Consider the following 288,358-nt stretch of genomic DNA (forward strand, 5'->3'; position numbering starts at 1 on the left):
TTTCCAGTTGGCCTACTGGCCCCATTAACAAACCTTCCCCAATCTTTGCCTCAATGCCTTCCCCTCAAAATCCTCACTCAATTCACCCCTCAGAGAAAGCACAAATTAATAGGTAATCTTGGCAACATTTTCTGATAGTCAACACACTTAAACTCTATGGGTCTGAGCCTGGGTCAGCTGACCTGGGCTCTAAGGCTCAGTGCCGAGGGCCTTTTATCGCAGTGGAGACATACCCTGTGAGAATAGGAGGGGTGAATTCCAGAGCGCAAGGTCCTATACTGAGACTGCCGTGCGTGAGAGTAACTCCTCTCCTGTTTAACTCTGGAAGTTGTAAGCTCCAGCACCTCAGATGCTCTCAACCACCTTGTATATAATTAAGGCAGTGCCAGTTCCCAAGACATGCAAGAGACTAACTACTTAAGTACTTTACATACATGAAAACGTGCATTTAAAAATGAAATGGAGGCCAATGTAGTCTTCAGCAAAGTGTAATGTGCTTCCTGTGAGAAGCCCTGCAGAGCATGTCGGCAGTTGTGTTCCATCATAGCTGAAGTTTTGAAGTGGCCTTCTCCTATAGCTCAAAGAGAAAGCAATGCAGTAATCCAGTCTGTAGGTGACAAATGCATGGAGAACTGGGGTGAGATTCTCCTCCTGAAAGAAAGGATGCAACCTCTTAGCTAAGCAGAGATGACCAAGTGCTCTTGGACACTTCTGAGTTTGAGCAACTAGGAGCAGCCAAGAATTCAATTGGCCCTAAAATTGCAAACCTAAGTGACAAAAGGCAGACAAAACTCCCTTTATCAGGATCGTGTATTACCTGCACCATTTCCACCAAGTGTTTCTGTTAGCCTATCTGCATTATTTATCTTTCCCTGACAGTAACTCATTCTGCCAGCTCTCATTAAAATCCCATTTTGGCTAAACTCTGAGAGCCTCTGAACTGCAAAATTCCAGTTTGATGACATGGGGACATCACACATGGGGATAAGAGCATCATCTGCTTACTGAAAACACTACAAACCATATCACCTCTGTGTCCTCAAGCAGCTTCTCATACAGGTGAGCAAGATGAGCAGTAGATAACAATAGTATTGAGAGGTGTGAACCGTCCCATTACTCAGAGAGAGTGGTTAACGCAGAGGACCAGTGATGATAAATGTCGACATTTTAAATGATTTCATTCTTCATGAAAGCAGGTAAAAAAGCAGATCTGCACAATCTACTGTGAGTGATGGATCAGTTTGGTGCCACAAGTAGTTGGCATTTGGGAGAATGCCACCACTTTCCCCCTCTTCCTGATCAAGAAGGAGCCCAGGTCAAGGAAATCTGGCAGAATGGAGCCCAGAGAGCATACATGATCATATTTTGAATATTTACACAAACTGCTATGAGGAGCACCTCATTTGGCAACTAATGTGACCTGAGTTTATTTTGTAGGAGGCGCTTGGAAGATTCTTGTTTCAAATTCACCCTGTGTTAGAATGAAAAGAAAGGTGTAAAATATACAAAGGCTCATTTAAAGTTTAGGTTTTGTTTCTCTGTTTAGAAGTTTGCACAATTTAAGCCTTATTGTAAGAGTTTTAGCACAATATGAACTGAGCAAGGAATGTTCAGCACTCACTCAAAATTACTGAGTCCTTTTGTCTCCATGCAGAATATACAAAGAATCTAGGGCTTGAGGTTAAGAAGATCTGCAGGATCCAAATGGTGGAATATGCTAGACACAGAAAAGGAATGTAAAGGTTGCTGAGGAAGCTCTTAGAAGTTGGTAATTGGAACCATCTGTGCCATGGGCTGAATTGGCATTTAGGAATCATCCACTGAATGTCCTGGCCATACTCCCTACCCTCTGGCCACATCACTTACACCAGTAGCAGAGACAGAGAGGTGGCATCGCTCCTACACTGAAGCAATCTTCCTATGGCCAGTTCAACTGGCTTTACAAGCAGGATCCCCAGGGATGGCACACCCAAGGATTTTGTTCTTAATTGTTAAGAGGTGCAGCCTACACTGGCCACAGGTTCCAACCTGTGACGTGATACTTCATCTTGATCCAAGCAATCTCTGCCAGAGTCAAAATGGAGGCATTAGACCCATCGTTCCTGTTACAGATAAGAGCAGCGAGGAGATATATTCTAAAACTCTATGGGCACTATTGTGAATACTCCTATGCCCCTTCCAGATGATTTCTTTAAATACATCTGCTGTTTTATTTGGATTTTAAAAATATTTAATTAAAAGGTGGTTCAATAATAAACATTTTTTTACTGTAGTATGCACAATGTAATATCAGACATTTGTAGAAATGAGTTTCCACAGAAAAGCAGACTATTATTATTATATTCAGAAGGTAGGTGTGCCTGGCTTGACTTTCTAAAATAGCAAGTGACTAACCTTTTCCAGTAGCATAGTTCTTGTAACCTTTCAGTTAGTTTTTTTAAGAGCTGCATGCTCTGAATGGATCTTTTCCAGCTACTACTGTATGACTGATTGTGCTGTTGCTTTCAATTTGAGTAATGCTCAAAGTCTTAAATGTAATCCGACATTTACAGACTATTGCCAAGATATCCAGAACATGGAGGTCTGGCAACTAAGTTCTTGTTGCACTGCAAGGATGATCAAAATGAAAAATGGCTATACAAAATATTCACAATAAAATATGAAACCATACCTATCTAACTAAATGGTTCAGAAGAAAAGCAAAGAAGGGGACATCATTTGAAGTCTTAATTGTATATATTCTTCACAATAAACACTGCTTGCTGTGGAGAGCCATTCCAAAAGGACAAGGCCAGCTCCTCAGTTGGTGTAAAAAATGGAGTTATGCCATTATATACTAAATGTGGATCTGGGCCCCATGTACAGTGTGGAAATACTCTGAATCTAGAATACAAAGAAAATATTCTACCCAGTGTAAACACTAAAGGTGGATTGTAATGACAAACTGTGAAGCTATCATTCGCTCAGTCTTAAAGTGAGGAATAATGGAAGTTATTCATTCTTCATTTTATTTACTAATATCAACATAACAACGGCCATATTGGGTCAGACCAAAGGCCCATCTAGCCCAGTATTCGGTCTTCCAACAGTAGCCAATGCCAGGTGCCCCAGAGGGAATCAGGTAATCATCAAGTGATCCATCCACTGTCGCCCATTCCGAGCTTCTGGCAAACAGAGGCTAGGGACACCATCACTGCCCATCCTGGCATTGATGGACCTATCCTCCATGAATTTATCTAGTTTTTTTTTTTTAACCCTGTTATAGTCTTGGCCTTCACAACATCCTCTGGCAAAGAGTTCCACCGGTTGACTGTGTGTTGTGTGAAGAAATATTTCCTTTTGTTTGTTTTAAAGCTGCTTCTTATTAATTTCATTTGGTGACCCCTAGTTCTTGTGTTATGAGAAGGAGTAAATAGCATTTCCTTATTTACTTTCTCTACACCAGTCATTATTTTATAGACCTCAATCATACCTCCCCTCCCCTTAGTCATCTCTTTTCCAAGCTGAGAAGCCGTCCCATACCCCTAATAATTTTTGTTTCACTTTTCTGAACCCTTTCCAATTTCAATATATCTTTTTTGAGGTGGGGTGACCACATCTGCACGCAGTATTCAAGGTGTGGGCGTACCATGGATTTACATACAGGCAATAAGATATTTTCTGTCTTATTATCTATCCCTTTCTTAATGATTCCCAACATTCTGTTCGCTTTTTTGACTGTTGCTGCACATTGAGTGGATGTTTTCAGAGAACTATCCACAATGACTCCAAGATATCTTTCTTGAGTGGTAACAGCTAATTTAGACCCCATCATTTTATATGTATAATTTGGATTATGTTTTCCAATGTGCATTACTTTGCATTTATCAACAATGAATTTCATCTGCCATTTTTTTGCCCAGTCACACAGTTTTGAGAGATCCTTTTGTAGCTCTTTGCAGTCTGCCTGGCCTTAACTATCTTGAGTAGTTCTGTATCATCTGCAAATTTTGCCACCTCACTATTTATCCTTTTTTTCCAGATCATCTATGAACATGTTGAATAGGACTGATCCCAGTACAGATTCCTGGGGGACACCGCTATTTACCTCTCTTCATTCTGAAAACTGACCATTTATACATATCTTTTAACCAGTTACCAATCCATGAGAGGACCTTCCCTCTTATCCCATGACAACTTACTTTGCTTAAGAACTTTTGGTGAGGGACCTTGTCAAAGGCTTTCTGAAAATCTAAGTACACTATATTCACTGGATCTCCCTTGTTCACATGCTTGTTGGCCCCCTCAAAGAATTCTAGTAGATTGGTGAGGCATGATTTCCCTTCACAAAAAACATATTGACTCTTCCCCAACATATTATGTTCATCTATATGTCTGACAATATTGTTCTTTACTATAGTTTCAACCAGTTTACTCAGTACTGAAGTCAGGCTTACCGGCCTGTAATTGCTGGGATCACCTCTGGAGTGGTTATGTGATAATAGCAAAATTGTATGATAGTTAAACAAACTCTAATATAGTAGTAAGACGTAGACTGGGATTTCTCATATGATGATGAAAAAGAATTTCTGGATCACAATCTTCCCCCAGTTCTAGACTTAATTTTCATGTTTGGCCACAAAGCCATCAAAAAATTTGGCACAGTTAACAATCTCCACTCAAGAGAATCTCAGGACAGAAACAACAGAGGTGCTGTAGGGCAGAATTCAGGTGTATTAACAGAACTGTGTGGATTTGTCCCTCATTTTCATGATTGCTAAAATTCATAAATAAATAAAAAAAATTAAAACAGAGTATTTTAAAATATTTAAACCATTTAGAAAGAAGATCTTGGTCACTACAAATGCAAATACAGACTACAGTGTAAATCTGAATTGCCATGCTAGGCCAAGCTTATTTTATTACATACATTCTGCATTCTAAGTACTAATAAGTTCATAATGTAAACATTAAGCATACAGAGTTAAAATTCAAGGCCACAATATTTTTGATTGTCCCTTTTTTGTGTCTTTGGTTGGCCGAGATCAACTCGTAGTGTATAAATGCATAAGTTATATAATTATTATATAAAAAGGAAAAAAATAACATTGACTTGTATACTTCATTCTGACAAACGCACAGCGTTCGCGACTCGAAAAAGAAAAACTGGCGCCCGCCTCACAAAAATACTTACATGATATCTGATTTTGGCAGTTGGGGGCTGTCTCTTACCTTAAACCAGTAGAAAACAAACTCCCTTAATAATGAGGAGGTCCTAAATGTTACTTTTAAATATCAGACAATTCCAGTTTTACATTTTTTAAAGAGATGCATATTCTGATTTCTGAATTCTACTGCTTTTCCCTTTCTCCACTTAAAAAAAAAAATCAAGTCTATTCCTTCTATAATACTGGGAATGGTATAATACTGATCAAAATATTTCTCAAATCCAAACAAGTAATTCTTTATAGTCCCAACACTACCAAGTTTTCAGTCTCTTCAGTATCTACTGGTAAAGAAGTTTCTTTTCTCCCATTCTCATCTTCGTCCTCCTCTTCCTCCTTTCTACTTCCTGTATCAGATGTAGGCCCTTGATGTACAATCATACTCTTGCCTTCCAGCACATTCTCAATTCCAATGTTTGGCTCAGGGTTCCTGTAGTATTGTCAAGGAATCTTAAAGCTTGGGTTGTCTTCACAGTTTGAAATAGCTGATACCTTTACAATGAATGGAATGCCTTTTGAGTTTAACCCAAAACAATGCTGTTGTATTCGAAATCAGCTTCCACACTCAACCAGTCTTTTTGATATGTTTTCATTTTTTTAAATACAGGTGGGTTTTTTTGGTTTGGGATTATTTGTTTTTTGTTTTTTTGTTTTTTGTTTTTAATGAATTAATATACTGTATGTTAGGTCACTATAGAATGATCCTTATATTGCTGTAGTATAGTCCCAGTTTGCATTAGCAAGATATCAAACTTTACACAGAAGCTTATCAACTTTTTAAGACCACTTTCTTTTGTAGGTTGTCCTTATCATTTCATGCTTTTACCTACAACTGTCTTTTGTTGTTTGGTCCACAGATTCGATGCCCATATACATTACATTTTAGCATCTTTATACTTCTTGAATACTTTCCCTACTACAAAGAGTCTTTTTGACATTTTCCCACAAGTCAAACTTTTTCATGTCTCTTTAGGCATTTTTAATTCATGTTCTCCAATATAGTTCATCATAATTAATTGGGTACTATATTCCATGGAGAAGTGTCTCTTATTTTTTTCCTACTTAGTAGTAGGTGCCAAGGTGAGAAGGCATATGGGTGGCTGGAAGCCTAGTATTAGGGTAGATACTTCCAGTTGGTGAATTCCAGTATGTAGTAGGGGCAGCAAAAAAGCTGGAGGAAGTTACAGGTAAAGCAGGAGGATGGGGAGCTACAAAGTTCATCTTCTGAGGGTGTGCATGGTAGGGGCTCATGTAGGGTAGGTCTGTTGGATACTTATACATGGATGACTCTGGAGGATGAGGCTGGAGGGCCTGAGCTATTCCATGGAAGTCAAACTTGTAGGCATAACGCTTACCATGGACTTTAGTCATAATATTTTTGTCATAGTAGTAACGGAGTGCACGACTGAGTTTGTCATAGTTCATGTTGGGTTTGCTTTTCCTTTCTCCCCAGCGCCGGGCTACTTCATCAGGGTCAGTCATCTTGAACTCTCCATTGGTGCCCTCCCAGGTAATGCAATTGGAATTGGAGCTATCAGACAGGAGTTCCAGCAGAAACTGCCACAGTTGTATCTGTCCACTCCCTGTGGTTGGGGGGAAAAAAGTGAAGAACCAATGACTAATAACATTAGAACATCAACACTTCCCGACTTTCACATATGAAATCCAAGTGCATTTTCACCGCAGATCCCTAATTAGGAAATGTTGCAACTTCTGCTCCTGTCTCCCAGTCTAACTAGTGTCTCTCTCGCTCTCAAAAAAATAAAAATTAAAAAAAAATCTGCACAGCAGGGGCCATAATTTAAAGTATTGTTTTCCCTATTTTGACAGGCAAGATGCCATTATGTGCATATTTAATAATTATCTCATGTCATTTACTTTGGAAAATTGATGGTGAAATAATACAACACAGATATAGGAAACTAATCTCTAAAGTTCAGGACAAATAGCTTTCACTTGCATAATAATTTTCTTGTTCGCACAGTATCATTTTGCAACTAAATTTTCTCCATTATGGAATAAACCTACACAAAATGGAGAAGTTTAAAGAAAGCTGGATCTTTTCCAAACCATATCACCCATTTCCAATAGTTAGGGAAATGTAGAATGGAAACTCATTAGATTGCTGTTGCATTGCATCTGACTGCATTGCACAGCATTTGAGAAAACAATTAAAAGGTCTATAAAGTGAGTTCTTGTAATTGTTCTCTGTCAAACAGGAGTGAAAACGACTGCTGAAGTTACGATTCCAAACACTGGTATTTCTCCCTTCTTTGGAAATTAAATCTTAAAGCGAAAGAAGTCGTGTTGTTTTTGACAACTTTGCAGTAGGTCTCTACACAACATTATACAAATAAAATACGAACCTTTTAAACAGTTGGCAGTAGTATTAGATAGGTCCTGCCACCAATATTCATGTAAAAAAGTAGTATTTTATGACAAGGCAGCGCTGATACTCTGTAACAGATTTCAATGCTCTGTATATTGCAGTCGCAATGTCAGCAGAATTTGCCAAACAGATTTTCGGTGCTAACTTCTAAGTACTCTATATCTCTGCCCAAAAATTACATTTTTTTAAAAAAGCAGATATGTGGGGCTAATAAATGAGCATTTTTTAAGAAAGTTTATAAGGGTGGACTATCATATCAATCTAAAGTCACATCTGAAATATATTAGCAGTTTATACTTCAGTGCAACTGAAACTTTTATTCTTTTAAATGATATTTATGCAAACTGTACTTAATGAATTTCTTCTGTTCCATTAACATGATTAAATAAACAAACAAACAAAAGAATCCATGGTATGAGCAAAGCACGCACTTTTAATGCATGAAATATAACTAGAGGATTAGAGTTTGAAAATCAATAAACAGTCCAGCACTGGACAAAACACAAATTTCTGAATAAACAATCCAACATATGTTTTAATATAAACACTTGCCTTCCAAATGTAATATATAATCATATGAAAATAAATGGTTTCTGTCAATTTCCTTTTAATGAGAGAGTAATTTCACCATTTTATAAATACACAAAACTTGTTAAAGTGCAGGAATAATAGTTTATAGAAATTCCATACCCGTGGCTCTCCTCAAATGTTAACATGTATCTCTATCCAGGGCATATCACATTAGCTGTTTTCACAATGCCATAGGCACAAGGCTAGCAAAAAGCCAGTTGATGCTATATATGCTACGCTGGGATTTGCAAAGGAGTTTAAGGGAGTTCGATGCCCAACTTCCAATGAATTGTAATGGGATTTAGACACCTAACTCCCTTAGCCCTCTTGAAAACAGCGGTAATTCTCATTTGGTTTTTTATGGAATACAAAAATCTTTATCTTAAAATGCAATCTAAACTATAACTTTGTTTGATGTAACTATACCATACAGCTAAATGTAAGGGAAAAAGAACCTTTAGTGTTGAAATACTCCTAACCTAACCAGGTCACAACAATATCATCAAAAGAATCATCACGATGATTCAATCATTCTTATAGAAAGAAATCTTATTAACAATAGGAAAAGGGAGTAGAGAGAAAGGAGCATTTTACCATTTGGCTGCTAAAGAAGGGGTAACAGTATTTGGCATATGCATTGCTAATTTATCTCAGTTATATTGTTGTAAAACCAGACTGACTACAGTGGAGTCAGATTAACAATTAAATCAGTCTGGTCCATAGTATATCAATAACAGTTTACCAGGAAGCTCCCTCACCTTCTCCCCCGCCCCCGCCCTTGCCTTTTAACATTATAGGCCATAGTTCAGATTGTGTTCAATAAGACAGTCCTGGATGGAATGCCATATTTAAACAAAATCATCTGATTTTTCTTGGAACTATAGCCTGCTTTTTTCAAGTGGGAGAATGTCTTTGAGACTTCTAACCCAGTTGTTTCTTTGCAGAAGGGATTCTGCTTTCCCATTTGCTCCCATTTACTGCTTGTCAGTTCATAAAGTTATTTGTTTAAAAGTCTCTTGTATTTGTCTAGTCTAGTACGTGGCATCATTTCTGCAAATAATAAAATCAATGTCAAAAAGAAATGCTCACTTAGTGGTTTTACTTGTGATATGAACCACTCAAAACCAATATTTTTGTAGCTGAGGACATCCTGGGCCAGATACTCAGTGAGGGTAAACTGGATGTTAAGTTTCACCAGCTGAGGATCTGGTCCCACGTATAGAACATACGAATAAAATGAACTGCCATTATTTAATATTTTGGATAGCATTTTTAATGGATTAAATATATTTCTAATAATAAAAAACACAGTTTGACTATGTGGACAGGGTCTAGGTCACTGGAGAAATCTGTCATGTTAGACACTGGCCAAATATTCACTGCTCTCTCCCTTCCTCTCTAATCTAATAATGGGACTAATTTTACCTGCCTTGTTCTCTTTGGATGAAATTCAACCCTGTGTAATGGGCCACTGCAAGTCCAATGCATTGCTTAAATCCCACTTAAACCCTCAAAATAAGGCTTAAGTACTGCATATGCCTTGCACTGACCCTCTGAATCAGTAAGACTATTCATATGATTACCAATCTTGCAATCCACTAGGTGCCATAAGCATCCACTGATTAATTCCTATTGATTTCAATGGGAGCTGAGAATGCTCACTGCATTGCTGAACCTTGCCTTCAATCTGTAACAGGTGATAGAGATAAAATGTAAAATTTGAAGAAAAATCATCCCTCAGACAGCAAAATGCCTTCTCACCTGGATTTGCAAGACGGCTGCTGGTTGGTCCAAGAATCTGATATGGATCTAAAAAAATATGGACAAAAGAAACAAATTAAAAGGTTGTAATTACATAAAATCATTTTTGAAATTCCGGTGTTATTACAAAAGAGGCAAAAAAACCCTACTTCAGAGTCTTTTTAACAAGTTGCAATATTCTGCATTTGTTTGCCAACAAAAGGACTATTAAAAACAAAGTGAAATTATCACCCAGTTGTTTTAAAATGATAATTGATTTACTTAAGAACATTATTTTCTTGTGTTCTGAGTTCATTTTAATTAAAAGTGTTTTTAGAATAAGTTCTAAATGGCAAAACAAAGGACCAGATTTTCAAAACATGGCTGGAATTGTGTGCACGCAAATATGCATATACACCTCTTTGCACATCTAACTGTCACGGATACATACACAAATGCTCAGTCCACCCTAAGGATCTGCAAACTGTGTGGTATCACAGGAGATCTCCCTGCCCAGGTCTAGTGGTTAAAGTACATTGAAAAAGGAAGGCACCAGCCAAGGAGAAAGAAGAGCTGTTGAGGGAGTGCAGTTTATCCAAAGCAAGGAGAGGAGGGTGAGTGCCCTTCTAGATTTAGCAGAAAAGGAGGAGTTGCCCCTTCCCATCCTTCCTTGCTTTAAATCAGTGATACTCAGACTGAGGTTTGTGAGCCACAAATGGCTCTTTAATGTGTCTCCTGCATAGGGTGACCAGATAGCAACTGTGAAAAATTGGGACGGGGGTAGCAGTTAATAGGCACCTATATAAGAAAAAGTCCCAAAAAACAGGACTGTTCCTTTAAAAATGGGACATCTGGTCACCCTACTCCTGCATCTCTCTGCAGCACATGATATTAAAACAACGTGTTATTTAATCATTAACCAATCTAAGTTATTAACCAATCAGGATGCTTTTACTATGTTATTAGCCAATTGTAGTTCATAAGATAATAATACTTGGTCAGTCATTTTGCTGTGAGAATAATATATGTGATGCTGTCTAGCAGTTGCCAGCTCAAATCAGAGCTATAGGCCAATTCACTTTTGTGTGAATCTCAATGAAACGTTATGTGGGCTAGTAGGCATAGGCCAATTCACTTGTTAGACTAGAACAAAGGGGGTTGTTATCATTTACATTTACATAGCATATGCCCTGGTAATTATATTTGCTTTGCATTAATGAAAACTAGTGAAATGCTAAGGTTATTGCCTTCGCTTATCTATAACCAGTTCTTGGCTATTACATTACATATATCTTATGTATACCCTATAATTAGATAACCTTAGATTTAAGTGCGTGTTAATGTTAAAATGTTTGGTGTGAACTTCAGGAAAACTAATGAAAGAACGTTATTTGCTGTTGCTCCTCAAAGAAACATTGCATATGTTAATGAAGGACTTAATGGCTGTGAATGAAGAAGCTTGTTCACTTCAAAGCCAGGGCCATTAAGTAACAATGGGAATTCACAGACTGTCTGCATTATTTATTCTTTCTCTAAGGAAGGACTCACATGGGTGAAGACACCTGTCAGATTGTCTTCTGGGTGAAGGATCTATGGCCTTCGCTACACTGGCGCTGTACAGCGCTGCAACTTGCTGCACTCAGGGGTGTGAAAAAACACACCCCCGAGCGCAGCGAGTGCAGCGCTTTAAAGCGCCAGTGTAATCAATGCCTGCAGCGCTGCACGCTATTCCCCTCGGAGAGGTGGAGTACACACAGCGCTGGGAGAGCTCTCGCAGCGCTGGCGGCGCGACTACACTTGTGCTTCATAGCGCTGCCGCGGCAGCGCTAGGAAGTCCCGAGTTTAGCCAAGGCCTATAGCAGGGGTTCTCAAACTGGAGGTTGGGACCCCTGAGGGGATCGCAAGGTGATTACATGGGGGGTCGTGAGCTCTCAGCCTCCACCCCAAGCCCCGCTTTGCCGCCAGCATTTATAGTGGTGTTAAATATATAAAAATGCTTTTAATTTTAAGGGACTGTCACACTCAGAGGCTTGTTATGTGAAAGGAGTCACTAGTACAAAAGTTTGAGAACCACTGATCTATAAATACTGGTTTAAGGGAATGATCCTGCATCTCTGAACTATTTTGGATTCTAACAGGGTGGAATACTGAACAAGTGGACAGAGATGCCGGAATTACACTGGGCAACCCTAAGGAACTTTTGGAAATCTAGCAAATTACTACAACTCTCTTAACATTTTGGACTTGCAAGCTTTGACTCACTGGTTAATGAATGTTATCTGCTTTAACCTCTCAATTACTCTCATTTCTTTTCTTAACTAATAAACCTTTAGTTGGTTTACAAGAGAAATTGGCTTCAGCATTGTCTTTGGTGAGATCCAGACTACCAATTTGACTTGGGGTAAATGACTGGTCCTTTGGGGTAGGAAGTAACCTAATGTGATGTGTATTTGGCATACTGACCAATATCATAAAGTCTAGTTTGTCTGGATGGCAAAATGCACTGGAGAGCCTAAGGGAACTGTTTGTGACTCCATGGTAAGACTAATATAGTAATACAGGAATGCACATTTGTTACTGTCTTAGTGAAATCTATTATAGAACATACCACCAGTTTGGGGTGTCTGCCCTGTTTTCTGACAGTCTAACTTAAGATTGACACACTCAGTTCTGAGCCACATCAGACAGCGTGTCAATAGTTTAAACCTGCAAATGACCCATGTCCCACACTACATATAACAAAGTGACAGATCCTGCCCTAATGGGCTGTGGCCTCTATTTCTGTGTAACCTAGTTTGTTTCACATCATTTGTTTTTGTGCACTATTTTTGCATAAGCAAATAGCAGAATTTACGAATGCAAAGCAAAACCTTTAATGAACAAAAATAGCATCCATTAAGTGCTTTGCAAGTGCATAGCTGAATGCATGCAATGGAGGTTGGGTTGAATCGTCTATGAAAATTAGATCCATCAAGGAATATGCTATATAAGACCCATGCTTGGGATTTTCAAAGAAGCCAAAGGGAGTTAGGCACCCAGCTCCCATAGCATTTCAATGGTTCTTGCACAGAATTCCTTTAGGCTCCTTTGAAAACCCCGTTCAAATCAAGAAACAAACGGAAAAGGGATTCTGTTCCACAAATACCAAAGCCAAAACTAGAGGGCAGTAGAAGAGCTTCAAGTCCTTCTCAGGGCCCTAAGTTCTCTGGCCACTTGACAGCTGCTCTCAGGTGGCTGCCAGTTTTACAGCCAAGAGGATACTCAGGTTGCGTTCTTTATAAATGTAAAATACTAATCATAGTGCGCACACAGCAACTAAATGTTCTCAAAAAGTTTACATAAATTAGCAATACAGTAACTCCTCAATTAACATCCGCCCGCTTAACGTTGTTTCAAAGTTACTTTGTTGCTCAGTTAGGGAACATGCGCGTTTAAAGTTATGCAATGCTCCCTTAAAACGTCGTTTGGCTGCCTGCTCTATTCACTGCTTGTACGATTTTGTGAAAGAGCAGCAACTTTACAAGGGAGCATTGCACAAGTTCCTCTTTTCCGCCTCCTCCCCACCCTCCCAGTGCTTCCCAGGTGCTTAGGACTTTCTTGGAGGGAGGGGGAAGAGCGGGGAAGCGCCGCGGTCTTCACTCTTCTCCCTCCCTCCAAGAAAGTCCTAAGTGTGAAGCTCTGGGAGGGAGGGAGAGGAGCGGGGAAATGCTGCGTCTTCCTCACTTTCTGGGAGGGAGGGGGAGGAGTGGAGACACGGTGCTTCCCCGCTCCTCCCCCTCCCTCCCAGAAAGTCCTAAGTGCAAAGCACTGGGAGAGTGGGGAAGGAGTGGGGAAGGGCTGCGTCTCCACTCCTCCCCCTGCCTCCCAGAAAGTCCTAAGCACCGCCAAACAGCTGGTGGGTGGGGGGAGGAGTGGGGATGCAGTGTGCTCCGGAGAGGAGGTGGAGTGGGGGTGGGAAGAGGTGGGCCTGGAGCATCCCCCGGCAAAGTTGGCGCCTATTCTTCTCCGGGGAAACTGCCTCTGCTGCTGTGAAGGTGCTTCCTTCCTAGAGTCCTTGCCTGCAGCGGGCTGTATCTGTGTGGGGTAAACCAGGAGCACTTCCCAACCACAGTACAGTACAGTACAGTACTGTACAGTATATAATGGCTTTTGACTGCCCCCCAAAAATTTCCTTGGAACCTAACCCCCCGCATTTACATTAAATCTTATGGGAAAATTGGATTTGTTTAACATCATTTCACTCAAAGTTGCATTTTTCAGGAACATAACAACAACGTTAAGTGAGGAGTTACTGTATATTTCTTGAAAGCCTTTGGAGGCCCGATTATATTAAACTAAGAAATGCTATTTTGACAAACAGCAATAATAATACTTCTCAAACCACATACATATAAACAATTCAAGCTAATGGAATGCAGTCATGCACATATTCTTATTTAGCTATAACAAAATCCAGAATAATGAAAAGTGCATTTAAAAAACACAGAATCGGTGTCTATCTGAATCCAGATTATGCTGCAGGTGTACTTCATCTCCCATTTCTATAATTTTGCCATTAGTAAAAGCCATTACTGACTCAGAATTTTTGATGTACTTTCTCATTCAAGGGACAATAACGTAATACTATGGGTTTCTGTCCCATACAATGAACTAATTGCTTTACAGCCACAAAACTCATTCACCTTTCAAGATTACTTGAACATAATCTGATAAAACTGATACTTTCTCCTGATAGTGAAAATCCTTCCAGCTTTCAGCCCTGTATTTCAGGAATCCAGGATTTCAAACTCTAGTAGGATTGTGTGAAGAATTCCAGTTTTATCTATATTTCTCCTAGATACTGAAATCTTCACTTCTGTACATTTTTCTGATGCTAATACTCCAGCCAGTCATTATGAACAGAATCCTTTGAAATCCTTAGATTCCACATTTTTGTACTTGAACTGAATATGCGTGCTTTGCTTAATAGTTCAATGATCCCCTTGAAGGCAACAAGACCCTTGTAAGAATTTGTTGTATCCACCAGGCAAAGTATTAACAACTTCAACAGAACTTTATTTACAGTGCAAGTCTCTTCTCCAAGCTGTAGCTGCACACTCTGTAACTCTCCCAGCCTCCTCAACTCCTCCCCCCTCCTTCCTGTTTCCTGTCCTTTCAGACTCCCAACAGCCAGTGCTCCCAGTTCTAATAATACAAGCAGCATCTAAACACCACATTCCCTCCTCTCTTAAGAAACTTTCCAAATTAAAATAAACATTGTTGTTCTAACCCAGGAACAAATATGAAACAAGACACTATACCGTTGGCAGGAATATTACACTGAAAACACTGTAGATACTACATAACATAGTCTTTAGTCCAGGCAGGTGGTCGTCTGAGTCTAACAGACCGTCTCTCAAGCCCCGGTTCCATTTCAATGTCTTGTTGTGTTGGTTCTACAGTGAAGTCATCCAATGCAGACTGGGTGTTGGCATAATCTCCTCTTGGTGCATAGGCAGGTGCAAGATAAGCAGCATTCCATACCCGCCCATCAGAAAGTCGATAGGTGTAAGGTCCCTTCTTCTGTATGATTTTAAGAGGAGCTGTGAATTTATGGTCCCCTTTGCGTAAGATTCCAGGTTTTCATATTCTAACAAAGGAACCACACTCAAACTTTGGTTCCTTAGCACTCCACCATTTGTCTGTGAAAGCCTTAGACTTTGCTTGGTTCTGTTCAACTGTCTTTCTCTCAGCATTACTTAGTGTCCTTGAAGCAAATACAACAGTCCTCTCTGTGTTGTCCTCATGAAGTTGTGTGAGGACAGCCCCAAGTCCATAATCAGAAGCATCAGTAGTTACAATTGTGGGCAATGCGGGACTGAATAATGCAAGTACTGGACTATGTACAATCAAGTCTTTCACTCTTTCGAAACTAATTTGTGCATCCGTTGTCCACACTAAGGTTGAACTTCTCCGTAGTAATTCTCGTAACGGTTCAATGACAGAAGCATAATTGGGAATGAATTTTGCATACCAGGAGGTAAGACCCAAGAAGGAATGTAAGGTTTGCAAATCTGTTGGAGCTGGAGCATTTGAAATTGCCAGGATATGATCTGGATCAGGTTTTAGTCCAGCCTGTGAAATTGTATGCCCCAGAACGGAGAGTTCAGTTTGTCTAAATTTGCATTTGGACCTATTGAGCTTGAGGCCTGCTTTGCTGATGCAGTTTAGTACAGACTGCAGGTTATTGTCATGCTCCTCAGTAGTATTTCCAGACACAGTAATATCATCCAAATAGCACTGAACTCCATGTTGATTCTTCAGAATCAATTACATCATTTTTTGGAAGGCACTTGGGGCTGATGCGAGACCATATGGAACACGTTTAAAACGAAATAGTCCCTCATGTGTAATAAATGCTGTGAGGTCTCTGCTGTCTTCATGCAACATAACCTGGTGGTATGCGCCCTGCAAATCAAGAGTAGAAAACATCTTTGCTCCACGGAATTCTGCAAATACTTCTTCTATGTGAGGAAGAGGATGGCTGTAATCACAATAGCTTTATTTGGCTCCCTTAAGTCCACACAAAGGCGAATGTCTCCACCCTTCTGCGTTACTACTATAGGTGAAACCCATTCCGATGAGTTAATCTCTTCAATAATGTCCTTTTGAACAAGTTTTCTAAGTTCCTCTGAAACAGCTTCCCTGACTGAAAATGGTAAGCGCCGTAATTTCTGTCGTACAGGCATCACATTATTCCGCATTTCAACTTTATGCAGAAACCCATAAGTACAGCCGAGTTTCTCCTCAACCTGGAGTTGGGTCCCAGCTGAAACTGGTGTGTGTATCGCAAGAGTGCTTTGCTGAGGAAGATCAATTCGTCCATTAACTACCCTGAGATTTAAAGAAGCTAATAAATCTCTGCCAAGGATATCAGTGCCTTTGTGGACAATGTAGAAATCTGCAGTTACACAGCAATCTCCAAAAGTACTATTGCTGGCAGGCAGCCATGTACTGGAATATGGTTTTTCAAATAGCATACCAAGTGAAGTTTGGGTTCAGTAAGCGGCACATCTTTAAAGTAATGCAAATAGATGGAATCAGGTAGTATAGATACTGCTGAGCCAGTGTCCAACATTAGCTGAACAGAGTGTGATTTGCCTGAGGGTATGGCAGAAACATTTACAGTGCACTTTATCTGTTCTGGAATATGTGCAGTAGTGATTTTGTCTACACTCAGCACAGTAACATCTGGTATTGTAATTGTATGCACCTGTTGATTGAACTGGCTACTGCGACATACTTTAGCAAAATGCCCAATCTTTTTGCAATGATTGCATTGAGCTACTTTTGCTGGACATCCTGTGTAGCTTGCAAGACGTTGTGGGGATCCACAGCGAAAGCATGCTTTTACTGTATTTTGCATTTGCTGGCTGAGTGGCTTTTCATTAGTTTTCCTTTTGCAATTGTTTGTCTGCAGTGATAGTGAACTTTTCTGCAAAGGAGTCACAGCCTGGACTGGGCCTCTTGTACCCTGGCTCATTATTTTGGCTTCAGCTGTAGCTGACTCAATCTGAGTAGCAATGGTTATTGCTTTTTCTAGTGTAAATTGTGGTTCTAGAAGTAAGCGTTCTCTTACACGAAGCATGGTTGTTTTCTCAATGAGCTGGTCTTTAATCATCTCATCTGTCATATTCCCAAAGTCACACGTTGCAATCAGACTCCTCAGGGAGGCAATATACTGCATTATAGTCTCCCCTGGTTTCTGCTCACGCTGGCGAAATCTGTAGCGATTAGCTACTACATTCACTTTTGGCATAAAAAAGTTCTTTAATGCAGTGAGTGCAGTCTCATATTTATCATCTGCAAGGGGAAAAGTGTAAAATATACACTGTCCTTCTGCTCCAAGGCAGTGGATTAGCAGAGCACGCTTTCTTACTTCAGAAATCTCTGTAGCACTGATTGCAAGCAGATAAGTCTCAAACATACGGATCCAGGCAGTAAAAGCAATTGGAGGCTCACCTGGGCTTTGCAGAAAGGGTGCAGATGGGTTCAGAGGCAGACGATCCCATCCTCATCGCCAAAACGTTGTATCCACCAGGCAAAGTATTAACAACTTCAACAGAACTTTATTTACAGTGCAAGTCTCTTCTCCAAGCTGTAGCTGCACACTCTGTAACTCTCCCAGCTTCCTCAACTCCTCCCCTCCTTCCTGTTTCCTGTCCTTTCAGACTCGCAACAGCCAGTGCTCCCAGTCTAATAATACAAGCAGCATCTAAACACCACAGAATTACTAAAAGACAGTCACAATGAGCTGTGACAGTATGTTGGCAACTTGGAGGTCCACCACATCCAACTTTCCTGCAAATTGTTAATTTGTATTCTTGAATCTTTGATTTGTAAATCACGGGGGGTCTCAGTTTGAATCACCTGTACACCCAAAACACGAATACACAATTCAGCCACCATGGAGGATGCTGCAATGAGCCCAGCCACTATGAGGGGATCTCTGCTAATTGCTTGCGTCTGCTCTTGTAGTTGGCTATTTGTTGGCAGACTACAGTGCACTTCAGATCACATTTAATATATTCCATTTAACCCAGATCCAACTTAAATAAAGTTACACACACCTAACTGAGGTCGCTGGTCTTCTGTTTTGGGCACTGTTGATGATGATGGTTGGGTAGCTGAAAATAGAAAAATTCATACATTTATCTATTTTTTCTAGTTTCAAAATCAGTCACCAAAACTGTCTTACATTGGATGGACCAAAGTAATCACTGGCACAATAAGAGTCAACTCACTGGACTTCAACAGCTCAGCACTTGGTGATGTCAACTATGAGATTTGCCCTGATATGTTAAACTGATCTGACCTATTCATGCTCCCATTAAAATAAATGCAAACATGCCTGTGACTTCAATAAGAGCAGGTTTGGGCCCTACTGGAAGGACATAGTTGTTACTGATAATTACATCTGGCATAATATTCACATGTTTATTGGACTTGTCTGCTAAGACAGTATCAAATATGAGAAATTCTAAAGCAGAAAGTCTTCAGCTTGAGGCAAGTTCTGTCACTATTTGACTTTTTCCAACACAACATATATCTGTTGTTTCCTGTCAGAGATACTGATGTAGGGTGGAGAAGAAACAATGAATTTCTCCTAAATAACGTACATGTAAAGTTTCTTTTTGGAGGGAGCATATACTGTATAAATCGCAAAGAAGTGCCTCTGTTCTTCCTTATAAGTGACTAACCCATGCAGGGGAGAGGAAAATCTATGAGTTCTAATGATTTACAGATAGTGTTTCCTCTGATTTCTTCCATTGTGGTAGAGGAGGGGTGTCTGTGTGGTTTCCCTCTCCCCCAATAGAAGAAGCTAGTGTTTTAACCCCTTTTTCCTTGTGGATCTCATGGCATCCACTGGCAATAAGGGGCTTGCACTGTGCTCTCCTGCAGGTTGGGGTGGGGAGAATCCAGAGGAGTCCAGCTGTGGCCTGCTCCCTCCAACTTTGTGGAGCTAGAATCCCAGACAGTCCCCAGGAAGGAGCTTTCTTGGAGTGGGAAGGGAAGGGGACCATTCCACAGAGGCAGAGCTACCCCTTAAACTCCTCTCTGCTTGCAGTCATAGAAGAGAAAATGGGACCCCAAACCTCAAAGAACAAACTTTAGAAGGAATACTCAAATCACTTTTAAAACATTTCAACTACTCAGTAAGTATTAATCTATTTTTTCTACAGAGTCTACAGTGCTTACACTCTATATCTCTGTTTGATTTATTGGTAGAGCTGAGGATCTTACATTGATCCAAACTCTTACTACTTTTCTTTTCCCGAGTGAGTAATATCAAAAATAGGCCTACTGTAGGTGGATTTTCAAATCTGGGTGCCTAAGTTTAAAACACCCAAATTCTTATTTAAATTCTCAGACCAGCCCTTTGATACCCAAGTACCAGTTTCACACACCCAAATAATAGTTTGAATACCCAAACGCAGAATTCTGCGGCATAACATAGGTGTTCAAGTTTGAATTCTATTTCCAGAGGAGATACTCCTGACATGAATTAGGCCCCTATGCTAGAAAGTAAGCAGATGCTTAACCTTTTGATTGAGGAGCAGGGTGACTATGACTTGTCCATGCAGACCTTCTGGCTTGTTCATACGATAAATCTGTAGAGAAAAATAAATTGTCTTAAGTATATATGGCATAAAGTGTGACACATTCTTAATGGCTAAATCACTGGACATGGGAAGGTTATGGAAATGAGAAGGATCCCCATTGCCACGCCCCTGATCCTTTTAGTCATCTCTCACCCTGACAGCTGCACCCTGGCCTCCCTAACTACCTGCCTCTTTCCTTTCTCCCCTGCAGTCTACTCACCATGCCACTGCAAAAATATCTTCGCCCTCCCCCATTGCTGTGACCATGTCTCTTCTCTGGCTTCTTGTCTCCTTCCACCTCACATTCACATGTATTGTCCTCATCTTCCAGGGTCTCCACAACTCTTCTCTTGCCTTTAACATCTCCCACCCCCTCCCTCCACACACACACACACACACACACTTCCACTGGGATGTAGGGGAAGGGACTGAGCAGGCACTTTGACAGCTCATGCTAGAGCCTGGCTGACTGGAGTGGGTTCAAGGATCCATGGGGGTTGGAGACAGGAGTAAGTGTTAGTCACTCAAGTGAGATTTCCCATCACTGTTCGTCAGATGAAAGTCTCTTCTACCATTCATTGTTTTAAGAAAATGGATTTTGGTCTTTTTGCTGCCTTGTTAGTCTGCTGCTGTCACTCCTCGAGAGGAGGCTCCGTAGCTGCTGTTTGCAATGTGGAAGGCTTGAGAGCTACATATGGTCACATCCAGTGAGAATATTAGTGGGGACAGTATAGTACTGGTCTTGTTATTATGATGTTCCACTAAGTAACTACTAAGACTTTTGATAAACTTCATTTTCTTTTATTTAATGTGATGTAACTTTTTAATAAAGAAATTATTTATTCTTATTCATCACAGAGCATTTGGAAGGATTTGCTCTGTAACTGAGGCAATGGCTAGTCCGGATATCCTTTGGACCCAGTGGGGCTATGTTAAATATCCTGTACCTCTGCTATACCTACATCTCTGCCCTTGTCTCCTACTTTTTCCTGTGCATGTGCCCTTTACTCTCTTAACTCTGCTGCCTTCATTTGCCTTTTGTTCTCCCACCTATGGCTCCTTCTTTTATTCTTACACTGGATACAGCATTTCTCCTCTTGTGCACCAAGCAATCTCACTCTCCTTTTTCAGAATCATTCACAAAACCCACCTCTTTTTGGCTAACAGTTAACTGATGGCTTGCATTTGAGTATTCCCCATTGTCATTCCCATAAAAACAATTTCAAATAGTTGCTAAAAGAAACGGAAACACCCTACAAGTTAACATGACAATGACAGCTCACATGTCTGTAACCCTCACAGTGCAATGCCACGCAACCACTTCAGTAGGTGGGAAACAATGGGCTGGGCGGCAGTGACTGGGACAGCCCAGTTGAATGGGAATGGAGAACACACAGTGAGGGGACACAGGAGTGTCCAGCCTCTCATTGGCTAGCTTGGGGATGAAGGGAGCTGTGTGGTTCCTTGTCCTCCCCTTTCATTAATTTCAAACTTAGTTTGGGCCATATGGAGCCTCTTTTTGCTCTGCTCCAGTAGCTATAATATATATAATATACTAACTTTGGGCCTGCTTTGAGAGCTCAAGAAAGGAAATAAAATACACCTATTGCCAAATCAGTGCTGTATTAAGGTAGGAGCATAGACTCCTTTGGATTGATGGCAGATTCTTAATAGTGTCTTAGCTTTCTTTTAGAAAGGTTGTTTGACAGTCTTTAAAAATGCAATCAGGTAGGAAGTAGTGAACCAGCTGAGGAGGCAGTTTGACTCTGAGTGTGGCTTTTGTATATCTGCCCATTCTCAGACACTACTAGAGAGCGAATTGAATGGAAACAAAGTGTAATATGTAATTCACAACCAAATTGCCTTTAATTTATTTAGTCTGTTTGGCTTGAGTGTATAACTGGCACTGCCATCACTGTGGTCTGATGGAATCTTACACTCTCAAAATTTCGGTTTTGCTGAGATATACACTTTTTGTTCTGTATTATATTTTAAGTAACTGTGCCTTGTTATCCTTGATTTTTCCAATTTTATACCACATTCTTCTCTTGTGGAAACATGGAGAATTGGAGAAAATAGTGCTAACTGTATAGGTATTTATCCCTGATCTGAGTAACTGTATACAGTACTATTATAATTATTTATTATAGTACAGTATAGTCGCACCCAGAAGCCCCAATCAAATTGGGATCCAATTGTGCTCAGTACCATTAAAGCATATAGTTAGAGATAGTCTTCTCCCTGGAGAACTTACCATCCCAAAGGAAAACGAAAACAGACAAAGTTTCAAATTGTGTGCTGTGCCCAGCTTCTACTGCACACAGCGGAAACGGAGGGGGTGCTGTCAGGGAGCTGATCCTGATCCTCTGCCCAGCTCTGGATGAAGATTAGAGCAGCCTGGGGGCTACTCTAAACAAGTGCTAGGTGGCTATGATCCACAATGGATCATAAGCCAGTTGAGGACTGTCAGAGTGCCACCTACTTCATCCACTCCCCTTTGCTTGCTGCTGCCAGCCTTGTCATACCTATATCCTCCACCTAGAAGCCCTGTGCACCAGGAAGCATCGTGGGAGGTGCACAAGCTGGCTATGCTGCACCTGCTGAGAACCCTTCCACGCTGGTGGTATTCCCAGCCAGGTGTATGTGACCAGTGTGTGCAACATCTTGAGCTGGGCCAAAAATCTAGCCCAGAGGGATGAGGAGTAGGACACAATATACAAGCAAAGGGGGGAAAAGGTGTTGTCAAGTACACGTGTTGGTAGTTCCAATTTTTCCTAACCCTTCACTCTCCCACAAAGAAGGTAGGAAAGGGGAAAAACATGAAACTAATGAGATGTGCCTGTCACCAGCCAGTCTGCCCTCCTTCCCATTCTTTGTTTGCTTTCTTGAGAGGGATGGGGAGGGGGAGTACCTCAGATTGTAAACTCTTGTGTAACTGTATATAAAGGGAAGTTGCATGGCACTTGTGCATCTGCATAGAAGTGCTAGTTGTTAGAATTTTATTTTTAAAATACCACATACCTGAAATTCATTAAATAGTATAAATTTAGTACTGTGAGAAAACTCTTGAGTCAAGAGGCAAAACACATCCTCATATGGTTGTGTGACTACGCCCTCTTTTAAAGGAAAGATCCAGCTCTCAGGCCTACTTGAAACAGAATCAAAATTAAGACTTCATTCTTAGTTCAGGATCTGGGAGTTTATTTGAACAATGATTTGTATTTTGTTAAACATATTGCTATCATAGATAAGCAGGTCTGTTTTTACTCATGAGAAATGGGAACATTATGTCCTTATCTAGAACAGATCTTGTAATTCACTCTGGTTTGATGAGACATTTAGGTAATCCCATATTAGTCCTTTCTGAGCTACTACAGTGTATCACTTTTAACTTGGAAAAAATTCCTGGTATTCTATTACCAGGACAGCTGAAGAAATATGACTTTGTCATTCTAATTCTTCAGGAACCTCACTCACTTCCTATTCTCCATTATATTCATTTAACAATGGTGATTGTTTAATTTTGATTCACTCTCTGGAATTGCTTCCCAATGTTTGGTTGATGCATTTTTACTTTAGCATCCTCTATGCCTCTTTTTCTTTTTACTTGTAATCAATGACTGCCTCGAGGATAATCACATCTACTCCTGTTATTAGAAAAAGGACATTTAGTTATGGAATAGCTTCTCTATAGAAGTTAGGCTGTCCCCATTCTACTTAAGATTTGGACCTTGTCTGAAAACTAGAGTTATCAGGAATTTTCTGCTGAAGTGATTTTTCAACAGAAAATACAATTTCTGAAACATCAAGAGTTTCTGTTGGAAATTTCTGTTTTACTCAATTGTTTTGATTTTCTGTTGGGAAAAATCAAATGAAATCTTACATTTTAGGTCAGTTGGACCCAAACTGAAATATTTTGGTTGACTGAACTGACCCAAAACATTTCATTTTGAATCAGTTCAACATTATACTGCATCTCCCTTTGGTGTTGCATAGCCTCCTGGGAGCTGTAGTTCTCTGCTCTGGGCTGGGCTCCCTGGCTAGACTACATCTCCCATGAAGCAATGTGGTTTCCCTTCTGACCAAGCCCTGTGGGGTACCATGGGGGAGGAGAGAGCATGACGACAGTGGGCATAATACAATTTTATTGTATATTGTATAACTCTTGTATATGTTATTTCAGGGATCATATTAATGTATTTGATCATGTTTTAAACATACCTTTATCAAAATTCTTGATTCACAGAATAAACAACAAATAATTAATAAAAATACAGACAGAAAGGAAATACATATATAAGAAATTACTTTCATTTTATGTAAGGAAATCATATTTGATTCTCCTGTGTTAAAAAAATAAAAAGATGAATGAACCATCCAGAGGAGTATGCACTAAGGATAGTATGCACTGGCAAAGTCCTGTGTTCCATCTAGCCTGCTATCCTGTTTCCAGCTATTCAGAGGAAGACTGAAGACTCCACACAGTAGACAGATGTGAGCTAATCTTCCTCCCAATGTAGTCTTCTCCTACCCCTATTAGTTAGAGATTAGTGAGAGCTCTGAAGCATCAGGTTTTATCTGATATAAATTTGTGTTTGCCATTACTACTCTAATTGAATATTCTTGTTAGCCATATAAATGTCCAATCTCTCTTTGAATCTTGCTAAGCTCTGTGCTTCAACAACATCCCATGACAACGAGGTCCAAAGTCTACTCATGTGTTGTATGACAAAGTATTTCCTTTTATCAGTTTTGAATTTGCTTCCTCTCAATTTCATTGAATGTCCTCTCATTCTTGTATTGAGACACATGGAAAATAGAAGTTCCCAATCCACCTTTTCTAAACCGCTCATTATTTTGTAATAGTTCTATCATGTACCTCTCATCAGGGCCAAAAAGAAAAAAAGCTGTGATCACAATCTGTGGCGGCAATTTGGCGGGAGGTCCTTCGCTCTGAGCGGGAGTGAGGGACTGTCCGCCGAATTGCCACCGAATAGCTGGACGTGCCGCCCCTCTCCAGAGTGGCCGGCCCAAGCACCTGCTTGCCAGGCTGGTGCCTGGAGCCGGCACTGCCTCTCATTGGTCATCTCCTATCTAGGGTAAAAAATCCCTGACTTACCAATTGCTCACCATAGGAGAGCTTTTCCAGGGTTTTAACCATTCTCATCACTTCTCTCTGAATGCCCTCTAATTCTGCAAATATAATTCTGGAGATGGGGTGACCAGTACTGAACAAAATATTCCAAATGAAGCGGAACTCTTGATTTATATAGTGTCACAATAATCTTTTCCATATCATTCTCCACCCTGTTCTTTATGCAGCTTAACATTTTGTTAGTTTTTTTGACAGCAGTTGTACACTGAGCAGAGGTCTCCATTGACAGTCCATAGTGATGCCCAGGTCCTTTTCCCTGAATTAATGAGGTTAATCTAAAACTCAGTATAGGAATAGTTCAAATTTTCCCCTCCAATGCGCATTATATTGCATTTATCAACATTCACTTTCATCAGCCATTGTATTGCCCATTCACTTAGCTTGGTTAATTCCCACTGAAGTTCCTCACAGTTCTCTCTGGATTTAACAAACCTAAATAATTTTGTGCCATTTGCAAATTTTGCTTCCTCACTTTTGTCACAGATTTTGTCACCATCCTTTTCCAGATCATTAAACATCAGTCATCCTAATTGAACTGTGCGGCACCTACCGTTAACCTCTTGTCACGATGAGAGTTGATCATTTGTTCCTATTTTTAGCATTCTGTCTTAGCCCGTTTTTGATCCATGACAATATTTTGCCACTCATCCCATTACTACTCAATTTCTTTAGTAACCTCTAGTGAGGGGCTTTGTTTAAGGTCTTTTGAAAGTCTAAATGAATTATGTCAACTGGTTCTTCTATATCTAATACTTTATTGATATCATTAAAGTGAGGCATGATTTTCCTTGCAGAAATTCTGCCAGTTGGACCCTATTATATTATGAACTTCTACATTTTTTTTTTGTTATTTAATTTTTAACTATCATTTCAACCAGTGCAAGATTTAGTGGTGATTAATTTCCTGGATTACTATCTAGAGCATTTTTAAAATATACATACACAATTTGCTATCCTGCTATCCTCTGATGTACTAGCTGTTTTAGTTAGAGATTGCATATCTTTACTAGCAGCTCAGTCACTTCAATTTTAAGTCCCTTCAGTATTCCTGAATATATACCACCTGGACCTGGTGACTTATTGCTTTTTAATCACTTTATTCTGTTGCCTCAATCCCTGCTAGTACCTGCTCTTTATTATTGGAAAAGCATAGGTCCAGGCTAGGTATCTTCCCAACACCCTCAGTGGTGAAGAAATCCTGTCGCTTCTTAGTATTGTTCTTTACTTCCTTCATTGTTCCCTTTACCCCTGGTGATCTAGCAGACCCACATATTCTGTCATTGTTTTCCCACTTCTGATATACTTAAAGAATCTCTTGTTGTTTGTTTTTATGCTTTTATACCCTTGTATCTAGTTATTTTGTCTCAAAAATACACAGTAAACAAAGAGAGAAGAAACAAATAATAATACTAATACCACACTCTTACATAGCACTTACTCCACGAGATCTCAAAGCCCTTCACAAAGGAGGTCAGTATCATTATCCTCATTTACAGATGGGAAAACTGAGGCACAGACAGGTGAAGTGACTTGCCCAAGATCACTCAGCAGGCCAATGGAAAGTGCTAGGAACAGAACCGAGATCTCCTGAGTACCAGCCCACTGCTCTATCCACTAGGCCACACTGCCTCAAAAACAGATGACTATAGAAAAACAGACTCATTAAGATGCTCTTCCCTCCCACTTCATCCCACACAGGGGACCATATATACCTATAGATATATATTACTCAACATTTATATACTGTGCTATTTTATAGGAGACATCTGAAGGAGAAAGAAAGAGGGGTAGTGAGAGTGAACAAGATCACATCACATAAAAAGATCATCATTCATACCTGGCCTGGTTGTAATTCTTTGTGTTGCTTCTGGATAAACTGAAGTATTTGGGAAAATAAAAGCTGCACCCCCTGCAGGAAAAAGTGGAGACAAAACACATAAGGACTGTTTTTTCCACAGTCAGTGCTGTCAGTGGTAAGTGTATTTCAGCCGGTCAATGTATTTGAATGAAGCATATGAATAAATGTTTTGTCACCCACGAGTGAGGTTTATAGGGCCTGATTCTAGTCTCATTTACATCAGTGTAAATCCATTCAAATTAGTGGAGATACCTCAGTGTAAACCAAGGTAAGTAAGAAGAGAATTAAGTCCATATTTTTTAAATTTAGAAAAACTGGCCTCAGATTTCAGCAGGTTTCATAGCTGTTGTGAAGTGCAATTTATGTTGCCTTATCTTTATTTAGTGTGTACATCTCCCTAACCTGTGGATATTTTCAGCAGATAACCTAGGGCCTGATCCAAAGCCCATGGAAGTCAGTAGGAGTCTTTTCATTTACTTCCATGGACTTTGGATCAGTCTCCCAGAGAATTAATTCTTGGTGTATAGTGAAACATTGTAAAAATAACCAGTTTGATGCAGGAAATGATGTCTGACTATTTCAGGAATTTAAATAGCTCTAACCATGTAACAGATTTATAGTTATCATGGTTGGAAATCTGAAAGAAATCTAAGGGGATTATGTGACTTTTAAAAGTTGAACACTAATCCCCTCAGGCGCCTTTGAAGTTCCCACCCCAGATTTTTATACAAACAGAACCAAACAGAACAAATATTATTATTTCTTTTTCTTACATACTGTACGATATTGCTGACATAAATGTCATCTATGTAGCTGTAGTGTATCAATAATCCCAGTGAAGTAAATGCAGATTATTTTGTTTTGGGCAGAGAAACTAATAAATCTCAACACCATTGCAATTACACAGAAAAAGGTAACAGGGACTCACTGAGAAACTACTGGATAACTGTGCAGGGAAATTCATTGCTAAATTAGGATTGTGACTGACAGAGATGGAAAAGACCCTCAAGTCCATCTACTTTTAAAATGAAATTTAAGGGCTGTTCCAAAGACCATTAAAGTGAATGGAGAGGCTCCGTTTGACTTGAATGGACTTTGGATCAAACCTAGCAGCCCTAGATAGAGGATATATTGGATATGAAACATTTGATCTTAGCAAAGAGCATTTAATGTTTGAGTAACTATGCTGTAATTTTGCAGGGAAACAGTGCTAATTATTATAGTGAAGGAGAAAAATTGCAGAATATTTCACATTCTTTTTGATATTAGCTTTTCCATTTCTTAAATAGTTGTTATTTCTGGTCACTGTAGGTAACTAATACCCTCAGGCATGATAACGTGATATTCAAAACTTGTATTTAAACAAATTATAATACATAGCATTCCATGTCACCCTCTGTTACGCAACTGCTAGAACAAAACAAAACTTCCACTGATTTCTTTTTATAAATATTTTGAGTGAAATCTTGTAACATCATATAATTTTGCAGAAGAAATATACTTTTAATGAGTGTTTCATATTCATTTCCTACTTCTCCAGGGTGGCTCATAGAAGGGTGAATAGTAACTTTTTTAAAAAAATTTAAATAAGATCTAACTTTGCTGAGACTTAGTGAGAAGCCCCATAGTATAGACAATGTATGTGATGGAGGGTTATGTGTGTATTTATAAAGCATTGTACAGAGAGAAGAATCAGCACTTAGTAGGATGTCAGCACAGAACAAGACTCAGGGAACCTGCATGAAAACCTGGGGACAGGAAGCAGTCCATAAAATACATTCTCTTCCCACCCCCCAACTTTAAAAAGGCCCAAGCATAGTAGTAGTAGGGGATAATGGCCTAGCATAATATAAAGGGATTTTTGCTTTAAAAAAATCCCACACATCTTTTACATTCTGTGAGGTTATAAAAACCCTTTTAATTTATCAGGTTTCATTTTATTGTTGATACAGTCTAAATTAAAAAAATTAAAACTGGAAATACTCCATCAGCAAAATACTGAGTATTGTCTTCTAAAATGGGGAAACATAAAATCCCTGCTTATCCAGTTCTTTTTGTGACAAAATAGTATTTAAATATGTGATACAGTATACTGCATGGGTCCATGATGTAGTACACTGTATGGGAGAGATAAACCAGACTTAGGCACCAATACTGCAAGCTGATCTGTGCAGGTGGGCTCCTGAGCCAGTACAGTGCTCCATTGACTTTAGTGGGGCTCCATGCAGGCAGAAGGATCCACCTATGTGGATCTGATAGGATAGGATCAGAGCCTTAGAGACTAAGTGCAGTTTGTTGCATGTGGGTGGACCCTTGCAGCTGCATGGGTACAAGAGTTTGTACACAGGGATCCAATTGCAGAATTTGGTCCTAAATGATCTCACCTCTGTTCAGTGTGTGTGTGGAAAACTCCCATAACTGCTAATATGAGTCTTACACAAATATCAGGGGAGAATACACTGCCTCCCTGGTGATTTACCATTTCCATTTTTTAGCATGCAACTCAAACAGGAATCCTGTGCTTTTAGAAGATGACCTATAGGAATGGGAGCGGTGCCAGCATTACCTGTGTTTCTAGCATGCATTAACCGTGGAGAGTTTTGTAAGGCCTTATCAACATCATCTGAAGTCAAATGTGGAAGAGGAGCTACAAAACAAAACAAAAAGCAACACCAAAATGAAAAAAAAATTGAGAATTATCTTCTAAAAACATTTTTCCTCTGATAGGATTGTTTTAAAGCAAGTCTAGTAACAATCAGTTTAGTTCTGCTATTTGTGGGGGAGGTGTGTGAGTTAAAGCTTAAACTAGGGTATTCATTTAAATAATATTATTAATACATAATATTTCAGTCTGATTGTCGATGTGTGTGTGTGTGTGTGTGTGTGTGTGTGTGTGTGTGTGTGTGTGTGTGTGTGTGTGTGTGTAAAAGACTGCACCACACTGGTGTTGCAATATTTGTTTGTTTTTAAAACCATATTTGCTAATTTTAATGTTTTAAATTATGCAAAGACTACAGCCTTCAAATCATTAATTCACTGTTCCCTTCTTCCCCCTTAGAATGTTAGCCATCAGCTACAAATCCTTTGCTTTCAGATTTAGGAGATTCTGTTCTCTTCTCCATGAATGTACATAACTCCTATTAATTTCAATGAGAGTTACATGCACCTATGCAGAGTAGAACAGACCACATATGTTCATAGAATCATGCCTGGAATTTTCTTTATAAATCAATGTTTTTACTTTCATTTAGGGTTCTCATACCTAAAATGGAAAGATGAGTATGTGACCAGAAAAAACATCATCACCAAAAGTCCCTTTGATTTTCTTCCTACAGTATTGTGGATGAATTGGCTGGGTTTCAAATTATTTTTTGCCTAATATGGACATTTGGAGATATTCTTAAGATAGTTTCTGAAAGTAGTCACAATGAGCCTGATCTAAGGCCCACTCCAGTCAATAGGAGTCTTTCCATCAACTTGAATAAGCTTTGGATCAGGCCCTACATAATATTCTCGGAAGCAGTAACATTTGAGGTAGGGAAATCTGAAATCCCAAATTGAAAAGGCACTACAACTGGAAATGCTGTTGATATATTTATTCTAACCATCATAAAGAAGGGAAATTGTCTTACTCTCTCTGAGGTAGTGTAGGTGTGAGAGGAGGATATCTGCATTATAGCTTGGGGTGAGTCTCTGGAAGTCATCTTTGGTCATTTTACACAGTTCCTTCCCATCAATGTTCTGGAACAACAAGATGTCAACGTCTGGAAGACCATATTCCTTGACGGCCCATTCCAACCACTGACGTACATGGTCGGTACTCCATAATGTAGGATCTGAATGGTTTCACAAAGCATAAAATTAGAATCATAGAAGATTAGGGTTGGAAGAGACCTCAGGAGATCATCTAGTCCAACCCTCTGCTCAAAGCAGCACCAACTCCAACTAAATCATCCCAGCCAGGGCTTTGTCAAGGATGGACATTCCACCACCTCCCTAGGTAACCCATTCCAGTGCTTCACCACCCTCCTAGTGAAATAGTGTTTCCTAATATGCAACCTAGACCTCCCCCATTGCAACTTGAGACCATTGCTTCTTGTTCTGTCATCTGCCACCACTGAGAACAGCCTAGCTCAATCTTCTTTGGAACCTCCCTTCAGGTAGTTGAAGGCTGCTATCAAATCCCCCCTCACTCTTCTCTTCTGCAGACTAAATAAGCCCAGTTCCCTCAGCCGCTCCTCATAAGTCATGTGCCCCAGCCCCCTAATCATTTTTCTTGCCCACCGCTGGACTCTCTCCAATTTGTCCACATCCTTTCTGTAGTGGGGGCCCCAAAACGGGACGAAATACTCCAGATATGGCTTCACCAGTGCCAAATAGAGGGTAATAATCACTTCCCTCGATCTGCTGGCAATGCTCCTACTAATGCAACCCAATATGCTGTTAGCCTTCTTGACAACAAGGGCACACTGTTGACTCATATCCAGCTTCTCGTCCACTGTAATCCCCAGGTCCTTTTCTGCAGAACTGATGCTAAGCCAGTTGGTCCCTAGACTGTAGCAGTGCATGGGATTCTTCCGTCCTAAGTGCAGGACTCTACACTTATCCTTGTTGAACCTCTTCAGATTTTTTTTTTTTGCCCAATGCTCCAATTTGTCTAGGTCACTGTGGACCCTATCCCTATCCTCCAGCATTTCTACCTCTCCCCCCAGTTTAGTGTCATCCGTGAACTTGCTGAGGGTGCAATCCATCCCATCATCCAGATCATTAATGAAGATGTTGAAAAAAAACAGCCCCAGGACCGACCCCGGGGCACTCCACCATTTTTTATACTAGGACCAATACTAAATTAACAAAGTACATTATTGTCATACTGAACGATGATAATCCATGATGCACTAATTCCAGTGTAGTTATACAAAAAATGAATTTGGCCTATTAGGGAGAAGAAGACCTGAGAAAAAATGGCTGTCCAAAGTACAGTGGTGAGCTGGGACTGCTGTTTATTATTTATTACATATTCATTTTACTGTTAACTTGTCCTCCCACATCTCTGACCCCCACCCATTATGTCTCATCATTATCCTACACTATTGTTCACATACTAATGTCAATCCCTGTCCATATGCAGAGTACCTCTGGGTACATGTTTGCATTCGCAGCACCTGTTGCAGGCCAGAAGCCAGTAACTATCATTTTCAAAGGTTTCTGGTGAAGTTCATATTCTTTACTCAAGCAAAATGCTCAGTGAAGTCAAGTCCAGTTTTTTCTAAGTGAAGACTGAGTAAGGATTTCAGGATTTTGCCTGTTATTTAATAAGTTAGCATAGATTCAGGTAGATAGAGCATTCTTCATTTCCTAACCTTAAAAATACAAAGTGAAGAGGAGAAGAAAACATGCACTCGCTGGTTGCTCAACCTCTACTTTAATGATCTAGAGCCTGAGCTTTGTGCCAAAATGTATCAATTTTCAGCATCTATAATATATTGTGACATGCAGGATAAGAGTGCTCCTGAAATCATCAAATTTTTTCATGACAAAGATCTGAGTAATGTCTTCCCGAATATTTTCATTGCATTGAGACTGTATTTGAATGTACCCATTGCCAGCTGTGAAGCAGAGTAATTGTTTTCTAAGCTTTGTCTGAATAAAAAGTTGTCTTTGGTCAGCTATGGTAGAAACAAAGCTTAATGCTCTTGCAATCATGTCAGCTGAATGGGATTTACTACATTTACTGTCATTTGAGGAGTCAAAACTGAATTTGAATCATGTAAAGATGCCAGTTTAAACCTACAACATTTCATTTGACTCAAAGTTTTATATTTTTATGTTTATCCAGGCAGTATGTAACTTGTTCATTGTCTTCAATTTTCAGTTCAAGTTTATTCAATAAAAATACATGACTTGTTGATTGCTATAAGCTGGTGGGTATGCTTTTGTTTTAATTAATACAGGGTTCACGAAAAGGGGGCTTCTGAAAAACATTACCCCTGGGCCTGCAATCTCATTAATCTGGCCCTATCCTAGGATGTTGTGATGTACTGCTGTATGCTGCTAACCAGATCCTGCCTTGCACTAGTTTTTGTTAATTATATCAGATACTGACAAAACTGGCTGTGGGGAAAAAATGAACTGGTCCAAATCTTTGCCCATTCCTCTCCTGGCCCTCCCCCCCCCCCTTTTTATTATTATTATTATTTTTTAAGAGCTGAGCAAAATTTGTGGACTAAAGTTTTTTCACTAAAAACAGCAAATTCATGTTGACTGAAACATTTTGCAAATTTGTGTTGAATTCACCAAACTGTTTCAGTTGAAAAAAACCCTCAAAAAATAAAATTCCCCAAAAAGTCAAAATATTGAAACACTTTGACTTTTTGATTTGAGAAACTTTTCATTTTGAATGTTACTTCAATTAGATCTACATAATTAAAAAAAAAATAAAAAAATCAATATACAGAAAAAAACATGTTGCTTTGGGGTGAACAAAATATTTAGTATGAACCAGAATTAAATTCTTTCGACTTTTTTGATTCCCCAAAAATTTTCTAAACTTTTGGTTTGGGTTGACATGAAAGGATTTTTTCCTCCAATTTTTCAGTTCATCCACTGAACAAAAAATCAGTTATTCACACAGTTCTAATCCCTAACTCCAACTCTACCATCACTTTTCCCTCTGAATTCCCTCTTTCCACTACCATCCCACTGAGTCCTATGAATTTAGCCGTTGACCTCTCTCCCCTTTATTTCTTTGTATAATAATAGTGTCTAGAGGCCTCTACCAATATTTGGCTCCATCAAGCCATGCACTCTACGTACAGATAGTAAGAGACACTCTTGCCTTGAAGATCTTATATTTTAAACAGACAAAAGATCATATAAGATACATCATTCCCAAAGATTGGGAACTGAGAAGAAAGAGATTATGTGACTTGCCTAAGGTCACACAGGAATCCCATGGCAGAGCTGGGAATTGAACTTTGACGTTCTGCATGTCTGTGCAGTGAATGTCTTAATCTCAAAACCTCCCTTCCTCTCCTAATCAGTTTTAACCCAATCTGCTCCCCAAAGCCATTCTCAAAGATCTACGGTACTCATCAAAGTCTTTCAGACAACATACAGCTGCTCACTTCAACTTCCATGCATCCTGTTTAGTTATGCTACATCCATTTTAAGCCTTTGAAGGTCTGAGCCCTTAGCTCTTGGGAACTTTAGAGATCCCGCCTATATTTTGAAGCACACCAGAGAGAGAATGATCAGATTACTGGGAAGTGTGAGGCAGCTCACAGCCTAGTGGGCATAGATGCTAGTCTGAGGGACCTTGATGATCTTCATGGATAGGGGGTCTGGCTACTAAGGGAGGAAAGGATGTATGGGTGATGTGGGGAGCTAGAACTAGAGTTCATTATGAGAGCATCAGTGGTTGCCCAGTCCTGACTCGGATAACACAAGAAGTCCACCAGTTAAATTCAGTAGGGTTACCATATTCAAACATTTAAAAAAGAGGACACTCCACGGGGCCCCAGTCCTGCCCTCGGCCCCGCCCTTCCCCGGCCCCGCCCCAACCCCATCCCTTCTCCGCCCCCATTCCAACCCCTTCTCCAAAGTCCCTGCCCCAACTCTGCCCCCTCCTCTGAGCACCCCGCATTCCCCCTCCTCCCTCCCGCTCTGATCTTGATTGGGGGTTGCTAAGTGCTTCCCTGCTCCCCACTCGCCCCGCAGCCCCTGCAGCCTCTATGCCCTTGCCTGCCCTGCTCCTCCTCACCCTGCAGCCTCTGCACCCCCCCACCCCTGCAGCCTCTGTGCCCCCTGCTCCCCACTCACCCTGCAGCCTCTGCGCCCCCTGCCTGCCCTGCCCCTGCAGCCTCTGTGCCCCCTGCTCCCCACTCATCCTGCAGCCTCTGTGCCCCCTGCCTGCCCTGCCCCTGCAGCCTCTGCGCCCCCCCGCCCCTGCAGCCTCTGTGCCCCCTGCTCCCCACTCGCCCTGCAGCCTCTGCACCCCCTGCCTGCCCTGCCCCTGCAGCCTCTACACCCGCCCCCCGCCGCCTGCCCTGCTCCCCCCGTTCACCCGGCAGAGGGAGAAATGCAGGCTCCACGTGGAATCAAACACTGCCGCTGCTCTGTGGGGGAGGAGGGAGCGGGGGAGGGGGAGGGACTCTGGCTGCTAGAGGCCCTAGTGGCTGCGAGCGGCTTTCAATCAGGCCAGGCGTCCAATCAGCCACGCCGCACTCCGCAGGAGGGGAAGGGGGAAATCCCGGACATTTGTACTTGATTAGAAATCTCCCCCCGGACGGCCATTTAACACTGAAAAAGCCAGACATGTCCGGGGAAACCCGGATGGATGGTAACCCTAAATTCAGTTTAAATTGAAGTGAACATCCAAACCTTCCAAGGTTCGCCAATCATTTTATTATATGTACAAATTTTTGAAAAGCTTTTTATTTTTGGTGATGAATCTGAATAGGAGTTCTGAACTCTGTCATTAACTTAACTGCAAGTTATAAATCCTGTGTTCTGATTTTCCTAAGCTTTGCCACATCATCATGTACATTGGACTTGTGGAAGAGAAATGAAAACACCTAGATGTCTGACAGACGAACTTCACCCAAGTATTTTTTGTATAGTTTACAAAATAACTGGGTGTAACTATGATCATCTTGCTCCCTAGTTCACATTTAGAGTCATCTCAAAATATATCTCAAGGGAGATGCTAAAAGGAAAGACATCTGTATCACCTTTACAAGCCTATGGTAATTAAAAGATCGGAAAAGTCAAGAGCTAACATTGAGAGAAGTGTTCATTTTGCAAAGTTATATATGAATGCTATCATGTTCAGTGCTGCTTGTTTCCAATTTTGCAGAAGATTTTATCACTGAAAAAATCTCTTTGCTACAGTTCAGAAAAAGCCTTGTCTAAATACATGTGGAGGATTGTGCAATGTGTGTGTGTGTGTGTGTGTATATGCGTGTGTGTGTGTGTATGTTGCTTGACAAATAACTGATGTAATTACAGCTTGCAAAATTAGCCACAGCTAGTACTCTTGCAGAGCTTAGCAACTGAATAACTGTAAAAACATTATGCAATGTGGCAGCAGCAGGAATGTTTCATACAAAGTCATTTTTGCAGATCAATAACTAATAGCAAATTATACTCTTCTGTCTACATGATGTAGATGTCCTGTGTATATATTTATATTGCAACATGATTGTCTGTTGTTCTGAGTTTGGGCATGTGCATGCTGATCATTCTGCAATATGAAGCATATTCCCAGCACCTGAGGTACCCAAAGAAGACAGGGCACAAAGTAGTGAATGCCCCCTTGTCCAATTACCTTCTGAATTCCATAATAAAGGTTGCTACCAGCTACTGAATGTATCAGCCACGCCATTGTCTTACAGGGAGTTGACAGTTTGCTTATTTACATTTATTACATTGCTCAAACACAGAGAATGATCTAGACAAATGGATTATTATACATTGCTTAATTTCACAAATTGGGCCTCTTTTTATTATGCTTAGGACCAGACTGTGTCTGTCACTTGCAGGGGGGTGAAATTGTGCAAGGAACATTTCTTCCTCTTGTGTACTCTGCACAAGAGTCAGTGACAGTTGTAGCCTCTATGGCTGGGGGAGAGCAAGGGGCTGCTAGGGAAAACACCGTGGGCAGGAGGCATCTGAAACCTCCAAAATGTGGGCAGCATTGGCTGATGAGGTGGCTTTATTTTTATATTTCTCAACTCATTCTTCGTAACAATTCTGGGAGTTTAGTAGTCTTTCTTCCTAATCTCTCTTATCAGACTGTCTTTGTCTTTTACATGTAGCATATCAAGTTTAATAAAAAAAAAATGGGTAATCTTTCAATCTTATCAGGTTAACAGATTTCCTAGTAATATCAGTAACAGATTTTGCTACTTAAAAGGGGTGGTTTTCTTTTAAAGCTTCTAACCTGCTGGAACAATCACTCTTCGTTCATTAGTTGTCATGTTTGGTGGTGGAACATGTTTCTCTTCCATATAGCTTCCATAGTTCATCCCGACATTGTCTGAGCCACTGACCATCTTCCCTCCTTTTGCCACGCTGCAGTCATCAGGGGAATTCCTAGAAAAACAATCAGAATTTGCCTACATTATTATACCACCGCCACTAATATTTTTGTTAGCATTCAAATTGCAGATGAGAGAGAGACTTTATTGTAAGGGCTGAGCAGTCATCTGGGAAGCTTGGCAACTAGTACCAAAAGACCCTGCTTCTGGTTCCTTAATTGATTTTGCTCTGAAAATATGATTGACTTAAATGGAACTACACCAGTTTACACCAGCTGAGGATCTGGCCCTATATTTGCAAACGTACTATGGCCAGTAATTAATTTATTTTAAGAAGTGGGGCCTGAGGATTTAGACTTGACTGTCAGAGGCAGCAAGCCTGCTTCTCTCTCTAAATATGAGATATAGAGAACATGGCAAAATACACAGATATACTTAAAGCCAGAGTTATTACTTAGCTTTGGAGAACTTTCTACCTCCATTGTTGCCATTGTTTCAGTAAGTATGTGCTCAGTTCCATTAGATGCATATTATGTAGTGCAATGCAGACACTTCTATGTATGCCCATATAAAAGGGGCTTTTGCCAAAGCCATGATTCAAAATACCACATGCATGACTGGGAAAGACTTTCAGCTTCTGCCTAACAGTCTCCATGGTACTGTAGTCAAGTAGTGGACGTCTGCAGAGGATCTGCAACCAGACACCTTTTTACTTTTGGCTTTGCTTTCTGAATAGAGCCTTTAGAGTTTAACATTCCATAGGGGGTTCCTTAATGGCCTTTTAATGGCATCACAATTTTCTTCCTGCCAGACACAGGCATATTTGACCCTTAATTTAATGTCTTCAATGTGTTTCATCATATAGACAAATATTGCTTCAAAAAATCAAAAGAAAGAACATAACCACAGGGGAATATCTTTAAATGTAAAGAGGGTGGGTTTTTTTAAAGTTACAAAGTACTAATATCTTAAGCATTCATTTAATTCTGCTATTGCAATAATGCAGCTGTATTGTGGATGTGTGTAATAGGCAGCAGGTCATGTTGATTAGAGACACATTCTGTCTACAAGAAAATTACTCTCTTAAAAGATTTTCTTTTCCTGGACATTTTAACCCCATAAATATAGTTACACCTAAGTCCCGGCTCCTCTCAAACCTGATCAGTTTACACTCCACAGAACCTGCAGTGTCTTCCATGTATTAAATCATGGAGGTCCATTTCAGGGTAGGGCAAAATGGTCCTGCGATATGGTCCATGTGTTTTGGCATGGTCACTTCAATCTGCCTGTGGACACTGTGTGCCCTCCCCAGTTCAGATTATTTATGCTCCTGATACAAGCAATGTGCGTGGGTGTCAATGCAGAAGACCACACATGACCAGATTCTGCACATTTTCACACTTGTACTTTGCACTTGTTTGGGGACAAAACTGGGAAGAGGACCCACAATTTGGCCCAGAGTCTATACACCATATGTAGAAGGATGAGTTAAATGGGATAGTTCCTAAAGATTACCTTAACTTGTATAGCTATATGAAAGTATTCTTTTCAATTAAGGATTCATTTTAAAAATGCTGATATTTTTGCTGTTCAAATATCAATCAATATCTAAATAAAAGTCCAACTATGAGGTCCCAATTCAGCAAGTTAGTTAAGCACATGCCTAACTTTTAGCTCAGGGGTTCTTGAACTGGGGGTCATGACCTCTCAGGGGGTTGCAAGGTGGTTACATGGGGATTGCGAGCTGTCAGTTCTGTGGCGCTGATAGCCCAGAGCCCTCATTAAATTAAATTAAATTACCTTTCCTCATTTTTAATGTAGAAGGGGGTGTGTCATACTCAGAGGTTTGCTATGTGACAGTGTCACAATACAAAAATTTTGAAAACCACTGCACTCATAAATAGTCCCATTGAAGGCAATGTTAGGCATGTGCTTAAGTTCCTTGCTGAACTGGGACCAATATTACCAAATTGTTTCAGCGGGTATGAAAAAAAGTTGTGCGCTGAACTCACTTAATGCTTGGTTGATTTATTGTTTTGCCATTTCTGTGTTGTGGCTATGATGTTACAATATACAGTCTAGAGCAGTGGTCCCCAACCTTTTTCGTCTGGCAGGCGCCAGATGAAGAGCCACGGAGGACTGTGGCACCGGACGAGCATCTGCCAAAATGCTGCCGACAAGCAGCAACGTCAATAGGCGTCGCCGCCGATGAGCAGCGTCATCCGCTGCATTTCTGCGGCGACACCTCTGGATGACGCTGCTTGTCAGCGGCATTTCGGTGGATGCTCGTCCATGGCGCCCGCGAGCACTGCATTGGGGACCCCTGATCTAGAGCATACACTTCAGCAAGTGAGAAACTTCTTGAGATAAGGCTTTTGCTTTTGCCACTTTTGTTCTGTTCAGTTTGGAATTCTTGTAGGCTGATCCTGGACAGGAAATTAGGCCATAAAAACACAGATTAGGCATTCAACACACTTCTTAAAGGGACTTTTGTGGCAGATATTTTACCCTATGTCTACATTTCAAAACCAAACTACTAATATAGGTTATCTATATGTACTTTATAATAATCTCATATGTGCATTTGACTAATACTTAGCAAATATATAGCATTTTTCATCATAAATTAGACAAAGAATGATTTACACACGAGGAGAGGAGGTGGAAAGAAGTTATGGCCCAAATTTTCAGTGTCCACAAGTTATTGGTGTCTCCGTTTTTATTTTATATTAAAATACATTTGTGCAGTACCTGATATAACACTTGATTTTCCAAGGTGCTGAGTACCCACATATCCAGTTGAGATCAACTGCTATTGTGGGTTCTTCCATCTCTGAAAACACTGGTCTACAATTTTTGAGAAGTCGTCTGCTTTAGAGATAAAATGTGCTATTTATTATGGATTTTGATGTGCTGAATTCAAATATGACAATTAAAACAACTGATTGGCTACTGTTTCTAAGATATTTAAGTTTTTACATTTTATGTCTATGTATATTGTGTAGATAGTAGAGTTTTAATCATAAATTGTAAACCTAGGTCTTTTCATGTGTTTATGGTTGCTTTACATGATAATATTTCACCTGTCCTGTTTATGTAACACTTTAAAAATCAGCAAAAGGGTTATATCAATAAAATTTATTATGAAACAAAAGGCAAAAAACTATTATGTACATAGTTAAGTCCTATTCAGTGTCTACTCGGCGCTTCGTGGCTTGTCTCTTGTATTCATTAAATGGAGCATCTCTCGTCACTGTCCAGCAATAGTCTGCAAGCATTGATGGGCTCCATTTGCCCTGATAGTGTTTCTCCATTGTTGCAATGTCCTGGTGAAATCGCTCGCCATGCTCGTCGCTCACTGCTCCACAGTTCGGTGGAAAAAAATCTAGATGAGAGTGCAAAAAATGTATCTTTAGTGACATGTTGCAACCAAGGCTTTTGTATGCCTTGAGGAGGTTTTCCACCAACAACATGTAGTTGTCTGCCTTGTTGTTTCCGAGAAAATTTATTGCCAGTAACTGGAAGGCTTTCCATGCCGTCTTTTCCTTGCCACGCAGTGCATGGTCAAATGCATCATCTTGAAGAAGTTCATGAATCTGAGGACCAACAAAGACACCTTCCTTTATCTTAGCTTCACTTAACCTTGGAAATTTTCCACGAAGGTACTTGAAAGCTGCTTGTGTTTTGTCAATGGCCTTGACAAAGTTCTTCATCAGACCCAGCTTGATGTATAAGGGTGGTAACAAAATCGTCCTTGATTCAACAAGTGGTGGATGCTGAACACTTTTCCTCCCAGGCTCCAATGACTGTTGGAGTGGCCAGTCTTTCCTGATGTAGTGGAAATCTCTTGCACGATTATCCCATTCGCAGAGAAAACAGCACTACTTTGTGTATCCAGTCTGCAGACCAAGCAAGAGAGCAACAACCTTCAAATCGCCACAAAACTGCCACTGATGTTGGTCATAGTTTATGCACCTCAAAAGTTGTTTCATGTTGTCATAGGTTTCCTTCATATGGACTGCATGACCAACTGGAATTGATGGCAAAACATTGCTATTATGCAGTAAAACAGCTTTGAGACTCGTCTTCGATGAATCAATGAACAGTCTCCACTCATCTGGATCATGAACGATGTTGAGGGCTGCCATCACACCATCGATGTTGTTGCAGGCTACAAGATCACCTTCCATGAAGAAGAATGGGACAAGATCCTTTTGACGGTCAAAGAACATGGAAACCCTAACATCACCTGTCAGGAGATTCCACTGCTGTAGTCTGGAGCCCAACAGCTCTGCCTTACTCTTGGGTAGTTCCAAATCCCTGACAAGGTCATTCAGTTCACCTTGTGTTATGAGGTGTGGTTCAGAGGAGGAGGATGGGAGAAAATGTGGGTCCTGTGACATTGATGGTTCAGGACCAGAAGTTTCATCCTCTTCCTCTTCCTCGTCTGACTCAAGTGAGAATGATTCTGGTGCATCAATAACCGGCAGTCCTTCTCTGTGGGGTACTGGGCGTATAGCTGATGGAATGTTTGGATAATGCACAGTCCACCTTTTCTTCTTTGACACACCTTTCCCAACTGGAGGCACCATGCAGAAGTAACAATTGCTGGTATGATCTGTTGGCTCTCTCCAAATCATTGGCACGGCAAAAGGCATAGATTTCCTTTTCCTGTTCAACCACTGGAGAAGATTTGTTGCACAAGTGTTGCAGCATATGTGTGGGGCCCACCTCTTGTCCTGATCTCCAATTTTGCAGCCAAAATAAAGGTGATAGGCTTTCTTAACCATAGTGGTCATACTGCGCTTTTGTGATGCAAAAGTCACTTCACCACAAACATAGCAGAAGTTATCTGCACTGTTCACACAAGTACGAGGCATCTCTGCTCACTTTGGCTAAACAGAAATGTGTCCCTTTGCAAAATCAAACACTGACAAATAAGAGAGCACGACACTGTATGATTTTTAGAGCTCATATAGGGCAATTTGTTCAGCACAGTGATGTAAGCTTCGTTATGATTGCATCATCCATGACTTCTAGGAATAACATGATGCAATTCATATCATGTATGACGCAATACCAGCTTCAGATTGCATCATTCATTGTTTTGCCTAAAAAGCAAGTACTGTCCAAACCCAGTCATAGATTTATTCATAGATCCAGTCAAAGATGTATTTTAGTCATTTCTGGTTTAAATTGAGATCCCTTCCCTTTATAACTCACTTATCCTCCGCCATTCCCAAGTCAAGGGTCATATATACTGACCCAATAGCATATCTTGAAAACTAGAGCCAATCAACAATTTTAAGCATCATTTTCGTTCTCAGTGACCCAGAATTAGTAAAGTTTGACTACATTTATTTCAGAAGCATTTTGGCTGTAGAGCAGTGAAATCAGGCCCCCACATACATGTCTCAGATTGCAGCTTCCCATAATGAGGTAGACTTCAGAAAAGTTTGGCTAAAGTGACTTGCCCAAGGTTACATACTACCAGGAAAACCCCTGCAGTCCTCCTGACGTCCAGTCCCATTTTGTATCCATTGGAACATATTGTCTTCCAGAACCCAGAATGTGATTGCAATAGATCTTGGGTGAATTCTGTAGCTGTTTCTTATTTAATAGATAATCCTTCAGTAACAGTGCAATAATCTGAGCCTTAGATAGAGGACTTTGCTTTATTTGAACTTCCTATTTTCTGATAGATGCACATGTCATGCAGTAGAGTGCTAGGTTCCCGCAGTACCAAGAATTAACCCAGCAATACCAATCTAATTTAATCAATGTCATGCAGACGAATTAAATAGGACAAAGGACCAATCTTGAGACACTTGCCTCTGTTTTTGGATTCCATGACCCCCAACCCCCAGGAGCGAGAACTGGCTGACCATTTGAATTTCCCCAAATCAGGGGAAAGAATCAAATTTATATTTACCACATATTATGTGTCTATGGCACACACAAAACATAAGCCAGCAGCATTCTGGGTACCAGAGTAGGAGATCAGAGACCCCAGCTCTAGTCCCACCACTGCTCTGATGGCATTAGGAGGTGCATTTGCTCCACACTGTAGACAAAAAAAGTCAAGTAACATTCAGGTGTCTAATTATGCTTAACTTTAGACAGCTCCCACTGCCCCCCGCACCTCTGGCGCTTTAACATTATGGGCAATATGCATAATATGTGTTAAATATAACTTGGATTCTTTCCCCTGATTTGGGGAAATTCAAATATATATTTTACATTTCCCTCTTGATTTCCTTATTATAGGTATATAGGTATCCCCCTTGATTTCTAAAACCATCTTGTTTTGATATATGTATTAGGTAGAGAGGCTCAAAACAAGATGGTTTTAGAAATCAAGGGGGATACTTACATACCTGTAATAAAGAAATCAAGAGGGAAATGTAAAATATCCTGCACAACATATTCTGTGTGAAAACTGCCTGGTGTGAGGCTGCTGCAACCACTATGCCAGACCACGGGCTTGAATAACAGCCATGTTAGTGGACGTAGGAGTTTCACAGCAGCTCCTCACCCTGGCCTCAGGTTGGGTGACAGTGGATTTTACCACCGCCCATACATAGTCAGAATACTTGGGCATTTTTTGAGAGAGTAAATTTCTCCCCCAGGCACACCTCAAAATATAAACTGAATTAATTACTTCAGCCTATTGTACTTTATTTCTACTACACAGAGGCAAACAGACAAAAAAAATTATTGCAGACATAGTTACATGTTGTGAGGAAGTTTCTTAGAAAATCTTTTTGTGGCTGAAATGTTGGCTTTTTCTGTTTACCATTAACAAATAGAAATGGCACCTGTGTATAAATGAGATTGCACACTTAACTCCGTTTATAGTTAGAAACACAGGCCAAATTCTGCCCTTAGTCATCGGTGCAACCCTATGGAAGTCAATGGCATTACATGGATGTCAATGAGGGCAGTTTGGCCTGTTCATTGATTTTTTTGTATGATGAGATTATTTTCAATGGTTTTGTGACTACAGACTACTAGCCACATCCTCTGGTCTAATTTGCAAAATTACTTAATTTTCTTTTTCTATAAAAAGAACTTGGAATGCAAGGGATTTAAACGGATTGTTGTATCTGTAAAATATATCAGTTTTAGTCTGCACCATTTCCACAGGCAATCATGCATTAAAAAACTATTGTAAACACTAAACAATAAATGATGTGAAAGATCCAGTAGTAGCAAAAGGCTTTTGGCAGATTGACAGGACTGCTAGGGTGGTTCTCTGATCTGACTATAAACAGAGCAGATGGGGGAAAAAGACCACAACTTAAGTTAGCATATTTCATTAAAATCCAGAAGCAGATGGTCAAGAGTTTGGTCCCTTACTCTATTGGATAAATGACCGAAGCCCCCATTCAGAAAAGCATTTAAACCCAGGCTTAACTTCCAGCAAGTACCAACAAAGCTAAAGGGACTACCCAAGTCCTTAAAGTTAAGCATATGCTTTATTGCTTTACTGAACCGGACCTAATTCAGCAAATGAAACTGACTTTCATAATATGAAGAGTAGAACTGAAAACATAAGCAGGGCAGCCACCAGAAAAAAATATTTTTACTAGACAGAACAACAAGAGAGGGATTGTCTTTAAAAGGTTTTTTTAGGACATTTCATGAGTCTGCTTTATTTCTGAATCATCAGGGGACTGAGGGCTGTGGAAAAGTTGCCTTCGGAAAGTGTGCCCAAGTACAAAGGGTGCAGTTCTGCAGTGATTCATTCTGAACTGCAGGCTTGAACTGAAACCTGAGATGTTTTTCTTCACAGCTGCATGTTATTTTTACCCTTTGTAAATATACTTTGTTACACCTGGAATTTACAAAAGCCCCAAAAAGGCTACAATAGTTACTAATCAAGAACAGTTTAGCAGAGCTCTTAGTGTTTTGTCAGGTACTGAGCTAATTCAATTCTAAGAGCTGCTAAATGTTTGTTGAGCAAAATATTTCTCCATTGGCTTTTGGAACTGAGAATATTCCCTTTATTTAGGAACATTTAAAATCAAGATGATTTTATAGGGGAGATTTAGAGCCCATTCCTGTGCTCATTGAAGCCAGTGGGAGTTTTGCCATTCATAGATTCCGATGGAAGCAGAATTGAGTTAATAAATAAATATATGAAATACAATTGGTTTTCTTCATTATTCAAGGAAATATTTATTTGTGACATAAAATACCTACGGTATATTGTGTGTAAATGCAAGAGATGACAGTAATGTAGTAATTTTGATTATAAACCCATCTCTTTGTAGCATTCTGATGATTTGAAAAAACTATCTTTCATTTACCAAAGGGGAAAAAATAAAACCAACTGTGTCATGGAAATATCTGTATAGTGCTTGGTTTGATTAATTTAATAACAGCCTGGATTATTCCCTCCCATGGCTGTTTGCATGGGAGGGGGTCTCATGAGAGTAGAATTCTGAGAATCTCCTTGCAGAGCTTCCCTTCAGAACATCCCACCATGATGCAGGGAAGCAGGATGGGTTTCTCTCCCCTACATTCTATGGCATGAACCATGGTTCCATCCCAATGTTTACAGATCTCCAGGCTGCATTACTTGCTCTGCTCCGAACTCACCCTTCCCCCTCCAAAACCAGGCCCACCTAATTCCTGCTGCAGGCTCACATAGTCCACACTCCTTCTTTATGCTTTCCCAACACCTCAGAGAGCCTTCCACGTGCCTCCTTTCCCACAGAAGGCAGAAGCCTGCCATGCAAAGAAGTATCCCTCAGAAAGGCAGGGCCAATAAATGTCAATTATATTTGACCAAAATTACACCATTTGAAGATCAAACTATATTTAGTTTGTTCCAAGATATATTCAGTTTATTTCCCTCTCTCTGCACACACGTAAGTTCTACTGAGTAGAGGTGCTCAACGTTTTTTCAGACAAAAGCATTTTCTTTGAAAAATGGCTTTTTTACAAAACAGTTTTTCCCTACCAGTGTTGACTTTGACACTTTCCAAAATTTTCCATTACATTTTTAATCAATATTTTTCATTGCAACAGTTACGTAAACTACATGGCCAGTTATGTGCCTAAATCACACACATGTGCATTACTGTGGAAACGTCCATGTCAGCTGCAAATTGCCTTAGCAGATGAATATGAAAAAGACTGCTGGGTACCAACATTGCCTGGGACACCAGGAGAATTCAGGGAACCAAAGCCATCCCCAAACTGCCAAAATCTTGCAGAAAGAGTGGAGAAACAGCTAGAAACTTTGCAGACCCCAGAGGCTGGCTTCATTCAGTGACGAGAAGCTGGATATGAGTCAGTAGTGTGCCCTTGTTGCCAAGAAGGCTAACGGCATTTTGGGCTGTATAGGGGCATTGCCAGCAGATCAAGGGATGTGATCATTCCCTTCTAGTCGACATTGGTGAGGCCTCATCTGGAGTACTGTGTCCAGTTTTGGGCCCCACACTACAAGAAGGATGTGGAAAAATTGGAAAGAGTCCAGCGGAGGGCAACAAAAATGATTAGTGGGCTGGAGCACATGATTTATGAGGAGAGGCTGAGGGAACTGGGATTATTTAGTCTGCAGAAGAGAAGAATGAGGGGGGATTTGATAGATGCTTTCAACTATCTGAAAGGGGGTTCCAAAGAGGATGGATCTAGACTGTTCTCAGTGGTACCAGATGACAGAACAAGGAGTAATGGTCTCAAGTTGCAGTGGGGGAGGTTTAGGTTGGATATTAGGAAAAACTTTTTCACTAGTAGGGTGGTGAAACACTGGAATGGGTTACCTAGGGAGGTGGTGGAATCTCCTCCCTTAGAGGTTTCTAAGGTCAGGCTTGACAAAGCCCTGGCTGGGATGATTTAGTTAGGAATTGGTCCTGCTTTGAACAGAGGGTTGGACTAGATGACCTCCTGAGGTCCCTTCCAACCCTGATATTCTATGATTGGCATGAACTGCAATTCCTTTGCATGTGAACTGAGACTATGAAACCAGACTTCAGTAATGATATTAGAAGATCAAACTAGTTGACAGAGTTCAATTAATGCTATCTATGTTCTTCCCCATGTAAAGCATCACTGAAGTTATGGCTAATGCATAGGTATGCAAATACTGTGGTTCTTATTCAATTCTTACTCGAGCAAATTCCCACTGAAGTTTGCTGGGTATGTAGCTGCATTTGGCCCATTGAGAGAACACACTCCTATTTTTGCATAGCCTCTTTCTTACAAAAGCTTCATAACATTCTGTACACATGATTACAATATAACACAGACAAGAAAATACCAAAAAATGCATGTAGGTTATAATATGTCCTACCAAGCACTCTGTTCCCACTGAAGTTGATGGGGTTTATGCCACTGAATTTAATGAGAACAGGTTTGCACCTTGTATAAAAATGTCTTAAAATATTTTTCCTCCTCCATACCTTACTAAACTATTTTCCAGGACACATCCTTCATGGTAGTTCCACTGCTGGCACTTTTCAGTGCCCATGGAAAAGAACACCATTAGTGGACTCATTCACTTTTTACCATTAGCTTAGTATTATTCCTCTAAGCCGACAACTCTTGGCTCTGCACACTCTGGCCAATGCTCACTCTTTGCAGGTGAGCATTTCATACCACTATGCTTGTACACTTTGACTCACTGTGTATTTGTTTTTTGCTAACCAGGATAAGTCTACCCATTTTTGGAGCGTATCTCAAATAAGAACATGGAACCAGGGTGTTGTTATAACTGGGTCAAATCAAAACCTTCTGTTATTTCATATAGCAAAAGGATAAAGCAAACTCCATGTACTAACACATACAACTCATTGACATTCTGCAGGCAAAACAAAAGATGCTAATTTACCAAGATGTATATGCAGCAGCCATACATTTTCAATCAAACAATAACTTTTTGCTAATTGAAACCATCTCCCCACCCCCACCCCTGCCTTTTTCTGGCTATCTCACAATCCACAGCTGCTTCAAGCCTTAAGGCCATCACAGCAAATTAAGGCAGTCAGCATCTAGCTCACTAGAGGCCAGGCAAGCTATAAATATTACCAGCCCTGCTCTTTGTGTTCACAGTGCAGGGAAACAGCTGGTTTAAGTTTGACTGCACGTTGTCATTTCTCCATTAGTGCAAACACTTCAATATTTCTTATGTGTGAGGTTCGAGTGAAGAAAGGGAAAGGAGAGGGGGGCACTAACAGCCAAAGCTAAGAAATGATGTTCTGTATATACATAATTTACAATTAGATTACTGCCAGGGAGAATTCTGAAGTCTGATACAGTGGTAGTCAAGCCAAAGCCACAATAACTTCCCAGTTGGCCTATACCTTTCAGGACCCATTTTCTCTTGTTTTTCTTTTATTATTTTTATAGAAACTCTATTATAATGGTAATGGATTACATTTCTCAAATTGTATTTAATTTCAAGAGCTTACAAGCCTGTTGTGTTTGCGGTTTCATAAAATACTAGTGTGTTGGAAGTCGGGGCCCTTCCCAAACCACATATTCCTTCTTTTGTGGGCAGGGATCTTATAGAAAGCTAGCAAGCTAGCAAAGTACAGAATGCCATGCATACATAGAAATGACATCTTGTATGGAAACCACAATCCCCAGTGTCTGTGGAATGTCTGCTGATTTGAGTGATTAGCATATATGTGCTGTGAAATTGATGTGCACAAACATGTTAAGTTAAAAAAGATTAACCCATTTTCTTTATCTTAGTAAATTTAAATTCATAACTCGGTTAGACACCAAAAGCCATGGACTTAACACAGACACTGGTTTTATGGCTCATTACAACAACTTGTAACACACCACACTGCCTCCTACCCTTAACTGACCACTTCAAATCCTTTATACATAACAATCTAATCCCAAATTGCCCACCTTATTTCAAGTGATTGCTTCCAGCATGTGTTGCCCCTTCTGCTTAACAATCTCTCTCAATTCGTATTTACCTCAGACACTCTGCTTCCTTCCCCTCACCTGAAGACGAGGCCTGTGTAGCTTGAAAGCTTGTAACGTCCACCAACAGAAGTTGGTCCAATAAAAGTTATCAACTCACCCAGGGGGAGGGATAGCTCAGTGGTTTGAGCATTGGCCTGCTAAATCCAGGGCTGTGAATTCAATCCTTGAGGGGGCCATTTAGGGATCTGGGGCAAAAATCTGTCTGGGGATTGGTCCTGCTTTGTGCAGGGGGTTGGACTAGATGACCTCCGGAGGTCCCTTTCTACCCTGTCTGTCTCATATCCTTTGAGCAACACTGCAAACATAAAATTCTCTCTTTTGTCTTTAAAGTACTATTATCTATTTCTCATTAAACACAGCAGATACTACTTATATTTTATGGATTAAACTGTAAATGTTCAACACCACACTGTATTGGTATGAGTCAGCAAAGTTTTACACACTTTAATGTCCTACAGTTCTCTATTGGCGAAACTGACCCCTGTGCTGAGGGCTACCACAAGGCCTACACATCACTTAAGATTTCAAAATAGGGCGTAAGTGGGATTTAAATTCTGCATAGGCCTTGTGCTGCACCTCTGCCCATGGGTGCATACGACCTTATAGGAATGATCATGAAGGGGTTTACAGAGTTTTAGTTCAAAATTTTCAGGAGACTGAGGTTAAAGTCATACATCTAAATGTAGCCCCCATTTTTGAAAATTTCGGCCTAAATTTTCAAAAGTGAAAAATGCAGTCATATTTAGCTATTCTTCTAAATTTTTATGATTTCAATAACAATTGTCAATCTGAGATACATCTGTTTCAGTTTAAAGTAAACCAGTCCTATTGGATTGGAGAGTCAAGTGATTTCTTCACAGTTCCCACCTGCCAGACCAGAACCACATCAACCCTGCTAAGAAGACAGTGTGGTAACATAATTAGCTTCTGAGCTGCATCAACCAGCCAAAACCACACCAAAAACCCTACTCTAAAGTTGAGCTGGATAGACCATTTTCCCCCTTCCTTGGCAGTATGTTTGTGCCAAAACCACAGCCAAATCAGAAACAATGCTAAACTGGTGCTTTTCAGAGCAATGAACTGCTTCATAAAGCAGACAAACACAAAGTTCAGTGTGAAGAAGATACTGAAGTTTCAGTTTTCTCTGTCTGGCCCACAGCCACCAACACCAACCACCCAGTCAGTGGGAATAAAGGTATCTGAGTAGGGATATCCAAGACCAAATCCCTTTCTCAGGATTGCAGCTCCCTTATGGAGCCTGCTCAAATAAAGAATATTAGATAAGTCATCCCATTAGATAATTCTCTCTGTTTTGTTGTGAAGTGAAATAGGACCTGATCAGCCTGTTGAAGTCAGTGGAAAGACTCCCATTGATTTCAATGGGCTTTGGATTAGGTTCATAGTTTAGTCTGTGCCAAGGTTTTAACCAGAATCCTAGTACTGAGTGTCAGCAATAAACTACCAATGATGGAAAGGACGGCGTCAAACACCAGCTGAATGGCTGCACTTCAGTTATGGAAAAAATATGCCCCTGAAAAATGAATGGTATTAAAATGATTTCTGCCAGGTGGACTTTCTGTTGTAAATATTTAAGATGGATAAAAAATATCTAAATAATAAAATTAGATCTACCTCCCAGTCAACTTAATCCCAGTTATTCTCTTTCTATCCTTTTTGTATGTAAAGTATCAAACACACAGCTATTATTTAGAAGATCTTAAAACAAGGTTTTATGGATGATAAGAATGTGAGGCAAAATTAGGGACTCAGATTAGGAAAAGTCTTCCTTGTACAGTATGTGTTCAGACTTGCCAGGATGTTTGAGGCAAATATATATATGTAAGGATTCCCAAAAGAGCCAACCAAAAAGATGTATAAAAATGATATTTTCAGTTTCAAGTGTTTTTCAAGCAACACTAGAGCACAACTGGTGACATCTGAAAAATAATACTTTGCAAATGATATAGACCTTAATGCCAAATAATTATTTCTGGCATTTGTTTAAAGCAACTAAATCAGCAAAGCTAACTCTGGAAAACTTCTGCTGTGATTTCACTACAACTAATTTTCATAATGCTTTTTAGGAAATCGTTACATTTCATAATAGGTGGAATTCATCCCAGCCCTAAGGGTCACAGAAGACCCTATACACCACCTAGGCCCCATTTTAAAAAGACAGGATATTTATCAGGTACCTTAAATCCCTTAAGGTAGACTATAAAGAGGCCACTGAAGAATCAGAGGATTTAAGTGGTACACAGGACCTTGTACACAGGGCCATCAACCTGGGTAGGCATTTGAACCACAGTAAATTTTATCCTCTATATAGTTTTGTGGCCTGTATACATGAATTTTAATGGAAATCTGCATACATAATTTTATTATTTATAATTATAATAGATAATTTATAATAAACATAAAAATAATTAGCACTATAACAAATGCAATCTCCTGAGTTATACAGTAGTACTCCATTAACATACTAAATGATTTGCAACTGATGATGGCAATAGAATGCCAATGCACAGTATTGTTACTCTGGAAAATTCGGGCAAAAGATTGACCGTATAATGGCATCAAGGGTACTATTTTATTGGTGTCACTGGTAGAAATGTAATGGCTGGATTGATAATGGACTTGAAGGAACTGTGAATTTGAGACAGTGTATTATGATATAAATTGTATGTGCAACAGTATCAAGCTAAATGACAGCTATAATTCCAAATTTCCTCGCTTTACTTGGTTTAAGGTAAGCCCTTAGGGCTACATTTTCTAGTGTTGTGCACTGGGATTTAGTCTTACAAATACTGTTATTGTTAAAGGAAACTGCATATATAATTCCCTGTCCAACACACTGCAAATAACTCCTTAATGTTACTTTAATGTAGTTTCTTTGGTATTTAACAGTAATAGTTTTGGAAGCCAAATTTTTTCAATATAATCCACAAGTGCCCTTATAACAGGGACCATTTTGTATTGAGGTTGAATGCAGTATAAGTACAGCAAAGTTGCCGAAGCATTATCAGGGAAACAAGAGTTAAAGTGGAGTATATTTCTTTTTAGAAAGCGTACTTCGTTCATGTGTTGTTAGAGTGTCTGTACACTCTTAACATTTTATATCCTCATCCAAACTATAGATTATATGGTCAGGAAGCAGTATAATGCCATGAGAAGGAACTTTTCAATGATTGTCCTGCTACATACAGAACAATATGCAACTAATCACATTGTTTGTGCTCCTTTGTAGCATCTTGCACTCTATTTTGCATGCTCTACCTCTCACGCTATACAGATCCAGTGACCCTTTTAGAGAGAGAATTATTAGAGGATATTCTGAAGATCCCAGATGAACCACTTAAGAAACATAATTCATAAATAAATAAGCACGTTATATACATATACAATCTTATTCTCACATACACTACAGCCCCTTTACACTGATCTGGTAAAGAGGCTTTAAAGTGGGTGTAACTGTAACTAGAGCAGTGTAAAAGGCTTCCATGTAAATGAGAAACAGGACCATACACTCCATCTACTATGTGCATTTATTTTTTGTGTTTATTTGGATTACTTTTAAGAACTGGATAATTAAAATAAGGAAACAAACCTTTGGGTTGCAAATCAATGTGGAGAGAAAAGACATCCGCAAAAGAGTAAGCCCTGGTCTACACTACAGACTTATGTCAATATAACTACATTGCTCAGTGGTGTGGAAAATCCACACCTTTGACGGACATATTTATACCGACCTACCCAATGGTATAGACAGCACTATATTGACGGCAAGGCTTCTCCCGCTGACATAGCTACTGCCTCGCAGGTAGGTAGTGTATTTGCTAGGCACAGCTGCTCTGCTGCAGTGCTGTAAATGTAGCTAAGCTCTAAGGCATGAAGAGGTGTACTAGACTGCAAAGCAGATGTCCAGTCAGTATCATGCAGCTCAGTATCAGACAGCACAGACGCTGTGATCAGTACTGCCACTGAACTAAACATGAGGCAAACTGCGGACAGGCTGTCAGGAAAGCTGTGGAACATTGTGCCCTAACACATTGTTCAACAGCAAGTGTCAGGGGCCCAGGTACATGGAAGTATGTAACACAGCATTTCCAGATTTGTCATAGATCACACACATATACTCACTGCACATGGCCACTGTATTCCTTTCAAGCTGCTGTAACTTGCTTGTTTCTCTAGGGCAGTGTTTCCCAAACTTGGGACGCCGCTTGTGTAGGGAAAGCCCCTGGTGAGCCAGGTCGGTTTGTTTACCTGCCACGTCCGCAGGTCCGGCCGATCGCAGCTCCCACTGGCCGCAGTTCGCTGCTCCAGGCCAATGGGAGCTGTGGGAAGTGGTGCAGGCCGAGGGACATACTGGCCGCTCCTTCCAGGGACATAGTCTGCATTCATGAACATGATATCTGAGCACCATGTTAGTCTGCACAGGTGAGGTAGGTATTCATCTGTACAGAATTCTCCTGTGATGTAATGCCTGTTGGCTGTTACACCACTTTGCCAGGGGCACATTTCACTGTTTATCACAGTAGTGCTGAGGGGCCTCAATCAGGGATCAAGGTCCCATTGTGCTAGGTGCTGTACAAATGCATAACAAAAACATGCAACCAGTTCTTACAATCTAAGGAAAGGGGTCATGATTTTCAGAGGTGCTGCTTTTTACTATCTGTTAGAGAATCCCTTTTGCAGTTATAAAATGATGTGACAAACCAACATGTAGCTGGTTTTCTCTTGCACTTGATCTTGTTGGGTTCTAGTTGTAGTAAATTGGGGCCTTTACTGCATGGCATGGAACCAAAAGAAGCACGTGTCCCTTTATCTTTTTGAAAATTCTTACCTGTGCTATAAGAAGAAATTCAAGTACAGTAGTGCCTTATATTGCAACTTAGATTCAGCTGCATTTTCCACTCATTTTAAAGAATATTTGGTACTGCTTCAAATTCAAGTATATTCACTGCTGTAGAAGAGTTAAGTACAAATCTGTGTTTGCATGTATATGTTAGGCTCAATAAAATAATAGCTTTCCCTAGAAAAAGTTTGTATTATTTTTAATTACTTTAGTAAAGTTATAAAAAATTGTGTTAAATACACAGCCGCATATGCATGAACAATTTTGTGTTTGTGTTAATCTATTTTTCAATATACCCTCTTGTTTCAGAAATTGTAGAGCACGGGTAGTTAATAGATGGACCGCGGGTCAAATATGAAGGGCCAGATGTTTTTGAATGGACCCCAAAATCTTTTTATTTACTTAATATTATCATTATTGTTGCTATTTTTTAATTATTTTCTCTGGAGTCTGGACGTTGACTATACCATGACCAAGAAATTTTGACCTTGACAAAAAATAATTGACAACCCCTGTTGTAGGGATTTATAAATTCTCCTGTCTGTCTACAGTAAGTGCAGTATCATTTGCAGGGCTGCCCAGAGAGGGGGGGGCAAGTGGGGCAATTTTCCCCAGGTCACGGACTCCACAGGGGCCCCCACGAGAATATAGTATTCTACAGTATTGCAACTTTTTTTTACGGAAGGGGCCCCCAAAATTGCTTTGCCCCAGGCCCTCTGAATCCTCTGGGCAGCCCTGATCATTTGTCAGTTTTGTTTTGCTCTGTCAATGTGGCAGGTTGATGAGTACAAAATTAATAAGTTGAACCTTACTTCAAACGTAGAGTCTTCACGTATTATTTTAAAATCAGTGTATTAAGAATTATGTTCCTTCCATTTACATATAGAATCAGAATTTGCTATAGTAACTACTTTAGAAGATCATTGTTCTCGTCACACGTTTTTTAAAACTGTAACAGTGACATGCATTATCTTCTAAGGCAGCATGACCTGGAATACAATTTTGTGTGCCAGGTCACACTGGTTCATAACTGGAGAAGAATGGTAACCATTTGGTATTTTCAATTACTCTATTAGGTGATTCTGTCAAGATAAAAAAATCACAGGCTCAAACCTTGCCAGCTCTGCAGTTAGTTTGCACCATGCTGTCAGGACAAATCAGCCCTGTGGGCATTTCCCTAGTGTAGGGTGGTCCTCCAGTGGTGCAGAGCTCATATAATGGCTCCTATGCCACTTCCACAGTCTCTGGCCAGCTAAGTGCGTGGGGATAGGGAAAAGGTGTGTGGCTAGGTGCTCTGGTGACTCCTGGGTTGCATAATACCCCCTCTTGTGGCAAATGACAACTGATGTGATTTCAAGCAGCCTGAAGGTCAGCCTAAATTATACCATGGGACCAGCCCAGTTCACATCTGGCTCAGTATCACACAGTGGAAAGAAGGCTTTAAGCCACATTTGGCACCCCTTCCTGAACCACGCTGTGCATTTTTTGGTTGCAGCCAGGGATTTGCCCTCATATATTTAAACAAAATTTGTACCTGTGTTAACTAATAGAGATGGCTCCAAGCTATATTATTCAGACTGGTGTGGATTTCAAGCATCCCAAAATCTGGGGGAATTCTAATGCAGAATTTTGGTTTGGCCCATCATAGAAATGGGACTAACTGCAAAATTCAGATGGACTCACATTATCCAGATTCCTTATAAATGTGGGAGCATTTGAAGCTAAGATTTTGCACCCCTAGTTATTTATAATACCACAGACAATTACAACAAATCTAAATAATCAATAACACTTATTTACCTATCTAATGGAACTGGAAGGGACCCTGAAAGGTCATTGAGTCCAGCCCCCGCCTTCACTAGCAGGACCAAGTACTGATTTTGCCCCAGATCCCTAAGTGGCCCCCTCAAGGATTAAACTCACAACTCTGGGCTTAGCAGGTCAATGCTCAAATCACTGAGCTATCCCTCCCTCCCATTTCACTGAGCTTGGCCAGACAAACTATAACCACCAATTCTCATATAGAATCTACTAAAACAAAAGGGGAATATTTAAATATAATATTCGGGAGGAGGAAATTTTTTTTTTTTAATTGATGAAAACATTTACATTCTTATGTATGAATAATTTTTTTTAATACACAAAACTAGAAATCTGTCTCTAAATGATGGGACTTACAAGAAGACTACATATAGTTACCACTGTATAACTTATATGTCAGTTAATTGTTTGTTAATTTCTGTTACACAATTTTTTGACAATTTGGTGGAAATTCGTAGAATTTTGTCTCCAGTTTTGAAAATGTATTTTATTACATTAATGATTCACAATTTACTGTACAGAATTCCTCTTTGAGTATCCATGGCTGCTGGACTGCTTTATCATACCTATGGCACTGATGTTTGGCAGTGCAGCAAATATGACCAGAACCGCAGTATATGTGACCTTTCTGGGGAGGGGGGGGGATTTTGTTTTTTGTTTTGAATAATTTGAGTGTAGGAGATCAGATTAATGTGTGAATAAATGCAGGTGCTTTTTTACAAGGTGATGGGAATTTGTATCCTCTATTTATACACAGGTAGCAATTTTGTATAAAAACGCAAACTGTTTCTAGAGTGAGACACTTTAAACATGAGGCCTCAGGTCACCCCGTGCAGTCTCATGGGAGTAAAGATCAACAGCTCACTCTGTTTGTCGTTATAAGGACTTGCTTTTTGCATTGTCCTGTTACATTTCTGGCAGAGACAGCAGCTCATACACCTAGCTATTTGTTACCACCATTTTCTCATAACAAGATCAGGTCCAGATCACAAACCCAAGAAAACTCTTCCAGGGCTCCTTTTGGCCCAATGTAACCTTTTAAAAATAACACAAAGGCATGTTTAGCTAACCTGATTAAAATAAGATACTACCTGTAATAATTTTACCACATAAATATACTGGATGAGTCATTTATCAATACAGCTGGACAAAACTATTCACTGGAAATAATTAGCCTGTTTTCAAATGTGGCTGCCAAAATAGTCTTTCAAAGTCCAATCAGCCAATCATAACTTTTAATTTAACTACAGTGACTTTAATTGGATGAGGATAACAACAGGTGGCTTTTGGGTGGGACATCTACTCCTTATTTTAAGTTCACAAACTTTTTGCACAGAAGTGGCTTTGTAAATAAAATCCATTTCCCCAAAATCTCATGATGAAAAATTATGTGAAACACATGGGCAAAACACTCTCCAATTTAGTACAGTGCTATTTATCAGACAATAAAAGTTCTTAAAGGTATATTCTCCCACTAAATCCCCTTTAGCTTCTGAAAAAACACTTAGTAAATATATTGTATCAGACAGGTTTGCTACATCTACCGTCACAATACTATGAATTAAACTCAAGTCAGAGTAAAACAGCAAAAACTACACAAGCCTCAAATTGTTGAGATATCTTTTCCCCTACATCCTATTTTGACATGGACAGATATTTCCACATTGTGTTGGTAAGTAGAGGAGCTCAGATACTACCAGTGGTAAGGACCATATAAGTACCTTGATAGGTAAGATGAAGATAGTAGTAAAGCATCATTGCTAGTAATTTTAATCTCTAGCCTCATTACCTTGACCCATTAATCTGATTTGGGTTACATTCCATCTTGATGGTGACTCTAGCTGGTGGTTGTGATAACCAGTCTTGCTGGGGGACACGTGGACTCATCTTTGATGTCTGCCCATATTCGTTGGAAGAGGAGGCAGTCATCTCTGTCTTAGTAAGGTGTGGCGTTCCGTAGGCACACTCAAACAAGGACTGGTCTTCGCTTACTACTGATAATGCTTCCTGAAAACCAAAGCAGAGAAATCAACATGACACTGTGTCAGAGAAGTCATACAGATACAACAAAATCCCTTAAGACAATGAGATAGGTCTCAAAAGTCTTGTGGGGCATATACATTAATTGCTTGTCTGCATGCTTATTATTATTTATTTGTATTACAGTAGCAGCTATAGGCTAGGGCCCTATTGTGCTAAGCACTGTACAAACCTATAACAAAAAGACAGTACCTGCCCAGAGAACTTACCTGTTAGACGTTTCCAATCAGGAACTAAAATGCACCATGTCCAAGCTTTATTAACAGTTCAGAAAAAATAATGGAAAGCTAATGACTAAATAGAACAAGGCAGGAGTAGCAGTGAACTTAAATCTTTCACTTCGAAGGCTTGAACTTACAGGCCAGATTCTCAGCTGGTGTAAACTGACATACCCTGCACTGACTTCAACAACTTTACACCAAATTATGATCTGGTCCTTGAAACTTCTACTCTTGGAATCCTGGTGTCTTCGTATCCTGGAATTCTCATATACCATGAATGGACTGGATGGTTTAGGGGATGTGTAATGGAATACTGAGCCTTTATCTGTCCAATAGGTCATTAGATCACCTCTGCCCCAGATTAAGTGACCAAAAGTCATTATTGTCTGCTCTGTTTGGAGGTCTTTCTGAAATGAGTAAATGGTCTCTATTCAGTTGCTATAATGAATTTTTGACATCAGAAAAGCTATCATCACAATTGACAATTTTTTTGGTCTCAGTAGAGTGGCCAAGGATTGAAGACGCCTGGAAAATATACTACATTCTTGCCCACAAGGTGCTTTCTAGGTCATGATTCAGGCACTGTGATGGGATGAGTGTGGTGGGGAAGCATGCTCTGCCACTGTGCTTTTCAGTAGAGAAACAGAGAAGTTCAGTCTCCTGAGTTGTTTAACTAGCATCTTTAACCAACAATGAATTAACTAAACCTTTAACACAGAAATTAAAAAGCCATCTTTGGAGAAAGGAACAAGTACCATTCATTAACTCCCCCTGTAAGATGAATAAGGTTTGGTTTTGCTGACTCCTTGGGAGTTTCTCTTCCTTCTTGCCTATAGAATTAGGACCAATTTCTTTCTGAGATAATACAGTGATGGGGAAAAGATATGTAGCTGGTTCCAACCTCTGTTTCAGAGATCCTGCTCTTCCTATGAGCAGAAACAAAATGCAAGCCAGCCTAGCACTTGTTGCTGGCTGCAGAATAGGTGCTAACCAGCTGGTGGGCTGGACACCACCCTTAAACCACAAACCACACCCGCTTGAGGATGTGGCATGTTGACCACCCCATTAGCCATCTCTCTCTCTCTCAGAACGCTTCCTCAAGCGGTGTGTATAGATCCTACTTTGCTGCATGTGTGGGAAGAGGTTCTCTACAGTCTCTTCCCCACTGTGGTGACAGCCCCGTTACTGCACCTTTATTGACTGCAACATTCTGGGTGGCAGAGTTCAAAAGATTTGTCATTTTGAAGGCAGCTGCAGCTCTAGTTAGTTGGAGACTGAACAGTGCTGTATGTAGCTTATAATCAATGAAACAGTGCTGTATGTAGCTTATAAGCAAAGGCCGTCTCTCTTACTGTCCCTTTGCAGCTAATGCTGTTATTTTATTTCTTCTTGTTGTTATTATGAACTAATTAAAGTCACTGTAGTTTGGTTAGAGGGCATAATTGGCTGACAAGATTTTGGGGGACATAATACCAACTTTGTGCACCCGTGCAGCCCAGGGCAGGTTTGAACCCTTTAGTGCCAAATTATGCTCTGGCTGATACAGAACTGAAGAGCGTAGATACTGCCCAGTGGGTCCTTTGCCCCAGCAATCGATCAATGGTAGGCTAGCCCAGGATTCTAGGGAGAGATCCAAGGTACCAAATGGAGGTGATTGCTTGGCTGATCCTTTGGACATTGAGCAACACACAACCCCAGCTGACAGCAGCATATGCGCTACCCAGCTAGCAGTTCCCGGCCAATGGGCGCGTGGAGCCGGTGTTCGGGATAGGGCAGCACGCAGAGCCCTGTGGCCCCCCCACCTAGGAGCTGGATCTGCTGGCCACTTCCGGGGCACAGTGCAGAGCCTGGACACGTAGACACTAGCCTGCCTTAGGTCTGCAGCACCGCCAACTGGACTTTTAATGGCCTTGGGGAAAAAAATATTTTGTTTTACAAAGTTCTGAATAATTTTCCATGAAAATATACACACCCCTGACCACGTACCCGCAGCACTGAATGGACTGACATCCAGTGTCTGAGACTGTTTTCTACCCGCTTCTTTCGCCTCTGCTCCACTGAGGAGTCAGTACAGGGACTAAATAAGAATAACACATTACATAATGTTAACTTTGGCAATCCTGATTACTATAAATATGTATAAGAAAGTGTGAATTATACAAGTGAAAGCAGAAGCAAAATTGCAAATATGGCAAGCCAGGATGTTGTTATATATTGCTTACAAATTAAGCTGTCTTCAGAAGTGGCATCAAAATGCCACTCATTCATTTTATTTACTTAATCTGCCACCCACAATTGAATAAAAAACATGATTTATTCAGCATTAAAACAAAACCTGGCTCTAAACAACATAAAGACAATTTTGGACTAACTATAGAAAACAAATGGAGATTGTAAAAGATGAGATTTATTAAATTTGCATATATTGGGATAAATAAGTGCAAAACAATAGTATCTGCCTCACATCTTAATTACTTGTCAATATGCTATCAATGCACAATCTAACACATTATATCATACAAAGGAAAAAAAAGTACATATATTTCAACTTTGTGTGCAGGTTATACTGACCACCAGAAAGACTATGCCAATTAGTTAGGATTACAGTGGATAATTGAGAGACTGTGACAAAAAAACAAACAAACCCACAAACAAACCCAGGAGACTGAGTCTATCTTCATATGTCAAGAAATGTTCAATTATAGATGATTTCCAAGGAAAACATGCACAACTCACTATAGGAATTCCTCATCTAATTTAGTAGTCTAGACCCCATCTTGTGATTTAGCAGCCATTACGTTTGTATAGGGCTATGGAGGCAATGTGGGAATATCTGTGTTTCTGTCATCTTCTGAGACTGGCTGCTGGGTTACCTGATGTGGAGGACTTAGTGGCAGAGTGAGCTCTCCGTTACAACTATTCAACCTTTACTGGCTCCCTTGATGTTTTCCTATTGAGTCCTGGGTGACACCACATGCCTCCTCTCTCCATTGGGAAGGATGTAGGGACAGAGGGTGGACAACAGAGTCAGTCTTATTTCATCTCTGAGCCAGAATAAGATGCAGTGGTTGACAAAGCATTTCCATGAGTCTGTGGAGTCAACATATGTAAAAGCATGACCTAAAACAGACTATCCTTACTTCCTCCATGACTCATCATCTTTCTCCAGCACATCAGTGGGGCCAGGATTTCACCCCAGAGGTCGATGGGAGTTTTGCCATTGACTTCAGTGGGGCTTGGATTTCACCTCTGGAAATATGCAATATGCTTAACTGCCATTCCACAACTCCTCCCGTCTGCCAGGATTCATGCAATCATACTCTCTGCCATCTGCTTCTTTTCAAAGTACAGTGGCTGCAATTGAAATTTCATGATGTGTCAACAGCTACCACACAATTATATCTGAGGCTACCACCGCTTTTCCCTGTACTTTAAGATACCTGTGGTACATGTGTGCGCACTGTGTGGGGAGAATTGGCAAATACTGACTTTTTAATGGCTTTTGTTGTAAGCTTAAACCCTATGGTGGTTTGAGCAATTAATGGCCAAAGGCACTTCAGCATTTAGGCCAATCCTAGAAACTGCAAAGACGAAGCAATACCTAACAATTTAAGGATAGTTCACAATAATAAGAGAGACAGTCTTATATTAAAGACTAATATTCGTACTGTAGGAAAATACAAAAATTATATTAAGAAATATGGAAATTGTCTCTTGATTACATAAAATCTTCTGATTCAATAAGCAATATGGTATATAAAAACAGACAGTAAATAGCCTTTAACTCTTCCTCCTACACTTCTGCCCATACTATCTATCCTTGATTTCCCTCTATTGACTAAGACTGTGATCCTGAATTTTTATGTTTTCTCCATTTGTAACAAGCTAATAATAGTCATTAAAACATTATTCACTAATTCCTTCATCAATTGTCAAAGAAGTTATTTGGGAACAGACTGTTTATTATTTAATCAGGTCTAAATTGCAATGAGTAAAAACGACTTTCATATGCCATTCACCTCAATCATGAAGGCTAGGAAAGGAATACTCTAACTGCAATTTCTCATATTTAACATATTTGATATAATATACTTTGCCATTATTTTGCAAATACAAATGTAAAGTAAAAAACTTTAAAGTTTAAATGTAAAAAATTATTAAAGAGTAATGTAAATAATTCACTGCAGACTAGACTGTGCAACCTAGCTTATATTGGCGAGCACTTACTCACACAAGTTGCCCTATTGTAGTTAGCTGTATGTGCTCATCAATGTGAATAATAGTTGCATGATCTAGTCTTGCTTGTATTAATACTGTAACCGATCAACAAAATGTAATTTTGCATATGAATATCAGTTATATTTCTATTAAATATTTTCATTGCTCATTTTCATGCTAATTTTTTTCACACCCATATGTTGTTACCCAACCAGTTTAGCAGCTTCAAGTAGGTCAGTGTCGTAAAGCAAAGTGAATATTAATATATTAGTAAACAGACCCATTAATAGACTTCCTTTAAACTTGCCAAGTTTTGTACCCTTATGGGAATAGCTACAGTAATGGATGGATCATCTTCCTGGATTTCATGACACCTCAGAAGTTAAAGCTTTCAATTCCAGTAACTAGTGGTTGACATGACACGGCATGAAGAGACACATGCTACCATGGCAGACAGGAAAGATTATTCACATATGTGCACAAAATATAATGCTTTGATAAATTATGAAAAATAAAATTCATATTAGACAAATGTTTTCAATTTTTGGGGCATAAATTTCTATGAGAGTATCACCAGCACAAAAGAAAATACATTTTTCACAGAGAGTTTTTTTTTTCTCCGACTCCACAATACTTGGCTTCTTGCTTCTCCCTTGGACTTTTTGTTCTAGAAATAAAAGCACTAAATGTTTTTTCGTATTTGTATTTGGGTTTGGTTTATACTTTGCTGATAAGTGAAAAAGACAGAATAACAGACTGACAAATAACTATAACAATAGATACAGTAATGGCTTTAAAATAGGATAAAATGATTAGAACAAAGATGTTTATTTAACCAAATGCAGGATTACTTGGCCTGGAAAGTAGAATATACAGGACACATGACTGAGATACTCTACATTATGAAGGGTACATACAAACTGATCAATTCCTTCTTTTACTCCAATCTCAAAAATTGAGGACACCGTGAAAGATTTTTTTATCCAGTAAAATTTAAAACCAATAGAAGAATATACTTCTTAATGCAGGAGATTACTGAAAAATATACTGTAGCAGGATGTTAAATGAATTTGGAGAATGTTCTGAAATAATGGTATTATCTTTATACCAGGTACAGAACATACCCCTCTTTGTCTGAGACTCATTTATGCAGTCTGCTCCCATATCATCATATGGTAGACTGTTCAACATTCCAATAACATACTAAGGGCCCAGTCCAACTCCTATTGAAGTCAGCTGTAGACTTTCCATTCACTTTGATAGGAGTTGGATCAGACATAAGAAAAGGAATTCTTATGATTTAGTTTCACTCTTTCCTCCCATTTTTTCCAAATATGGCCATGATTCGGACCCTCTTTATTACAGGTAGAACAGATATCCTAGATCTTTTTTGGCCCCTTTAGCTATCTGAAATCTGTAACGAGATAATTTCCCAGTCTCCTTATGTCCCAGAAGAAATGTATTAAATCGTTTGAGCCTTTTCTTGCAACACAGATCTCCAGAACCACAAATGAATTTGTTGCCTTCCACTGTACTTTCTCTATAACCTGGTTATTATTTCTTAAAGTATATCAGCAAAATGTAAATAATATTCCAAGTGCAGCCTTTTTTAGCCCCTTAAATAAAGGAACTGATTTCTTTTTGCTTTTAAATGTATTGACTTAAATACATAAACTTTTTATGGCCCTATTTTCATGATATTCCTCACCATCACTATCAGTTCCTTTTCCCCTCATCTAACTTGAATCCATATTATAATGCTTATTTATCTGGATATTCCCAGATGCATAAGTTTATATTTCCCAATGTTGGAAATTATTTCCCTTGCTTATCTAAACACTACAGTTGGTCGGAAAATGGGATTTCTGTTTTGCAGGAAATTCTGACATTTAAAAAAAATTTTTTTTGTTCTGAATCGGAATAGTTGAAATATTAATTTTTTTCACAAAATGGAAATTCTGAAAAAGTGACAGGGATCTAAATTTTTCATTCCAATAATGTCAAAGTATTACAAGACAATAGAAAATATTAAATATACAGAATATCAAACAGAATATATGAATATAGTATATTATATAATATAGTATATTAAAGTTAGTATTTTAATATAATGTAAAATTCTAAACTAAAATGAATCAAAATAATAAAATTAATATGAAACATTTCATCTATCAAAACCAAAAATTTGGTCACTATCAACATGAAAAAGTTGAAATTATTTGATTTGACATTTTCCCAATAAAAATATCACCATTGATGTGATCCAGAGAAATGTTTCAATTTTGACAAAACTGCATTTTTTGATGGAAAACTGGTCTGTCAAAAATTTCTTGACCAGCTCTGCTAAATACTTCCTGTTGTTCCACTCTTCACTGTACTAATCTTCTTGCTTATATTTTACAACATCTGAAGATTTGGACAAATGTTTCCGTAGCTCCATTTTTCATGTACTAATGAACACGTTAAGTAGGCTTTGTCCCTGCACTTCACCTTATGAAACCCCATGTTTGCATCTTCTCTCCATTCCCCCATCCGTCTATCTAGTAGAATTTATAGATGGTTTAGGTACAATAGTGATAAATGATGTATTTGAATTCAAAAACATACAGATGTATGTGAAGAGTCAGTTCTGCTTCTTGCTTGAATGTTTAAGAGGATCTAAAAAGGAACCTTTCAAAGAAGCTTCATGTTCAAGAGCCAGACAGCAATAACAGATTTCTACCCAGTCAATCTCTATCTTCCCCATGCTTAGTCGACACCTGACAGTGAAAATGAAAACGTTTTCAAATGTTGGGGCAGACGCTCAGCTACTGTAAATTGGTATTACTCCACTGATTTCAATGGAGTTACATCCATTTAACCTGGCTGAGTATCTGGCCCACAATGAGTTAAATATCAGTTTTCTGAATCAAGAGTCATTGCGTGAAACTCTGGTCATAAAAATGAGTCAAATAAAGATCAGACCATGCTAGGATAAGAGCACACAGTACAGACTAATGTAACCATTTCAGGTGATTTTAAGCAAAGCTTTCAGAAATTCATCGCTCCATCTTGCTACTTTTATTGTGTTCTTTTACGTACATTCTTTTTTAAAAAGTTTATTCCACAGCTTTAAGAAGCAGCTCTCTGGGTAGTAAAGCTTCATCTCAAACAGGCTAAAGAATGTCATTTCTACATTGCAACAGATTCCATAGGAGAGGCCAGTGGCCAAACAGTCAATGATAGCTCACCGAACATTGGGCAATCTTTCAGGCTGACAACTCCACACTATTCAGGTCTGAAACATGCAACACAGGGCGCTAGAGTAGAGCCCTGTGCGGGACTATATTTTTAATCCCACTTCTGTCCCGCCCTACAATACCCACTCCCACTCAGTACCGCATTGTTTCTTGCATTTTTATCCCACTCCCACCCGCAAAAATCTTAGATGCTGCAAGATTCCCCCATGCTGCTTTAAAACAAAAAAGAGATCGGTTAATATAGTATATATATCAATTTTACCACTAAAAGAATAAAACAAATCTTGTTTAAACCATGTAAAACTACTTTAACTCCTGTTATAATAGACATCAAATCTCTTTCTAGCCCTCGCTTAAATTTAAGCATTAAAACTTTTATTTTTAAAAAAAGAAAAATTGCTTTACATTGCTGAAATTATATTTATGACAAACTGATGAGAGATTTAGGGTACGTGTATACTTACCTCCGGGTCCGGTGGTAAGCAATCGATCTTCTGGGATCGATTTATCGCGTCTTGTCTAGATGCGATAAATCGATCCCGGAAGTGCTCGCCATCGACGCTGGTACTCCTGCTCCGCGAGAGGAGTACGCGGAGTCGACGGGGGAGCCTGCCTGCTGCGTGTGGACCCGCAGTAAGTTCGAACTAAGATACTTTAACTTCAGCTACGTTATTCACGTAGCTGAAGTTGCGTACCTTAGTTCGAAGTGGGGGGTTAGTGTGGACCAGCCCTTAGTGTTTTCCCGCAATTTCCCTCAGTTTGTTTTTTTGCCCACCCAATCTTGCCCACAACAGAATACATTTTACCTGATCCCTCTATTATGGTAGCAGGTCCTGTGGGACCCGTGGGATCCCAGTCCCACTGCAGGGCTCTACACATGCTAAGGTTAAACTGTTGAAGGAGTTTCAGCCCAAACTTGCAGCCTAGTTTATAGCCAAATCTTTGAGCCTTGAATTCATTGCATCAAGCAATAGTAAGTGAAACGAAAGTGTAATGATTAATGCTGAAACCTTGCTACAGCTTATTAGATCTTGCAATTCTTACAACTCTATTCTGACCATCCTCAAAAGAAGCATCATCAATAGATACACAATAGGCTGTAACAAATACGTTGGGAAAAGTTACAACCTAAAATGCAGCCACCTGCTTCAGGAGTTGCAGCACACATCTGGAATGTGTTTTACCCATACACCTCTGAGACTTGGATTCATTAGATCAGACTGAAATCCACAGATTATATTCATGAGAGTGTTCAGGAACAACAAAAAGCCTTGGCTAGTACAAGATAGGAAAGACAAATGTCATCCTCACCTCCACCCATGAGAATCTTATTACCAGTTCAGTTAACATCTGCTATCTATCTGAAAAGGGCACTTGGGCAGTCAATGGTAATCCAAGTAAAGGCCTAGTGCTGCCACTTATCTAATATCTTGACCTCTTGCTGGGAAAAATACAAAGGATATTTTGAAAGCAAGGGAGAGACACCGCTACAGTCCCACTTGTAAATAATAATAATGAACATAATAAAATCCAATCCTAAATCAAAACAAGTTTATGAAATTTAAGGCTAGATTTATCTAAGAGAAAAAGCCCTGGGCAGGTGAGGTCTGATCCTGCAGCCCTTCTTATGTGAGTCATTCTCTTGACTTCACTGGAACTAAGATTGTGGATAAGGGCTGAAAGACTAAACCGAGAGGTTTTATATTTTGTATTGTAATGAAAATATTGTTTTTTTTCTAATTACTAGAAATGCACAAAGCTTCAGTATAAATTATCAGAGAATTTTATTGTATAGAATATCATTTCCAGAACATCAGCAAGCCCCATTTTTGCCAAAGACACTGCTACACATGCTTTTGTCTTAACATTTTCTCCATGAGATAATATTTATAGCATCAGGCATTCATCTAGAGATCTCAAAGTTCTTTACAAAGGAAGACAAATATCATTTATACCCATTTTAGAGATAAGGAAACTGAGGTATAGTGACCAAGAATCTGGGACTAGATGCTAGGTCTTTCTGACTCCTAGCCTAGCACCCTCTATTGGGCCATTCCATCTCCAGTGCATAGAGACAACAATATAACATCCACGAGATTTGTGGACAAATCATCTCCATGGATCAGAAAGTCTAAATGATTGCCTGACTTAAAGATCTCCCATTTCATAGTGCAGTGTTCCACAAACCACCTAAGAATAATTGTAAGTAACATATACATTTTTAAAAACTAAGGTCCCAGACAAGAATTAAATGATGGAAACGGAAAAACCATTTCACTCATGCCATGCTCATCATACAACAAACATTGTCTCATAAACACAGTGTACAGCGTTGTTATGTTTTCTTATAAGGTTATACAGCAGTCTTGTTCAGCTACAAAGATTAAAGCCCCAGTCCTGCAACTGGCTTGGGATGGGCAGACACCTGTAGAACCCAATTGATCTCTTAGCATGATTTCAATAGGGTACCCAAGGAAACAGGGTTCTGATCACACAGAGCAAGTGGCAGGATCATAGCACAAGGCATTTCATTAGGTCTCTGATAGGGAGCTGACCTCAGAATTCACAAGACTGTGGAATAGGCATCCCATGATAAAACAAGACATTCTTCCAGATATGAACAGGTGGATCTAGCACCTTTATTTCTTCCACACAAACAGCAAGGTCTATTTGTCAATCCTTAATGGCTCAGATAGCTCTAACCTTCATGTATTAATTGGCCACTTTGCTATTCAAACAAGTGGCACACTGCGGCTTGGGACTGGCTCAAGTTTGCAGTAGTTTCATCATTATCTTAGCTACATAAAATCTCTAATGTTGGCAAAGGTTTATGGCCTTGTGCACTGATGTCTATGAGCACAAACATGTTTCCCAGACAAAAAAAAATTGCTGATTATTGAACTATTCTGGCCAAATATCAATGACATGACAATGGCTGAATATTTAGATGTCGCCTGCTCATCTAATTACATGATATTTCAAGAATAAGAACTAAAAAGTATAGAATACAGCAGAGAAATAAGGGGCAGGTCTTATCTTATTACCATGGATTATAATAGTTATAAAGATACTAAACAGAAAAATTAAAGATAAACATCTCAGATACTGAACAGAAAAATTAGAGTGAGATTTTCAAAGGCAAAATGAGAATTAGATGCCCAACTCTCATGACTTCCAATGTGTGTTAGCCACCTAACAAGTTTTTGTTCCTTTGAAAATCTCTCCGTTATGGAACAGAAAGTCTAAAATCAATGTAGTTAGACTGGTTCAAATCTGGAATAACACAATGATCAATCAGGCCCAGAATATTTATCACTAAACAATCAGGTCCAGACAAACTCGAGTGCCAAAAAATACAATTGTATTCTTCAGTAGTCCCATTGTATATTGTATATGTAACATTAAGAATATCAGGCTTTGAATGTTTATTTTAGTACTTCCATATTGTAAAACACTGTAACACTGAGGCATGTAGGGCTATTTCTTTAAGTGATTTAAATGGATTCCTATATTCCTTTTAATTCTGATATTATTCTCAGCTATGAACTTTAAAAGCCATCAAACTATTTTACTCTTCAGCTTTGTTGATAACTTTAAGGACTCAAAAAAAGCTAAAGAACTGAGAGTACTTGGATCAAAAACTCCTTTTAATCTGTCGGACCAGTGCCAGCACGCTGCCTCTCCCGCACTACTCCAGCATTGGACCTTATCAATCTGAAAGAGCAGCCAGCCTTCTACTTTGTTAAAAAGTGCAAACATCTGTTTTTGTCTCAGTCTTCTTTCAAGCAAAGATTTGTTTGGCAAAATGGGTGGCAGGTTTGTAAAGTGGGCCACAGCCCAAAAGGAAATGAGCTGAGGCTGCATGCCACACTTGCTAAGAACTTTCCTTGCTATTAGATTAAAATGATATTGTGAAATTTAGTCTCACAGCCAAAATAGCTGCACCACCCCATCATTCTAGTCTTACAATCCTATTCTTTCTGTGTGTCTATACTGCATCGTTGGAATAACAGGTAGCCTCAAGAACCTAAATACCATGTACTGAAGAATTGTGTTTTATCAAAGCTACTCATCTCAATATGGAATAACAGTTTATATGTGAATGCAGTTTGAGCCCTTGTGTTTTTGGATTTGCAATTTATTTACCCCGGAAATCTCAAAACAAAGACATCATGTGATTTCTTGTATCTTATTTAAGATTCCAATGAAGCTGATTAAGTGAGGAGGGGTTCCAGAGACATGCTCAAAGTTACATAACATTGCAAACATTAACAACTCTTCTTCCCACCACTTAACCATAACCTACGGCCACTTATTATATTCACAATGGGTGGGATCCACAAAGGGACTTAGGGGCTGCAATGCTGAGCATCGTGGTGCCTACTTGTAGATGACTAGAAAATCACAGGAACAACACTGTGATCCACAAAGCCTGAGTTAGGTGCGTAGGGTACCTATACACTGAATGGGGAGAGGTAGACACCTTAGAACGTGATCTGCAAAAGCCAGTATGCTAGGTGGGAGCTGCCGAAGGTAGCCAATGGTATATGTTGATGAGAGAGGTGTGAGCTAAGCCCTGCCCCTCTCTCAGAGATAGGTTTCTAAGTGTGGGCTGCAGGGAGGCGCCTAACTCTGCTTAGTGATCCACAAATGGAAACCAGCTTGGAGTCAGACAGGTTAGGTGCCTCAGTAGTTTCTTGTAGGAATGGGTTAGATACCTGCCTCACTCTGCACAAAATGGCCAGAGGAGGAGTAGGTGGTGGTGCCTACCTTATAACTTTTAACCCAATGACTATTTAGGTATTTATCCAAAGTGAAACAGTCATTAGGCCAGAGAGAGAGAGAGAGAGAATGACTCTGTTGTCCAGTAGATGGGAGAGAGATGGAAGACCTGGGGGGCCAATCCTTGCTGCAATCATTCTTTCATTATTTATGGAACAGCTTCAACAGGAGAGGTAGAGAAAGCCCTAGAACAGATTATCTCATAGCTTAGTGGTTAAAGCACCTGCCTGAGAGAAGGAAGACCCATGTTCAAATCATTTCTTCCCTTCTGGCAGAGGGGGGAGGAATTGAACCTGGGTCTCTCCCATCCCTGGGGAATGAGGTGGGCACCTCCCTCTGTAGTCAAATTTTGAATTGGACCGGATCTGGTAGGGGGCCTCTGAGCCTGCCTACTGGATTGTGGATCCTTAGGCGGCTGTCTATTTTCCCCAGTTCATGTCCATTCTGGGGATTAGGTAGGAGATATGTGTCCAGACACGCAGAGGGAGACAGCAGTGCACTTGCCTGGGGCAGAAACACAGATGCCAAGGGAAATTTTACCCTGAAAAATTAGGCACCGCATAAATTTAGGCACCTACAACGTTTGGTGGGAGTTTTGTAGATTGCAGTGGAGCTACCATTGGGACACACCATCCTAGACCAGCAATGGGGGAATCACACACAATACTGCAAAGGGACGTATAGAAACGGCCCTGAAGTATTTTCTAAAACCAGAATGAATTTTTTGAGTGGGCCCACTGTATACAGGGCTGGTAAGCAGGTGCTTGGGGCGGCCACTCCGGAGAGGGGTGGCATGTCCAGCTATTCGGCGGCAATTCGGCGGAGGGTCCCTCACTCCCACTCGGAGCAAAGGACCTCCCACCGAATTGCCACTGCAGATCGTGATCGCAGCTTTTTTTGGGGGGGAGGGGCAGCTTGGGGCAGCCAAAACCCTGGAGCCGGCCCTGACTGTATATGTGCAATATGACTTCCTGTCATGATAGCTTTTACAGTGTATAGCCTAACATACCTTCCTACAATAGCTTGTAATCAATATCTTAATTTGTACTTACGTACATTTTAATTTTGTCTTTTGCTCTGATCAAATGAATATCAAGTTCAATGCTATAACAGTAAGGCCTGGATTCAGCTACAGACACAATTATGGCCCAATAGGACTTCAGCACCAGGGCCTGCTCCAGGCACCAGCTTAACAAGCAGGTGCTTGGGGCAGCCAAGGGAGAGGGGTGGCACCTGCAGCAATTCGGGGGCGGCAGGTCCCTCATTCCCTCTAGGAGCGAAGGACCTGCCGCTGAAATGCCGCCGCCAATCGCGGCTTTTTTTTTTTCTTTTTTTTTTTGCTTGGGGCGGCAGAAATGCTGGAGCCGGCCCTGTTCAGCACATGCATCAAGTTAAGCAAATGCTTAATAGTTTTGTTGAATAGGTACAGATTTATGCATGTGTTTAACTGTAAGCAGTGCTTTGTTGAATCAGGGCTTAGGTTCAGTACAAACTTTTTTTTTTAATGTAGCGTGAGTACAATTACAGGGTTATCTAAAGGATACAACTGGGTCTGATCAAGTATTACATATATGACTAATTAAAGAGATCTGACTTATAATATATTGTAGCATACATGTAAAAGAAATAAAATGTATGTGTAGATGATCACTGCACCAAAAATGGATATGAATAAACCCCAGCAAGCTGTGCATATTTGTATCCATAGCAGATTTAGACAAGCATAGATTAGTTGAGCTTCGGATGCTTGATACAGTCAGTTCAATTAGAAGAATTGTCTGCAATTCTGCTTCAGGACATCTTACCATTGCAACATCACTAACCTCTATAGTCAACAGAAAGGACCATGTACTGCTTTAGACTGACATCAGTGATTCAGTTGTGGAATGAGGGCAATACATAGCCCACAGCATTTAGATATTTATATTAGAGTAGGAAACATTAAAAGGTGCTTCTCCCCCACCCCCAAACTCAGGGCATAATGGAGACATTAGAAATGTAGTAAAACTAGATGACTAATAGTCATTTGTATTTGAAATGAAGCAGTATTCATACAAAGCTTAAGATACTTCAAAAGAAAATACTCTGATTTGTTTATCTTCCACTTGTTTTTATAAATGCCACAGAAAATATTGTATGTTATACATTAAAACATACATCTGGGAGGAATGCAATCAGTTGCTCTTTTATTGTTTCCACAAACAAACCCATTTCCTACAAGCTGTTCCCATATCTTTTGTGCCATATCCAACTTCCCAGAAAAATAGCAGGAAAACAAAGTGTGAACTCAAAACAACCCATTTCCACAGAACAATGCACTATACCAAGAAGAGAGGGGGAAAATAAAACAAAAACAAAGCAAAACAAAAACCTCGCTGTTTTGGTACCACCAAGGGACTTGAAGAAAAAAGGAAGGAGGAACTTTAAAAGTCACAAAGAGGAAGAGTTGTGCAACTGCAAATATGCAGTAAGCATATTGCCAACTATTTCAAAGGATTTGAGGTTTCAAAATCATCCAGAAGCTTAACTGATTTTCACCTTGGGTTTTAAGGTTCCAGGAACACCTTTATATGTCCAAGAGCCAGAAACGGTTGTATCATTTTATACAATGTACAAGTCATGATTTCAATTGCTTCAGTATTGAATGTAAACAAATGCAGTTTATGCTTCCAGCAAGAATAAAAGTTCATAACACAAAGTATAGCAAACGACACACATCATTCTAAAAGAAGAAGAATACAGAAAAAAATAATTAATTTAATTTATTTCCTGGATGAACTGTGCAATCTTTGAAGTTAATGAGACTCATTTAAACCAGGAAAACCTGAGCTCCTGCAGGTATTGTGCACATAGTTCACGGAGACACGTCTGGTAAAAGCCAGTGACAAATATCAGTGTTGTTTCTATCTCCTGTTTCCATATCTGGGTTGCCTAGGCCATAAAAACAGAAAATAAGGAACAGAACTAAGTGACCAAGTATTTTAGGTGCCCTACCCAAAACAGTGTTGCAAGTCAGAAGACACCATTTTTAGAACAAACTTGGCAACCAGTGCCAGCACTAGGCATAAGCAGACTAAGCAATTGCTTAGGGCCCTGAGCAGCTCAAGGGGGGGGGGACGGGACCCTATTCACTTTTTAGTATGTGTTGTGAGGGGGAGGCCACAAAAATATTCCTGCTTAGGGACCCCAATGAGCTAATACTGTCTCTGTTGGCAACTATAATACATTTTCCCCATTAATGAATCTGTACAATCTGAGAAATGACTTGAAGTTGAGCCCATTCTGTTCTTTCAGTTAAGAGAGGTGGTTGAAATTTGTTTTCTATATATAAAAGGTGTAACACAGATTTTTTTAATCATTTGCAATGAAAACCTATTGTCTAAAATAATATCATGAATTAATGCTAGCTTGATATGAAGGTAAAATATGTACTCTATTGGGAAGGTGATACAGGCATATAGGGCCACATTCACCCAGGGTATATATCGACTTCCCACTGTGGACTTTCTAACAGCATGGGTGTTGTATCAAGAAAGAGACTTACTCCTTCTCTTATTATTAATCACGATTATTATAGTATTGTCTAGGGACCAATCAAGAATGCAGACACATTGTGGTAGGCACTGTACAAACACAGTAGCAAACAGTCCCTGCCCCAAAAAGCTTACAATTGAAATAGACAAGCAGAGCCGGCTCCAGCATTTCTGCCGCCCCGAGCAAAAAAAAAAAAAAACAGCTGCGATTGGTCCTTCGCTCCTAGAGGGAATGAGGGACCTGCCGCCCCCCGAATTGCCGCAGGTGCCGCCCCTCTCCCTTGGCCGCCCCAAGCACCTGCTTGTTAAGCTTGTGCCTGGAGCCGGCCCTGTATTCAAGGCAGACACAGGGTAGGGGAAGGAGTCTAACAACAAGCAGAGAGAACAATGTGTTGGCAACAAATGGCACATTAGTTTTAATTTTTGTCTTTTTAAGTGGATTTAGTTTGAAGGGGATCAGTTAACTGGAAAGAAAAAGGAAGGAAAAGGGGACATTGAAGGGAAAGGGGTGAGGGAGACAAGGCATAGGAGAAGAGGGTAAGACGGGCAGGCGTGGAGAGAAGCTGAGGTGAAGAGACGTGGGTACATCTACACTGGAATAAAAGACCTGCTGCATAGCCATGGCTGGCCAGGGTCAGTTGACTCGGACTTGCAGGGCTCAGGCTGTGGGACTAAAAATTGCTGTGTAGATGTTTGGGCTCAGGCTGGAGTCTGAGCTCTGAGACCCTCCCCCCTTCCAGGATCCCAGAGTCCAGGTTCCAGCCTGAGTCCGAATTTCTACCCCACAATTAAACAACCCTGTAGCCTGAGCACCACGAGCCCGAGTCAGCTGACACAGGCCAGCCTTGAGTGTTTAACTGGGAAAGAATTGGAGCAAACAGTCAATCAGCACAGGGCAGAAAAGGTCATCTCAAAACTGCAGAAAGTTCTCTGAATCTGAATATCTGAAGCTCCCTGCTTTGGCTGCTTCTGCAGCTGCTCCTACTGGCTGGAGCCACTGGCTTGTTCTTCTCTGCATTTGCCTCCCAAGGCCACATGGCAGAGCAAAGGGGAGGTACCTCTTCCTTTCGGGGCAGCCTGCAGCTGGCCAACACCACCTTAAAAATGACTGATGCTATTTGGCAGGAAGGGTATGTCTGGTTAGAGCAGCTGGGCGATGCATTAATTCAATACATGCCATTGCATATAGCACTCTTCTTATGGAATCCCACCACTGAGATTAAAGGTCCCCTCCCCTAGCAGAAATTGCAAAGACGTGCAGGTGGCAGTATCCTGGCCTGCACATCCTGGAGTGAATTTCCCATGCAGCACATCTATAAAGGTTAAGATGTTTCTACACTTCACCTGAAAGAATCCCCATCTTTTAGTGTAACTGCTGACTTGACTTCTTAGAAAGTAATGAACCAACCAACACTGAAAGCAAACCAAAGGCTATTAGTCAGTGGAAGCTAGAGTTTTGTTTGTTTGTTTGTTTGAATCACATTTCTTTCCCATGACAGCCTGAAGGTTGAAATCTGACAGTGTGAAGTTTTAACAGGCGTTTTCACCATACAGTAAACAATTCATTTAGAACAAGTCTGGGGTATCTGTGGGTGCTTAACAAGTTTGCAATCAAGCCACCATTTATATACTCCTAAACATGAATTTAGGTGCCTAGCATTAGGTACCCAAGTTTGAACTAAGCATCAGGCATAGGCCTCAATTCATTAGGGCCATATACTGTAGCACATTTGGTGATAAGTAATTACTGGTGATTTCAATCAATATTTGTAACCAAGGCAAAGGGGGTTCAGATATACATGTTTAAATATAAAGGATTACAGGCCAATCCTGCTCCTATTAAAGTCAATGGCAAAACTCACACTGACATCAATGAGACAGAATTGGACCATCTGGGTGTCTTTTAGACCATCTGAAGCCTTTGACCCAAACACATCTCCTCTGGGACTGTAAAAAAGAGGACTGCCTTCAAAACAAGCTATTTTGTAAGACAGAGGCAATCAGATCTGATGCTTCAATGAGACAACTGATCACTCTGGGTTCACAAGGATCGTTTTGCTTCCTCACACAGAGAACTGCACCACTGCCCATGTACATTATAGACCTCTCACATTCCTCTGAAGCATCAGGCAAAGGACACTATTGAAGGCAAGACACTGAACTTGGAGTGCAACTTTTGTTGTTGGTTAGTTGTCACTGGAATAAAGAATTTGCCTTAGCTACATGGTGCTGTAGCTCCCTCTAATTATAATGTTAAATATTTTGGTCTCAAGGATGTCTATGTACGCCACTTACTTAATTTCTGCCATGCCTTGCTGTGTTTGTGCATTCTTTTACAAACCGTTTTGTATGTTTCATGTACTACATGCTAGCAGAAAATTTACAAACACAAATACATTCACTATAAAATTAATAAATTTGAAAATCAAGTCCTGGGTTCTGCGTTTCGCAAGCTACAATTCAAGACATCACTAACACCAAATGCTCTGATTAGGTGTTAGCACTGAAATCAACTCTTGCAAAGAAAACCATATTGCTGATCTTGAAACTTGGCAGTTAAAACATCTTCCATTTTGCCTTTAACACTTACTCTTGTGAGTATTTGTATTGACATTAATGGGACTATTCTCATAAATAATTATTAATAATCCTCTGTATTTGTGTGCTTCTCAAAACACTTAAACAATAAATTAAACTAAATTAGAGAAGTTAATGCTTACACTGACTTCAGTGGAAGCTGTGTAATTTCAGCACTGCTGAAAATCAGGCAGTAGATGTCTCAGGTTGAGCACTCAAAATTAGTGAACACTTGAAAATTCAAACCTTGGTGACTTGCCCATGGTCAAACAGTGAAACTGTGGTAAATCTGTGAATATATTCTAGGAATCCTGACATCTAGTCCTCTGCTCTAACTACTAAACCTGTATTTAGAGAACCTATTTTGACTCATGAATTAAAAAAAAAAAAAAAAAAATCTATCTGCCTCTATTGCATTACTCAACCTATTAATTAAAATACAAAATGTTCCATGTTCCTGCCCAAATTAATTACCAGCAGTTATATGAATTCATCTCTAAACAAAAATATACAAAGGCTAATAGACAACTAATAAGTAGCAGGTTAATGAGTTAAAATATTGAAAGATGTTTGATCTACTTTTCTTTTGGCATTACTATTGCTCGGGTGGGCGGGGGGAGATGGGAGAGGGAAGGGAAATAGACCTAGCTTAGTAAGCAAACTCCTCTAAAAAATATGTCATCTAGATCCTAATCCTAGATGTAGGGTAAAGCTAGGTAAACTGTGTTATTGTGTGTGTGTGGCGGTGGGGAATGGTCAGAGGGATTGATTGTATAAATAAGACCAGTATAGTCCTGCAGAGGCACATATTAAGAAGCCCAGAGAAGCTAAAGGGAGATGGAGATTGCAGAGCCAGAGAGCAGCTAAGGAAGGAGGTGAATTGAGAGAGAATTTGAATAATTTGGGTGAGGCAGGAGGCAGAGGTGGCAAAATCAAGTCCTAGAAGAGATCAGAGTGATCTGGAGAAGCCCCAGAAGGTGATTAGAATGTAGGCTGAAATCTGTGAGACTGGGAAGTCCCAGTAGGAAACAGGATGTTAGAAAGACCTTGAGAGGGAAGAAAGGAGATCAGAGGGGACTGTAGAAATCAGAGAGAGTTAAGGTAATATCTAAGTGGATTTTGGTGCAATGGAGATATTCAGAGCAAGCCAGGGAGAGGAAAAAGAAGTTATATGAGAGTCTATTTGTTAGTATTGCAAAAACTCAGCATGCAAACAGAAAGCTTGCAAACCATAACCACCTTTCTCTGCTGCTCCCTAAAGTTCCTTGGTGAGGTATATAAGTTCACAGGCTTCTGCATTAAAGTTCCCTGGGGCTCCAAAACAATGATGGAATTGGCATTTGGTATTTTTAGAGTAGTGTTGAATAACAGACTAGAATAGACTTGATATGGTTTTAATCTCCATACTGCACTACTAGGGAAGATAAAGCATGAGAAAAATACAAGTAATTTGTGAAATAAATTTTTCAGCTCAGATTTCTTCTGCTCTTCAGATAGACCAGGAAATCATAGTTCCATCTCTACTAAACTAGTACTATTGAGAAATGTCCTTGTTATGATATGTGAATCTCTGTTCTACTGGCACTTTTATTAAATGATCAGTCTATCACAAAAATTGGAACTGAAATGGTGTGTGCAGAGAACAGAGCATGCATTAAAATCCATGCAATCAGGACTCATTCTGTATATTTTGTTGAAGTTTAAAAAATCTGTCAGAAACCACATCCAGAGAATAACAATATGTAACTGATCTTCATACAGATACATTTAGCATACACCAGGTTTAAGTACTATATTGTTAAGACAACTCTGAAAATGTGAATATTTTGAGATATTAGACCAGATTGTGCATGGCTGTTCCACAGCTGGGTAAGGGTGGGTGCAAAAAATCCTCATTGCCCTCCTGGGCAGCATCTGGGCACAACTGCAGGCCCCATACTCCCAGGGATACAAACACCACTCCCTCTGTTCATCTGCTGGGGCTCAAGACACCCAGCAGGGTGGCACTGGAAGGAGGCAGGGCCATAGCTCCAACCCTCACACACAGGCCAATGGATCAAGGGGGAGTGGCAGCATACATACTCCTGCATGCTAGTGAGCCCCCCTAGGGCTGTGGTGGCCCTATCCCACCCTCAGTGCAGCACTATGATTAATCAAATAAGACTCACTTTATGAGCCAAATCTTTTTAAAATGGAGACTCAAGGTCTACCCAGCTGCACACACGAATACAATCACAAATTGCTAGTTAGGTTCCTGACCATTGGTTTGCTCACGGATTTGCCTGATTTACAGAATCACAGGCATCAGTTTGTGTGGCTCTTATTTGCTTATGGATATACACCTTTTGAAAATTTGGCCCTTATTTTCTCTGGGTCTGTTAATATATAGGGCTAGATTCTCATACACACTATGGTCCCATTACACCCATCTGGCAGCATAAACACGCCTTAGAGTAGGTGAGACCGTAATTTACACTCACTTTAGTGTACATGAGAATTCAGGCTTCAGGCTCTAGTGTCTTCTTTGCCTTTTTAGATGTCTGCTCTGTGCTAGGGTGATCATTTCAGGTAATTTTTCTGCAAAAACTTCCAAATCCTTTCCCCCTTCAACATGGGGATGATTCATTCCTTCTCCCAAAAATTCCCTTGCTAGGTTCTTTGCTCCCTGAATAACTGCTCTGTATTTAACACCACTGTACTGCATTTATCAGTGATCGCTCCAGTCACCTGAGCAATCAAAGTTATGTTATTCCTCTTTCTGCCCAGTCTCGAGTTCTAGTGTCATCTGCAAACTTGGACATTTCATTTTCAATATGATCCAAATCCTATTTTCTATACCCTACTCTATTCTATAATAAACGTCTTAAGAGTCTAATTCCTAGGATCCCTGACATCCAACTTGGTAAGTTTCCACATATGGCTATTTTTTGACTCCTGCTATAGACACTGCAGTGTTGCCAACTCTCACGATTTTATGTCTCACAATATTTGGTGTTTTTCTTAAAGCCTAAGTTTCTAGAGTCAGCTGAATACATGAGAATCACAGCTTTTACTTCAAAACAGCCCCAGAAAGCAAAGGTACTTTGAATGGAACTGAGTATGGTATATACTCCAAAAAGTTTACTCATAGTACGTGGTGAGTGTTCTCAAAAAAGTAAAGTGAATCTGGAGTTTACCATGATGTATAATTCAGGTAGCTTGGAAAGGATCTAGGCACCATTATGAATCCTGGGGACTGAAAAATTAAATGTCTGTGACTTGAATATAATTTTATAGATGGTACTGTATTTTAAAAGGTATTTAACATCTAGAGACACATATTCAGAAGGGAAGGGTCTATACCTGCCCAATCTCCAGCATACTTGCCAGCTCCGCAGGTTCAGAATTTATAGCCTACTGCTTGTCCCTGCTTCAATCCTGATCAAAATCAGGCCACTGATTAAGGTGCCTAAATATGGCCTTAAGAACCTAACTTCAGGCTCCTATTTTTGAAAATATTGGCCACTGTTTTTAAATATATCCTAGTAACCTTGAATTCTCAGGCAAACAACTCTTACAATACAGTTAGAGATGGAGAGACTTATCAGCCACTTTTCTTACTTTAATAGAACCAGAGATGGCCCCAACCTGTAAAATTTGGACCTGGATCTAAGGTTCTGCAGAGTTAAACTCAGGCCCATATTTAATTTCAGCCTTGTAGTTATAAAAAATAAATGCTTGAAAGCCTAGAGATTCTAAATTAAGATTAAATTGTGAAAAAAAATCCCAAATGCTTGAAACTCTGGAAATACATGGTTAAGATTCCACAAATAAACTTAAATCCATATTGATACCAGAGAAACCTATACAACCACACTTTGTACCCTTTTATCAATTTCTGTATGAGCCACATGCTCCCACTTTAATAGCCCATGCTTTGCCTAATCATTGCAGCTGGTTAAAACCAATAATCAAACCTTCTTTGGATGAAAAATGGCTTTTCAACAAAATGGAAATTTTTGTGGCGAAAATTCTGATTTTGTTTTAACTTTAAGGGAAAAGAACATTTCTGACAAGCTCTAATAATACCGTGTGAACTACAATCTCACTGCACAGGAGCCTTACCTTCTAGGAATGAGCCATTTAGAGTACATCATCTTGCTTCTTACCTACCAGACACAGGGCAGGTTTACACTAGAAGTGCTACATCGGCACAGCTGCGCTGCTGTAGCGCATCTGGTGAAGACACTCTATTCTGACAGAAGAGTGCTCTCCCGTTGGCATAATTACTCCACCTCTGCAAGCGGCAGAAGCTATGTTGGCAGGAGAGCATCTCCCGCTGACATAGCACAGATGTGGACAGCGCTTAGGTCACTGTAACTTGTGTCGCTCAAGGGGGTGTCTTTTTTTACCACCCTGAGTGACATAAATTAGATTGATTTAAGTGATAGTGTAGACCTGCCCACAGATCAATGACCAAACCCTCCCACTCCCATATTCCCACTCCAGTTCTAAGACAACACTATTTTCATATCTCACCATGTACATATGATCTGCAACCACCTGTACTAGCTAACATTCCACTATCTTTTTCATACACATTACAGACACCAGTGTACTTAAAAGGGTACACGTAGTGTTTTGTCTTGTTAGTTCAATAAAAATATATAGGGATCAAAACATCTTGCTTAAATTCCATAGGCTTTAAAACAGCAAATCATGAAAATGTGTGGTTAACTTTAGGCGTCAAGAGGACCACTAACATGCTTTAAATTAAGCATGTGCTTAAGTGTTTTGCTGGATCAGAACTATAATGCCCACGCACTCACAAGTTTCCCTCCTTAGACCCTCCTCAGAGCTCTCTTTTTAGCTGTATCTACAGCCTTGAATGACCTAGTGGACTATGAGCCTGATTCAAAGCCCATTGTAGTCAATGGAAAGACTCAGCACCTTAAATGGACAGGGATTTTGCTGATCAGAAGCCAGGACAGGAAGCTCTGAGGAAACATAAGAACTACCCAGTTTGTTGGTTTGAATATTTGTTTTTTGTTTTGGAATTTACTGATTGTAAATCTGCAAGGAAGAAACTTGGTAACCAGAGACTTTGCCAAGTTGTGTTATTTTGGTTATATCAGAACTCCTGAAATAAACCCAAACTCCAGAGAGAGTTCTGTGTTTAGACTTGTGCCTCCTGTGAACTCACTCACTCTGTCTAGCTGCTCAGAACCTCGCTGAGTTTTCCACACTATTACAATGCTGGGTAAAATGGAGATTTGGTTACGTGTCCAAGGCCACATTATGAGCCTGATTCTCCTCTCACATCCATTTTACACCACTGTAGCCCCTTTCACTTCAATGGATTTAATTCTAATTTACCCCAGCATAAAGGAATGGAAAATCTGATTCAATGAGTTCAGTTGGCAGAGTCAGAAATAGATTCCCAGAATTTCTGATTTTGAGTTCCGTACTCTCACCACCGTGCCACACTGCCTCTTGCTTAAACAAATATTGATTGAACCACTCAAGCTTCTCATTTATTTTCTTAAAGAAAAGGGTCTGATTAAGCTTATTTTGAAGTAATCTTTATAGAGTACTGTAGCACACCACAAACAATACACATCTCAGAAATATCAAATTGTTCATTTGAAATGTCAACAAAGAGATACAGTTTGGGAACTTAAAAAAATCATACATTTAGAAAAGGCCTGACATTCAAAAAGGGGCTCTGGATGAATCAGCTTGCGTTTGTGTTCATTAAGAGCATCAATTCAAATACTCCTGATTGTTTCAGTTGTTTATGAATCTCGACCTTCGTAAGGCACTAAAATGTGCTGTCTCCTAAAGATGTTCCCTGCCGATACGACACACATTTTGTATTGTTTTGCTGCACACAAGCATTAATATCCCAGAGGTAATCCACCCTTCTTTTAACGGCTGATGACAGGTCCAATGGCTGAGCAAAAATCAGTTGAAGGAAAAGGAAGTCTTGTCGGAAATGAGATTAATCTTGTAACGAGTGTTCAGCCCTGATAACCCATCTGTGCAGAGAACTGCTTTAACTGGAGAGCAATTAACCTTCACCTGACAAGCTCTGTCCAACCGTTATAAACAGCATTAAAGGCACAGGATCCCCTTTTCTTTCTTTCTTTCTTTCTTTCTTTGTGTAGACTAAATAATCAGATTTTTCATTCCATGAAAACTATATGTGCAACAGTGCACTGATGCTAAATCTCAAAAAAAATTATGAAATGGCAGTGGGCTTTTGGATATGCTGTGAACTGTATCTTTGGCCTTTGCCTTAGGTGGCTGATCTGGTTAGCAAGAAGAAATCTTTCTGACCACTTCCAGTAGCTATTGTACCAAGGGAATATCCTACATGTAAGTTATCAGCGAAGTTGGTGTGAGTATGTCAAAGATTAACAACAACAACAACAATCTTTGCAAGTTGACAAGAGTTAGTTCAGTCTGCTTATGTTAAATCCCTTTTAGTTTAACAATCCTGGCAGGACGGATTGTGTCATTATACCACCATTGTGCTCCTCAAGGCCCACGTTTAGAAACAACCTAGTTTTTTGCCCTGCAGACTGGTGGAGTTTAGGTATGCTCCAGAAGTTAGCAGGTTTGAGGTTAATGTAACTGTGAAGACTGCTCAGTACACAACTGCCTTCTTCTGCCAGATAATACCAACAGATTGGTTGGAGCACAGGTTATGTTTGAAAGTGTCTATAAGTCTAACTCTAAGAGCCGCAGTTAAAATGCCAGAGTCTTTTAAAAAGTAATATCAGTTTAAATAACTGTCCTTCTGAAAATGATATCCATCATTGTGGTAGCAGTTTAGGGGTAACAGAACTTGAGTCTATTTTTCAAAGACAAAGCCACAATGTGTATGATATAGAACAAGCTCAGTGGCATAGCAGTGCTCAACCCTGTGGGCAAAGGCTAAAATATTGATCTCAGTTATACTGGCAGTAAACTGGAGTGATTCCTTGGAAGTCAAGGAGTTACTGGCTGAACAATTATCAGAATCTGGTCCAAAGACAGGAAGCAGGTTCTAAATCCCAAGGCCCTGAACAACTGGTGTGAAATCCTTGGCCTCTTGAAATCCATGGCCAAATTCCCATTGACTTCAATATGGCTTGGATAGCATTCCGGGTTTCTAAAAGATTTGTCCTTTCTATTCATGTATCTGAAACTACTTACCTAAATATTACTATTGCCATTTGAGTTTTTATGCCTTTGTTTCTCTTCCCTTTGATCCATGTTTCTCTTTTCCATACCTAAAGTCCAGACTTGCACATCAGTCATTGCCTAATTTGTCTGCCCAATAAGGCAAAATTTCCATTTCAGTTAGTTCAAATGAGTGTACCTTGGATAGTAGATTACAAGCGCCATCTATGACTCAGTAACCTATCTGGAACATGCCCTAAACTACATATTGGACATGCCAGTGTTAGCTCTGGTGAGAGGTGTTAACTGGGTGGCAGAACACATAAATAGGGAAGATAGAGAGTATCCCTGCCAAGTCTCCTCAGTTCCTCATTCAGTCTACCTGGCCTGCCACCAAACCACCCAGCCCAATGCACAGATCCCCTGCTCTACAGAGGGCATTCCATTTGGCTGGTCCCTTCCCATTTCCACATGGGCAGGGAAGAGACTTTGGTTAATACAGAACCCATGAGAATAGATGTTCATGTAAGAAATGAGTACACAGATTTGTAGACATCAAGGAAGGAAAAGACTCTTCTAGCTCATCTTGCCGCCAATGAAAGATTGTTCCCTACAGTATACTTTCATAACTTTGTCCACATGTTTTTAAAGATTCAAGATCTCTAACCCATGAGGTTATGAAACGGAATAAAACCCAGTCTTCGTGTTACTACTACCACAGCACATGGGGTGTGTGTGGGGGGGGGGGGGAATCTCAAAGACTCCCAAAGTACTTTACAAACATAATTTAATATACAGGGCCACCAATGTGATAAGACAGAATTTGTAGTTGAATGCAGTAACTGCCGATCCCTGGTCTTTATGTAAACAAATCTGGTGCACTGTGGTTTAAATTGAAACAGTGATAGCAGAGAATTCCCATTATATTGAACACTTAGTGGTTAGTTCCTTTTAATGAATTAGATATTAGCAGATAGGAAGTTCCTATTGAAAGCATTTCCTGTATTGGTACTCCCTGATTTGGCAAGTTATCAGGGTCGGAAATGAACACAGGAAGTATCTGTCTACAGACCTTTTATCATCAAGGTAATTGCTGTGACAGCATTTTAATGTTTATCAAGGTAATAAACATATAGTCTAAAAAAAGATGTTTTTCAGCTCTAAAGAACAAGGCTTTAAAAAAATCTTATGTGATATCACTATATTTAATCATAAACTTCAAAATAGCGCTCAAATGCCATCATCTGTTCCCTCTCAACAAAATTGCAAATGGTGATTAAAGTGAGAAATTTCCTTTTTCGAGTGGGAGTGCACTAATGATTAGGGAAGAGGACTGGAATCAGAGGACTCTTGGGTTCTCATCACAGCTCTGTGGCTGACTCTCTCATTCTCTCTCTGACGTTTGTAAAGTCCTTTATGGCCGCATTTTTAGGTGATACCATCTTAAATAATCATTCCCCTTCCTTGGAATTTACACACTCCAAATACTTGTAATTTATCATCTCTCTCAATCAAACTATGTACATTCTGCTCTTAATAAATCATTTTTTTAGCTGGTGTAAATTGGCATAGTTCCATCAAAACCAATGGAGCTACACCAATTTACACCAGTCAAAGGTCGCCGTTCCAATCAGTGAAGTAATGCCCTGGATGAACTTGACCCATTATATCTACTGCATTCTCTCCAGCCACTGATTTTCAAACTCTATTTAAAAAACAATTTAATTGCCTGGCACAATGCATTCTTTACACACTGCTTAGTGCCCAGGGTTCTTGTAATGTTTAGATGTTTAATTATGTTGTTTTTATGTTAATATTTGTTCCATTATTTTACTAGTGAGAGAAGTGAGACTTGTAGGATGATCATTTCCACAGTGTCTTTCACCTCTAGGTCACTAGTTCAAACTAAGTACAGGCGAGCAGATTGAAAATCATTACCAATATCTATATCATGATCTAGGTGAAATAAGTTATTGTTCTCATTTCTGTTCCTAATGGGATTGGTATCCACATAACAAAAACTGTCAGCACTGTTCTCAAGGGAGCCTGCATGCTGGGGGAGAGAGAAAACATGGAAAGCAGCATGAAGAGTCTGCCCCTTGTGTGTTGGGAACTTCCTCTTACTATTGATTTCCAAGACAAATCTCACCAAATATCCTGCAGCCTCTATTTCCCCAAAACCCTGATGGGTATTACTATGGGACTGTACAACTCCCTTAATTGCTAAAAAATAAAGCGGGGGTGAAACATTTATCCAATCTGAAAACAGCTTATTCACAATGCTGCCGACTAGGTCCTGACCCCATACACACATATCCCACACTTAGATATAAGATTCAGCAACTGTACATGTAAACTCCTTAGGGCAAGTCTCATGGCCACTTCTCTGTTCTGCACAGTGATGAGCACACTCAGAGAGCAACAAATAATTTAGAAATAAACAACAGTAAAGTAAGCAGAGTATGTGGCAATTTGCTCAGGCCATTAGCATGTACCTTTTCAATGCTAACAGTCGAAATAACTGCAGGTATCACTCACCCTATTCTATCACCATCCAGCAAAAGAAGCTACTTTTTAATTAGCTGATTATGGGGCTGATCCAAAGGCTATTGGAAAAAGTCCCACCGACTTCAATAGGCTTTGGATGAGACCCAGCGTGCCCCATTATTTAATTTTATCTTGCGAAAAATTATACTATAAGTGACATAAGCCAATTTTTTCCATTTAACTGATTTCCTAAAGAAACCTGCTATGCTGCTTTAGAAGCTAAATTATATGGAGTAATCATTTTTAAATGAATGGTATGAATATTCTTATTGGATTATGAATTGCCACTTCAAAAATAAACATTTTTGTTTTGCCTTAACATTTCTTTAAAATGCCTCTGCATTTCTCAGCAGGAGATCTCCAATGTGTTCAGAATGTTTAATTCTACCAACATTACCGCTTCAAAGGCCTGTTGAAGTCTCATGGAACTTTTTCAAAAACATGCTGTTTAGAGATAGCTTAGCTTCTGTTAAAAGCAAACCAAACAAAAAATCCATTAGGTATTTTTCATCTCTTCTTCTTTACTTAAAGAGTCATTTATATGGAAACTGTATCTTTGGATCAAAGTCAGGATTGACGCAAGGCAGGCATAAATCAAGTGGAGTTACAACAGGGCTGAATTTGGTCCTTTTTTGTTTTGTTTTGTTTTGTTTATTTTACAAGATTTAATCTACTTCTACTTGATGTCATAACTTTATGTTTGTGGCACTATAATTGTTTGTCCTGGAAAGAAATGGGGGCCTGATCCTGCAGTCCTCATTTGAACGACACTCCAATTTAAATCAATGACAGTTTTGTCTGAATTAAGGAGTACAGTATCAGGCCAAAAAGCTTTAAGGCCCTGATTCAGCAAAGCATTTAGCTGTGTGCTTAACTTTATGCAGATGAGTAGTTTCATGGAAGTCAATGGGGCTATTTACTTGCTTATAGTCCAGCACATGCTTGAGTGCTTTGTTGGACTGAATCCAAATGAGGAACAAGCAACAAACACCGATGAACTTTTAATATTTTGTTTTCATGCAACTAACAGAAATACACAATACTGCACAAATGATGTTTGTGGAAAAGTAATCACACCTATCTCTAAGAAGATTATTTCTCAAAGCTTTCCACAAGACGTCAGCAGAGTTTGAAACTGCCTTCAGTTTTGCTTGGTTTCAAAAATATTTGAAATAAGTATTTTGCCTTTCAAAGGTGGGGAGGGGAGCAACAGTGCTATATAGAGTAGCTTAGAGTTGAAGTCTAAGATTTCTGATGAAAGGTTCTTGTACAGTATATATTGATTTAATCAGCACACCAATGGTCCGTGGAGACCTACAGAATTTGTAACACCAGCCCTGGCAACCTCAAGTATTCCAAATTCCTGTATCAAATATGTAGACACTTTATCTCATAGACAATAGCTTCCAAGTCAACCACGGAAAGGAAACTAGTCATAAAAAGGAGAATGCATATATATTTAGAGGTAGATTAGGTTAAGAGAACTGTCCACATGTGTAATTGATAAGCCATTATAAAATGTCGATTATTAATTACTCAATAGCTTTTTCTTATTAAAAATAACTGTAATTGCACTGGCAGGCAAAGAGAACAAAAGAAGTGGGGCCTGCTGTAGGATGTGGAATTCAAATTCCAGTTGAAAATAGACATTTTTGCATTTGACATTCCTTCCATCACTGAAAGGTGATAGAAAAAAAAGAAATTCAAGATAAGTATGTTAATATCAACCACAAGGGGAGATTGGATTATTTTTTCATGTCATTCTAAGAAAGAAAAATAGAAGCCTACAATCAATGGTACTGTATTTATTTTCTAGCCCTCATTTTCTTTACATAGTGTTCTGCATACACTGCACACATCTTCAGATTACAATTTGCGCTGGAAGAAAACATTGCTTCTTAGTATTTGATATCCCAATTGTCAGGAGGACTTCTGCCTGAAGGAGCATTTTATCCTTCAGATTCCAAAAAAGATTTAGCCATTTATATGAATAATGAGAATAATAAGTTAGATGGGTAACATAAATAAACAAATTAGATATATAACCACTCATGCTTCAGGTTTAAACCAACTACTAAATTATGGGAGTTAGGAAGAAACTTTCTCTGAAGGCAGATTATTCTACATTTTTCCACCATAGGGTTTCTTGCACTTTCCTCTAAAGCAGCTGATATTGACCACTGGTGGAGACAACATACTGAACTCTATGGACAACTGGTTTGATTCTGTACGGTTATTCCTAAAGTATAAATTGAATAATTTATTCAAAAGTCCAGGATTGCTAGCAAAAAAGCTTATGAATCTATTGAGTTTTGCCAATTAGTTTGACAGCTCATCCCAGGACATTCTGCTTTCCATATAATCGGGGGACAGTTATTATGAGATAGTAGATAGTTAGAATTCATGAGCGCATCCACCTATTCGCTTATTTACAGGATGACAGAGATATCACATTCGTGACATAGGCCCTTGATCCTGGAAACACTCACATACATAGTTAACTTTAAATATACCAACTAGTCCCAATAAAGTCAATTGGGCTACTCCTGTGCTTAAAGTTAAGAGAGTGTTAAGTGTTTGCAGGATTGGGCCCTTAGGCATTTTAAAGAACAGTGAATCAATGAATTATACTGAAAGTCCATCTCTCTGTGTGTATAAATCAATAATAATTTCTACTCAGTTATAAATAAAAACAAATATTCTGAGCCAAACTCTCACCTTTGATGAATGTGTAAGGCTCCCACAGAAGTGACTAAAAGACAAATGCATAGATCCAAGTTGGACTATTTAGAAGGCTTACAATCTTTGGCCCAGATCCTCAACTGGTGTAAATCAATGGAGTCCATCAATGGAGGTACACTGATTTACAGCAGCTGAGGAGCTAGCTTGCTATTCTGAAATGGCAAAAAAAAAAGTGAGAAATTATACAGTTGCTTTTTACATTTTAAGCCTATAGACAGAAATGTTTATTTCTGATCACTCTCTCAGTCAAATACTTGCTTCATTTACTCTATCTAGAACAGGAATTGAACCTCTTGGGACTGGAAATGATCTTCATGTTAAATATATTTTCTTAGTTTAGAGTCTAAAACTTTTATAATTTCGCCCCAGTTAATTTACATTGTGGATGGACATAAATTAAATCCTGGCATCAAAACTAAGGACTTTCCAGCAAAGTAGGGCCAAAGTCCTTCAGGCCTTAATCAGGCAAAACTCCACTGTAGGATTTGGCCCAAAATGAGGTGGCAAAATCTAATTATTATTTCACTTAGGAAACCTTTGCTATCTCTACTGACACTTCGATTTAAGGAACTGCCATGTAAAATGCAGCTAGTTGCTCTTATCACTGTGCTGGAAGGCAGTAATATAACAACAACATAATAGTGTTATAATAGTTGTTAACATTGACCCACTATAAATATACTAAAGAAAAATATAGAAATATAAAAAACCAAAAAACCTTATACTGCATCTAGGCATATTGTGCCTTCAGTTTTTAAGCAAAATTTCCCACTCACATCAGGAGGACGGTCCTGCTTAAAAGAAATGTCAGCTCATCATTACTAAATTAATACACAGCACTTTCTCTTAGCAGCAAACATGCTGACTCTAGGAACCTCAAAATTTTCATATAGAGCCTGATCCTGTAAAGTGCTGAATGTCTTCTGCCAGGTGCTGAGTGCCCGTAAATTGCCACTGAAATCAATAGGAGCCCAGCTGTTGCAGGGAGCACTCAGCATATGACATGTATTGGCCCACAATGCAAAGTAGATTCATATTTTGATCTCTGTAGGTAGACTCTTGAAAGCATCCCTCATTACAAAAGGATAAGAACAGACTGCTTTATAAATATATACAGACATACACACACATGCACACAATTCAAATAATTCTCAGGCAAGATTTTCATATTACAAATTTTTTTAACAAAAACAGCATCAAACACCTGACAAATTCAAACAACAAAGCAGAAGTTATTCAGAAATCAAACATCAGCTTCAATTATTTAGTGGCCTGCCATTGCTGCTGTCCTATATCATTTACTATATCTCCATCATAATTGGAAAAGTATAAAAATATGTAATACCTCAAAGTGATTAAATATCTCGGTCCTGTATCTGAAAACCCCCCCAACTGATGCAGAGTCCTTATTGTACGTGTAGTTTTGTACTTCACATAAAACTGGTTTCATTATCACCAGGCATTCAGTTACAGTTAGCTTTCTTCTGCAATTAATCATAGCTATTGCTATATCTGTAACTGCTATGTATTGCAACATAGTACAGCAAAAATTAGATAGATTTATTCAGCTATCTGAGCAAAGAAACCTGCAAAACTCAGCAAAGCAGTCTTTTAAACAGCTGTTAAAATAATGCTTACTCATAAAAGTTAGTTATGAATCAATGACAGATTTTTATTGTCCAAAAAATAAAGACAAAAAGCACACACCAAGCAGAATGCCACCACCGTTAAAACAACATTTAAGAAAAATCCTGAATATCAGTATAGAGTTTCCACAAAAATAAATCTGTAACATCTGCATTACTCAAAACAAGAGCTGATGTCTCTTCATTTCCATGTGCAAATGTTTGTGTCCCTGTCAATAGGGGAAGCATTTAAAAGTATCCAAAGGTTCAGCATTCTGAGGAACCCTTTTTTCTTTCTTTCAGTGAACAACCTATCCCCTTACGGCAATCCAGATACACATCCAAGTTGTCAGAAATGATACCTACAAGAAAATTCGAAGCTCTCATAAAAGGGCTTTGCATATGCAATCCACAGCACTGAACAGTGAATTTAAAAAACCCAATTTTTTTTCCGAGTTAGAAGTTTTTAAGCCTTGCGGATGGTTGGAGTAGGAAAAAGGAAATTTACTAGGCAGTACAAAGGAAATCTTGTTGTCCTCTATTGTGGCAGTGGGGGTGTTGCCCAGTTCTAACTTATCTGTGTTGATAAAGGAAACCAAAGAACATATTATTGAAAAAACGTCCAATAAAAATGTACCCCTTTCTTACCTTAATAGTGCTTGCCATAATGTGATTAAGATTATTGATCGCTAATAATTGTTAATAATAATTATTGCTTCGCTCTGACCAGAAAGAAGTTTTGATGAAGTTGTTTAGAGCGGATGAGATTGTGCTAACTCTGGGAAATGAAGTCAGCCAATGGCAGGAAGAGGTTTCTATTGGTCCTGGCTACTGCAGCTCGAAGAAACAGGATATTTGGGAGCGAAGAGATAAGAGGTCCTAAAAACAATGTTGTTTTTCTTGATGATATGCGGCTACCAGATTTTTTTTTTTTAAACAAAAAAAAGTCAATTGCCTATGACAGCTTAGGCAGGTGTGATCTGATGTGCAGTAAGTGTGACATGCCACTCTGAAGCAGGATGCAGATGTCAGATGAAATGGGCCAAATTCGACAGGGTTTCATATAGGCTATCCCCTGGGGATTTACCGATTCAGGGCCAAAGTCAGACTTGGTGTACAACTCCATTGACATCAGAGAAGTCTAATCTATTTACCCCATGTCTGAATATGTGCATTAATCTCAGGCCTAGTTACTTGAGGTATTGACAGTTTATATCTTGTCTGATCTATTATACTGTTATTTTTAGCTATAAAGCAAATGAACTGGAGCCCATAATTTATCCCCCCTCTCAACTGAGTGTGTATATGATGCTGCTTTGTTATTCATTATTATTCTTTATATTATCATAATGCGTAGGATGGCCCAGAACCCCTTTGTGCTAGGTGCTCTACAAACATGGGAAAAAAGATAATCCCTGCCCCCAAAGGGTTGAGTGCTGAACTGCTGGCAATTTTATTTTTTTAATGGTCTTGGGGAGGATGAAAAGGTTATATACAGTATGGACAAAGTTAAAAAGCATGCACACAAACACTCAAATTCAGTGTTCCCCGCTCTTGTGTTTTTATTGTACGTCTCAAAACGTTTGATGTTTTTGTTAAAGCCCCAGCTCCTGGAGGCAAGAGATGATGTGAAAATCTCAGCTTTCATAAAATAAAAAATGAAACAACAAAAACCCCAACAAAAAATAAACTTCGGGCTTCCATGGTTTAGGAGACAAGCTATAAACATGACTCATAAAGGCTCAAAAACCAGAAGGAAAAATAATAAGCACCCAACACAGATTACTTTTAAAACTCATTATTTTTTTAAGCCAATCTCATGGTGTTTTGGAGTCCTGACTCATTCTTTCTGAATGCTTGGGATGACAATACTGAAGTATGGAAATGTGGTGGGGTTTTTTTAAGTAAAAGCTGAAATTGTTTTCGGGACTATCATTTTGCCAGTTTTCCCTTCGTTAATGACATTGGGGGCTGTAGTGTAACTAGGAAACAGATTTCACCTTTCACACAAGGGAAAATATGCTCTGCCCCAATGTTGCAGGCATTGTAGCAGATACAGGGCAAGCAGCAGAACTGGTGTGCAAAGAGGAACAGGATTCTCAAAGATATGGCAGGCAGTCTCTACCAATTATGCGCTATGGAACACAGCTCTGTAGGGTTGACTGCATGTGTTACAGGGGCAGGCTGGTGGCTCTGTGACCACACTAATCCACAGTCATTACCCTTGTGGAAGGTGAGCAAAGAGGCCATGTGAGCTACTGCAGCCTCACAGCTGCTCCATGGGCTGGGGACAGGATTCCTCTTCCCCTAGACATCTCAGACCTCTCCAGTGCAGAGCCTGGTTGCCCAGGCTGAGTGGTGGGAGCAGAATTTACCCCATAAGGCATACTTTAAAGGATGAATAGATTTCCCAAACAGCTATTTTAAGTTCGTACCAAAAATGTGATGAAACAAGAAACATTCCCACTGTTAGGATGTTAGCTAAGAGTGGCCTCAATCTTGCAATCGGCATTGCAGGATCAGGGCCCCACAGGATAACAATAACTGTACACAGTCTTTTTGCCATCTGAGCATATAGTGCCTCACACAATGGGGCACAGAGGTCTGCTTGGGGCCTCTAGGTGCTAGCCCAATTAACAAATAAATAATAATAATAATAAAGTGGTAGCAGGAAAGTAGATTGGAAGCTTCTTGGTGGATGCACACAAATATCAAACAGTAGAAAACCAAACAGCCAGTGCCTACGAGCCCATCCTCTCTCAAGGCCCCACGACCCTCCCATTTATGAAACAAAGGGAAAGTAAAGCTTCACTGTAACTGATGACCATTTGCTTAGTACTGCCCCCCTTGGCATTTAGTGGACATTTTTCACAAGCAGCACTAGAGAAGTAAAAAAATAGGGGCCAATTCATGGTGCAGGATTTGTTCGAGGGAAGATGGCATGTGTTCAGGGAGTAGGAGGGAGTGTTGTCAGGGTGGCCCTGTATCCCAACTAATGTCTGAAGAGCCTCCGGGCTGCCCTAACAAGAGTTCGAGGCTGAACAAGCCTTCATTACCCTCCCTCCCTGATTTGGGCCCTGCACAAGCACGGGGATAAGTTCTGCCCATAGCTTTAGTTATGATTCCATCTTTCGCTCTAAGGGATTCATACTGAGCCCCATATTCCTTCCAGCATTTCCTACCTGGCTTTGATTACTCACTCACAGACTTCTCCTCTGCTAGACATTATATTTTGCTTCAAAGCAACCTGCAAGAAAGCTGCACTGTAGACAGGTGATGTCAATAGGCTGGTAGATGTGACAAAAAGAATGAGGGGGTGATTTAATGTTAGTGCAGCATGTCTACTCGTAACATCAGAATAGTTCAGAGTTAGTATTGTGATAAGATAATTTACTGTCTGACTATGGTAATTTATATATAGTCCAACTGTACTGCACGATATCTTTTCACAATCTATGTCAATTTCATTTAATTATTGCGCCTGTGCAGAGTAGGTAAATTGTGGTTACTTTCCCATTTTCGTTATGAACAGTAAGAAAAGAAAGCAATTTACAGTAATTGTACTTCAGGGGGATGTTGATTTCCTCCCTTTTCATCTCCAAACAATGAGCAAGACATCCAAAAGATTACAACCTTTTTGTCGAAATTTTCAAAGCATTGCACAATACTTGCACTGGGTGACTTCCACTCTAATTAACTTCATAACTTAGTTTATGTTTGTGCTCAAAAATATTATGTAGCTTGAAATATCAGTTCCAGCTCTCCAACATGTGTAGAGTCTGAAGAAGTTCCCACACAACCATTTAAAAGCATGCGGCGGTACTAATCCCTCTCCAGCCTACAATCTTCATTCACCCAAACCTCCTGTTGATTTCAGTTGATTTCAGTGCACAACAGATGAGAGATTAGATCTTACCAAGTTCTACTATTATGTAACATTTGTTATAGAATTCATAGTGTGCTAAGAATTTTTCAAATTGAAACCTTCACCAGAGAATTTACTATCTATCTTACAAGCTAATAAGCACAGGCAGAGCCCTGAGCCTATGCAGAACCTTTAACTGCATTAGGGCTCCCCACTGGCACAGGGATCTGCCTGCGTGGATTTGATTGCAGGGTTGGGCACTGTATTGAACAGGCAGGAAAATATTGGCCTATCAAATCACAACCCATATAATAAAAATGTTTATATTGTTTCTGTTTTATTTTATATCTTTTCTGAAATTGTTATGATTAAATAGAAAGAAAGTTATGTTACATTATATATTATTTATCATTTTCAATAATGGTTCAAAGATTTTAAAAATGGCAGCTTTTGACAATGAATAAAATAAAGACATAAGAAAGTGCTAGATGGGGAAAGACTGCTAGGACCAGCAAACATTCCCACTTCAGATTTCTCTCTAAACCCTGTCTCCCTGGCTTGTCTCGGCGTTTTTCTTTTGAAGTTTTCATTCACATTGAAACCTGCAGCTATAAACCCCAGCGCAGCAAAGCACTTAAGCATGTGCCTAACTTTAAGAACATGCCTAAGACCCTTGACCTCAATGAAATACGTAAGTGCTTTCCTGAATAGGGATAGACATAAGCATTTGCTTAAATGCTTAGCTGAGTCAGGATCATAGGGAGTGAGCAGTGCTGTGGTCTTTTCTAAACTTAAACTTCTTGTTTATTAGAGGGGACTCAGAGACCTGACTTGACAAAGGCTCTGACCTTGCAAGTTACTTCAGACACTGGTAAAGCTAGTGGAGCTTTACACAGACCCAGGGATTTAACCATGCAAAGTTACGTGCAAGACTGAGACCAAAATGGGGAAAGAAATTTCCAAAAGAGAAAAATGTTTCTTGTCCTCCATGTCTCATAACATGGACTGCACATATTTTTTAAAACACATCCAACCAGCTGAATAAAGTGTACAGTTAAAACATTCCTAAACTAGGGTTGCCAACCCTCCAGGATTGTCCTGGAGTCTCCAGGAACTAAAGATTAATCTTTAATTAAAGAGTATGTGGTGTGATGAAAACTCCAGGGATACGTACAGCCATAACTGGCAACCCTATCCTAAACTGACTGGTTTTCATGCTATAGGTAGGATTGTTTCAGACCTTGGATTCTATGTTAGGAATAGGAGAGTGTTACAATGTGGGAAATATATATTTTAACATGAGATGACACATATGTTTTAAATAGATCTGCAATTTGTCTTGTTAAGGCTGCTGTCAGGGAGTTTAACCAGGAATGTTGTCCTGGGCCCAGCCTGACTAGGAGGCCTGATATGAGCTCTTTTTGCCCTCTTCAGGGAGGCAGTAATACCACAGCACACTTTCCTCTCACACTCACTGTTCAGCTGTTTAACAGGGAGTGTGAGTGATGCCCCCATAGATAGCACCATTTTTAAGGCGCTGTTAATTTCTGGATATACCTTTACATGTCAGTTTTGCATTTCCACTTTTAGATGTCTCCAAACTCTACCGTCAACCTAACCTATGCCCCCAAGCTTATTAAATCCCACTCTCACAGAACATCTTGTCCCAGGCCCTGTAAGTCCTGGCTGTGGCCCTGTGTTTTATGAAATGTATTAGACCAGTAGTTCTCAAACTTTTGTACTGGTGACCCTTTTTACACAGCAAGCCTCTGAGTGTGACCCGCTTCTCCCTTATAAATTAAAAACACTTTTTTATATATTTAATACCATTATGAATGCTGGATGCAAAGCGGGGTTTCAGGTGGAGGCTGACAGCTCGTGACCCCCAATGTAATAACCTCGTGACTCCATGTAATAACCTCATGACCTCCTAAGGTTGTCCCGACCCCCAATTTGAGAAGCCCTGTATTAGACTATACATTCAGGTGATTCCCTATTTCATAACAATATTCATTAAGATAGAAGATATTCCTTAATGTACATCCTTTGGGTGCAATATGAAATGCTACATAAAATTTTCAAGCTGAACGATACTACTTATGGCCTGATATCATGCTTTTTACACAGGCAAAATTTCCATTGACTTCCTGGGGTGCTTTGCCTATGTAAATAATACAGCATCAGCTTCTTGAACATTAATACTAGATCTGGTTGGAAAAACTTCTGTGGAATAGTTTTCCATCAGAAAATGCAATTATGTTGAAATAGAAATGCTTTGTGAAATCATGTCAATAGCATCAAAGTTTTGTTACAGAGAAAAAAGGGAGGGGAGGAAGGTCTGTCAATGTCAAAACTTCCTGTTTTGACATTTTCAGAATGCATTTTTTCAAAAACAAACAAACAAAAACTTTTTGTGTAGAAATTTTTGGAAATTTGTGTTATATATAAAAAAGTCAAACTGGAGATGAAACATTTACATTGTCAATACAAAATATTTTAATTGATCCAAAATTAATTGTTTTCAGACATTTCTTTCATGGAGAACTTTGAAATGTTGGGTTTCATTCCAAATCAAAACTAAAACAAAAATTTGAAATCTCAAAATCCTCCACAAAATGGAATTCCCATTCTTGACTCAGCTCTAATTAATATCTTTTGAGAATGATAGGCATCTGCTCTGTGAATGATGCTTATCTAAGAATTCAGTCAGACAGCTGAGACATATTTCATCATGAAAAATATAGACTCTATGTAATGATTCTGTAGCTTGGTGTGTCAAAGGACTAAAGTTTACACAAGGTGATACATGATTTGCATGAATGCTGATTGATATAAGGTGGGGTTTTAAGTGCTCACAAATCTCCATACTGGAGTCAAATATCAGAACTGAGTAAAGAATCCCCTAATCAAAAGAATCAGCTAATTTAAGGATTTATTTATATATAATTAATCGCGGTTTAAAACGTTAATCGCGATTAATTGCACTGTTAAACAACAGAATACCAATTGAAATTTATTAAATATTTTGGATGTTTTTCTACATTTTCAAATGTATTGATTTCTATTACAACACACAATACAAAGTGTACAGTGTTCACTTTATATTATTTTTATTACAAATATTTGCACTGTAAAAATGATAAAAGAAACAGTATTTTTCAATTCACCTCATACAAGTACTGCAGTGCAATCTTTTTATTTTGGAAGTGTAACTTACAAATGTAGATTTTTTTTTGTTACATAACTGCACTCAAAAACAAAACAATGTAAAACTTTGCGTGGACTTGTAGGCTCTAGTCCTACTCCTTATTCAGCCAATCCCTAAGACAAACAAGTTTGTTTACATTTACGGGAGATACTGCTACCTGCTTTTTATTTACAATATCACCTGAAAGTGAGAACAGGTGTTCGCATGGTACTTTTGTAGCTGGTGTTGCAAGGTATTTACGTGCCAGATATGCTAAACATTCGTATGCCCCTTCATGCTTCAGTCACCATTCCAGAGGACATGCTGATGCGTTAATAATGCGTTAATAAAATTTGTGACTTAATTCCTTGGGGGAGATTTGTATGTCTTCTGTTCTATTTTATCCACATTCTACCATATATTTCATGTTATAGCAATCTCAGATGTTGACCCAGCACATGTTCGTTTTAAGAACACTTTCACTGCAATTTTGACAAAATGCAAAGAAGGTACCAAAGTGAGATTTCTAAAATTAGCTACCACACTCGACCCAACGTTTCAGAATCTGAAGTGCCATCCAAAATCTGAGAGGGACAAGGTGTGGAGCAGTCTTTCAGAAGCCTTAAAAGAGCAACACTCAGATGTGGAAATTACAGAACCCTACCACCAAAAAAGGAAATAAATACTGACACATATGATGAAAACGAACATGAGTCGGTCTGCTCTTTAGGTGACACTGTAAACAAGAAGCGGGCAGCATTATCTCCTTCAAATTGTAACAAAACTTGTTTGTCTGAGCTATTGGCTGAAGTAGGGCTGAGTGGACTTATAAGCTTTAAAGTTTTACATTGTTTTATTTTTGAATGCAGTTTTTTTTTTTATATAATTCTACATTTGTAGGTTCAACTTTCATGAACTACAGCAGTGCTTCTCAAAGCTGGTCTGCCGCTTGTGCAGGGAAAGCCCCTGGCAGTCCAGGCCGGTTTGTTTACCTGCCGCGTCAGCAGGTTCAGCCGATCGCTGCTCCCACTGGCCACGGTTCGCCGCTCCAGGCCAATGAGGACTGCGGGAAGGGCGGCCAGCACGTCCCTCGGCCCGCGCCACTTCCTGCAGCCCCCATTGGCCTGGAGCGGCAAACCACAGCCAGTGAGAGCAGTGATCAGCCGAACCTGCCGAGGCATCAGGTAAACAAACTGGCCCGGACTGCCAGGGGCTTTCCCTGCACAAGCGGCGGCCCGACTTTGAGAAGCACTGCACTACAGTACTTGTATTAGGTGAACTGAAAAATACTATTTCTTTTGTTTTGTACAGTGCAAATATTTGTAATAAAAAATAAATATAAAGTGAGCACTGTACACTTTGTATTCTGTGTTGCAATTGAAATCAATATATTTGAAAATGTAGAAAATATCCAAAAATATTTAAATAAATGGTATTCTATTACTGTTTAACAGCGCGATTAATCACACGATTAATTTTTTTAACTGCACGTTTAATCACGATTAATTTTTTTAATCACTTGACAGCCCTAATATAAATAAAAGTCAGTCTTGATATGGGTAGTTTCAAAGCATCAAAAGTAGCAAAGTCTTTTCTACCAGTCAATCTATTGCACCTGGGCATGATGCTAAGTAACTTATGAAAAAAGAACAGGAGTACTTGTGGCACCTTAGAGACTAACAAATTTATTAGAGCATAAACTTTCGTGGACTACAGCCCACTTCTTCGGATGCATACCGAAGAAGTGGGCTGTAGTCCACGAAAGCTTATGCTCTAATAAATTTGTTAGTCTCTAAGGTGCCACAAGTACTCCTGTTCTTTTTGCGGATACAGACTAACACGGCTGCTACTCTGAAACTTGTCAAGTAACTTATGGTTACTTCAAATTTTGGTTTCAATTCCAAGTTAAATGAAAGGACATTCCGAAGTTAAATTTCATCCAAAATTTAAATTTTGTAAAAGCAAAATTTTATAAAACCTGACTAGCAGAAATGATTCCACAATTTAAAAAAAAAATAAAGTAATTTAAACAGTTGTTTTAAAACATATAATCATTCCTGTGCAGTGTTTGAAATCAAGTCAATCACAAAGGTCCTGAAATAACACCACTGAAGTTAACAGGAACTTTGTCATTGACTTCAGTTGGCAATGGATAAGGATCCAAGAAATTAAGGCCCCAATCGTGCAATTTACTGAATGTTGATTAATGATATGCCTGGGCAGAGCCTCAGTGACTTCACTGAAGCTTTGTAAGGGCAAAGCAATTCCCCCCACATGCTGTCAATTGTCTTAAAGTTAAACTCTATAAACAAAAGTGACCGACCTCATCGATTTTCATTGTCCAAACTGTCAGAAATATTAAAAGTAAACAAAGTATATAAATAGTGGTAGGCAAATTACATTCTTAAAATTCTTTCCTTTTCAATATTTTAAGGTGTTAGTATCATAAGTAAATTCATTTATTTGCTTACAGCATATGTTTTTTTAAAGTTGGCAGTATGCCTTTAAATATAAATATTTTCAAGTAATGTTCTCTCAAAACACTTATGGATGACTTGGCTCAGTCCAAAAAGGGCAATAACTCAGCTGGTGACGACTGCAACCTATTGGAATATATCAAGCAAAATTATCTGGATGTAAAAAGCAAAGCATTTTTCCCACCAAAAGTAACAGGTATTATATGTAAGAAATATATTTGAAGTAGCACCAAACTGCATACAAAATAAGTAGAAAGGAATAAAAACAGTTTTCATGGCATTATTTTTTATATGTAGATTTTTATGAACAGAAGGATTTTTTTGATCCAATGCATGACACATCTGGTCATTCCATCACAGCAACATGCAGTAGTGCCGCTTTCTCAAATAATATTTTGTAGAGTTTTTGTTATTTAAAAAAGCACAGTATTCTGATTAAACATAGCTCTGAGCTTTTCATACAGTTTGGCCAAGCTAAACCTACACAGTGTGTGAGGGAAAAATGTACTCTTATCAAGTTTTCACCAAACTCTCCATCAGGACATCCTCTTTCTAACTCACTGTTTTCCACTGACTCAAAAACAAAAAAACAAACAAAAAAAAAAAAAAACAGTAAATCTGTTCACAGGAGATTAAATTCATCCCCTCACACAAATAAAGCTCACATAAATGGGCTTTAAGCAGGGAATTAAGTGGGGGTGCATCAGAAAATAATCCACCTTCACAAACCAGAGCCAAACTACAGGACAAACCTTCCATGTCTGCTACTTCGATCTATAGTCTAAAATGGTAGCTGCTGTCCCGCCATAGCCCCATGCAGGTGTTTCCAGCCACTGGATCCATGCAACTTCAGATCCAATGTAGCTCTATGATTACATTTTCCATAAAAAGCTTCACATTTATAATTTACTGCATTATCAGATTTTGAATAGCAGAGAGAGAGAAAGAACTCGTCAATCTCCTTTTGACATCTTCTCCCCAAACACAGAGATTTTGTTTTTAATACCAAATGATATCCTTATAAAAAGAAACATGCAGTGTGGAATTGGGACTGCATGCAATGCATGCCTTAAGTAGGGTGCACTACTTGTTTGTTTCGATTAGATTACCCTGAACTGAATGTGAGCTAGATACGAGTGCTGGCTAGTGCTTTTCTTTGTTACAGTAATTGTCACTAGATGGTGCTCAGTGCCCCTCTAAAAGAAATGCTTTGGTTTGTCTCATCAGGCTACTTGCATTGTTTGCTACACAATTATAGGAAGTCTCTCTACCTAACATCGAGGATTACACAAAAGAGACTGTTCTACCAGAAGCAGATTTCTTCCCATCAAAGAATCATATTCAAGTTCCTTGTTTTTGCCTTCAATGCTAGTCACACATTTGCTCCTTTCTACCTTTCTGTCCTTGCCTCCTCTCTTGCCCCCTCTAAACTGTCTTCACTCATCCCGACTTGCTTAGCTGACTGCTCCCTTCACATCCTTCTCCTATGCCCATATGTCTTCATTCATGCTAACCGCATACAAGGAACTGCCATCCTCACCTTATCTGCCATACCTCTGCCCTCTCCTCCTTTGAATCCTTTCTTAAAATCCACTCTTTCAAGGAGGCTTCTCAGTTACAGTTTCATATCAATATATATATAAAATGCTAATATGAGAACCGCACCCTGTCTTACTGTCTTCCTCCTTACACTCACCCACTCTCAACCAGCTTACAGGCCAGCTCTCTCTCTCTCTCATGAAAAATAACACAGGTGTGGGAGTCCTGAGTATATCCCCAGCTCTGAGTACCTTAGCTACTTGTACAACACCTATTATTATCTCCACTATGCTCCAGTGATATAGGGAATTTCTATTATCTCAGTTTTACAGATGGAGAACTGAAGCACAAAGGGACTAAGCAACTTGCCCAAGGTCAGAGGAGAAGAGAATTGAAGAGGGACTCCCAAGTCCCAAGCTATCAATGTAATAATTGGACCTTATTTCCCTCCCAGCTTTGCCATAGACGTCCTTTGTGATCCGGCATAAGTCACTAAGGGTATGTCTACACTGCATTGTAAACACATGTCTCTGGGTCCTGGGCTTGTGGACTCAGTGTTTCTAAGCCTGCACTTGAGCATCCACACTGCATTGTGCATAGCTGCGCTAATGCATCCATCCTGCACTATGTAGACTTCTGTCATGGGTCCGTGGCTTGACCTGCATCCACACTGCAAAGTGACAGGGCTTGGACTGACAGGGGGATTTGGGCTCCTAGGATCTAGTTCCTGAGTGCTTGCTCACCTGAGTCAGACTGATTTATATGTGGACAGAAGGAGGGGCCTGGGCTCAAACCTGAGTCAGATCCCTGTCTTAGTGTGCAGTGTAGACCTATCCTTAGCCTTCCTCTGATTCCTCTTCTGCCTCAATTTCCCCATCTGTAAAATGATGACAATTATACCTCCCTATTTCAAAGGAGTGCTGTGAGGATTAATATTTATTAAGTGTTTTCAGATCCTTGGTTAAAAGACACTATAGAAGTGAAAGCTATTAGTATTATGTTAGATGTTAATTTAATGCTGTTATATGTGACAATCATACCACAAATCAAAAAAGCTAATTTTGTGCAAGAAGAAAAAATAATAGTGAGGTCAAAGGTAATGATTTTTGTCATTTTTCCGCAAATATTTTTTAAATAATTAATTAATTAAGTTAGATGTTTTTAACTCAAATATATAACACAGTTTGAATATTTTAATATTGAGCACTGCCCTTCAGGTCTTTTCATCCCTAGATAATAAGCCATTTCACACAGATAATATGGCTGGCATATTGGATTTCGATACCATATTAGTGAAGCTGTTTCAAGATTTTCATCAAGAATAGAACCCATTAAACTGTCTCACATATTACTTTGGCTTTTATGGCACACTTCGTAGAACTGCAGGACTCTTTTTTTCCCTCCGCAATCAGGAAATCCCTAGAAATGCTTTCAACTGCTTTAAATGACCTTTCACCTCTGGGCTTTTGCCTAATCTGTAAATTTGAATACAAGGTCCGGCTGTACTTTTTTTAATAGCTAGCTCAGTTCCTTAAAGGATCAGACATACATCTAAAATTGTGAGTGTGTACATATTGTGCTTCTTTGTTAGTGACTGCGAATAAGAAACAGATGTGAAATATCTGTGTTTGGAACCTAGTCACCTACAGAGACTGGGGCTAATCCAAATCATTCTTAATAACTCAAAACTGCCACCCTTTGACCACCTAGACTTTTCTTTCTTTCTTTCTTTCTATTCAAATGCTAAGCGACTTGCACAATGAGCATTTACATCCATTGCTATTAACTATGTACCCAGAGCTGGTCCGATTTAAACCAAAAGTAGGTGGAGTCTTCAGGGGCATGAAAAAAATATTCCAACCTCAGATGAGCCTGTTTCAACGCATACAACTATCTTCAAAGAAAGACAAACTTTTCAGTGGTGAGAAAGAGACACAGAAATAACAGAAGCTATAGGTGCATATAGACAATGTTGGCCTTCCATTTTATGTCATGCATGTGGCTATATTATATGCTTAGATAAAACTTGTACACTCTTTCCCGACTTAAAAAAAACACATCTGTGGTGGCCTTCAGTGGTTGTGTGTGGGACCTGCAGCTAAAAAAAGGTGATGGGATGATACATTTACTAGACTCCCTTAAAAGTGCACATTTTTCTGGTCAAAACCATAATGTACAAATTTTAGCTCCATGGGGAGCCATTCATGTCCCTGTATTTCCAAACACTAAACACATGTTGCATACGGTAAAAGTAGAACCTCTTCACGTATCTCATAACCGCAAAATGAGTGCATTCCAATTAGGAACATATTTACTTACTGTCCAAACTACAGTGATACAATTAACTGGAGTTTTTTAAAGCACGGAAACAGGAAGAAAGGATAGCCATTGCACAATTCTGTTGTTGCAATGTGATGAACAAAAAGTAAATTGAAAGTTTGCACTCAGCCAGTAAATGTGACAGTAGCTTAATTCTTCTAGGAAAGATGCCTCAGGCCAGACTTGTGTGGCCCACAAAGAAAAACATTCATGATTTTCTAAAATTCTCTAATCTGGTTTCCCTGCTATTGCTGCCTAGCATGCTCTGCTATCCCTCCCGCTGCGAGAGATTCAAAGCCCCTGTGCCACCATGTCACTTGTGACCAACCAATCAATACTAATGAACACACCTCAAATTTTGAACATCAAGTACTGAGCTAACCTATAACTATTCACAATCTATCCATAGAGCAAAGCAAAATAAATTGGTCTAGTCACAAACAAAAAGTTTGTGGAAATCGCAATTTGCTTATAGATACTTCAGGACCAGGAATAAGTTATGTGCTGCAAATTATTCACTAAACTCTTTGGCAATGAAAGCACTGACTCTACTCTAAGTAAAATCCCATGTGTTGGAGCTTTATAATATATGTGTACGGATGCCCGTGTCTGCCTTGTTCACATAGCACAAGTGCTTTTGTTTGGTGATTGTGGTAGTTCACTGTACTTGGTATCGCCCAAACAGTTTATGAAAACACTTTATACTATCAAAATGGAACATCCCAGGGAACTTGTATAAGTTTGTAATAACATGCCATCGTGGGTGCGTGAGACATAATGATGAATACTGAGTGTTTCCAGCATCCAAGAAATGTCACTTGAAAAAGTTGTTCCTGACCTGATACGTGTATGATCATTTTACTAAAACCTCAGTGTATTTGTAAACACATTTTAAAAATAGAAACAAGAACATCGTGTGAATAGTTTAGGAAAGTCATGGTGAAATGAAATTTTGGTTACCACAAAATAGAATATCTGATCATAATGACTACATGGTTCTGCAATGAAAAGAGTTAAAAGATGGATAGAATTCTTGATAACTTGAATGGAAGTAGTTGAAGAATATAGGAGGTTTATCTGGTTTAAGAAACAATGCACCCAGCTACCTGCCATGATAATTATAATAGATGGATCTTAGAAAACAAAAAAGACAAGGTGACATCCTGGCCCTGTAGAAATCAATGGCATTATTCGTGTTAATATCAATGAGCCCAAAATTTCACTCAGGGCATATCTACACTGCAATTAGACAGCCAGAGCTCATCCATGCCAGCTGACTTGAGCTTGCAGGGCTCAGGCTGTGAGGCTGTTTAATTGCAGTGTAGACATCTGGGCTTGGGCTGGAGTCCGGGGTCCAGGACCATGCGAGGGTCCCAGAGCTCTGGCTGCAGCGCAACCCCAGAAATCCAGGGTCAGTGCTACCATTTAGGCAGACCAGGCGGTTGCCTAGGGCACCAAGATTTGGGGGCGCCAAAAAGCGGCACCCCCAATTTTTTTAAAGTGTTCCAGCAGCCGCTGCACTGGGACAGAGAGGGAGTCTCAGCCGCTGGCAGGCAACCCAGGGGTTTCCCTGGGTCAGTGCAGCCGCTCCATCCCATGCCATTCTTCTCATGGCCGGCGGGGACGCCGGCAGCTGGGCAGCGCTCCGCAGCTCTGCGGCACGAGCCTGGTGATGGCCACGGGGGCGACTCAGCAGGGCTTCTGGAGGAAAGGGGCGCCTGGCTGCCTTTTGGCTCAGCCTCCACGGTCAGCCCCAGCAGGGGGCACGGAGAAGAAAAGAGCCTCAGGCGGCGGTCTGGTGGAGCGAAGGAAGAAAGAGGACCCCGACGCCCGTGCCTTGGGCAAGGTAAGAGCTTCCCCAAACAGCTCGGCCTAAGGCGCCTGGCTCCTGCCCCCTTGGTCCTTGGCTGGTCCCTGCTCCTGCTCCCCTTGTGCGTGGGTGGCTGGAGAGAACGGCAGCCTGCAGAGCTGAGCTGCCCCAGTGCCCCCCTCTCCCTGCTCCAGCCTCTGTCATGCCTAGTATCTGAGTTCAGGGCTGCCCAGAGGGGGAGGCAAGTGGGGCAATTTGCCCCGGGGCCCCACAGGGGCCCCCACGAGTATGTCGGAGGCTCCCCCTGCCCCACGAGTATGTCGGAGGCTCCTAGGAGAGGGGCTAAGAGGCATGGTAAGGGGCCGGGCACCCCCCCGACCCCATTCCCCCACACAGCCTTGACCCCCAGCTCTGAGCCCAGCCCCTCTGAGCCGGGCACCCGCCGACCCCATCCCCCCCACAGCCCTGACCTCCAGCTCCGAGCCCAGCCCCTGTGAGCCGGAACCCCCCCGAACCCAGAGCCCAGCTCCCCACCCAGCCCTGGGCAACAGCAGCACCACCCCCAGGCAGCGACAGCCTGGTACCAACCATCACCATCACCCAGCAACAGCCCATTATGTAATTGCAAATCTATACATACCATTACAGCTTTTAATGTTTTTAAATAATGTATTTAGTGTATTTTCAAATTATTACAAATTAATTTTTGAATGTATTTCACTAGTTATTTTTTACATTTCCAAATACATGTTACTATAGTATTGCAACTTTTTTTTAATGGAAGGGGCCCCCGAAATTGCTTTGCCCCAGGCCCCCTCAATCCTCTGGGCGGCCCTGTCTGAGTTTTAAGCCCTGCTGCTGTGTTATGCCTGCATAAATTATAACATGTTACTCTGTGATCGTGTATTGTGTATAATGTATGTGATTTATTTGGGGCGGGGGGGGAAGGTGGAAGTTTCGCCTAGGGTGCAAAATATCCTTGCACCGGCCCTGCAGAAATCTACACTGCAATTAAACAGCCCCACAGCCTGAGCCCCATGAACCCATGTCTGCTGGCACAGGCCAGCCGCAGGTTTTTAATTGCAGTGTAAACATAACCTCAGAGTCCTTGCCATGAAAATCTTAAAATCTAGGTTAGACAAATATGTGCATTGTATGTGCATATGGAATGAATGGTATGAATAAATATATATACTGCATGTGTGTACAAATATTTATGCATACTTTTAGCTGATATGTAAATGGCAATATAACAATACTGCAGCTCTTTAGGAAATAATCCCAATATATTGGAAGTTAATGGAAGTTATGCCTCATAAAGACTATCAAATCAAGTGCAAAATTAAGTCTGAAGGGATCAAGACAAATGGGGTACAAAGATAAATATGTTCAGCAGAAACTAAAATGCAGACTTTGTGTAAAACATTGCAACAGAAAACCACATAGGATACACACATTGCCAATTTTTCAATCTATTCTTGTGAACTCCACCAGTCTCATTTCCAGGGTCAACCTGGAAACTAAAGTGCTGCCAGATACCTCCACTGTAATGAGATAACCTTACAAGTCACAAAACATGTAATAATCTGGTAAAGATGAGCAGAAATGGATAAATCCAGAAGTCAGTAACTGACAGAGTTTAATGCATGATCTGAGGCCAAAGAATGCATCCCTAAATCCTTCTTCCAATACGAATAGCTCATCAGACATGCTAAAACACGTCTGCCCAATTACCTCCTAGCCCAGAATTTTCCAACAATCAGAACTAAGAAAGAGATGCATCATATTTAGCTGAGATAAAATGGAGCTGAAGTTGAATTTTATATTCTAGATCTATTATGCACTCAGAATGGCATATACACTAACAGGTTCAGTATTTTGGGCCTAATCCTGCAAAGTCTGATAACCCTCAACTAATGGCACTCAGCACCTTGCAGGGTCTAGTCCATAATTGCCAGGTTCTCACAAAACTCTACACACCAAAAGTTTCAAACACCATTTTCTTTCTTTGCTTGGGGCTTGCTCCTGCTTCCTCTGATGTAAATAGTAAGTCTTTCATTGACTTTAACAGGTGCAGAATTAGGCCCCTTTCCACTAAAATGTTAGATTTTCATTACTCCATAAAAGGCAGGGAATCTGCTATTCGTTTGATATGTTTTTACTCCTTATACAGCCCCATGTATACTTATTGCTTTCTGATGGGGAGGCAATAGCTTCCATTTACTCTTACTACCAGCTTCCATTATATAGTCCTATTTTAGTCTAGAAACTTACTCTTGAAAATTTTGTTTGGTTTGTGAACTGCAAAACTTGCTATGAGCAAGAAGGAGAGACACATTAGTCAAATCAGTGTCAATTTTAATGACTTGATACTCAAAAAATGGTTTGGCCAGTGTTCTTCAATCTTAGTGGGAAAATATTCGTTAGAGTTCAAAGTAACCAAGATTTATTGTTTCCTTAACTATTAATATTTCATTGCTTCTAAGTTCTTAAGTTTAGTAAATGACATGACAGGTAACTGCATTGTTGTCACTTAGAAACATTAACTGTATTTTTTTAAAACTTTCTTTTTGGGGTTTTGGAAATACTACAGTTTTAGGCTTGAATCCAGCAGAGACTTACACGTGTTTAATTGTATACAATGTATTTTTAACACTACAATTCCACTGATTCAATGGGACTGCTCACAGTGTACAAAGGTAAGCATATGAATACGACTTTGCATATTAATAAGGCCTTAGTTGTTTAAAACAAGTTAGTGCCAAATTTTTACCCAAACCACAACTGGGCCTCTATTCATGCAACCACAAATTGGAGGTGCAAATAATTGAAAACACTGTTTTGCACTCCCAATTTAGGTCATCTAAGTACTTGATTTATAAGTGCCATCAGGTACTTAGATTTCCAGGTGATCAAAACTGCTGGTGCAAAACTGGCAGCAAGCTTCTGGAAATCTGGACTTTCCCTGCCAGATTTAGAAAGCAGTGATGTATTGTTCCAAAGTTAGAAAGATGAAGACAACACACAGGAGAAACTTTAAAACAGTCTCCGTATCATCTTTTTGCAAATTGTAATCAGAGGAGAAAGAGTTAATTTTCCTAAATCTGCTATACATTTCTCCACAATTAAGGCATCATTTATTTGTATCTGAAGTTAGTGACTGGGTTTGTTGAAAAACACAAGAGCCCCTTTCAAATCCAATCCTGTATAGATATGGTAGTGCTGTTTTTCTAACCCGAGTTGAGCTACTAGTAATAGTCTCAGTATCTTACAAGATAATGACACCGAATATTCATCATTTTCTTAGTAGTAACTGGAAATGTATTATGTATTTCGATTCGATTGCACCAATCTCAAATGTTTGCAACGTCAGTCAATTTATAAACAAAAATACCCAACACGAAAACATCCAGACGTTAAAACAACTGAAGAAAAATCCCAGCTCAACCCCGCACACTCAATTCAAACTCAGATATCAATGGTCTTTTACACATATTGAGCTGAAAGACCAACTATCTATATATAATCAGTATTCAAAGAACATACAGTAATGTAACAGCTGTAGGCAGCTAGGCAATTTTATGTCTCTTAAAGATACTTAGTAATGCTATGTCAGGTTTATTCAGTTTCTCCTCTGGATCTTCTAAACCTAAGATCAAAATCAGTCATTGAGAAGATGGCCTTCTGATTCAATATGCTAATACTCGAGCCCAGTGCTTTGTCCAAGGGCAAAGCTATGGGCACCATCTTGCAAACTCTTCCCACATAGATAGTGGGGCTGCTTTAATGAGTAGAAACTCTTTTGTGGGAAGAATTTGCAGGATCAAGCTGCATATTTGTACAGGTTTTGTTTTTGTGACACAGTTGAAGGCAGAACAATTTCAATCAATCCAATTCTCTGTCATTTATCTTGTGGCAAAGTTGGGGGAGAGCTGATCTTTATTTCTTTATAGGAAAACAAGCTGTCAAGTGATTTGAAATTATTAAGTAGTGCACATAGCTAGCCCATGTTATACCATTATCCTCTGCCCCCATAGCTTTCTCCCAGCCACAGCCAAAATGTGGGATGCAATGAGGTGCACAACAAAGTTATTCTGGCAGGAAAGTTAAAATGATGCAGTGGTCCTTCCTTGAATTTTTTTGTAACCTCAGCTTCATCATGATCCTTTGTTTCTGATATAAATGATTTTGAACACTAGAAGTGGAGCATAAGGAACTTTAGACCTGAAATGAGTGATATCTCTTGGAATGAAAAATATTTGAGAGGTATGTGTACATCTTTCCCTGTGTCCTTCCTATTCGTTTGTTACACTCCATTGGAGACTTCTCCTGCTCCCACAGAAGTCAATGGCAAAACTCTTATTGATGCCAATAGAGTTAGATCAGGCCTTTCTTGTTCCTTGTTTCAAATTAGGCCCTGATTCAGGAAAATACCCCAGTTCAGGAAGGACACTTAGGCATTGCTTAAGTGCTTTCCTGGATCAAGTGTAACCCTTCTGCCAGTCTGAGTTGGCAGCAACAAGGGCCGGGTTCAGTATCTAGAGGTTCTGTTTCAATAACACAATGCAAAACCAGCTCAAGCCCCCACCCAGTGACCTGGGACAATTACATACCACCCCCTGGGTGCCTCTAAGCTGCAATACTTCCCCTCTCGCAATTACGGAGTCTGGGTATTGCAAAATCCTTTTAATAAAGGAGGGAAACAATACGGCATTATGTTGGGGAAAGACCACAAACAGGATTCATAACACAAACTATGAGCAAAAGACACCCCCCCACCTAAGTAAATTTGGCAGTATCCTTTCTCCTCAGGGTCTTAAGTCCAGCAACCCAAAAAATCACCCAAAAGTCCAACACTCCAAAAGTCTCTGTCCCTGGTCAGTGCAACCCCAGAGTTTAAAAGTTTATCTGTAGTGTTTTACCTCCCAGCCTGCGAGGCGGGGCACAGCAGTATTAAGGGATACCTCACGTGGTTCAAGGCCAACTGCCCCGCCTTTCCATGGGGTTCTGCTGCAGCCTTCACCACGAGCCACTTCACCAGCCGCTCCACAAACAGCTCCGCTCCACCAGCTGTCCCACGAGCTGCTCCAGTCATCCCACAAACTGCTCTGCCAGCTGTTCAGCAACATATCTTCAGGCGCCCCCCCCCCCAGCACTCTGATTACAGCTCTTTAGTGATTTCAGCTTGTAGTAAGGGAGCCTCAGTGCTGGTGCACCATTGGCCCAAAGTGAATTCAACTCAGCAGCCTGTAACTAGACTCCTAATGGAATTAAAATTAGCTCTGATATTCCACAGTAGAAGGAGAAGAAGATGCAATTGGTATTTCAGGCCCTCAAAAGGGACCCATACCATCAAGTACAAATACCTGTCCCCAACCTCTCTTAATTCACTGGGTTTTGGAACCGATGTCCCTTGTCTAGCGAGTGCTACTTAGTTGATGGCGAGTCCCTCTATCATAAAACAGTTTCCTTGTCTTTGATTCACATAATCAGGATAACAACACTTTATTCTTCCTTCCCCAATAACAGAGAAACTGGGGATCCAAAGTGACCATTTTGGGCTGCCGGGGGCTCATGCTAGGCAGGGTGGGTGTGCTTATGCAAACAAGATCAGCCCCTGAAGTTCTTTTCCACAACTCACCACCAGATGTCACGGTAGAGCTCATCCTGACTCTGCTTACAAGAGCAAGGACCACATTGTCTTATGTCTGTACAGTGCTTAGCACAATGGGGCCAAATTGTTTCTGGGGGGCTTTGGGTGCTATTGCAATACAACTAATAAATAACCGTAATAATACTAGGTAGAGTATTTCTATAAAACTATATTTGAGCAGGCTTCATTCAAGTCAACCATTTGCAGATCACAGCTGTTTTTCTATCAATATCAAAAGCATAATCCATTCTAGGCAGTGCAAAGTTTGCCAATTCTCTCCATGACAAAATAATTTGGAATGTAATATTTCACTTAGAACCACATAACAGCAGTGTCAAAAATCTTGCTAAATGGTTCTAATCAACTGCCAAGAAGTGGGGCTTTCCAGCTTGATTAGAAAAATAAATTAAAAAATGCAAGAGTAAAGTATATATGCTGTAGTGAAGGGTGAAAGTGAGCCGGTATGGGCTGGTACTGTGTACTGGTAAGAACCCACACTGGCCCATACTCAGCCCACATTAAAGCACTGCTGTGGCAGCGCTTTAACATCTCTACCCCTTTTGCCTCCCCTGTCGGCGGCCCTGCTGGTAGGGTCCGTACCAGCAGGGCCGCCGACAGGGGAGGCAAAAGAGGCAGGGACATTAAAGCACTGCCGCGGTAGCACTTTAAGGATGGTACTTTGTCACAGCAGCGCTTTAACAGTTGCTGCACGCCCCCCGTCGGCGGCCCTGCTGGTAGGGTCCGTACCAGCGGGGCTGCCAACGGGGGGCGTGCAGTAACGTTAAAGCGCTGCTGCGGCAAAGGACCCCACAGTGCTTTAACGTTCCTGCCTCTTTTGCCTTCCCCCCGGCTGCCGAAGGGCGGGGGGGGGAGCAGCTGCCCCGGGGCCGGCAATTTAAAAGGGCCTGGGGCTCCGGACGCCGCTACAGCAGCGGCCGGAGCCCTGGCCCCTTTAAATCAACACAGGAGCCCCGAGCGGGCACAGGCCAGGTGACCTGGAAGGGCTAGCTGGGGAATGCTAATCCTCCTAGCCCCACCCCTTCCACCAGAGGCCCCGCCCCTTCCGGGGCCAGAGCTGCCCCCTGCCCCGTACCAGTAACTGTCCTCAGTTACTTTCACCCCTAGCTGTAGTACCTTTTAATCTGAAAACAGCTAGCTACCTTAGAAATAATTAGCCTGCCTATGAAAAAAATCTAAAAGCCAGCAAATAAAACTCCACTCCACTTAGCTGATTATTAATTAGAGGTGCATGCACTAAAGCACTCTGTAATTGACAGCTGCATATGTATATGCAGCTATCTTGTTTTGGGCAGTGATCTCATCAGTTAACTAGAGTCAAAACTGGTCAGTACATGGATAGAAAATCTCCAAAGAAAATCCAGAATGTACCAGGAAAAATGTTAGTGATTCAGTAGGTGGCACATATCCTTCTGAATTAGATATATAGTAGAACCACAGAGTTAGGAACACCACAGTTACGAACTGACCAGTCAACCACACACCTCATTTGGAACCAGAAGTACACAATCAGGCAGCAGCAGAGACAAAAACAACAACAACAACAAATACAGTACAGTACTGTGTTCAACAAAAAAATAAAGGGACAGACGCATTTTTCTTCTGCATAGTAAAGTTTCAAAGCTATATTCAGTAAATGTGCACTTGTAAACTTTTGAAAGAACCACCATAATGTTTTGTTCAGAACTACAAATAACCTCCATTCCCAATCTGTTTGTAACTCTGAGGTTATACTGTATTTGCTTGAGTTTATATAGGGTTAGCAAGCAGAGGTTTGCTGAAGTAGCTATCTTTCAAAAGAGATCAGTTTGAGTTATTCTTTGCTGCCTATGTAAATTTCCCTTTTGTTTTCAACAGGACAAGATATTATTCATATTTTGCTCTAAACTGCAGTGTAGTGTTGCTGTGCATGGCTGAACTGTTGCTACTTTTGACACCATAGATTTCTGTATTTCAGTGGCAAGTCAAACCTACATTTGTATTTGATGGGGTGTGGGAAAGACTACCATAATGTAGTTGTGCCGGTTCCTCCTGGGGTGCCACCTAGCACTGGAATGCCAGTGAGCCCCCCAGCGGTGCAAGTAGAAATAATTTTTTGCCAGTACGCTGCACTCATGGGAGGGACACAAAGGGGAGGGTCCATGACCTCCCCATGTGACTCCTCCCTGCCCTGCCCCCAGCCCGGGGCCCCCCGCACTCTCCCCATCTCCTCCCCATGATCTACATCCATCCCATGTTACCGGGGGGAAAGGGGAGGCTCTGTCCTCCTCCCGCTACACCGGAGACTTCTGCTGTACAGACCCCAGGGCAGAAGGACTCAGGAAGGGCTGGGGGCAATGTGGAGGAGGTACAGCAGCCGCGCCGAAGGAGCTGCACATTCTGCTCCTTTCACCACTGTGGTTACCGGGAGAGCCCTGAATCGCCGGGCTATCCCGGGAACTGCAGCAGCAAAGGAAGCAGAACGTGGGGCCGCTGGGCAGCCCCATGCCAGCAGCTCCCCCGGCATGGCTGCTGTAGTATCCCCAGGCCTGTCCTCCGGTCAGGCTGCTGTACAGATGCCAGGCAGGAGGACTCAGGAGACACGGATGCGTGGAAGGGCTGGGAGCGGGGCTGGGGGCAGGCTCCTCCTGTGTCTTTCCAGTACACTGTACCAGCTATAAATATCTTACTGGTATGGCATACAAGACCATACCACCATACTTGCACCACTGGAGCCCCCTGACCACCAGCCTATGTTCCCTCTCACACTGTGCTGCTGTGACAAACTGCAAAGCCCTCCAGCCTGCACTTTCACCAGCATTCACACAGGTAGGGGCACACCCAGCTGCAGTTACACACAGGCTCTCTAACTGCCAGCTTCCAAGCCTGGGACCCCAGAGCAGTACCATCCTGCCATGGTCAAATCTGGCCAGTATTTGGGTTTAATATCCATTCCACCTCTCCCTCAATGTGAAGAGAAAAATACACACTTGTGGTAACCAAGCAGAGATTTTCCTCAAGCACTCCAGTCAAAGCTCTCTGGTTTAGATTAAACCAAAACCAAGTTTATTAACTACAAAAGACAGATTTTAAGTGATTATAAGTGAGAGCAAACAGATCAAAGCAGATTAGCTGGCAAATAAACAAAAATTGCAAACTAAGCTTAATATACTAAATAGATTGGATATGAATTAGCAGATTCTCACCCTAAGAGATGATACAAGCAGGCTGCAGATTTTTAAGGGGCAAGCTGCACTTGCTTTACAGCTTTGAATCCCCAGGTGTTCCATTCACAGGCTAGAAATCCCTTAAGCCTCGGTCCAGCACTTCCCCCAGTTCAGTCTTTGTTCCTCAGGTGTTTCCAGGAGTCTTCTTGTGTGGAGAGTGAAGAGGCCCAGATGATGTCACTCCCTGCCTTATATACCTTTTTCAAATTGTGGGAACCCTTTATTCCAAAGCTTGATTCCCAGAACAATCTGTGGAAAAATACTGACATCCCAAGATGGTGTCCAGAATCATGTGGCCTGGTCACATGTCCTTGTAGAGTCATAGCAGCCATTACATACAGGTTGTTTGGAGTGTTCTCAGGAAGGCTCCCCAAGTGGGAGATAAGCTTCTCCTAAGGCCTATTGTTTTTCCTGATGGCTCATTGTCCTTCCCAACCAGCTATCTAGACTGAAAGCATTTTGTCCAGTGAGCGTTATCCAGGTGTAACTACATTTGAAATACAGATACATAGTCCATATTCATAACTTCAGACACAAAAAGGATACATGCATACAAATAGGATAATCATATTCAGCAAATTATAACTTTTCCAATGACACCTCACATGACTTATCTTGTACAAAATGCATCATAATTATGTCACAATCCTATCATAATAATATCACTGTGAAGAATATGGGGTGCAGTGTCACAGCGGTATTTCTGTGTTTTCAGAGGGTTACATGTTGTGTTCCCTGCTCTAAAGGGGACTGAGTGTAGGGCATGGAGGTGTCTGTGGCATTTCTTGGTTTTCTAATGTTTGTGTTTTGTTGTATACATTTCCTGCTTCTTAGAGATTTCGGTTTTCACCTGCCAACTTCCATGTTCTGGAAAGGTAACATGGTGCTACTAAGCAACATCAAATCTGTGTTCATGATTTTTGGTAGAGCATTAGGAAGTGAAAAATACCCATGTTTCTAAGTTGAAAACTGTTGAAATGATAACACTTGAGCATAGGCAGAGGCAAATCAAGTAGGCTGAAACTGAGGGAAAGTAGTGGTTAGTTTAGAACCTTGAGTATGTTCTTTCACCAGACTAACCATCTCTGAACAGAGACTGAAGTGGACAATCTATAAGGACAAGACAATTTCCAAGACAAAGCACTCAGGCTCCGATTCAGGAAAGCATTGCTATTCAGGAAATATATGCTTAAATTTAAGCACATGTTTAAGTCTCATTCAAGTCAGTGAGAATTAAGCAAAAGCTTAAAATTAAGCATATGCTTAAATGATTTCCTGAACCCAGGCTTCAGAGAGTACAAATGGAAGCTGGGAAGTAGGCTGATAATGATAAGCTTAGAAACAAGTGAAAAAAATTCAAACTAGGATTAATAGAGGATGATAAAAGACAATAGGAATATTCCAAGAAAATCCATGAAAAACCCATGATTGCAGCTACAGGAAGTAGAAATGGAAGAAGCCCCTGAAGAAAACCTTGGAGAATGAGATTAGAGGGAGAAGTGGTTGATTTGCTCTCCCAAAAAAGCACAAACTAATGAAAAGGAACAAGAGCAACAAAACAGAACAGAAATACATGGTGCTGCCCCAAGATGATTCACAGGAGAAATTAGTACAAACTCTATTAATCTACTTTTTTGATGTTGTGAAATGATCTGGCAAAAATCTTGGCAAGTCACTTAAGCTGGAGAAGAACCACTGAGCACAGAGAAAGGTGCATTGATGTTTGTGGGCCATATCCCAAGCGGTGCTGAGGATTTGCACTGTCCATTAATTCTACTGAAGTCAGTGGGCATTGCAAGTCTTCAGCATCTCTCAGGATCTGGCCCACTAAGAGTTACAGCTGGATGCCTCAACAAACCAAACAAAAAAAGTTGCAGCTTCATAAAAGCAAGGCAATCCTTATAAACAAGAACATTTTGTTGCAAAATACCCAGATCAGACACAAGTTTGGATATCCTCCAACAATGCTTAGAACAGCAAACCAATCATTTGAAGACACAGAACTCTGATGAAAACCAGCTTTGCCGAGTCGAAACTTTAACATAGCTGGTGACCAATGGTGCAAACTTAGCCAGCCAGGATGCCAAAGAATTGTTATACAAAGAAACCTAGAAAGCAGGTTCATTAGAAAATTTTGTGTGGATACAAATCAATCTTCTGATCTACAACAGACAACTTTTACATCTTGGATAAATACTCTTTCCATTAATAAAATGGTTCTAATAGTTGCTGGTGTTACTGGAAGGATGAATATCTAGTTAAAGAACAATACTACCTCTTAAAAAAAACATTGACTATTGAAGACGTCAAAGGCAGTGTATCCAATCCAATAGCTCCCTGTTCATTTTGCTAGCCATGTGTATGTATTGATGATAGAAATGGGCCTGAGCAATACAATTCAGCTCAGGATTCAGATTTTGAATTCCACAAAGTGTGGGATATTTAGGTCTGGGAAGGGGTTGGTTTTGCCCATTGCCCAGATAAGGGCTGGCCATGATTCTGTACTCAACCCCACTCCCTACAAATTTCAATTGTGTCTGAAGGATCCAAGGTTTTAGTCTGTGCCCATCTCTCTCATAGATGTGAAAGGCAATCTATCACCAAACACAAATACAAGGCAAAGGAAGAAACATAAACCAAAAATACTGTGTAAAATCGTCTTAGATTTATTGACAATGACATGCCCTCTCACAGAAAACCCCATGGGCAAAGCTCCAGAGATAGCATGTTATCAGTTGGGGGCAGGAACGTGTGTGGGTGGGTGCTGGGAGCGGGGGGTGGGGATTTGTTCCCATGAACAATGCAAGTAGAATGGTTCGGTTCTCCAACCCTGAAGAATACTGAGTTCAAAAATACTGTATGTCTGCAGAGGGCTGGAGCATTTACATAATATTTTCACAGAAGCCCTTCCATGGGATCAGAGGGAGGGGGAATGATACAACATTCTGAACAGGGAACAGCTACTACTCTGTACAGTCCCTAGCACAATATATACCTATTCTTGGTAGGCCACTAGGCACCACTGAAATGAACATGATGATGATGATGAACAATACCACCATCCATGGTGGTGGGCTCTCTATTAGTGGGTTTCATCCTCTCTGTGTCTGAGAAAAGATGCTATGACATACGTCAAACCGCTGATATGGGTTAAACATCAAAAAATCATCATGGTGTTCTTGTGATTTGCTTGGGACTAAGAAAACTTTAATTCAATTTCAGTACAGCATAATGCAACATGTGTTACAATAGAAGTGGATGAAATATTAATATTTTATTTCCTCAACTGATCTTATCACAAATGTGATTTTGTGGCTCCAAAATCATTGAAAGCATACAGAGAAAAGTAAATGGTTATGTGGATATTTTAAATGGAGACTGAATTTTAAAAGAGATATAAAACAAAATATCATTTTCCTTTCTAAAATTAGTTCTGTTGCCTTGATAAGAACATAAAGTCAGATCATTGGCTCTGATCAGCTGTTTTATGCTCTAGCATTAGCATGAAGCAGCCAAAAAGCTGCTGTAAAGTGGTAACTGAGGATTCCCTTTGATGTACAGGAACCTTCAGCTAGCATAGAACCAGCATCTGTTGATCCACAGCCAGCCCAGTGGTTCTTATGGGATCACTGCAGCTGGTGCAAGTTAGAGTATCCCATAGGCTCAGTGGTGAGCTGGAGCCGGTTCGCACCAGTTCGCGGGAACCGGTTGTTAAATTTAGAAGCCCTTTTAGAACCGGTTGTCCCGCGTGGGACAACTGGTTCTAAAAGGGCTTTTAAATTTAACAAGTGGTAAAGTTCCAGCAGCTCCCCACCCCCGGCCCCAGCTCACCTCCACCTCCTCCCCTGAATGCTCCACCCCTCTTCTCCTCCCCCTCCCCTGCTTCCCGCGAATCAGCTGTTCGCCTGAGAGGGCTGAGAAGCAAGCGGCAACTTCACGCAGGTGAGCTGGGGCGGGGGGTGGCGTGAAGAGGGTTCAGGGAGGCGTGGCCCGGCCGAGCGGCTCCAGCCCCGGCCCTGGCCCCGTGGCCCTGGCCCAGTGGCTCCAGCCTAGCGGCCCAGCGGCCCCGGCCAAATGGCTCCAGCCCAGCAGCCCCGGCCGAGTGGCGCAGCTGTAGTGTCACCAGCCACCTCCAGGCAGCGCGGTTAGGGAGCAGGGAGGGGGTGTTGAATAGAGGGCAGGGGAGTTCGGGGTAGTGGTGGGGGTCAGGGCGGTCAGAGGGCAGGGAACTGGGGGATTGAATGGGGGCAAATGTTCCAGGGGGCAGTCAGGAAGGAGCAGGGGTGGGATGGGGTGGTGGGAGGCAGTCAGGAGCAGGAGTTCCAGGGGCAGTCAGGGGACAGAGGGAAGGGGTGATTGGATGGGGCAGGGATCCCGGGGGGCCATCAGGAATGAGAGGAGGGGTTGGATGGGGCAGCGGGGGGCAGTCAGGAGACAGGGAAGGGAGGTGGATGGGGCAGGTGTCGGGGGGGCATCAAGAAATGTGGGGGGTTGGATGGGGCAGACCACGAGCCCCTCGTGGGGTGAGGAGGAGGGAACCGGTTGTTAAGATTTTGGCAGCTCATCACTGCATAGGCTGTTCTAAGTTACGCCTGCCACCATTTGGGAACCAGCCACCCAGGATCAGGTGAGCAGGATGGCAACTTATAGACACTTCCCCCCTCCTTCAGCTATGCTGAGCAGTTAGTATTGAGCTAATAGGGTTTAGTACAATTTCTCAGGCTCTGTACCAGCAGCAAACTAATACAGTAATTCCTCACTTAACGTTGTAGTTATGTTCCTGAAAAATGCGACTTTAAGCAAAACGATGTTAAGCGAATCCAATTTCCCCATAAGAATTAATGTAAATGAGGGGGTTAGGTTCCAGGGAATTTTTTTTCACCAGACAAAAGACTATATATATATATATATATACACACACACACACACACACACACAGTATAAGTTTTAAACAAACAATTTAATACTGGTACACAGTGATGATGATTGTGAAGCTTGGTTGAGGTGGTGGAGTCAGAGGGTAGGATATTTCCCAGGGAATGCCTTACTACTAAGTGATGAAGTAGCAATTGGCTGAGCCCTCAAGGGTTAACTCTCACACTTTACAAGGCAGCAGGAATAGAGGGAGGGGAAACAGCATCGCAGACAGAGACAGAGACACACACCGTGTGTGTGAGAGAGAGAGAGAGATGCACATTTCCCCTTTAAGTAAACTGCCTTGTTAATTAGATCAGCTTGCTGAGACCGCAGCTGCTGCCAGCAAGCTCCCTCTGTCCTGAGCCCTGTCGTGTCCCCCCCTGCTCTATGGAAGATGGGGTAAGCGGGGTGCAGGAGCAGGGAGGAGGGGGACACCCTGACATTAGCCCCACTCTTCCTCGCCTCCCCCCCGCACAGCAAGCAGGAGTCTCGGGGAGCAGCTCCAAGGCAGAGGGCAGGAGCAGCACATGGCAGTGGGGGGAGGGACAGCTGCAATTGCTAGCCTGCTGGGCAGCTGCTGCAGAGGGAACTTAGGGGAGTGGGGAGCTGATAGCGGGAACTGATAGGGGGCTGCCGGTCCACCTTGGTTTCACGCCCCCACCAGCTAGCTGCAATGGGCTGCTCTTCCTGCAAGCAGTGGACAAAGCAGGCAGCTGCCAAACGACGTTAGAAGGGAGCATTGCACAACTTTAAATGAGCATGTTCTCTAATAGATCAGCAACGTAACAACGAAACAACGTTAACCGGGACAACTTTAAGTGGGGAGTTACTGTAATCAGGGCCGGCTCTAAGGTTTTGGCCGCCCCAAGCAAAAAAAAAGAGTGCCGCCCTCCATAGTGCCGCCATAACACACATCCTCAGCACCGTGACAACACCCTCAGCATCATGACAACACCCCACCGTGGAGCGCCGCCGAACCCCCCCACCGAACCCCCCAGCTCCCCGCAGAGCGCTGCGCCACCAAACCCCCCAGCCCCCCACGGAGCGCCGTGCAGCCGAACACCCCCCCCCCCCGTGGAGCGCAGCGCTGCTGAACCCCCCCGCCACCACACACACACCTCCCGCCGAGTGCCGCACCGCCAAATACCGCCGAGCGGCGCTGCCGAACACCCCCCACCGAGCGCCCCGCCGCGATGCCACACCCCACCGGAGTGCCGCTGCCGAACCCCAATGTCTCCCGCACGCCCAGCCGCCGAAACAAAAACAACCCACGCCATCCCCAGCGCCGCCCGACTGAACCCCACCCCAAAAAACCCTGAGCGCCCTCCCACCACCCCAAAATTGGCCACCCCTTACCAGGTGCCTCCCCAAGCACGTGCTTGGTCGGCTGGTGCCTGGAGATGGCCCTGACTGTAATAGGCTCTGTTGTGCAAGGAGGAGCTGAGCACCTTGACTCTCACTGCCATGGATGAGTGCTGAGGGTGCTCAGCATATTGAGAATTCTGGAGCTTGCCATGTCCCCGAGCTATGCTGCCATGGGATGATACTATTGTGCAAAGATGTTCAGACAAGACTAGGTGCTGTTGGTATGTAAACTGACATGGGCATTAAGAAAAAACAGAAGAGATCATGTTCTCTCTACTTACACACAAGGGAGAGAATGTCCCAGATTTGTCAACTGGAAAAGGACACAACTGGTTAAGGGGGAAAAAGCATTTTCTGGTTGATAAAAGTATGACAAAGAACTGACACAATAAAGGTCGGTTTGTCAAAAGTGCTCAGCATCCACCACTAGAACCAGATTTTAAATGAGCTCAGCCTGCATCTAGGCACCTAAATGAATTGTCCAGTTGTTCACGAGCTTTCAGTACCAAACAGGTGTTTTGTTTTTTTGTTTGTTTGTTTTTTTAACAATGGGAGCTTCTGGATAGTGAGCTCTTTGGAAACCTAAGACCAAAAAACTATATAAGGTTCTGATCTGTGTGAAGGGGATTTCATTAAATAAAAAGTGCATTCTTGTGCTGGCTCATGTCAGCATTTGTTTTATTTTAAAGACTGCTGCATAGACAGTTTACCTCAGGATGCTTCCTGCAGTGACCAAAGTGCTAGATTTTCAATATTTTACGAGACACATTGCAATACAAAGGGGTACATTTTTAAACTCTCCCCTTTTAGGTCAAACCCCAAAAGAGGTCACCAAAATGATCAAAGGGTACTTTTTCATGGGACTCCCAAATGTACATACCATCAAAATCTGGTGCACAGAAATAATTTGAAATGAATCTTCTAAAAAAGGTTTTGAAGATGCTTGCCAGTAGAACATTGTGCCTCACAGCTATATCAGAAAAATCCATTCAAGTTAAATTAATATATTTGGCCAGACAGCTATATTAAAATTCTTGTTGTTTTTTCTGTAATAATGGTAACCTGTGGTATGACTAGCCCTCTTCAAAAATCTGTATCGTTTTTGCCTTCTTTTGCCTAGGGTGCATCATATGGTTTTGATTTCAATGAGCTGCATTGGGCTACCTCATTAAAACAAACACTTATGCAAAACAAAAGGCTGTGTATCATGGCACAGTGTATGTAAGCCAGCTTTGAAGACTGCAGCGTTTCAAAGTGTGTTTCAAAAGGAGAACGTCCATCTACCCAGCTCCACTTGTATTTAACATTTGTGCATGATGTCAGAAACATTCAGTGCTTCATTAGACCCTACAGCATGGGCAAGTGTTCAAAATAATACAGACTGCAAACGAGCAAGAATGCTAGTAGAAGCGGGGCAGGAAAGTAGTAGAAGAGCATTTCTTTCTCTCTCTCACACACACACCCCACACACACACTTGTGTAACAGGCATTAGGTTTCTATATCCCCAAGAAAATTTAGTATCTTTTGTCTGCACTGCTGGACAGCTCCGCTTTTTCTACAATTGAACATAACACAAGGAAAGCCCTTCCCCACACACAAAATTTTAAGGAGTCACCCATACCCCTCAAAACAGAAACATCTTTGGAATGGTCCCCTCTGCACACTCATCCCAAACAGCATTGCCTTCTGCATCTTTGCCATGTAGGCCTCTTTTTACAATGAAACACTGCTTATAGAGCAGTTCTTTTTCATGAAACTGAGGGTTCTGCTCTACATGAATTGTAGCCAATGCAATGGTGTAGGAAAGCAGCATATATTAAGAGCTGTAATTTTTGACTTAGAGAGAGCTGTTTTAGGATAGATCTCCTTATAGTGTCTGTGAGATGAGGCAGTACAACTTTTTAAAGGCTTTTTATAGTGCTTTGTCTACAGCCATGCCACCTCTGGCTTGAACCCTATCAGATCTCGTAAGACAAGCACAGTGTGGTTTGGTAAATGCATTGATGGGATTTTTAAAAGGAATACACAGAATCTGTAAGAGGTGCACACTTTTCTTTCTGAGTCAGTTTGAACCAATGTACCACCAAGGTACTGAGGGAACTGTTGTGGTGGATGTTGTGACTCAGATTTTGAAAGATGCCTAGGGGATTTGGATGCCCAGTCCCCATTACATTTTAATGAAAACTGGGCATCCAAATTTCTTTGGGCCAGAGTGAGATGCCCTTATATTTATTATTATTTGTCTTGTGGTAGCACCAAGAAACCCTAGTCAGGGCCCCACTGTGCTAGGTGCGGTACTAACACAGAACAAAAAGACAGCGGCCCTGACCTAAAGAGCTCTGATTAATATCTTGTAGGCACAAATTGTTGAAATGTGTGACTTTTCTGTGTGTACATTTTTGGTGGCTTGTTTATAAACTGTAGTGCTAAGGTTGATCTTTTTCATCTAAAGCCCTCAAACTGTTTACAAGGCAAATTACATCATTGCTACTACAGGCTTAACAGTGTTTACATCAGCTGGATTTTGAAAGATCACCAAGATGTAATAGAATCTCAGTGGTTATCACAGTTGTTTAATGTGTTCCTGATGTTGATGCAATTTCATTATGTGTCAAAATACTTAGATTTACGCAGGCAATGATACAAATATTTGCATATTTTAAAGAATGTTAATTGTAGGGCATTTCTAACACACAGACATTTTTGATCACTTTGAAATGAAGTTCATGACTCTGCAAGCAAATTAAGTAACTACTACTAGACAAAACTCAGTAGGACTTGTCAATTCCTTTAAAGCATGCTACTATTAGAGACACCAATGGTAAATCAATAATTCTGTACTAATTAATAGTACAGAATTACCTAGGAAGCCTGTGTGTTAGGCCCTTCATTAGAAAGAACTATTGTTGAGCAACATGTCCCAGTAATTTTAAAATCAGATAAATTTTTATTTTAAGTCATTGACATAAAGGTATAAATAGCTTAGTGCAGTGGTTCTCAACCAGGGGTACATGTGGTGGTATGCAGATGTCTTCCAGATTCCAGAATCATCTAGATTACTGTTTCTCAACCTGGGCATCATGACCCTCAGGGGGTCTTGTAACAGGTTAGGAGGGTCGCAAGTGCAGGGCTGGCATTAGGGGGTGGCAAGCACGGCAACTGCATGGGGCCCATGCCATGAATCTAAGATGCCCCACAAATCTATGTTACATGCTTCAGCCCCAGGAGGTGGGGCTCAGGCTTCAAACTCCTGAAAGAGATACAGTAATCTGGAAAGGCTGAGAACCACTGGCTAAATGCATTTGGAATCTGGGGGTGCAAAGAAGGAGTGTTTCAAAGTCTAGCCCAGTGTATGTCCTCCTACCCTCACAGAAGCCCTCATTCTTGGAAGTTCTGTCCCAAAAGAGGATTAATTCTGAAAATGACAGGGAATTGAGCAATGCCACGTTTGTTTCTGGATGAAGTGTTTATACACTTTCAGTCACCTATTCAAGAAACAACAATACCATGTGATTATGGGAACCAGTCATATAGCTTGATTACAGAATTGTAATTATCATAATGAATAGTTTATGAGCAATCCATAGACAGAAATTTGCTCACACAAAAATTTGAACAATTTCAGAGAGCAAATACATAGAAAATTGCTGTATGTTCATGGACTGTTCACAAATAAGGGGAAAAAAATAAATTTACTGAATACATTGTTTGTCTCAAAGTGTTTGCCTAGAGCTAGCCTAAGCCCTCTCTCACCTGTTTCACGTGTTATCATCCTCTGGTTTAGTCTCGCTATCTCTTAATTTTAATTTAACAGTCCTTATTAAGGCAGATTTTCAGTGTTCTTCTTACACTTAGAAGAGCATGCTTAGTCTCTCTATTCAAATTCAGCAATCTGAGTGCACAAAATACAAACTATATCTTTAAAAACAACTAAACATGTGTAATGATAGGTCTTGTTAAAACACAACGAAAGCAATTGAAGTAATGCAATTCACCATCTGTAAAGCAATAGTCATTCAGGGTGAAGTCCCGGCCCCACTGAAGTCAGTGGGCATTTGTATGAATAGCTAGGGTGAAATCCTGGCTCCAATGAAGCCAATGGCAAAATTCCCACTGACTTCAATGGGGCCAGGATTTCATCCTAGCTATTCATGCAAATGCTATTCCTTATCTAGGGAGACCATATTTCCCAAAGAGAAAATGGGACATCCCCAGATGCTCACCCAAGGCCCCTCCCCCCATTCTGTTGCTGGCTGGAACCCCCCTCACAGCGAGGTTGTTGCCTAGTCGTTGGAACCCTGTGGGGCCCCTCAGGAGGCTGCTGCCCAGTTGCTGGAATCCTGTGGGGGAGAGGGGGAATGATGGCACCCTGCTCCCCCTCCAGCCCTGCCTCCCCCTGCGGGGGGCTGGCATCTCCGCTCACCCCCTCCACACTGCAACGCACTTTTTTGACCAAAGTGGGCATTTGTCCCATTTGCTTTTACCAACTGATTAAGTCAGTGAGAGCAAACGGGACAAATGCCTCCTTTTGGGAAAAAAGTCAGGACGGCTGGGACAGGACTTAAAAATGGGACGGTCCTGGCCAAAATGGGATGTATGGTCATCTTATCCTTAACTAATAAGAAAGGATTTCAAATTATAATATTGGGAAGAGGTATTCAAAAGTGCCTAAGAGAGTAAGGCAGCGATCGATTCAGCGGGGATTGATTTATTGTGTCTAAATTGACCACTGAGCGCTCTCCCGTCGACTCTGGTACTCCACCAGAATGAGAAGCGCAAGCGGAGTCGACAGGAGAACGTCAGCTGTTGACTTACCGCAGTGAAGACACTGTGGTAAGTAGATCTAAGTACGTCAACTTCAGCTATGCTATTCACATAGCTGAAGTTGCGTATCTTAGATCGACCCCACGCGGTAGTGTAGACAAGCCCTTAGGACCACAAGCCCATGGTGCTTGATTCCCTTAGGGTGTATGGAAAATCCCACCCCTCAAGACTAAGTTAGGATCCTAAATCCTAAGGTAGGCACAGATTTTCAAAAACTATGCAAATATCCCAGTGAAGGCAATGGGAGCTTTGAAAACAGAACACTTATATTTAGGTGTCTAAATATTAATTAGGAGCCATATTTAGGCATAACATTTTGGCCATAAACTATAGTACATTGTGGGAAGAGGAGAATGCCTTATCCCATGAAAAATGAGCACATACCATGAAAAATGAGCATATCCCTTTCCTCTGTTCTCTTCCTCACTTAACACAGGCAAAAACGACAATGTAAAGCCCTGATCCCACAATTAGATTCACACCAGCCCAGGAATACACTCATCTGGATCTGAGTGCAGAGCTCAGTCTTTAGGGTTCAATGCTGCAAGAGGCTGATGGTGGCGTTGAGGAATCACTGAGTGCTTAGGTGCTTGCAAGACATCTGTTTTACTCAAAGTTTGGTTCTAACCAGCTGGGCCTAACAACAAGAGCTGCAGGGTGCCCCACCCAATCTCCATTTGGGAAGCTCAGCCTTTAAAGGCACAGAGCCCCCAATACCAGATTGCTTACTTCTGCTAGATCCTTAGTGCCATGAACTCCCACTGCAATCAGTGACAGTGGAAGACGCTCAACAACATATGGGAATGCTCTGCGTCTTGCAGAGTCGATCTCTTAATCACTTAGACCTTGATCCTGCAACATACTCCATACTGCATTCATACCAAGCGGCCTCTGTGTAGGCATAGAGCTCTGTTTGTGCTGAGTTCATTGCAGGTTCAGGGCCTTAGTCAATCAACTTGCTGGATTACTTCCAAAAAACATTGGCATACCCACCAACTATCAAAAAGCATAATTACATAATCCAGTTCACTTGTGAACAGGCAAGAGGCATTAAAGTAGGTCTCATGTGACTATCTTTTTACTGTGAGATGTTAATCAATTTTATTAATAATTTATTTTTTTTAAATCATAATTATTTCCTCCTCTGGGTTTCCTAGTGCATTCTGTCTATGTTGTGTCTATCCCGTCACAGGACAGAACTCTTTTTTGCAGGGCAGGGAACTCTGTATTTTGTGCAGGTATCACCCCTGCCACTCTGGGGTCACTACAGTGCTGGTGGAGCTTCCTCATCCCCCCACCATGTGGCTTGGGGGGAAATTGCAGAGAGCTGCTGGCCAAAGACTGGTAGAACCAGAAGTAGCCTAAGTCAGGACCTCTGGATTGCTGAACATTCCAGTCAAATGGAAGAAGTTCCATTTGTAGAAAGTTCTTTAACTTTCTCCGGCCAGTGCTGATTGGCTATTTGCACCAACCTTTCCTACCTCCTCACAGTGTACTCTTTCCAGTTAGCTGATCTCTTCTGAAGTCAACACACCAATAAATAAATAAATAAATCATGCAACTAAATGTGATGCTTGCCAACATCACACTGCTTACTCTGCCTGTGTGTTCTATCCCTTCCCCCACCTATTTAGACAATACTTGCTCATTGTTTCCTTGTACTCCCCTATCCAACTGTCCATACCCATCTGTTATCTCTTGTCTTAGACTTATAGAGATGCCCCCCGGGTTATACAAACCCAATTTACGCAAATCCACACTTATGGAAAAAGTTCCGCGAGCAAGAAATAGGAGGGTGGGTTTTTTGGGGTTTTTTTTTTGCGTAATTGTCGGGTATACATTTCCGACATATGCAAAATTCGAGTTACACAAGGCGTTTCAGAACGGAATGCTTGCGTAAGTTGGGGAGTGTCTATATTGTAAGCTCTTTGGGGCAGGGATTGTCTTTTATTCTGTGTTTGCATAGTGCCTAACACAATGAGGTCCTGGTCCATACCTGAGGCTACTAGCCACTACAATAGAAATAATAAATTATAAAAGTGTGTGTATTATGCAGCACTGAACACATTATCAGATCTTAATAATAAATAATAATAATAATAATAATATGCTCAACATCTCCTAAAGAATTCATTATCTTTGATTAGCTTCTTTAAACAATGAGCTAATCAGTTCTCACATTTCTTGAAATATTTCTTATAAAGTTTTATTTTGTTCATAAATGTAACTATATAGGAATATGAGGTCAACCTTTAAATACTTCCACATCGATACAACCTAAAACAATGAAACCCCAACCTTCAGTCACCACTTGAAGATGAAGATCATTACTACTGGCCCCTAGAATGAAACTGACATGTAATTATTAGGGCTGTTGATTAATCGCAGTTAACTCACGTGATTAACTCAAAAAATTAATTGAGATTAAAAAATTAAATGTGATTAATCGCACTGTTAAACAATAGAATACCAACTGAAATTTATTAAATATTTTGTTTTTCTACTTTTTCAAATATATGTATTTCAATTACAACATAGAATACAAAGTTTACAGAGCTCACTTTATATTATTTTTATTACAAATACTTGTGCTATACAAATGATAAAAGAAATAGTATTTTTCTAGTCACCTCATACAAGTACTGTAGTGCAATCATTTTATCATGAAAGTGCAACTTACAAATGTAGGTTTTTTTGTTACATAACTGCACTCAAAAACAAAAACAATGTAAAACTTTAGAGACTACACGTACAATCAGTCCTACTTCTTGTTTAGCCAATTGCTAAGAGAAATAAGTTTGTTTTCATTTACAGGAGATAATGCTGCCCACATCTTAGTTACAATGTCACCTGAAAGTGAGAACAGACATTTGCATGGCACTGTTGTAGCTGGTGTTGCAAAATATTTATGTGCCAGATGCGCTAAAGATTCATATGTCTCTTCATGCTTTGGCCATTGTTCCAGAGGACATGCTTCCATGCTGATGATGCTTGTTAAAAAAGTAATACTTTAATTAAATTTGTGACTGATTTCCTTGGGGGATAATTGTATGTCTATTGCTCTGTTTTACCCGCATTCTGCCATACATTTCATGTTATAGCAGTCTTGGATGATGACCCAGCACATGTTGTTTGTTTTAAGAACACTTTCACTGCAAATTTGACAAAATGTAAAGAAGATACCAACGTGAAATTTCTAAAGATAGCTACAGCACTTGACCCAAGATTTAAGAATCTGAAATGCCTTCCAAAATCTGAGCGGGGCGAAGTGTGGAGCATGCTTTCAGAAGTCTTAAAAGAGCAACACTGATGTGGAAACTACAGAACCCAAACCACCAAAAAAGAAAATCAACCTTCTGCTGGTGGCATCTGACTCATGATGATGAAAATGAACATGCGTCGGTCCGCACTGCTTTGGATGATTATCACCATGGATGCATGTCCCCTGGAATGGTGGTTGAAGCATGAAAGGACATATGAATCTTTAGTGCATCTGGCATGTAAATACCTTGCTACACTAGCTACATCAGTGCATGCAAACACCTGTTCTCACTTTCAGGTGACATTGTAAACAAGAAGTAGGCAGCATTATCTTCTGCAAATGTAAATAAACTTGTTTGTCTGAGCAAATGGCTGAACAAGAAGTAGAACTGATTGGACTTGTAGGCTCTAAAGTTTTACATTGTTTTATTTTTTAATGCAGGGTTTTTTGTACATAATTCTACATTTGTAAGTTCAACTTTCATGATAAAGAGATTGCACTACAGTATTTGTATTAGGTCAATTGAAAAATACTATTTCTTTTGTTTTTTACAGTGCAAAAATTTGTAATAAAAAATAAAGTGAGCACTGTACATTTTGTATTCTGTACTGTAATTTAAATAAATGTATTTGAAAATGTAGAAAACATCCAAAATATTTAAATAAATGGTATTCTATTATTGTTTAACGGCACGATTAATCGTGCGATTAATCGCAATTAATTATTTTAAACTGCATGATTAATCGTGATTAATTTTTTTAATTGCTTGACAGCCCTAGTAATTATTGATTCTATCATCACTTTGCAGTCCCTACACATACTAAACAGAGTTTCTTGTGTTCATTTCAGTGAGGTATTTCAGAAAACAATCCTATGAGACCTTTGCCTCTGGACAGAGGTCTCTATATCAGCCTGGATGTGTAATGGGTTTACACCTACACACATGTGACACAGATCCTTAACATCAATGTTCAGTAGATTTTTTTCTTTTTTGCAAACTATTTGCCTGTCATAAATGAAATAATGTCTTAAGTTCTACCACATGCAGAGTGAGATAGATAGAGGAAATTCTACCGCCAGCCAAGTAAGTCACACTTTTGGCTCTAGAACTATTTTCCTGGGTCTATAAAGCCAAAAACTCAAATACTAGCAGTCCTACTGCTATAGGCAGGAATTCCAAGATTGAATTCTCATTAAAATAGTCATTTTAGCTCACTCAAAACACACACACACAAACTAGATTGTAACGTTTACACTAACTGTAAAGCATACAATAGTGAGCATACATACTACATGAACATCAGTCAGGAGAGGAACAAAGAGTGATTCGTTCATCAAGATCACTAGCAATATACAATAAAGCATCTGAAATCATGAACTCACCCTCCAGTTTCTTGCGGGGGGGGGGGGGGAAGGGAGCTTATATGCACCTATCCTATTCAACACAACTCCACTCACTGTGTGATGGTCCTCATTCTTGAAGTGTCTCGCAATAAAAGCCTTCAGAAGAGGACAACTAGATCCAGTGGAAAGTTCCTGGATTATAGGAACACCGAGACTAAAAATATGTTTTGGAGATCTTTCTGTCATGTCATATATTTTACTAGATCATAAGACTTTGCATACTTTTTAGAATAAAAACATCATTGCTGAAAGGGAATTGTTGATTCATTTCCTCAGAATACAATTTTCCTTAGCATAGAGCACAAAGTTTGTAGCATCTATGCAGACCAGACCAAATCGTTCAGTCCTAAACTAAGGCAAATATCCCATTTATTTTAATGGGAGTTTTGATGAAGTGAGAAGTGAGTTAGAACTGCAGAACTGACCCAGTATTTGCAGATATTTGAATGGGATCACAAACAAAAACAAAATAGCCCTCTGCAAACTAACAATCCAACACTATCTTGGATGCCTAAAATACGAAATCACAAATTTCTTGCCTATCTTAAAACAGAGACAAAGCCAAAAACTATCAAAGTGACTATCATGGCAGTTTTTGAAATCTATCCATAGAACTTATACAATCTTTAGTGCATTTATCCTCAACACCCAGGCAAGTTAGGGAGCATTGATATCCCCATTTTACAGACGGGACTGAGGCACAGACAGACTAAGGGCTTGTCTACGTTACCCGCAGAATCGACGGACAGTGATTGATCCAGTGGGGGTCGATTTATCGTTTCTAGACGCGATAAATCGACCGCCAAGCACTCTCCCGTTGACTCTGGTACTCCACCAGAGCAAGAGGCGCAGGCAGAGTCAACGGGGGAGCATCAGCTGTCAACTCACTGCAGTGAAGACATCGCATCGCGGTGACTAGATCTAAGTTCGTCGACTTCAGCTACATTATTCACATAGCTGAAGTTGCGTAACTTAGATCGATTCCCCCCCCCCAGTGTAGACAAGGCCTAAGTGACTTGCCCAAAGACACACAGGAAGTCAGTGACAGAGCAACCAACTGAATCCATGTCTCCCAACTCCCACGCTAGTGCCCTAGCCACTGGACCATCCATCCAGTCTTCTCATTATCAAACATTTTTTAATTAAAATCAACATAAAGAGGTCATCCTAGTTATGCCCCCTTCCTAGCCTCTGCAGTCTACTTTCTGGGCTGGGCTGCCCTTCCATGTGTCCACTTGGTGAAAGCAAGGATATGTCTACTTTGTTTTCTGTCATCTTAAAACGAGCCAATGTGGACTCTGAATGTGGCCTTTTTTTTTTTTGCAACGTGTTATAAAAGTGTGAAGCATTATTAAGGTCAGACAGTGGCAGAGGTGAGAATAGGAGTCAGGACATTCTGAGCTGTGTGCTCATTCCTAGATGTTGGAGGCCTCTTCTTCTGGCAGCTGCTGCATAATTCACAAGTGTGAATTTGAATGGAAGTGGCTTTTGAAGTTCTTGAAAAACTTTATAAAGTGAAAAAAAATACTTAGGGACAGCTCGTCAGCTGGTGTACATCAATGTAACACCACAGAAGTCAATGACGCTAAATGCCAGTTTACACCAGTTGAGAATCTGGCCTTTAATGGGAAACGTCATCAAAAATGTTGAAATCTGTATAATTGTTCCAATTTAGCAGAAGTTTTGCAGTTTAAATTATTGTTGAACGCTTGCCATGTTAGACCCCAGAACTGGCTCCATTTCAGTGATGAGTGAAGTGATTCCTATAAAAATAGTTTGTAAAGCAATCTGGGATTCCTTCAGGATAAAAACTACACTATAAATGTAAGTTATTCACCATATATTGCAAATAGCCAAGAATGCTTTGCCTCCTTGTCTGCAAAAATTTTACATCTGTAGGAGGCATACGAATACTAGTTAGCAATGATACCATCAATGTAAATAATGAGGTTGTGAATTTGAACCCCTTTAAGAGAAACTTGGTTCTTTCTTTTTTTCGAAGAACTGATTCACATGTATTTACTTAGGCTCAGCCAAGCACTGACACAGCACTAAAGCATAATATTCCAGACTCTTAACATTACAGGATGGTTATATATGCTTTCTAAAATTGCTTGTAAACCTATAAGTACTAGTGAAATGAAAATTACTATACAAAATAGAGTTCTGTAACTTTTAAAAGTATCGTGTCCCATGAGACCAAAAGCTACATTTTTCACATTCCCCAGGAATCATGAAAACACAGCTGCCATCTTGAATTTTGTAAACCTAAAGAGCTAATTCCTGTGGCTTTGAAAGCATCACTTTGTATTAGAACCACAGATTTTATTGTTCAAAACACATTTTAAAACTGTAAAACTTGCCATTGTGATTACTCAGATGGACCTAATCCAAGATAGTAGCTGTAAATACATTTGGTGGGATTTTTCACCATCTATTTTATTGTTATGGCTGAGGGTAGCAAGTGTCTATTCCTTTTCAATATAGAAGCCCTTAAAGAGTGAATATCTCTCTCCACTACAGAAGCAGTCAGCCTATATGTATGCAAGTCATTTAGTGTCAGATTCAGGAAAGAAGTATTTCCAAAGAACAAAGGGAGACTGAGCTAGAGAGGGCTTCATAACTAAAGACCTTACCTAAGGGACATCATGAACAGATAGAACTAATCAGAGATAAGGTTTCTCACTGTAGAAAGTGAAAATCTTTACTCTAAATCAAGAAACATCTTAGAAGGATGATGACACTGAGTGGGCAGTTATAGCCATATAGCCTCACTGATTCAAACCAAATTGAATAACATGGATGATCTGATTCAAATCACTTCGGTTGAACAGATGTAATCAAAAGCAGAATTTGGGATGGTCTGCATAAACGAATAGTAATGGAGACTGTTTGAAAGAAAAGTGTGGTATCAGAATTATGTAAGTTTCTTAAGAAAAGAGATGATATTGGAGCACAGGTTAGCTTGGGAGACTGGAAATGGGACATATAGCCTTCCACAACGTTATTTTAAATCCAGCTTAGTTCAGTATTGATCAAAAGTTGTTACCAGCAGATGGCTGGCTATTCACTGGCTTATACAACATGCATGTGACAGTCTTGGATCAGTTCCCAATGAACAGGTATCTAGATCTCAGAAACCGCCACTGTAATTATGCCCACTGTTGGCAAACATAGTATAGATAAAGAGACAGAATTATCCTTTCATCCCTGCCAATGTTTGTTCCAGGTCAGGAGTGAAGCATACTGGCAGAGCAAGTAGAGTTGGCCTTAAAAATGGAAATCCCTTTCTATAAAACAATTTAACATGGGGGGGGAGGGAGGGATAATTGTCCCAACCTAGGACAAAATGTCAAAATGCAATTTAAAAAAAAAATTTTTTTTGTAGGAAGAGTTTTCAAGAAAAAAAATCTATTTGGGAGAACAGAAGCAGAATTTTTCAGTTTCCCCACTGCCCACTAGAAATTGACAAGAGCCTTCCAGCTCAGCTGCGGAGGAGGCAGAGAACTGGCATGTTCAGCCTTCTCACCTGCCCCCAGCTCTGCAGCTGGAGATGCTGAGTGCCAGGGCTCTCCGCCTCTCTGGGCCCAGGGCTAGGGAGAAGGCTGAGAATTAGAGAGCTAAGGAGTCAGAGCACTCAGCCTTAGCAGCCCTCAGGGAAAACTTGCCAGTTTCACCAGGCAGAAGATGAAATTGACAAGAACCTTCCAGGCCTGCACTCGGGGAGCCATTATTTCAATGTTCCCAAAGGAAAATAAAAAAAAATTCTGAAAAACTGAAATTTTAAAAATTTAAAGTTTCAGTTTTACAAAAAGGGCATATTTGTTGGGAAATCGTTCTGATGAACAAATTTTGACCCGCTCCAACAGCAATGTTAGGAAGCTTGCACTGCCACTGACTGCTCTGTATTTGTTCTGTGGATAAATAGAGAACTTTAGTCTCCAATATTGTCAGTCTGGTGTCTTTCCTGAGCACTGAAGTCAGACACAAATAAAGACACGCTATCCAAGTGGACACTTCATACTGGGAAAAAAAAATCCTGTGGGAGCCACAAGTAAACCTCAAAGCTCATTTTAAAAGACATTCTATAAGATAACATGAGAACCTGGCCAAACAGGTAACAATAAAAAAAAAAACCTAAAAGAAAAATTGAGGTTATAAGTTAAGTTGATTATGGATGCAATTTAGCCATGGGTTACTAATATGTCACAGAACAGCAACTATTCAGTACTTTTGTTTTATATCCCACTTCTCTATTCCTGAACCCATAGAAGTAAAATAGGTCATTTTTATAGGGCTAGGAGACAGCAAATGCAATCAGCTGGGAACATACTGTAAAAATACCTCAAATAATTCACTGATCATCAGAATTCTCCTCTGCATCAAACTGAGTCCAGCATATCTTCATATTTAAAAAACAACACTATACAAGTATGATTCTCTGTAGCAGTAGCTAGTTCCATACCCATCCCACTCAACAAATCCATTAACAACCCAATAAACACAGAACAGACAATGATAGTGGCATCAACAGTAAGTATGGCATTATTATTATGATTATTTATCAGGTGCAACTGCAGTGTGTGGGTGAGTGACTGAGTGCACTGGTCTAGGTAAATCCACAGGGTACCCATCTATTTTACTTCCCTGGAGCTCCGGTCAGAAATGTAACATTGCATATAGCTGCATTACATTCTGAAGCTTCCCTTTTCTGCCCCCTACACACACTACAGCTGGACTCTCCATTTAAGTGGCAGCATGGTTCCACTGGAGCCCTTAAGAAAGTCTCCTATTGAGAAGAATACGCACTCATGGAGGGAGGTTAACGTCCTGTCATGAATTAAAAGCTGGTTTAACAAAGAGTAGGAGGCCAACTTTGAAATTGGAAGGAGGTTAACAGTGGTGTGCCCAAAGATCTGTATCAGAATCCATGTTTAATATAGGTTTCAGGGTAGCAGCCGTGTTAGTCTGTATCCTCAAAAAGAACAGGAGTACTTGTGGCACATTTCTTGAAATCCCAATAAGGTGTATGCAGGGCTCAAATTGTTTTATCCAATGTGGGTTATTTTGCACTTTACCTTCAATTTCATCTGTCCCCATGTTGCCCTATCACCTGGCTTTGTGAAGATTTGGCCTTTGGAATTTCCTCACAGTTCATTTAATTTTGACTAACCTGAATAACTTTGCGTCATCTCCACATTTTTGCTACCTCACTGCTCACTTACTTTTCCAGATAATTAGTAAATATATTAAACAATACCAGTCTTAGGGCTAGTCTACACTGGCAATGCAAAAGCACTGCCGCAGCAGCGTTTTAACATGGCTTGTGTGGCTGTGGTGCAGCAAAAAACCCACCTCCACAAGAGGCGCGGCTCCCAGCACTGGTGCACTGTTTACACTGGCACTTTACAGTGCTGAAACTTGCTGTGCTCAGGGGGGGGCGTGAGGATGGGGGGAGGGACGGGACGGTTGCACACCCCTGAGTGAGAAAGTTGCAGCACTCTGTTGCTGCTCTCTAGTCCTCCGGATCACTGGTTCTCAAGCTATTGTACTGGTGACCCCTTTCACACAGCAAGCCTTTGAGTGCAATCCCCCTTATAAATTAAAAACACGTTTTAATATATGTAACTTCATTATAAATGCTGAAGGCGAATCGGGGTTTGGGGTGGAGGCTGACAGCTCCTGACTCCCCAGATAATAACTTCATGACCCCCTAAGTGGTCCCCACCCCCAGTTTGAGAACCCCTGCTCTGGATGAGTAACGAGTGATTGACGTGTGTGTGTGTGTGTGTGTGTGTACATACCAGGTCCTGGTGACTTATTGCTATTTAATTTATCAATTATTCCAAAGCCTCCTCTGTTGATAGCAGCAGCTCAAGCAAAACAATATAAAGGGAGCCTCTAGAATATGTACCTAAACCCAACTACATGAATTCATTTTACCTCTAAAACACAGAGAGAGAGAGCGAGAGCACCATTCCAACAGCCCAAACTGCAAACTGTATGATTTATGGATATCTGCCACATGAAACCAAAAGGGAATTCAAATGACTCAAAGCCATTTCATTTCCCTGGTTCAACACATGATACCACGTCAAACCTCTTTGGTAATTATCACAATTTATAAAAGATTTTTTTTTCAGACTGTAAGTGTAGGTGTACTTTGTTCAATTATAGCGGCTCCGATTCTGCTGTCACCTGTTTGTGTGTGAAATCCCAGTTGTCTGCAGTGGGAGCAATGTGCTTTAGCTGAGGGCAGAATTTGGCCCAGTGCAGATAAACATTTGATTACATAATGTCACAGTTAACTGGGTATCATTCCAAAAGTTACTGTCTCAGATATTATATGTGCTCTATTTCAACCACAAGTTATCAGGCCAGATGCAGGGATAAAGTGGATCAAACTCTATGGCCTGTGTTATACAGAAGAGCAGGACTAGACGATCACCAGGACTGCAGATGTGTCACGGCATTTTTTAATCAAAAACCACAGTCATGGTAAGTTTAGTAAAGTCAAGGGTTTTGTGATTTTTTATTTAAAAATGCTGAGACAAATAAAATTCAACTATATATTGTTAAAATCATAGGCCAATATCCTTCTCCTCCTCCTCACCCCGCCAAGGGGGAACCAACCAAATGCAGCAACACCCTCTGACCCGGCCCTGAAGATCCGGCGGAGGGGAGTCCACCCTGCACTCAACTCGCAGCAGCAGCTCCGGCGGCTCCTGTTCTATAGGGCTGTGCCCAGCTCCCTGCTCTGGGTGCGGCGACCTGGTGCACGGGGTCGCAACACCATTCAGGTTTGGCCTGGCTGCCTGAAAGGGTGGCTGGGTCAAACTGGAGCAGTATTATGACTCCATGCACCAGGAGCAGGGAGTCGGACTCAGCCCTGTAGGACAGGAGCCGCAGAAGCTACCGCTGCATGGTGATTTCTTAAAAATCATGGACACAAAGACAAGTTACAGACAAAGAGAAAAATCACAGTATCTGTATCATTTTTCCCACTGTGACAAACCTGCAGCCCTAATGATCACAAATGGCTTCCTTTAGCCTTAAAATCTATGAAATAACTGTGATGACTTTCAGAATTAACCTGTATTTTGTATCTCTTGGTTTAAATAAAGATAACTGCAGCCAGCATGCAACCAAAGTTTCAAGTCCAAATACATGTGTGGCTAGCCTCCTTAAAGCACTTCTTGCCTTCCCACCCCCACTCCATTTTATTAGCACTTTCAATGGAATCCATGTGGAAAAAGCAGTTCAGGATGGACAATTCATGTGTGTGCCATGCTTTGCACACGATAAACCTGTTGCTGTGCTGCTGCTCCTGGAATTTTTAAAGGAATGACAGTATTGTAATTATATCTTCCGCCAGAAGCCTGCAAAATCTTCACTAATTCTAGACACCTGCAAAATTTGTTAAACAGAGGGGTGGAGGTAGTGGTGAATGTATGTGAAGGAAGCTACTATTCATGTACAAACAGGAAGAGCCAGTTCAACATAACTCAAACTAGAAAAAGGCATTCAAATAAGGCATTGGAATAACAAAAGGGCGTCAACGGACAGATGGGGGCACACGCAATAGGCACAGGAGACTACATTGCTGGGAATAAACAATGTGAAATTTTCAACGAGACTCCAAAGCCACATGAAACTTGGGGTTAATTGCAAACCCAAGCCTTGAATTGCCAGTGGCTGTGCAAATAGGTTCTCCTTATCAATGAAGAGGGGTCAAGTTTTAGGTATTGGGAAGGGGAATTATGGTTTGATACTAAATCTAAGCAAAATTCAGTGAGTTAAGCACTGAACCAGGCAAAACTGTGGTTTTGGCTGAGTACCCTTTTGGATGGTTTTGATAAGCATTAGCATGGTACAAATGTAAAATCAGATAATCCCTTGAGAATCCCTCCTGAGAATCCAACAGCCTCAGATAGATGATTTGAGTCTGTTAGCAAGTTTGACAGCGTCATAGGAATTTTCCAAAATTAAAGAGACCTTTCAGATACTTCTTAACCCAGTTTTTAGAATCATAGAATCATAGAATATCAGAGTTGGAAGGGACCTCAAGAGGTCATCTAGTCCAACCCCCTGCTCAAAGCAGGACCAATTCCCAGCTAAATCATCCCAGCCAGGGCTTTGTCAAGCCGGGCCTTAAAAACCTCCAAGGAAGGAGATTCCACCACCTCCCTAGGTAACGCATTCCATTGTTTCACCACCCTCCTAGTGAAATAGTTTTTCCTGATATCCAACCTGGACCTCCCCCACTGCAACTTGAGACCATTGCTCCTTGTTCTATCATCTGCCACCACTGAGAACAGCCGAGCTCCATCCTCTTTGGAACCCCCCTTCAGGTAGTTGAAGGCTGCTATCAAATCCCCCCTCATTCTTCTCTTCTGGAGACTAAACAATCCCAGTTCCCTCAGCCTCTCCTCATAAGTCATGTGCTCCAGACCCCTAATCATTTTTGTTGCCCTCCGCTGGACTCTTTCCAATTTCTCCACATCCTTCTTGTAGTGTGGGGCCCAAAACTGGACACAGTATTCCAGATGAGGCCTCACCAATGTCGAATAAAGGGGAACGATCACGTTCCTCGATCTGCTGGCAATGCCCCTACTTATACAGCCCAAAATGCCATTAGCCTTCTTGGCAACAAGGGCACACTGTTGACTCATATCCAGTTTCTCGTCCACTGTGACCCCTAGGTCCTTTTCTGCAGAACTGCTACCTAGCCAGTCGGTCCCTAGTCTGTAGCAGTGCATGGGATTCTTCCGTCCTAAGTGCAGGACTCTGCACTTGTCCTTGTTGAACCTCATCAGGTTTTTTTCGGCCCAATCCTCTAATTTGTCTAGGTCCCTCTGTATCCGATCCCTACCCTCTAGTGTATCTACCACGCCTCCTAGTTTAGTGTCATCTGCAAACTTGCTGAGAGTGCAGTCCACACCATCCTCCAGATCATTAATAAAGATATTAAACAAAACCGGCCCCAGGACCGACCCTTGGGGCACTCCGCTTGAAACCGGCTGCCAACTAGACATGGAGCCATTGATCACTACACGTTGAGCCCGACGATCTAGCCAGCTTTCTATCCACCTTACAGTCCATTCATCCAGCCCATACTTCTTTAACTTGGCGGCAAGAATACTGTGGGAGACCGTATCAAAAGCTTTGCTAAAGTCAAGGAATAACACATCCACTGCTTTCCCCTCATCCACAGAGCCAGTTATCTCATCATAGAAGGCAATTAGGTTAGTCAGGCACGACTTCACCTTCGTGAATCCATGCTGACTGTTCCTGATCACTTTCCTCTCCTCTAAATGTTTCATAATTGATTCCTTGAGGACCTGCTCCATGATGTTTCCAGGGACTGAGGTGAGGCTGACTGGCCTGTAGTTCCCCGGATCCTCCTTCTTCCCTTTTTTAAAGATGGGCACTACATTAGCCTTTTTCCAGTCATCTGGGACCTCCCCTGATCGCCATGAGTTTTCAAAAATAATGGCTAATGGCTCTGCAGTTTCACCCGCCAACTCCTTTAGCACCCTCGGATGTAGCGCATCGGGCCCCAGTGATGGAATAGGATTTTCCCAGTGATGGAATAGGATTAGCACCTGGATGAAGAGCAGCTGGTGAAACCAAATCCAGGTCTGAGAGATATGATGGGCAGAGGAAAATATCTTAACATAAGAACATAAGAATGGCCATACTAGGTCAAACCAATGGTCCATCTAGCCCAGTATCCTGTCCTCTGACAGTGGCCAGTGCCAGTTGCTTTAGAGGGAATGAACAGAGGAGGGAGATTTTAAGTGATCCCGTGTCATTCAGTCCCAGCTTGTGGCAGTCTGAGGTTTAGGGACACCCCAAAGCATGGAGTTGAGTCCCTGCCCATCTTGGCTAATAGCCACTGATGGACCTGTCTTCCGTGAACTTATCTAGTTCTGTTTTGAACCCAGTTATACTTTTGGCCTTCACAACATCCCCTGGCAATGAGTTCCACAGGTTGGCTGTGCGTTGTGAAGAAGTACCTCTTTTTGTTTGCTTTAAACCTGCTGCCTATTGATTTCATTGGGCAACCCCAGGTTCATGTGTTATGTAAAATGGTAAATAACACTTCCCTATTCACTTTTTCCACACCATTCATGATTTTATATAGACCGCTATCATATCCTCCCTTAGTGGTCTCTTTTCTAAGGTGAACAGTCCATCTTTTTAATGTCTCCTCATACAGAAGCTGTTCTATATCCCTAATAATTTTTGTTGCCCTTTTCTGTATCTTTTCCAATTCCAATATATCTTTTTTGAGATGGGGAGACCGGATGGCCCCAAGTACTTGTGCTCCAGCTTCATGGATGTACACGTGGATCACAGGTTTTGGGTGGACAGACAGACCTTATCCCCTACCTTGAGGTTGGGGATTGGCTGACAGTGTCGGTTGGCATGGCACTTGTACGCTGTCTTCACCTCTTCTAACTGGTTCCTGAATTCTTGATGTACTTGGAGGATGTGTGCAGGAATATAGTTGAAGTATTAGCATCCAAATATTCGGGTACATCACTCATAAAAGGATATTCTAAGAGTAGCTTGTGGAAAGCAAATATAGCACTGAGTGTAGATTGTCCCTCAGTAATTAAGAATTTAGGATAGGTTCTCTCTCAGTAAATACAATCAATCAGAAAAGTATTTCAATTACTTTCCCGACTTCGCTTCTCGACGGCATTCCAGCTCATCTCTCCTGGTATTGCTGATGTCCAGTGATGTATTCTAAATTAATGTCCCTGCCGATGATAGCTGTCACTGTGTGTGGGTCCATAGCTAGCCTTTCAGGGTAGATCAGGGGTTCCTAAACTTGGTTCCTGGCTTGTTCAGGGTAAGCCCCTGGTGGGCTGCAAGATGCTTTGTTTACCTGAGTGTTTGCAGTACAGTCACTCGCAGCTCCCAGTGGCCGCGGTTTACCATTCCCAGCCAATGGAAGCTGTGGGAAGCGGCGCGGGAACTCCTAAGTGCACTTAGGAGTCCTGGTTAATTTTATGGACCAGGATGCACAAGAGCCTCAAAAAATTGGCGTGAGTGGGGCCCATGCCAGTAAGGTGGGTCCATAGCCTTTGCATTGGGCTGCTCAAACTGTAGCTGACCAGGCCATGGGCAGTCAGGCCTAGTAGTGGAAGCAAGAGTTCACCTGCTGGCAGTGGTGCAAGTATGGTGATACGGTACAGTACACCATACCAGTAAGATATTTATTGCGGGTACGGCATACAGGAAAGACACAGGAGGAGTCCACCCCCGACCCCGTCCTCAGCCCTTCCACGGAGCTGCGTCACCTCTGTCTGTACAGCAGCCCCACCTGAGGACAGGGCTTTGGTGGTGGTGCTGGGAGCAGTGCTGCCACACCAGAGGAGCTGCCGGCGTTCTGCTCCTTGCCCCACTGCGGTTCCCAGTGGGGAAAGGAGCAGAAAGCCGGCAGCTCCTCCAGCGACTGTACCGCCCCCAGCTCCGCCCCACTCCCATCCCTTTCCTCCAACAGGGCTGCTTTTCAGATGGAGGAGACGGAGCTCCGTGGAAGGGCAGGGCTGAACCACGGGGCTCTCCCGGGAACCACAGCAGGGAAAGGAGCAGAACATGGGGCCGTCAGGCAGACCCACACCAGCAGCTCCTCTGGCACAGCTGTACTAAATTTAAATAAATTAAATTAAAAATTAAAATTTTTAAAATTAAATAAAATAAAGATACTGCCCCCAGCCCTTCCACACAGCTGCATCTCCTGAGTCCTCCTGCCTGGGGTCTGGACAACAGAAGTCCCCGGTGCAGAGGGAGAAGGACAGATTGCCCCAGGTAACGTGGGATGGATGTAGATCATGGAGAGAGCCAGGGGGCCCTGGGCTGGGTGCAGGGAGGAGTCACGTGGGGAGGTCACATGCCCCCCCCTTTGTGTCCCTCCCACGAGTGCAGCGTACCAGCAAGAAATGATTTCTACTTGCACCACTGCCTACTGGGTAGAGCTGGGTTCAAGGTGGGCAGAGTCCAGGAAACAAGCCAAGGGTCAGTACCAGAGAGAGACAGAGAAGCCAAATGCCAGAGCCAAGGGGTAAACCGGAGTCATAAGCCAAAGGCACAGATGGGGATTGAAGCCAGAAATCTGAAGCCAGAGGAGAGCAGGGGCTGGAGCAGAGCAGGAGCAGGGACTGGAACAAGGGCTGGAAAAAAGCAGGAGCAGTGAATGGAAGCAGGCTGAAGTAGAGACTGGAACAAGGGCAAGCACAGCTGAGGGCATGCAATACGTTGAGCAGCCAGTGATCGTGGCCACTCCATCAGTTCCAAGGCAGTGTAGCTGGACTAATTGATTGCCTAGTAGTGAAGCCAGTCAGGGAGCAGGCCAGCAGCTGGCCCTAACTGGTCTGGTCCCTGAGAGCATCCTACTTACCTCTACAGGTCATATGTTTCTATGAAAACTCTCAGAATGCTCAGCAAAATATCTACATCTGGAATTTTGGTTCTCATTGAAATCACAAGACTTCTCATAACTCCTGTTTAACAGACAACCTAACTGAAAAAATGATACATGGACAATCTATGTAATTTTTGTTTGCTTATTGCAGCCATAGTTCTTTTTGTGTATTTTCTAATTGCCTTTCCACAGTAAATTGTAACCAACATTGATATAAAATAGCTCTGGTTCCCTCTGTCTGAAATTTTACCAAAATATGCTCTATGCAAGTTTTCCTGTACCTGGGGAGTCTCACTTTCTCTAATAACAGGAAGTACAGCAGCCTCTTCTTATCAAGGACTGGTGAACGTGAGGATAGTAACATTTGAATGTCAGAATCAATTTATGTAAATATTGCATTCCTAAGGCCTCATAGAAGATTTACAGTCAAGACAAGCAACCACACAATTTATCTCATTAAAGTAATGTTGATTCACAGATGCTCGCCCTTTCTTTTGTGATTATCATTTCAAGCCAATAGTGCATGGCTTTTGCTATTACTGAACCTTCTGAAGTCAGGATCCTGCAAAGAGCTCCATGCAGGTGGGTTCTGTCCCTCACCCCATGAGTCCCACTGAAATCAATGAGGCTCTGCATCCCAGTGCCCATGTGGAACTCACTGTGGAAGCATGTCCACAGAGACCAAGCATAACAGAGAGAAAGCCAAGACTTGTCTTCTTGTAGCGAGGGGGCATAGTCTCCCCCTCTCCCACGACTGACGGGGAGAGAACCATGACCGCCCCCGATGGGCAGAACTGGGACACCTGCGGCTGCCCTGCCAGAAGCAGAGGGACAGGACAGGAACTGGAACTATAAAAGGCAGGCCCTCCAGCTCAGTCAGGGCAAGGAGCAGGACCTCTCTCTGCTACCCCCCCGTCCTGCTGCTGGAGCCCGGACCTGACAGAGGCCACTATACTGCCAGAGACCTGGAGGAGCTTCTGGAGCTGCCAGACACCAGGGACTTTGAGGAGCTGTTGGGGCTGCCACTAGCCATCTACCCCAGCAAGGCGAACGACAATCCTGGAATCCAGATACCCCCAGACTGGGAGCATAGGAAGGAGCCCAGGGAAGCCAAATAGGGTTCAGTTGTGTTACTGACTGCAAGCCAGCCAGCGCGTTGTGGCCGGATTTCCCCGCTGACCCAGTGGCAGACCACTCCGCTACTATTAGGGCCCTGGGCTGGGACGCAGTGGAGTGGGCGGGCTTATGTCCTCCTACCACCCCACCATCAGGGGTAGCAGCCTTCCCATCTTTAGGCCAGGAGGACTGCATTGGTCTGACGCCCACCCAAGCTAGACCGCCAGATCGTTTCGCTGACTCTCCCATCAGAGAGCTATCTCCCCTAGACTGCTGGGTTGCTCGGCCTAACCGTAGGCCAGAGCCTTTAACTGATTGCTGCCCTTCCCAACTGAGGGCCTTGGACAGATAGACTCACTACTGTTCTGCCTGACAGCAGGCCAGACCCCTTTAGCTGATTACGGCCCCATCGAAGATGCTGGGCCTAGAGATGTGCCACAACCCTCCCTGACTGCAGGCCAGACCCATTAACTGTGTGCTGCCCTGCTCTGGCAGAGTGTCGGGGCTACCAGACCCAACTGCTGCCTGACCTGGACTGAAAGCCTGGGCCGATTAACTGTTGGCTAATTTCCCCCCTCAACAGAGTGGCTCTAGGAGCATTACAGCAAGGGGGCGTGGTCTCCCCCCTTGATTGATGGGGAAAGAACCACAACCGCCCTACACTTCTATAATAATTATTTGTGTGTATGCAACACATATTATACTTATAAACTCAAAGCTCTTGCTTTCAAATTACAAATATATTACAAATGCCATCAGTAATTTAGTTTTCCATCTAATGAGGGAGGGGAAGTAAATTTGATTTATTTATTTATGTAAGCTTAAATTATGTTGATTTATTTTGATTGTCACTTCAAATATATTTCTGGATTAATAACTGACATATCTGAGTGAAAACAGAGGTCATGTTGGGTTAGGAATTGGTGGCGGGAGACCGGAAGAGATTCCAATAAGTTTTGAACATGTACTTTGTCAACTCTGGACCCAATTGGCAAAATAACACAAGTTATTCTTCAGTTTATTAGAGCTGATCTGAAACATTTTAATAAAAGTGTATGTCATTGTTTATCCTGAGGCATGCCAGTGTTAAAGCTGATAGGAAAGTTTAAGCTAAAGCTTAAGGAAAATGAATTTGTACTTGGAAGATGCACAGAAAGATACACTAATAATAACAACAATAAGCACTATGTCTAGAATTAGTAATAAAATTAAAAAACCCAGAGCATTCTTCAAAATTACACTATTGTATTTTTAAAAGTCTGGTAACCTTAATTTCATCACTGAAATTTGATTTCTTTTTAAAGATTTTTCCCTCACAGTCCTTGCCATAGGATCCATCCCAACATCTGGATAACAGAATCCATGCTGACAGACTAATGCACATGTGGAAGAGTGTGCCTGCTACTTTGCTGCTCCTCAGAACAGACATACTGTCTCTGTCTCCGTCTCTGACTGTCTGTGTCCCCTCTTTATTAAAAAAAAATAAGACTGCACATGTCTCTGGTGTGAATGTGACCAGCCTGCAATATTGCATTCTCTCTACACAGAATGTCTGGTTTAGGTGATACCAAGTGATCCCTACCCTAGCTTTGGATGTTTGCTGGATTATTAACTGGCACATCTGGCTCTCTCCCTAGGAGGGTGAGTTCTGCACAGCCGCAGGAATTTCTTTCATACACCATTTTTATTAGCTTTTCAAAAGAATAGGGATTACCACTGGAAAGGAAGACATCAAGGGCATTTGCTGGGATATAGGTCCCCTACCTGTTTACCTCATAAAAAGAAATCTGTCTTTCTTTCTTAAGAATTAATATTTTTCACCTTTTATACCAGCCCTTATTGTTTCCTCATATTTGACAGGTCCATTTAATTGAGAAATGGCTCATGATTTGTGATCTTATGACAGCTGTAAGTAAAATGTGTTTTCAGAAAACCCTGAAGACAAATGAATCTAGAGATTGGGGCAATCTTAAAGTAGTCATCTCAGATACTGTTCTTCCCATGTAGACCAGACTTCTGCAGACTTCACATCCACAGACTTCACAAGACAAAAATGAGATCGATTCAATAGAAAGAGAGGAATGAAATAGTAGCTCAAGAAAGCACATTTGTTTACTTAGGGTTAGTCTACACAGGATAGTTACACTGGTATAAGATAAAATGTTAAAGCGCTATAGTTATATTGGTGTAACTCCACGCATGGATGCTCTTATGCAGATACAAGATGACCTTTTTCCAGCTTAGTTTGTGTCATTTTGGAAGTGGCTTAAAATAAGCTGAAAATAGCCACTCTTATACCGGAATAAGAGTATTCACATGGGGGAGTTATAACAATGTAACTATAGCACTTTAACTATACCTGTATAATTATACTGGAATAACTGGAATACTCCTGGGTAGCCCGAAGGAACCTTGAACTCTGTGTTCGTAAATGAAATTTTCCTCTGATCAACTGGTTTTCAACCTGTGGTCCGTGCCACCTTAGGGGTCTGCAGAATATGATTTCCAAGGGGATCCACAGCTCTATTTGAAAATTTGTAGGGATCCACAAATGAAAAAAGGTTAAAAAATTGTGCTCTGATCTAACAGCTATCTTGTTCCATTGTTTCCTTATATTCACTCCCCAGTAGTCTGTCTCCATCTGTTGTCTCTTGTCTCATACTTAGATTCAGGGCCTGCTCCAGCTTTTTTGCTGCCCCAAGCAGCGAAGAAAAAAAAAAAAAAAAGATAAAACCGCGATCAGCGGCACTTCGGCGGCAGCTCTACCGCGCCGCTTCATTCTTCGGCAGCAATTCGGCAGCCGGTCCTTCCCTCCGAGAGGGACCAAAGGACCCTCCACCGAAGACTCGGACGTGCCGCCCCTTTCCATTGGCCGCCCCAAGCACCTGCTTCCTACGCTGGTGCCTGGAGCCGGCCCTGCTTAGATTGTAAACTCCTTGGGGCATGGAGTGTCTTTTTTTGTTCTGTCTTTGTAAAGCACCTAACACAGTTGGGTCCTGGTCCATGCCTGGTGTCCCTACAAGCTTCAGTTATACAAATAAATAATGAATAATAATAATATAGAGAACCACTCTTCATTATTTACCACTTCCCAATTTTAGTGTCATCTGCAAACTTTATCGGTGATGACTATGTTTTCTTACATAAAATGATGGAATAATAAAATCATATAAATCATGTGTGTCTCTAAGATGCATGTGGAAAATGCAAAGACCATTGACAGAAATCAGTTTTGAAATCTGCACACACAAAGATTGCATGCTTATCCAGCCAGGGGAAAGAAACAGACCATGTGATTTATCTGACCAGTGACAATCAAACAACACAATTAGAGCTGAGCCAATACTTTGTTTTGAACCAAAACTAAATGTTTTGATTTTTTTTCTCAATGAAACAAAAACAACAACAACAAATAATTCTGGTTGAAAAAAACATTTCCAATCATTTCATTTCAACATTTCTGAAATTTTTATTTTCAGTTTGGGTGGTTTTTGATTGGCACTATTAGCTAAATATGACCCAAATCTATGAAAGTTTCTGTGCCCCGAGATAATGCATTTTTCAGATGCTTGCAATGAACTGTTCACAATTAATCCAGAGTAAAAACCAAAATAAAAAAAATCACTAAATAAATCTGAATGAACAAATTCGAGAATGCTACACTCGGCTCATAGATGTTCTGGGAACAGAAAAAGCAGCTAAATTCACCAGATATTATGAGCTCTTTAGATTTATACAAAAGAAAACAGGGGCACCTTTGTAAAGCTCTAGGTGCCCAGTCATAAGTTGTAAAAACAAATAAAATTAAACAGCTAGCAGAACACAAAACTCCATTCGCCCCCACAATCGTGATCCCCCTTAAAGCCCATCACAGCAGCAATCCACTCTGCATTATTCTGTCAGCTCTAGTCTTGATGAAAGCATGCTTCATGTATTCCATGCATGTTAATGGAAATCCATATAGTTTTGTGTTGCTTGACTATAGTCTTGCATTATTACCTTCTCAATGCCACCCACCAGTTCTGCAAACAGATGCACCAGCACTGAGACCCATGAGGTGGATTTTTTTTCCTCCTTCTGCTTTTATTTAAAAAGAAGACATGGTGAAAGCTTCTTTAAAATGTTTTTAGGGGATACCTGCAGGCAACTTAATAGGAGAGCTTGCTTCTGTATCAACTGGCAAACTCTGTATAACTCCATCATATCATTCATGTTAAAACATGAGGCAGGACAACCAGTCAAATGGATAAATATGACCGTATATCAATTTTAGTTCATTACAATTTTTATACAAAGTAAAATGGGACATCCTTGCCATAAGCTACAAAAACAAATACAATCATACAGCCAACAGAACACAAAACTCCCCTCCCTATCCCCTGCAGATCTAACCCTCATTAAAGCCCAATCTCCACAACAGCCCATGCAGTAGAGGTTCCTTGCAGTGTGCCTTGAAGACCAGCAGACAAGGGCTATTTCAGATCAGAAGGAAGATTATAGCAGAGCTGAAGGCCCCTCACAGGGAATGTTCCACCACTGCACCCCCCTCCCTTTTGAATTAAGGGGAACTCCCCTCTCCTGATTGTAACTGGGCAATTGGCATATTGAGACAGGTGGTCTCTCAAAAAGAAAGGTCTCAGGCCATCAGGAGACACAGCATCAGATTTCTGCTTCAGTTCAGGGCTTGCACTTATTTTGAAAGACTGTTTATAAATGCATCCTTCTTAGAGAGAAATCTAGAGAGAACTATGTACATTCAAGCTCTCCTACTCCATGTGTTTAAGCTCTTCCCAATTAGAGGACTGTGGTCAAGTGACGAATTCTTATTCATTCTGGTTCCACTTCTGTACTGGCATGAGATCTTATGCATTTTGACCTATGGCTATGTATTTAAAATTAAGGCACTGATTAAATGCCATTGGTAAAATTATCCCTGTTTTCTCTTTGATTTAAGTTATTAGCAATTTAAAAATCAATCTTGGAGTTAAATGTTTAATTATATAATTGCTTCTATTATGTGCATTTGTTATTTTGTATATTATTATCATCATGTAATAAGTTAAAGTATATTTTCTTCTGTCTGAGTTAATGATGTCTGTTGAGAAGTATCATGCTCTGCTAGTGGATTGGCTCGAATGCTGCGAGAATACAGTTAAGGGAGAGAATTTTAAAAATGCAACTGGTTTTCTGATGCTGTAAATGCAAATCAGGCAGTTTCCTGCCAAAAGTTCACTTCTCTGTTTAGTTTTTCTAATGAAATCAATTTAATTGCTCTGCACTTGAAGCCTGATATAATCTTTCCCTTGACTTTGACTGATTTTGGATCAGCCCCTTAGAGTACGGTGCACAGAAGCCGGGAGGTGCACACCCGTGTAGCTGGGGCTAAAGTGCTAAAGAGAGCAGTATGGCTGCATTTCATTGTGTGCCAGCTGCCCAAGTACATACCCAGAGAGTTGGGTGAGATTGCACTGAGGAGTCTAGCCCAAACTGCTGCATGTGCTGCTGCAGCCACATTGCTATTTTTAGTGCACTAGTCTGAGCAAAGCTAGCACATCTATCTACCCATGCTGGAAATGACACCTCTCAGCTGCTGTGTAGACATAAGCAGTCTTATTGACTTCAGTGTGCAGCCATGTGCCTGAGCAAAGACTATTTGTGTGAACAAGGATTTAGAGGATCAGGCCCCATGGTAGAAGAGTTATGTGAGATATGGGAATGGTCACCTTCAGGGACCAAATGGTCTTTCCTATCCCTAAATGTTCCCTGCTCATGAGGAGTAGTAAGACATGTATGCATGCAGATGTGAGTTGTGTTTATTGACTCCTGATTAAAACAAATATACTACAACATATTCTTTATAAACAGGATCCCTAGTATTAAAGGTTTTCTACTGTTAGAAAACAGCAGTAGCTCTGCTGGATATAGGAATTCTGAAGTTATGTAGAATTCTTAGAGGGTATTATTCACATCTGTTACCTTTACCAGATTTTTGGTTCCTGGAAAACTTACACCCAGGATAAGGGTATGGTGAAACAAAAATTGTGCTGGTTCATCATGAAATAACCTTAATGAACCATATTTATTTCATTTAGTAATAGCATTTCACTTAAAATAATATTTTACTGAATTTGAAATAGCAGATTTCAATGTCTCGCAAAACCTCACTGTTATGAGAGCAGGTGCTAATGACTGCCATTAAGTCGGTCTTTAATCCAAAGACAATCACACACCTTGTTAAAGTTAAAGCATGTGCCAAGCATTCTTTCAGACTCAATGGGAAAAAGAGTCGAGCCTCTTTTATGTAGTAAAGACAGCTGGAAACAATGGAGGGATTGCCCAAGGCACATGGAAGGTCAGAGCTAAACTGGATGGGCTGAGGGGTTTGCTAGGTTGCAAATGCAGGGGCTAAGGCTTAGATTCACTGTAGGCACCTACGTCCAACTTTTAAATGCCACAGATATTCTCAAAAACACTGCTGAGCTTCTGCTAACTCTATAGATGCCTAAGTTTCTGCCAGTAGCCATGTGCAAACCTGAATGAGTCCTGAAGCCAGCCCGCAGCTATTAAGCTGCTTGGAACCGTAATGCAGTGGCATTTCAGACTAGACATCCCTCTGCCTATGTTGCCCACAGGTCCCGATCCAGCCTTAATTGTTGGATTTGCTAACTTTTGATTGCTTGACTTTGTGACCTTAATGTTTTTTAACATTTTGTGTGTGTGTAATTTCTTACATTTTTAGAAAAGCACATTTAAAAAAAAAACAACAGAATTTCTATCATGTGGAACCATACTGACACCCACATAGGTCATCAGCAGGGCTGGAACCTTTAGATTCACAGCAAAACTCCTGCCATGTGAGCTAAGGCTGTAACTGAAAACAGTAGCAGGTCGTCATACTCTGGGTGGCCGTGCATTAGAAGAGGATGAGACACATAGTTTGTCAGGAATGATGAGACTCAGGCTAGGTCTACACTACCCGCCTGAATCGGCGGGTAGAAATCGATCTCTCGGGGATCGAATTATCGCGTCTCGTCGGGACGCGACAATCGATCCCCGAATCGACGCTCTTACTCCACCAGCAGAGGTGGGAGTAAGCACCGTCGACGGGGAGCCGCGGAGGTCGATTTTGCCGCCATCCTCACAGCGGGGTAAGTCGGCTCCGATAGGTCGAATTCAGCTACGCTATTCGCATAGCTGAATTTGTGTATCTTAAAATGACACCCCCCCCCATAGTGAAGACCTGCCCTCGGGAATCTGGGGTTGCATTCCAGGTTCTGGAAGGAAGTGTGCTCTAGTGGACAAAGTCCCCTCTGCCTCTGTTCACCTCACTCCTGACCCCTTCTGCTTCCAGGGAGTAAAGAACAGAATCCTACACCATTAATGCAGCAGCTTTCCTCCCACTTCCCTGCAGCCTGTCCCTGTCCCAGTCTTCTCTCTCCTTCCCCCACCATAGTTCATTCTCCCCACAGCTTAGCCATCCCAATCAGACTCCATCCCCTTTGGCTTCAAAACCATAGTCTTCTACAATATGAGCTGAAGGAGAACCTCCATCAGTTGTAATAACATTTGAAAGTATCTGATTCCATCTAACACAGGACAGTGGAAAACATACATGCTAGACAGTGCATTAAAAATGCATTAAGTACTTTGCAGTATGCCCCTTCCTGCTTATGAAAAAGATAATTGTTGTTTAAAAGTGGTTGTATTTAAGGAAGTATCCAGGCTATTTGTCCCCAGAACAATAGAGATTAAAGTTTCTAGACCATCTCCTATCAAAATAACATGCTTCCCTTTGAATATGTCATTAGCACTGTTTTCCATCTGGCTGTTGGCAAAGGTCTTGGATTTGCTCAGAAATGCTGAAAGTTCATCAATTACAGCACACATATGCCATTATCTCCCTTTTCTTTTACTAATATGATGTTTTCTTGGGGATGGGAGGGGGAGGCTGGTGTGAAAGAAAGAAAGAGGTTTGACTGCTGTAATCTCTATGGCAATAATTATGTCTCAGTCCTGAATGCAAAATGGATGTAAAGCGTAACCTCATCTTTGAGAGTAAGGAGGAACCAGTATCCAGATACATGTAAGAATGCCAAAATAACCATTGTAACTCACCTTTCAACATGTAAGTAACTATCTGAGGCATTAGGAGGTACAGTGGAGGGATAATGTACCAGACTGTACCACCAGCAGGCTGGGGCGGGGGTCAGATGAATGAACCAAATTATGGAGCTCTGTCAATACTGCACTTCACACACATTCACTGCTAAACCTGGTCCTTGCCAATATCTCTTCCTTTCATGAGCACTCAAAATAATCAATCAATATCATTCAAAACATTTGGAGAAAAAATTCAGTTTAGGAAAAATAAAGGCAAAACAACTGTGATCTGGCTAGCAGTATTGGGAAGAGGGTTAGGAGATTTAAAACTGACTCATTACACCACTAGTAAAAGTAGCACTAGAAAAGTAAAAAATTTTTTGCCAGGATAAACATTAATGTTTGCGTATAAGGCAGAGTGTAAACTCTCACACAGAAGACCTTTCCAGATGTGATGCCCATTAACTTATCAATAATCCTTACATTCGGGATTAATGTATTAACAATTGGCAGGAGCAATTATTTCATATTATTTTGAGGTGAAGGGAGTCAAATATTGCCTCTGATAACTGTACACTGCAACTCACTAGTATCCTTCATGGATCTCCTATTCAACATAGCTTATGTCCTCCCACCAGGTTTCAAAGTCTGGAGTTATTTTCCAAAAGTTCCAATTTCCTCTGAAAAGCTCTCTTTGCTTTGATTATAATACAAGATACAGCTTTCAAATGTATATCTCCAATGCCACAGATTCAGTGTGCCAGTCTCTTCTTGGTTATACCTACAAAACCAAAGAGGTTGCACAGGTGTATGCCCGCAGAATGTGGCCCATGGTTTAGAATGTTTCTTGACAAGTCTCCCCAAAAAGTGCCACCATTGACCTAGGAGATAAAGCATCCTCTTTGTCTTCAACTTCTCAAATGTAAAAGCACACAGTACAATCAACAAATGTCTCTACTACTCTGTAACTTTTCAGATGTCAGTGAATCCTGCATCTGATAATGACTACTCTGAAGATCACAGCTCAAAAGTACCCAGAGCAAAACATCAAAAATAAACATTCCCCCATCCCCCTCAAGAGATTTATCCCTCTCCTCTTGTTTTGTCATCCACCAAAAAGAAAATTTTGAACCATGTAGATATACGTGGGCCAGACCCTCAGCTGATGTAAATCAACCTTGCTCTGACTTCAGTGGATCTTCACCCATTTACACCAGCTGGCGATCTAGCTCAATAAATGGGGTAACCCCATTATTACATATCCATAACTTCTGTCCTCAGAAAACCAAGTGACTGATCCAAATTAGAGGATACTGCAGGATAGAGAGAAATATCTTTCTTGAAATATGACTCCAGAAATTCCCCCACAGCCATGAAATATGTTGAATGGATCATATCCAGGCTGCCAGAAAAACACCAGACATTTGCAGGCCAGGTTGCTGAAAACAGAATTTGGCTCTTAAAAAAATACATCTTTTATTTTAACTATTGGTGTTTTATAAGTGTGTTCCTTTAAAAACAAGCCCTGCTCATCTGAGGTAGCATTTGCACAATGTGTTGCTATGACTACCTTAGAAGTACATGTTTTTAATGAATAGTAGAGCAAAAAAGTCAAGTAAAAACCTATGTAAATGGCAATTAGTCTTGCCTTTGCAAAGAGAAGTTAAGCTCTGACCTTTCTGAAAACATCCATAACCTCTCTTTTGGATATGAATAGATATACTGTTAAGTTAAAAATCTTTTTTTAAAAAAAATCCTTACTTGGCTCCTTGTTTAGCTTCTCCACCCTTAAATGCTAAACAGTGAGATATCCACTTATCACGAAGGAAAACAAGAACACCAGCAGCCTTTGCTCTGCTTCTCTGAGAAAAAGAGCATTCCATGTTTTCACTGCGTACCCTCCATAAAAAGCTAATACTAATGGTGTCTTTTCTGGATTTGACCCTTAATACATATGGCATAAAGGAACTTTTGGTTAAGTTTGAACTAGGGTTACCATCTTTAACAAATAAAAAAAGAGGACCCTCCACGGGGCCCTGGCCCCACCCATTTCCCCACCCACAGCCCCGGCCTAACCCCGCCCCTTCCCTGCCCTAACTCTGCCCCCTCCTCCCTCCCACTCCCAGCCACGCGAAAAGGGCTGCCCGAGCGCTACCGGCTTCACGGCTTGCCGGGCAGCCCCCAGACCCGGCGCCCCCAGACGGCACTTCCCCAGCTCAGCTGGAGCCCGGGAGGAGAAGCGCCCAGCCGGGGGCGCAGGGTCTGGAGGCTGCCCGGCAAACCGTGAAGCCGGTAGCGCTCGGGCTTCGGGCAGCCCCTATGCCTCCGGACCCTGCGCCCCCAGCCGGGCACTTCCCCTCCCGGGCTCCGGCGGTGCAGGGTCCGGAGGTATGGGGGCTGCCCAAAGCCCGTAGGGCTCGGCTCTTAAACAGAGCCGAAGAGTCAGGGGAGGAGCAGAGCAGCCGCGGGAGGGGAAGTGCCCGGCCGGCGTTTTCCCGGACATGTTCGGCTTTTTGGCAATTCCCCCCGGATGGGGGGTTGATTGCCGAAAAGCCGGACATGTCCGGGAAAAAAAGGACATATGGTAACCCTAGTTTGAACCCTTCTGTGTCAGGCCTGGGCGCTGGCAGTACAGCTCAGTAGCTAGAACCAGGCCGAGGGAGCTGGAAACCAGAGCCAGGAGTCAGAACCCTGGTCAGGAACCAGAGGCAAGGGTCAGAGCTAGACTCATGATCAGGGTAGGAGCAAAGGCTGGAGCGGGACCAGAGCAAGGTAGAAGCTAATGCAGGACAGGAGCAACCACAATCACAGCTGTAGGCCAAAGCATTAAGCAGTCAGCAACTGCTGAGCTTAAAAGCAGACCTGCTGGTTCCCTTCGGCAAATGAGCGGGTGGTCTGGCCAATCAGGCGCTCCTACCACAGCTCAGCTGAGATCATTAATCTGCCTGGAGGCTGTGCTGGCTAGTCCTCAGACTCAGCTGAAGGTGCCCAATCCTGATATTCTGTTAATACCAAAACACATCTTGATTATGTGGTATCAGGAACAAAATCATCTTTTCTATCATGTTTTGCATCTAATTACTTACAGCTCCAACTTAAAACAATATCCCTCTTCCAGGAATAAAGTATAAAGGAAACCTGTGCTGTTTCAAACAGTACGGGATGTCATCATCTTTTCAGCACAAAATCCTCCTACAGCAAAACTATTTTGGAAAAGTCAGGGCACTCAAGCTTTGTCATAAACACTTGGGCATGGTACCACAAGACTTGCAACAAATCAAAAATTCTACAAATGACTGTCCAACATGAATTTCTTTGTATGAATTGAAACTTTTTGAACCAAGAGAATTTCTTGATCTTATTTTAAATCAAATAAACATTTTTATTGTTTATAGTTACCTATTACACCAATCTCATGTGACTAAGCACTACTTATTTGCCAGAAATAACTCTGTCTAAATGACAAACTAAGGTTGCAATCTTGCGAACAGTTATGTACATGATTAACTTTACCCATATGAGTAGGGACCTACCAAATTCACAGTCCATTTTGGTCAATTTCACGGTCACAGGATTTTAAAAATCGTAAATTTCATTATTTCAGCTTTTAAATCTGAAATTTCACCGTGTTGTAATTGTAGGTGTCCTGACCCAAAAGGAGTTGGGGGGGAGGTGGGAGGGTTACAAGGTTATTGTGTGTGGGGGGGGGGGTTGCAGTACTGCTACCTTTATTTCTGTGCTGCTGCTGGTGGCAGCGCTGCCTTCAAAGATGGGCAGCTGGAGAGTGGCAGCTGCTGGCTGGGAGCCCAGCTCTGAAGGCAGCACCGCTGCCAGCACCAGTATAGAAGTAAGGATGGCATGGATGGTATTGCCACCCTTACTTCTGCACTACTGCAGGCAGGACGCTAAATTCAGAGTTGGGCACCCGGCAAACAGCTGCCTCTCTCTGGCCACCCAACTCTGAAGGCAGCGCAGAAGTGAGGGTGGCAATACTACGACCCCCCCTAAAATAACCTTGCAACCCCCCTGTAGCTCCCTTTTGGGTCAGGACCCCCAATTTGAGAAACGCTGGTTCCCCTGTGAAATCTGTATAGTATAGGGTAAAACCACACAAAAGACCAGTTTTCATGGGGGGAGACCAGATTTCCATGACATGTTTTTCATGGCCATGAATTTTGTAGGGCCCTACATACGAGTTGTCCCATTGACTGTAATGGGACCACTCACATGCACAGAGCTTAAGCACATGTGTAAGTGTTTGCAGGATCAGGACCAAAATTTCTAAGCAATTCATCCTCTTTGTATACTCCAAGCTAGAACTGAATACTTTCATGGTACATTGTCCACATAAATTATCCTTCTCTTTTCATTCCTGCCAAACAATTTTGAATGAAAACACAAAATTGTGGTTTGGGGCAACTGTATTTTGAGAACGAAGAGGAAAATAATGAAAAATGAAAATTATAAATGCTTCAATCAGGCTGCATAATTTTAAATCTTAATGTTCATCAGAGATGGGCTTAAACTGCACATTCAGATTTAAAACACTCCAAAAGTTTGATGGTATATGGGTTTTGGGATCAGGCACTCCTCAGTTCTCATTGTAAAGCGCAGTAACCACAGAATTATAGAATCATAGCACTGGAAGGGACCTCAAGAGGTCATCTAGTCCAGTCCCCTGCACTCACGGCAGGACTAAGTATTACCTAGACCATCCCTGACAGGTGTTTTTCTAACCTGCTCTTAAAAATCTCTATTGGAGATTCCACAATCTCCCTATGCAATTTATTCCAGTGCTTAACTACTCTGACAGTTCAGAAATTTTTCCTAATGTCCAACCTAAACCTCCCTTGCTACAATTTAAGCCCATTGCTTCTTGTCCTATCCTCAGAGGTTTAGGAGAACAATTTTTCTCCCTCCTCCTTGTAACAACCTTTTATGTATTTGAAGACTGCTATCATGTCCCCTTCTCAGGCTTCTCTTTTCCAGACTAAACAAACCCAATTTTTTCAATCTTCCCTCATAGGTCATGTTTTCTAGACCTTCAATCATCTTTGTTGTCCTCCTCTGTACTTTCTCCAATTTGTCCATGTCTTTCCTAAAATGTGTCGCCCAGAACTGGACACAGTACTCCAGTTGGGATTGTATCAGCATGGAGTAGAGTGGAAGAATTACTTCTCATGTCTTGCTTACAATATTCCTGCTAATATATGCCAGAATGATGTTTGCTTTTTTTGGAACAGTGCTACACTGTTGACTCACTTTTAGCTTGTGATCCTCTATGACCCCCAGATCCCTTTCCACAGGATTTCTTCCTAGGCAGTCATTTCCCATTTTGTAGGCGTGCAACTAATTGTTCCTTTCTAAGTAGAGTACTTTGCATTTGTCCTTATTGAATTTCATCCTATTTACTTCAGACTATTTCTCCAGTTTTTCCAGAGCATTTTGAATTTTAATCCTATCCTCCAAAGCACTTGCAACCCCTTCCAGCTTGGTATCATCTGCAAACTTTGTAAGTGTACTCTGTATGCCATTATCTAAATCAGTGGTTTTTAAACTGCGGGTCGCGACCCAGTACTGGGTCGCAGAATATAAGGCACTGGATTGCAGCGGCTCTGGTCAGTGCCATTGACCAGGCCATTAAAAGTCCCATCGGCAGTGCTGCCCGGCTAAGGCAGGCTCGTCCCTACCTGTTCTGACACCGTGCTGTACCCCAGAAGTGGTCAGCAGCAGGTCCAGCTCTTAGGCTGGGGGGGCCATGGGGCTCCACGCACTGCCCCACCCCAAGCACCAGTTCCGGCCAATGGGAGCTGGGGGGCGGTGCCTGCAGGCAAGAGCCACACAGAACCACTTGCATGCCTCCGTTTAGGAACCGGACCTGCTGCTGGCCACTTCCAGGGTACAGCGTGGTCTGCAGTGCCGGGACAGGCAGGAAGCCTGCCTTAGCCTTATTATCTTCTAGGTTATACAACAATGCTTAATTTTTTCTTTTGGCAACTGGGGCTTTTTTCTGTATATCTAATGTAAACGACATAATGAAGAAATAATCACTCTCACTGCAAAGAAATGTTTACAAATATTCACACTGGCCATACATGCTCTCCTTTTGTGTTCACTATCAACAAATGTACAAGTTGTCAAATTGTAGTTACATATATGTTCCTGGAAAGTGAACTTCAAAGTTGCAATTTGAAATGTGCATGAATGAGTATTTTCTCCAGAAGTATATGAACACACATTCAGTGACGTAAAGTAATAGTTACAACCGAACAACACTATAGCAATGACTAAAATGAAGCCAAATTACTCTAGCCCTCTGAAAAAATAGAAATTAGAGATAAAAAAGACATATTAGGCCTCTTAGTTTATTCCCCTATCAATACATGATTGTTCCCTGTGGTATATTTTTAGGTAATTCATCTAGTCCACTTTTAAAGTCTTGACCAATGGATCATCCCCTAGTTCTTTTTGGACAATATGTTTATACAAAAGTAAATTCTATCATTAATGTGGAGGATCTGAAGTTTTTTCGACTAGTACTGATTTCATTCTCTCCCCTCCACTTCAACAAACATGATAAGCACATGGATTGGCTAAAATACTTGCCCAAATGTTAATATATAACCAATTTCTGCATGTTTTGCTGCTGCAAACAGACTCCATTTCTTACTCCTATAACTATACAGTTTGCTTGTTCAGCAGTGCTAGGTTGATAGAATAACATAAGTCTTCTGTGTCTATAGTAAGTGTTTTTCAAGCACAGTTGGATATGGACATGTCTCAGGCCTGGTTCAAATTTAGTTTATAAAAAGCCTAGTAACTGTTGCTGGAAGATGTAGGACCTATGCTTGTGTGTTTTCTACACCCGTAGGAAAAAATGGTTGATTGCAATTGCCAGCCTGTCAGAAGCATTCATTATTAGACTTCCCGCAAAAGTCACACACAAACACAAACCCCCTCCGTCCCCGCACCTCCCATCCCTTTGAAATTCAATTCCCAGTGTGAAAAAAACTGCTTCTGATGCCATTTTTGGCAAAATATGTGAAATTCAGTTCTTTTTGGTGTTATCTTTGGCTCTGAAAATACCAACACTCTGCAAAAATATATTTGATGCCTTAAAAACATTTGAATTGTTACCATTTTCATATCAGATTATTATGCACATCAATATTTTACTGCTCATATTCCTTAAAAACATCTGAATACAAGAAGACTGTGAAAAGTGTTTTTTCCCCATAGCCATGTACTTTTGTTTTAACTTACAACTTAATAAAAATAAATTTCAGAAATGTAGTTATTCTATATTATGGCTGCTGACTGGTATTTTTCAGTTGACTGAGTAGGAACTCCAAAAAGGTAAAAAAAGCAAACAGAACTATGACCAAGCAAACAGAAGAAATTGAATCAAATACTGTAAACCCCAATGTTAAGTTACAAATAAAACCCAGAAGATTTTAATACTCAGAACTGGATATCAAAAGAAACATTACATTTCATTTAAAATCTGATCAGCACCAAACTGCATAGTCAATCTATTTCTCTTACTGCTGCAATTTTATTTATCATGTGATATCTTTAGGCAGCTGGAGCAATGATAACCTAAACAACAGTGTCTTGAAGTATTGGATGTAAATAAATATCGGTAGGCTTTTGACACTGGTATGGATGCATTACTTTACTGGACAATGACAGTTCCAGCCGTGTTCTTTAGGAGGTAAATTTCCGAAGCAGTTATGAAACTCTTCCCAAATAAGGCCTTTAAAATGATATAATAGGCAGAAATACAGTATTCAACATTAGCTTGTTGGGCTCAAGTGGTACAATACTGCATATGTTCTATTTCCAGAACTGTAGTGTTCTTAATAATACAGCAGTTGGCTACATTTGTAAGTCTACTTAGATAAATATTATCTGTTCCATGATAGAAGGGTAAGAAAATGCTTTGGGCTCTAATATGATGGACACAGTGGAGCTCAAAAAATATTACCATTTTCAAGATGTAGAAAAGCAGTGTTGCATTTTGGACTACATCCTAGTCCCACTGAAGTTAGTGGCCAAACTCCCACTGATTTATATACAACTAAGAATCTACTCTTTTTTATGGGTTTTTAGTTTGCTTTGTTTTCTATGTTATGTGCAGTTTCCTACTGCCATAAAGTCAGTGGAAGTGTTGCCATTTACTTCAACGGAACAGGATCTGTGCTGTGTGAGCTTTGTATTTTCCAGGTGGATTCACTTATTGAACATCATGAATTTTAAGCAAAAAAAGCATAGCTCTATAATCCACAGAGACTTATCCTCAAAATTCGATGCGATAGGACCAACTGAAGTCTATTTCAGTCTTTGGAACAAGTATCAAAAAAAAGTTAATATTGTGAAGTATTTGACGACATACAACTATAAAGGAATGAAAAAGCCAATACGGTAAATTGATAAAATTTTGAGCCATACAGAAGGCATGCAATATGAATATACAATCCTTAACATTATTATTTTCTAAACATTTAAAGACTTACAGTCAACAGAAAACTTACCTTGATATGAGCTGCTGGATCTGGGACAGTCTGAATCATGTCCTTTAAGAGGCCAGTGTGTTTACCAGTTCAAACCCCAAGGCAGCTGCACAAACAAGAAAACAAAATCACATAAGAGTCTATATGCTTATATTTATTTCCAATAAGACACTATTTTCTTTTCTGGAGAAGTAAGTTTTTTTCCCCTATAGCAAATACAGCTGATGCTGTACGTAAGATATTATTGGTTCTATTTCTTAAAGGAGAAAACAAAGTCAGGGATTGAACCTGTGTTCCTTATTCAGGAAAATTCTCCTTTAAACTTAACAGGCAATTCTCCCTGAATAAGAACTGCAGGATTGGGCTCTAATTGTATAGCACTGGTATTCTTAATATAGGGCAGAGTTGCTCTAGAATTTCTTCTTCCCCTGTTAGATGCAATATAATTGGGGCAGATCCTCAGTTGATTGCTTCAGTGGAGCTGTGCCCATCTACAAGAGCTGGGGCTCTGGCCCATCATCTAGTTCAATAGCATTTTAAAACACAGAACTTTTGAAATTCCCAATATATGATTGATAGTACAGTATTATTTAGACAATATTTTTATTTTTTAAGTAATGTCTCCTCTAAAATAACATATTGCTCAATAACAGGAACATTAGCTATGTGCTAAAGAGTACGGTTTGTAGTAGGAAAACAAAACACAAAAACAATTTTAGTTATACCTAATTTTTCTCTGTTTTCCCTTAAAAGCCTGGAAAGTCCGCATTTTCCATGCAGAGTGATTCCTTTACATTCTTGAACTCCTTTTTGTCTTTTAAAGTGACAAGATGATATTATTAATAATTCTGTTCTTACAGCTAAGATCATTTGAGGTTCAAGCTTCTATTTACTTGTCATGGTCAAAGGCTGATACCTTGACTCATTGTGTTGCACCTTAATGGGACCACTTGTGGAATAAAGTTTTACTCAGTGTGATTAAAGGTATCAGAATTTGGCCTTTAGTGAATTTTCCCTTTACTACTCAAAGGGCCCAACCTTACTCCCATTGAAGTCAATGGGAAGTGGGTTAGTAAACTTTAAGACTGAATTCGGAAAGCCCAATGCAAGCAAAATTCACAGTTAGGTGAACCATTGGTACAGTTTCCCCAGCTAGCCATGGAAGATCATACGGGTTGTTGGAGTGATTGTGTTCTTTGGAGATTTCTCTCCCACGTGATTTGAAGTGTTGGTACAATTCATGCAAAACAGATGTGCAATTTTTATTTTTTTTTAAAAAGTTAATTATTGAACAAATGAACCTAACTCCTTTTTCAACTGCAAACCCCTTTTCAAACATCAGCAGCATTATCCAATGTGTTTTATGGGATGAAAATTTTAAGATCTCAAAATGTCATATATTAAAATATTACAGTTGTATAAATTGTGAGATTTTATTTCACTTCCTCTGTCATCATGGTCATCATTTTTACAGCCACTGGAAAAATGTGAAAAATTATCGAAGAAAATTTAGAGTTTTGCTGCATCAGTGATTATTTTTGTCAGCCCAAAGCAATGCAGGTTTGCCTGACATGCAAATACAAATTATTCCCCCAATCTATTTTGAAATGTTTCGTTCGGGTTTTAGGAAGATAGCTAGACTCAGTCAGGTATTGTGACTGAATTGCTAACAAAGACCTGAATACTTTTCTAACCCTCTCCCTGCCAGGTGCTTATTGGCTCTTCGGAAGAGCAACTCCCACATAAGTCAATGGGATGTTTAGGTGTTCTGCACCTTGCAGGACTAAAATCATAGTGAGCGAGGCTAATGGGAGATATAGAGAAACATGGACAGGGAGTATCCATGATAAACAGCTGAACATGCCCATTCAGGTACCAAACAAGAGTGCCACTTTATGGGTCTGATCAGGGAGGATCTGCAGTATGTGAATTTTTCAGGTTTGGGTGGAGAGTGCGTGGTTAAGGGTTTTGCCCAGCTTTCCCATCTCCTTTACCATATATGCAGAAAAAGCTGCCACAATTTAGCCCATAAAATAAGATTTGGGGGCAATTTTTCAGAGGCATTTAGGTGCCTAAATATGCAGATAGGCGTTTCATGGGACTTTCAAAAGCACCTAGGTGTCTAACTCCACTTGAATTAAATAGGAATTAATCACTTAGGCCCTTTGTAAATCCCACTAGGCTCTTATCTGCATCTTTAGACACCTAAATATCTTTAAAAATCTGGCCACTGGTAAAGAATTTAAATACATCCGTTCACTAATGTACCTGTCATTAACATATGTGGGCTTCACTCTACATGGGAAAACTATGACAGGCATCAGTTTAGTACTTTTGGAACAGGATCACCAGACTTCTTAGGGTATGTCTACATTGCAATAAAAAACCCACAGCCAGCCTGTGCCTGCTGACTCAGCCTCATGGGGCTCAGAGCAGCAGGCTGTTCAGTTGCAGTGTAGATGTTGGGGTCAGGATGGAGTCCGGGCTCAAGGAACCTGAGAGATGGGAGGGTGCCAGAGCTCGGGCTGCAGCCCGAGCCGGAATGTCTATATTGCAACTAAACAGCCTCTTTGCCTGAGCCCTGCGAGCCAGAGTCAGCTAGCACCCACCAGCTGTGGGTGTCTAACTGCAGTGTATGTAGACATAGCATCAGAGCTTAAATTTGCCTGGAGCGAACAGCCTTAGGCAAAACTGACTGGATTATGCTGGTACTTTTTCAATCTACATCTAGAGGCCAAAACAGAGAATTCTTTACAAAAGAGAGGGTGGGAGAAATTTGTAAATTTGTAAATCCAACTGGAAATCAAAGAAAATGTTTGTTCAGTCTGAGTTTGAAACGTGGATAGGTTATGGCAATTTTATATTTTTTCTATTTAAGGCACTCATCTGTAGCAGTGCTCCCAAATGGAGGTTGCTGTTTCAATAGCATATGTCACAGTTCAGGGCCACTGCACCTGAATTCCCCACTTGTGGTCCACCAAAGGCACCCACTCTAGGGCTATGTCTATACTACGGACCTTACAGTGGCACAGCTGTACCAATGCAGCTGTGCCGCTGTAAGGTCTCCTGGATAGCCATTCTATGCCTGCGGGAGAAAGCTCTCCCACCAGCATAATTAAACAATCCCCAAAGAATGGCTGTAACTATGTTGGGGGAAGACAGTCTCCTGCCGACTTAGCACTGTTCACACTGGCACTTTTGTCAGTGAAACATTTATCAGTCATGGGTGTGTGGGTGTTTTTTCACACATCTGACCGACAAAAGTTTCACTGACAAAAGTGCTAGTTTAGACATAGCCTAGGTTCCTGGTTTTTCAGCCATCACCTCTGTTGGGCAGAGAGACCCATGTCTCTCTCCCTCCTAACCAGGGGGTTTCCAGGCTGCACACTTCCCAGCCTACACTGTGATATTCCCAGCAAGACTGACTGCCTAAAAGACCAAGGACTTCACTTTGCTTTCTCTCCAGACTCTACGCTCAGCGTATTGCCTGCTGTGATAGGGCGTGGCCCTCACACTCACATTAACCCTAAAGGTTAACCTGAAGAGGTTAATGTAGAACAGATGGGCCAATGAACTTCTTAGGCTGCAAACTGGGGAATATTTACTCAGACAGGAGAGCTCTAAGTAAGAGAAAGTCACCTGTGCAGGAACAGGTGGGGCTTCTATAAAAACAGGAAGCTGGTAGGAGAAAAGAGACTGCAGTCACTCTCCCTGGGACAAGGGAGAGAAAGGGATTTGAACTCAAGAGGAAGGGTTTGTCTATCAGGTCCAAGAGATAGGGGGTTGGCTAAAAGGGTGGAGAATAAGAGCCTGGGACAGGCAAGATAGGAAGGAGTCCAGGAGTGGCAGGAAGGTTTGTGTTCGTACAGATCTTGGGTACTGGAGGCAGGATTTCTGGTCTGGAACCCAGAGTAGAGGGAAAGGCTGGGTTCCCCTAACAGCCACTGAATGAGAGGTACAATCTGGGCAGTGAACTTGAAGACTGTATGGGTCCACTTTTTCTGGCTACTAACGGAGTGGCTCAGCCAGGGCAGTTAAGGACCATCTGGGATGGTGTGGAAGGCCTTGATAGTACCCTGGAAGGGGAGGACTATTTGTGACTTGGCTGGAGGGCTAAGCCATGAAGATGAGGTGTGGCAGCTCCTGAGGAGCAAGAGAGGGGCCACAGAGTGAGACAGCAGGCTGAGGAACTGCAAGAAGAGGGTGTTGGGCTGGCCGAGCTAATCCCCAGACACGGCCAGCAGGAAGTGCTCCGATAGTGAGTAGAGACTCCCATGACACCCTCAGTTATGTTACCACACAGCACTAAGCAAGCGTTTTCACCTTAAGAATAAATGTATTACTGAGAAAACATATTAAAAACAAGAAAACACACTTGCTAAAAAGCTTGCCAGAGGTCACCTCAACTCCACCTGGGGCTCTAGTAGGTGTCTGTCCTTCAAAACCCTTCAGTGGACTGCAAAGATATTTAAACTTAATTCAATGAGTTCTCACAAGGCATGGCAGGAAATAGCCATATCTGTCATAACACAGTCTTAATTCTGACCTGGACAACCATTTACAGCTTCATCAGGCCAGAAAGGGTGCCCTTCTAGATCCCAGCCTACAGAAAGCACAACTTTGTATTTCTACCTAAGCAAATCATTGCCTAAAAAAACCTCCATTATATTTCTTGTTTTCTTTTCCGCAAAAAAATAAAACCACTATTTAAATAATTTCACTTCCACCTTTACTGGTTGGACATAAAAGTTTCAGACATCTGGTACTAACTTTCTGAACCAGATAATATTTTTTTGTCAGAATTACCCCAACCCCTGAGTTTCATGCATGTCATGTTTGTGCGTCACAATCTGTCAAAGGGTCTGCCCTTAGCTGTATATTTGGCACTGTAATCTTTGCTAAGCAGGCCTCTAGTTTAAAGGCCTGATTCCGACGGGTGCTGAGCACCCCCAGAGGTTACTCAGCACCTTGCAGTAACAAGCTATAAAAGCTGGATTCAGGAAAGCATCTCTGTCCAGGAAAGCACATAAACATGTGCCTAACTTTAAGCATGTATTTAAGTCCCAAGTTAATGGGACTTAAGGACATACTTAAAGTTAAATATGTACTTAAGTGTTTTCCTGAATCAGGGCCTAAATGGTGAGCCAGAGCATATTTTAGTGTCAGAGCAGTGCTTTACATTAACTGTACTTCAGCAAAATTCTTATAGTTCCAGGTGTCCCTAGTTTACACAAAGTTTCAGGTTTCAGAGTAGCAGCCGTGTTAGTCTGTATCTGCAAAAAGAAGAACAGGAGTACTTGTGGCACCTTAGAGACTAACAAATTTATGCAGCCGAAGAAGTGGGCTGTAGTCCACGAAAGCTTATGCTCTAATAAATTTGTTAGTCTCTAAGGTGCCACAAGTACTCCTGTTCTTCTTTTTACAAAGTTTCACTCACTTTGTTTTACAAGCACATATACAGAACATAACAAAGTAGCATTTGTTCATTAGATACTAAATTAAGGGGGACAAATTCCACAGTTGTGTTCAGGTCCATTTGAACTCCAATGAGAAAATAAAAATAAAATGATAGCACAGGATGCAATCAACCAAACCTGGGTATGCATTTTTACATACTCTCTACCAATAATATGTAAATTCTGTAGTTGAAGACCGATATAAACTATAGAGTCTACTACCCTTTCCATTCATACTTGCAACTCCAACTGAAATATCTTGAAGTTGTATGCATACAACAAAGAGCCTTGGAAATATGAACAGATGTGATTAAATTGTTTTTCCCTTTTATAGTCATATCAAAAGGATCAGACTAATGTACACAATGATAAACTCTTAGTTATTTGGCAAAGTCTTCCCTCTACTCCAGAGGGTCTACTCACCTGTTGTTACATTAGTAGTGTTTCCCCTGTGCAATCTTTCCCTTCATAATGACAGCATAAATTATTTTTTCACAAATTGGCACATTATGCTTACCTAGATGCAGGTTCTATGCATTCCACTAAAACACAGTAAGACAGTATGTCCTGCCATTCAGTTTAACAGATGAACTCAGATTTAGGTCCAAATTCCACTCTGAGCTACATGTACTGAAACTCAGAGCCGAATTTGGCCATTAGTATAATTTAGAGTTATATTCTGTCAGTGCTTATTTTTGCCAACTCAAAGCATGTAGTTACACCAGGGGTGAATTTGGCCCACAATATCTATCTGAAAAATGTATAATATGCAAACTCCAGCTCGTTGCATCTATATTCATCATTAACTGGTGGAATCCTCGGTGTATGAAAACTGACCTGCTAAATTTCATGGGCCAGATTCTCAGCTGGTGTAAATTGGTATAGCTCCACTGAAGGCAATGATCATATTCAAGGAACACCCCAAAACAGCCAGTTATAGACAGAGGGATGGTGGAATTTTATTCAATAGCCCCCTTCCAGCTGATAATTACACTTTGGGAACAGCCTCTTATCACCCCTTCCAAAGGGCATAGTCTAACAGCAGTACAAACGTACAGTTCATAAATATGTAAGTATGAGATGATATGAAAAGCTATGAATGGTAGACAGCAGTGGAAATTTTACTTAAGCACACACATGTGTAATGTAGTGAATAATATGATGTGGTATTGTACAGAGGTTTTATTAGCATGAGGGCTTTGGGATCATTACTATTATTCACGGGGTGAATCCAGGAGTGAGTTATACAAATCATCCCAAATGAGTGCCAGTAAAGCCTTTAAACCCTATCACATCATCATGTAGCCTGCGTATGCTATATATTTTACAGGAATCTATTTTAAGATGTTTGAGCATTTTTAAAATGTGGAGCTGTATTCACTCCCTAGGTTCTATCAGCACCTGCCAATGGAACCCAGGCTAATCTCACTCTATCTGGACACCTAGATTTAGCTGGCACTGGTAAGGCAGGGTGTACAGCAAGACCAGGTTAGAATACCCAGGGCAGGTGATGATTTAGCACATCCCCTGGACAGCCTGTATCAGACCAGCGGCTGTGTAATTGGAGCATATGGCTACTGCCAGAAATTAAAGCTGCTCTCCCTTGGTAAGTGAATGCCCTAGGTGACACAGTTGTTCTGCTGGTGCAGGGGGTGCAATTTTCACTTCACTACTGCACTCAGAGGTGAATTAAGTCCTTTATTGGTACTCTTAAAGTTCAGGGGTGAAGTCCTCACCTATTGTAGTCAATGAGATTTTTGCCATTCACTTCACTGGGGCCAGGATTTCACCCAGACTTAGTTACCATGCGCAAGGCTCAAAAGGAGAAGAAGATGATATAATACATTTTGGAATCCATGAAAGAAAGAAAAATAGCTGTTCTGTACAGAATAATGTTCCAGAGCCAGAAGCAATTGTTATGGATTCCAGTGAGCAAATGAGAATCTTCTCTTTCCACATAGGCTTGTGAGATACTGCTCCAGAACTGAAAAGTGACTATCGTGCACCTCAAAGGAATATTTTGCCAGAGGTAAATTTCTCACATGACAGAATTCATGACCATTAATAGTATCTGCAGTGGTGGATTTAGAGTTAGTGGGGCCCTGTGCTCAGCTTCATTGTTGGGGCCCCTCCTTGGGATCCAGCCAAGAAAAAGAACATTCTCTCATCTCCCCCCTGCCCCCGTTTTTCATTCTTTTTTTCTTCATTCTCCTCCTATAAGTTATAGGAAGTAAATGAAAATAAAGTGAGGTACCTTGATTGTTTTTGTAGTCTAATTTATTTTTCCACAGACCACTTGAAAATCGCTGAGGGTCTCAGCAGACCACTTAATGATCTTTCCAAATATTGTTTGTACTGTTAGCTAACTATTGTAAAGCGCTTTGGATAAGAGCGCTTTATAAAAACAATGTAAAAAATTGTTGGGGTGCGGGGTCTCGCCAGGACTTGGAGTGCAGGAGGGGGCTCAGGGCTGGGGGTACAAGGTCTGGGAGGAAGTTAGGGTGTAGGAACTGGCTGGGATGCAGGATCTGGCCAGGAGTTAGGATGCAGGAGGGGGCTCGGGGCTGAAGCAGGGAGCTGGGGTGTGGAGCGCTTAGGATGCAGGAGGGGCAGGAATGCCGCACGCTCGGGGGAGGAGGTGAGGAAGAGGTGCGGGAGGGGGAGCTTGGCTGCCGGTGGAGGCAGCAGGACCAAGCTTCTGCCGCCAGAGCTGCCCGGCCTTGGGGTCCCCCCTCGTTGGGTGGCCCCATGCCAGGGCACCCTGTGTTTTATGGTAAAGCCGCCTCTGAGTATCTGCTTGAGAAAATCCCAGAACTGGAATTGTAGTACTGTTTATAAATCAGAATTTATAAATCAGGGATCGTTTGGGCAGACTCAGCCAATGTGCCACCTACAAACATCCCTGCTCTTCTAGTCCAGTGGGCTTTCTTGAACAGAAGAGCAGATCTCCACACTGAGTTGTATAACACTGGCGGAGGATTTTCTGTTTATTTTGTGGTTGAGTAAAACCATTTTAATTTTTGTTTCTTTTGTCATAATCCATGCACTCTAGAAACCACAAGAATAAAACCTTGCAGAGGGAATATGCTGGATGAAATATTTTCATTGCAGAGGCAGCTGCTTCATCTACACCAGTGGTTTTCAACCTGTGCTCCATGGACCCCTGGGGTTCCGTAGACTATGTCTAAGATTTCCAAAGGGATCCATACCTCCATTCGAAATTGTTTAGGAGTCCACAAATGAAAAAAGGTTGAAACCACTGATTGACTCTATCAATGTACACTATCTGAGCGGGATTTCATCACTCTAAATGAAGGGAGTGAGTAAAACAACAATATAGAACCAGAGGACCAAATTCAGAAGTAACACATAAATCAAAACACCTTACAATCCCCCGGAGTCAGTTAGATCTCCTTACACCCACTCAACAACCCTATGAGGGAATACAAATTGATACAATTTACACCTTCCTCCAGCTCCTCAGATTGTAAGTTACATCAATATATACTGATTTTCACAGCAGTAGTGGTGGAAGTCAGACAGGGATGGGAAGGTGTGTCTAATACAACCTAACAAAATATCTGTGAATTTTGTCCAGAAATGTTAGTAAATTCCATTTTTGAAAATATATTAAATAAACAATAAATTCTTTGGCAGCTGAATTTAAATAAAGTGTTTTTCTTTTTTAAGTTAAATTTGTGCTTCTAGTAGAACTGGTTGACAATTTTCCCTTAATGTTTTTTTGAATAGAAAATGGATTTTTGACAAAATGGAAATTTTCACATACACACAAAAATTCATTTTCAACAGAAAACAAAAAAACAATGTTTTGACAAAAACCTGAAAAGCTTCAAAAAGAAAATTTTCAGCAAAAATGACTTTTAAAAAAAAATAAAAAAATTCTTTTCTTTTTGGTATGTAACATGTCAGAGTGTTGGCATAAGGAAGGTGGTAAGTGAGAATGGAGACATATGTGATCATTCTTCGGACATCTTTCACGAGCTAATGGCCTGATTTTGTAGGCTCTTGGATGACCCTATCCATGGTGAACTCAATACTATCAACGAATGCTTTATGCCCTTAACATCTGTATGTGCAAACAGATGCTATTACCCTTGTGTCTCTACCCCTGAAGCAGCCCTTAAGCAGTAGTTAATCCATCTAGGAGATGGTGCATCCTTTTTATACGATATAATGCTAAGCTGCATGCATTTTGAAGAAATAAAATCAATATTGTTGGTAGGTAATAAACCTCCCTTTTTGACCAAACGGTGTCCCTTGCTTGGAGAGCCACAGGGACCAATGGAGCAGTATGATAGAAGCTGTGGAAAACCCTCTTTAGAACATGGAATTGTGTTGAGAAGTCACATTTCCACAATGTAACACAGATAAGTCATTTGTGCTGCTGCTTATTTTAAGTTCTAACCCTCAGATCTCATGGCAGGATACAGCCCTCAATTAGCTATTCCACAGTAGGACCAGCCAAAAATGTTTTTATTATTATTAGCTCCCAATATAATATGCTTTTGACCAATAACATTTTTTATTTTTTGGAAAAATACCATGTCTTTATTCAAACCTATAACTTGGATTATGCATCAATGTGGAATGCAGTGCAGCTATTCCTGAACATTCCAACTATGTATAAAAGAGTTTGGAATTCCCCAAACAGTATCTCTTCACTCCAGGCCATTTACAAATGTGGTTAAAATGAATGAAGTAATATCTTCAGAAAGGAAGGAGACTTTTGAGTCACGTCTGACACATTTAACTACGATGACTGCTTTCCATAGTTCAAGGTTTTGACTGTCTATTTCAATACAGTGTAGAAGTGTTTGATAATGATTAGTCCCTGATGCTTATCCTGTTACAGGATACTTATACACATGCATGAAATACCTTGGGGAGAGTAAAGAATGTATCCACGACCTCGTGGATTCCAAGTGGAAAACCACAGAGTTCACCAAAAAAGCTGCTGGATCGAATCAAACTCTTGCTTGGTCTGTTTTATTGCCATTCTGTTTCACTCCAGATTAGTTGTCAAATTTCTATATCTACATTTTCAGGCTATCTGCTAACCTGAAGGTGCAGAGCCATAAACTCCACAAAAACAAAACATACCACACTGGAGTGACCGCCATGTAATTTCTGTCTGAAGGTTACAATTATGCACACAAGCACTCTACAGAAATACAACTTTCCAAAGAAAAACAGGGCCTCGCCTGAAAGTAAGGTGACGTCAGGACAGGAATATATCTCCAAATGGTGGTTCTCTCCAATTTATGCTTAGCTCACTGCTAAAGACAAAGCCCTTTTCAAAAGCTTTAACCCATGCAATACTTAATCTCAGCTGACACAACGTTCATATATGCAATAAAAGGGAAAGAAATACTGAGAGACTATTCCAAGACTGAAATCACAAACTAGGGAAATGGAATATCTTTTGTTGAAAGGTAAAGTCAAATAAGAGTATTTTTGAAAGCAAAATTATGAAATCCTTCTCAATAACAATGGGTAACCAAATAGATATTCTCTAGATTCATGCCATGTATCTGTTTCCTGCAAGCCCTCTATGGGCTGAACTCCCTTTGAGTTTAAAACATTTCTACACATAGAGGTCTTGCATAATCAGCCCCCGATTTGGTGTTTGAAACCAAAAAGTCTATGCCTTCAGGCAGCTCTCCCCCACTAATCTGGGCTACCTAGAAATGTAAAGGAAAATTATTATTATTTCTCAGTTTTCTATATTTATAAGCAAGTCTCTAGTACTTTCCATTGCAAAAACAACTTTGAACACTGTAATCAGATCACTGGTTGGAAGTTTATTATGGATTTTTTCTGAAGATCACATGTTTTCATCAGAGCTAAGTTAGGGTCTACGAACGCCATTGTGAGAGCTCCTTTTGTGAGGACCCTGGATTGGTTTCTATCAGATATCTATATCGCTGTTTTCCATTCACTTAAGAGAGAAACTGATTCATATATACTCACTGAAAGTGCTGGATAAAAATCAAATTGGCTTTGCTTTACACAACATTGTGATTCAAATATTAACATTTTCAGTCATATGTAAGCACTTACCATAAGGCTGATGCTATCTAAATAAGAAACAAGAAACAATAACATTTTAAAATATCTAAATAAAACTGGATGAATACCTCAAATTTTCTGTGAATATTTACTTGATTAAATAATTGAATTCGTATCATCAGGAATGGTAGAAACCACACATTTTAAACTAATATTAGAAAAATAAATTAGATAAATATAGATTAGATTTTAACCTCAAACTTAAGTAATTACATAAGAAAACTAATTTTAAGAATTAGTCACCCAATTCTGCAACATGCAATACCATATAACCTATGTATCCAATCAAAATTACACAGCACCACTTAGATTTTGAGTACTTGTAATGAATGATTCCACAAACTATGAACAGAACAAACATTACTCACAGAAATTTAGTGAATAATTTTGAATAGCAAATTCAAAGTCATTGTAAGCTGTCTGCAGACAATTCATGAACCAAAGCAGAGGCTAGATTTATTGAGTAAATTATCTCCTGCAAATTATTCACCCATCTCTGCCAAACATGGTGAAGTTCTGTCATTTTATAGGTTAGCATGAGTATATAATGACTAAAATTAGTTTTATGTGAGAAATAGAGTGCAAGCTCTAAGCAGCTTAGCTTAGATATATATGAGCAGGAAATAAAATATAGTTAACATTTGCTCTATTTCTCTTATATTTCTCTTCGCTGTCATATTCAAGAAATACCTATTGTTCAGCAATAGAATTTACCAGAGGAAAATATGTTGTATTATGGAAATGAAGGGTTTTGTGACAGGAGGTATGTCTCAGTGAAGTGAAAAGCCAACCCCCTACCCACAAAATTTTCTATGAGCACTATTGGTTTGTTGTTTTCTCTTACACTTGTGACCACATTCACTCTTGCTGGTTTAGGGTGGTGCAAACTGCACCTATCTGCCATAGCCTTGGCCACCAAACCCCAGGGGATTCACCCAAAGGAACACTGTCAATTAAATCATACCTTGTCCTCCTTGGGGGAGTCTGAACAAGGAGAAAGCTTAAAGTTCCTTCAGGACCTTCACAGGGGGACAGTGCTGTGGAGATGTGCTCAAGTGGCATACCCCCCGGACTGTCCAAGCCAGATCACCTCTCCCACTACCACTGCCAGCTTTAGTGCTGGGGTAGCCCAATGGACCTTTTAGTGACAAAGAGGAAGTTTTAACTACTTTGAACCACTGTAGCCTTCCCCCAGCAGGTTTTCTACCAATGGAGTCTGTGACAGGTTCGGTCACAGAGACCCCCTTGCGACTGTCACCTGATGTGCTGAAACTACCTCTGACCCCGTTTTCCACTGCCAGCTTGGGACTCCAGAACCCTGTCTTGTTGAGCCAGACATGCTAGTCTGCTGCAACACAGACCCAGGTCTGGTCCACGTCCCCAAAGCTGCAGACTTTAACCAAAAAACTGCTTAGCAAGTTACCTATCTCCAGCACCCAGACACCCAGTTCCCAATGGGATCCAAATCCCAATTGAATCCATTTTACTCTGTATAAAGTTTATACATGGTAAACTCATAAATTGCCCACCTCTATAATACTGATAGAGAGATATACACAGGTGTTTGCTTCCCCAGGTATTAATCACTTACTCTGGGTTTACTAATAAACAAAAGTGATTTTATTAAATATAAAAAGTAGGATTTAAGTGGTTTCAAGTAATAATAGGCAGAACAAAGTTAGTTAACAAGCAAAATAATACAAATCACGCAAGTCTAAGCCTAATACATTTAAGAAACTGAATACAGGTAAATCTCACCCTCAGAGATGGTCCAATAAGCTTTTTTCACAGACTAGACTCCTTCTTAGTCTGGGCCCAATTCTTTCCCCTGGTACAGTTCTTGTTAGTTCCAGCTCAGGTGGTAACTAGGGGATTTCTCATGACTGGCAGCCCTCTTTGTTCTGTTCCACCCCCTTTTATATCTTTGGCACAAGGCTGGAATCTTTTGTCTCTCTCCGGGTTCCCACCCTTCCTTCTAAATGGAAAAGCACCAGGTTTAAGATGGATTCCAGTATCATGTGACATGTTCACATGTCCTGTGAGACTTCATTACCCACTGGCTGGCACACACACGTATACAGGGAGGCTTACAAGTAAACAGAGCCATTTACAACCAATTGTCTTAGTTAATGGGAGCCATCAAGATTCCAAGCCACCATTAATGGTCCACATTTTGCTTCAGAGTAATACATCATATTTCTAGCTTCAGATACAAGAATGATACATTTATACAAAAAGGATGAACACACTCAGTAGATTATAAGCCTTGTAATGATACCTTACACAAGACCTTTTGCATAAAGCATATTCCAGTTGCATTATATTCACACTCATTAGCATATTTCCATAAAACATATGGAGTGCAATGTCAGAGAGTCCTCCTGGGCCTTAAGTTACAGCAGCTGAAATACTGGGCTTACTATAACACATGTTTTTTCTGAAACAGTTAACTCAAAAGCAGAATATTTCAGTGTAAATTTTATTGCATGGCCTGACTGAAGCATATTCTTCATATCATACAGAATCTGTTGCAGATTCTCCATATGGACACAAATACTCTTTTATTTTATTTATGGACTCAAAGTCCTTCAGGGAGTGTGTGACAAATCCAAATGATGGCACCACATGCTGAATTTTTGCATCTTGAGTACTGACATAGTTGGAAGATATATAAACTCATATATAATCAAAACACTCTGTACTGAATATGCACCTAAGAAGGCGCATGTATGTTTTTCCAACATGGGTTTGGATTAAGTGACACTCATCGGGCCTGATCATTCCCATCCTAGAGCCCTGTATGGAGGGTCTCCTCCACATACAAAAGGGTACTGAGCTGATTCTGCATCACTATCCCCTACTGGGCATACACCACAGGACTGGGGTGCACAACAAGGGAGGGCATGACAAATAGGTAGGCTGAGGAGGGATGCAAATTACCCCATCTGGCAATGTGGAGATTCCCTGGAAGAAATAATACAGCCTGACACTGCATTATTTTATGTTTGTAGCCCCATTGTGACGGAGCGGAGAGATTGCTGCCTGGCACAGCAGGGGTTAAAGAAAATCTCTGGGCTCAGCTAGCCCTGCCCCATTATACCTGCAGCCAATGCCAGGCCTGGAGGAGGGAGAAAAGAAGGGAGCCTGGCTCAGTCAAGGGCTGATTGGCGAAGAGGCAGGAGCTCTCTGTATGCCTGCCTAAAGGCACAGACCAGTAAGTTGCCTGCTAATGCAGCCACTGGACGCAAGTAAATCTTCCCCTGCCAAGGGGAACCTACAGATAAGCCCCAACTGCAGGACAACTGGATTAGTGGGGCCATGCCCCAAACTAAAAGGACTCACAAAGGGAGCAGACCAGGAAAACGGGCCCTGAACTCCCCCTTCCCCCTCACAGCTGGGAGAAAAGTCATCTTGGGGATTCTGAGGGCATCTGAGACCACGAGTTTGCTAGGAGGCCAGAGCCAACACAGTGGCCTCCATGCAGATTATTCTGGTCTCCTACAGATCACAGCCCGGGGGGCCTAATCAATGTGGGAGCAAATCCCTCCTAAACCCCAATAGAATGAGATTTTTCCTCCATACTCCCTTCCCACAATGGAGTGGATGATCCAACCTCCTGAAAAATGTTCCTAATACATCTATTCCAGAAGTTAGTAAATTAGAGCACTGATGGAATATGGGACCAGCACTTCCTAATTTTGGTAAAATCACATCCCACTTTATTGTTTTTCAGACATTGATATGCCACCTTAAATGTTTGGGGTTATACTGTCACCAATATCAGCCTGTCTGCAGTGACTGGCAATGTTTATTTTTTTTTATTTTAAATGTATTAATATAAAGAAATTAAATACATATGGTGATGCCTCTCTAAAACATTTATCAAATAAAAATGATATTTTTGATTGCTGTTTTTATGCAGAACAAATATATGACACAAAACACAGTCCATTAGTAGGTTTGAAATTCTTCTGATCCATTTTCCCTTATATTCCTTTAAGCTTTTCATCCTTGTTATTTGTCTTTGGCATAAACCCCTTATTTCTATTGGTTTAATTTCTGTTTTTAACTTTTGGCACCTCCATTTCAAATGTATGAATTTAAAAAAAAAAAAAACCACAGCTGTATAAACATCAGACATTTAGAGAGGAAAGTGACTTTCAATAAGTGTTGACTTTTATTGCAAAAAGCTCTGGAAAAGTATGTATCAGAAAGACTGGCATTTGCATTGCAATTTAAATCCAGCCTTATTAATAAAAATCTGAATACATTATAAAAATAGAAATATGGTACACCTTTAGCTAAACCAAGCATGTTGGAAGGATATAAGTCATCTTTAATAATACTTTGATTTGTGGCCTTCATAGCTTTGTTTTCATTTTATTTCAAATGCATTTGAAGAATGTCTAAAAATAGCTAACACTGACGGAATATATAATTTTAGACTTTTTTTTTTCAGCATCTGGATTCTGCAGCAGTTAGTAGATGGACACATGGACCCTTCACTTGTGAAGCTGTAAATTCTAAATAAAGCCTTAGAATAATGATTTTTGTGTGTATAAATGTACTTCCTAGCAGTGAATGGAAAACCACGTCATAAAATTTACAACACATTATTTCACATCTACCCAGAAAAGGTGCAAGGTTGGGTTAGAAATGTACAGGAATTCCTTTCAAGTTAGTATGAAACTCATTAGGCCTAATACTTGATCATTTACTTTTTTATTCCTCAAAAGTAGTGTCAATGATTTCTCTAATATTCTATTTAGAAACAAAATACAAGAATAATGTACTCAGAGTACTGAGTCTGTTCACCCATTAGGAGAAAAGTAAAGAAAAAACAAGTGGAATTTCTGAAGGTTTGGCATTTAGATTACATAGAATTGTTAAAAAGAAGTGCTATAACAAAAATTCTAAGGATTATTGTTTAAACTAAGTTAATAAAGAAATTCAGAGTTAAGGCATTTTCAACTCACCCTGGTATGCATGGGTGAGAAAACTTACATATGCCCCAATCCTGCAAAGACTTACACACATGCTTAAATTTGCCCACTGAGTGAAGTTTCATAGAAGTGAATGGGTCTACCTACAGTGTGTAAAGCATGTGCATAAGCTTTTGCAAAACCAGGACGATAGTTGTCCCTCTGGGACTCAGAGGTTGGGTAGTTTTCATTCACGGGCAGGACTCAATGGGATAAATTAAGTCTATCAGTCCAGGGTTTCAGCTTACTTTTCTGATAATAAGAAGTTTGTAGAACTGGTCAGGAATTTTCCACCTAAAGCTTTTTTCATAAGAAAATACCAATTCACCACAGCCTAAACTGTTCACAGGAAGGGGTCCATTTCAACAAGTATCACAATTATCCAAACATACCATTTCAACATTTTTGAAACGCTAAGTTTTGTTTTCCAGTTCAAAATAACTTTATTTAAAAAAAAAATTGTTAATGTATACATGAACCAGTTAAAAAAATAAAAAGGTCAAAATTGAAATGAACATTTAAAAATTATTGAAATAAAACATTTCAATTGACCGAACATGAAAATGTTTCTGATTATCGGTTTGTGAAAAATTCCAATATTTTGACTTTTCAAATTATATTTGATTTGAGATGGGGAAACAAATTTAAAATCTCCAAAACTTTTACAAGATGGGAAAACTGTTTTCCACCCAGCTCTGTAAGTTTGGAGGAGGAGGCTGGCTGAGAGAAAGGTTTGTTAACAAGCAGAGTGTCCTTTTATATTAAGTTGATTTCTAATTGGCTGTTTTTATTGACCTAAGGCACGCAGATGGGCATCAATATACATTTCTAAAATAAATAAGATAAATTTCATGGTCTTATTACACTATTGCTGTGCCTTTTATCCTGCTAGATTTCCAAAAGCACTTGATCAACAGAGGGCTCAAGCCTGTTCACATTAAAGTGCATGGCAAAACTACCATTGACTTCAATAGTGCAGCATAGGGACCTAACTTCCTATACTGGAATCACTTCACCCACTTCTGAATACAATCATCTCTGGAAAGAAACAACATCTGTTTTAACAAGCCATACTAACCCTAGAAAACAGTTTAGGCTAGGAAGTGAAGGAAGATAGCTAACTGAAACTACACTGGCAATTATCCAAAATGTAATTTTAGCTAGGACATCAAGATTATAGTCCCTATCACTTGTGAAAATGGCATGGAATCTTTAATAACCACAAGAGGGCAAGACCAGTTTTATATCTTATCTGAAATTTGGCCCCTCCACAAACACTGGACACTATACCCATACAAACGCCAAGGAAAGAGCAACAACTCCTATTTTAGGCACTTATATAGCTAAGTGTTTGAGGTACATAAATACATTAAGGATTATGAGATACTCAAATATCATGATATTTAAGTACCTCATAATCCTTAATGTATTTGTTTTGCAAATAGCCCTGGGAATTAGGAAGCAGAAGTAGGGAACAGAGACATAGAGATACTATGTGACTTGACCAAGATCACATAAGAAGTCTGTGGCTGAGCAAAGAAGATAATATAGGTCTCCTTAATCTGAGGCTAGCAGGCTATCTTTCCCCTATGGATCACCAGTACTACTTCCTGCAAAACCTTGTTTTATCCTTAAAGATCCTGCATCAAAGTACTAGCCTGACCTGACTTTGTTTAGCTTGTAAGATCTAGTGAGATGACAGTTTCAGGTGATATATCTAATATTGCTCCATATTCCCACTCCATCCTCTGCCCTCACCACGTGCCCTATACACACTTTTCCCCAAACTACAGAATCACATCTTTGATCTTCAACCCTGACAAACACATGTCCAATAAATAAACCTCTCTCTCGGGAGTCCTTTTCAGATGTACTTGCCTTCCCCATCTTTTGATTTGAGCAATGACTATTTAAATGCTTACATAATAAATGTTTCCCTTTGTTTTGTTCCTTCAAGATACACATCCCACATTTATTCCCCTGCTAAATTATGATTAATTCTTATTTAATGTATAGATGGCCCCGAAACAGAACCCCTAAAATTAGGGATGTTCAAAATCTGGATGTAGACCCGGGTCCAAAATTGTGTAGCTTTAGCCTATCTCCAAATGAAAAAACAAAATGGTCTTTGTGTTATGGCCCCTCTCCCACATAGCTGCAGTCTTACCCCCAATCCAAGCCATATTTTGCAGAATGAAATGAATACTTTTCTTCCTATACTTTCCCCATTCTGATGCAGATTCCCCCAACTCCTCCTCCCCACGCACACACTTTGCCCACATTTTTTTGCAATGGTGATATCTAAAATCTTCTCTATCACTCCAGGGTCTCACTCCCATCCCAGTGGTCAGCCAAAACTGAGAACATTTTGTCCAAAAATTATGCAGTCTCTTCCGGAGCTTTTTCCAAAATCCAGCTGCACAAATCCTTTGTGCTGATTTTAACCAACTTCTACAACACTCAGTAGTAATGAGGTAAACTGAGCATATAGCCTGTATGTCAGCTACAGAGACACTGTCAACAGAGTTGGAATGTCTAGGGAGATTATTCACAATCACTACAGCTTTGCCTCTGGTGTCTCAAGCATAATGAACTCCAGGCTCAATAGGGAAACAGAGCAAGCAAGAAAGGATTAGGGTCATTCAGCTTAGAAAAGAGACGACTGAGGAGGGATATGATAGAGGTCTATAAAATCATGAACAGTGTGGAAAATGTGAATAAGGAAGTGTTATTTACCCTCACAATACAAAAACTAAGGGTCACCCAATGAAATGAATAGGCAGCAGGTTCAATACAAACAAGAACAAGTACTTTTTCACACAATGCACAATTAATCTGTGGAACTCATTGCCAGGGGATGTTGTGAAAGCCAAAAGTACATTACACTCATTACATTCAAGGAGGATAGGTCCTTCAATGGCTATTAGCCAAGATGGCCAGGGATGCAGCCTCATGCTCAGGACAACCCATAAACTCTGACTGCCAGAAGCTGGGAAGGGAAGACAGGGGTGGAACTCTCCAAAATTGCCCTGTTCTGTACACTCCCCGTGAAGCTCTGGTATTGGCTACTGTTAGAAGACAGGAAACAGGACTAGCTCATCGTTGATCTGAGCCAGTATGGCTCTTCTTATGTACTTATGTTCTTTATCTAATCCAAATGAGACTGCTCTAAGTGACCACTGATGTACTGAACTGACAACTTCTAAAAAACAGGTTGATATTAGCTCGGCCATGGTCTTAGGCTCCTAAGTCATTTAGGCACTTCTGTAAATTTTACCCCAGACACATTTTAGTCATATTGAAACAGACCCAGCTATGGTATATGCCAAGAAGGAATTTGGTCTCCTTTCTGACTTATTAAAATAATTCATCAGATTTATAACATCCATTTTATTAATACAATCACAACAAAAAGCAAAGGAGTCACACTACTTTATCTTCCATCTACAAAGGAGTTTTGGACAATGCTGTCAGTCAAGATTTAAATACCATATTTCAGGTAAGATTTTAGAAAACAGGTGCTTAAGGTTAGGCTCATAAATCCTTAGGCACTAAATAAATTGCCTGATTTTCAAACATATTGAGCAATCAGCAGTTTTCATTGAAGTTAAAGGGAGCTGCTGAGTTTTCAGCACCCATGAAAATCAGGCCACTTATTTAGGTGCTTAAATATTCACATAGAAGCCTTATTTAAAGCTCCCATTTTTTTTAAACCTTGGCCTCCTTCTTTAAACATATCAGTATGTCGTAAAATTGGTAATCAAGCAGCAAATGGAGACACCTACTGTAATACCTATGATTTAGCTGTCCAGATAAAAGATTAGCGCTGTCAATGCTGCTGATCAATCAACTTCACTTTCAACATTACAATGACTCAGACTGAACCATCCACCAGTATGTACTTTAAAACATTTCCAGAACTTCTGAGCAGGAACTCATGGAGTTGCCACCACATGGTCTCTTGGAGGGTGGGTAGCTATTAGTGGCTGTACAAGAGAAGAAGGAGGCCTTAAAACTATGCAGCACCCACGGATTTACACACAAACTTTTTCAGTCCTCACCAATGGGATGTTTGTGCAAACAGATAGCACACACTCCCTCTCCAATCTACATTGCATGAAACTGCAACAACTTCCATGCAAATTTTTGCTAGGAAATCTACCAATTTGCTAGGAGGACATACTGCACGGGGTGACTGCTCCCAACTCTATCCTCCACCACTCTCATCCCTGCCTTACCTCAGTGATAGTCTTCACATGCAGGAACATCCATTTGTTCAGGAAAAGAGGAATCATAGGAATGTAGAACTGAAAGGGAGATCTTCTTGTCCATCCTTCCATGCTGAGGCAGCACCAAATACACCTAGACCATCTTTGACAGTTATTTGTCTAACCTTTCCTTAAAAACTTTTAAGGATGGGGATTCCACAGCCTCCCTTGGTAACCTATTCCAGGGCTTAACTACCTTACAGTTAGAAAATTTTTGCAGAAGATTAAGTTAATTACCATATATACTCGTTCATAAGCCGAATATTTTTGATAAAAAGGTGATGCATCAAAGGGTGGGAATTGGCTTATAAACAGGACTACACCAAAATTTGATGATTTTAAACTCTATGGAATCATTTAATTGAATATCTAAAACATTGTCGTTTTATCTGGAGCTGTAGCGTCTGCAGGCATGGAGCCCCTCACATCCCTGTGGCCACGGTTCACCATTCTCAGCCAATGGGAGCTGTGGGAAGTGGCGTGCCATTGGCTGGGAACGCCATTGGCTGGGAACGCCATTCCCATTGGCTGGGAACGCCAAACCGCAGCCACTGGGAGCTGAGGGGCTCCGTGCCTGTGAACGCTCCAGGTAAACAAAACTTCCAGGTCCGCTAGAGGTTTACCCTAACGTGCCAGGAGCCAAAGTTTGCCAATCCCTGAAATATAGGGTCGGCTTATGAATGGGCCATACAGTTTTTGCTATTTTTACCCAACCATCTTGGGAGGTTGGCTTATAAATGAATGGGCTAATGAACGAGTATATATGGTACTTCTTGTCCTACCTTGAGTGAACATGAAGAACAATTGATCACCATCCTTTATATAACATATTTGAAGACTTTTCAGGTTGCCCCTCAGTCTGCTTTTCTCAAGACTATACATACTTAGTTTTTTAAACTTTTCCTCATAGGTAAGGGTTTCTAAACCTTTTATCACTTTCTGTTGCTCTCCTTTAGACTCATAGATAAATAGATTCTAAGGCCAGAAGGGACCACTATGATCATCTAGTCCAGTGGTGGGCAACCTGCGGCCCATGGGCCGCACGTTGCCCGGCAGAGTAATCCACTGGCTGGCAGCGACACAGTTTGTTTATATTGACCATCCACGGGCACAGCCGCCCACAGCTCCCTGTGGCCCGCGACACTTCCCACACCTCCCAGTGGGCAGGAACGGTGAACTGCAGCCACTGGGAGCTGCGGGTGGCCATGCCTGCGGACGGTCAATGTAAACAAACTGTCTCATGACCCGCCAGCGGATTACCCTGATGGGCTGCATGCAGCCCGTCGGCCGCAGGTTGCCCACCACTGATCTAGTCTGACCTCCTGTATAACACAGGCCATAGACTTTTCCCAAAATAATTCATAGAGCATAGCTTTTCAAAAAACATCTAATCATGACTGAAAAATTGTCAGTGATGGAGAATCCATCACTGTTAAAAATGTACACCCTTGTTTACAATCTTAATTTGTCTAGCTTCAACATCCAGCTCTTGGATTGTGTTATATCTTTGTCTGCTAGTTTGAACAGCCCGTTATTAAATATAAACCCATGTAGGTTCTAATAGACTGTAATCAAGTTAACCCTTAATCTTCTCTTTGTTAAACTAAACAGAGTGAGCTCCTTGAGTCCATCATTATAAGGCATGTTTTCTCCTCCTTTAATCATTCTCATGGCTCTTCTCTGAACCGTTTTCAATTTTCCAACATCCTTCTTGAATGGTGGGCACCAGAACGGGGCACAGTATTCAGCAGCAGCTGCACAAGTGCCAAATACAGAGGCAAAATAACCCCTCTACTCCTACTCAAGATTCCTCTCTTTATGCATCCCAGAATCACTTTAGCTCTTTTAGCCACAGTGTCACACTGAGAGCTCATGTTCAGCTGATTACTCACCACAAACTCCAAATCTTTTTCAGAGTCACTGCTTCCCAGGATAGAACCCCATTTGTTCCTAGATATATGCTCATTCATTTAGCTGTATCAAAACGCACATTGGCTGCTTTCACCCAGCTTACAAAGTGATCCAGATGGCTCTGAATCAGGGACCTGTTCGCTTACTTATTTACCACTCCCTCAATTTTGGTGTCATTTGCAAAATGTATTAGTGATGATTTTATATTTTCCTCTTGGTCAATAATAATTTCCTGGCTCCTCTTTGTTCTCCTTCTTAAAGATAGGTACTACGTTTGCCGATGTCACCCATCCTCCGTGAGTTCTCAAAGATTATCACTAATTGTTCCAACATTACATCAGCCAGTTCCTTAAGTACCCTAGGGTGAATTTCATCAGGCCCTGCTGACTTAAATACATCTAACTTATCTAAATATTCTTTAAACTGTTTTTTCCCTGTTACTTGTGTTTCTTCCCCTTGCTAATACGAATTGTGTTAATCATCTGGTCACAACGTCCCCTCTAAGTTGTGGACCTATACTTCCTTTCATCGCTTTCTTGCTCCTAATGTATTTATAGAACCTCTTCTTATTGCTTTTTATATCCTTTGCTATGTGTAATTCATTTCATGGCTTAGCCTTTCTAATTTTGTCCCTACATGCTTTTTCAGTTCTTTTGTACTCATCCTTAGTAATCTGTCCATATCTCTACTTTTTGTAAGATTTCTTTTTGATTTTCAGGCCATTAATCATGACACAAAGTTTCCATGTCTTCCATTTCTGCAAGTTTTGGCCCCTTTTCATTTTCCTGCACCTTTGTTCATCCTTGCATTGTACAGAGGGGCTGTTAGTTCTCATTGCACTGACCTGACATCAACATTATTCAGTACAGCTAAAAGTATAAATTTTAAGTACTCCAGTATGTGTGTCTTGAGAGAGAGACAGAGAGAGAGAGAATATTAATCCTTTACAGGAACATTATTGATTTAAAAGGTAGTCAAGTTCAAAACTGAATTAAAGGTAGTTTCAGGTATAGCACTTGCTGCTGTGAACCCCTGATAATTTTTGTGGTTTTAGAATCACATTTTCCCATATTTAAAATGTTTTTGTTTGTTGTTGCGTGAAATACCCACAAAAACAACAAGATAAACTGACTGATTATACAGGGGTAACAGTGAAAGGGACTGCACACAAAGTGGAGTCAAATGCACAAAGTAAACAAACTGGAAACATATGTTTCCTCTAATCTCTGTCATTTATAATCATCATATATATCACTTGTAACGATAGTAAGTGGTTTTAAAAAAATCATACAGAAGTGAAATTTTAAGTTGATATATCCTGTTAGAGAAGATACTTCAGGCTTCAAAAAGTAAGTTGATAGTACTCCTGTAGTTCATTCTAAGTTACAATCCAATACCAAAGAAAAATTGACTTTTTTCCATTCAATATACTGTTACAGCAAGACTCTGCTCTCAGTTACACTCAAAAAAAATCTGGAATAACACCACTGAAGTCAATCCATCTTTGAATGAATCCTTTGAGATTCCTTAAATGGAAAGAAAGACAGAAAGAAAGAAAATTTCCTAAGCTTAGAAGAACCGAAGAGTAAAGACTACTATGAAGAACTATGTGAATATTTCTTAATGTCATTAACACCAAGGCACTGCAGGGATGACCATTCAAGGAATAATTAAAATGGATAATTAAATAAATTAGCCCCACCAAACTAGATTCCCAGTTTAAACTCAGGCCTGGTCTACACTAGGCGTTTATGTCGAAGTTAGCGCCGTTACATCGAATTAACCCTGCACCCGTCCACACCGCGAAGGTATTTAGTTCGACATAGAGGTCTCTTTAATTCGACTTCTGTACTCCTCCCCGACGAGGGGAGTAGCGCTAAATTCGACATGGCCATGTCGAATTAGGCTAGGTGTGGATGGAAATCGACGCTAATAGCTCCGGGAGCTATCCCACAGTGCACCACTCTGTTGACGCTCTGGACAGCAGTACGAGCTCGGATGCTCTGAACTGCCACACAGGAAAAGCCCCGGGAAAATTTGAATTTGAATTCCTTTTCCTGTCTGGCCAGTTTGAATCTCATTTCCTGTCTGGACATCGTGGCGAGCTCAGCAGCACTGGCAACGATGCAGAGCTCTCCAGCAGTGATGGCCGTGCAATCTCAGAATAGAAAGAGGGCCCCAGCATGGACTGATCGGGAAGTCTTGGATCTCATCGCTGTGTGGGGCGATGAGTCCGTGCTTTCCGAGCTGCGATCCAAAAGACGGAATGCAAAGATCTACGAGAAGATCTCTAAAGACATGGCAGAGAGAGGATACAGCCGGGATGTAACGCAGTGCCGCGTGAAAATCAAGGAGCTGAGACAAGGCTACCAGAAGACCAAAGAGGCAAACGGACGCTCCGGATCCCATCCCCAGACATCCCGTTTCTACGAGGCACTGCATTCCATCCTCGGTGCGGCCGCCACCACTACCCCACCAGTGACCGTGGACTCTGAGGATGGGATAGTGTCCACGGCCGGATCCTCGGACATGTTAGCGGACGGGGAAGATGAGGAAGGAGATGAGGAGGACGAGGCAGTCGACAGCGCTCACAACGCTGATTTCCCCGACAGCCAGGATCTCTTCATCACCCTTACAGAGATCCCCTACCAACCCTCCCCAGCCGTTACCCCGGACACAGAATCTGGGGAAGGATCAGCCAGTAAGTGTTGTAAAAATCTAAACATTTATTTGTAACAGAACAGGAATATTAACAATTTAAAAAATGGGTTTCTCATGATTAGTTTGATTAGCTTAACGGTTCAGTCATGGGCAGTGCAACTATTGAAAAAAAATCTAGCAATGTCCGGTTTTGCATGATTGTCCTGCCCAAGCCGCTCTACTGGTTAGTCACTGCTACAGCAGCTACAGTAAAATGCGGTCTATATGTCCGGGGATGGAGCAGAAATCCTCCTGTGACATCTCGAGGAAGCTCTCCTGGAGGTAATTGGAAATCCGCTGCATTAGGTTCTTGGGGAGAGCGGCCTTATTGGGTCCTCCGTAGTAGGACACGTTGCCACGCCACGAGACAAGCAAGTACTCTGGAATCATTGCTCTGCACAGCATGGCGGCATACGGCCCTGGTCTTTGGAGGCTTTCCCGGAGCATTCGCTCTTTCTCGCTGTCAGAGATCCTCATGAGGGTGATGTCGCTCATGATGACCTGCTTTGAATGAGGTAGGGGAATGTTAGTGTTGGGACTGCTTTGCCGTTCCTTTACAGAACTGTAACCGCTGGTTTGCAGCCACGCGGTGGAGGCGGGAGAGGGGCAGCCGAAAGGGATCGTTCCCGGGGACAGCCGCGAGGGTGTGGGACAGGAGCAGACTTCCTGCTTGCCGAATTGCTGGCAGCAGGGACCGACATTGATTTCAATGTGAAATGAGGCCATTGCTAATATTAAAGTTTTAAGCTGCCACAAGTCTACGGCTTACCATGTCTGCCTGCAACAGAAATTCCGTTCTCCTGAGAGGCTTCTCAAATGTGCTGTAGAAGACCCCAGGCACTGAATGCGAAGGCCGAGAATTCGACCTTGTGCTGAGTGCGCATGTGATAGGTGCTGTGCATGGTCTTGTTCACAGAGAAAGACTATGTTCTTTGTTCACAACTACATTTATCTTTCTGAGGAATTCACTCCCTTTTTCCCATTCCCACAGCCCCATCTGCGACTGTCTCACAACCTAGCCTGTCATCACACTCCCAGAGGCTAGCGCGGATTAGGCATAAGAAGAAGAGGACACGGGAGGACATGTTCTCGGAGCTTATAGCCTGCTCCAGAGCCCAGGCAGCACAGCAGACCCAGTGGCGGGAGAACTTGACCCGAATGCACCAAGCCAACATGGATCAGGAGGAGAGGTGGCGTCAGGAAGACCAGCAGGCGACTCAAACCCTGCTTGGACTAATGAGGGAGCAAACGGACACGCTCCGGCGCCTTGTGGATGTTCTGCAGGAACGGAGGCAGGAGGACAGAGCCCCGCTGCAGTCCATCTCTAACCGCCCTCCCCCGCCACCAAGTCCCATACTCCCCTCACCCAAAGTGCACAGAAGGAGAGGCGGCAGAGTCCCTGCTAACTCTCACTCCACCCCTGCAGAGAGCTCGAGCAGCAGAAGGCTCTCATTCCCCAAAATTTGACAAGTTCTTTCCTTCCCGCCTGACACAAGCCCCCGTCCAAGTTTCACTTTCCCAGTTCCATGTTTGGTTGATAATAAAAAATACGTTTCTGTTAACTACTGTTTCCATCATGTTCTTTTGGAGGAGGGGGGGATAGGGGGTTGGTAATTCGACAGGACAGTCACCTTTGGCAGGGTATATAGTCGGGGGCAGGCACAGCAGCAGGGCACATACATAGTGCAGTGATGCAGTGACTAGTTACCCTGGTTAGTCTGGGAGGTTGTTTTCATGTTATGTGGTGGGGGGTGGGTTGCTCTGTGACTTTGTGGCAGGGGAGGGCAGTTACAGATCTTAAGCGGCGGTCCTTAGGCAGGATCACAGAGCCACACAGCAGGGGATCTGTAACCGTCCTCCCCCTGCCACAAAGTCACATAGACCCCCCCATACACACAGTCCCTATCAGGAGGGGTGACAGGCTCCGTTGAAACAACCATCCCACCGCAGCGGAGCCTGTCAATCCTTGAGTTTAGAAGCTGCATTCGCGCCACTACAGTACACCCGCTCCGCACCACAGTCTGCGTCCCAGTTTTAAAAAATTCCCGCGAATACAGTATTAAAGAAAACGGTGTGCTTTAACAAAGTAGAACTATTTTTATTTTGAAACGTGTGTTGGAAGTGGGGTGAAGGGGGTATGTAACTGGATAGGATAGTCAACATTAACTGGGTAAAGAAACGGGGGCAGGTTTAGCTTCTCAATACACAAACTTTAAAGTCACAGGTTACCCTGCTCACTCAGGAACTTTGCTTTCAAAGCCTTCCGGATGCACAGCGCTTCCCGCTGGTCTCTTCTAATCGCCCGGCTGTCTGGCTGTGAGTAATCAGCAGCCAGGCTATTTTCCTCAACCTCCCACCCCGCCATAAAGGTCTCCCCCTTGCTCTCACAGAGATTGTGGAGCACACAGCAAGCTGCAATAACAATGGGGATATTGGTTTCGCTGAGATCACAGCGAGTCAGTAAGCTTCTCCATCTCCCCTTGAGACGTCCAAAAGCACACTCCACCACCATTCTGCACTTGCTCAGCCGGTAGTTGAAGAGTTCTTTTTCAGTGTCCAGGGCGCCAGTATAGGGCTTCATGAGCCAGGGCATTAGCGGGTAGGCTGGGTCCCCGAGGATGACTATAGGCATCTCCACATCCCCAAGAGTTATTTTGTGGTCCGGGAAGTAAATACCTTGCTGCAGCCGTCTAAACAGACCAGAGTTCCTGAAAACACGAGCGTCATGAACCTTGCCCGGCCATCCCACGTAGATGTTGGTAAAACGTCCCCTGTGGTCCACCAGTGCTTGCAGCACCATGGAAAAGTATCCCTTTCTGTTAATGTACTGGCTGGCCTGGTGTTCCGGTGCCAGGATAGGGATGTGAGTTCCATCTATGGCCCCACCGCAGTTTGGGAATCCCATCGCTGCGAAGCCATCTATGATGGCCTCCAAGTTTCCCAGGGTCACTACCTTTGGCAGCAGTACATCAACGATTGCCTTGGCTACTTGCATCACAACAACCCCCACGGTAGATTTGCCCACCCCAAACTGGTTCGCGACTGACCGGTAGCTGTCTGGCGTTGCAAGCTTCCACAGGGCTATGGCCACTCGCTTCTGGACAGTCAGGGCTGCTCGCATCCGGGTGTCATTGCGCTTCAGGGCAGGGGACAGCAACTCACAAAGTTCCAGGAAAGTTCCCTTCCGCATGCGAAAGTTTCGCAGCCACTGGGATTCATCCCAGACCTGCAGCACTATGCGGTCCCACCACTCAGTGCTTGTTTCCCGTGCCCAGAATCTCCTTTCCACGGCATCAACATGACCCATTGCCACCGTGATGTTCTCGGCGCTGGGTCCCCTGCTTTCTGAGAGGTCTGTGCTACTCTCAGACTTCAGGCCATCACCGCGTTGACGTAGCCTCCTCGCCTGACTTTTCTGCATCTGCCTCAGGGAAAGGTGTATGATAAGTTGCGAGGCGTTGAGAGCGGCCACAACTGCAGTGATGGTTGCAGCAGGCTCCATGCTCGCAGTGCTGTGGCGTCCGCGCTGTCACTGACTAGAAAAGTGCGCGAACTGATTTCCCGCCGGCGCTTTCAGGGAGGGAGGGCGGGAGTGATGGACGGATGACGACAGTTACTCAAAAGCACCCTGGACACATTTTTTTTACCCAGAAGGCATTTGCGGCTCCACCCAGAATTCCAATGGGCAGCGGGGACTCCGGGAACTGTGGGATAGCTGCCCACAGTGCACAGCTTCCAATGTCGACGCTTTCCCCGTTAGTGTGGACTCACAAAGTCGAATTACTGTCCTTAGTGTGGACACACACGTTCGACTTTGCAATATCGATTCCAAAAATTCGATTTAAGTAAAATCGAACTACTCTCGTAGTGTAGACAAGGCCTCAGAGAAGAGGCAAGACTGGAGAACTGCAGAAATAGGGTAATGTGTATGTCTACTCTGCAATAAAACGAGTGTGGCTGGTCCGTATCTACTGATTTAGGCTAGTAGGGCTCGGGCTGGGGGGCTATAAAATTGTGGTGTAGACATTTGGGCTTGGGCTGGAGCCTGAGCTCTGGGACCCTCCCCCTGCCACAGAGGGCCAGTGGGGCCAAACTTGAAGGGGTAGGGGGGCAGCCAGTACTGCTCCTCCGCACTACTGCCAATGGTATGCACTAAGTGTAACATGTATACCGCTGCGGGCACCACTGGACAGTACGTAAGGACAAAGATAATTAAGATGCTTCTTTTTGACCAATTCAGACATTGCAAGGAAATCTCTTGAACAGCTAAATGGCTCAACCACAAATGTAAACTGTAAGGAGCTAAGGACTTATGGTCAATGGGCAAACTCCCACTGCCTTCAATAGGCTTTGGGCAGGCTCTTAACTAACAAGAAAAGAAGCATTTGCACTGAAGGGCACTTGAGAAAGGGACTGATCATTCAACCAAATGCCAAAAACGAAACAGAAAAAATCAAAATACAATAGGTTTTAAAAAGTGTGTATTTGTCGGCATATTTAACAAAGACTCAATTAAATCAGTAGGATGTACACCTCTACCTCGATATAACGCTGTCCTCGGGAGCCAAAAAATCTTACCCCGTTATATCAACCTTGCTTTGATCCACCGGAGTGCGCAGCCCTGCCCCGCCCCCCGGAGCACTGCTTTACCGCATTATAGCCGCATTCGTGTTATATCGGGTCTCGTTATATCGGGGTAGAGGTGTATTTACTTTGCAGTATGCAGAAGTCATACGTGTTTCCTAAGGATTGATTGTGCATAAGATCTAATGAAATCACTGTGATTAGAATTTGTCCTGAGAATGCCAAGTAATTTCATAATGTTTTGGGGTTTCCACTAGACTGTGCCACAAGGCCACAGTCCCTATAAAATAATCTGTCCATATTAGAATCACCAATCACTGCATCTTCTCTTCTCCTTGTTGTACAAGGGCCAAGGTAGGAGAGTGCTCATGGTTTTCAGAAGAGTTCAGTGTGCTGTTTTAAAAACTTCATCCCACCCCACAAATGCACATATCAAAAAGCGGGTGCTGATGAATTCATGACAAGGAGAGAGTTTTCATCCTCTTTTATGGTGAAAATGAACCATTTTGTCAAAATACTCTCCTCCTCCCACCAGGTACATTCTGTAAAGCTGGTAAAATTTCAGAGGGAGAAAGAACCCCTAAATGCTGTTCTGAGAGTAAACAGGGCAAAGGAGCTGTCAATGATTAAGGGACAATTAGTCCCAATTAGGCCTATTTCACAGAGGTAAAAAGGGAACTTTTTTAATCTGAATGGGATTATGTCCCCAAAACTTTAGTGGGAACCCCAATGACAGGATACAAACAACAAAGTGTAGCAGGATTTTACAGTATTTAATACCTTAGAGGGCATACTGTGAGTGCACAATTGTTACAGTATGTACTGCATCCATCTACAGAAAATCCCTAATGGCTTCATTAGGATCAGTGCAGTTAAATGGGGGGGGGGGGGACCTGGAATTTAAAACCACAATGGTTAGATCTCTGGTTAGTGTAAATCAGCATAGCTCTAGCATCTGGCCCAATAAATCCAAGGGTTTTCACTCTCTGTTCTAATATCTTCTTTATTGAGAATTTTTATACTCAATATTAAATGAAATGCCATTTAAGGAAATATTAAATGTCTAATCACAAACTTTGCTTTTCTCCCAGTGATGCCAGTTCAGCCAGTAACTTGAGGACTGGTCTATACACAAACTAGTACCAAAATAATTAAATCCATTTTAATTCACACCTTTTGTTACTTCAGTGCAAGTCTGTATGAGAACATGGTCATTTCAGAATAAAGGTGTCAAATGTCAATTTAACTTCCATTTGGTTTACATGGGGGTAAACATCAGAAGCTGGGTCGGGAGGGCAGGCGATGGATCACTCGATAATTGCCCTGTTCTGTTCATTCCCTCTGAAGCATCTCTCACTGTCTTCTGTGGGAGAACAGGATACTGGGCTAGATGGACCATTGGTCTGACCCAGTATGGCTATTCTTATGTTCTTAGAACAAAAAAATAATATCTACTCCAAAAAGCTTGCAATCAGTGTGAGTTTTTCTATTGAGTTCAATGGGGGTTGGCATAGGGCCAGAGTAACCCACTTAAGGAAACTCACCAAAGTACAAACATAGTCCCAACATCTGGAATCAAAACCAAACAGAAGTAGAATCATACATATAGCATTTACATCTTGAGCAAGTCACATGGACAATTGAAGAAAGTTGCTTAAGAAAAGAAAAGAAAACATTCATGGTGCTGAAGAAAGCACTCAGCTCTATAGAAAAGAGTTTGCACAATAATACTTTCTTGCATTTAAGGATGAAAACATGCATTCTGATAAAAGAGGAACTGACCTAAATTGTCTCTCTCTCAAAAAAAATCAACTTCACCCAAATCTTTAGTGAGGTTAGGAAAAGTTCAGTACTGTTTATTTAAATATATGTGCTTCTCTGCATTTCCTGATTTTGAAACCAGACTTGTTGAAAACTTCATGGGAAAAATTCATCTTAGGGCATTTCTGGCCTTCATTTTCTCAACTGAAAAATGTTCAGACATGTGCTGGATGAGCATGCTTATCTAAATAACCTCTGAATATTTTGAGGTTTGAGCATTATCACTAACAGACTACCCATATGTATCACATTTCCTCAGAGAAGTGGAGATGCTCAGACCTATTGGACCTGATTCTCCATTGCCCTTCACTTCATACAGTCATGGTACTGCGCAGTTGGTGCAAAATCCTACCATTCTCATCTAGTAGTGTCTGGTAGTGTCTTGAACTGGGTGACTACATGAGATGAAGGGCAACAGAGAATCAGGCCCAAAGTTTTCAAGTGCCCAACATGAAGTCTCAATTTTGATTTTAGAATCTCCCACTTCACAACCATGTCAAAGAATCATAGAAGATTAGGGTTGAAAGAGACCTCAGGAGGTCATCTAGTCCAACCCCCTGCTCAAAGAAGGACCAATCCCCAGGCAGCTTTTTACCCCCGTTCCCTAAGTGGCCCCCACAAGGACTGAACTCACAACCCTGGGTTTAGCAGGCCAATGCTCAAACCACTGAGCTATCCTTCCCCCCCAAAAAAGGAACAGTAACCTGTTTCCACCAAGTTTCGAACCGGTGAAGTTTCGTGTGTTAGGTGAACGTGATCACCACTACACTACAGGGCTTTCGTAGTGGACCATTCTGATCAGTTATTTCCCTATATTTAACAACTCTTAATATATCTTGCCTGGTAGCAATCACTCCTGTATTCAGAATATCAGATCTCAGAACTCTTTCCATGTAACTGCTATACAGGAAGACAAAGTTGCACTAGGAATCCTGGAGGAATTCATCCTCAAAAGGAGTCCAATGTCCTACCTTCTTTCTATGCCATTCAACAACAAAGATAAAAAAAGATCTTGCAAGATCTGTGTGTTCGAAGGGCTCTGAAAAATATATCTCTACAGAACACAGCAGTTCAGGAAATCTAATCCATATTCAGAAGGTCACAAATTGGGAAATAGAGAGAAGATAGAACACACAGATGACGTTTCTATTTGGATTCACAACTGCATTAGAGAAGCATACAAAGCAGAGAATATTCTTATTTATTTATTAAAATATTTTAAAATACACCATATAGGCACCCATAGGGTCTGGATGTCTATCGCATAAATTAAAAGTTCACAGTTAAAGGACTGTCCATAAGAATATCCATCTCATCCTACACCTTCTTCACCAACCTTAACATATGTGGGGGGGGAGATGATTTTTGCAGCATGCCCAAGGGTTTAACAAATCTGGGCTCTGACAGACAGGGATGGGAACAAAGGCCCCTCCCCGAGAACACCCCGCCAGCAGCTCCTTCTCATTTCTATTGAGGCAGCCCCAGCACCTTTGCTGATCTCAAGTACGGTAGTATATCACAAGGAGAGAGAGGAGATCCTTTCCGTAACTGCCTCAAATTATCTAGGGCTTTATAAGTTAAAATCAACACCTTAAATCCACCCCGAAGCTTTTATTAGAAACCAACACAGGTCAGAGCACTGGTCTAATGTGATCCAAGTGTGTTCACAGGTACAAATAAAAGTTAGCTGATGACAAGGTTAACCATTTTGTTATTGTTAGTTTTGGTAATCTTTGGAAGAACTCTTTATGGCAGGAGTTTAGTGGGCAGGTCTCCTTCTCCACTAACCTACCAGAGACACAGCTCTAGATGTTTCTAGTTCAATCAGCAGATGGAAAGTGACCACAAGTAGAGAATATGATGAGAAGAGAAATTGCTAGGAAAGGAACAAACTTTTTCTTTCAAGAAAATACTGGTTTTCTTAGGAACAAAGGAAATGACAAGGATAAAAGAGGAGCAGGTGACACATTCATGTCTATTCCTATTTCCAGAACCACTCAGTCACATTGTGAAACAATTTGTAGCATACAAAGTGTTCTAGTTTCAACCTCTCCAGCATTACATGGTGCATGAAGTTTCAGTATAGGGTAACAACAATACAATGTGCTCTTCACTACCAATGTGTTGTATGGTTATAGACAATGTGGGTCACCCATTTAAACCCTCTCTTCTCTTGGAAAACAGCTTTTACACTGTGAAAGGCACTTATAGAGTGATCACTGTAGACAGCAACGTAGAGAGCTCTAAGAACAGCTTTGTACACCCTTCACAAGGCCCCACGTTTGTTCTGCCTAAAGGGATGCAAACTCTTGTTTTAGATTGAAAATGGGGTGCACTCCAACCACATCCACACAGACTACTGCAACAGAAAATATATATAGGCAAAGTTGCCTTAAATTTGCCCAACATCTGAATAGTTAACTTTAATAATTCAATGCACCAGTCCCTGCATTTTCTACACAGACCTTTGCATTCTTTTGATCTATTCAGATGCAATATTATTTTTCATCATCATCATGTAACTTCTCATAGAGAACAAATAAGTCAAACTATGTTGTTTCATTTTAATTAAAACACTCCCTTTTACTCTCATTTACCATTTAACCAATGTATCCCAAGTAAGGCTGTCGATTAAACGCAGTTAACTCACGCGATAAACTCAAAAAAATTAATTGTGATTAAAAAAATTAATTGTGATTAATCACACTGATAAACAATAGAATATTTTTGATGTTTTCTACATTTTAAAATATATCGATTTCAATTACAACATAGAATATAAAGTGTACAGTGCTCACTTTATATTATTTTATTACAAATATTTGCACTGTAAAAATGATAAACAAAAGAAATTGTATTTTTCAATTCACCTCATACAACTACTGTAGTGCAATCTCTTTATCTTGAAAGTGCACTCAGAAACAAACAATGTAAAACTTTAGAGCCTATAAGTACAAAAAACCCTCTGCATTCAAAAATAAAACAATGTAAAACTTTAGAGTCTACAAGTCCACTCAGTCCTACTTCTTCTTCAGCCAATCGCTAAGAGAAACAAATATGTTTACTTTTATGGGAGATAATGTGGCCAAGTTCTTAGTTACAATGTCACCTGAAAGTGAGAACAGGCATTTGCAAGGCACTGTTGTAGCTGGTGTTGCAAGATATTTACGCGCCAAATGCGCTAAAGATTCATATGCTTCTTCATGCTTTGGCCATCATTCCAGAGGACATGCTTCCATGCTGATGACGTTCATTAAAAAAATAATGCATTAATTAAATTTGTGACTGAACTCTTTGGGGGGGGAGAATTGTATGTCTTCTGTCCTGTTTTACCCGCATTCTGCCATACATTTCATGTTATAGCAGTATTGGATGATGACCCATCACATGTTGTTCGTTTTAAGAACACTTTCACTGCAAATTTGACAAAATGTAAAGAAGATGCCTATGTGAAATTTTTAAAGATAGCTACAGCACTTGACCCAAGATTTAAGAATCTGAAGTGCCTTCCAAAATCTGAGAGGGATGAGGTGTGGAGCATGCTTTTAGAAATCTCAAAAGAGCAACACTCTGATGTGAAAACTACAGAACCAAACCACTAAAAAAGAAAATCAACCTTCTGCTGGTGGCATCTGACTCAGATGATGGAAATGAACACATGTCGGTCATGAATCATTATTGAGCAGAACCCATCATCAGCATGGACGCATGTCCTCTGGAATGGTGGTTAAAGCATGAAGGGACATATGAATCCTTAGCGCATCTGGCATGTAAATATCTTGCAACACCAGCTACAACAGTGCCCATGCAAACACCTGTTCTCACGTTCAGGTGACATTGTGAACAAGAAACATGAACATTATTTTCTGCAAATGTAAACAAACTTGTTTGTCTGAGTGATTGGCTGAACAAGAAGTAGGACTGATTGGACTTGTAGACTCAAGTTTTACATTGTTTTATTTTTGAATGCAGAGGGTTTTTTGTACATAATTCTACATTTTTAAGTTCAACTTTCATGATAAAGAGATTGCACTACAATACTTGTATTAGGTGAATTGAAAAATAATATTTTTTGTTTTTACAGTGCAAATATTTGTAATCAAATATAAATATAAGGTGAGCACTGTACACTTTGTATTTTGTGTTTAATTGAAATCAATATATTTGAAAATGTAGAAAACATCCCAAAATATTTAAATAAATGGTATTCTATTATTGTTTAACACCCGATTATTTTTTTAATCGCACAATTAGTCACAATTAATTTTTTTAATTGCTTGACATACCTAATCCCAAGGCAATGATCCTAGGGGGATAATGATAGTTTGCAATCCTTTTCTTTTTTTTAAAGAACACACACAAACATTTATTGTGATACAATGAAGAGCAATGAGTAGGAGATTCTCCCGAATCAACTTCCATAATCAAGAAAACAAATAAAATCTGTATACAATTCCATTATAATAATGATGGGATTACAGGACAAAACAGTCAAAGGCAAAAAATTAAAACAACTGTGTTCCTGCTGAGAATGTTTAGTCCAGGGGTTGGCAATGTTTGGCATGCAGCTCGCCAGGGTAAGCACCCTGGCGGGCCGGGCCAGTTTTATTTACCTGCTGACACGGCAGGTTCGGCCGATCGTGGCCCCCACTGGCCGCGGTTCACCGTCCCGGGCCAATAGGGGCGGCAGGAAGTGGTGCGGGCGAACGATGTGCTGGCTGCGGCTTCTCGCCGCCCCTATTGGCCCGGGACGGTGAACCGCGGCCAGTGGGGGCCACGATCGGCCGAACCTGTCGCTTCAGCAGGTAAATAAAACTGGCCCGGCCCGCCAGGGTGCTTACCCTGGTGAGCCGCATGCCAAACGTTGCCAACCCCTGGTTTAGTCCAAGCAAGCAACTATCTGTATCTTTCTAATTTTTCCCCTAATATATAAATGTTCTAAAAATTGACCTGGCTAAGATTTTCAAAAGCGTCTTGTGATTTTGTGGGCCCATCTTGAGTCATATTAAAGGCGCATGATTATCAGAAGGCTCTGGGGACCCATCTTCCCAAAAATAGGTCTCAAGTTGGACACCCAAAAATTGAAGCACCCAAAGTCGTTAGTCACTTTTGAAAATCTTGGTTTGGATGGATTAGTTGGAGATAATTTTCCCTTAAGTATCATAAATTAACATCCGCACACTAGTTCATACAAGTCTCTATCTATATTTGTATGCAGATAAAAATATTTTTCTTGCACTTTATATAATACAAAATCTTAAACAAAATTATTTAGCAGCAAAGGTCTTAGGGCCGACACTGCTGGATGCCAAACCCATGGATAAAATATCTCAAGGAACCTGAAGAATTGACAGAATATGGGTCACCAGGTGGTCCAAATTTCTTTTTCCATACCATGCTATACATTTGTCCCAAGTGGTTGTATAGATCCATGATATAGAACATTTTCTGGATAGAACATTTTCTGGAGACCAATAAGATGTCAATGACCTCAATGGATTAACCATTTCTTTTTATTCTGCTCCTTTCAGCAGCAATGCTGCTATGTACAGACTTCCTGGGTCTTTGTGGTTGTTTGGAACCTGAGAGAGAAGGTCAGTTGTGACGGCAATGGAGGAAGAGAGTGAGTTGGTGGATGTGTGATCTCCTGAAGTGAAAGTTGGCAATGACAGTTTCTAAATCTTGAAAAGTATCCATGCAGTTGAGAGGTCAAATGGAAGCACCTTGAGCTGATAATGTGAGTGACCATGGGCAGCCCTTAGGAATCTGTGTGTCTCACTGACTGGAAAGGATAGCTATGCCTCTGAGATCCATTAAGGTGAGTAAATCCCCTTGGTAGCTACTCACCAGCATGGAGGAGTCCCCATTTGGAACAATCTGTAGCTGGTACCATTGTGGAGAGCATTGGGGTCCAGCACAGCACTGATCTCTCTATATCTCTTCTGTATGGTTAAAAAAAATGATGAAATAAACTCCAAGCAGCTTCCCCTGTTGGGGAAACCTGTTAAATCTTTTCTAAGGAAAGTAGGTGCTGGAGGATGTTTATACATCCTCACCATTTTCTGCAGGTCCGTTGTAGTCCTTGATTGAATGAACTTTTCCTGTGTAATCAAATTCCTGCTCTTTATTAACCTAAATATCCATTTGTTTTTGATGAAGTTCTTCTGATTAGTAAGGAAATTAAATAGATGCCCTATAGTTACAGGGGTCCTCAGCCTCTCCAAGATTGTCAGGCTGAGGGTTTGTTGTTAACCAGAGAAAGATTGTCCAGGCTTCTGGTGGAATTTTCCTCCCCTGAAGTCTTGTTCCCACACCTCCCTCTGTGTTGGAGCTTCCATTGGCCCTGGTGTCGCCATATGAGAGAAAAGAAGAGGAAGACAGAAATTTCTTCTTTTTTCAAAGGTCTCTACCAACAGCTTGTCTAAAGATTCTGCCACACAGATGGCTCTCATGCCAACCCAAGCCTTAGTGGGCCAGTTGGCAGCATGGCTGGAGAATCTCTGGTGATCCTCAGTCTAGGTCCCAGCCCAGTTGGGGTCATTGCCAGCTACTGTAGTTTACAGCAGAACTGAGGCTGTTTTAAACTATGCTAGAGATTGATTAATGAAGGATTGGCTCCAAGTTCAGAGAGCTACAAATAGCTATTTATTTACAGCTCCCCCACCCCTTAACTGCCCCCAGTACTTATTGGGCACAGCTGAGGATGGAACCAATTATTTTTGTCCATGATGGAGCTGATCCTGCATGGAATACACACTCCTTACATTGGCTGCTAGTGCCTTGCACTCCCATTGACGTCAGTGAGAGACCACAGTGCTCAGCATTTAATTGTACTGGAGGCACACAGCTTCATCCCCCACATCCCAGAATCAGGCTCTTATAGTATCTGCACCAATTAAATCAATAGGAGTTTTGTCAGTTTTGCTGGGAGTAGGATTGGGGCTTGAATCAGCAAAATAAACGAATGTATAAAACTCATACAACCTTGTAGTTCATAAAGTAAAGCAGCCTTGATGGTGCCAGCTAATTCTAACTGCTCTCTGCCAAGGTTTCACTCTGATTATGAATACACAGTTTATCCTAGGGAGCAGTATACATCATCTTTGGTAATTTTGTTACTCCTCTTTAGATTCACATGGCTCAGAATGAATCAGACCCTAAAGGAGATATTTGTGACCTCTAAAAATCAATCAATATATTTACACTTCCAGTATCTTAGCTCCTTCACGGCTGAAAAGACCATAAGACCCAACATATAATTGTATAAATAAATAAATTCCTAAGATTTACTAATGTGAGCTCTTCTGACTCATGGAAGTCTGGAAAAATCCCCGCTGGTCTGTTAATAATAAAGCATCAGTAATACTCAAAATTATAAACTCCTCTCTTTTTAAGGTACCATTTTTCCTTGTAACAATAGCATAACCAAGACCCTATATGCTCTGCAGCAAGCTTAAATTGAATTCTGCAGCAAGGCAGCTCAATTCTCTCACATTCCAATGCAAGAGACTGGACATTCTGCAACAGCTTTAATTTAAATTTTAAAAGTGAGATATTTATTGAGGTAAATATGAAAGTGCCCAATATAGTAATGATCAGCTGAGAAATAGTTAACAATGTTGACATTCACATTGACAGCATTAGGTTTCAGTAGTAACTCCCCCAGATGGATGGGGCATGCCAGGCGTCTCAGAACTCATGTTTCGTGTTATCTGCAGACTTGAGCAGACATAACTGCACTGGTGTAAACTCAGTTCACATTTTTAAGGTTATCTTTGCAACCATCATGTTTAGAGACTTTAGGCTAGATCAGTGGTTCTCAGATTTTTTTACTGGTGACCCCTTTCACATAGCAAGCCTCTGAGTGCAACCCCCCTTATAAATTAAAAACACTTTTTAATATATTTAACACCATTATAAATGCTGGATGCAAAGCGGGGTTTGGGGTGCAAGCTGACAGTTCGTGACCCCCCCCATATAATAACCTCATGACCCTCTGAGGGGTCCCGACTCCCAGTTTGAGAACCCCTGGGCTAGATTCACAAAGGGACTTAGACACCTAGAAAATCACTGGCATTCACAAAGCCTGAGTTAAGCGCTCAGGCTTCCAATACAATGAATGGAAGGAGACAGGCACCTAAGAGTGGGATTCACAAAAACCTAACACACTAGGCAGCTCCCCACCTAAGGTTGTCATTGTGAGAAGCTAAGAAGAGGGTTGTGTCCTAAACCCCACCCCTCTCAGCCCTTATGTCTGCTTTGGATTCTTAGCTGTGCACCCTCTCTTAGAGTTCGGTGCCTAAGGTGTTTCTTGCAAGAAGCAGAGGAGGAGGACCATCTTCATCATAACTTTTAGCTCAGTTGTTGGAGAACTTACCCAGGATGTGGGAGATCCTCCCCCGCCCCAGTTCAAGTCCCCCCTCCACCTGATGAGAAAAAGGGATCTGAACAGGGATCTGTTACGTCTTAGGTGACTGCCTTAACCACTGGTCTATGGCATGTTCTGATATAGGTCTCCCTCAACCTCTCCTGTTGAAACTGTTCCATTGTGGATAAATAGTTAAAGCCTCACTGGAGCTAGAGGAGTGGAACCTCAGTCACACACGTGCTGGGTGAGTGTTCTAACCACCAAGCTATAGAATCAGTCTCGTGTGTGTATTTTCTCTCTCTCTCTCTCTCATTAGTTAATCCATAATGGAACAGCTTCAACAGGAACCTCACATCAGAATACTCCATAGCCCAGTGGTTAGCATGCTCACCTCAGATGTGATAGAGCCCTGTTCAGATCCCTTCTCCTCATGAGGCAGAGGGGTGACTTGAAGTGGGTGTCTCCCACACCCTGAGTTAGTACCCTACCTACTGGGCTAAAAGTTGTGAGGGAGGTTGTTCTCCCCACCCCCATTTCACATGGAGGTAGGTATGCTCAGAGCATGCTTACTGGATCCGAGCCACAAAGGTGAGGAGTGCCTACCTTACCCCAGTTTGTGAATTGCCTTGGGGTTTAGGCATCCTGATGTCTAAAGTGAGGCAGCAGTGCACATGTCAAAGACAGAAGCATAAGTGCCTAGGGAACTTGTACTGCAAAAACTTAAGTGCTGAGGCAGTTTAGGTGCTTTACAGGGTTCAACAGCAGCTGAGAAGGGGTTCTATGAATACCAGTGGCATCTGGGTATTTAGATGCCTGAAGTGGCAGTTATGTGCGTAGGTCCCTTTGTGAACTTAACTCTTTAAGCTTAAAGTTTTGATCATGTAGTGCAATTTTACGGCAAGGACTGGATTCTGGTGTAAATTAGATGGCCAAGAAACTGCAGAGTACACAGGGCTCTGAACATACAAAAGTGTTATTAGTTACTCCCATATATTGTGCACGGTTTTAGGTAAAGAGATAACTTCATTATAGAATAAGTATCTATTTTTCCCCATTTCCCCTATTCTCTGTCTACAAGTCTGTCTGTCTTCATTTATGAGCTCTTGGGGAAGGGACCATTCCTTTCTGTCTGGCTAGAAAACATCTATTACATTGTGGATCTTACAATAAGTACCTAAATAATACTACATGGAGATTTCAGGTATCATTTCCTTAATTGTCAAAGAGACATGATCATGGCTGGTAGGCCCTAATTTTTACAACCCTTTCTTTTTTTGCTTTGTTAGCACAGCCTATTTTATTCTTTATATGTGTTTTACTTTTTAAAAAATGCTTCAGTGATCATTCAGTAAGTAAAAAACTCCCCACTCATGAACAGCCCTATAATAATAAACAAAGTGTGTGCATTCATGAAGATAATTTTAGTAATGAAACACACTTCAATTTATTTATATATAAGGTCTTGTAGTGTAGAAAAGAAAAGGTTGCTATGATGGACTATAGGTGCACTAAGTGCAATCCCCATAAGTGCAAAATTCAATAAAACAACTTTGCACTTATGGGGATTGCACTTAGTGCACCTATAGTCCATCATAGCAACCTTTTCTTTTCTACACTACAAGACCTTTTGTGTAATCGTGCAATAGCTGCTAAAGAATGGTTATCACAAGCACTTCTACATAAAGTGCATTAAAGTAATCCAGCCTAGAGGTCAAAAAGGCAGTGATCATGACGGTTAGGTCTGTGAGTCTGATCCCATATGTGAGTAAATTGACTCACAAAAGTAGTCCTTTTGCTTTCAATGTGACTATTTACATGAGCAAAGATACACAAACGTACAAGTGTTAACAAGACTGGGCCCTATGTCGTGAATTAAACATTACAACTTCCTGTTACTCTATTCTGGAGATGAAAAAAAGTCATTCCTGACTCATCACTAAAACTTGGATTTCCATGTTCAGCTCATGGTTCAAAACCATCTCAGCATTGCAATAAACCCTGTCAACCTGGTTGGGGCAGTAGATAGAACCACATCCGAATAGGCAAGATCCTACAAGGATGCAAGATGCAATGAGGTGTCCTTAAGTTTTCCCAAGCAATTTAGAACTTGGAGGAACTAGTTCTAGCCAAAATACCAGAGAAATATTTAAATCTTTTAGGAAAAAAAGAAGTTAATTTTCTTAGTATTTGAACCCCAATCTTTTCCTGAACTCCACACAGGGAGAACCTTGCATTCGCATGGAATCCCAGTGAAGGAAGTGCTCCATGAAAGTGCAGACGTCCACTTGTCCAGAATTCATTACAGGCTCAAAACCTGAAACCAAAAGGGCCAGATTCTGACCCCCTTACTCACATTGCATAGCACTTTACTTGACAAATGGACCTATGTTATATTATTTATTATTTGCATTACTATACCACCTAATCATGGACCAGGACCCCAATATGCTAGGTGCTATAGAGAACACAGAACAAAAGACAGTCTCTTCCCTAAAGAAATCAATGAGACCATTTGTGGAGTAAAGTGCTGTTCAGCATAAGAAAGGTTAGCAGAATGTGTCACTAAGAAAATAAACACTGTGGGGAGGGAGAATACATTTGGATTTGGGCATACCGAAAAAGAACTACTGTAGTTAATTTTCAGATGGTTTTCATCTTACATTTTAGGAATGGTGTAAATGTGTTTGCCTTACCAGTACAGTCTTTTACAAGAGCTATCTAAGAACTAATTATGAAATATTATTTTAGCTGTGGCTGTCAAGTTACCATTCCTCTCAGTCCACATTTTAATAACTTTTTCTCCCACAAACAATTTCTACAGAAGAATAAATTACAGATGTCTAAGTTGCAGCCTTACAAAAAGTTTTAGCAACTAAAAGAAGGTAAAAGAAAGCCAAAGAGAATTATAATCAAATTCCACATATTAAAAAAGGTCTCCACATGTGGCCTAGAAAGAAACAGCCAATTCACTACAATTGTCTGCTTAACAGGTTGAGCCTCTATCCAACTGGTAGCAATCAGGCAAGACACTGGAGAGGGCAGGAAATCTAAAATTAGGTTTTACTACCTATAATGGAGGATTTATGGGATAATTTAATTGGCAGTCTTGGGACTGAAACCCAAGGTGGGGGAACAAAAACATCTTTCTGGACACACTCTATGAACTTTCCTGTGGTGGGTTGAAAAATGTAGGCACAGGGGACTTAGTTTAAAGATGCAATATCCCTTTTCTAGTGCTTAGTATGAAGGGAGGTAGGGAAGCAAAGCAGTGATACACACTGATTTTTCTTCTTTTTTTAGGAAAAACATTCTATTAATTGTTTCTTGTAGTGAAACAGATCTTCAGCTACACACAGGATAATAAATGGCCCCAGAGTTAACAGAAGGCTGTAATTCACTCCAATGCACTTCTGACATCATAAACCACAAGAGCACTGCACTAACAGTTTACGGACTGAAGCAGATTGAACTCAGCCTTGTATTCATTCACTCGGAGACAGCTATTGTTATTTATAACATCTGCCAGGCCATTTTTATTTTTTTCCAGTGACATTTACATATCTTTTAAAGCTAACTCATAATGCAACAGTAAAAAACTGGTGGTATTTTTTTCCTGTGACATCATTGAACGGGTTAATATTTTGTTCTGTGTGGAATGAAAGGGTGTTGTGATCCTTTTCTCAGTCATCACAAGTGTTCCATTGATGTCCATGCACGTTACTGATTTATTGTCCATGGCATTTTTCATTTAATATATGGACTAAATGCTGACTTGGATGGTTCAGTGACAGGGAGTATGGGCACTGATCAGTGCATCTATTGCAAAAGACTCCTGGAGGACAGGGATTTGCTTGTGGCAGGACACGGATATATTCTTTTGAGTGTCCCTATGAGATGCCAGCTGTTGCTTTCTGTTTACATCATCATGGCTCAATCCTACAAGGTGAAGAGCAATCCTGTGAGATGCTGAGCACCTGCAAGTCCCACTGACTTCATTGAGAGTATGCTAAGCTCCTCAGAGGATTGACCCCTAAATACATTAACTATCTGGGGTGGTGTGTGAGAGAATGAACAACATGTGTCAGATGCTAGTCACATTACAAAATGCACTACAGGAAGGCCCTCAGAGACTAAGGTGATGAGCATGGTATAAGAACCTATACAGAATAGAACAGAAGGGAGAGTACACAAATCAACATGGGGAAGCCGTGCAGGGACTAGTTCATTATCTGGGCATGACTTCTAGTTCCTTTGAATGCCATGGAGGGAGGAAAAGCTTCCTACCCCCAATTTCCTTTTTCCTCTGTGTACCAACTCAACAGAAGTCAGGATTTAATTCTTAGTACTGAAACTCAAAGACTCGGAGGCAGAATCTCAGCTGGTATGAATTGTCATAGCTCCTCAATGCATGTGAGTCAAATACCTGACTATGATTATTTTGCTAAAAGTTACTTTCATAGAAGTGTTAATACATACACATCTACATTTTTACCTATCCTTAACCAACATTTTTTTAAAAAAAGTATATTCTCTATTTGCATAAATTCAGTCCCAAACCATTAGTTGCATATAACTACCAACAAAACCTCAATGTGGTGAGAGAATTGTATGCCTTTAGGAAGAGACTAGAGGACTTGGTAAGTGCCATTGTACAAAGAAACTAAACCATACATTTCTATACCATACTCAAATGTTGTTCCTATTCTGTTTTCTGGTGATGAATTCTAAGATGGTAGAGCAATGTGATTAGCATTTTTACCTGTAATTTATTACTTGAAGTGTCAAAAGCAAATGCAGAAAGTCAAGTCAATTTCAACAACTCTGTACTGATGGTCTTAGAAGAACAGATAATCACATCTTAAGATCTGTACACTGGAGAGTTGTGGATACAAAAATGCATTCCCATTTCTTCTGCAAAAAGGTTTGCTCTGACATACTGGAATAACCTGGTAAATTCAGAATGATCTCCATGGGTAGTTGTGGGCAATTGCTCCTCTTTCAACAGTTTTCTTAAATGTGGGGTGCCACAGAGTACCAGTCTGTTGCCTCCACTTGTCTATGGGTTCCTTAAGAAGGTTACTAAGGAAGCATAAGGTGTAGTATTTTCAGTATGCTGATGACACCCAACTGTATGGCTGTATCTCATTCAATTTGAATGATACAGTTCAGCACCTCAACCAGGGCTTCGCTGAAATTGGGGCATGGGTGAGAGTGAATCAGCTGAAGCTCAATCTAGACAAGACTGAAGTGATGACGGTGGGTTAGAGGACACAGCCTGAGGAGATACTGGAGGGAATATCAGTCCCTTTGATTGACAGAGTATGTCTCATGTTCATTACTAGTGTGGTAACCAACTTTGGGATGATTTTTACTCCCCCCCTCCCCCAGCTGCTGCTTGATGGTCATGTAACAGCAGTAACCCACTCAGCTTTCTATCATCAGCCTCTGGCTAGGAGGTTACAGCTTTTCCTTTCAGCTGCAGACCTAACCACTGGTATCGATGGCTGTGTCACTTCACAGTTAAACTACTGCATTGCACATTATATGGGCTACACCATAAAACCATTCAGAGACTGAAGCCAGTACAGCAACAGCTCACTTACAGAGTGGGGCATCTTGCTGGGATCATATGACACCAGTTCTCCATGAGCTGCACTGACCACTGAATGATTTCCAGAAGTGAAATCCTGGTTCCATTAAAGTCAGTGGCAAAACTCCCATTGATTTCAATGGGCCAGCATTTCATCCCAGGTGAAGTTCAAGGTGTTGGTTATGTCCTATACAACCCTAAATGACCTGGGGACTGGATTACTTGAGAGGTCATGTCTCACAATGTCATTATGCCATAGTTGTGGTCAGCAGAACCACCCACACTGGACCCCCTTCATTATACAAGAGATGGCAAGGCATTTGCAGAGTGGCCCCCAAGACTCTAGAATTTGTCCCCATACTCTTGATCCAGAATAGCCCAAATGTGGTGACCCTCCATGCGTGGTGCAAAGAACATCAATTTGATAGGGTTTTTGAAGAGCAATGAAGGGATAGAAAGAAGCTTCTTCTTCTTTTCTTTTTCTTTTTTCTTTCTTTTTTTTTTTTTTTTGGGGGGGGGGGGGGGTGGTGGAGGGTTCCTGTCTTAATGATTGTTCTATTAGAGCTGGCTGGAAAAACTGCAACAAAATTTTTTTTTTCCTGTCAGAGTGGGGCATCTTGTTTGTTGAAATCTAAGTGTTCCATGGAGAGTCCTGTTTTTGATAAAGTTCCTCCTAATCAGAATGAATCCAAATAGCAAAATAGCAAAATCCTTTATGAAACAGAATTACCTTTCTTTGCACAACTCTAGTTTTAATCCTACTGGGGTTACGTTATAATTGTCATTAAGAGACACCTAGAGCCTTTGTATAGGCATTTTTTTAAATTATTTAAATCAAAATAAATTAAATACATTTAATACAAATCTAGGAAAGTACTAGCTAACATTAGCATCCATACAATTCCCACATGACTTAGCATCACAATCATACATAATATACACCCACAGTGACATCCTACACACCACCTCAATTTATTCCCTTCCCATACAAACTGACACCCACCCTTAGTCACACAAAGTCAAATGCATATAAGTAGCTTATGTTGGAGATTTAGTCTAGAGCTGCATGAACTAAACTTTGAACTGTCATAATAACCCAGCTACTTGTTAGCTAGAGAGAGCCAAATAAATGTCAGACTCAAATTATAAGTTTTGAAAAGGAGTTATTTTCAATTGCTAACTCCTAAACTACAGAACAGATTTAGGCCCAAATCCTGCAAACACTTACATACACATGTCTAAGAGTTTGCGGGAACAGAGTCTCACTTATGACTTTCCTGAAAATTCAGTCTTTACGCAAAGAGTAAATGTTATAAATTTGGTGTTGATACAGATTTGTTATATATTAAACTAGGATTTAATCCCCAATCCTGCAATGAGCTCCACACAGGCAGGCTTCTGTGTTTATGGAAAACTTATTGTAGGATCCAGGCATAGAACTGCAAACCTCAAGGCAATCTCAGTTATGGAGCTACCACTGATGCCGCCATCATTTTGTAAGCAGATAGAGTGAGAGTCCATAGAAGATTTTTCCTTTTCACAAAACACCCCAAAATGTACTTTCCCCCACTCGGCCCCTTCCTCTGAGGCCCTGCCCCCACTCCGCCCCCTCTCCCAAGGCTCCCACTCATCCACCAGTCGCTGCTCTTCGCCCTCCCCCAAGCGCCTCCCACCAGCCACCAAACAGCTGATCAGCAGCACTGCCAAACAGCTGTTGCCTGGTGAGTGCTGAGCACCCACTATTTTTTTCCCCGTGGGTGTTTGAGCCCCAGGGCATCCACAGAGTCAGCACCCATGGTTTTAGCAGTTTTACATCATCTTATTTTTTAGGCCCAATCCTACTCCTATTGAAGTGAATGACAAAAGGCCCCTTGCCTTCAATGGAAACATAATTAGGCTTTTTTAGGCCACTCCTGAAATCCTTCACTATATGAAACTCCCACTGAATTAAACAGGAACTCAATGCATGGAGAGCTTATGAGACTTAAGTGTTACATAATTATAACATTATTTAAAGGTAATGTTGGACTTTTTATAATATTGCAATTTTCCATTTCAATAGCTCATTCATTGGTGCAATTTTATATTTTAATTTTTCTTCCATAAAATCAAATTTTCCTGGTTTACTTTTTCCCTCTTTGCGGATAACTTGATTATATCAGAGTAAAGAAGAAAAGCTTTGTGTCTTAAACATGGCCTCCTTATTGCCTAATTTTAAAATATGTGAAAAGTTATACACCATGTCAGCGTCAGGGTGTGGTACATTATTCTCTGTCTCATGAAAAAGCAGCCTCCATCTGTGAGTGAATAAGTTGCCTTTTCATGGAAATACTTTGGAGAGCATTTCCATAAATATCTGGCCTGGCACAGTTTTGTTTCTTTTGCCTTTTACCCAAAAGTGTTTCTTCTTTGATTTTTGTTTTGAATAAGGCACAATGGTCATTTTAAGGGGGGAAAAAAACCCAAACTTTCCATTTTTGCATAAGCAAAAACACTATAGTCAATGTAATGAAACCATCAATAATAGCTACTGTATGTGTGTTCAGAATCAAGGCTAGTCTGAGGAAACATTACTACTAACATCTGCCTTTATTAAAAACAATCATCGCCCCAAATACTGCAGTAGTGCACTGCTGTATGCTGAAGTGTTATGGACCATTCCTGCAGAATCCTGTTTTCTTTTTTTATTATATGGGTATAGCCCCCCAAAACCCTCTTTTTCCCCCTCCAAAGCACATGGACCCTAAAGCCACTGCTAAAATAGACTTCAGAGTAATAAGGAAGTACTTTCTATGGGTCTGATCCAATTCCCATTGAAATCAATTTAATCCAACTCCCACTGAAGTAAATGAGAGTCTTTCCATTAACTTTGGTGAGAGTTAGATCAGGCCCCAGTTTGACTAGCACGTATGGGGGGGGGGGGGCAGGGGAGTGGCAGGGACCAAGGGTTGTTCCTCCAGGCACACACTCAGGATCTGATCCTACATAATTCTCATTGATATCATTGGAAGCAAGATTAAGCCCCTCATTACCGGAATTCTGATATATTCTGTGCATATTTTGATGAATTTACTCAAATGTGAATACTCAATTATTAGCTAAATTCATGAGTTTCAGATTTTCAGGAGTGTTTGCCCTTCACAGAGGCTGAAAAAGGACAGTATGGGGTCAGTTTAATGAAGTTGGTTTTATTCTTTGGGAACCAAAATGGCAAACCACTAATCACTAATTTTTCTCATTATCAGTTATGAGTTTAATGATTTTTATTTGCGTAATAATTCAAAACCATGTATGCTTTAATGTTCAGTTATTACACTGTCTGGTTGTAGTGTCTTTCCTTAGGAATGCCGTTGTGTAATGTCACATGGAAGAAGCATATCTGAGACCTTGCAGTAATTTACATCCCAATGAAAAATGTTAGGGGCTCTCTATTACAATACCTTGAAAAAGGCCAAAATTTTAATAACTTGCATAAAAATTGGTGCACTCCAACTCTCCAGTCTAACTTAAAATAACTGATCAATTAAAGATGTGGTCTAGTAGCCTAAGCTCAGGGCTGGCAGCCATGAACTCCTGAATTCTAATTCTGCCTCTAGTACTGAACTCTCCTCTGTGGTCTTATGCACATTACTTCACTAGTTCTTTGTCTCAGTTAATGTTTATAACGTACTTTGGAGATATTTGCCCTGATCCTCAGTTTTGGCCTAGGAGTTCATTGCAGGGAGGGATAGCTCAGTGGTTTGAGCATTGGCCTGTTAAACCCAGGGTTGTGAGTTCAATCCTTGAGGGGGCCACTTAGGGATCTGGGGCAAAATCGGTACTTGGTTCTGCTTGTGAAGGCAGGGGGCTGGACTCAATGACCTTTCAAGGTCCCTTCCAGTTCTAGGAGATGGGATATCTCCATTAACTATTATTATTGCATTGCTGAGGAGGATTTGGCATAGAAAGGTAGTTTTAAGCCATGTTTGCACCTCCATGATCCTGGAGCCACCCAGGAATCCTCAAGATGCTGGTTAAACTGACTTTAGAGCAGCTTTGCAGCAGCAGAGCAGCACAAACTTGTCATACTGCAAGAGTGGAACTGGCCTGTTAAGGACTATTATTACTGCTACTCATAAATATGGCTACTCACTGCATTAAAGGACATAAACAGCATATGTGCTGAATGGGAGTGAGCAAGTCCAAAAGAGGATGGAGAAAAATCATTAAAGATCTGTCAGGAAAGAGCAAGTTACATTCATGCAAGGACAGCAGACATTTTGAAAAATATTAAGTGCACATGCGGAAGCTACAGAAGGGTTGCTGCCATCTCTGTGACTTACAACTATGCCACAGATACTTCCTATGGAAACTGATCCTGGCAGGACAACGATGGTCATATATTTTAAGGGATAGGATGGAGAGTAATTCTTGACCTCTCACTCCAGATGTTTTCCCCTCCAGAATAGGCAAGAATGTTTTCTTGTTGCATCCATTTTTTGAACAATCTAACATGTGGCCTGCATAACTAACTTTATTTTTATTTAAGATCTTCTTTCAAGATATTCTTTAAAGATAATGGGGTCATAACTGGATCTTAATTTAAACAGAGGGCATTTTTGTAGGGACTTGGTAGAGCGATGTCTAATGTTTAATGATTTTCTGCACCACTGGTTTCCCCCTAATTGTGAAGGAAATGGGTTTGCCTTAGTCCATTTCCCCAAAGCATTCATTATTGCCAACAGCACAGGATGTAGGAACAGCATCCTTTAGAGTGACCATCACATGCCTCAGAAGCATCAACATGAACAAACTGTGTTGAGATAAAGCCTGAACCACCTCTGTAAGCCTAAGTGGGTTTATATGAGCACTGCACACTGATACAGGCTAACTTTTGCTTCCTGAATAATATAGAGTAAGGACACTTCAATTAAACAGCAAGGACAGGTGACTCTTTAAAGCAACAAAATGTTTAGCAACTATGTGAGCCTCATTCCAGGCTTTGCGAGGAACTCACCAATTGGTTGGTCTCGGGCAACTGAAAGCCTAGAGTTAACCCTGTTGCAGAATGCCTTGTGTTGAGTCACCCAGTTCCTCTATTTTCTCAAAAGGAAGAGATCATTCCTGCTTGCATTTGAAATCTGTAGTCAACAATGCAGTCTATATTATCAAGCAGATTCAGATATATGATCTTATATTATATTCTACTGTACTTTTTATTTGTATGTCATACATTTGTTTAAGTGAATTTAGAGCTCATGAAAGGAAATGTATTGATGGCACTGAACACTGAAATCCTCGATCCAAAGAACAGCAGCTGCCGTCTAACTTTCCCTACATTATGCAACTCCACTCTATTCTGAAGGGGACCTAACAGGTCTGAGAGAAGAATTCTACCTTCATGTCCATTCATTCTTTAGACACTCTGCTAAGATTGCCAACACAGGTGGGAATTTTTGTCCCAAGTACATGATTTTTATCCCTTTTCTTCTTCACCACGAAAATCACTCATCCCACTTAAAGGGAAGAAGAAAGGGAGCTGATGTGCTAAGAACAATGCAAACCTGTGTGCTTTCTAACTATTAATTTTGTCATATCTTAAATGCCTTTCACATTTTAAAGGGACAAAACAAGCAGTATTCTGCAGTGGAAGTGCTACTGGACCCCAAGGCAGAAGGCTAGGGGAGGGGATGTTAGAAGTCCGTGACAGCACAGCTCTACTGAATCTTTGTGGAAAGGGGCTGGAAAGCGACAGGGACAGTAGAAGGCACAGAGCCTGTATGCATATAGTCCTGTACCTCTAGGAAAAGAACCCATACAGAGGCCTGGAAACTCTGCACGTCTGTACTGGGGAAATTCCTTCTAATTCTTCTGTAGAAAAGGCAGGGTTTGCTTCCTGTGTGAAGATAAGTGTGGAGGTTCACCCCCCAAAATTCTGCAGATCTTGGGGGATCTGCAAGATTTCATGGTGGAAGCCTCTGCCACTTCCAATGGAAGACTCAGGGTGAAATCCTGGCCCCTTCAGGTCAGTGGGGAAATACCCATCACTTCCATGGGATCAGGTTTTCATCCACAGAGAACACATGCAAAGTTTCCAAACCCATTCATCCTGGGTTATTTTGAACTAGGGAAGCATAGAGACCCTTTGGTATATTTTTTTATTTAAAACCAACTGAAAATGTTGAATATGGTCAGAACCTGTAGCAGGATAGCTTACCTCTGGGCTGGAGAGCCTAGAGCAAAGCCAGCCCTGATTACAGGATGAGCCAAACCTGGGTTGGTAAGGTGATTCCCCAGATATAAAAAAGCAGGATGTTACAGTAAAATGGGGAAGGGGGGGGGAGTTTAGACGCTTTCAGGGAGCAAGAAGGCCCCTGAGTGACAAGGAAAAAGTTGGAGTGAGTGGGAGACAGCTCTCCAGGCAGGGAGGCTTGGGAGAGACTGCAAAGACCAGCTGAGCTGAAAACTGAGAATTTCTGCTTTATTATTTTGGGTTAATCAGAAAAGAGGTACTGAACTGGGCTTAAGACCTAGAGGACCGGAGCGTACAGAAGGTCTTAAAGTGGGCCAAGAGGGGATTTGTTTGAATGATGTGTGGACAGTGAGTTCTTAAAGGGCCCTGAGGAGGGGGGGGAACAGAGGGAGGGTACTGTAGAATGACCTCTAGCTCTGAGAGGGTGTGGATGGCGGCCAACTCTGTTACAGAACATTTAAACACTTCTTCTGTCTTTTGATAGGACTACTGCTCTGAGAGTGGATAACGTGACTGACAAGTCCACATTTGCAGTTGAAGTGAAATATATGAATGGGTTTGAATTGTCACAGGCCAGCGAGGATTCTTAGGATCCCAACTTGCCTCTTTTAAAACAGACTATTGCTCAGAAATTTACTACCATGTATTTAGGAGTAAGTGGCCTTTTGTGAATCCATTTCTCTCTTTAACCAGGTTGCTGATTACACGGCAAATTTTGAAATAGGGGCCAGATCCAACTTCCACTGAAATCAATGGAAAGTCTCATTTGGGGCAGATCCTCAGTTGGTGTTAATCAGCATAGCTCCATTGACTTCAGTGGGTGCTGGCTTAGGCCTTAAATGCACAGAAGCAGTGAACGTTTTATTCTCACTTGAATATCAGCTTTACCACTTTAGGGTTTTGATTGCCGGTGATTACATCATTTTCTCAAAGACCATAAACACGCATGGCTTACATCACTGTGGTTCCAGACTCATTTTTAGTTTAGACCACTCACTTTGCACATTCTAAGTGTAACCTGCAGTGAATGATTACAAGAGTCTTAATACACGTCTCACGAATTTAATTGCAAAGCCTATATTAGAACTTTTACTGAGAATCCAGGATGATTGAGAATTATGATTCATTTTACCATTAACATACAGACTTAAGGGAAATGGGAATCACACTTTCCCCCCCTCCAAATGCTGAAATGATCCAAACAGGAATCCCCTTCCCAATGAGTTCAAATAGCTTCTTTCAATATTTCTCTTAAGTGCAATATGGTCTGATGCCATATATTCATTACAAATATCACACACAATTTGTCCAGTTTTGAAGTGGATGCTGAAATACAGCAAAGCAACCCTCTCTCACTCACATTTCAGCTTTCCAAGAGAAGTGCCAGAGCAAGTATGTTATTTTAGTAAGAGTTTAAAGGGCACTTATGGGCAGAAAACTGACTGTGTAAAAATGGCACCTTTTTACTCAACAGATCTGTTCCCTGTGAGTATTCTGAGTCATGTCTGCTTACTTCAGTGACTGAAATAGATTTTTCACTACTTTTCAGTCCTCTTTAGTCCTGCAGAACCACCTTAGTAATGAGAGATTTAGAGGGATTCTAATCTGGCTAACACCTCATCAAGAAATTTGTTCACTAAATTCTAGTTGCAGAATCTTTACTACTGGTATTGTTGCAAAAGCCAGAAGGAATAGTGCTCAGCGTCTACATTAAGTTTGCAAGGCTGGCAGTTAAATCCTTTTCCCCAGTAAACTGCCATGGAACACACTGAAAGCCAACAAACCATGGAACATCCCTACCCCCCGCTATGCTAGCTCTTACAGAGTTACTTTTCAAAATATGACCGCAACTTCAGAGGTAAGCTGCACCTAGTTGCTCAGCCAGCACTTTGAGGAGTCACATGATAAGATACCACTCACTAAGGCTAGGTCTACACTACCCGCCTGAATCGGCAGGTAAAAATCAATCTCTCGGGGATCGAATTACCGCGTCTCGTCGGGACGCGACAATCGATCCCCGAATCGACGCTCTTACTCCACCAGCGGAGGTGGGAGTAAGCGCCATTGACGGGGAGCCGCGGAGGTCGATTTTGCCGCCGTCCTCACAGCGGGGTAAGTCGGCTCCGATACGTCGAATTCAGCTACACTATTCGTGTAGCTGAATTTGCGTATCTTAAATCGACCCCCCCCCCCCCGTAGTGAAGACCTGCCCTGAGTAAAAACAACTCTATGCGGAGGGCCAGCACAAAGCTTATGTGCTGCTTTAGCCATGCTTTGAGAGTGCAAGTGGGGCTTGAGAGATTTAAGTAGGGCAGAGACCTTCTGCTGGCCCTCTGCACCATAGAGTGGGTGAAATTCACTCAATGTTTAAAATGTCAAACACACTTGAACACTTCTTAAAAAAAAAACACAAATTGACATTTCTAAGCTATCTTGGTTCTGTCATCAGCAGAATGGAATCTCAGTAACAGTACAATATATGTCTGTCTTGTTTCAGAACTAAATTAACACTGAAACATTTTATGGATAAAACAGTCACATTTCACATTTTTGACTGAATTTAAAATACATATCACACCAGAAAGCAAAAAACAGCTTTTCCTTTTCTTGGTGAAAGTACTATAGAATAAGAGTGGCTTTAGCATCTGTTTGACTGGCAAACTTTATTGCTGTTTTGGTAATATATATGCATTTTTAAGCAGTGATCAACTCCCAAGCCATATTGCGTTTGTGTATCTGTAGAAACAGGACTATTACATGCTATTAAAAACATAATGTGCTAAATTTAAAGCAATTTTATTATTAATTTTAAAATATGAATTTAGCATTCTGTTCGGTTGATCTCTTTACAGTCCGATGATCTTTGTTCAATCTCTCTGAAATCAGCTGCTAGTATTCTAAGGCCTGATCGAAAACCTATTTAAGTCAATTGGAGTCTTTCCATTGACTTCACTGGGCTTTGGATCAGTCCCTAAGGGTGCAATTCTCATTTCAGTAAAACTCCTATTGAGTCAGTGAGGGATTTACATGAATAAGGACAACAGGATCAAAATCTTAAATTCTGATTTAGCAAATCACTTAAATTCAAGCATATGCCCAAGTGCTGTGCTGAATTGGGACCTTAGTGATATTTACTTAGATCTATTCCTTATAGTTTCAGAATGTTGACATACATATTGGTGGCAGATGATTTAGTTTGTGTTGTTTATAAGAGATGCCGAGTATAGCGTGGATGGTTGGCTGTAAAAATGCTAGATAACTTGTAAATGGAAAGAAAGTTATTGAACCATATTCTCTGAATTTCACCCTCGGCAAACCTAATGAAATCAGTATGTGCATTGGGTGTAAATCAGGGCAGAATTGGGCCCTTGATTTTTTACATCAATTATTTCTGTTAAAATCTACTTTTGATGCCACTGGAAGAAATGTATTCTAAGAAAACCTATATACTTTTGAACAGTCAACTACATTCAGCGCAGCACTTATGACAGTAAAAGTTTCTTTCAAAAACTTATGGCTTAATTTTATCATACCTATTTTACATGAGGTTCTGCAAAAAAAACCTTATTCTTTCTAAAGCAGTCTTTGAAGTCCAGTCCCACTATATGTTGTAATGAAATATATCACGTTACTTTTGAAGTAACGCCATAAATCCTCAGTAGCTAATTTCTGTATTCTATAGAGAATAGTCCATTTCATAAACTGAATTTTAAATCAAAATTTAAATCTATTAGAGAGTTTATCCAGAACTGACAACACTTCCTTAGAAAACCGAAATTAACTTAGAAGCCTTTGCTTCTACATATCCAGTCATTTCTTTCCTTACACAGACCATTTTAATTTTCTAAATAATACTGGAAAGTATAAAACTGTGTTGTATTTTGCTGTGCTTTTAAATAGAGCTTAACTTTTCTAAGCGATTCACTGTACAGTTCAAGAAACTTATGTAACTTTCATGCATAAATTTAATTGTGTTATGATAATCATTTATTGACTGCATACACTGAAACTGCTGAATGAAAGAAAATAGTTTTAAAAAAATAGCTTGATCAAAACATGTCCCGCATACTAAACATACCTACTTTTAATCAGCAAAAACAAATTAGCTAACACACAGCACTACAGCTAATCACAACACTTTCCTAGCTTTGCTAAAGTTTGTAATCTGCATGATTCATAATTTAGAAGATACGAATATGTATAGTAAGTAGCCCAACAGGGCCCTGATCCGCACACAGGACTCTCAGCACTACCACATAATATAAACATGAAATAAATAATTCAATCTGGCAATTGTCACAGACTTAATAGTGCAGGCAAACAGGCTGGACATAGCTGTTATAGAAAAGAAGACAGGCAAGACCATATTAATTGACATTGCCATGCCAGCAGACAGAAACAGGAAGAGAAGATAGCGAAGTATGGAGAACTCTGCCACGAAAGGGAATGTTTATGGAAAACTAGAACAAAGACGACCCCAGCGATTACTGGAGCACTTGGAGCGATCCCTAAGGAGCAGCTCAAGAACACGTTAGGAGTGCAAGACATCATGATCAGTGACTTCCAGAAAACAGCAGCGCTCTTGGGCACTATGAGAATTTTAGGGAACTCAAAGGAGACTGAGTGCATTTGAGCACCTAAAATGCTGGATTTCTGTAGAGTTTAACAAAACTCCAGACTGCCCAAACCTACAAAGTTAGTTTTTGGTGACTCATGGTGGTAGCTTTCCCCCTTTTATGCTTAAAGATCTTGTATGTTCTGAAGACTGTTCGGGTTTTTTTAAAAATTCCCATGATATAATACTGAGGGCTAACAACAACAATAACGTTTTGCTAATTACACAAAGCCTTAGAACAAATGGCAGTTATGGCCAATTCATGGTGTTTAGTGCATAGTTTGAAGTAAAAGACATTTGTGCATGGGATCTATGCTGGGGCATGACAGGGAATGGAATCTTACTCCTCACCAGCCTGGTCAGGACTGTTATTACCTGCGGGGTGGGAGGGTACCAGAGTCTGAGTCCGGAAGTCTGCACAGCAATGAAACAGCTCCACAGCCTGAGCCCAAGTCAGCTGGCATGGGCCACATGCAGGTTTTTCTTTGCTGGGTAGACAGGCCAAGGTGCTGCTGCTATTACAGCCCAGCCCATTTGCTATAGTAGTGGTTGTAACTTGCTATTACCCCTTGCTGTAAATGAGGATGTGGTATTATTCTCTTACCCACTGGCCATGCTCTGCTTCCATATTGTTGTCCCACCCACAAACTCTTGCCCCCTGTTCTCAAGCAGAGGTTACCTATTAAGCCATTGCAAAGCCCTCTGAACAGCCTCTCCAGTTCCTGGCTCCTTGTGAAGTGATAATACATCTGCACTCCCTCCATTTTGAAACTTCTGCAGAATCTGCTTTTTACTCCAAAATTTTCAGAATTGGGTTCCTAAAATCAGGTTTAATACATATTTAACATCTCTGGAAACCAAGCCCCTTATCTGAGAGCCTAAACATGAATTTAGATGCCTAACGTTAGGCACCTATGGTTGAAAATTCTGGGTTAAATGCCAGATCCTGAAAAAGGCTCCAAAATGCAGTGGAAATCAGTGAAAGGAAATCATGCTTATCTTTAGGCCCAGCCCTTTTTAAAAAGGTAACCATTTTAATTATTTTAACAATACTACACAATGTTAGAACATATGAGTAATCTTCTGGTTGCTATATTAAAGGCAAAAATGCAAGCATGTCACCAATTGATGGATAGTTAAGAAATTGGAAGTCATGACACTGAAAGAATACTTCAACAGCCACCCAAACGCCATGATGATGGGCTCCTGATGGATTAGATCCTCTGTTTTAAAACATCCTTAACTGAAAAATAAAGTCCCAGTCCTGCAACCACATACACACACAAGTAACCTCACACATGACTAGTCACATGGAGTTCAATGGGGCTACTCCTGTGTGTAGTAAGTAGTTGGAAGCTTGTGACCTTAGTTTAAAACTACTTTCCATCAAGGCATACTTATGACTCTTTGTGTATTGTACCTCAAGATAAAATGAAAACATATGGTTATTGTCTTCTGTTTGATAATGCAGCATATAAATATTAATTTTCTTATATAACAAAAATAACTAGTGATTTTGTTCTTTTTGTCTTGGAGAAAGTTTTTCTTATTGGAATGAAGTTGTGCCAAGAAGAGATTACATCTGATGCAAGCAGCATGCAAGAACAATCTATTTCTCCTAACAAATTTCTAAATTAAAAAGCATTAACAGAGTGTGGTTGCAATGCAATTTTGAGAAAAAAATCTTTAGGATACAATACTCTATGCAGGCAAAATAGTTGTTGAAGTTAGTGGGAGTTTTGCCTGCACTAGATGTATTGGAATCAGACCTTTAGTGAATCCATTCATGTTTATACTACATCAAATATCACTTTAGTTCTCCAGTCAACATAAAAAATGTCTAACTCAGATATTTTATTTTTCATACACACATCTCTGTTAATCAGTAGTATGCATGCATGTTCCGTATCTAAAGAAGTGTATACCCTTTAGTTTTCATTGTTAAATTACTGTTTCCTATACTCAATCAAGTCCAACAGATTATACACACACCACTATCTATAAATAGAAGAGGTTAAAATGCAGGTTAAATATAACAGATATGTCCACAGCTCCATATTTAGACATACCCTTTAATTTTTTTTTCTATTGCCTATTTTTTACTTACATTTAAATTTAGCAAAGTAATTTTAGACTGCCAGCTTTCTACCTACACTAGTCTTACTATGCTACCAAGTAAGCATATTAAATTTTGCCCTCCTACTTCATCATCTTGCAGAATGCCAAATTAAATGCGAACCCATAGAGCTCAAACCTGAATTCTACATTCAGACAAAATTCTCAGAGATGTTTGACGTTAGTGGGAGCTTTGCCTGAGTAAGAAGTGCAGGACCAAGACCATAAGAGGGGGAAAAAATACTCTGTTGGTTGTGAAAGTGAATAGCTGCAGGCTATAATGAAAACTAGAGTAAGACATTATCGCATGAAAGGTAATTTTTTTCAACCCATGGATGAACATTATACTGAAAGTGTCTTGCTAAAATGTATTTTATGAACAAAGTCTCTTTAAATTAACAGATGGTAAAGTTGCAAATATAAAATATAGACTAAAAGAGCAACTGCATGTTAGAAAAATGCGCTGTGCAGCATTAGATATGCAGGGCTTGATCTTGCACCAATGACCTCAATGGAAGCTGTATCAGGCTCACAGGACCCTTTCTTGCAAACACTCCCTGTAAGCAACTTCTAGCTGGAGTAAGTCCCATTGACTTCCACATAACTACAGTATTTGCATGATTAAAGGAAGTAAGGCATAACCGTACATTTGTCCATTTGCTTTTTCCAGAAAAATGTATTTACCGTGAAAATAACCAGTTCCACAGTAATTAAAACATTTCTAAAAGATGTTTTCAATTAAAAGGTCCTTTTCGGTCTCACTACACTAAAAGGCTCTGCTAACCCATTCTGTTAAGTTCTCCAGTATTTAAGAATTGCACACACACATAAAAGGAGGGGAAAGAAATGTAACATTTTTGTATGCCCAGGTACCATCATGACTGCAAAAGATTTTGGAGTTCTTTAGCTCTAACTTAATTGAGTGCATATAACTAGGAACGAGATGAAACAGTGCTTTGCTGAGTACCTGGACACTACTGACAGTGCATCATTAATGAACTACTCTGGTGAGAGAGAACCAATCAAATTAGCCTTATATCTAGGTAGAGGAGAGTTGGCATTTTGTGTGGAGTAGAATAGAAAGGGATTTGCCTCATCAGTGGTAAGTTATTTTGCTCATGCGACGTTGTTGGATCACAGGTTGTCATCCAAGAATTTTAAATTTGTTTACACATGTGCACAGTGCATGCACAAAATAAGTTTTCCATATAACAACAGATAGCAAAGTCACATCAGTGCCTCATGTCATAATACCAATATGACAAAGAATATTTTCAAAGCAACCATGATTTTAGCTATGGAAATTAAATTGTCATTTTAGATAGAAAAATTGTAACCTGATCATATACAAATAACAAATTTGCAACAACAAAGTCCATTTTAAAATTTGTGACAACCTGCATTTTGCTCTCATGGCTTATTTCACTTAAATCCCTTTATGGAATTGAAGTCTTGTATTGTTTGAAAGTATGACAAAGAATTCAAAGCAAACTTCATTAAAAGTAGTTCAAGAAGAGAAATAAAAGGGATGAGGAGACACTACTACAAAAGTATAAGAAGAAAGACGTGTCTAATATATAAGACACATAGTTAAAGTATGTATTTGGGGACTAAAGACTGCAAAGCATATAATCAAAACTGAGTAACATTTTAGCAGCATTAAACTCCTAAGGTAAAAACACACTAAACACATCTAGAGCTTACACTGACAGATCATTTATAAAATTCTTGTAACATGTAACTCTATCCAGTACTATATGATTTGTTTAACCTTTGGGAATAAATTGGGGGAAGGTGGGGGTGGATGCTATTCAAAACTAAATCCTGAAATGCTTTTTGAGATGAGGATTTTTTTCCTGCAAAGATTTGCACAGATTTGTAGCAAGTTAGCCAGTGTTTGCATGCATGTGTGTATGAAACAGTACTATAAGGCCTGAATTATAACTTAATTTACAAAATCCCAATATTTTTTAAAAAAAGTCTTCTTTTAAGAAATGGATAAGATATTCAACAACAACATATCTTTGTATCACATCACTTTAATCGTGTATTGGTTTGATTTGCCCTTTCTTATTTATTTTAATTAAGAAGCTGTCAAACACTCAATTTAAAGTCCCTTCCCTCCCCAGTTAATCAAAATGTATTTATCAGATATGAGTTCAACAGTACCTAAGCTAATATCATTAAAGTTTTGATTTCTTGTCTTAGCCAGAAGCAGTCTGTTCAGTCTGCTCCATTTGCTTGAATGAAACTATGCAAGTGGATAAAGGGTTAAAACTAAGGAATGTGACAGTTCTCCATGTGCAGTCCATAGACCTAAGTATCCCACTTTCCCTAGTGAACTCAAAATTACATGGACAGAATGTAAACTACAAACTATTACTCCAACACTAATATTTTGTTAATATACAGTAGGATTAGAATTTTGACTAAAAAGTAAAAGTTTACTTGCTGTTCTGTAGATTCATAGTAAATACAGTCATGCATGGAAGTTTATGCTAATTTTAACTTGCAGTTTTAGTTTTGTAACTATGATTATTTACATTCAAAATACTGCTAGAAAGTCATTGGATCACTAAATATATTTATATCAGTGCATTTAATCTAAAATGTACCACAACCAATTCTGAATCTCACTAGATAATTTTAGTTTAATTGAAGGTTTAGGAAAATACATTTAAAACACCATTTAACTTTTGCAAGAGCTGTACAACTTAAAAGGGACCATTGATACCAGTTAATTGAATCATTGATTGTAGGAGGACAGAAAAATATTGGAGCTGCTATTATGAAAAGGAACAAAATATGGAAAAATCATAGGGAAATAGCCACAAAGCCAGCAGCGAGGCAGAAAATAAAGTGTATGAAGAAATTAAAACTAAAGAAAGTTGAAAAGGATAAGTGTGGGGACAGTGGACATAAAGAGATACTTCTCCTGCTACCATTCAGTATATCTAATGATCAAACCAAAAATAATAAGCACTTATATTCAAAGCCTACAAGTGCTTGAAAAGGTAACGTTGTGGAAAGATGTGGGATTACTGAGAAATATCAGTAATAACAAGCAACTCTGAAGGCACAAAACTTCTCTTGCAACTATTCCACGTATAATCAATCCAAGGTGATGATGGCGCATATTTCACAGCTATATGCTGTGTGTTATACACACATGCATGGGCTGTATAGAAACTCCCTCCCTCCGAAGGATGTCTTTCAGCCATTCACCCAAAACCAAGGCAGCATCTTAATTCAACCCTTATTGCCGGGCAAACACCACCGAGCACACGTCCCATGTTTCGGTTGCCCTACGGAAGGCTCCACATGTTTTACCAATAAGCAGGGAATCGTATCCCCATGACCTTACTGGTGGCAGCACGTTTTCAGAGGATCCTTAACCACTTCTGGGATATCTCCCCCCACCCCCGCCCCGACCCACCTGGGGAAGTAACGTTACCCACATTACACACACGCACCCATCCCAGAGGCAGGAAACTTTCCCTGCGGAGCCTGTCACCCTGCTCGCAACCAGCCCAGCCTCCTGGAGCAGCACCTGGCCCTGCGCTTTGCGGCCAGCCTGCGCCCACAGCCGCGAGCGCCCGCACAGCAGCCCCCGCTGAACCCTGCGCGGGGCTGGGCTGACACACGGCAGGCGGTGGCCAGGCTGAGCCGCCGCTGGTCCCAGCGGAAGTGCAACCAGTGTGAGTGCGCCTGGCTGCCAGCGCTGCCGGCCCTGTGCCGCCCCGGGGGGCATCTCCAGCCTGCCAACGGGCTGAGCCAGCCCCTCAGGCGCCCGCCCGCCCGGCGCTCCCCGGGAGGCAGGGAACTGCGCCCTGCTCCCTGTCAAACTTTCCCTCCCTCCCCACCCCAGCCCCAGCTGCGCGGCGCTGGGGGGGCAGCCGAGGCCGCGTCCCGTGTTCCCCCCCCTCCCAAGAAGGGACCCGAGCGGGAAGCAGAAGGGACTTACCGGGAGAGGCCGGGCACGGGGCGAGTCCGGGGCTGCGGGTGAAGCCAGTGGCCGCCGCCGCCGCCAGCGTGTGAGTGAGTGAGTGCACGGGGGAGCCGCAGGCTGCACTGACTCACTTCACTCGGAATGGGCTCGGCCCAGAGCGCGGGCCCCGGGCTCAGCGAGCCTCTCTCCTGCTCCAATCATGGAGCAGGGCAACTGCCCAGGCTCGCCCCAGCTCCCTCCGTGCGGGGGGACCAGCCCCGCCGCGGCCAGCCCCGGGCGCTCCGAGCACGCGGCCCCGGGTGGGCATGGACCCAGCAGATGGGGTGGGTGGGTGAGAGAGACCTGATGGGCTAGAAGGAGCGGGCTCGGGGTGTCCCCTCCAGCCGGGGAGCCGGGTGCTCAGAAGGGGCGGGGGGGAGGAATGAAACCTGAAAACTGACCAGACTGGGCTGGAGGAGAGAACTCAGGCGTCCGGGGTATTTCCCCCCGGAACACTGAACTTTACAAGGCATGGCTGTCCGCAAAGACTGCGCCCGGACCCGAGGGAAAGCCAACATTAAAGTGTAAAAAACAGATACCTCGATTCAATGAAAGACAAGTGCGGGGTGGGGTGCAGGGCAACTATTTAAGCCGGTCATAACATTGTTCCACTCCTGTAGAGACAGGAGGGGAGCGTGAAGGCACTGGGGGAGGGGGGATGTTAAAGTTGAGGAAGTGAAGGGAACGCGGAGACAGCTATGGTAAGGACAGTTCATTAATTTTAAAACCCCGAGAAGAACACATCAGTAATGGAAAGGATGAAAAAAAAACAGGACAAAAAGACAAAGGGGGGTCTCCTCGGTGTCATTTAGGTTGTAACCTGCCCTCCACCAGCACCACCACCACACACCTACCCCCACCCTCAACAAAACAAAAAAGAATTTTAAAATTAAAAGGGTCCTTACCGAGGTGTCTTTTCTCCCTTATCTCCGTGCTGAAACTGCATTTTCCCTACTTTATCTTGCGCAATGTTCCTTCTGTTCATTTCATGCTGCTCTCACTCATGTTCTGAAAGACACCTCTCCTGCACTTTCCCAGCTAGGAACCCCAGCTACCAGTCGGAATCGAGAGCAAAGCATATAAAGAAGAAAATCGAGTACTCCTTTAATGATCATAACAATAATCATAATTAAAGGTGTCTCGATTTTTAAAGCAGGGCTACATAATGTATTAATTGCTTACTATTAACGTGCAGTTTTATTGAGCATAGCACACAGAAGTCTGATTGTGAGTGAGGAGTGTTTTCAATGAAAGTGGAGTTATTTTAGCTGCAGACATGTTTACATTTCTGTGGTTTAGTCTATAACTTTCTCTTTTTCTTGCTTCAGAATTCTGCTCCATGAAGCAAAGCCCTTAGCTCCCAGACATTCCAAAAAGTCTGCCAAAATAATGGGGGGGAACCCACACAGAGAGACCCCCAAGTCTGGGTCAGGCTCAGGGCTGGATATGGGCAGAGCTAGTATACCCCCTCCCAACTCTCTCTCTCTGTCTCTCTCTCTCTCCAGTTAAAAAGCCTTCAGGGCTCCATTTCCTGTTTTTAAGGAAAAAATAAAGTGGGTCTAGTACTGATTTTAGATACGACCTAGACCAGATCTTATAGGTTCCGAGGATCTTTAACTCTGTAGATGCCAAATGGTACTTGGCAATGCATGAATCTAGATGTCTCACAAGTGTCCTTCCCACTAAGACTAGTCATATGGGTGAGATCGGTTTTAGCACATCATAGATTTTTGAATTACTGACAAAACAGTAAGCACAGGCTATTTAGGTCTCAAAGGACAGCTTTCAGTGTGTCCACATCAGGTTAATAATGAATAAGAAAATACAGGTAAAAGTTAAACAAAAGGTGGGACAGGACAGGACACATCTATCCCAGACCTGAATCACTTTAATCAATTTATGGAGATCAGATAATGCATCTTTGTGGGTAGCTTGAAAGCAAAATAAAATGTTGGATTAGGCCTGTCAGTAAGAAGTATTATTTAATTGGCCCTTCCTTTCTATTAAACACTATTAGTGCTACAGATAGTTAAGTGTCGATTGAGTGGCTTTATTGAGTTATAACAAGAACACATGGGGCTTTGGGACATTACATTCACTGTTTTCAAGAAAAGCAAAAAATAGCAACTGGTTAAAATTTAGGACCTCATACTGGTGAATAAAGGAATAGAGGGGGGTACATCTCCCCACAAAACCACAGAGTCCAGTTTTCCACTTTAGATCATTGAGTATATTATCTAGATAGAGACAAACCAATCAGAATACACTAACTCTGTAATGAAAGGTTGCATCTCAAGGGATCCAGAAAACAGAAGAAAGAAAGATGATGCTTCCATCATGATCAAGGTGGAGTACGCAGATACAAACCTGGTTTGGCAGCTGTCAATAATGGTTCTTTTAAGTCCCCCACTCTGACTTCCCTGGAACACCTAGCCCTGTATTAAGAATAATCTGACTCCACAGCTCCATTCAGAAGGCTATGCCATAGGCTGCATTAGCGACTTAGTCTGTGGTCCATTGTTTCTGGTTTGATCCATTAGGTAGTGGTGCAGATCTATGAATGAGACAGAAAAAGAAAATGCAGAGCTACTCTGCTTGCTTTAAGGCAAATGGTCAGTTACCTCCACTCTTAGTCTCCCCAGTCCTACCAAAGTCTTTGTTTTAACCCCCCCTCCTTTTTTTTTTTTTTTTTTACATACCATTGACTCATGTATATTTGGATCTTTCAGGTTTGAAGGAGCCACAAAGTGTTATAATTTCCTAATACTTCAAAAAAGAAAAGAAAATCCACTTCCCCCCAAGATGTTTTATATTAATTTAAGTATTTGTTGCTGGATAATATCAGGCTGTTTCTCAATGAAATGTCCTGCGTGGGCTCTCACACCTGCTAAATATAATCCTCTCTTTCTTTTGATATTCTGTAAAGGGCCTTTAAAGGATCACATCCTCCAATCTGGAGATTTAATTGCTTCATCTAGGTTTTTTAAAAGCCTTGTAAATTTCTGAATTTGGTCTATTTCAAAGCTGAAAGGGAAGCTGGATGAGGGTGCCAAGGCTGCAACTCAAAACAATAGTCAATGTTCAATGTTTAATATAACATCAATACTGTTATGAGTAATAAAAGCTCCCTTTTATCATCTTGTATGTTCAGTTCTTTGGGCAGACACTCCTTAAGCTGATTTTATGATTTACCAGTGAGTTAAATATGAAAATAGTAGCCCATTTCGATATGGTAAATGCACACCAGGGAGGAAGTCACAGATCTTGTTTTATAGAAGGTAATGGAGTGAGATTACCCATACTAATATATAAATCTTCAGAGAACATAAATCTAGCATGAAGAGGGCCCAAAAGAATCTTTCTTCGACACAGAAAATAGCACAATATATTAAGATAGTTATAGATTTTATAGTTACTTTGTATGGGTGGCTACTGTATAATGAAAGAATACTAAGATTCAGTCATTAGATTGACAAAATAAATATGATTATTTGCCTTTATAATTGATAAACGGACTAAAATGTCCAATAGTTGATGCTCTTTATTCCCAAAGAATGGTGGGTAGGCTGGGATACAGACATTTCATGCAAACTGATACTCAGCCTAGAACTTTTGCAGCGTATGTCAGATGCTGTTCTTCTGTACACACAGCAGTTCTTAATAACACATGGTGACCACAAACTGCTTTATAAAATTGCATAATGCATAATTCCTATCAATTTGCATAACATAGAGAATAAGATGATATTGAACATATTGTGCATCTGTCACTGTGTTCTAGTGACAAAGTTTCCACAAAAATGGACCAGGGTATATGTGCATGTCTACCAGGATCACTAAAATATTTTCAGTTTTAACTAGGATATTCATTAGTACAATTACATTTGGGTAATTTACTGCAATCTGCAAATATGTCTGAGTTTTTTCTGAATCATTTCTTAAATGGAAACATCCAATAGTAGTGTAATTACTACTTCAACGTGAAGATTGATTGGTTTGTAAAAAGATTTTGGAGATTTTTGTCTACATTTACAAACTGGTTTTCATTGTCATTCCATGTGCAGGCAGACGTATTAGCTGAAGTTTTAAAAAACAGACTACTGAAATATTTTGTTGGTCTTCACAAAATCTTATTTGCATAGCCTACAATCTTTAGCCATTGAAGCTACTTTGAACTCATTAGAACAAGCTTCCATCCTAGACTACTTTCACAGAATTAACCACACTTCCTTCTTCTATGGGAATTTAGGGTGTAAAAGAAAATAGAGATGGGCCCTGCTAAGTTAAAGATTGCTGGCACCTCCATGATTGTTCCAATTTCCCTTTTCTCTAACCTGGTGGAAGTTGGTCCTACTCTTAATTGGATCAGAGTTCACATGGCCAAACACTGATTAATTTACTGCCATTTAGACTTTAAGACCAGAAGGGACCATCATGATCATGTAGTCTGACCACCTGCACTTTGCAGGCCACAGAACCGCACTCACCCACTCCTGTAATAGACTCCAACCTCTGTCTGAGTTACTGAAGTCCTCACATCATGGTTTAAAGATTTCAAGTTATAGAGAATCCACCATTTACACTAGTTTAAACCTGCAAGTGATCCATGCCCCTTCCTGCAGAGGGAGGCAAAAAAGACCCCAGGGTCTCTGCCAACCTGACCTCGGGAGAAATTCCTTCCTGACCCCAAATATGGCAATCAGTTGAACCCCAAGCATGTGGGCAAGACCCACCAGCCAGACACGTGGGAAAGAATTCTCTGTAGTAACTCAGAGCCCTCCCCATCTAGTGTTCCATCACTGGCTATTGGGGATAGCTGCTACTAGCAGTCGCAGCTCAGCTACATGCATAACATGGGCCAAAGACCCTCACCTAATAATTTCAGAATCAAGCCCATAACTTCTGTTTAACTATACATTGATGGCTTACGAGTTTTATAGAATTGCTGCCTATTTAAGAACTAGCAGCATGGGATTGGATGGGGATGTCAAGGTTCCAAGACTACTTCCAGTTATGTCACCACCTCATTGTATGGATTTGGGCAAATCACTTAACCTCTCTGTGCATGAGTTTATCCCTCTGTAAAATCTGTATATTTATTGTCTTTACAGAGATGATGTGTCTAATTTATTATATAGATCCTCAAATGAAAGGAAGATCTATACAAGTTAAAAGTTATTTATGAGGATGAGGATGCGTACAATATTACCAATACAAATAAAAATATGCATTAAAAGCTTTCCTGTCAGCATATGAACCAATGTTCAAAAGGTAAACTCAAGATGAAACTCTAAAGATGAAACTCAAACATACATGGGGGGGGGGGGGAATCACCTTTTCCACTATATAGAAGACAAAAACAACTTCAGTAGTTACCTACCACATTAAAATCAAAAGGGTTAACATTTTCTCTATAAAACCTAACATCTAACATCAAGCACTTTTGTGATAAAAAGGTGACACATCTATCAATATCACCTCTCATAGGTATGGATGGCATTCATTAGAAAAGGTTTTCTCTTGTAAAAATGACATTTAAAGCAAGACAGATAGGAGGATATTTTCATACAGCCCTCTCTCTACATACAGCCAGATAACTATTTTTAAATGTATCAGAAAAGATGACTATTGGAATGTTCATAGATTCCCTTAAGTCACAGTTTGGACATTTTGACAATCTCTCTGACTCTCTTTGACAGGTCCCTAAGAACATTGGGATTATGTTTTACAGAAGGGTGACTTTAAATGGCAAAGAGATGTATTCCTTGTGTGTTAAGATTACTAATGAATACTAAAAGAAAATACTTCATTAGAAGAAAAATAAAAGCTCATCTGATTCACGGTGTAGCAGACATTACTCAACATCAACCTAATATGCAGCCCTTATGTCCCATTTAAAAAAAAAATCAAGCAATTGTCATATAATCATGTAAAGGGGAAAAGCTTGTTCAAGCTGCTGGCTAGGTTTAACTAATAGGCAATATTCTGTAAAGGCCTGATTCAATGTTCATTGAACTCAACTAGAAAGACTCCATTAACTTCAACTGGCTTTGGATCAGGCCCCAAACTAGTGACGGATGAACCCCAGAAGCTTCAGAGGTTTGATTTGGAAAATAATCTGGAAGTTGGGATGCTTCCCTGAACATTTTCTAAACTATCTAAATCTCCTAAATCAGAAATCTGAGCTACAACTGTCATGTAAGCCAGTAGTTCTTAACCTTTCCAGACTACTGCACCCCTTTCAGGAATCTGATTTGTCTTGCGTACCCCAAGTTTCACCTCACTTAAAAACTACAAAATCAGACATAAAAATACAAAAGTATCACAGCACACTATTGCCGAAAAATTGCTTACTTTCTCATTTTTACCATATAAGTATCAAATAAATCACGATCCCTGGGGTGAATAACACTGATATAATATATATAGCAGTATAAACAAGTCATTGTCTGTATGAACTTTTAGTTTGTACTGATTTTGCTAGTGCTTATTATGTAGCCTGCTGTAAAACTAGGCAAATATCTAGTTGATTTGATGTACTCCCTGGAAGACCTCTGCGTACCCCCAGGGGTATGCGAACTCCTGGTTGAGAACCACTGATGTAAACAACTCTTCTTGTGGTATTTTGGCACTTCTGCTTCCTGGCCTACCTACAACTAGGAAGAGCAGATTCCTGCAAACAAGAATAATGAACACAACAAACTCAGCAAACTTTTTTTAGCTATTGGAAAAATTCAGTTGTTCTTCACTTTGAGTCAGAGGGTAATTGCTCATGTAATTTCTTATTTTATACAAAACATTTCCCTCACTCACAATTTCAAACCAACATTTTGCCTGCATCACTCCCTGGATTAAAGAAATAACTAATAGTCCAATGAATCATCGCAGAAACACTGATCACTGGCTGCATCTTCTCAAGAACTATGAAGTTCTTCAACCACAAGATAAAAGTTAAAAAATTGAGAGCCAAATGATTAATACACTTTCAGAAACATTTGAAAATTCAGCCCATAAAGACTCAGATCACGATTTTTAAATTGTGACTTTATTTAATAAATAAAGTTCAGAATTTGAACTTGCATTTAAATATAAAAGGTCCTAACTTGCCCTCATCTGAGTAAAATAAGGGAAATTCTGACTTCTTAAAAATTTCTGTTTGTAAAGTGTTTGATAAAGAACAATTAGTAATCGTAAGTACAATAAGGTTACTTGTTTATTTTTTACACATATACTTTATTCTTTTTCTATTGCCTTTGATTATCTGGTATATTATGACCTTTGAAGAGACCATGGTTTAATAAAAACTAAATTAAACAAAGACTCAATATGACTTGCATATACTTTTTTTATAATTTAAATAAATGCATTATCTGGATCTTTTCTCTTCTTTAAATTAATCTACTCTATTTTCTGTATTTCTCATGTCCCACTGATACTGGCTAAATTCTGCCTTCAAGTCTATGGACCTTGTTGCTATAAGGGCATAAATGTGATGACGCAATTCTATACACTGCTCTGCCTGGCAGATCTGTGAATAACTGGCAGTGAATGGGGTTTCAGTAGCCAGGTTTCTAGCATATATGATCAGTGTTTTACCTATTCTTATGTCTATGTACAGATCTGTATTTACATAGCTTTGTTCTACCATGTGCCACATCTGCCTTGTTAATCCAGCACAGATTTACAAGTAATTTCTTTACTGAATTTATCATAAACCAGAATAATAACTGAAATTATTATTAGAGGAGGAATAAACAATCTTTGCCTGAAGCTTCAGGCTACAAAGAGCTTGGCCAACATATGCAATGTATGAACAGGAAATATCGTGTGTGTGGGGATGAGTATTATATATAGCCAGACATACTTTCCATATCAAATTTGTGACTATAGTGGTCACAAGTTACATATATCCTGAATTTATACACACAAGTTACATGATAACTTTTTGCTGCTTTGGTGGCAGCATTTGGGGACATGTCATGGATTTCAGTGAAGTATGACCACAAAGGAGGTTTTCCAATGGCATTCCACCTATGCATACCTCACTATCCAACCAGTATCACATTCCCTTTACTTCACTGAGTCATGCCACAATAAATTGCAGATTTCTTTAGTATAATCAATGTATATTCTATTGCATTCTTTTCACACACGGTTTTCTGAACTAATGAACATGAAGAATGTGTTTAATTTGTAGTAGTAATTTGTACTGGATTATGCTTGGATTAGCTATTAAATGAAGACTCTTCTATCTATCACAGATGAAAAAAATTACATGTTGGAGGAGCATAAGTCACATGTTGGCTTATAGTTTCAAAGTATCCCATATCTACATGATATCCCTGAGTACTGGTTTTCCATTTGGATCTCTGAATTAACTGGAAAATATTTAAAGTCACTTGTATGCAGACAGCTCCCTATTGATTCTGAATTTGAGCAGGCTCACATACATCGTTTATTCAAAAAGTACATCCAATATATTGCACTCATGACATGTGCTTCCAATACTCTGTTTTCAGATAAATATATAAGAACAGATGACCAAAACCTCCCTCATTTTGTCTAATCACACAGATAGCTGTGTTAGACATCATAACATGACCCATGGAGGATGACAGTATCACAGGACAACTACAATTTTGTATGCAGGCTGATTAGAAACTCTCACATTTGTACATTCTGTTTTTGGTGCTCTGCATGTGTCGGATGGAGCTCAGAATCAGGCCCTTACTGATTTATCATATATTACAAGGAATCATAGAATATCAGGGTTGGAAGGGACCTCAGGAGGTCATCTAGTCCAACCCCCTGCTCAAAGCAGGACCAATCCCCAGACAGATTTTTACCCCAGTTCCCTAAATGGCCCCCTCAAGGATTGAACTCACAATCCTGGGTTTAAAGGGGTCACCCTCCCCTTCGGGGAATCAAACCCTGGTCTCCTGTGTGACAGGCGGGGATACTCACCACTATACTAATGAGGAAAGGGGCACGGTGAGTGCACACAGCTCCAAGAGACCAGCTATGGTCAGCATACAATGTAATAGCAATGAACAATATTACAAGATACAAGCCAGAATGCAGGTGGGTTACCAAGTGAGATTCTATGGGCTGTGCTATACAGGTCAAACTAGAGACTAGATTATCAGAATGGTCTTTGGGCCACAAAATCTATGAAATCTGTACAATGTGAGATAGACCTCTGTATAAAACTCCACTAGCAATGTCTGCCTAGATACATTGGTCCAAATTCTGCATTGATTTACAACCTGGGCAATCCCTGTTTTAGTCAGTTGGGCTCCATGAGTTGTAACTCAGTGCAGAATAGGGTCCTTAAGAGAACACTGGGATGGCCCTTGTATATCTATATCTAGTCATGCTGATATGGTTATTGAAATTAAAATGGAAAAATGAATGGGGATAAGTAATGGTCAACAATAAACCCAATGTGTTTTAAATTTAGCAGCATAATGTAGTTAATAGGGCACCTGACTAAAAGTCAGGAGCTATGAGTTCTATTCCCCTTCACTCATTGGGTAGCTGCTTTAGGCCTCGCCCTTCATTTTTCTGTATCTTAGTTTCTCCATTTGTTCAAATAGGGATAATATTACTTATTCACCTTTGAAAAGCACGTTGAAATCAGTGGATGAAAAGCACTAAATATGATAACTTTAGGATGAGATTTGAGGATTATTGTTTAACAAAACTTGATTTTACTGCAAACATTGATTTAAAATACCTTAATTATAATAGAATTTCTGTGAAATGTCTGGTTCACTTTCTTTCATTGTTTGCAATTGCATAGAAATCTTCATTTAGAAATCCAATTTTTGGATTAACTTCCTTGTACGTTTGTGAGAAAATAAACTTAAGAGCATGCACAATGACTCAATATCTCAATAGTTTCCGTTTCCTATGAATTAAAAAAAAGGGCCACTTTTTTTTTTTTTTTGAAAAAAAAAAGTTTGCTACAGTATGTTAATTTTTAATTTAAAAATGGGCCACTTTTCCAGCAAGCATGGGCATTTTTGAGCAAACACAATACACTTCCATTCAGAAATGAGTGAAAATGGGCCTATTTTTCAAGCCAGAGTGCCAGTCACCTAAAAAATATGCAAAAAGGCACATTTTCACTAGAAAAACAACCATTCCACTGAGACCTCAAATAAAGCATATTTTAAGGCATTGCAAAATTGCATAAAAGGAACAGATGAACATTTTTTCAAAAGAAATCCCATGAAACAAAAAAATTGTGACTTTTCTAGACTAAAAGAGAAACTGTACTTTGAGTAGTTTTTGGAAGGCACAGTTGATCCAGCATACATAATCTGCAGCAAATTTTCAGAACAAATGGTTCAGAAATGTAGTTCAAAGAAAGAAAACCTAGTTTATTGCCTATTTTACACAAATGCATCCTTCCATGGAACTGAATCATTTCTTTGGACTTTTTATCAATATTGACACAGTTGAAATAAAACAAACTGTCATCAGATAAAAAGCTGATAACAGAATATGTCGTTTACAACTACATGAGACCATATACAGTTCCTTGAAATTATCTGTGAAATCATTTTAACTTTATTTTCTTTTTGGTAAAGAACTCTTAATTGAGGATATAATGTAAAATTTCTCAGGATTAAGACAATGCACTTAAGCTGCAGGGTCCTCTTAGAGAGTTTGTTCTGGTATAAATCTGCTATCCTGTAACTCTGATTATAAACACTCTCTACAGGATATGCACCTGGTTCTGGGCTGGTGTATATTATTTCACTCCCCCAAAAAACTTTATAAAGAGAATACACCACATTTCAACAGCAATATAAATAATGTTGCAGTTTGGGATCTCTTGTGCTGCTTTAATTTTTTTTTCTTTCTTTTTCATCTGAACTGAACCACACCTCTCTAAAAATACTCATTTTCTTAATGAAAACCATATTTTTAAGCATTTTTTGTATGCATGACCTGCTGACATGCCTGCACAATCTTTAATGTCAGTTTCAGACGACACGTGTCTTATGAAAGTCTGGGACCCAGCTCTCGTCTGGGCCTGAGAGATCTGTCCCACATCTTTATGAGAAAGAGGGACAAAAACTTCTGTTTTTGGCATTTTATATTGGAGTCTGTTTTAAGCTAGGAGGGAAAAAAATAGCAACGTAGAGTCTAGACAGAAGAGATTGGGTTGAAATCTGGAAGCTATTCAGTGAGGCTACAGCACATGGCAGCTTGACTGCAGCAAGGGATCACATTACACTGCCTAATTACACATGAAAAATGTACACATCACTTTTCTTAAATGCTTGGAAAAATAGATGTTCAGATGGCAATTGTGAACTGTAGTAACTGAGCCAGTTGTACATAGTTGGAACATTTCACAAATGGCATTTCAAAAGCCTGCGTGCTTTTTTACAATGTGATTTTTTTTTTGTATGTTCATAAAATAAATTCTAAAAAAGGTAGTCTAAATTTAGCAGATGGTTGCATTGTAAAGGAAATATTTAAAAATACAACATGTGAGACGGAAGAATAAGAGCCTGATCCTGAGCCCTTTTAATTCAATAGCAAACGTAAATAGATTTCCACGGGACAAGGGTTGAACCCTAGGGTCCCCATCTAGCACATGTTCTGAACTGTACTTACATAGCCCCTAAAACGTATCCTCACTCAGTGTTAGCAAATCACATTTTAGATCTTCAATGGGACTACTCATGTGAATAAAGTTAAGCACATGCCTAAATGTTAGTAGAATCATGTCCTGGGATTGTGTGTATATAACTTGTCTACAAAATGTCTAGAACACGAGAATCAGAGGAGCATGCACACACGCAGCCACCCACCCACCTCTTCACCCACTGACTTTAATAAATTAGATTTTTTCCTTAGACATTTCTTGTCTGTTATGAACTCATCAGTTTCAGTGATACACCACAATAATTTAGAAATATGTTATCATAATATAATGCATCATTTCAATTGGTCTGAATGGTTTCTGTTCCTCTCTAATATAAATATAAACATTTAAGAAGACTACTTTCAGGGAAAAAATGCCATTCTTCTAGATATTTTCAGAGATTAACTTTTTAAATTCTTCATCAATAGCAAAACATAAAATATTAGATTTGCAGGAGAAAATGTTCAAGGTTATGTCTTTCTGTGCATACTTCAGTCTTTTCTAGAAGAATCCACTGCAACAGAAAATGAAGATAAAGGTCCATTAGATGCATTAGGGCCCATTTCTGCAACTTTTTCATTAAATGATTTACTCCTGCAAGTAAGTATTTGAACAACATGACTTAGGGTTCTTCATGGGTTTTGGTTCAGATCCATTTTGAGGGAATAGCTTCCTTAATTATGTCTATATAGTAAACTTTTTTCTAAAAATCATTCTCATTTAAAATGCTTCAATCAATTTACTATTTAAAAGTAAGAAAGGAGCATAAACGCTGCCAAATTAAGTGCAAGAATGTAATAAGAAAAGCCAAAGAGGAGTTTGAAGAACAGCTAGCCAAAAACTCCAAAGGTAATAAAATGTTTTTTAAGTACATCAGAAGCAGGAAGCCTGCTAAACAACCAGTGGGCCCCCTTAATGATCGAGATACAAAAGGAGCGCTTAAAGACGATAAAGTAATTGCGGAGAAACTAAATGGATTCTTTGCTTCAGTCTTCATGGCTGAGGATGTTAGGGAGATTCCCAAACCTGAGCTAGCTTTTGTAGGTGACAAATCTGAGGAACTGTCACGGATTGAAGTGTCACGAGAGGAGGTTTTGGAATTAATTGATAAACTTAACATTAACAAGTCACCGGGACCAGATGGCATTCACCCAAGAGTTCTGAAAGAACTCAAATGTGAAGTTGCGGAACTGTTAACTAAGGTTTGTAACCTGTCCTTTAAATCGGCTTCTGTATCCAATGACTGGAAGTTAGCTAATGTAACGCCAATATTTAAAAAGGGCTCTAGAGGTGATCCCGGCAATTACAGACTGGTAAGTCTAACGTCTGTACCGGGCAAATTAGTCGAAACAATAGTTAAGAATAAAATTGTCCGACACATAGAAAAACATAAACTGTTGAGCAATAGTCAACATGGTTTCTGTAAGGGAAATCGTGTCTTACTAATCTATTAGAATTCTTTGAAGGGGTCAACAAACATGTGGACAAGGGGGATCCAGTGGACATAGTGTACTTAGATTTCCAGAAAGCCTTTGACAAGGTCCCTCACCAAAGGCTCTTATGTAAATTAAGCTGCCATGGGATAAAAGGGAAGGTCCTTTCATGCTTTGAGAACTGGTTAAAAGAGAGGGAACAAAGGGTAGGAATAAATGGTAAATTCTCAGAATGGAGAGGGGTAACTAGTGGTGTTCCCCAAGGGTCAGTCCTCGGACCGATCCTATTCAACTTATTCATAAATGATCTGGAGAAAGGGGTAAACAGTGAGGTGGCAAAGTTTGCAGATGATACTAAACTGCTAAAGATAGTTAAGTCCAAAGCAGACTGTGAAGAACTTCAAAAAGATCTCACAAAACTAAGTGATTGGGCAACAAAATGGCAAATGAAATTTAATGTGGATAAATGTAAAGTAATGCACATCAGAAAAAATAACCCCAACTATACATACAATATGATGGGGGCTAATTTAGCTACAACAAGTCAGGAAAAAGATCTTGGAGTCATTGTGGATAGTTCTCTGAAAATGTCCACGCAGTGTGCAGAGGCGGTCAAAAAAGCAAACAGGATGTTAGGAATCATTAAAAAGGGGATAGAGAATAAGACTGAGAACATATTATTGCCCTTATATAAATCGATGGTACACCCTCATCTTGAATACTGCATACAGATGTGGTCTCCTCATCTCAAAAAAGATATACTGGCACAAAAAAGGTTCAGAGAAGGGCAACTAAAATCATTAGGGGTTTGGAATGGGTCCCATATGAGGAGAGATTAAAGAGGCTAGGACTCTTCAGCTTGGAAAAGAGGAGACTAAGGGGGGATATGATAGAGGTATATAAAATCATGAGTGATGTGGAGAAAGTGGATAAGGAAAAGTTATTTACTTATTCCCATAATACAAGAACTAGGGGTCATCAAATGAAATTAATAGGCAGCAGGTTTAAAACAAATAAAAGGAAGTTCTTCTTCACGCAGCGCACAGTCAACTTGTGGAACTCCTTACCTGAGAAGGTTGTGAAGGCTAGGACTATAACAGAGTTTAAAAGAGAACTGGATAAATTCATGGTGGTTAAGTCCATTAATGGCTATTAGCCAGGACGGGTAAGGAATGGTGTCCCTAGCCTCTGTCTGTCAGAGGATGGAGATGGATGGCAGGAGAGAGATCACTTGATCATTGCCTGTTAGGTTCACACCCTCTGGGGCACCTGGCATTGGCCACTGTTGGTAGACAGGATACCGGGCTAGATGGACCTTTGGTCTGACCCGGTATGGCCTTTCTTATGTTCTTATGTTCTAAAGGCAGGCTGGCAAGGAAAGACTCAGCTGACAGGCTCTTCAAGCTGTGCAAGGAACTCCAATTGAACTGTTGCTCTGAATAAGCACTGAGAAGAAAACAGACACCTGAAACTACTACAATAACAATGCTCCCAGTTTGACTATGCCATCTGAGTATCTGCCAATACTTAATTTCTGGTGGCAATGGGCGGTCAGACCTTGACCGAACTACTAATCCATCCTAGACCAAGATGAAAGCATATCACATAGAGTTTCATTCCAGTTGTTACTACACCTCTACCCTGATATAACGCTGTCCTCGGGAGCCAAAAAATCTTACCGCGTTATAGGTGAAACTGTGTTATATCGAACTTGCTTTGATCCGCCGGAGTGCGCAGCCCCACGCCCCCGGAGCGCTGCTTTACCACGTTATATCCGAATTCGTGTTATATCATGTCGCTTTATATCGGGGTAGAGCTGTATTATTACTGGAGATGGAGTCAAAATGAAATAACTAACCAACCCATCCAGCAGAAAAGTCCTTTTGAAATGAATATGACAGTTTATGGAAATCAGAAGAAGAGGCTTCCTGGCTCAGTTGGACAAACCTTGCAATTCTGACTACTTTTACTGAAGCTCTGTTTTGTCACTCTGGGTATACTACCACAATACCCTGCGGTGCCTTGTTAATCTTTCTCCTTTTATGGCATTGCTGAGGAAAAGGTGCACAACTGTTTAAATAGATCACTTTTGTTGGAATCCTAAAACACTAGCAAAGTTCCAGGAGGAGACATATCTGTTAAACTGTAGTTAAGTAGATGCTTACACACTCTGTTGATAACTAATGTACAAGTACATATGTGAACCCAAAACTGTTATAGTCATCACAGTAGCAACTTTAATACCTGCTCTGGCATGTATCATACTGGGTCTGCTGGGAGGTCGGAAGTGGGGAAAGGCAGAGTACCATCTCAGGAGGTCTGCAAACCTTGTGCTCCACAGGGTCTCGGTGTTACACTGTAGTGAGAGTTAGGTGGTAGGCTCGTAGTGGAAGAAAGAGGTGATGTCCTTAGATCTACCGCTACATTAATTCACAAACCATTTCCCTCTCATGGACCAGATGGGCACGAACCCTGGGGAGTAGTGCTTCCTTCCATTTATAGCCTCCCCAGAACTCTCTGGCACACAGACCAGTAAAAGGGGTGTGCACTGAGCTAAGAATTTGGCCCTGTATCAACATTAGAAAGACACTTGTCCTATACACCATTGTGTCACTGTAATCTATGAGAGCACTTGCTGCTCTGACAATTCTCTCACTGCTTAAGCCCCCAACCCTCCAAAGACTCAAACTCACAAGTAATTTATTAGATTGATAGCAGATTATACAATTAATTAGCTATTTATGATGAATTTTAAATCAAGTTAATGAAACATTTTCTCTTCTGCGGATATTCTAAAAAAGGCCAGTGGCAGAGGAGGAGGAGGAGGAATGATCACAGGAAACAAATCACTTCCTGCGGTCATTTCTCTGACCACAGCTCTGCTATTTTTAACAAATCTTATTAAAAATTACAATCCTGTCTTTTTTGGAATCTATTTTACTGAACAAGTACAAAATAAGTTGAGGCAGGAAAAAATGCACCATTTGGAGTAGATCTTTATTGTAATTCATTTAGCAAAACAAGCCACATGGGAATGAAATGGCTTTCTGGAACACTTCTTGTGGTCATTTCTCTCTCCATGTGGAAGGGAGGAATATTTTAAGTAAGACAGCTGCATTACTTCATACAATAGTAAATTATTCTAAGCATTTTTACTCAACAGAAAATACAACGACTCTGATGTTATTCTACTATTTGTTAATCTCTGGCTCAATATCCAGCTTTAACATATTCATTTCAAGATGTGTTTGTACATAGGAGTTATATAGTTAGCATAGACGGGGTTGAGCAAAAATTCAGATTTGGATTTGAATTTTGATCATTCCATCATTTGAGGTCATTTGCTTCACTGGTTTTGCTTTAGCATTAGAGAACTACATGCCGGATGCAAAATTTCAACTGGGTTACAAGTTCAGATTCTGACCCCTTATCTACCACAGACCGGGATCTTACATGAAGAAAGAGTGAAAGTTTGATGAAAGACCGTGGCACAACAAGAGCTACAAGCATAAAAACATAGGGGGAATGGATGGTTCAAAGGACTGATAAATGGATATGAAGATTTTTATCTCTAAGACCTCAGTATAAATTTGGTCCAGGCTATTAGTTGATTGATTTGTCACCACATGATGGCTTCTTTTTTTGTTTTATGGTAGCCTATATAGGATAAGTAGGCAATAGCATTTCAGTTTCTAGTGCATCGTTATCCTTTCTCTAAAACATCACCATAATTAACACTTACTGAATTCCTTATTACTGGTACCTGAATATGATTGAATGAATGTAAACAACTGAACTTCCTGTCAAGCTCTTCCTCCAAGTTGAATCAGTGTGGGGAAGCTTTCCCTACTGCTTGCTGCCCATGCTGCTCCTCTTCGGTGGATAAATATGTGGCTTCACAGGTTTGCCAATGTGGCATTTTTCATAAGCACTAGATTCACTAAAAAAAAAAAAAAAAAAAAAAATCCATAATATAAAATAGAAACATCATTTGTGGATGAGAGTTTATAAAGTGTGTTAATAATGCAATTCTAATAAAGGGCATCTTGGTGAAGGAAGAGACAACTATAGCTTATTATAACCATTAGCTTCAATTGGGAGCAGAATTGGCCTTAAACAGGAATAATTGGGGATATTTTTCAGCTTTAATGATCAGATACTTCAATATATTAATTACTTACCCCACTGTAAATTACAGCATAAATCAGGTACTAGTTATTTATTAGAAATTTGATAATCTGAAAACTATTTTGTTCAAGGGATCTCTCTCTCCCTCTCTCCCAGTTTCTTATACCTCACCCATCACCATCATATCTGAACCACTTTTGACTATAAAGTGAGGTGACTAACAACTGTCAAGAAAAGTTACTTCTTCATTCCTCTCCCTGGGAAAAAAATGCATAGGGTGTTTTTTATTTGTTAGGATTTGTTGTTTTAAAGTGTATTGCTCTATGCTTTTGTTAGGTGGAAGTGAGATTGAAGAAGTGCACTTTCCACTTGAACCAGAAAGTAGCCAGATTTGTGGTCACCCTTATGTCATGAAGGCCTGACGGTACATCTACACTTTGATGAAAGACCTATGGCATGGCTGTGGCTGGCCTGGAGCAGCTGACTCAGGTCGTGGGGCGCGGGCTATGGGGCTATAAAATTGCAGTGTAGATGATCAGACTCAGGCTGGAGCCCAGGCTCTGAGACCCCATGAGTGCAACTGTATGGCCCCACAGCCTGAGCCCCATAAGACCTGGGCTCTGAGACTCAGTGCTGTGGATTTTTTAATCACAGTGTAGACATACCCTGAGTTCTACACTCTTGAACTGCCTGCCAAGAATGTCCTGTCACATATATAAATGAGCTTTACCCCTTACAGTGAGCAATTCCTTTGTACCAAGGAGCAGAATTGTTAGGAGTAGTCAAGGTCCCGGAGTTTTGGATGATCATCCTGGGCCTAGATATCTTAGTACTTTCAAGACAAGGACTGAAATCTCCAACTTGATGTGATGTTCTATAAAGAGCCAGTGCTTTTTCAGATTCTAAGACCTGCTTGTGAGCTATTAATTCACACAACTCTTCTGATTTTATTGAAAAGCACATGATATTTGATGGGGTTATTTTAAGTTTCTCATGGGCTCATTACTGATACCACACATTTGTACTCATTCAAAGTAGTAAAATATTTCCCATTATTTTCAAATGGGACTGAAGCCGCAGACTTCCCTCAGTCAAAATGGCTATTACTCCCCTATAGCTAGCTTTTGAAATGCTGCTTCCCCTTGCAAAGACAGCTACTACCTGCTATTGTTTCCAATGGCATTGAAGCCAGGCTGTCTTCAGAGGAGATGGCTGCTCCCAGTGCTCCTGGGCTGGGAATGGACAGGAAATTGTCAAGAGATATGGAAAGTTAGGGGGCAGGATGCAACCTAGGTGTGGGGCTATGATAGGGAAATCTTGGAGGCTGGAGGGGGCTGATGTGGGTGGAGGGGAGTGGGTGTGGCAGAGACTGTGAGGGATAGGATATTTTAAGGGGAAAGCAGGGCTTGAATTTAGAGTGGGGGGGAGGAGAAGCAGGGAAGTAGTGGTGTGCTCACAAACCAAGAGCCACCTACTTGAGATGCTGAAGTGAGATGCCACTTACAGCAAACTGTGCAAATATTCCAAATACAATTGTGCATGTCCTGCTGAATTCCTCAAGCCTGGCTCCACCAATAATTATTCTTTTAAAATCTCATGATTTTCAACCCCGTCTCATGATTTCTGGAGGTCTGACTCGTGATTTTTGAATGTTTGCTTTTGGCAATACTGTCTTAACCAGAAATGTGCTTTAGGGCCCTTGGTGCAGGCAAAACTCCCTTTGCAGTCAAGTGGAGTTTTGGTGCCTGAGCTAGGATTGCAAGAGGAGGCTCTTAAATTACAAAGGAATCATGGCATCCACCACTGTGGGACGAAATGCAGCACCTATTTAAGGGAACAACCCTGTTTGGTTCCGAGTGCCCCCAGCTACCACTGCAATCAATGGGAGATGAGAGCATTCAGCATTTCACAAGAGGTGCTCAGTACCTCACAGATGGAGTCTTAACAGCATATACCAATGAGAAACAGACAAGGTGAGGCATATCTTATTTAGCTGAAACTGAAGTGGGGGGAGGGTTGTACATCAGTAGAAAAGAGAATGACACAAATTGATATTTAGCTAGGACACCAAAGCTAAACCTCTGAAACTTGAATGCTATGGGAGCTTTACCGAACACAAGCAGTCAGGCCCTCTGCTTTCCATCTCATCCATACGATGGCACCTTCTCCAGCAGCACAATGTCCCATATCGCAATATTGGGGTATTATAAGAACAAAAGAACGGCCAACCTGGGTTAGACCAATAGTCCATCTAGCCCAGTATCCTGTCTTCTGACAGTGGCGAGTGCCAGATGCTTCAGAGGGAATGAACATAATAGGGCAAATATTGAATGATCCAGCTCCTGTTGTCCAGTCCCAGCTTCTGGCAGTCAGGTACCAACTGAAAAGAAAGAGTGCAATCAACTGAATTGCCAGAAATAACTTTCTACAGAATCTAGATGTTGCCAGGAGTCGCTGTGTCTGGAGTCAGACCTTTGTTTAATTTATTAGTTCTGACCAAACTGCAGTACAAGTTAGCATGGCTGCTGAGTGAACAGTGTCTTTCCCAGTCACCTTTTCCAGCAGTCTGAAGTAAAGTAAAATGAATGTCCCCAGAAGAAATATGCAATTTCCCCCCTTCATGAGCATATCATATTTTGTTCTTGTATTTGTCCCTTCTTGGTAACAGATGATCTCTGCTTAAAGGAAAAGGAATGCACTAGCATTGTGACATGAAGAAAACTGTAAATGCTTTTTGAACATGACATTCATATTAAAGATGTATACGTTCAGTTTCTTTCTAATAACTTTACTCCTTTTACCTTCCCAAAATTGTCATAATTCAGAATAAGGGAAAGGAGCTTCTCAGATTTACTCAGGTTTTTTGGATTCCAACTACTTGGAGTTTTTAAAAAGCGTAGTTTTAAATTACTGTTTTTCCAAAATATTGCATAAAGGAACCATTATGACTGTTCAAATAGTCCTTTTGACAGCAGGCAATCTGTTTTAAAGGCTCACACAGCATTTCTCCAAACAAGTCCTTGTATGAAAATGAAACACCCCCAGGGCATGATGAAACACCAGTTAGCACCTTTATAAAATCTATGTCTCAGATTAACTACACTACAACTCTGGTAGATCACAGCGTTACAAGTCTTGTACAAGTATGGAGCAGATTTCTGTTAATTCATCTCAGAGGGGATAATTGCAATGTTCCTCTCATCCTGATAGACCTCCAACCCTAGGCACCTCGATGATATACCCCTTCACAACACTTTTATGGCAAAATTCTGTTCCACATGGCTGCTGTCATTTACACCGTTCTGCCCTTCCTATGTGCTTAGAATTCCACCTTTGTATATATAAGGAGGGTAAAATATCAGCTTTGAAATCCACTGTATGGATCTGAATAAAATACTGTCCTGATTTTGCATTGTCCTTTTAGATTTCAAGATGTCATTGCATGTTTGGAAAGAGACACGGATTTGTAAAATAGACTGAAATGCAGACTCCTCCCACCTGCGGCCATTTTCCACTGACTAGGATCAGTAAGCCATACAGTGAAACACTGTAAAGATTAGGTTTTAGCACCTAACACTCAACAAGAGCCTACCGTTCAGATTAGAACATTACCCAGCTTTGTTCTAAACTACTTGTGTCACCACTATTCCCATAGTAGCTGAGGGAGGGAAGTATTATTAGCCCCATTTCACAGATGGGGACTCGAGGCACAGAGATACTAAAGCTACATCTACATTTGAGCTGGGAGGTGTGATTCCCAGTTCACACAGACGTACTGGCACTAGCTCTGCTTGAGCTAGCATTTAAAAATAGCACTTTGGCCACCGCCTCAGCTACAATCTTGCCCAACCTCTTGGGTACATACTTGCACAGCTAGCCAAAGCTGCTGCAGACACACTACTATTTTTAAGCACCAGCTCAAGCAAAACTAGCATGGGTCCCTCTACATGAGCTGGGAATCATGCCTCTCAGCTCAAATGTAGATGTATCCTAAGTGACGTGCCTAAGATCGTACAGGAAGCCTGTGGTAGAACAGTGCTAACATCCTAATCACTAGACCATCCTTCCCATCAAGGAGCAAACTGCTTTCCCTCACCTGTCCCATACTTTTGCCTCTAAAGACCTTGATAATCTTGAATTCTTAGCTCAAACAGTGTAGTTCCTGTCATTAGTAAATAAAACAATAGCAGATAGAAGATTTAGCTGAGACATTGTTCGTTATCCTGTGGCAAGATTCATATTTGATAATAGTTGAGATTTTTGTGTTTTTGCGGGGATGGATACCATCCCGTACAGTACAGTATATGTACACACACACACACACACACACACACACTCATGCATAGAAAGATTTACTGTAGGATATATTTTTAGGCAATTTTTCAAATGGCGAATTTCCACCAGCGTATGGCACTTGCCATGTCATCATTAACTATACAGAAAATATTAGTTTAGAGCTGGCCCACCCAATCGCAAAAGGAAAACGTTCCACCCAAGTTCAAGAGGGGATCAGGATCTCTCACTGTGTGGGCCAGTGGAGACTAAGCACATTACATACAGACTTGGCCATCACCACCAGAAAAGGCCAAAGGCTTCTCCTGCCCTGTGAGTCTTGCAGGATTGATTCTGGAGCTGAATAGTTTTCAGCTGCACAGGATGCTGTTTGGCTGCAATGAAAGATGAAAAAAAGATGTAGGAGTCAATCACTGGGAAGGAGAGCTTGGATTTAAAGAGGATTAATATGACAGCCAAGGATATGAAGGGTGGTGGAAAACCCAGGAGGCCCCACTGCTCCCGTCTAGTACATGTCTGCCAAGTTATACAGATTTGCAGTGTGACACATGTCTTCCATTTTGGATCACATGGCCACACAAATAACTCATTTGTTCACATGGCTTTCTGCAAGTTGCTTCTCCCTTCTCTGTGAAGGGCCAGCACCACATGCTGTGTTTTACTGCATGGCCTCTTTCTTCCTTTTTTGCTTAAAGTGTTTATTGATTTTAAGAATAAAAACAACATACAGAACATATAGAGGCTACTGAGGTAATTTATCAAGCACATGACCCTCTCCCTTTAACCATTCTCTTTCCTCCTGGTTCACGGTCCATGTATCTGTTCTCAGATGGAAGTGCAGCAGGAGAGGTAGCCAGAGTGGGTCTATGGCTCTGATTCAGGACAGCCCTTAAGCACATGCTTAACAGTAAATATGTGCTTAAGTCAATAGGGAGGGGCTTAAGCATGTGCATGCTGTCCTGAATCAGAGCCTTAGAGAATTGAATGACAAGTCACTTATACTGAAGTACAAGTTCTGTTTTTTTAAATAGGGGAATTGAGGGATGGAGAAGTGAGGGGAATATGGAAGTTTGAGGATATCCATATATCTTCTAAGATAGGAAATAGTTGGAATAGATCAGAGATATCTGTAATGGTAAACAAAGTGCTCCCCCCACCCCGACCCCAGTAACTCTTTGAAGAATCTGTTCTCTACATCCCTGAAGGTGTTCTTCAGATAACACCTCAAACCTAACTGACTCAGTTTAAACAAAAGTGTTTATAGGGCAGGGGAGGGAGGAATATTTATGTTTCCCTCTGCTGCAGACATGTTTGTTTCTTTCAGCCATTGCTATCAGTTTACATAGGTTTATATTGGTTTATGTTCTCAAGATTATCTTTCCAACGCTATTATGGACTAGAAATTTACTATTAAAATGAAAGCTGAGATTCTCCTCTATTTTTCCTAGACCTCCCAGATCCAGGAGGCCCACAGCCACAGGTTTGACAAAGCTTGCAGGCCAGCCTTGCAAATGGACCAAATAGCACAAAGATTTAAAATAAGAAACCTACTAATGTATCAATGTTACTATTTAGCATTCATCACAATAATTTCTCCAATCCTGAGGATAAACTCAGACACTTTCTTCTAATTTGTCCGAAAAGAGTAAAAGGCACCATAAGTGGTGGCAGCAGAGTCCAGAAGATCCTGGTGGAAGCAGGATATCATCCCTAAATTGTACATCTTCACTTACCGGAGGGTCCGGCGGCAGGCAATCGATGTTCTGGAATCGATTTATCATGTCTGGTTAAGACGCGATAAATCGATCCCGGAAGTGCTCGCCGTCGACGCCGGTACTCCAGCTCGGCGAGAGGAGTACGCGGCATCGACGGGGGAGCCTCCCTGCCGCGTCTGGACCCGCGGTAAGTTCGGACTAAGGTACTTCGAATTCAGCTACGTTATTAAAGAGTACAGTGCTGGCTAGCACAGCAAAGCCCCAAACTCTAGACTCAAGTCACAACATTACACTCATTAAAACAATGGAAACTGGTATGATAATGTAAGATCTTGTCAAATACTCTGCTCTGCACAGGTAACAATCATTCTGGCATTTCCTAACTTTTCAGTGCTTGACTTTGCAAGCTTCATAATGTTCTTTTAATGTGTGATATGCCATCTGTATCTTTTACACTGATATAAAACATTGACCCCTCACCTCTGGCAATTAGTATAAAGAAAAAAAATCTAAGCAACTTTGCCTCTTATATGTTTTTGGTGAGATACATTCAGGTCAGCAGACTTGAATTAAATTATTCAGCCTTCTCTCAAACCTCAGGCTAGAATGGATACATTGTAAAGGAATGCTTAAATAGCATTTTCTTAAATGGTAATTAGTCCTGCTTTAGTGTACCTGAAAATTTACACATCCTTTTAGAAACTGTAAACATATATGGCGTTTAGCAGTTCACATAAAAAGCTTTATCAGATATAATTGTTTCCATCTTTGCTATGTCAGCCATGCCAAAGACAGACACTGTTTGCTGCCTTTTTACATTACTCTCCCATCCCCACCCCTCAAAAAGTATACTTTTTTTTTTGCTATAGTTTGGGGAAAACAGACATATCACAATTATTTTTATCCCCTGTTTAGTTATCTCTTGATTTCAGAGGGGTGTGTGTGTGTGTTTAATATTAATTGACATTTCTACAAAACTTACAAAAGATGTCGTGAATTACTAAACAATCGTTTCATTTCTTTTCCCGTGGGTGCGTCTCATTATATGCTGAACACGTTTATCAGATTTCCAATTCCTCAGGTCCTGTCTACCTGCCAAAACCATCAGTTACACTTTTCATTTTCAATTTTTGTTTTTTACTGTTAATTGTCTGCTACTATAGGATACTTTAATAGTAGTACATTAAAGGCAAGCACTGAAGCATGGGTAGACTATCAAGATCCATATAAACAGCAGATATGTTATAAAGTCCTTTTAAAAGTTTACCAGATTCACGGGGCCAGATTCAGGCCAGTCATTTAAATGGCTCCATGGGTGAAAATTAATGCTACACAAACAGGCTGAAGACCCCAATCCAGCTCTCACTAAAGCCAATGGAACAACTGCCATTGGCAGTAATGAGAGCTAGACTGGGCCCTTATTGTACTCCTATATTTTGACTGGCAACTCACCCACCCTAATGCAGGATTATTCCTGAGAGTAACAGGAAATAATATGGTCGGACTGGGTGTATAGTTCTCATTGCAGAATCACAGGGGCACATGTAGATATAAGTTTGTCCATGCCCTGGAATGCATCATAAAGGGCCCAAAGAAAAGCTTTTCCATGGATGCCCAAGGCTCACCATCCCCAAGTGCCCCTCATGGCATAACCTGGCATTGCAGTCTCTTCACCTCACTCTTTTTCTCAGGGATCTTATGATCTGGGGTGGTGACTTGGCTCTCCAGGATGCTCTGACCCCTTCCAGGATAACAGGGTCCCTTAGTCCAAGTCCAAAAACAATACAAAAGCAAAAGAATTGTCAGCTCCCTTCCTTGCAGATAGGCCCCAGGGGCACTGGCCTCTCTTACTGCCTAACTGCCAGCTCCTGGGCACCAATAAACCCAACACTCCAGGCCAGCTCTACCCTCCTACCATGGGCCTTCAGGCAGTTCCTAGCCTGAGCCAGACTTATTGCTCCACATAGGAACAGCCTGTCTACTCTCCTCCCAAGCCTGCCCCACCTGCTGAGCTTTCTTCCTTTTAAGTCCAGCATACACATGCACGTGTAGCAGGTCTAATTGAACAGGGCTTCCCAGGCCTCCTGACCCTCAAAGGAAACCAGAACTCAAGGCAGCAAACATCTACTCTGTCTTTCCTCTTCCAGCTGCAGGTTTCTTGGCAAGCACTTGTGCACACACGACAGCTAGAATTTATCCGATTATATCCAAAAGCAAAACAATTTTCTCATCATTTCTCTACACTTTAGGCATGTTCTGTCCATCTTTTCTTTTATCCCAGTTTAGGGAACATCACTAATGACAGGTTGGGGACGGGGGTGTTTTGTTCTCCCCCTGAGATTTGTTGAATTAAAAAAATCAATGTGTAAAAACAACAACAAAGATAAGGAAATACAGTAAGTAATTTTTTCTTAATTTGAACACTTTGGATCCAATCCAACAATATCTGCAATCCTCCACACCACAGAAGCTGCAGATGCTGCCTCCACCATAGCCTGTCTAAAAGAAAATTCAGCCCACTGTACACAGCTGAAAAGTAGAGAGTCTCTGCAGATGTACTAGTTATGTGGCGAAGAGGTAGGGGATTGATGCTGGAATAACTCATATGAATTACTCTCCAACTCCCATGCTCCTCTGCACCACAATTCTGGGCTGTCCCAGCTCCTGGGGCTGTTGAATATCAGTGAAACAGGAGAACCTTTCCCAAATTTCAGGTGGTAGAGACATGTTCTGAGCATACTCTGTGCATAACAAAAACCTTATTGCCAAGGTCTGACTCCACCCCTCAGAAGAAGTCAGCCAGAGAAGTCCATAGAATCCTTAATCAGTCTTCCATTGCTGCCACAAAAGAGGAGTTACCCTTGGAACATGTTCAACACATTCAACACAGTGGAAGCTAGCAACAATATTGTATGACATCCCTGACTTTTTTAATGCAACTTAACATTTTTATTATTTTATGTCATGTATCATCCAATGTGCATATAATCTTGAAAAATTAGTTTATCTGGAAACTGTGAAGGACTTCTGCCACTTCCAAACATTCAAACATTCTTAAACATTCAAAAATGTTTTTTTCTAGGTTCCGTTAAATGGTCAACATGCTTTTTCTTTATTTCCTCTTCCATTATTGATAAGAAATTCATTGTCAGTCATCTTTTTTCATCTTCCTTCAAATGTATGTGCTATTTTCAAGATACGAATTGTTGTGATGTCACCACTGCAAACTGATATTAACTGATTATATGCATGTTTTTAAAAAAACTTTGTTAAATTAAAATTCTGATTTTTTTTCTCACTTACATTTCTTTCTGAGAATTTCTCTTCTTGATTTATGCCTGATGTGGGGAAAGATCCCCTTTCTTCAAAACCTCTACTGATGCCTTTTAAGTAGTAATTACAAGTCCTGCTACACACAGGACTGTGACTAGCATGATTGTATTTGAATGCTAACAATGCATAGTTGTCAAGATTTCTTAAGTACATAAGTCAGTCTAGCTTTGCTGATTAGGGAATATGCATTCACAATCTGGGGGGTCACAACCAACCTCCTTATCTATATAGTTAAATGTGAAGGAAATTGTTCAGGGGTCCCAAAACTTTTTGGTTGTAACAAGGGGGCCTTGGTACAGGAAAGTCTGAGAACCAGTAGCCTAGAGCAGCAGTTCTCAAACTGTGGGTTGTGACCCCATTTTAATGGGGTCACCAGGGCTGGCGTTAGACTTGCCAAAGCCCAAGCTCCACCGCCTGGGTTTGAAGCCCGAGGGCTTCAGCCCTGGGTGGTGGGGCTCAGGTTACATGGCCCCTGTGTGGGGCTGAAGACCTTGGGCTTGTGCTTTTCCCCCCTCCCTGCCCAGGGAGGCGGGGCTTGGACAGGCTCAGGCTTCGCCTCTCCCCCCGCCCCGGGGTCATGTAGTAATTTTTGTTGTCAGAAGGGGATCACGGTGCAATGAAGTTTGAAAACCCCTGGCCTAGAGCATTCCCATTGCTCTCAATTATCTATGGAGAATTTCATTGCATAGGCTCTTCCAATAACTTCTTTGGAGGTTTTGACAAATTGTTGAAACCAGACAATCCGATTAATGCCAATGGGAACTGCGGGTGCTTGACATTGCTCTGAGCAGACTTTCAGGGTGCAAGTATCTACCTGAGAAGAACATTTGGGGTACGTCTACTCCTGGAGCTGGCGGTGTGATTCCCAGCTTATGTAGACATACTTTCACTAACTCTCATTTAGTTAGCATGCTACAAATAGCTGCCCCAAGTACAAACCCACCTGGATCCTGTGGGTACATACTCAGGGTGGTTAGCCCATGCCACCACTCACTGCTGCCCGTGCCCCAACTATACTACTATTTTTAGTGCACTAGCTCAATAAGAGCTTGTGAGACTGTGTCTACATGAGCTGAGAATCACACCCCTAGCTCCAAGTGTAGACGTAGCCTTGGAGGGCAGAGTTGGAAACAGAAAGGTATTTTGAACAGTCATTTATGGAAATAAGAATAAGACACTGAGAACCAAGACATGGCCCTTTGCATATTCTCCTAGCTTGCAAAGCAGACTAGGTCTATAAGTGACCCAAGCTCTGGACAAGTGGAGTGGGGAGAGAGGATTCTATTCTATTCTGCAGTGAAAATGAGCTTACAATGAACTACATAGCTGGGGAAGGAGGCAAGTTAAATGAGCAAGACAGATTAGAACATGGTAACCTTCCAGACTCTACCTCAATAACAAAGAAGTCTAAGTATTCCTCCAGTGTGCATTAAGATTTTTGCAGAATATATGCAGTATGTTTAAACAAATCGCCTCTTATTTTCTGTATGTTTTTCTCTGCGCCTACCTTTAAATAAATACTTGAAAAAAATCTAATCTGGATTGACTGGGAGTGTTGCATTAGGGAAAATCCTGAATGTTCCCATTCTTGAAGAGTGCAATATTATTAATAGAAGGAAGTAATAAGGAAAAAGGGAACTGACTGCTTAGTAGCTGGCCAGAGAGAGAAAACAGAGTACCAATCACACAGAAATTGTCCTGGCACACACCAGTAGGAAGCTGGGCTCCAGTGGGTGCAAGAATCAGAATGTGGGGCAAGGTCAGTGAACTCTGCAGTCACGAGTATTGGATTGTGGTATCTCTAACAACCAAGCCTAGGAGAAGGATGACTAGAAAACAGAAAGCTTTTGTGCATACTTACAAACATAGTGAGACACCCTGTCAGCCATGCAGGGAAAGAGCTACAAGAAATATTTACGATAGTTAAAGAGGATTTGTGAAATTATTTTATTGGTGAACATTTGTGTGAATGCGGACAATAGTGTGTTAGGCCCAGCTTTTGCTCACATGGGCAGCCAGGCTGCCTACTAGAGAATTCCTTGCAGTTAAGAAGAAGTGGGAAGGATAGAAGTTAAAGAAGTAAAACTTGCCAGAGAGAGCTCTCTCTCCTCCATCATGAAGACACAGGGTACATCTACATTTGAACTGGAAGGTGTGATTCCCAGCTCATGTAGACATACCTGTGCTATCTCTGCTTGATCTAGCATCTAAAAATAGCAGTGTGTACATGGTGGCACAGCTGGTCACTTGGGCTAGTTGCCCCAAATACAATCCAACCTGACCAGCTGGCTACGTAGTCAGGCAGCTAGCCCAAGCCGCCACCTGTGCCGCTGTGGACACATGGCTATTTTTAGGCGTTAGCTCAAGCAGAGTTAGCGTGAGTACATCTATGCAAGCTGGGAATCACACCTTCCAGTTCAAACGGACCCACACTTTCAGACAGGGGAATCTGAAGCAGGAGAGGGAGGCATAGGGGCTGGAACAATTTTTATAGTGGGGGTGCTCAGAGCTGTTGAACAAAACTGCAAACCCTGTATATGATGGAAATCACCTCAAGCCAGCACCCCTAGTTCCAGCACCTATGGAGGGAGGAGCTGGTGACTGGCTGAGGGGTTTCTGGGGCTTCAAGCCATTCCTAACCATGGGTGAAGCAGTAAAGATGGAGGAAGACTTGTAACAGCCAGAAGTTCCCTCTGTGGAGCCTCAATCTCCCCTATAGACACAAGGGAAGAGAATGGCCCACCTCACCCTCCAGCCTGCTTCACGGCAGCGAGGCGGAAGCCCTAGTAGAGCGGAACACAGGAGGTGCGACACCTGGGCTGACTCCCAGGTGGTTCTCTGCACACACACAGTAGGGCCAAACCAGCTGTGCTACACAGGGTGCCCTCCATGCCCTCAGATGGGGTTAGGCTATTTTCTTACTCTGGCATTCTCTTGAAACCTGTGCCTGCCTGGGTAAGCGTGGCACTTTGTTAGAAACATGAAACTGATTAATTCCTCCCTCATTGCAGCAGAGACATAATAGAACAGCTTGGGGGAGGGGTAACAGACAGGCAATCGACATCCCTACTTATCTACTTTTCCATTTAAAATTAATAGTTTTTAGTGGCAATGATTTTTTTTTTTTTGTATTTTGAGAGACATGGCACATATTTAAGATATTATAATTCAATATTTAATGAGAACAGACTTGCCAATGAATGAAGCATGTTAGTGGACATCAGACATTCAAGGGTAACAAACCGGAATACCTTTTGTTCAAACCATGAACAATAGATTATTGTAAGAAAAGTGGGACCGATTCATCAATAGAAAAGGGCCGGTGATCTGAAGTGACCATTATCTCATCTTCTGAAAACAGAGTCACAACATGAGAAGAATCACAAATAAACTACTGATAAATATTGTTTTCATTCCTTCGAGGCACCTGAGTAGAGCTAAGAGCAGAGGGGAAGGGATGACATGGGTGTGCAAAGTAGACTCACTGTGTCTGTTTGGAGAGGAATATCCCCGTGTTATATTTCTGCAGGAAAGCATATGCCCACTTTTTGCCATCTGTGGAGATGCAAATAAAAAGCAACATAGATTGTATCCTTTGTATTCTCTGTGCAGTTTACCATATCCATAGGAAAGTTAGTACAGCACAGAGCACACAATTTTCAAGAGAGAGATTGGCTCCCACATAGGCACCTAAATAAAGTGGCCGGATTGTCAAAAGTGCTCAGCGCCCAGAAGCTCCCACTAAGAACAACACAAGTCGCTGGATACCAAGCATTTTTAAAGGTCTGGCCACCTCAATTAAGCCTTGTTTAGATTAAGAAAAAAAATCATGATAGTTATTATGTCTGAGGGCTTGTTTATATAGAAAGCTAGCGTGTGGCAAGTCAGGCAGTGTTAATTGACAGCACACTACTCTTTGCTGTGCATTAACTGGCCATGTGAACCCTGCCTATATGCACTAAGAGTTCCATAGTGTGCTTTGACATACTCCATTTCAAACAGCAGTACATCAAGACACACTACAGAACTTTTGGGGCACTGTAGCAGGGTCCACACAGTGATTTAGTGAGCTGCAGATTTACACCCTGGCTTGCCACACACTCACTCTCCATGTAGACAAGCCCTTCACTAGTCTCATTTGAAACTCCATTTAGGACCTAGTTTAGATGTAGTTTAATGCCTCCGTACCCATGCTAGCTGGTTGGGGGTCAGTGCTATTGGGAAAGTCTACATAACAGCAGAGGTCATTTGAAAATCCGACCAATAGTGTTTCTCCAGACTCATTCACACTCTATAGTGGATTAGCATCGCTAATCCCAAGTGTTCAAAAGTCACAAGTCAGGCCTCAAAAATCATGAGATTGGCTTAAAAGTCACACAATTTTTACAAATGCTCACCTTGGTAGGCAGGCTGTGTCTTTGACAGAGCTGGGCACACTGGAGATACCCTCTTGGGTGGGAGTGGGGGCAGGGGAAGATCTCAACCAGGAGCAGCTGGAGCAGTGCTCCATGTGCTCTCTCTGCTACCCCTCCCTCTTGCTGTATGCGTGGGAGAAGAGGGGGTGGAGGCCTCTGTACCCTGTCCCATCTATTGCTGCTGCCATGGGCAGGGCCGGCTCCAGGCACCAGCTTCTCAAGCAGGTGCTTGGGGCGGCCGGTCGGGAGAGGGGCGGCAGGTCCAGGTATTCGGCGGCAATTCGGCGGACGGTCCCTCACTCCGGCTTGGAGTGAAGGACCTCCCACCGAATTGCCGCCGCAGATCGCGATCGCAGCTGCGGCTTTTTTTTTTTTTTTTTTTTTTGGTTTTGGCTGCTTGGGGCGGCCAAAACCCTGGAGCCGGCCCTGGCCATGGGGCTTTGGGGGTGCTTGAAGACTGGTTCCTGTCTGGAAGCGCTGGAGGGGGTGGGATGTTGCAACTGTTTGTTGCTTAGGTGAGGTAGCCATTGTGGACTCTCTGTCCCATCCTACCCTCCCTTAATCTAGTTGTTGGATCTCCTATGGTGCCAGAGGTTAGGCCTTCCATATGGCAAAACTGGCAGACTGCTGTGTGGGTTTTTTTCCACCTTGCATCCAGCTGGTCTAAGTTACAATCATTGCTAATTTAGCAGGTTCCAATGGGTGGGCTAGAAGTGTCCAGTGGATGTCCCTGTAAACCAGTCCCTGCCTAGGCCTTGGGCCAGAGTACAGCAATGCATGGTGAGGGGGTTTGCCTTGATGTCTCACTCAGTTTGTGCCCCCCTTCCTTAGCTTCCCTACCTCCCACCTGCAGGGGGTGGGACTCTGCCTTCCAGTCAAAGTATTTTGGCAAACCTAAGGGTATAAAAGGAGCATGACCTTCAAACACATGCTGAGGTTTATGGTAGCATTTGTGCCAGTTTAGGTCCTGCCATGTAGGTGTAGGTTGGAGTAATTACCACAGTTAGGTAATAGATTTAAATGAAGTTGAGGCCTTTGCATTTAACCATACTGTGGTGTCAGACAGACAAGTAAATTGAACAAGTTGGCAATGCTGGGTCATGGTCCCAGAAAACTCCACTATACTATAAGTCAGGTACAGTATACCCACTTCCAAAGCACTTTATATACATAAGACACACCCATAAGAACATAAGAATGGCCATACTGGGTCAGACCAAAGGTCCATCTAGGCTAGTATCCTGTCTTCCAACAGTGGCCAATCCCAACAAGCAAGCAAGCTCCCTTTAGTAATAAAGATTTCCAAGTTCACACATTTAGGGGGACTTTGTTCAAACCAATGGAGTGAGCTAAAGTGAAATAATTAGAAAACATGAGAGCTCCCTGATTATTCTGAGGAAATAGCCAAATATCTAAACAGCTATTTAGACAAGGTCTGAGAATGCTCCTTTGATGCTCATGACACTCTTTGAAGTCTTTTGAGAACATTGTGGGATAGAGACAGAAAGGGAAAACATTGACAACAAAATATATGCCAGCACAAAGCAACTTGTGAACAAGGAGAAGCTACATTTTTTCTTAAGGATACTGACTTCACTCTATGGCTCTGAAAAAAATATGACTGGTAAGGCCAATGGTTTATTTCGGAGTAGAAAAACTGCATAGTATGAAATTTAACTAATCATTTAGCTGACATTGCTAGTAGTCCCTGAAATCAGGCAGCTTAGTGATATTCCCCTGAAGTCTGCCAGAAACCTTTGCCTTTTTGACATGAAGTCCTTGGTTTGTCTTCCCAACACGTGAGCGTGAGCCCCACCCACCTACCCAGCCCCAACTCTGTACCTCACTGTTATCTGACCAAATCACATCTAGAGGCGAGAGGGTAATTCCATATCCATGTTAAGTCAATACTGCATTCTCTACTAAATCTGCCATCACGTATTCCAATTAATGCCAAATCAACTGTTGGTTTCTGTGATGTGGATACCTATCCAGTGGGAGCTGCATTGAGACTGGCAGTGTATCATGGTCCAGCAGATTTGGCTCAATCTGATGCTCTGAGACTTGAGTCCTTTTCCCATGTTTGCCATTTCATCTATGTTATTATCTGCAAGTCACTACACTTCTCTGGGCCTCAGCTTCCCAAATTGTAAACTGAGGATAATGAATTGTAAAAGGTTCTGCAAATCTTGGATAGGTATAGATGAACAGCAATGCATAAAAGTCACCTATTATTATTTCACAATGGCCACTAAAATGCTATCAAATGGTAAGCACTAGACTATTACATAATACATAGTTAAACAACCACAAACAAAGGGTAACTATTGATATCGGATTGGAGAGAATCTCAAGTGGAGTTCCACAGGGATCCATTCTGGGTCTGGTGTTGTTTAACATCTTTATTAATGACCTGAAGGTAGGTACAGAGAGCATATTGATTAAGTTTGCAGATGACATAAAGCTAGAGTGGGTTGCCAGTAATTTGGAGGATAGAGCTAACATTCAGAGGGATCTTGATAAATAGGAGAACTGGGCTGTAGACAACAAAATGAAATTCAAAAAAGACAAATGCAAGTGATACACTTAAAGAAAAACAAAACGTACAAATACAGAATGGGGGATAACTGGCTTGGCAGCAGCACTGCTGAGAAGGATCTGGGAGTTGTGGTGGATCACAATCTCAACATGAGTCAGCAATGCAATGCTGTTGCAAAAAAAAAAAGAAATACAATTTTAGGTTGCATTAACAGAGGCATAGTATGAAACTCATGGGAGGGGATAGTACTGCTCTACTCAGTGTTGGTTAAGTCTCAGCTGGAATACTGTGTCCAATTTTGGTCACCAATGTATAGAAAGGATGCGGAGAAACTGGAAAGGATCCAGAGGTGAGCGACAAAGATGATCAAAAGGATGGAATGCAAGTCATGTGAGCAAAGGCTGAAGGAACTGAGTATGTTTAGTTTGGAAAAAAGGAGATTAAGGGGGGCTATGATAGAGGTCTTCAAATACTTGAAAGGCTGCCATAAAAAACATGAAGAAAAGTTGTTCTCTCTTGCCACAGAGGACAAGACAAAAGAGCAACAGGTTCAAACTACAGCATAACAGATTCAGCTTAAATCTCAGGAAAAACTTTCTAACTGTAAGAACAGTAGGACGATGGAACTGAATGCCTAGGAGGCTGTGGAATCTCCTTCATTAGAGGTTTTCAAAAGGAGGCTGGATAGCCATCTGTCATGGATGGTTTAGACACAACAAATCCTGCATCTTGGCAGGGGGCTAGGTGATCCTTGCAGTCCCTTCTAACCTATGATTCTATTAATACTAATTCAGTGACTGATTTAGAGAGATCAAAGTCTCAATTAGCAATCCAGCATGGATTTGATCTCTTGTAGGTAAGCTACAAGGATTTATGAAGCTGAGTCTGAGTTCCCAGTGAAGTCCTCTAGTCCTTCTCCTGAGGATGGGTTGAAAAGGTGAAGTCTATTACAAATCTAGTCTTATTTGCTGTTGTCACTTTTTATACTCCTCCCCAGTTACTGGCACAGTACCAGCTAAGAGAAAGAGAGAAGACTATTCTGTCTACAGTGACATCTGCTCCTAACTACTGCCCAGTGCCAGACCACTCTGGGGAAAAAAAATCAATTTCTAATTACTCATTCATAGCTGAGGTTTAATGGACTGTACTGGTTTGTTGCACTTTCACTACAATTGTCATCTTGGGCTTTACGATTCTTTGGAGAAGTGGAGTCAAAAAAATTTAATGCCATTTCACTTCTAGGCAGATCTGAATTTTACCAAACTGAATATTTAAGGGTGCCCAACTTTAGTGCATTAGCTTCATTGCACAGTTTTGCCCCCTGTCAGACCTGTTTAATAGAATGGGAGCAATGTAGGGATGGAAGGCACCTCAAAAGGTCATCCAATCCAGCCCCCTGCACGGAGGCAGGACCAAATACACCTAGACCATCCCTGATAGGTGTTTCTCTGACTTTTTCTTTAAAACCTACAATAACAGGGATTTCACACCCTCCCTTGGAAGCCTATTCCAGTGCTTAATTAACCTTATGGTTGGAAAGTTTTTCCTGGTATCTAACCTAAATCTTCCTTGCAGCAGATTAAGCCCATTACTCCTTGTCCTACCCTCAGTGGACATGGAGGACAGTTGATCACCATCCTTTTTATAGTAGGCCTCAACATATTTGAGACTTATCAGGTCCCCCCTCGGTTTTCTTTTCTCGGGACTAAACATACCCCGTTTTTTGTTTTGTAAAACCCTGACCTATGAGGAAAGGTTTATTTATTTATTTATTTATTTAGTTATGCTCTCCTCTGGAATCTCTCATGTCCACGTATTTCTTAAAGTGTGGCACCCAGAACTGGACACAGTATTCCTCACCTGTGCCAAGTAGAGTGGGACAATTACTTCTTGTGTCTTATATATGACACTACTGTTAATAAAGCTCAAAATGATGTTAGCCTTTTTCACAACTCCATCATATTGTTGGCTCATATTCAGATTGTGGTCCTCTATAACCCCTAGATTCTTCTCAGGACTAACAACTGCCTAGCTGTTTTTTTCCATTTTGTAGCAGCACATTTGATTTTTCCTTCATATGCAAAGTATTTTGCACTTGTTTTTATTGAACTTCATCTTGTTGATTTCAGACCAATTTTCCAAGATCATTTTGAATTTTAGTCCTATCCTCTAAGTACTTGCAACCTCTCCCAGCTTGGCATCATCCACAAATGTTGTAAGCACACTCTCTGCTCCATTAATGAAAACAGTGACTATTACCAGATGCAGGACAAATCCCTGCAGAACCTTACTAGATACGTCCTTTCAGTGTAACTGAATCTTTGATAACTACTCTTTGAGTATGATCTTTCAACTCACTTGATAGTAATTTCATCTAGAGTTTAGACCACATTTCCCTAGTTTGTCTATAAGGATTTTAAATTTTCTTTTCTGGATTTACAAAAAAAATTGAACCTTCATCCAGTTATTGGTATGTTACATGATAAATTAAAACAATACTCAAAAAAATCCTTAACTTCCAGCCTCTCTTATCCTCTTAACTGTCTTTCCAATGGTTTTTTGTGGGTAACAAAACAGAGAATATTTTGTAGTGAATAATTGAATGAATGTAGCTTTCTACTAACACAATACCTACCAGTACATCATTTTCCTTGCATTTACTTTTTAAATTTTAATTCTCTGCATTGATCATGGAGGGTTATCAAAGAATATTCAATATTTGCTGCTCAATAAACAGTGTCTCAGTTTAATTAGTAATTCACATGGGTTGTTGCTGTTCCCTGATTACAACAGTAATTCTGGCACAAATATTTACATTTGTGCATGCAAAATTCAGTTTCCACGAATGATGCACATTTTGGGGGGCAGAAACAGCACTATTCATTATGTCTGTTCAGCAGCTAACACACTGTGGGCATCATTAGAAACACTACTAATAATGCTCATGCTTGCAACTTTGGAAGTCACTTTCCATGAATTTGTGCCAGTGAAACTCAATCACTCAACATGTTCAAAGGAAGTCTATGTGAAAAGGGGCACAACTATAGCCAAAATGAATTCATTTAAAAACCTCAAATATCTTAGGGCAATGTGTGCAATATTCATCAAGCCCAAATGTTAAAAAGCCAAGAAAAAAAAAACGCACAAAGCATCAATGTTTTGCAGCTAATTGATTCACCTTAACATGAAAGTGGTTCATATGATCATAACACAAGATTAGCATGGGAGCAGGAACAAAATTTTTCTCTAAAAAGAATGTAAGAATATATCACAATACTATAAGACTACCTAGTAATGCAAGTCTGAAAGTTATCACACAGCAACACCCTGAGACAATTCTCAGAGTGTTTTTGGAGCTTCAATAATAATCATGACTGGCACTTTACAGATTCGTGTTAGGTAGAAGCAATTTATGGGCCAGACAATGATACTCTTACATGCATTGAATAGTACTTTACACCATGTGAATTCCCATTAAAGTTGATCAGGCTACACTACTTAATGTAATGGTGCCACAGCCTGGTACTATCGTTCAGATAATTTAGGAAACTAGAGCATAGTTTTACAACAAAGGTAGAAAAGATTTTAGAGAATTTTCTTGGGGAAAAGGAAAGATATACTCCTCTAACTCTTTGATAGCCTTGTTGGTTCTACTCTGCATAGGATTTGCATCCAAAGTGATCCAATGTTTTATTTTCAAAACAGGAGATCAAATGTATTATTATTTTTAAGAATTAGAAAGGCCATATAACACTGGTCTACAATTTTTGAGAAGTCATCTGCTTCAGAGATAAAATGTGCTATTTATTATGTATTTTGATGTGCTGAATTCAAATATGACAATTAAAACAACTGATTGGCTACTGTTTCTAAGATATTTAAGTTTTTACATTTTACGTCTATGTATATTGTGTAGATAGTAGAGTTTTAATCATAAATTGTAAACCTAGGTCTTTTCATGTGTTTATGGTTGCTTTACATGATAATATTTCACCTGTCCTGTTTATGTAACACTTTAAAAATCAGCAAAAGGGTTATATAAATAAAATTTATTATGAAACAAAAGGCAAAAAACTATTATGTACATAGTTTAGTCCTATTCAGTGTCTACTCGGTGCTTCTTGGCTTGTCTCTTGTATTCATTAAATGGAGCATCTCTTGTCACTGTCCAGCAATAGTCTGCAAGCACTGATGGGCTCCATTTGCCCTGATAGCATTTCTCCATTGTTGCAATGTCCTGGTGAAATCGCTCGCCGTGCTCGTCGCTCACTGCTCCGCAATTCGGTGGAAAAAAATCTAGATGAGAGTGCAAAAAATGTATCTTTAGTGACATGTTGCAACCAAGGCTTTTGTATGCCTTGAGGAGGTTTTCCACGAACAACCTGTAGTTGTCTGCCTTGTTGTTTCCGAGAAAATTTATTGCCACTAACTGGAAGGCTTTCCATGCCGTCTTTTCCTTGCCACGCAGTGCATGGTCAAATACATCATCTCGAAGAAGTTCACGAATCTGAGGACCAACAAAGACACCTTCCTTTATTTTAGCTTCACTTAACCTTGGAAATTTTCCACGGAGGTACTTGAAAGCTGCTTGTGTTTTGTCAATGGCCTTGACAAAGTTCTTCATCAGACCCAGCTTGATGTGTAAGGGTGGTAACAACATCTTCCTTGATTCAACAAGTGGTGGATGCTGAACGCTTTTCCTCCCAGGCTCCAATGATTGTCGGAGTGGCCAATCTTTCTTGATGTAGTGGGAACTCTTGCACGACTATCCCATTTGCAGAGAAAACAGCACTACTTTGTGTATCCAGTCTGCAGACCAAGCAAGAGAGCAACAACCTTCAAATCGCCACAAAGCTGCCACTGATGTTGGTCATAGCTTATGCACCTCAAAAGTTGTTTCATGTTGTCATAGGTTTCCTTCATATGGACTGCATGACCAACTGGAATTGATGACAAAACATTGCCATTGTGCAGTAAAACATCTTTAAGACTCGTCTTCGATGAATCAATGAACAGTCTCCACTCATCTGGATCGTGAACGATGTTGAGGGCTGCCATCACACCATCGATGTTGTTGCAGGCAACAAGATCACCTTCCATGAAGAAGAATGGGACAAGATCCTTTTGACGGTCACGGAACATGGAAACCCTAATATCACCTGCCAGGAGATTCCACTGCTGTAGTCTGGAGCCCAACAGCTCTGCCTTACTCTTGGGTAGTTCCAAATCCCTGACAAGGTCATTCAGTTCACCTTGTGTTATGAGGTGTGGTTCAGAGGAGGAGGATAGGAGAAAATGTGGGTCCTGTGACATTGATGGATCAGGACCAGAAGTTTCATCCTCTTCCTCTTCCTCGTCTGACTCAAGTGAGAATGATTCTGGTGCATCAGGAACCAGCAGTCCTTCTCCGTGGGGTACTGGGCATATAGCTGATGGAATGTTTGGATAATGCACAGTCCACTTTTTCTTCTTTGACACACCTTTCCCAACTGGAGGCACCATGCAGAAGTAACAATTGCTGGTATGATCTGTTGGCTCTCTCCAAAACATTGGCATGGCAAAAGGCATAGATTTCCTTTTCCTGTTCAACCACTGGAGAAGATTTGTTGCACACTTGTTGCAGCATATGTGTGGGGCCCACCTCTTGTCCTGATCTCCAATTTTGCAGCCAAAATAAAGGTGATAGGCTTTCTTAACCATAGTGGTTATACTGTGCTTTTGTGATGCAAAAGTCACTTCATCACAAACATAGCAGAAGTTATCTGCACTGTTCACACAAGTACGAGGCATCTCTGCTCACTTTGGCTAAACAGAAATGTGTCCCTTTGCAAAATCAAACACTGACAAATAAGAGAGCAAGACACTGTATGATTTCTAGAGCTAATATAGGGCAATTTGTTCAGCAGAGTGATGTAAGCCTCATCATGATTGCATCATCCATGACTTCTAGGAATAACATGATGCAATTCCTATCATGTATGACGCAATACCAGCTTCAGATTGCATCATTCATTGTTTTGCCTAAAAAGCAAGTACTGTCCAAACCCAGTCATAGATTTATTCATAGATCCAGTCAAAGATGTATTTTAGTCATTTCTGGTTTAAATTGAGATCCCTTCCCTTTATAACTCACTTATCCTCCGCCATTCCCAAGTCAAGGGTCGTATATACTGACCCAATAGCATATCTTGAAAACTAGAGCCAATCAACAATTTTAAGCATCATTTTCATTCTCAGTGACCCAGAATTAATAAAGTTTGACTACATTTATTTCAGAAGCATTTTGGCTGTAGAGCAGTGTAATTAGAAAGGCCATATTTGCCTTATCAGCTACATACGAGAGTTGTCTTCAGATTACAAGACATTATAGAGGGATACAATATGTCAAAGCCTATTTTGGCATATACAGGGGTCTCTAAATCTCTCTTGAAACTTGTTGACTGAAAGTGACACTAAGTAACAGATTGTATCGCTCCCCCGTGAGCTCCCTTTTTTCTTCATCCACTCCTCCTCTTTGATGATTGATATACTTTTTACTACTTTTATTTTCTACATAGCATTAAGTACCAATTGTGCTTCAGAGGATCTGTGTCAGCTCTTTTTTATGAAGCAGGAGGACTTGATCACAACTATACATTTCTTTGTGACATTATGATTTATGGCACTGTTTTTAAAGCAATAAGCTTTTTATTTTTAATTACCCAGCAGAATCATTTTAGTCCAAATTCTGTCTCATCCTCTCCTCATCTTTATGTGCTTCCCTTCAAACCAGTTCCGGATGGCATAGCCATGGATTAAAGTTTCATAACTAAGTGGAGTTACCTTCCCTCGATTGTCTGGGTTGAATTTCTCTATGGAGAACAGGTTCCTTAGTTGCACCTCCCATCTATTGATCACCTGATGAAATTGCTTTCTTACTGCATATTCCAGTTCCGGTGAGTTACTTCTATTCCTCAGTACCCAAATGGCTCTTCCTCACATGCATCTCTCTTCTTCACATTTGGCTTCAACTCCCTTGCTCCTATTGCTCTCCCCAAATCTGCAGGGTCTCTGATTCTCATTCTCTAGGTCTCACGCATTTGCCGTCTCTTGCTCCCCCATTTTGGGTGTCTTTCATCTGCTGACTCCTCCATCTTCCCATTCTGTGTTATCCAGACTTTCAGCCCCTCCCCTTATTCAGCATTCTCTCCTTATTCTTTTCTGTTCTATGATGTCTTGTCTGGTATATGCCTTTAAAGTCGCACAAACTTGCCATGTGTCATAAGAAAACTATTTGGATTACATGATCACATGACAAATTCATGCTTGTGTTTGTTTGTCCTCCGCTATCTCCCATGATGTGGTTTCCCTGACACTCCATACTCTGTTTCTTTAAGAGCTACACTTCTCCACCCAATACCAGTGTCTAATATTCATGTTGTCTTTTTTGTAGAGAAAATTGAAATAGACTTAAACTGATGAATAATTAAGACATCTTTATATTATTAGAAATGTTGATTTTAGATTAAGGGTCAAGTCTCTTTTCACAGCAGAGAACTTTCACAGCTAAGAATGATCTACCCTTGGGATAGAAGATATGGAGAGAGATTAAATAATTCCTGTTACTTTGCTTATAAGATTCTGCTTCTGCTGATCAAATTCTTTAAAGTGAAATATTGATATTTCTCTAAAAAGTTAAGATCAAGCAAAATGTATCCAATCTAAGTACTATTTTCAGGTAAACCTTCACATTCACTTTATGGCCGACATGGAAGTTCGTTAGAAAATTCAAGCATTTAATCCTAGTGTTGTGATTGTGTCCAGCTGTCCTTATATCTAAAATCTGTCTGGTACAACCAAATATTTTATTATGCTTAAAGAGCTAGATTAATGTCTGGCATAATTCCATCAAAGTCAATGATGTTGCTTTGGCCTAAACCAAGAGTCATTTCCCATGGGGTAAGCACAACTGATCACAGGCAAAAAGCTAAGAATACTACAAGTGGAAACAAAAGCGAAAGTCAAAATCCAAAAGTGGAAGCTTCTCATCTGATCATGTTCCTAGCACTGCTAATGATTAGAAATGGGACTGAATCAAAACCTTGTCTCCAAAACTTTCTAAACTTCTGGGGATTTAGAGACCAAACCAGCAGCTGGACCCAAATTTGGGATCCATAATGCATTAGATCTGGGGTTTTGGTACAGATGTCCCCTGCCCCATCTAGATTTTGAAATCTAGATCAAAGTTTCATGATGCAAGCCCATCATGATTCATAGAGAATCTGAATACTGGTAGATTTACAACAGATGAAGGTGTAATTACTGTACATGGTTAAATAAACATATTCAGTATGGCAGACTAAAGTGCTTTCTAAAGTGGAGTACGGATTTCCATCACTGAATCAGATACTACCACCGAGTGCAGAGAATGAGACTGACTACTGGATATGCAACCATTTACAAAAGATCAGAGTGAAATTAGAGCTAATCACTCATACAGATGAGATGGATGGTCTTATTACAAACTACATAGAAGAGTTCTCCAAGTTTGCTTTTATTTAGTTTTAACTGTGACTGAAAAAACCTTTGCATCTCACTAAGTTGGTTTAGAGGGAAGAAGACATTAGGGTGACATTTTTCATTAGCTTAATGCTTAGTTCCAAGGAAGATAAGTTCAGTGGCTAACACAATAGCCTCAGACTCAAGAGATCTGCTCTACTACTTGTTGTATGATCTTGGGCAAGGGACTTAGGTGTCTAAATACCTTTGCTGTTCTGGGCCTAACTCCTATTGATTTCAGTGGAAGTTAAGACCCTAAATATCTTTGAGGATCTGGGCTTTAGTCTTTTTATGCCTCAATTCCCCATAAAAGGGGGATAAAACAACTTCTCTGCCTCATAGGGTGTTGTGAGGTGCTCACATACCATGTAATGGGAGCTATAGAATTGGCTTGGGAATCAAACTTTTGAAATCATTATACTGCTGCAGAATGAAGACGCAAACAATCAATTTGGAAACAAAGAAAGAAGAATTATTTTAAGGGTGGGACTTTCAAAAGGTGCGAAGGAGTGGACTAATTCTGCTCCCACTAAAGTCAATTGTAAAATTCCCACTGTCAGTGGCACCAGATTTAGGCCCGTTCTGAGCATCTTTGAAAATCCCACTTTAAAAATAAAGGGACGAATACAAGCAAAAAGAAGAAAAAATTGATTTTAAGGACTTGAGTGATACTAAACCTGTAATCAACCCAGAGTCAAATTTGGCATTAGAGATTAAAAACTGATCACAATATTTCAGATGTGTTAGATACAGATGAAAGGAGGCAGAAGTTATCAGTTCCTTTCACTACTTCTTTAGCTTCTTTTAGACATATTGGGCTCCACCTCTCCTGTTATTTAATACTGTTTTTACACCTGATCAAGTCCACAGACTTCAGTGGAGATACTCCTGATTTATATCAATGGAGTGGTACCTGCCCAATTCTCTCGCTTTTTAGGGGTATAGTTTTTTATTTCCTTTCTAGCAACCTCACCTGGAATTTGTAGCTCTTTCTAGGATAGTACTGGGTCTTGCGTTTTTCTTTTAACTTGAACTACACCAAGAAACCATCTTCCCTGGTCCCATGCACAATACAGCTTCACTCTCTTTCAAATCTCATTGCTCCCAGCAAGCTTTCAAACACTGGACTCCACTCCTGCCATTGGACACACACTGTCACAGCCTCCCACGCTGTCCCCCTGGACCTCACTTAAGGACTGAGGGAACAGTGGCAGAATTAATGCTGCCCCAGTGGCATTAACTGACAGATTTTCTGTGTAGTTTGAGTCTGATATGTATTCCCTCTTCAGCACTGACCCTCACCCCTCACTCCCCCATGGATTTCTGTGAAGTCTGGGCTAAGGGGTCGGGGCAGCATTGGGGAGGCAGCCAAGTTTTCTTCCATATTCTTCTGACTGGGCCCAGTCAGGCCCTGGGAAAATATTACTGTAATGAATAACTGACTGACATTTAGCAACATAAAGCCTTTTGAAAAACTAGCAAAAGGTCACTATGCATTTTCTTCTCAAGGAAATCGTGTGGGCCATGTTTATACAAATTAATGTTTGCACAGAAGAGGGAAATGCTGGAGAAGGGATCTTCACTGTGCTTGTAGCATACAGAAGCAAAACATTTTCTCTTACACAAAGGCAAACATGTCAAATTACTGACATCACAAGGGAGATTCCCTCCCTTAAGCTGCTACTTCTCCTAACCCACATTACTTTAAGGGAGATAAAGCTTGCTGAAATAATATTGAATGAAAAACAAAACTGACTGTACCTCTAACAGTTGGAACGGAGTTTTAGCCCATTCTTCATCTCTTTCGTGTGCTGTGTTGAAACCCAAGTACAAAAGGAGGCCAGCAACATTGAATATTCTATCATGAGGTAATTCAGCCACTAGCTCTAATCTTAAGAATACAATGATAGCAATGTGCTTTCTGTTTCCATTGGATGTGAAATATCACAGGCCAATAGACTCTAAAATGCATTTAAAACTGAAATGCCTGGCACCAGCGAGTTGTTTACTAAAATCTCCCTCTCTGAAAATGTTCAACTCAAGTGTCCTATAGAACAGTTAATAACTCATGGCATCTGCAGAGCATAGTTGCTCAAAGGAAATATATTAAAGAATAACTGCGATATAAGTTTACTCATGTGATATATTCACCACTCTGGTCTTTAGTGGATGTCATATTTGTGCCCTCATTTGATACAGACAAAAAGCAGAAGATTTAGACAGCAGCAAGTGGAATATAACAGCCTTTCTAAACTTTAGGGGAAACACTGCCAGGTGCCCAACCTTTAAACAAATAAGGATGTTGATTCCCTGGTGTGATTTGCCCCCATATGTCACTGGAGCAATGTGTAGGAAGAAGGCTGGCTGAGATGGGTTGCAGGGAATAGACTGCCCCAGCCAGTATATAGCTGTTACAGAAGTCCCAAATTGACTCCTCTGCCAGGCCCTGGTGTGCTGGGGGAGGGGGTCTGAGACAGTCGTAGGAGGCAGCACAAATGACTTAAGATCACCTTTGCACCTCCAGGATCCTGGACTGGACCAAGGGTTGGCGCAGCCCCTAGTTCATACAGCAACCTGCCAGTGGGATGCTTTGCAAGCTAAAAACAAGTTACTAGGAAGCAGGTAATGGAGAATTACTGGGATCCAGCACAGAGCGTGTATCTTGAGTCCATCACTTAGGCTACGTCTACACTACCCACCTGAATCGGTGGGTAGAAATCGATCTCTCGGGGATCGAATTATCACGTCTCGTCGGGACGCGACATTCGATCCCCGAATCGATGCTTGTACTCCACCAGCGGAGGTAGGAGTAAGCGCCGTCGATGAGGGAGCCGCGGAGGTTGATTTGCCACCGTCCTCACAGCGGGGTAAGTTGGCTCCGATACGTCGAATTCAGCTACGCTATTCGCGTAGCTGAATTTGCGTATCTTAAATCGACCTCCCCCCGACTCCCGTAGTGAGGACGTAGCCTTAGGAAAAGAGAAAGTGGCTTTGGGGCAACCAGCCAAGTACCAGTGACAAAAGCTTTAAGTACCAGCACAGCTGTGCACTCCGGTTCTATACACCATGCACATAAAGTAGTAATACAAAGCTTATACAAGGTAACAAATATAAAGACTCCCATAAAAATGTTAAATTGAATTAACAACATGTTAATACATATAGCCTTGTTTCTTAGAAAATGTATCCTCAAACAGGTCTTTACAGATGATAGCTTAAGAGGTCTTTTGATACAAAAGGTAGGTATTCATATTGCAGATTTGATCCTGTAGTCTTTGCTCATCCACATATCCCAGAAGATTTGAAAAGTTCTCTTTAGTATTTACAGCCACAGTGTGATGGAATTGTGCTAAAGAATAAAAACCAGAAAGTGAAATTGACTATAAACAAAATTGACTCATCTATTTTCATTTTCCAAGGTTCATGAAGCATGAAAAGAAACCACACAACACAGTGAAAACTAAAATAGATTTCTAAAATTCTTTGAATTTGAAAGTCTAAAATATTATTCATAATATACGTAGGGGAGTTTATAATATATGCATACACACACACACACCATCCCAAAAAATGATTGTTACAACAGAGCATTTTCCCTGTAAAAATATTCGAATAGGTTTATATTCACAATTTTGAAAAATGCGAGATTATTCTTTGTACCCCATTTCGGAGTTATGCATTACACTATTATGCCAGTGTCGGCAATTACAGCTGATGCCTTGGAAATATTTCTCTTAACAACTAAAAACAAAAGGAAGAGAAGTTAGCAACCTTACACGCCAGCTTGTCATTTCCTTTTAATAGTGCCCAATGTGCATTAAAAAAAAGAAATGTTGAAAACAGTTCCTATCTCAACCAGCTGGTGGCACTATAAGCACTTACTATGGTAAGGACATTGTAATGAAAAGTGAATGTATCCACTGCAATATAATTTTACAACATTTAATCTTTTATCTTTATTTATGAGTCCTTCATAAATGGTTTAATTTGCATGAATTGGCTATATTGAGCCCAAGCTGTTCGGCTAAGGACTATCCTGTTAATAAGAAGTAGGCTAAGACTGTCTCGTGGAGTTTAAAAAAAAAATGTTTTTGGTTAAAAATAAAAAAAATAATTTGTAAACCAGTCTCTAGCAAAGAAAGAAATCCTGGTGTGCTGCCAAATGCTCTCTCTTACCATGACTCTAAGATAAAAGTGTTTTATATAAAAATAAATCAGAGAGACAAAATTCAGGGAACTGATCTCAGAAGTGCTCCTTGAGCAGATAAAGTAGTAGGATATACAGGATAGTAATTTGGCATATTATAGAACATCATCCATTTAAGAAATGTGCACTATATAACAAATAGGTATCCGCTATAGCAGAGGTCGGCAACATTTGGCACGCGGCTTGCCAGGGTAAGCACCCTGGTGGGCCGGGCCAGTTTATTTACCTACTGATGTGGCAGGTTCGGCCGATCGCGGCTTCCACTGGCCGCGGTTCGCCATCCCGGGCCAATGGGGGTGGCGAGAAGCGGCGTAGGCGAGCAATGTGCTGGCTGCGGCTTCCCGCCGCCCCCATTGGCCCGGGACGGCGAACCGCGGCCAGTGGGGGCCGCGATCGGCCGAACCTGCCGCGTCAGCAGGTAAATAAACTGGCCTGGCCCGCCGGGGTGCTTACCCTGGCGAGCCGCATGCCAAACGTTGCCGACCTCTGCTCTATAGTAAGGTAAGGAAAGATGCATGCTGTAAGGAAAGTAGATATAATACGTAGCAGACTGTGCATAATGATGGAGGGTGAAATCCTGGTTCCATTGAAGTCAGAACTCCCATTGACTTCAGTGGGGCCATGATTTCACCCGCAAAGTATGCAGCAAAATATAAGGGCTTGAATCTCCTCTCATAGCAGCGTAACTCCATCAGCTTCAGCAGAATTATTCCTGATTTACAGCAGAGTGACTGGAGAAACAGGAATACAACATGGCTGGAAGTAAACTGGATGTCTTGCATACATACAGTAGGAAAGGAAACTAAACAGGCAACAGATTGGACATAATGATTAACTTAGTACTGTTGCTGAAGACAAATTCAGCAATATTTTCCCTCTTTTTTAATCGTATTTAACAATAATTTCTCCAGAGCCTCTTTTCCTTTTTCGTTATTTTTGCAGTAATAATCCTTTTCAAGAGATATTTATTCCTCTTTCACATTAGTTTCTTAAGTGTACTTTTTATTTAAGATGATACCTTCTTGAAAATGATAGGGTTTCTTTCAGGATGATTTGTGATATTAACATTAAATGATACTTAACTGTTATATAGTGCTTTTCATCAGGGGATCTCAATGTGCTCTACAAATGAGGTGAGTACCATTATCCCCATTTTACAGAGCGGAAGAGCGAGTCAGAGAAGCATAATAAATGTTGGCATTCATCCTACAAACACTTATGGATATTAATTTAATGGGACTGCTTCAGTACATAAGGTAACACACATGTATAAGTGTTTGCAGGATCAGGACCTCATACACACTTGGTATAACTGCAATTGCTTCCTTTTCTCATTGCTCAAATATCCTAGAAAAAAATCTGGACTGAAGACAAAAGTATTTCTTTCAATGGGGTTTCCTCAGAGGAAAAAAAATAAAATGAAAGCATGAGCTAGGAAAACCATTTGTTTCTCATTTGCAAAATACTCTGGATAAAAATGAAATGTTTCTTTGAATTTCATGAAAAAAATTACAGTGCAAATTTCACTGACATTTCAGCAATAAATTTGAAAATTAATCAATAAACTTACCAAAGGCTGGTAAAACAGTTTTCACTTTTTAGTAACAGAGGGGTGTGTGTGTGGTTGGTTCGTTACAAAGGGTTTTTCATGTCATGAGACTCCCATTGCTGAGGGATGTGGCTAAAATCAGTGCTGTGCCTTGAAAGTGTAAAAATAGCATGCTCACAGAGAACACATTATTGTTCACTGTAGTGCAATAAGGAAGACAACTTAAATGAGCTGCAGAAAACAAACAGCTACGCACTCAAAGCAAAATGATATTTTATGGCACTGAGTCATAATACTCAGGAAAGTAAACTGAGTGTCCTGACTCTTGTTCTTACCCTTCTTAATTACTTTTTTAAAAAATCCACAATAAGAAATGTGAAATAAAAGTGACATGTAGGAGACGAGAGAGAACCAGCTCCCAGTGAAATTGAGAAGGGGTCCCCACCTCTCTCCAGTCAGACCTGCAGGTCCAATCCTAATAAGAGTTGTGTCCACTGTTGGTGTCATGGAAAATAATACTTCCCTACTCTTACAAACAATCACTGCCATCTCAAAGGAGATAGTCCAGTGGCTCTCAAACTTTTGTACTGGTGACCCCTTTCACATAGCAAGCCTCTGTGTGAGACCCCCACTCCTTATAAATTAAAAACACTTTTTAATATATTTAACACCATTATAAATGCTGGAGGCAAAGCAGGGTTTGGGGTGGAGGTTGACAGCTCGCAACCCCCCATGTAATAACCTGGCGACCCCTTGAGGGGTCCTAACCCCCAGTTTGAGAACTCCTGAGATAGTCCCTAACAATGGTAGAAATCCTGGGCATAAAATGTGAGTCTAGTAATGTTTATATGAGAGTTTTGCCATTGATTTTATTGGGGCCAAGAGCAGGTCCTATGTTTTCCACATTTCTCCACAGTAGGTAATTCAGAGAATGGGTGCAAAGAGACGAAATGGAGCTCAAAAGTTCATCTAAGTGCATCAAGTTGAAGGGGCTATTAATTTTAGATCAAACATATTTTTAAAGAGGTTTTTCCTGTTTTTCCCAGGAACTCACAGAAAGCCAGACATTTCCTAGAGTGAATATTCAGGGTGACAAAAAATTTGCTTGTGGGGGAAGGAAAAATGCAGTAGTAGCTTCTTGATTTGTTTCTTGAAAGGTTTAGGAAAAATTTTACTTCTGATTTCCCACTGAAAACCAGAAGGAGAAGTTCTGAAATACCACAGTAAAAGCTATATTTGTAAGACTATCAGCTGAGTTTTGCAGACAACAAAAGTTTGGATAATTCCAATATGTTTCAGTTGCCTGATTCTTGTCTCTTGCTCCTTGGGTTGTTATTTATACCTGTGCATAGGGAGTTCATGCTACCAGATCAGCACTTTACCAGATAATAGCACTTTACACAAACAAATTTCATACAGCTCTAAGAGTCTGACCCAATGAAGTCAATGGAAAGACTCCCATTGGCCTTCAGTGGACTTTGGATCAGGATCTAAATAATTACCTTTGCTGCAAAGCAGTAGAGAATTAGGCCAAACGTATACATTGCACTCCATCTTATGAAAACCACTGATGGGCTCAACAAATGTTGAGACCCTCATGTAGCTGAAATTTACCATGAAAGGATTTTAATCCAACATGACATGACACCTTTTAATTCCGAGCAGGCTTCTTCATTTATGGTATTAATTTCTCAACATTTTTTCTTTGCCAGGCCCTGCCCCAGCTCTGCATTTCTCCTTTCCTTCCATAATTATTCAAACAGACAGAGAAGTCCATAAGGAAGGAACACACATAGCCTGTGGGCCTATTCTCTAATATTTTGCCTAGGATCACTCCCTACCAAAATTAAAGAATGCTTTTCCTTAGTCATCCCTATCTCCCCACATGTATGCACTCTCCAGAGGCATCCTCATGCTCCCACTGAAGTCAGTAGCCAAACTCTCATTGATTTAAGTGGGAGCAGGACTGGGCCCCAGGTTAGGTGTGCTTTTCATCCCAGGAATATGATGCAGAGTTTCATAAGGCAGCACTTCCAGCAATAGCACCAAAGCTCCACCCTGGCATTTGTAGATCCTGTTGGACTCATTTCCCCCTTCTAATCTCATCTCTTTTTTAAGAAGCAGAGAAATTTCTTTTACTTGATTTAGTCATTTTCCTTCCCCTTGTCTCTACATTTGTGCATATCCTCTTTTATGCAGCAACAGTGATGCACGTTGGAATAACAGATCCAGTAGAACTCAGATTTTAAATGTTGTAATGCTGTTTCCCTCTTGTTTACAGCTTTTAACCTGGCAGATGGAGTTCCCTTCTCACCCATTATCCTTTACCCAATCACGAAAGGTTGAATAAAGTAATGTCTCTTTAGGTACCAGCCTTGGGTCCTATTTTTGTTTTGGTGAGTAACTTATATAAAGGAGTCCCACTTATTCACACACACACACAGCAGGGACAGAAAATAGAGCTGTCCATGCAAAGAACTTTACAGAGACAGGCATGTAGCATTAAGCAAGTCTGCAGATTAACCCTGCCTGGGACTGAACACAAACATATGCCTGTCTCCAAGGGACCATCTACCTCCTAGAATTTGTACAACACATAGGTCAAAAAGTCAACCTGCAAAAACAGGCTGAACTTTCAGAAAGACCCCCAAGATAACCAGTAAACCCTAACCTTTTATTAAATAAGCATAGCAATTGAACACACCCTACATTATACATAACCTGAGTCTCATAATAAAGGGGCCAGTGAGTTTCAAACTATAAAAGTCATTACAAGGAAAGCTACAAGAAGCTTCTACCCCATAGCAAAGTCACTAAGTACGTTTTATTGGCAAATTGCATTTTTTCCCAACAGTGTAATTCCACAAATGCAATAGGAGTGGGGCTCAGTTTTTAGTAGTCAGCTATGTAACCAACGGAGTCCAAACCCTAGACCTACCTTTTTTCAAACAAATACTACATGAACGCAGGAACTCCACAAGCCATGGTGAAAAGTAGGATAATTCCTGCAACCGCAAGCAAAGAGTTAGCTATTAATGGAATGATGTCAGATTGGAGGGAGGTCTCAAGTGGGATCTGTTCTGTGTCCGGGGTTGTTTAACACCTTTATTAAAGAGCTGGATGTAGGTATAGAGAGCATACTGATCACATTTGCAGATGACACAAAGCTAGAGGGGGTTGCCAACATAGGCACCGACTCCGTGGGTGCTCCGGGGCTGAAGCACCCACAGGGAAAAATTGATGGGTGCTTAGCAACCACTGGCAGCTCCCCACCCCGCCCCCCCTCCCCAGCTCACCTCCACCTCCGCTCTGCCTCCTCCCCTGGGCGCACCGCCTACCTGCTTTTTCCCCCTGGCTCCCAGCACTTGCGCCACGAAACAGCTGATTCGCATGGCAAGCGCTGGGAGGGAGGGGGGAGGAGGGGGAACGCGGCGTGCTTGGGGAAGAGGCAGGGCCGGGGTGGGGATTTGGGGAAGGGGTCCAATAGGGGCAGGGAGGGGGCGGGGTTGGGGCGGGGACTTTGGGGAAGGGGTTGGAATGGGGGTGGGGCAGGGAAAGGGTGGAGTCGGGGCAGGGCTAGGGGCAGAGGGGGCGCGAGCACCCACCAGCACCGGGGAAAGTTGGCACCTATGGTTGCCAACACTTTGGAGGATAGAGCTAAAATTCAGAGGGATCTTGATAAATTGGAGAACTGGGCTATAGACAACAAGATGAAATTCAACAAAGATAAATGTAAGATGCTACATTTTGGAAAGAAAAACCAAATACACACATACAGAATGGGGGATAACTGGTTTGGCAGCAGCATTGCTGAAAAGGATCTGGGAGTTGTGGTGTATCACAATCTCAACATGAGTCAGCAATGCAATGCTGTTGCAAAGAAAAGCAAATGCAGTTTTCAGTTGCATTAACAGAGGTAAAGCATGCAAGTCACGGGACGTGATAATAGCACTCTCCTTGTGCTGGTTAAGTCTCAGCTGGAGTACTGTGTCCAATTTTGGTCACCGATGTATAGAAAGGATGTGGAGAAACTGGAAAGGATCCAGAGGTTGACCACAAAGGGGTGGAGTGCAAGCCATATGATCAAAGGCTGAAGGAACTGAGTATGTTTAGTTTGGAAAAGAATAGATTAAGGAGGGACATGATAGCTGTCTTCAAATACTTGAAAAGCTGCCATAAAAAAAGATGGAGAAAAGTTGTTCTCTTTTGCCACAGAGGGCAGGACAAGTGGCAATGGATTCAAACTACAGCATAGCAGATTTAGATTAAATCTCAGGAAAAACTTCCTAGCGGTAAGAGCAGCAGGACAATGGAACTGACTGCCTAAAGAGGCTGTGGAAGTTCTTTCACTGAGGATTTTGAAAGGAGGCTGGATAGCCATCTGTCATGGATGGTTTAGACACCACAAATCCTGCATCTTGGCAGGGGGTTAGATTAGCTGACCCTTGTGGTCCCTTCTAATCGTATGATTCTATGAATTCCCTATTATCATCATCATCATCAACATGCACAAAAGATCACTTAGCTTCTAGTGCTACCTCAAAACACATCTCCTCAAAGGCACCTGTACAGCACCACAAAGGATCACAAACTATATACATCCCCTGTATATAATATACATCCCATGCACCCTAAAGGATCAAAATCTAAATCCAAATGAAAATAAAATCCACTTTTATGTAATATCACCTCCAGACCTCAACAGAACTAAATCATTTCTGTTCTAAACCAACGGCAAGAACAACCCCTGCCAAAACCAAAAAATGCTCAAAACTCTAGGCTAAAACCTAAAGCCACAATATGGGAATTACTGGGAAGTAAAGACCAACAATCTAGATTATAAGAGATTGTCACTCAGAACAAGCACACTAACAGACTGCTTCATTACCATAAAATGTACAAAGCCATGGCAGACTCTTACCAAATACCAAGTCAGTGTCCATAAATTAAGGGACAGAAATGAGATGACAAAGCACAGTACGACCCCAAAGAGAAACAACTTATGTGACAGAAGAGACTGAAATAGAGATGCTTTCTATTTCCATGCTGAAAATAAGGAGCGAAAGAAAAATATTTTCCCAACATTACAACAAATAAGAGATTTTCCATTAAAAGGTTTAGAGGAAAAGCCCTACAGAACCCCAGAAGGGAAAGACAGCAGATAGTGTAGTGTTATATCTAGTAATCTCATTCCAAATGAGGAATGGACAATGACAAATGGATACTGGATAAAATCTCAAAATACACTGAGGCCTTGGCTACACTTGCAGATGTACAGCGCTGTGATATACTGTATCTACTTCTGTTTGCAGTGTTGTTGCAGCTGCATTGGTCCCAGGATATTAGAGGAATAAGATGGGTGAGGTAACATCTGTACTGAACCAACATTGGTTAGTGCATGAGACTAGCTTTCGAGCTACACAGAGCTCAGGTCTGAAGAAGAGCTCTGTGTAGCTCAAAAGCTTGTCTCTTTCGCCGACAGAAGATAGCCCAATAAATGATAGTATCTCACCCATCTGGTCCTGCTTCTGAGAGTTACCCAAAGCTTTGGCCCTTTCACACTTGGGCAACACCTATATAAACTTGTCATGTCAATAAAGTACTATTGAACTGAATATTCTAAAGTGCTGACAAAGCGGTCTGGAAGACCTGAGGCTGAACGATCACGCTGATACCGTAGAACTAGTACTACATCAGAATTTCAAAGGCCAAATGGCTCTTTGATCTTCCTGGGGGATTCCTCCTTCATTCACGATACAGGCCATTGATTTGAGAGTAGTGCTGATAAACAAGACTAGCCTTTTTATTAGAGAGACACACATTCTCTCTCTCTTCTGCCTGCAAGGAGGGCACAGGTAGCGTAGGAGACTTCTAAAGCATTGGGCTGCTTATAATCTCTCTTGAGGGGGGCAATCAGCCCTTGAACATTGGAGAAAGTACTATATAACTTCACCTTTCTATATTTAAAATGCAGGAGCCCAGTTGCAAAACTCCTCTTGTCTTCAGGCAAAGCCTAGAAAAAAGGACTTATTGGGAAATATTGACGACCCAGCGAGAGGTGGTCAGGTAGGAATTTGAAGACTTTTTTTTTGTAGCAAAAGTAATACAATTCTGACATTCTTGTGGTATTGTGAGGAAACCTAGCTCCAGGGCTAAAGTTTTGAAGGATTAAGAAATAATAGAGTCAGCTACAGAGAATAATTGGAATAAGAAATATACTGAGCACATTTTTATTCTGCAATTCTCTGCTTACCTTTTATCAGGTATCATACACCCATGAAAAATAAACCATCTTCATTTATAATCTCTTCAAGGTAGGGACAGTGCCTTCCATAATAAATAGTTTCTTCATTAATCCAGGTATTCAGGGTCTGTGTGAGACCCTCATATACAAAACCTTGTGACTTGTGTAAGTAACATTTTTTTAAAGGCAGAAAAGCAAAGATTTGTAATTATGTTTACTTTTAGTATATTTTTCAGCCACTAGATGTTTGTATGCTACTTAGAGTTCCAAACAGGTTGCAAACCTAGTAAACTAGAGATCTAGATCTGGAACTCAAGTTGCGTGGAAACCTGTTTGTCAGTATTAGTTTTCTTTGATGAACACCTATTTAAGAGTAAATGATATTGCTTATATCATCACAGGCCCCACATGACCTCATCTGTCCCCTGTAGTCAGTGACAGCCCATCTGCTTGCTCTCATTCCCAACTCTTCACCACTGTAAAGAGGATAGTGGCTGGAACATTTTCTGTTTTATTCCCATGTACCCCCAAGGGCAAATTTTGTGAGCCCCCATGTTTCCAGCTAACCAAGGGACAAGATGGAGAGAATTATTGTGGAATGAAAAGAGTGCTCCCTGCCCCGCAAAGACTGATTTTCAAAGCTGGTTATGTTTGGGCGGGGGTGGGGGGTCTTTTTCATGGAGCCTAGCAGTATAGAAAAATGTAAGTACAAACCTTCTATACTTTTGTAACCTACATAGCAAAACATCGTGTTCAAATTGACTGAGAAATATGCTTACCCGATGTTACTCAGTGGCTAATCACAGTCACTCAGAGTTACTAATAGGGCTTTGTACATGTAAGCCCCTTTGGTTTAGGGTAACTCAGTTTTCTGCTGTGATGAACACTGAGGATATCATCATCAGTATTTATGGTAGTATTCCAAACTCTATTTTGCCTTTTTTTTTAAAGTAGCATTCTGCTGCACTGAAGATTCCCTCAGATCTAAACTAGAGATCTAAAACCAGAGTTTGCTAGTGCATCATAGCTAAATTAACAGTGTTTAACATGCCTGTACTTGTACATTACATTTAAAGGGTTTTTTTTAATGTATTTTAATAGGGATTTCTTGATTTTGCCCTTCCTGAAAGGGGAAGGTGACATTGTTAACCAACAAAAAAATTCTAGAGGACATTACAGTTGTCCATTTAGTTAGATTACAAGAGACGGTAGAGCAGAGAAATAGCACATTTTTCAACAAGCTATAAGATGGGTGATAGAGGGTGCTGGACATCATTCAGAGGACCTGTTATGACTTCATGCCTGTCTCATTCTCATGGGACAAAATACTAGCAGTGCCCTTTAGGATGATGTCTGTGATGTACGATGTGTGTGCAGTGCCTCCCTTGCTGCTGGGAGGGGGCTGAGTCTCTTCCGTTCTCAGTCATACATGGAAAACGTTTAGAAGATTCAGACACCTTAACTCCTGTCTGACAGCTTCAAAACAGTAAAGAAAGGCTTCCCCCACCTCCTCCATCACCCAGAGATCACCAGTACCCCAGAAAGGTACTAACTATATAGTGGAATGACAGTTTAAAAACCTATTCTCTCTGCACAGTGAGAGAAAGAGATGCAGAATGCACAGAGGACTATTTGGAAGAGTTGGAGGGAAAGGCTAGGCGGGACTCATTTGTATGTGCTTCCTACTGCTCAGCAGCTCCCCCCACCCCACAAGGAGTGGGTGGGGAGAGCTCCACCTCTGCCACACCAAAACCTGTCCCATTGAAGCTCCTTTGGAGACAAAGGCAATGTAAGCACTGCACTTATTATGCATTACCACAGGTCAGCATTTGTGGATAAGAGTTCTCCACCCACACTTACATTTTTGAAATATATCTGGCAATCCTTTAGTTCTTAGATATTTTTCCAGTGGAACACATGAGTACTCCTTTTTTCTCCCCTCACTGCATCCCCATTTGTATGTTTACCACCAATCAGCCTTTACAGTGTCTCAGTAACATTGCTCCACTTAACAATCTTCTAGTCTCAGTTTTTTCTGTATAAGTACAAGCAGAGGCTGGGTCCTCAGCTGGTACAAATGGCATAGCTCCATTGACCATGAACATTTAAAAATTGCCTCTATTTACCATGTATCAGCAAAGCAGCTAACAGGATCTGTTTGCAACCAAAAATGTTTTCATATTCCAAAGCCAACACAGATACAGATTTTTCATTTCTATAGCTGAATTAAACCAATTATTTCCAAGTTATTATATAGTGTATATTGGTCAAGGTACAGTAGCAACAATATTCTTACAACATCACCATCAATAACTAAACTTTTGAATGTAGCTATTGTCCATTTCAAGGGTAGTCTTAAGAGGGTGGTGAAGTGATTCAGCTGTTAGACAAACCAGCTAAGGGTATAAATAAAATCTTCAGGAATGGAATCTCAACCTTCCTATAGTCTTAAAAACATTGAAGGGCAAAATAATTTGCTTTACAAGTTTTCAGTGGAAATGCTTTTACTGGATTCCACTGTATCAACCCCTAAAGATATTCCTTCCTCATATAGAACATAATATAAAGCACCCGAAAACGAATATGGTTTCTGCAATGTTACTTTATTATATCCATTATGAAAGCAAGGGACAAATGTTTTAAAATGGTTTGTGTCAGAAAATACACAGTATGTGGCCATGTTTGCATGTAGAACTGCAACTGACTATGCAAGTTGTAGTTATATAAAAAATGCACAATTAATATGAGCATATGCATTAGCACCTGAATACCAATTTGCTCATATAACTGCTTCATTTTTCAGATGCAAGTGTGCACAAGTTTATGCTCATGTTTTGAAAGTCTGGCTCTAAGCTTCATTGATTGGAAGATCCCCTGGTAAGATAACAGTAACTTTCTGGATGTTCTAATAAGAAATATCAGCGAAGGGGGGAGGGGTGGGGGAAAGGGCATGTGCTTTACACATGCCCTAAAATGGAAGTTTCTGACAGAATGAAGTGTACACAAGCATATAAGTTCACTTATCTGGGGTGTAAATAGCACATTGACTCTTTCTGAGAGCTTAGATATGTCTAATGGCCCTGACCCTGCAACCCAATCCAGGAAGGTGGACACACTTGCAGCCACGTGGACTCTCACTGAAGTTAGTGGGGGTCTGCACTGATACAGGGACTGCCCATTGCAGGCTGCAGGATCAGGGCCCATATGAATGGAAATATTCAAACAAAATGAAACAGAAATGCCAAATAAAAGCTAAAAGAATCACACTGTCAATAAACAGTTTTTCAATTTGGTAAAAGCTTGAATTAATTCAAACAACAAAGGCCCCGACTCAACAAAGCACTTGTGCTTTATTGAATGGGAAGGATTTAAGCAAGCACTTAGGGCCAGATTTTTAAAGGTATTCGGGTGCCCAACTCCCACTGATTTCAATGTGGCCAAGATTTCGCCTCGGATGTCTATTTGGTTTTGTGTACAGCCAACATGTGTCTATTAAGTTGGAAGTTGGAGCATTTATTATCCCATAAACCACATGTTGATAAGCTATCCTTTGCCCTTCCCTGTTCTTAGTTGAAAGACTAACTTTCTTTTACTACACAGTAAAAACAAACCTACCATATCAGGTTCATTTTCTTTTATATGGTGCCATCGGAGTGTTTGTTCTTCTTTATCACTGTGATCAATATTTATCCATGTGGGTGGAAACCGTTCTCTTGTGCGCCAAGCTGTTATTGTGTTAAACTTTAACGTCACCATCAGGGTAGTAAATAGTAGCTAAGTCATGCATCACCAGTAATGTTTTGTTTAATTAAATAATTTACTGTAATTTTTTTTTTAAGGGAACCCAAGGACACTCAGTTTTAGTCATGATGAAAGTCCGACTTTTAAGGCTTTCAATCATTATTTTAATGATTTTAGACTGCTCCTGGCTGATTCATATCCTATTCTTTCTGTAACCTACCATCTTTTACCCCCTTGTTTGTCTCATCCACTTGTTATGTCTTGTCATGTAGCCGTTGAGCTCTTTGGGTCAAGGACTGTCATTTTCTATATGTTTGTACAGTGCTCAGAACAATAAGACTCGAACCTTGTTGAGGCTCTTCCACAATATAAAATGTTAAAACAATGACGACGCAGCTGCAGCTTCAGAAATACTGGGCTGGATTGTTGTTATAGATTGGCTGTACATCAGATTGACTCCATTAACTTCATAGTGTCAGTCCTGGTATGTAAAGGTATGAGAGTGATCAGACTACGGCCTGTTGCCTCTATATTTGCCAAGTTTCCCTTTATTCAACTGTGTAAACTCCTAGGGGCAGGGACTGTCTTTTTGTTCTGTATGTGTACAGCACCTAGCACAATGGGGTCTTGTCTAGGGCTCCTAGGCATTACAGGAATACAAATAATAAACCACATTTCCCTGATCTGCTATAGAGAAGAGATACTGTGTGATCAATTTCATTAAAACATATTTCCAGGTACACTATCTGTTGCAAAGAACATCCATTTTGAAACATTGAGCCAGCATCAAAGGGTGAATTACAATGTTTTTCTTAGGTTTCTTTGTTTCTGAATTGCATTATTTATCTACTTTTAAAATGTTAACAAAAGTTCTAGTAATAATTAGCTACTGATGGGCAAACCAGAAAAGGCTCAGCGTTCAAATGTAGTTCAGATAAACACCCAGAAGTTCAGATGCTTATTTCACCCTGGCCCAAACTGCCCGCACCTCTTGAATCTGCAGAACAAGGCTGGAAACCTCAGAAGCTTCCATATGGGAGTTCCAACACTCCTGGTCATGCCAGAAATACCACAAGTGACTTTTCTTGATGTTTCGGCACTTCTGTTTCTGGTCCTACATGGAACCAAGAAATACAGAGGTGTGTGAAAAGGGGAAATAATGGGTGAGAGTGGGGACAAAGTTATCTCCCTCAGGAGACAGTTTTCTTGGGGGTCAGCCAAAGACTGTGGAATGAACTCCCCGCCCAAGAACTATGGACCTCATTGCTTTTTGCTCCTAGGGAAAGTGCATTTCTTTGATCTTGCCTTCTGTAACAAACAGAGCAACATATATAGCTTAAAAATAAATTCCAAAACAAAAACACTACACTGCACAACACTGCTCCTGTTGGGGAAGAGATGAGAATACATGTGGGACTGTAGCAGGGTGGTCACCCCGCTCCTGTCCTGAAGGGCTTAAAACAGTCCTGGGAGAGGGCTGCGGTGGGAGAAATGCTAGGCTGATTGGGGGGAAGCAGCCACCGGTGGGGCCATGCCCCAATCAGGCCACAGTTGGCCCTATAAGGGGGCTGAGGGCCAGAGACTGGGACACACTCGCTGCCTGGGAAGTTGAGGCGGGTACCTAGGGTGGAGCAGTGCTGGGGAAGGGCAGAGGGAGCTGGGGAGCTCCAGCCTAGCTAAGCCCCAGGCTGCAGGCCGAGTTAAGGGCCCACAAAAGGGTACTAGGGCTGCAGAGGGGCAGCCCAGGAATAGGCAGAGGCAGCTGGTCCAACCCCCTTGCTGACGATGAGTGGTTAACAGACTGCCGTCTGCCCCAGGGAGCGGGGGCTAGATGGAGACTGGCAGTAGCCACTGAGGCAAGGTCGGGATAGGGAGTTGGGGGTTCCCCTGGGAGGGGAGACCCACAGCAAGGGGGTACTGCGGTGGGCAGAACCCCTGGGCAAAGGGCAGCAGGATCTGGGACACGGGGCCAGTGGCAGGCGAGACGCCGGCCTGCAGAGGGTGCTCTGGGCTGGAAAGAGCTAATTCCTGAGATGACCAGCAGGAGGCGCCGCACCGGTGAGTCATCGCCCTGCCACAGGGATAGATAATAGTCACTCAGGGTATGTCTACAGTGCAATAAAAAACCTGCAGCACCAAGTCTCTGAGCCTGGGTCAACTGACTTGGGCTCACAGAGCTCAGGCTGCATGGCTAAAAGGAGCCATGTAGTCATTGGGGCTTGGGCTGGAGCCTGGGATCTGAGACCAACCCTCTGCACAGCACCCCAAAGCCTGGGCTCCAGCCTGAGAATAGATATCTACACTGCAATGTTATAGCCCCACAGCGTGTCAGCGGACCCAGGCTAGCTGCAGGTGTTTTATTTCAATGTAGATATACCCTCACTTAACGCACTACTGGAAGATGCTCAGATATTATGATAATGAGCATGGTAAAAGAACATAAATTAAATACATAAATTATAAATAAACATATATAGAAACATATATAGAAAAGAATCAAATCTGAACTTCTGACCTCAAAAAGCGTTCAGTTCAAGTTTGCTTTAGGGTGACCACACAGCAAGTATGAAAAATTGGGACGGTGGTGGGGAGTAATAGGCGCCTATATAACATTAAGTCCCAAATATCGGGACTGTCCCTATAAAATTGGGACATCTGGTCACCCTAGTTTGCTTTACCATTTGGGCTAATATAGTCTGGGGACTCCATGCGTGCAAAGCCAACTAACCTCCTGAGCATTATCAAGCTTTATAATCCAGTGCAACAGTACCTTTTCCACGGCATCACATTCTTGCATGACAATGGCCCAAACCATTTATCTTTCCACACGACATTGGTTCACTATGGATCAGTAGCATTCGGGGATGGCCAATTCCAAATGGCAATTGCTACCTGCTTGTCCAGGAGTATGTGGCACATGTTGATACGCTGCCACTGTAGCTCCAGGGCCAGTGCAACAAATATCTCCAGAAAGGTTTCCTTCCACATCCTGAAATTCTCTCACCACTGCTGGTCATCAGGTCTGCAGAATAACCCTTTCCCACCAATCTGCACTGGTTTTCGGAGCCCAGAAACGGCCCTGCACACTGTAAAGTTGCTCCTGGAACCAGTCCTCTACTATCAGTTGCTCGGTATGTTCCTCACCCTGTCCTGGTTCCACTGCTGCTGAAGACCTTCCTGCTGCTGGAGAAGCTGCTGCTACCACATCATCTGCTCTGTGGTGCAGCAGGTGAAGTCTCCAGCAGAATTCATCCAGCTTTGAGTGCTGAAACACACCCCAAGCAGCCTCTGCATATTCAAGGTTGCCAGCATAGTGGCGCAAAGCATTCTTGGGTCCCCGGTGACTGACAGCAATTCAAAAATGACATTGGCCTGCCCATAAAGAAAGTACAGGGGCAGAGACAGAAGAATCATTGGAATTTCAAAATAATAAACTAGCCTGGCTTCCGCTATGCATCCCACATTGTACAGCATGAAAATCCCAGAATGCCATTGCTCAGCCGCAAAGCAGAGGAGCAAGGGATACCTTCTGAGAACACCACACCATCAGTTCACAGCAAACCACTGCCAGGTATACACAATCATATGCATTGATGAGAATGCTCCATCCCGTGTGCATGCCATTACTGCAGCTTGCATACTGTGCGTTACCTGACAGCAAAAAGCTACAGATTAAACTTCCCATGTAGACAAGCCCTTAGAGTTGCAGATATTGACCTATGGGTTGGGGACTCTTCCATTTCAATTTTGCAGAAGTGAAGCGGGGGAAGAGGGGGAAACAAGTGCTGTTTTCCTGAGGACCATATAGACACTTTGACACCCAGATTAGGTTTGTGTTGCCAACTCTTGTGACTCTATCATGTCTTGCAATATTAAAGCTCCAGCTGCTAGAATCAAGACATTTCATGAGAATCTTTGCTTTCACTTTTTAAGTATGTTTCTAGCTCTCACCTCCAGAGTGTCTTCTCATGTTCAGGAACAGTGTTGCAGGGATTTTATTTTTCAGTTTAGTGCCCTCTTTAGCTGTTCCAATTCCACAATAATTTGTTATTTTCCAGCGAGGTCACTACTCAGTCCATTCCCCTTCTGGTGTAAACAAAAAGAGTCCAAAACTGGGGAACTCTTGGCCTTCAAGTCTGTCTCCTGACATCTACAGGTGAGTCGCATCATATGCGCATTTAACTTACACGAGTTCAACTATACCCGCTCGGCAAAAAGAAGAAAAACAACAAGATACCTGTAAATAGTGCGGACAGTTCCACCCACCATTCCACTCAATGAGCGTATGCCCCGAAGTGAGCGTGAGATGGGAGATGTGAATCTGCTGTTCCCTCAGTTGGTCTCAGTTCCTGCGTGCCTCTCATAATGTGAGCATCTTGCCGCGCTGAGTGTGATTCTAGTGTTTAAAGATACATATTTTTCGTACAACATGGTCCCTAAACGCAAGCCAACTACTTCATCTGGTGCTCAACCAAAGAAACAGCGATTTGTTCCAACGCTGGAGGAAAAACTGGCTGTGTTGGACTTATTGAGAGATGGTATGTCGGTCTCCAACATGGCGCTTAAATATGGCTGCAATGAATCTAGCATCCATGCCATCAAGATTTGAGAGAGAGAAATTCATCAAGCTGTGGCATCAAGTGCTCCAATAACTGCTAAGGTGACAAGCCAGGTGTGTGATAAGACTCTAGTGAAGACTGAAAAGGCATTAAACTTATGGCTGGAAGACATGAATCGTAAACGTGTGCCTATCGATGGCAATACGTTGCGAGAAAAGGCTCATAGCCTCTACGCGCTGGTTCAAACCTCCTGCCGAAGAGGGACAGCCTTCTGATGAGAAGGAATTCAAAGCCAGCCAAGGTTGGCTTAACAGTTTTAGGAACCACTTCAACCTCAAAAAACGTGCAGACTACTGGTGAAGCTGCATCTGCCAATGAAGAGGCTGCAAAAGCCTACCCCAAACAATTAAAGAAAATCATAGAAGAAAAGGGCTATCTTCCGGAACAAGTTTTTAATGCTGATGAGACTGGGCTCTTCTGGAAAAAAAATGCCCAACCGCACTTACATTTTGAAATCAGAAAGACAAGCCCCTGGATTCAAAGCAGCTAAACACGGTGTGACTGTGTTGTATTGTGGCAATGCGGCTGGGCATTTAATAAAGCCGGGCTTGATCTACAGGGCTGCAAATCCCCATGCCCTAAAAAGCAAGAACAAAAATCTCCTGCCTGTGTTCTGGCAATCAAATAAAAAGGCTTGGGTGACGGCAGCATTATTTCTGGATTGGTTCCACAAGTGTTTCATTCCGGAGGTCAAGCAATACTTCAAAGAGAAAGGACTTGACTTTAAAGTGTTGCTGATCGTAGACAATGCTCCTGGCCACCCTACGGGACTGCGGTTTGCACATAACGATGTTGAAGTCATCTTTCTCCCCCCCAATACCACCTCCATCCTCCAACCTTTCGACCAAGGTGTGATTCGCTGTTTCAAGGCTTACGTTCTCAGAGATATGTAGCGCTATGGATGCTGATCCCAATGTTAACGTGATGGAGTGTTGGAAGTCCTTCAACATTGCCGATTGCATCACTTATATTAAACAGGCAATGGATGCAATCAAGCCTGAAACAGTCAATGCATGTTAGTGAAACCTATGGAAAGAATGTGTGAACAATTTTAAGGATTTCCTGACTATTGACAAAGAAGTGAAACACATTGTTCAGATGGCCAGGCAAGTGGGTGGTGATGGTTTGATCGACATCCTTGAGGAAGAAATTGAAGAATTATCTGAGAGCCATAGAGAAACATTGACTAACGAAGAGTTAGAGGAACTGATAAAATCATCTATAGAAGGCAAAGATGATGATGACGAACAAGAAGAGCCAGCAAGTTGGAATCTTCATAAATTTGCTGAAGTGTTCCAAGCAGTGAAACACTTGAATGATTTAATTTCTGGATACAATCCTTCTATGGAACGAAGCCTCAAAATCACACGTAGTATTACAGACGATTTGAGACCGTATCAAGAAATGTTTGAGTAGCTCAAGAGACAACAGCGACAGTTGCCGATCACCATGTTTTTCAAGGAAAAACAACCAGCAGCAGATGAGCCTACGCAATCAACTTCTCAAGCTGAACCAGAGCCAACCACTTCCTCTACAACTCGCTCTCCATCGCCCAAGTTCTCCGACACCTCTATCTCCTGGATCGACATCAAGCCCTGACAACCCCCTGTAGTTACCCCCTGTAATTAAAAATACAGTACTGTAAAATTATATTAAGCATATGTACTCTTTATTATATACTGTAATTACTGTATACATTATACATATATATTACTGTACAGAGTTGTATACACAAAACCATGTACAGTATACTATAATTTATAGGCGATTTAAGGGATTTTCAAGGGTAATTTTGACTATACGTGATTTTCACCTTACACACTGACTTTAGAACCTAACCCCCACATAAGATGCCACTCCACTGTATCTGGAACTTGGGTTTGGCATTTTTACTCTTAACACCCATGCACTCCCCACTTTGTCTGGAGAGAAGCAAGGGGAACCCAGGCCCACCCTCTTCTTTGGGTTCCAGCACAAACACCCTGTTTTAGATGGATAAGGATTGTTCCTCCCATCCCTTTCCCACTTCCCTGAGCTGCTCCTACCTTTACCCCACTTATTGACATCTTGGCCAGGTCTCTTGTCTCTGCTATCCTAGCCTTTATCTGTGGTTCCTCACAGCTTCTTCTTAGCCAGCTATGACGATGCTTTCCCAAAGACCATTCCCAGCCCTTCTCTGTGGCAGCTGGACTGGACTGCGAGCATTCCTTCTGCCTGTCACCTTACCTCCCTCCTTACCAATACCTCCCTCCTCTAAACAGGCGCTCCCCCTCAGCCCTCTCTCTGGGGCTGGAGTTAGTGTCTCAGGTCTCTTGCCTTGGAATAGTCAACTGCAAGGCTTTTGCCATCTTCCTTCAGCTGAACCCCCTTTCTAATTAGCCTTCCAATCTGGAGGGCTCAGCTGGCCAGCGTTCTCCCGTCAGTGTCTGCCCTTGCTGTGAGGGAGAAGGCAACATTTATTCTGGCTATTTTCTCCCAGTTCATCCCCTGATTAGTTAGGGAAGAGAGGATTCTTGCCCTGCCCTGGGCACCTGGTCCCAGGCCTTTAAAAGAAACACTGCCTATCTTTCTTTCAATCACTGATTATTCCTGGAACCACTTCATCTCTATCCCTATCCCTCCTTAGGTCCTTTGTTGGGCCTTTCAAAATCTTTAAAGGGCCACGCCAGGCAACAGTATGAGCTGAACACTAGGCACTACTGCCCTTAAGGGTAGCCCACCCCATCACATAAGCCTTTGTGGTTACTTTGCCTTCTCAAGCTTCTCTCTGAAAGTGCACCCTTAAGGCTCAGAAGCCAAATAAAAATA

General features: G+C 41.0%; 1 protein-coding gene and 1 long non-coding RNA gene across 6 annotated transcripts; both read right to left on the minus strand.

The window, feature by feature from the left end:
• Positions 1-4,864: 4,864 nt before the first annotated feature.
• Positions 4,865-224,316, minus strand: ERG (ETS transcription factor ERG). 5 transcript variants are annotated; one of them, XM_054049140.1, is made up of 11 exons: positions 224,037-224,316; positions 160,433-160,517; positions 57,519-57,736; positions 37,002-37,153; positions 30,691-30,894; positions 29,625-29,705; positions 27,038-27,109; positions 19,986-20,054; positions 18,513-18,569; positions 9,925-9,972; positions 4,865-6,787 (listed from the first exon to the last, which is right to left on the minus strand). In XM_054049140.1, the coding sequence occupies exons 2-11, from the start codon at positions 160,469-160,471 to the stop codon at positions 6,267-6,269; spliced, it is 1,461 nt and encodes a 486-aa protein (XP_053905115.1). In that variant the 5' UTR covers positions 160,472-160,517; positions 224,037-224,316; the 3' UTR covers positions 4,865-6,266. The 5 variants fall into 5 exon arrangements, with proteins under 5 accessions (XP_053905115.1, XP_053905106.1, XP_053905123.1 ...); XM_054049131.1 differs by lacking the exon at positions 224,037-224,316 and adding an exon at positions 223,108-223,342; XM_054049148.1 differs by lacking the exons at positions 160,433-160,517; positions 224,037-224,316 and adding an exon at positions 91,048-91,166.
• Positions 224,317-239,230: 14,914 nt separating this feature from the next.
• LOC128848905 (uncharacterized) lies at positions 239,231-266,995 on the minus strand. Its single transcript, XR_008447131.1, has 3 exons — positions 266,952-266,995; positions 242,468-242,737; positions 239,231-240,169 (listed from the first exon to the last, which is right to left on the minus strand). It is a non-coding gene; the product is annotated as an uncharacterized LOC128848905 (long non-coding RNA).
• Between the last annotated feature and the right edge of the window lie 21,363 nt (positions 266,996-288,358).

The sequence above is a fragment of the Malaclemys terrapin genome, chromosome 1 (genome assembly GCF_027887155.1).
Source record: "Malaclemys terrapin pileata isolate rMalTer1 chromosome 1, rMalTer1.hap1, whole genome shotgun sequence".
NCBI classification, from domain to species: domain Eukaryota; kingdom Metazoa; phylum Chordata; order Testudines; family Emydidae; genus Malaclemys; species Malaclemys terrapin.

What these genes read in the sequence shown, in the direction of transcription:
- ERG (XM_054049161.1), bottom strand. Translation starts at nt 90,311, where the DNA reads ATGTTGCAATACATAGCAGTTACAGATATAGCAATAGCTATGATTAAT. An exon ending in AAGAGTGATTGTTCCAGCAG is followed by an intron (nt 30,895 to 37,001) that starts GTTAGAAGCTTT and finishes GAAACCATTCAG; the next exon opens with ATCCTACATTATGGAGTACC. An exon ending in CCTACACTACCTCAGAGAGA is followed by an intron (nt 29,706 to 30,690) that starts GTAAGACAATTT and finishes TTTGTTTTGTAG; the next exon opens with CTCCTCTTCCACATTTGACT.